Source organism: Neolamprologus multifasciatus, chromosome 19, assembly GCF_963576455.1.
Source record: "Neolamprologus multifasciatus chromosome 19, fNeoMul1.2, whole genome shotgun sequence".
Classification (NCBI taxonomy): Eukaryota; Metazoa; Chordata; class Actinopteri; order Cichliformes; family Cichlidae; genus Neolamprologus; species Neolamprologus multifasciatus.
Window position 1 is genome coordinate 28,619,510 of NC_140457.1, and position 259,664 is coordinate 28,879,173.

The 259,664-nt window shown below is 42.0% G+C and overlaps 2 protein-coding genes, 1 long non-coding RNA gene and 1 pseudogene across 9 annotated transcripts; 1 reads left to right on the top strand and 3 right to left on the bottom strand.

Moving 5' to 3' along the window:
- The first annotated feature begins 19,396 nt into the window (after positions 1-19,396).
- Positions 19,397-27,553, top strand: dio2 (iodothyronine deiodinase 2). Its single transcript, XM_085144007.1, has 2 exons — positions 19,397-19,918; positions 25,076-27,553. Exons 1-2 carry the CDS (start codon positions 19,697-19,699, stop codon positions 25,634-25,636), a joined length of 783 nt encoding a protein of 260 aa, XP_085000133.1. The 5' UTR covers positions 19,397-19,696; the 3' UTR covers positions 25,637-27,553.
- Positions 27,554-29,919: 2,366 nt separating this feature from the next.
- On the bottom strand, positions 29,920-220,778 carry nrxn3a (neurexin 3a). 7 transcript variants are annotated; one of them, XR_014871261.1, is made up of 25 exons: positions 220,507-220,777; positions 208,699-209,795; positions 188,714-188,737; positions 187,613-187,639; positions 185,775-185,786; positions 137,749-138,050; positions 134,798-134,959; positions 112,827-113,120; positions 106,086-106,233; positions 105,470-105,853; positions 92,405-92,608; positions 90,701-90,727; positions 87,114-87,233; positions 86,712-86,832; positions 86,366-86,626; positions 85,934-86,124; positions 83,494-83,667; positions 77,583-77,702; positions 58,519-58,700; positions 57,874-58,045; positions 51,776-51,865; positions 50,718-51,025; positions 47,416-47,503; positions 39,386-39,904; positions 34,824-34,947 (listed from the first exon to the last, which is right to left on the bottom strand). XR_014871261.1 is itself a non-coding variant. In XM_085144003.1 (24 exons), the coding sequence occupies exons 2-24, from the start codon at positions 209,381-209,383 to the stop codon at positions 34,021-34,023; spliced, it is 4,392 nt and encodes a 1,463-aa protein (XP_085000129.1). In that variant the 5' UTR covers positions 209,384-209,795; positions 220,507-220,778; the 3' UTR covers positions 29,920-34,020. The 7 variants fall into 7 exon arrangements, 4 of the variants coding, with proteins under 4 accessions (XP_085000129.1, XP_085000128.1, XP_085000130.1 ...); XR_014871262.1 differs by having other exon boundaries at positions 47,425-47,503; positions 220,507-220,776; XM_085144003.1 differs by lacking the exons at positions 34,824-34,947; positions 39,386-39,904 and adding an exon at positions 29,920-34,325 and having other exon boundaries at positions 47,425-47,503; positions 220,507-220,778.
- LOC146496777 (uncharacterized) lies at positions 150,665-166,289 on the bottom strand. The gene is made up of 2 exons (XR_014871264.1): positions 157,672-166,289; positions 150,665-157,433 (listed from the first exon to the last, which is right to left on the bottom strand). It is a non-coding gene; the product is annotated as an uncharacterized LOC146496777 (long non-coding RNA).
- Positions 220,779-237,441: 16,663 nt separating the features above from the next.
- On the bottom strand, positions 237,442-242,901 carry LOC146496778 (uncharacterized; annotated as a pseudogene).
- Between the last annotated feature and the right edge of the window lie 16,763 nt (positions 242,902-259,664).

Below are 259,664 nucleotides of genomic sequence, written 5' to 3' on the forward strand. Positions count from 1 at the left end.
GTTTCTAATGTTTTGTGTTTCCTGTTGTTTTTTATCCTTGCATCCTTGGACTGGCGCTCCTGTTTTCAAAAGGCTTTCCTGCGAATTTCAGGAGGTGATAAAGGGTGAATTAATGATGGTGAAGGCAACATATGAGTGTTTTGATGATTGTGTATGCTCCGAATACACAAGCTTGAAGATGTGTTAAGCAAGTGCAACCCAGAAGTGTTTCTTTTTTTGACTAGAGATTTTAGCTGTACAGAAAATAATGAGTTAGACAGGAATCATTTAGAACATCATGTGTCCTCACAAACAGAAACACAGTCTTTAGCTGATGTATTGAAGGAAAAAGCACAATCACGAAGGACAATATAAATGGGCCAGGAGCAGAGATAATGTTTTGTCTGCAGCTAGATTACACAGAATATATTGTTTCAGACATAATTTTGGAATTTTTAAAGAGTGTAACATACATCCTCTTTTCCCCCCGATCGTGCTCTTGCTTCTTGTAATGCTGTTACTGCCAATCTTAAACACAAGTCTACTTACTGGCATTTTAACACTGCTTTGTTATTATATACACACTTTAAGACAGATTTCGGTTTGTCTGGAGCGTGTATAAATCTAGGAAAGATGATTTCATGTCTTTAAGGTGGGATTGTGGCAAAAGTAAAATCAAAGAATTTTGTCAGCAATTCAATTCAATTTTATTTATATAGCGCCAAATTAAAACAAAAGTCGCCTCAAGGCGCTTCATAGATACAGAGAAAAACCCAACAATCATATGACCCCCTATGAGCAGCACTTTGGTGACAGTGGGAAGGAAAAACTCCCTTTTAACAGGAAGAAACCTCCAACAGAACCAGGCTCAGGGAGGGGCGGGGCCGTCTGCTGTGATTGGTTGGGGTGAGAGAAGGAAGACAGGATAAAGACATGCTGTGGAAGAGAGACAGAGGTTAATAACAGATATGATTCAATGCAGAGAGGTCTGTTAATACATAGTGAGTGAGAAAGGTGACTGGAAAGGAAAAACTCAATGCATCATGGGAATCCCCCGGCAGCCTACGTCTATTGCAGCATAACTAAGGGAGGATTCAGGGTCACCTGGTCCAGCCCTAACTATATGCTTTAGCAAAAAGGAAAGTTTGAAGCCTAATCTTAAAAGTAGAGATAGTGTCTGTCTCCTGAATCCAAACTGGAAGCTGGTTCCACAGAAGAGGGGCCTGAAAACTGAAGGCTCTGCCTCCCATTCTACTTTTAAATACTCTAGGAACAACAAGTAGGCCTGCAGAGCGAGAGCGAAGTGCTCTAATAGGGTGATATGGTACTACAAGGTCATTAAGATAAGATGGGGCCTGATTATTTAAGACCTTGTATGTGAGGAGCAGGATTTTGAATTCTGGATTTAACAGGAAGCCAAAACAGGAGAAATCTGCTCTCTCTTTCTAGTCCCTGTCAGGACTCTTGCTGCAGCATTTTGGATTAACTGAAGGCTTTTCAGTGAGTTTTTAGGACTTCCTGATAATAATGAATTACAGTCGTCCAGCCTGGAAGTAATAAATGCATGAACTAGTTTTTCAGCGTCACTCTGAGACAGGATATTTCTAACTTTAGAGATGTTGCACAAATGGAAGAACGCAGTCTTACATATTTGTTTAATATGTGCGTTGAAGGACATGTCCTGGTCAAAATTGACTCCAAGGTTCCTCACAGTGTTACTGGAGGCCAAGGTAATGCCATCCAGCAGTACACTGTCTTTGTCTCATTGGTCTTAGCCAAATTTATGAGAGATCTGGAGAAAGAAATAGGCTCCCTACTGGCTAACGCTGCCCTGCTGGCCCACCCATCCCTGTCACCACAGATCGCGTTGACCACTGATGCCTTGGTGGGCGCCATGCTGGGACATGGGGACATGCTCTGGTGTCTGCCAACCGCTGGCCTTTTTCAGCCATACATTGCGGGACAACAAGCATAAATACAGTGTTTTTGACAGGGAGTTACTGGCTCTCCACCAGGCAACACGGCATTTTCATTTCTTTCTTGAAGGTCAGCAATTTACTACATATGTTGACCACAAACCTTTGACGTTTGCCCTGTCCAAAGTTTCTGACCCTTGGAGAGCACGCCAGCTGCGCCATTTGGCAGCTATTTCTGACTTCCAATCCAATCCAATTTTATTTATAAAGCACTTTAAAATACCCAGCACAGGAACAAAGTGCTGTACAGAAAACAAGTTAAAACAATAGAATAACAGAAAACAGCAAAATAAATAAATAAAACACATAAAACATAAAATTAAAACAGCCCTATATTAAAACAAAAACAAGATAAAACAGCATCGAATCACCTAAAAACAACTAAAATAAAAAAATAAAAAACCAACATCTCACGTGGTGTCAAAGGCCAGGGTTTTCAAGAGTGACTTAAAAACAGATAAAGAACTGGCCTGTCTAATCTCTAAAGGAAGCTCGTTCCACAGTTTTGGAGCTGCTACAGCAAAAGCACGATCTCCTCTAAGTTTACGCCCAGCCCAGACTTCACGGCGGACATCCAACCATGGCTGACTATTTGTCCCACGCACTGGTTTCACCTGTTTACATCAGCACAGACCATTCTGCTATGGCTGCTGACCAGCGTGGTGAATCGGACATCCTTCACTTAAGTCTGCACTGATGGGCCTCATGCCATAGGATGGCGGTCCTCCCCTGGTCTATGACGTTTCCACTGACCGCCCACCCCCGTGGTTCCTGTTTCATGGCATTGTTGCGTTTTTGACTCTGTGCACACATGATCACATCCAAGGGTCTGGGCCTCTGTTAAACTGCTCAACTCCAAATTTGTTTGGCCGGGCCTTTGCAAATCTGTTAGAAAATGGGCGGTGGCACGTGTTCCGTGACACCATGCAAAGGTCCATGAGCACACTAAGGCACCTCTTCAGCCATTTCTCATCAATGGCAAACGTTGATCTGGTTGGCCCCCTACCACAGTCACAAGGTTTCACACACCTTTTGACTGTGGTTGATCGCACCACCCAGTGGCCAGAGGTGGTCCCCCTGGCATCCACGACCGCGGTGGTGGTGACCAAGGCATTTTTGTCCACTAGGTTTCACATTTTGGTCCCCCTGCTGACATTATGTCCGACTGGGGCCCCAGTTTGTTTCGGAGCCTTGGTCTGCCATGACTGAGAGCCTGGGGGTCAAGATCCACTGCACCACTGCATACTGCAGACTAACGGGATGTGCAAGAGTTTCACAGGTCGCTTAAGGCTGCGCTCTTCACTTCTTTAACTGATGACGGCTGGGTTGACTGCCTCCTGGGTTTTGCTGGGGCTAAGGGGGAACTTGGTGCCTCTCCAGTCGAAGTGGTCCTCGGTCAGCCTTTCCGTGTCTCTGTGGAATTCTTGCCCAAGAGCCCCTCACCATGCTCCCATTCACTGGTGTTGTCTCCTCACCCTCAAGTGGACTCATTTTGTGTTCTGGGTCCGGTGCACCTGCCTGACACCTTTGTCCTGAAGACTTTAGAGACTTTTAAGGTTGTTTTTGTCCGGCACGATGCACATAGGACACCACTGCGTCCACTGTGCGACGGCCTATTTCAGGTCCTTGGATCGGGCCAGAAACACTTTGTTTTGGACTTCAGCGGGTGTAGGGAGACTGCATGTGGACAGACTTAAACCGGCCCATGTTCTTGTGGACAATCAAGTAGCACCGGCTCAGGTCCCCCGCCGCGGCCGGCCTCCTTCCACAGGATTAAGTTTTCCCTCTAGCAGCACCTCTCAACTGCCGGAGCTCGGGTTTTCTTTAGTCTTTCCTGGCTGCCCACGGCGGTCTCATCCTCAGGCTAGGACTCCCTCTACCAGTTCTTTGCCTTCCAGGTTCACCCCTTCTGGCTGTTTGCTTAAGCCCACGCCAAAACAACAGGGAAACACTCTCTCTAGAATCAAAACAAACCCCCACTCTCTCTATTCCCCAACTCTTTTCCCAGACACACCAACAACACTCTCTGTAACTCCCACCCCCCCAAAACTTTTTTCTTTTCACTAGAAAAAAAGAAAGGACAGACCGAGTTACTAGGGCTGGGAAATATGAGGAACATCTAATATCACTATATTTTTTGGCTATATCACGATACAATATATATATTGCGATATGTCTTTGCCACAGGTACCAGGGGGCAGAACTGCAGTTTAGGCCTCAGTGAAGTCAAGTGTTTTATGTAAAAATGTGTGTGGTATCCACAGAAACCTCAGGATCTCAGCCAAAGCTCATATAAGTAATTTCTTCAGCCACCAAAGACGCAAAAACAACAAGCAACTAAGTGTCAAATGAGTATATTCAATATATCCAAAGATACTGAATCCCAAGTTGCCTTCCAGGGTTTTCATTGGTGAATGAATGCATGTGATGTTAGACAAAAAGGACTTAGGTGAGAAAACGAGCTTGCATTATTTGTCACAGTCCTCATTGACCCAGCATTTAGTGTTCTCTGTGCCTCCCTTATGTTTGGTCTCTGTGTTTCTTAGTTGCTCGGTCTCCCCTGTCAGCTGTATCCTCTAGTCAAGTTCGCGTCTCAGTGTTACATTTCCTGTTTTACTTTGAAGGTCTGTGTCCTAGGTGAATATATTGAGTTTTGCTTCCCTTTGGTCTCGTCCTGTCTGATTTCTCCCAGCTGTGCTTTTCTTCTGTGTCTCATTCCCCTCAGTATTCCCCAGTGTACAGGGTGGGCCATTTATATGGATACACCGTAATAACATGGGAATGGTTGGTGATATTAAAGTCCTGTTTGTGGCACATTAGTATATGTGAGGGGGCAAACTCCTCAAGATGGGTGGTGACCATGGTGACCATTTAGAAGTCGGCCATCTTGGATACAACTTTTGTTTTTTCAATAGGAAGAGGGCCATGTGACACATCAGACTTATTGGTAATGTCACAAGAAAAACAATGGTGTGCTTGGTTTCTACGTAACTTTATTCTTTCATGAGTTATTTACAAGTTTCTCTTTGTTCACAGCCATTGACATGTTGAAGAGGTTAATACGTGAGGAGCGGATCGAAATTGTGTTGATATCTTGTGAACGCAGTAACCGGGTCATTGCAGCAGATTTCAATGCAAGACGCCCTACGAGACCACCCATCTCCCATGCTACAGTCAGCAAACTGCTTGCCAAGTTTTGTGAAACTGGTTCAGTGTTGGATTTGCCAAAATGTGGACGCAAGAAAACTGTCACTAATGAAGAAACATCAGTGGCTGTCCTAGCTTCATTCAGCAAGAGCCCACAGCGTAGCACTCGCCGCATGTCCCTGGAGAGTGGCATTAGTCGAACATCCCTTCGGCGGATATTAGCTACTCACAAATGGCGCCCTTACAAACTCCAGCTACTGCAGCATCTCAACGAGGATGACCCAGATCAGCACAGAATTTGCAGAATGGGCAAAACAAAACTTGGAACAGGACCCTCAGTTCACACAGAAGATTTTGTTCAGTGATGAGGCAAACTTTTATGTGAATGGTGAAGCTAACAAACAAAACCACCGCTATTGGTCTGACACTAACCCACATTGGATGGATCCCTCCAAGACTGTTGGACCAACAAAAGTGATGGTTTGGTATATGGGGCACAACGATAGTGGGTCCATTCTTCATCAATGGATATTTAAATTGCTACATGATGATGTGTTTCCCTCTTTATGCACTGAAGCTGGCACGTTCCCTGAGTTTCTCTAGCAAGATGGTGCACCACCACATTATGGGTGCCAGGTCCGAGCATTCCTAGATGAACAGTTTCCTGGAAAGTGGATTGGTCGTCGTGGGCCATTTGAATGGCCCCCAAGGTCTCCCGATCTGACCCCCTTAGACTTTTATCTTTGGGGTCATCTGAAGGCAATTGTCTATGGTGTGAAGATACGAGATGTGCAGCACCTGAAACTACGGATACTGGATGCCTGTGCTGGCATTTCTGCTGCGGTGTTGCTATCAGTGTGTGAAGAGTGGGAGAAGAGGGTTGCATTGACAATCCAACACAATGGGCAGCACATTGAACACATTTTATAAGTGGTCAGAAACTTGTAAATAACTCATGAAAGAAGCACACCATTGTTTTTCTTGTGATATTACCAATAAGTTTGATGTGTCACATGGCCCTCTTCCTATTGACAAAACAAAAGTTGTATCCAAGATGGCCGACTTCTAAATGGCCACCATGGTCACCACCCATCTTGAGGAGTTTGCCCCCTGACATATACTAATGTGCCACAAACAGGACTTTAATATCACCAACCATTCCCATGTTGTTACGCTGTATCCATATAAATGGCCCACCCTGTATTTAAGCCCTGTGTTTCTCTGTGTCAGTGTCGCATCATCCCTCATGCTATGTATTTCCTTGTGTGCCTCTTAGTGAAGTTTAGTTTATATTTTTCAGTTTAGTTTAGTTTAGTCCTGTATCATTTCTGTGTGTCAGCAATAAAGCTGCATTTTGGGTCCTCTTCCTGCCTGCACACAGCCGAATCATGACATTGTTTGGTGTGAACTGGTGAATAAGGCATTTTGTATAAAGCAGTTTTTGCTCTAATAAAGTAGAAAAGCACTTTAATAAGAACCAGTCCATTTACCATTAAGAACGGGAAACTGGGGAATTTCATTTTTTATTTTCATTATTGTTTCTTATTTTTAACGTCCTTTTCCAGCTCTGGGGAGAACACACTGTATAACCTGTGCAATGACAAATAAGGCATTCTAATCTATTCCAACTCTCAGCATTTATAACATGTTCACCATTGTCTGACAGAAACCAGCAGGCTGAATCGTAAGTGTGGCGGAGGTGTGGTCCCGGGCGCGGCTGCAGGGGAGGAGTGGTGCAGTGAGCTCAACGGGGCGGTGCTGGAGACGCAGGTGAGAACAGCTGATGGCGTTTGGACTGATGATGGTTTCCTTCCCTTTTATAGTGAGACGGGAGAGGAGCGGAGGGGAGGCTGGAAATCAGCTGAGACTGGAGCCGTCAGGCTGTGGTCGGTCATAACATATGTAAACTATAAATAAACGTGGCATCTGGCGACAAAGAACTGTGCGTGTGTGTACGTGTGTGAAGTGCATTTCACAGTAAGCAAATACCATTTCAAAAACATTTGAAAGGTTTCTTTTTGCTTGGTTGAAGCAGGTGTTGAAGCAGATTTTCAATGCCCCTCTTCTCTATTTTTCTTTCTCTCTCCATCTGTTCACTCTCTTTCCAACAATCCGTCCTGATTGTTATAACTTAAAAATTGTAAAAATTAAATAAAAATCGAATAAACTATGACAATCAAGTGGACAAACGCTGTAATGATCCACTTGGAAAAATAAACCTGTTGATCATTTTTCTTGGCCTTCAGATGATAGTTGTGATTGCTGCAGAGCCAGGCAGGACAACCAAAACAAAAAAAGAAAAGAAAGATTTGAAAGGTAACTCATAGTTTTTAAAATGAAGCCTATTTAGCATGTGGCTAAAAGACAACAAAACCCTCACCCTACCTCTAAGTGTTTCACCAGTGAGTGGATGCAAAGGGGTTAAATGACATTGATAAGAATGATCGACAATTTCACAAAATAGCCAAACAACCAAACATGTGAATGAACTCCAACTCAGTCTTTCGTAACATTATATAAGATTACGCCACTTGCCCAGACTTACACATTGTTACATATTTGCCCAGTTGAGGCTTGAAATGCTGTTTCTGGTGATAGAGTTCAGCACACTGTGCCACATCTCCTCCACGCACATTCTCTTATGTGACACTTCATCGTTTCCATCTGGGCAGTGGAAAAAAGAGAAACACACTGATTCATTATGAAATAAAGTGACCTGACCAATTTTTCTTTTTTAAATATACACTGTTAGTATACGCTGTTTGTAATTAACCTTTGTAATTAGCCTTATTCCACATGAGATTAAACATAAAACGGTTGAACTGGTTGAACCTTAATTTTAGTGGAGCCCACCAGTAAAGCCTGTAAATATACCATTGTGTTCACATAACACATGTTGCTCTTTATTCAACATTGCATAACCACACTGTCTAAACAAACCCTGCATATTTCTCCTCCCAATAGCAAAGACCAGTCAGTTGTCTGACTCGGGAATGTGACGCTGAATAGCAATGACCTTCTTGGGAAGTTTTACTTTGAAGTTTAACTTTGGTCTTCATGTGAAGACTTCATGGTCCTCATTTAATAATTAATACTACCTTTAAACAATTAGGACATTTTTGTGGGAGACATTGTTTGCCATGACTCACACACATTCAGTGAAGCGAATCGTACACATGATGTTGGGGGGTTAAACAAACGGAGTGAGACGTTGTGGTTGGTTGCTCTTGTCTGGCTTTAAATATATTTTTGGAAGACAGTCAAACATTAACTAATAAAAGCTGAGTAAACTTTGTTTTTTTTATTCTACTCATGCAGCGTTGCCTTTATGTTTCTCAGTGTTATGACTAACACTAAGGCCCAGTGCTTAATATGGTGATGAGTGTATTTTTCACATTATTATCGTACCTGGTGGTGTATTCTGAAAAAACAACATTGTTGCATGCAACGGTAGACATTTTGGTGAGTACTTGATACCAGCACAGTCAGTCAATGTCTGTTTTTACCCTAATAGTGACCTATGACCTGTTTACTGAGTAAACATCTGGCTTTGATATGGAGGTTTGTGCTCTAGGACATTCTAGTTAATGCATTCACAGAATACTGGGAACTCGAGCCATACAAGGAATGGGAAGTTGACACAACAATAATTTTCATCTTGATGGTCAAAAGGGATGTAATGATTGGAATCTGTGCCTTTCAAATCTGGTGGTTGAAAAACATGCTTATACCAAGCACTCATCCAATATCAGTATGAAATTAACCAGCTGTGCTCCTCACTGGAAGTAAAAGACTGAATTTGTTTTAGGCACCAGGTTCAAATTAAAAATGAAGTTTTGAGCACATCTGGATTTCTAATATGCAAGAACTGCTCTATTCACTATTTAAAAAATAAAAACCATACACAAAATTAAACATTAAAGAGGCCAATAAGTATTACACCAAAGATAACTCGAGTGAGTGTACAGGAGCAAGAGGCAGAGGAGCATCTGAGCCTTGCTAAGTGGATTTGAAGTGTGTGTACTAATGTGCTTATAGAAGAAATGTTAACCACACGGCTGCTCAGCTGAGCTACACATTACAGACTACAAATTTAAGCTGACATTTACCACAGTCAGCTGACGCCAGAACTCGTGTGAGTCTGAATCCAGCAGTGGGTGATATCATTCGTCCAACAAGTTAGTGTCGATAGTAGAACAGTGTGTAACGCAAAGTTATTTAAGGGCTAGTTTTATTGCAATGGGCAAGTTTACTGACTGACGCGCAGAAGAAATAGTTCTTTATGGAGCCTAGATGGTGTGAATGACGAGACCAAAGACTGCAAAATCTTGTACCAAAAATATATTGAATAAATGGGGGAATGGGACAAAATAATTAATACAACACACAACATAAATAAATGCCCACAATTAATTAAAAAATTAATTGCTGTGATTTGCTGTGCAAGAGTCCTTTTTGGTCCTTTTTTTTTTAAAGTTCACTTTTAAGGTATTCCTCCTTAGGGTGCAGCTCCATACAATGGGGAAATATGTCCGTAATCCAAAGACGGCAAAGTGGGGGAAAAAAAACAAAGAACGGTCCTACCGGCTCGCCACTTCAATATGAAGAAGATCAATTCAAAGGGGGGAAAAAAAAGCCTGACCTGTAGGTCAGAAAAATGTCCATTAGCACATCAAGTTCAATTCAATTTACCGGTAATCAAATACATGTTTCTGCAGTTCTATGCAACAGTGCAAATCATGAATCATCATCATCAGGCACAAATGTTCAACAGCTAAATTATTAATCATCTGGGCTATGTAGCTTAATCCACACATTCCAGTAGCGTTCACTACAAACAAATACAAAAACAACAGTAAAGAAAAACAACTGTCTAACAGACAGCATAGCCGAATTCAAGGCAACACATAACGATCATCATTCAATTGCACTTTGTTTCAAAGTAAGCCCACTTAAGTGCTTAAGGAAATAAAAGTGTTCAAAAATAGAAGCTTTCGACTCGGAGCTCTTCCCACGGTGGGAACGCCGCTGAACAAAGTCGTTTTTTAACCGCAAAAACGATCGACTGGTTACTGACAACTAAAAAGGTTTTTATTGGTAGATGTTAAGGACACTTACCGCTGAGGTGATACAATTTTATAGACGGATTTAGGAGAGAAAACGCTTTGTTTTGATTTGTTTTTGTTTTCCAACGCCGTTCTTAACGCCAGAGGCTTACAGCCACAGCAGGAGTCGAACCCGCAAGTATCCCTCCACAGCCGGTTTTCATACTTGCCGCGACGTGGAAGGAGCAAATCAGGAGAAGGGGATCAAATCAGCTGACGTGGGTCTTGTAGTTGATATGGGTTACAAGTGCATTGACTAGTAAGGTTAATTTGTTCCTGAGAGATACAACAATGTATCTTGGAGGTCCATGTTCTTGTTCTTTTTCACAAAAACACTCATACAGTTGTGAGCTCCTGCTCAAAATCAACAAAAGCAAATCCACCAACTTTTCATACGTGGACGAGCTACAAATTACACTAAGGAACTGCGAACTGCTTCAGAGACATTTACCACAGTGGAAATGTCTCAGGCGGTGCAAGAGGAAACAGAAGAGGGGTAAATGTGGAGGCATCCGGAGTAGGCTAACGGCTAATCCACACAAACCTGTTATTCCCACCATCCTACTGTCCAACATGCGCTCCCTGGACAACAATCTGGATCATGTATAGTTACTTTGGTCCACTTTGAAGTCAGCGAGGGAGTGTTGTGTCTTCGTGTTTGTAGAAACATGGCTTAATAATAACATTCCTGACAGCGCCATTCGAGCAGACAGAGCTCTCACTGAAGAGGGTAGGACTTGGTGTCATGATGCTGTTCTGGCTTGCAAACACTGTTCACCTCTGCTGGAGCTTATGATCATCGAGTGCAGACCGTTCTACCTACTGAGGGAATTTTCAGCTTTACTGCTCCAATAACAACAATGGGAGTGAGGCACTGAATGAACTATATCAGCATGTCAGTGAGCAGCAGACGGCCCACCCACATGCTTTTCTCATCCTAGCGGGTGATTTCAATCATGCAGACCCAATGACTGTTCTTCCCAAACTGCACGAACACATTATGAGGTGAGCCTAAGAACATCATGGGCAAAGCTGTCACGTGGCATCAGAGAGGCAAAAAGGCAATACAAGCTTTAGCGACAGCAGAGATACTCGGAGGGTGTGGTAAGGAATACGAACCATCACAGACTACAAGCCCACACTGCAGACCACCATCAGTCCCATCTCTCTAAGATGAGCTAAACAAATTCTTAGCTACCTTTTAGGCACAGAACTACACCCCCACACAGAAGACTCCACCTTCATCTCTTCCCTCCAACCTGGATCCATGTCAGTTTGCATACTGGTCCAACTGCTTAACCAGTGATGCAATTTCAACTGCCCTTCACTCAGCCCTCACACATCTGGACACTACAGACTCATACATCACCATTCCCCAGCAACTCTGGATCAAACTGGATCTGCTGGGAATCAGCACCTGCTGGATTTCCTGTCAGGAAGACAGCAGACAGTACGGGTCGGCAGCAACACCATCATCACTAGACAACTGAATACGGGGGCTCCCCAAGGATGTGTGTTGAGGCCCCTTCTTTTCACTCTGCTGACCCACGACTGCACACCATCACACAGCTCCAACCTTTTCATCACGTTTGCAGATGACACAACTGTGGTTGGTCACATCAGCAACAATAATGAGACCTGCTACAGTGAAGTTAACCATCTGGCCGAGCAACAACAACCTTTCCCTGAATATGGAGAAGACTAAGGAGATCATCATAGACATCATAGAACTCGCACCCTGCACACTGTGGAGAGGGTAAGCAGCACCACGTTCCTGGGTGTGCACATCTCAGAAGATCTCTCCTGGTCAAAGAACACAGCTTCACTGGTCAGGAAATTTCAACAGCGACTCTACTTTCTCAGTAAACTGAGCCTCAACCCCCATTATGAGCACCTTCTACAGAGGCACTGTTGAGAGGATCCTTACCAGCTGTGGTGAGTCATACCACACAGGACTCTGCACTGGGTCCTGCCAGAAAAAGCTACGAGTAGTGAGAGCAGCGGAGAGGATCGTGGGTGTTTCTTTTCCCTTACTCCAGGACGTCTACTGCACCTGCCTCACCCAAATAGTTCTCTGCATTACAGGTGACTCCACTCAGCTGCCATCGGGAAGGAGACTGAAGAGCCTCCAGGCTAGAACCAGCAGACTGAGAGACAGCTTCATCCACCAGGCTGCCAGGATGCTGAATTCTCATCCTGCTCTGTCCCGCTCGACTCTCACACACACAAACTCAACCAGGGTTGTACTAACGAACAAACTCAACGATCCAGTGTCGACTGAAGCTTAGCCGCACAGTTAAGTAGGGAGGCTTTTGGCGATGACAATCAGCTTACAAAAGCAAAACAAAACTGAACATGCTGGGACATGGGACCATGACAGACATCTCGCCCAAGTATACTTTAACATGCAGAACGGAGTAGCCAGGAAGCAAACCACTGACCTTCCAATTGGTATATGATTCACTCTAGCAAGTGAGACTCTTATGACACATGTTATGCCTGCAGATGAGAGAATATATTCTCTTTCAAAATTTCTTAAATGCCTTATTGCCAACCCACCCAACCAGGAAACACCAGGTGTCAACCTTGACATAGAGTAGCTTGTATAAAAGGTTCATGCTAAGGATGGTATAAAGTTCTGAAAAAGAGGAAAATTCAAGGGCCAGTTGAAAGATATAATCCCTCCAGCGTGTACTGGGTCTGCCCCGGGGCCTCCTCCTGGTGGGACATGCCGGGAACACCTTGCCTAGGAGGTGCCCAGGAGGCATCCTTATCAGATGCCCGAACCACCTAAACTGGCTTCTTTCAATGTAGAGGAGCAGCGGCTCTACTCTGAGCCCCTCAGAGTACCTGAACTTCTCACCCTATCTCTAAGGGAGAGGCCGGCCACCCTTCGGAGAAAGCTCATTTCTGCCACTTATCTCGTTCTTTTAGTCACTACCCACAGCTCGTGACCATAGTTGAGGGTAAGGACATAGATCGCTCTGTAAATTGAGAGCTTCGCCTTTACACTTAGCTCTCGCTTCACCACGATGGACCGGTACAGCATCCACATCACTGCAGCCACAGCACCAATCCGTCTGTCGATCCCTTCTCACTTGAACAAGACCCAGAGGTACTTAAACACCTCCACTTGGGCCAGGAACTCCACCCTTTTTCAGCTGAGAACCATGGCCTCAGATTTGGAGGTGCTGATTTTCATTCCCACTGTTTCACACTCAACTGCAAGCCATTCCAGTGAGGCTGGAGGCCATTGCCTGATGAAGCCAACACAACCACATCATCTGTGAAAAGCATAGATAAGATTCTGAGACTACCCAAGTGGAAGCCTTCCACCGCTTGGCCACGCCTAGAACGAAACCAGGAAACTGCATTGTTCCTCCTGTATCCAAAGTTCAACTATCGGACGAACTCTCCTTTCCAGCACCCTGGCATAGACTTTCCCAGGGAGGCTGAGGAGTGTGATTCCCCTGTAGTTGGATACAGATAGGAACTACTACCCCGGTCTGCCAATCCAGAGGTATCGCCCCTGATCTCCATGCAACACTGTAGTGGCGTGTCAACCAAGACAGCCTTATAACACAGAGAGCCTTCAGAAACTCAGGGCGAACTTCATCCACCTTAGGGCCTTAGGCCCCTGCCACCAAGGAGTTGTTGAACTGCCTCAGTGGCCTCACCCCTGGAGATAGATGAGTTCTCCCCCCCATCCCCTGACGCTGCTTGCTCCATGGAGGACATACCAGTGCAATTAAGGTCTTTAAACTATTCCTTTCACAGCCAACAATGTCGGGTGTATCTCTTTGAGGCAGTCCGAAAGTCTTTTTCCATGGCCTCTCTGAACTCCTGCCACATCTGAGTTTTTGATTCAACCCCGGCTTTGCTCCGCTTGGCCGGTTGGTACCTATTGGCTGCCTCCAAAGTCCCATAGGCTAACCAAGCTCAATAGGATTCCTTCACCTCTGGTGTCCACCATTTGGTTCAGGGGTGACCACCACCTCAGGCACCAACCACCTCTGGTGTCCACCATATGGTTCAAGGTTTACCACCACCTCAGGCACCAACCACCTTGTGCTACGTCTGTCCAGCATCCTCCCCCACCACCACGTCAGGTGGCAGGGGAGGATGGTGATGGACTGTGCTGTCAACTGAGGTGGTAATCAGTTGACAGCTCAGCCCCCCTCTTCACCCGAGTGTTCAGAACATATGGCTGCAGATGTGATGATACGATTACACAAACTGGTGCCACCCGAACTTATGGATACCCTTATGTTCGAACATGGTGTTTGTTATGGAAAAACTGTGGTTTGCATAGAAGTCCAGTAAGAGAAGAGGTTTAGATCTGCCAGGCCATTCCTCCCAGTCACGCCCCTGCAAGTCTCACTGTCATTACCCACATGACCATTGAAATCTCCCAGTAGGACAACAGAGTCCCCAGGTTGAGCAACCTCAAGCACCCCACACAGGGACTCCAAGTAGGCTGGGTACTGTGAACTGTCATTCGGCGCATAAGCGCAGATGACAGTCAGAGCCCATTCCACGACCCGAGCAGGGAAAAGACCCTCTCGCCTACCGGGTGAAACCCCAACGTACAGACAGCAAGCTGAGGAGATACTAAGATACCCACCCCGGTCCGCTGCCTCTCACCAAGGGCAACTCTCCAGGAGACTGGTTCCAGTGTCCAACCTATGCGTTGAGGTGAGACTATACTTAGCCAGTATCTCTCAACCTCAGACAGGGTGAACTATTCCCTCGATCTTCTGCTCATAGGGGGTTTTTGAATCGCTTTTTGTCTGGTCTCTCACCCATGACCAAAAGACCCCGGACACACAAACCCCTCCACCACGTTAAGGTAGCAATTCAAATTTGTTTTTACATTCCAGAAAAAAACTAATTTCTAATTTGATTCTGTCTTGCCACTTCCTGTCATGGCAACCCTGTTCTCCACCACCTAAGAATGTCTGTCTTACTACCACCACGTGAGAAGCTTCCATGTTAAATATAGTGGTGTGAAAAAGTGTTTGCCCCCTTTTTGATTTCCCCCTCTTTTGTATGTTTATCGCACTAAATGTTTTGGATAAAACCAATTTAAATATTAGACAAAGATAACACGAGTAAACACAAAATGCAGTTTCTAAATGAAGGTATTTATTATCAAGGGGGGGGAAAAAATCCAAACCTGCATGTGAATTAGTGACATGCTGGCTCCTTTTGCTGTGCTTCTGGTCTCCCTTGATACTCACCTTGTGTTTCTTCTTGCATTCTTGTATTGCTCTTGCAGTTTTTCACTTGAAAACCTCACTAAGAACTTGTCTGTTTGGAACGTCACTTACATGTAGCCTTTGGATGCCTCCTTTAACTCAGCTACCTGCTGCAGCAAGAACATTCACTTGCCTGTTCATAACCTGCCTACCCACTCTCCACTTGTCAGCTGTCTGGTACTTTCACCATACTCAGCTGACCTCTCATTAAGTAAGACAAAATCAGGTTAATCTACAACTAAACACTACAATACCTACCTGTTGGATGTTTGCTAAATTAAACTCTCTTCTCAGGCAGAGCTGTTGTGATTCCCTCTGAGCTGAGGTCAATTGTAGCTCCCAGTTACCTGTTTGCTGAGAATTCTTAATTTTTCAGTAGAACTTTGCTCCAAATCTATTCTTTGGGTCCTGCCAGAACCAAACCATAACAATATTTAATTAGCAGGGAAATTCTCAAGTGTGCAGGGCTATACTCCTTGCTTGGATCTATCTACTTAGGCTTTTTCCTTATTTTTGCTATGTTTTTGCACATTTGCTATACTTTTAACACACTTACTTCAGATTATCAAATAATTTTTAATATTAGACAAGAAATAAATAAACTAGCTGTTTTTGAGCATGATTGCATTATTAAGGGAAATAGCTATCCAAACCTACCTGGCCCAATGTTTGAAAGTAATTGCCCCCTAAAAATAGTAATTTGTTGCGCACCCTTTGGTAACGAATGGCGAGAATGCCAATGAAGCATTGGTAATAACTGGCAATGATTTTTGTTTTTTTACATGGCCGTGGAGAAAATTTGACCCACTCTTACTGTTTTGTCTTTTTGGTTAATTTGACCACATTCAAGGATTTTTGATGGCGATCGTGGCTCAAGAGTTGGGAGTTTGCCTTGTAATCGGAAGGTTGCCAGTTCAAGCCCCGGCTCGGACAGTCTAGGTTGTTGTGTCCTTGGGCAAGACACTTCACCTACCGCCTACTGGTGTTGGCCAGAAGGGCCGATGGCGCGATATGGCAGCCTCGCTTCTGTCAGTCTGCCCCAGGGCAGCTGTGGCTACAACTGTAGCTTGCCTCCACCAGTGTGTGAGTGTGTGTGTGAATGGGTGGATGACTGGGTGTGTAAAGCGCTTTGGGGTCCCTAGGGGGGACTAGTAAAAGCACTATACAAATACAGGCCATTTACCATTTACCAGTTTGACTGTTAACTGTCATGACACCAACTGGCAGGACGCAGACCAATCAGAGTTTACAGAGTTTATTAAACAAGTTTGGAATCAAGGTAGAAAACAAATGAGTAGATTGAATGGAGGCTAGCGAGCAGGGCTGAGGCAGGCTGGATCACAGGGACTCACTACACACAGTAGCTTGGAAGGCCTCCTTTACGCTAAGCAGCCTGCACAGAAGCACAAAGAAATAATCCAGGAAAGACCAAACATGAGATTGACAGCAAAGCTACTGAACCTGAGATGTTTCCACAGGTGAAGCAATGACCTGGTGGCAACTGAGGAAAACCTTCAGCCTCAAGCAGACTAAATAATTCATAGATTACACATGAGCAAGGTGAGTAAATCGGCCTAATCAGTAAATCAATCCTGCCTCATCAGGAGAGTGGAGGACCACAATGAAGGAGCCGCCTTCTGAAAACGAGCCATTAAGAAACCAAAACACACGCCAAGCCAGCACGGGAGGACTAGAGGACCGTGACATGAACAGTATGTTTAAGGTCCTCCCAACTAGACGGCTCCATAACCTTAACCTTAATCAGACTTGCTGATGTATTTTGGATCATTATCCGTGTGTTCAGGGCCTGAACTGATGACCAGACATCCAAGACGCCCAAGTCCTGAAGCAGAAAGTTAGCCCAAGGCCGTCACCCCAGCACTACCATGGCTAATTGTATGATGTTCTTATGAAATGTGTTAGTTTTATGCCAAATGTAAGTTCAACTTTTTCTCATCAGTAGTTTTGTTAGGCCGGCCACTCCTGGGAAATTACTGTTCCAAGTTTTCTCTTTTTGCACTTTTCATGCAAATAAAGCAAACTGGTAGCGCTAAGGGAGAACACAGCCACCCTACAGAGGAAGCTCAAATGCGCTGTTTGTATCTGCGATCTCCTTCTTTCCATCACCAACCAAAGCTCGTGACAATAGGTGCATCTGAAACGTTATCGTTGTTTAAAAATACTTGTGTTATCACTCACAGTGTAACGTCTTGGCACTCTGTGGATGCTGGAGAGTCTGGATGTTTTTTGTAGTGAGTTTCTCATCCAGGGTTGACGGATCACATGTGTCCTCCACCTGTATTCTTCTTTTTCTTGTAGTCTGTTAGTATTTTTCAGTTGATCAACTTTGATTCCAAACTGACTGTTGAAATGATATTCACGTCCACATCTCTTTTTATTTATTTATTTAGACTGTCATTTTTGGAAAGCTGTGCCTCTTCTGGCTTCCTCCTCAGTCAGACTTTAACATTGTTTTTTGCTGTCGAGGTGCAGGCTTCTGTCTTTTTCTGTCTCCACCGGGAGGTAAATATATCTCCTTATACAGAGAAATTGGGGTCGGGCAGTATGCACATAATATGGAAACTGTTTGCACAAGACTGTTGCCTCAGAATAACTCCGATTTACTAACATTACTACTAACTTGCATGTGGTGGTGAACAAGATAGGCCGTACACACGTTTCATAAACCTGACTGTGATTTTGCAAACTAATTTCTTCACAGGGGAAGTTTAATAAAACTTGGTTGAAACTGGATCAAACAGTAGGATTGAAAGCAGACATGCGAGTTATTCAAAAGCATTAAGGTGTTGCAATGCCCCGTCAAAGGCAATGACTCAGCCTGACTGAAATGCTCACAAACCATAATAAACTGAAACAATGTCTCAAACAAGAGGGAGGATGTTTTTTCCATAAGAGCTCAGGATTGTGGAGTCACAGTTGCAATACCAGCCCACATTTATAAAGAAACAGACACAGAGGTTACTTTGCGGTTTGAAATGAACAATGGTGAGTTGCTCATGAAACAGTCATGCATAAAACTGGAGAAAAGCCCCTTTGGGAATGTGGTGAGCTTGGAAGCAGCAACAAGGAGATGAGATTGTGCAGCCAACAATGCATGTCTTGGATAAAAGTTAGAGGAAGAAGCAAAAACACACTTTTAATCATATTTTGAAAAATCTGTTGTGTGACTGCAGCGGTTTTACTGGTATGGCACCATTACAGCAGATTTAACCGTTATATGGCTGTTGCTATGTTACAGAGCTTAGATGTGGGAGTCATCTTGACTGTAGCTATGTGGAGCATAGACAGAACAAAAGAAAATATTTAGATGCGTTTCTTTCTTTCTTTTTTAAACAGTTTATGAACAATGACAGTGTGATCCTGACCGTTGCACTTCTGGCACACATCAAACTTTTGCATGGTTAGAGGCTGCCGCAACATCGCTAATGCAAAAATGTCTTTAAGTTTTCAGAAACCAGCTTATGAAATGCAACAGTGTGATTGTGAGTGGGTACACGGACATTAGAACAGTATTTAAATTGTATTTATATAGCACCAAATCATATCAACAGGGCACTTTCTACTGTAAGGTAAAGACCCCACAATAATACAGACAGTCAGCAAGCGCTTGGCAACAGTGGGAAGGAAAACTCCCTTTGGACAGGAAGAAATCTCTGGCAGAACCAGACCAGACAAAAAGAGAGCAGCAGATTAAGAAGAGAGATTAATAATGAGTAATGAGTGAATGCAGAGAACCCACATATTGAGTAAAAAAAGTTCCCACTTTTTTAAAGTATAGTCACAACCGGATCACTGGAATACTCTGGAAGAGTGTGGGAAGTATAACATTTTATATTGAGTCAGTTTAACATGGTAAAAACAGTGAAAGCGTCGATCTGGAGCTTAGTGCAGCCGCTACGCACGGAGCTGCGGGGGAGAGGAAGGAGAAGGAGGAGACAGCGATTGCACTATTTCTGACGTCAGAATCTTGCCGCAGAGATAAGCCGCGAGGCTTAATATTAACTACAATGTTCCTTCTTTCAAAAAGAGCGACAGCGCGCCAAGGGATCGTCGAGCTGATGAACAGAGACGCTTTGCGAGACGCATTCCAAACACTTTTCTCGTTCTGCGCACCGACTCTGGCGCAGTGCACGAAACAGAGCCCAAACTATGAGCTGAGCAGATAAGAGCTGCGGTGGAGGAACTGGTCGTGTAAACGCACAAACAGAAGATGGGAACGGCGGGCGAGGATCTGCTCGTGACACTCCAGATACTACCCGGTTTCTTTTCCAACTGCCTCTTCCTTGCCCTGTACGACTCGGTGGTTCTGCTGAAGCGCGTCGTTTCGCTGCTCAGCTCTCGGTCCGCCGGCTGCGGAGAGTGGCGCCGCATGCTGACCTCGGCGGGGCTGCGCTCCATCTGGAACAGCTTCCTCCTGGACGCCTACAAGCAGGTAAACTTTTTATTTGGGTAGGGTGTAAGTGCTTCGAGTGCCTCGATGCAGTGACGTCATTCAAGCGAACTCCAAAGTGGTGTAAAAGACATGACGTGTTTCTTAGCGGCTCGCTCACCTGCCTACACGGCCGTGTGCACGAACGTTCGCGGCACGCCCTCGGAAAACTTGGTCGAGCTTTTTCATTGTCTTCGCGCAGATTGAGCTGAACTTGTTTTTCGCGTTTGGAGCTGTGCGTGTGCGTGCGCGCGCGCGGAACAATACAGTTTACACAAAGGGCCAAGATGAGAAGCGTTACAGAATCGCGTGACCAAATAGTTAATGTTGTATCACTATAACACTGTAATACGAGTATTATCAGAGCAAATACCGGTTATCACGTTATGACAGTGGATAGAAGCTGGTTGCAGTTCATGTGGAGCTGCAGCAGATGGCCCCCGTCCTCACAGCTGTGCAACTTTCTGCTATCAGGAGGCTGCTGCTACAAATTCGCTGCTAATGTTTCAAAAAGCTAATTTTGTTACGTCCTGGTGACACTGTGGCCTTTATAATACGAACACAGAGACATGTGGATACATCACAACCTGTAAAATGAAACAACATCTGTTGTTCAGCTGCTCTGATCAGACAAAATTACCAGAAGACAAATATTTTACCCACAAATTGTGTTTTTGTTTTTTTTGGGTTTTTTTTGTTGTTGTTTTGTTGTTGTTTTGGTGTGTGTGTGTGTGGGGGGGGGCTCCATAGTGCCCAGTGTCTCACCAGTGCCTCCTGTGGAACGAGAAACCGCAGAGTGGGAGTCTTTGATTATATAAGAAGTTCTCTGCAACCATGGAATTAAACCCTAATGTAACCTTTTGTTTTTTCTAATTGTCAATAGAGGTAATATATTAATTTATATCACAGTTATTAATAAGCTCACACTATAACAACAGCAAAAAAGTTCTGCTGGAAAATCATTAGTTACTCTATTAACTCTTCGTATATGTCTATACACAAGTGTGTGTGTGTGATAGCCAGACTATAGTGTGTGTCCCTTGGCTCTTTTAGCACAGCAGCCTGGGCCTGTGGGCATGTAGGGCCCTTCTCATGTTAGCACACATCACAAAAACGTTGTATCTGAAATTAACTGTACACTTCTCAAAGTGTACAACTTGTTGTGCTCCTGTAATGTAAAGTCTGACAGAGGCTCAGCGAGGACCCAGGTTCCTCTCTGCGTCCACTGTGCTGTTAGTTAAAAAAGAACCCACTGACAAATCTCTGGGGATTAACATGTTCTGTTAAGCCTCCGCACAGCCGTGGCGCATCCAGGTACCACGGCTGTGAGGAGTTTTATTTTTCCTTTCAGGCCTTTGTTTACGATTCTGCAGTCTACGCCTGACTGGCATCTGTCAGCGTTTCTGTGAACTGTAAAATGTTCAGGAATCTCCTTTAAATCTCAAGAATAAGGAATTAATAAAACGTACGTGTGAATGCTGCACAGACGACAGCTCCAGCCTGAACGTCATGATTGAGGAGTTCCTATTGGCAGGATTCATTCTGGGAAATATGTCACAAGAGATTAACTTTGGGTCTCCGTACCCACATTTTCCATCTTGTAACTGCCAAAGGCCTAGAAGACCTCAAAGCCTGTTTGACCTCCAAGCAGTTCTTGGCAGATATGGTTCGTTCCTGCAGTAAAGACAAAAAAGTATTTTTCCTGTGCCAAGGCAAGAACCCAGTATGTAAACATCACAGTTTATCTGTCTGCCTACATGTTTCTTTCAATATTATTACGTAAAAACTAACAGGCCAAACTTGGAGAGAATGTGGTGAGCAGCACGCCGTGATCGGGGTCGGCATGCACGTGGTCTAAGGAGCTCTTCAGAGAAGCTTCTTCAGAACGAAGAAGGTGAAACGTCTTCAAGCAACCTAAAGAAGTCCACATGTGTATTTTAGCTTGATGACAGTATAACAAACTGCTTAGTAGGGCTGCACGCGTATATAAATAAATATTACACGTAAATATTGAGGTGAAAAGGAACAGTTTGTCCCGGACTTCAGCTACAATGAAAAAGACACAAAGCTGGATTTATTCTGTCATGACGCTGCAGCTGCCTCTTCTTCTCTCTCCTGTTTCTACTTCAATCATGAAACTGATCAATGATCAGCTGATCGGTGTTTCTGCCGCAAGTCCCATCTCTTTTGCTTGTTTATCTCCCGCTTTGCACCAGAAAGAAGAAACCAGCCAATGTCGCGTTAAACAACAGCAGCACGTTTAAGTTTGATCAGCTGTTGTTAGAATTGATTTAATATTAATTTCTAGTATCAGCTGATGTTTGCTGGAGCCACAGCTGTGAAGCTGCTGGTCATGATGGTTTGGATATGTGGTGAGAGGGAAACATGAAACCAGGAGATGTCCTTACTGAATCATCAGAGCTGAACAGGTGATGCAGAAACAGGTTTACCTTTTAGGTGACATGAATGAGTTGAAGTGATGAACTGTTTCTGAGAGACAAATAACACCAGGATCCTTTTCTAAGCAGCTGACAGCTGGTAACTGTGCAGGGGCGGGTCTAGCAAAGCGTTGCCAGGGGGCAGGTAGGGCATTAACAGGGAGAGGGGGGCACAAAGAAATACTTTTCTTTCTTATTCTCATTTAAAATGTCTCGCTGTTACTAAATAATTATCTGAGTCTTACAACAAGCGATTGATAGATTGATACATATATACCATCAAAACAGTGAACATCACTGTCACAACAGCGTTTGTTTTCATTCAAAGGCTTTATGATTTTTCCTATAATGGTGGGCCAGTCTCTAGTCAAAATGCCCGGGACAATTTTTTGTCCCAGTCCAGCTCTGTATGCAGCTCATCTGCAGTCTGGTGTTACCTACATCTTCCTATTCAGAAGGCAGAATTTCAGAGTTCTGAGTACAATCAAAGCACCACGACTGCAGTTTTTGTGTTGGATGTAAAAAGCGCACATGACGCTGTGACGTAGGCTAGAATCATGGCGGCAGTCGACGACGGTCCAGGCGTGGGATTTCTCTCGTGGAAATATGCACATTATCTTTTCCTTTCTATTGGTAGGTGGCACAGAGCACTTGTGGCAAGTAAGCAAGCTAGAAGACTGGCAAAGTTATGGAAGCAACACATTAACAAGAGAATTCAGAGTAAAACCAAAGTTACTTTTCCTAGTAACTAGTTACTTTGAAGGTAACGAGTAACTTGAAGTAATTGAGTTACTTTTGATAGTAATGTAACTAAGTTACTAATTTAAAGTAACTTACTCAACACTGGACATACTGGATTCATTTTGAGAAAAGTGTTCTGTGTAATAGATTACTTTTTTTGAGTTACGACCCAACACTGGTCACAACAAAGTGGGGAAATGAGCTCACAGCAGGCGATTAATCTGCACAAATGTTGATATGCTGCTCAAAGCCAATGAGAATCAATAAGCAATATCAATAATGGAATTGGAATCACCAAATTCCTATTTTAATTTTCTTTGTTCACTTACTCAGCAGTTTTAAAGTGTTTATTTATTCCTTTTTCTTTATCCATCCATCTTCTTCTGCTTATCCGAGGCCGGGTCGCGGGGGCAGCAGCCCAATCAGAGAAGCCCAGACCTCCCTCTCCCCAGCCACCTCCTCCAGCTTATCCGGGGGAACACCAAGGCGTTCCCAGGCCAGCCGAGAGATATAATCTCTCCAGCGTGTCCTGGGTCTGCCCCGGGGCCTCCTCCTGGTGGGACATGCCTGGAACACCTCACCCAGGAGGCGCCCAGGGGGCATCCTTGTCAGATGCCCGAACCACCTCAGCTGGCTCCTTTCGATGTGGAGCAGCAGCGGCTCTACTCTGAGCCCCTCCCGCATGGCCGAACTTCTCACCCTATCTCTAAGGGAGAGGCCAGCCACCCTTCAGAGGAAGCTCATTTCCGCCGCTTGTATCCGCGATCTCGTCCTTTCGGTCACTACCCACAGCTCGTGGCCATAGGTGAGGGTAGGGACGTAGATCGACCGGTAAATTGAGAGCTTCGCTTTTACACTCAGCTCCCTCTTCACCACAGCAGAGGTGCAGCATCCACATCACTGCAGCCGCAGCACCAATCCGTCTGTCGATCTCCGGCTCCCTTCTCCCATCACTCGCGAACAAGACCCCGAGATACTTAAACTCCTCCACTTGGGCGAGGAACTCATCCCCGACCCGGAGTGGGCACTCCACATTTTTCTTTATTTTTCTATATTAGCTTATTTAGTTGTATTTACTCAAAATTACTTCTGTAATCTTCTTTCTTTACAGGCCAGTGGGTGCAAAGTTGACTCTTTGACTTGTTTTACATCACAGCCTCCTATTTTCAATACCAATGCAGAAACGCCTAATCGTTTTCTTTTATCTTGAGAAATGATAATTGTGTGTTATTCCTCTCACCAAAATCTCTTCCTTAGTAATGCCGTTCAGCGTTTGATGCTCAGATGTGTGCACGTTTTGGCCCATATTGCTTTTATCCTGAATGAGCCATGATTCATGATTCAGCTCAACCTGCGGGACAGACACTCAGTTCAATTCAACTTTGCTTATACAGCACCACATCACAACAATAGAGCCTCGAGGCGCTTTATATTGTAAGGTAAAGAACCAACAATAACACAGAGAAAACGGCAACAATAAGGCGACTGCCTATGATCAAGCACTGGGCGACAATGGGAAGGAAAAACTCCCTTTTAACAGGAAGAGACCAGCAGAACCAGGCTCAGGAAGCCATCTGTCCTCCATCACCGGTCAGGTGAGGAGGACAGGACAAAGACACGCTAATGATTAAATACAGAGTAGTGTATTAAGACATAGTGAGTGACATCCTGTCCACTTTTAAGATTAGGCTTAAAAGCTTAAAGCTTATAGATAGTGGATCACCCTGAACCCTCACTGCTGTAGACCTGTGCTCTCCTCTATGAAGCACGTTCAGGTGATTGTTGTTGGCGCTGTGTGTGTGTTGTAGACATAATTATAACCCCATACTGAAAGCACAATGCCAGATGCTTTGCAATAGCAACAGTTGAACTATACCAGGCCCAATATGCTGAAAAAAGCACAAATGCAAATCCCAGTTCTTCTTCTTCTTCATGTGCACACCGTCTACATCAAGTGTTCATCTCTATTTTACCTCTTTAGGTGAAACTTGGCTGTGAGGCACCCAATTCCAAAGTGGTGAAGGTGCCTGATGGCCCTCGGTGGAGCAGCACCATCAGAATCCAAAATGGGGGTGAGTGCAGACTTCTGGATTTTGAGTCATCAGATCGCCCCCTGGTGGTCAACTTTGGCTCAGCCACCTGACCCCCCTTCATCAGCCACCTGCCGGCTTTCCGGCAGTTAGTGGAAGACTTCAGCGACGTGGCTGATTTCCTGTTAGTGTACATTGATGAGGCTCATCCGTCCGATGGCTGGGTGGCCCCTCCCATGGGTCCGTGCTCCTTCAGTTTCCGGAAACACCAGAACCTGGAGGAAAGGATGGGAGCGGCACGTCAACTCACTGAGCACTTTTCTTTGCCGCCGCAGTGTCAACTGGTTGCTGACTGCATGGACAACAATGCGAATGTGGCTTACGGTGTGTCCAACGAACGGGTGTGTATAGTGCAACAAAAAAAGATTGCCTACCTGGGGGGCAAAGGGCCATTTTTTTACAATTTGAAGGATGTGCGGCAGTGGCTGGAACAGAGTTATGGTAGACGGTAGGAGGATTAAAAGTGCCTTTTTAAAATGTTGAAAACAGATTATTTGGTTTTGTAAGAATGTGTTGTGATGGTATTCTTTACCAAAAGCTGTAGCGAAGGGTCCCTTTTACCAAAAAAGGGGGAAAAAGGGCAACAGACAACTCAACCAGCATCTTAATCAAGTCAACCTCACCCTCCTCACCTCACGCCTTACCTCCTGAACTAAAGTCAAGTCTTTTCCATACAAATATTGTGCATAAACGTGCGTATTTATTTCAGAGTTTGTCCGAATTACTCGCTGTCAGCAGATCAGACATGCGACCCGTCTCCAGACAGCTGACAGAGCAGTGAAACAACAGCAGCAGTAGCTGGGAGGATGTTAGTCCAGCTGCACACACAGAGGAAAGATGCTGAGTTCTAGTATTTCTTAGTTTGGTAAAAATGTTTTTACATCTCACCTGATGAATGTGTTATTGAGACTGAATCTCTAGAAGACTGCGAGTCAACTGCTTTCAAAACCTTGAGCTAACAGCCACATTAAATCTAGTAATTTGATAATGAGCACTGAACACAATCCAAAATATGACGTGTAGGCACAGTGAAGAAGTACATACACAGATTATTGTTGAAAGCATCTGATCACTGCACATGTACTTTGCATGTAGACACAGACTGAAGTGAGCCTTTATAGATGATTTGCATGGTTTGCAAAGGAAGAAGCACTTTTGTTGACTTTATGACCAGATCTTTTTCCAGGAAGTTCCAGGAAGGGCTGCATGGAAAATTCTAGGCAGACGCTCAGGGGGATGATGGGTATTACCAAGTGCAAAATTTATTGTCAGTAAGTGAAGCGTGTATCTTTCCGAATGTTTGATGGTTCGTCTTGTAAAGTGATAGTTTGGTTAAACTCTTATGCCACGAGTAAACTGCTTTGGGTTAAGGTTAGGTTGCATCTGAACATTCACAATTTCACATTTAACTGGAAGTCCTTACCTTTCAAACCAAGTCTTTGCTTTTGGCTCTTTGTTATAAGATATCCGTTTAGATATGCAATAACGATGAACCTAACCCTAGCCCATACTTGTCATTGGTGACTCTGTGCATGTTAATAGACCTGCTGTTTCATCGATGTCACCTTCTTTGCACACTCTGAGAAAAGGCTTAAAAGGGTCAACTTTTGGTTGAGCATTTCATTTGAAGTTAAAATAAATAACTGGCAGTATTAATGGAAATGCACCAGCACATTACAAATGTGGATAAAACGACTGTTATCTAGCTGTTACTCTGACAACAGGCTGTGTGTGCCTATAAACAAATCAGTCAACTAAGCTTTGTTCATGAACTATCAAGTGATCTGCACCTTCGGTCGAAAGTACGCCCCCTAACTAACAGAAGAGCTCTGTTTTGTTTTTGTTTTTTAATTAATATCTTTTCAAATATTCATTGATAAACATGTTTTGAGTCAGATCTCAGCCTCCTGCATACAGCTCTCTCTCTCATGTCTTGTGAAGAATTCATTTCATGAAGATTTCATTTTTAAATGCATATTTAACAGCTAAATGTAGATTAATTTCAGATTTAAATCAAAATATGAACAGTGGAAGTTCAGTAACTGTTCGGGTGATTCTTTTCAAATGAAAGCTCCTTCGAACAGATGCTTCGTCCTGGTCACAGTGACAAAGGTGTGCAAATGAAAACCTTTGACGAAAGAGTCCACAGCTCAGTCTCTGGTTGGATGGAGAACAGCGCCTGGTCAACGTGACGCAGATCCAAAGCATCTGATTTCATTGTCACTCTGCTAACGTCTCAATGACTGATATCAATAGCTCTATTGTCCATTCTCTTCACTGTACTTTGCCATTATTTGAAGCGTAATGTATATTTTTATATGTCGAAGGAAAAATAAGTGGAAAATAAACATGAATGTGTTTGTGTGGAATTCTTTTATATGTTGTCTCTGCACCCCGTGCACAAAAGAGTCCTTTGCTTCAGCATTTCAAATAAACAGTATAATGTGTTTACTGCAAAACTTCAAAAAATAGAGTAGTTTACATCCAGGGATCGAAGATGCATCCATCACGTTCCTCTTATCCTTGTTGGGGTCGGGGGTGGGGAGCATGTCCCCTGGCAGGGTACACCCTGGACGGGTCGCCAGTCTGTCGCAGGGATGGATCGAAATTCTCCTTTTCCAGAAATCCAGAAAGGATTTTATTTACTTTCAGTGGGACTTTTTTTTACTCTCCAAAAATAAATATGAATGATGAACTCGTACTGTGAAACTGGCCATGCAGATAAATAACTGCAGGAGCCGTTTAAAAAGTCCAAACACCAAGAACGTTGTTAGACAGAGGGGATTTCTATTTCCTAATTTATTGATGAATCTTAGCAAACTTATTAACTAAAACTAAAAAGTAGATGTGTGATATGTTGGTAACATGCAGAAGGTTTGCAAAATGAGGTGAAATCTTGCGGACACTCACCTGATCTACTAAAGCACAATCTTGAGAAGTCATTGATCCACGTTCTTCAAAACACTGTGTGCAAATCAACCTCTAATATTCTCTCCTGATGATAATGAGTCCGTCTCAACATCAAAAGTACGTCTTCATTTGCTGTCGTCAACAGCCTAAAGTAATAATTATAAGAAATGCTTTCATATAAAGCTGTTAACAGCTGCTCCACCACATACTGCAGTTCTGCTGTTGGAGGTCAGGTACAACACTGACACCATGAGGTCGAGGGGGGTCATGTACAGAACTGGTTGTTTTATTTTTGTTTGATAAGAACATTTTCTTAATCTTTGTCGTTTCACCATCCAGCCACCATTTGACAGAAGTTCTTATAAAGGATGTTTTACACCTATAGATGAGCACAACCAGCTGTCAAGAATTAGGAGTTTGGTTGTTTCTGCTCTTGATTCACTTAAAGCTTGTGTGGTGAACATACAAACGTGACAAGCACACATTGTTTGGGCCTTTTAAGGATGTTGTTAGCATGTTTAGATAAATGTCAAAGACGTCACACACCAGGCTCTAAGCGTGTGACAAACGCTGCAGTCAAGACTAACTGCTTACAACGAGCTCCTGTGTGTACACTCACATCTACTAAAGCACATCCTGGTTGAATCAAATATTAACGATCCTGTTTGTTCAGCTTCACTTATTCAGTATTATTAAATAGCATCGAGCTCCTTATTTTCTTTTCTCATTTCATTGTATCCATAGTGACCCAAATATTCTGACGACGCCTACATATAATGTCATGAATGTATACTGATTATATACAGGACATATTGTGTTTATATATTGGACACATTTATGGGCACACTGCTAAAAGAATGTGGTTGTATACAACTCAAAAAGATTCAGGCTTTCATGGTCGCTGGTCTTCTCTTGTTGGCTTTTTCTCCCTCATGTCTGTGTTGTTACAAACGTTCCCACATCCTTATTAGTTACCCACCCGTCAAACTTAACTCACCTGCTCCTCATTGGGTCGTTGTGCCAGCTATTTCTATTGGTATTCTATTGAACACAACACAAAGCCATCTTTGACACGCTAGAAGCATCTCGACCTACAATCCATCAAATCCACCAAGTTTTTATCAGAAGCGATTTTTGGTTGAAAAATGATGTCCTAGTTCAGCCAAAGAGGAAAGATAACTTTTGTTGTACCAACTTCTCCGTAGATTGTTTCCTCCAGCATGGTGGTAAGTTGGCTCCTCTTGTTTGATGTTCACCTTCATATGTTCTGCTTGCTTTTCATCTGGTCTCTGGTTGACTATGAAACTTACCTGCCTTGTCCCATGGCAGTTCTGTTCACTGCTAGACCCAGTCCTTGTTGTTCTTGCAGCTATCCACCTCACTCCAGTAAATACTACGCTTTGGATAAGCAGTAGAGAGTGAGCACCTCTCCCTCTCAAGTTCCCTCCCTGGACCTCAACCTCAGACTCTTCATTTATAGTAACGGAAGCTGATGAAGGCCTCAAGTATAGCAATGATTTAGAAACACCTTGGCTTTCTCTTATAATGAAGAATGCATTTCTTAAAAATATGACTGTTAGCATGTTGTATTTCCATAAAAGCAGAGGTTAAAGTGGACGGGCACAATCTGGAACAGCCTTCCAACACATTCAGGTAATGAGCAGTTAAATCTGATAGGCAGGTGAATGCATACTGCTATTGAATTAATTTTTCATGTGCTGCAGCTTAGCAGTCCTCCCAGTGATAGCACTGAGATACATCCTCTGTAAATAAGAAAGTAATGACATTCCACAGCTAGCTTACACTTCCAATACACCCTTTGTTCTTCCCCCTCAGGTGCAGATATAAATAAATTTGAAGTCGGAGTATTTCAGCATTTAGCTAGTACTACAAAATAAGAGCAAACATAAGCAGAGTAACATTTTTTAGAGCGTCAGGTAATTTCACATGTAACTTTTCAAACATCTCAACAAATGCAGCCAGTTTGGCACAAAAAGTATCTGTTAGCCAAAGTTTAATGCTGCTCGAAAAAAAAGTGCAACAGTGAGAGATGAAGAAAGACGGGACAGGACATTTACTGCAAGCTAAAGTGGTTAGTTTGCATTACTGTGGTGAAATGCACAGCGATGTACTGTGATGGGACTGGTGCAGGAGCAGGCTGTGGCGTTCATGGTCAACATTAAGTTACATCAAAGATAACAGAAATCAATTTATACTTAAGGTAAAGACCAAGATGATCCAAATGTTACCTCCGGTAGTACCTTTATGCTCTCGGAAATCAGTCATACAACTCATGTAACATGAGGTTACATCTTGTTGAATTCCCTTGCTTGAATCCACAAAGAGCAGTGAGACGCGAGTAACAGCAAACTGATCACAGCGTGAACACAAAACTCTGCTTAATCTCACAAAGAAGTTGTTGACTTAATAAATGTGACGGGTTTTGCCCCCATGCTGCACCGCATACCCAATGTTATTCTCCAACGATATCTCCAAGAAGTTTCACCCTCAACATAGTGATTAACCTGCAACACTGAAGACACCATGAAATAATACATATGGAGTTTTCTGTGAGCTGAATATAATTCGACCTAAAGCCACAGTTGAGTATCTGTTGGCAGCACATCGAGGGCTGATCACCGTTAGCGGGCCCGCCTCGAGACTTACTGGGTTGTAATTTTCCAAAGGCTCATATGTCTACAACATGTGGATATTCTACTGTGTACCTGTCTCACGGTCTCCTGGGGCCTGTACTGATAATTATAATTTTTTCAGAGGAGAACTGCAAAAATGATTTGGTAAGCATACAGTTAAAGGTTTAGTGTCATCACTAAACTGTTAAACTGTTAAACTGTTAAACTGTTAAACTGTGGGGTTTTTAGAGGTAACCAGAAGGTGTTAATTTTAGCTAATAGAAAAATTAAAGATAGATTTCTTGTCAAAAAAAGAAAATTACAGACAAAAATGACATGAATAAAAAAGTTTTTCAATGCCAGTAACTTCTTTCAGCATTGTTGTCATGACAGTTTCAGTGTCAAAGAAATGAAACAAAACAAAAAACCAAAACAAATTTACAACATAGATGATGATTCACACAGAATGCTCAAAAGGCGTTGTCTCCTTATTTTGCACTTTCACAACCTCAGTCTCAGTTCTAATTTCCTATTCGTCAGAAGAATGTTAAATGCTTATTGACGGTGGACTCATCTCTGTGCTTGTCCTGCTAGACCTCAGTGCAGCGTTCGATACTGTTGACCATAATATCCTATTAGAGTGATTAGAACATGCTGTAGGTATTACAGGTACTGCGCTGCAGTGGTTTGTATCATATCTATCTAATAGACTCCAATTTGTGCATGTAAATGGAGAGTCCTCTTCACACACTGAGGTTAATTATGGAGTTCCACAGGGTTCAGTGCTAGGACCAATTCTGTTTACATTATACATGCTTCCCCTAGGCAGCATCATTAGAAGACATAGCATACATTTTCACTGCTATGCAGATGACACCCAGCTCTATCTGTCCATGAAGCCAGATAACACACACCAATGAGTTAAACTGCAGGAATGTCTTAAAGACATAAAGACTTGGATGGCCGCTAACTTTCTGCTTCTTAATTCAGATCAAACTGAGGTCATTGTACTCGGCGCTGAAAAGCTTAGAAATATGGTATCTAACCAGATTCTTACTCTGGATGGCATTACCTTGGCCTCCAGTAACACTGTGAGGAACCTTGGAGTCATTTTTGACCAGGACATGTCCTTCAACGCACATATTAAACAAATATGTAAGACTGCGTTCTTCCATTTGTGCAACATCTCTAAAATTAGAAATATCCTGTCTCAGAGTGACGCTGAAAAACTAGTTCATGCATTTATTACTTCCAGGCTGGACGACTGTAATTCATTATTATCAGGAAGTCCTAAAAACTCCCTGAAAAGCCTTCAGCTAATCCAAAATGCTGCAGCAAGAGTCCTGACAGGGACTAGAAAGAGAGAGTGTACATCATCCATACAAGGTCTTGTCTAAGAGGAATAACACTGTATTAGCCCCACAGAACAGTTTACTTGTGGTTCGTAAGACATTTAAAAGTAGAGGCAGAGCCTTCAGCTTTCATTTGAGGAGAAAAGCTAAAAGTTTTTATAGTTTTTAAACTGTTTTCCTCTGAGAAATAGTATGCCTGATTCTGTGATGAGATTTGTGGTAAATGTCACAACGGTTTAGTATTTTAGTGAAGACTAAGCATATTTACCCAACGAGTACAGTATAACGTCTGAAGAAAAAAAGTTTTATTTGTTATCAAACTGATGGAAAAAGGTTATGAAAAGTAACAATTGTGACAAAAATGTGATTTCTAAGAAAAAGACTGCACCTGGTGACTTAATGACAATGACAGGTAATGGAAACATAAAAGGACAATTAAGCAATGATTTATGGTCCCACAGAACTTTGAACGCCCGTTCTTTTGTTGTCTCTTTGTCATAAATCTGATGTTGTTCTTTCCAAAAAACTTAAAATGAAACTAAACAAATCAGTGCTGTCACCCAGAACAAGAAAGTCATGGTACAGAAGAAAGGGCACGTTGTATTTGTCGGACAGTAATTAAATATTCATGCAACTTTAGAAACATCTCTTTTTAGATTTCTAGGCTAACAATACATTTTATTCTTTATGAATAGCAATATGATTCTTCACATTCTCGTTAGAGTCTTTCTCCATGTAAATTAATAACAGTTAATAAATTTCTCATGAAATCTGTTGATAAACCATGTGTTTAGTCTGTACAATAGTGGTACTAAAAATTACAACTGTCATGGTATATGTACAATTTACTACCTACAAAGTACAACAGATAGCATGTAATAAAATATGTAAACAAATTTCTTCTTTTTTGACACAGTTGACTGCGATAGCAGATAGAATTCACACTTTCAACATTAGATTTATTTCTGTATACACATTTGTTAACAGTGTTGTAGTACTGCATTTGTCTTCTTCCTGACACCTCCATAAAAAAGAGAATGATACGCAATGAACCAACACACAATTTTGCAAAGAGAGAAGACCACCACTAGCTATGCGTCGATATTAGACCTTTTTCTTTTGCAGGTTTTTCAGCAGTTTTCAGGGGCTCAGGGCAAGTCCCAATCTAATGATGACGTTTTGGCTTGTGCATTAAAGAGAACGTGGTCCAAGTCGAACACTGCATACTGGACTTGTGCTATACCATATGAATCGGGATGGCATGCATTTTACAATCACGTGTTTCTTACCGAGAGCGAGCTCTCTCCACAAAGCTTCACTGTGTCAGCCAGACAATGAGAATAATTGTGTCATGAGGTATGCCCTCTCCATTAGTTTATACACAGAAATCATTTTCTTTTCTTGCTGTTCTTTTGTTGGTTTCTCATTAGCCTGGAGCAAAAATAGTTAAGACACAGCACTTATTTATAAACCATAAAAATTGGTAATATTTTGATACAAGAGTCCTTTATTTTTACAACCATTGTGTGCCTGACCCCCTCTTGTTAAGCACTATGTTGTTTACATGCTGAAAAGGTGTAATTTTATGAGCCTTTTGTAATTAACAATTTCACAAAAAATTGTTTAATGCCAAGGATCACGTAGCTCTAAAAGTCACTTAGGAGAATGATGCTGTGAAGTATTTCTCTACCGATAATGTCTCTGACCAGATAGAAGAGGAAGGTCTCTAAAGTTGCTATTTAACCTTGTCATTAAGCTTTTGCTTAATAGTAAGTGTGCTTTATGTTACAGTACATATCATCAGTTCAACTACTCAGCACAGTATAAGAATTTTCAAGTTCCATATTATACCATCATTTGTCATAGCTCCTCACGAGGAAACTGATAAGTTCTCTTAGTGCTCTCTTTCTTCGCTCTCTCGTGTACACGAAAGTCTCACAGTCACACATAATACTCCTTATCCTTGTTTTTCTGTCTCTTGTTGCTGCCTTTCAAGCTCTGCTGTTTGTCCTTCATGACAGCGCCATTGCTCTGCACAGCCGAGTTGGTTATGTAGTTCCTGCTCTCGTCCACCTGGTAGGAGCCTTCATCCCTGTTCCTGTACTTATACATGGCATATAGAAGGATGAGGATGCACAGGGCAGCGGCCGCCACTATTCCGATGACCATCCCGGTGGTGCTGCTAGATTCGCGGACCACTTCCGAGGGCCCTGGAACTCGCCTGACGCCTGGCTCTGTGGGAAGTGCTGTGGGTATATTACGGAACATTGGGGAGGTTATTAATGGGCCCCTCAGCTTGGTGCTGTCTACCTCAAAGGATGTGGGCAATGGAAGCAACGCTAGGTCGGGCCGGGGTTTTAGCTCGCGGTTATTCGTTTTGCCAGCTGGCTGTTTGGAGGGTTGCGGTGGAGGCAGAGGTGGTGGTGGTGCGGCTCTGGTCGGCGGTTCGTGCTATGGCGATAGTGGTAGTCCTACTGCGTCTGGAGATGGAAGGTTTGTTACGTATAAAAGTCTTGGTTGCATTTGCTTTGGAGTCACCTTGAAAGCCTGACGTGGACAAGGTCTTATCTGTTACCAAGAAGAAGGTTGAGTAAAAATCTTCATCATCAGTAGGGTGGCAGCTTAGACTTGAACGCTTTCCCAGAGCCATACCCCGATATCACCAAGCCATCATCATCACAATCATCGCTGCCTCGGTCCGACAAGCAAGGTAGCCCCGCCTCAGTGGCCTTGGACAGGGACTCTTTGGTGGTCTCAAAATGGTGAGGAGTGGGTGGTGGGTTGAGGGAGTGGGAATGAAGGGTGTACAAGGAGCTACAGAGGGGTGCACTAATGGATCCTCAAGTATTTTGACGACTAACTCATCTCCTGGGGTTAGAGACACACATGTAGACACGTTAGAGGGCAACGTTTTATTAAGACAGTGCAATGCATTTGACACACCTGGACTCACAACACCTCATCTCAAATCAATGATCGTGACTTGGCATATCGGTTTCTAATAAATCAGTCAAAAGTGATGCACATTTATCTTTGAATCCTGCTCTGAATTCCAAAGGAAGTAAAAATGCATGACTTATCTCTCATTCTCTTTGTTTAACAAACTGAAGAACAAGTTATGTCTGCAACAAGAGCAGGTAGGTGCTGTTTGACGTATATACATAGAAGATACCGTTAATAATGTGTCCTCAAAGGTGATTAATGTCAATGGAGAGAAATGATCCACTTACTAATAGGGATGGGTACCGGTATCCGGTGACATGATGGCATGCTTTATTTCGGTGCTTTTTTTCCCTGAGCTGTGATACACTTTAGATTCTAGCCAATCATTTTACGTTTCCGGGGATAGTAGGCGGGTCCAGGTACGTACGATCTTTTAGAGCAGAGCTACAGATTAAAAATGCTCAAGGTGAAGCGGTCAAAGTCTGGCTGTACTTCACAGCAAAAGATACAAACTCAGCAGCTGCAACAAGTGCTTTAAGCTGATACTATGATGCTGTCAAAGGAGGTAACACCTCAAATCTGATGAAACACCTGGCGACGCATAGCATTTTTTTAAAAGCCGAGAAATGCGCCGTATTTGATAGCTTGAGTGCGGTTGTGGTGCCTGTTATCGACCCTGAGTTAGCAACATCCCCCAAAACCCCGAAGAGGAGAGTCCTGGCCCCTAGCCCTGCCAGGGATGACGGGTGATGATGGCAGGGATGCTACTTCTCTGCGTGAGTAGCTTAATGTTGTTCGTGTGTAATTTACGTTGAGTAGGCTAACCACGTTATTACATTAATGCATGTAAGGTGAACTAGCAAACATCATCATAGCTACATGCAGCTGTCTTCTTGTTTGATGGCAGATACTCCCTTCACCCTGGACAAAAAGGCTAAAATGACCAAAGAAAAAGTGGAAAACAGTTAAACATGAGAGGTTTTTGGACAAAGTTTGTGTTTTTTCCATTGTTTAAGCTGCTTCCAGCCAAGAGTGATACCATATATGCCCCATAGCTGCAGAAAAGGCTAACATTGTTATCTTTTTACAAAAAAACAGCTGAACATGAGAGGTTTTTGGACCAATTTTGTGTTCTCCATTCTTTAAGCACCGGTTCGAGCACCGGCACCGTTTCAAAAGTACCAGTTTGGCACCGGTATCAGATAAAACCTAAACGATACCCATCCCTACTTACTAACCACATTTAACAAACTCCCCGGTCCTCAGATGTAATCCATTACATTTTGTCATGCTAAATTGTGCTAAATGCAAATTACTTAAATCATATTTAGTTGAGTCGTTTTATAAGATACAGTTTTTCTTTAAGAAAGTAAGGTGAACTGATATATCAAGCCAAAATCATTTTATCGCACATGCAGTAAAAATAATTTTGATAAAACAGATGATGCCACTATATTTCCTCCTGAAAACATTGGGAAAGGCTGAAAAATCTAAATAAAAACACAGTACAATGATTTGCAAATTATTTATCGTATATTAAAATATCCACTTTGAATTTCATGCACTTCAAGATTGGAAAAGTTGTTGAAAAACAACGAAATAAAAACACCTCATCAGGTTATCAAGTAACATATGACTGTATGTAAATGACTGTCTTGGGGCCACACTCATTTGAAATAAATGCAGAGTAGAAAACTGCTCTGGCCTGAGTCCTTAACGGTTCTTTTTGGGGAGAGAGGCCATCTAGCTTGTTATCAAGCACAGCTAAAAGCCAGCATTTGTGAATGTGCAGGGGGGCATGAGTGTTGGTCACTCGCACTGTAAACATGTTTACAAGGTTCGGCATCAACCAGGCTTGTTTATTATTTATTACAGGAAGTCTTGTTTTGTAGTTTGCTCGGCTACAAAGTAGGGCGAGGATCAGTGAGCAGACCTGAGGTATTTAAACTAACCTGAGGTGTTAGTATTAGAAACAGAGCAGCTGAACGAAGGAAAATGCCCGTTTAAACTGTTTGTTTGTTTGTTTTTCATTGTTGTTGTTGCAAATCATTGCATCCTGTTTGTAGTTACATTTTTACAGCATCCCAACATTTGCAGAATTGAATTTGTACAAAAATAGGACTGATAATATTTTACACTTTGTATAAAAGAGTTTGATGTACTTATCATAGTCTGTAATCTCAAGCTGGCAACAGTCGCAGTAAACATCGAAAACGCGACTGTTACACTGACATAAAAAGTCTCCATGCAGTAGAGCACCTGTATACAGTTGTTGATGCACGTACCAAACTCACAAATAATCACAAACACAACATCCACGAGCACAAAATTTAAGATGATCATTTCTATAAAACATATCCAGGGTTAAGAGATGCAGTTTGCAAGATTTTAAAACCAAAACCTGTCCTTAAGATCATTAGCTTCTAAAAAGTGTTACTACTGTATATATATTACACACATATTCACCACTAATCAGTTTGGATGAGTAGTAGTACAATAGCTGCATTTTAAAAAGTCATTTTAAATTTATTAACGCTTATTCTGCATGAAAGTATTCCACAACCGCGAGGATCTTAACACAAAAGGGAAATTTACACTAATGTGAATCTAATGCTTTGACTTTATCCAGACGTGAGAAGTAATAAAGTATACCATTTTGTTACTGTACTTGAGTATTTATTCCTCTTTTACTTCTGAACACTTTCCACATTTTCCAAACAGGCTTGTTACTTTTTGTTTAAGATATCTGAAAGGTTTTACTTCGTGAAACATCAAACTGGTGTGAGCCTAAACCGTTAATGAAAGGCATTCATTAGGGATGCACCGATACCGATACTGGTATCGGGTATCGGGACTGATACTGTAAAATGTGGTATCGGTTAACTCGTAAAAGTTAACCGATACCATGAACCGATACCAACTTATTTCATTAATCAGAGGGTGGCTTGTCATTTTTGTTGTAGTTTTTTAGATTGGCCACTAGGGGGACATCCCGCGCTAAACAGGCACAGGGTTAGACGAGTGAGACTGGCAGCTCCAGATAAAAAGAGAAACTGGAGGCTGCTGTAGCTAGGCTAAACATGTCAGCAGTGTGGAACAGCCAACTTTAACTCAGGTTTTGGAAAAGCGAAGAAAAATGTCAAGAGAAAATCCACGGGCAGTTTAAATAACAGAGGCTCTGACTCATTTTATCGCTCTGGATGACCAGCCAATGCCGGTCGTGGAAAACATAGGATTCTTCTCAGCATACTCGAGCTGCGATATGAAATTCCCAGCCGCCCACACATCAGGGAGATAATGGTGCCAAAACTTTCTGAAGAGGTAAAGACAAGCAGTGTGTGCGCGATGTCAGTCCTCGGTTTAACGGCACAGTGGACTGATGATCCACGAGCAGATGAGGAGTTCGTCAATGCCAAATACTTTGGTTATTTTGTTTGTTTGTTTACAATATGGACACTCTGCAACAATTTAAAAGTTTATTTTATTCTCAAACCTAATTTGTATTTATTTTATTCCAAACAGAAGTGTTTATTTATTATTCTGAAAGCTCGAGACAGTGCCAATAGTTCAGTGATATTTTGTTAAATTACAATGTGGAGACTCTGCAATAATTTAACAGAAGTGCTTATTTTTCACTTGAAATTTTTTTGTGGTCATTTTTATTAAGATTTTATTTTTTATCGGCAGAGAATAAAATAAAACCTGTCTTCCAATTCATTGCATTTGTGTGTGTGTGTGTGTGTGTGTGTGGTAGAAGTATCGGTTTTTGTACTCTGTATCAGCAAGTACTCAGATCCAAGTATCGGTATCGTATCGGTTTGAAAAAATTGGTATCGTTGCATCCCTAGCATTCATGTCACGTCATGTTATGTCAGTTAGACTAAGTGTGTGTGTGTGTGTGTTGCATGTTAAAGAGTATAAGTAGCTTTTACGGGGCATCAAAATAATCCAATATGGCTTTCTGAAACAGACACTATTCCTGTATGATACATATAAAAGGCTATTGTCATAGTTTAATTTACTTATATCCCTAAAGGATATATATCGAAAGGTTTCTGAGAGCCAGCATAACAGCTGATCGATACTGTAATGCAGAATAAGAAACGAATAAACTCTTTAAAATGACTGAGAAAGACAGGATAAGCTTTATCAATGCCACACGTGGGGAATTTGAAAGAGCCAGGAAGCTACTCATACGGATGAAGAAAGCAGCTAATTCCGAGTATATTAATGTAAAATGTCACCTTGCCAGTAGTCTGACACACCTAAAATGAAACATCGGGAAAAGCCTCACATTTTACAAACTGCATCTTTGAAAATCAGTGCAAGGAGAAAACGTACAGACTGCATATCGTCAACTTACATCAACAAATTGCCCACGTGAGTTAGGCATGAGGAAAAGAATTTACAAAGGAAAAGTTGGGTAAGACTGTTGGATAGCCACTGTTAAAGGTCATTTTTATCCATTGTAGATTGTGTTCTATCTTAAAACGTGACGGTACAGGGAGGCAACAACACATACAACCACACCACATAACAAAAAATAAACACCATAATACTGTTTTTTATCTTTTGTTTTTTCCTGGTAAATAAGTTGTTTTGTACAAAAAAATCTGTGTATCTTTTTTTCATTGCAAGAGACTTCAGTGACACCTAAAATCTATTCATGTTATAGTTTTTGCTTAATTTGACATATGTTCTTTAGAATGGATGGATGACTTTATATTGTAAAATCTCTAAAGACAAGGGGAAGGGTGAAGAGGGATTGGGACCTACGAACATATTACATAGGAAATGAGGATGATGAGGGTGACAGTGTAAGTCAGTTGCCATGTCCATGTAAAGGCAGTACGAAGCGGTCGGGCGGCATTAGAGCTTTGGGCTGTAAGGAAGGGATGGGGATATACAAACAATGAGCAATATACATGCCCATCTACAGAAAAGAACAGAAAAACTCTAACACTGACATGTCTCACAAACCCTAAACTGCAACTTCTTAGCCATGCAATTCATTCGTTTGTTTGTTTGTTTGTTTCATTACAGTCAAAATATTCTTTCTTTCTTTTTTTTCCTCTTTTTTGTGAAAAAAGATTGTAAAAAATCTGAAAAATGGAAGAAATGTGACAAGTGGATGTGGAACTGCTTCACCTACTAATTTGTGAGTTTCTGAATAGGTTCAAATAAGTCGGACTTTTTTGCATCTTTTGCACGTTGCTTTCGTTGTGACTTAGGAGAGCTTAAAGTAAAACACACAAGCTAGTCGCGGTGAAGGAGTTCCAAAGCCCAAAAAGTTAAATTATATGGAAATTGTTCACAAAATAGTAATTTATGTATTATCTGATTTCAAAAAGAAAAACCATAAACGAATAGAAACAGACTTGTAAAGCCAAAAACATATTCAAAACCAATTGGATAAACTACCAAAAATATGACCAGTTAAAAACTATCAAATGAAAAATGTTAAGATGGAAGAACGAAGCCATTTAAAATTTTGCACACACTACAACCAGATGCACACAATAGAAAACAGACACTGCTGAGAAAGGTGCTCGACTGGACGACGGGCTCCTCTCTCGTGTGTTTCTTGATGACAAATCTATTCGTAATGTTAGTTTTTAAACATGAACCGGCCGTGCAGTCTGGGTGTACATCGGAGAGAGATGGTACTGGCTGAAAATGGGTTGTTATTAGAACTCTCCTTTGGTTTCGTTTTAGTTGTACTGCAGGATGTTGATGCATGCTTAAAGTAAGTTGCATTTAGGGAAAGTAGAAAAGAAACGACACAGCAAACTGGGCGCAGGTAGGACTGACCGATGTTAGAAGAACAGGAGACAGACGCTGTGTCCCAATCTCATAACCAGTGAAGTTTAAACACTGAAAACAAACGTGTGCTGCAAGGTTGCACACAGCCAAGCTGCAACTTTGGAAAGTTCCCCGATGTCTGTTCATTCAACATCCAATGTATCCAGGACGCACATGACGAGTTTGTCCCTTTAAACAATCCCAATAGCCCCGCCCCTCCAATCAGCAAAGAAAATAGTTATATATAGTATGCAATTGGGACACAGCTCACGTTGAACTAACAGCAGTGTGTGAGAAACAGAAACAAGTAACATAAAACATACATTAATAATGTTTTATTAAATGTGGAATGCATTTCATTAGAATTTAAAGGACAAGTATAAAGCTGATATCCATTAGACTGTGCATGCTGCAAACGTGTTCTCCAGAGTTTGGGATGAATTGCTGCCAAGCCAAAACTATATTTATTAGATCAAACAAGGATCTTAAAGTAGCAATCTGGACAACTGTGGTCCATGCTGCACTCCAAACGTTCTCGTGAGAAAACAGGTGAATTCCTCAGTCTAGTTTAGGAATTCTGCCTCGAGTGGAGGACTTCAATATGTCTTGGTTAGCTTCATGAGGGCCAAGCTTTTGCACGGTTTTTGATTTAGAACAGATTCATGTTACACTCGCACCTATGTCCACCAGCTGTGACTGAAAGCATGTAACTGTGGGCACATGTGGCAGAAAAGGATTTCTGGCCTTTTATAGAGGCGCGAGAAGCATGTTGAAAGGTGTGGTCATTCAAGCAAACACAGCTCCTTTTCATTAAAGCAAGTGCCAGTTGACATGGTCCAGGCATCTGACTAGCATGCTTCCTGCTCCTTGTTGAGCTGTTTCATTCATTTCCTATTGAGACGATATGGTGGTGAGATTATGTCTGACAGCTGGCTTGGGCCAAGAATGTAAGGTCTGGGAATCTCTGATTAGACGGGTGCCTCTGTGACCCAGACCTGAGGAGGATGGTAAATCAATATATGAACAAAACACTATGCATAACTTTGCTGCACTCACTGTGAGTTTAAACTGCACAATGAAAGTTGACTTGTTGTTCCAGAGTATTTAAAAGTAGAATGGGAGGCAGAGGCTTCAGTTTTCAGGCCCCAGCTTCCAGTTTGGATTCAGGAGACACTTTACTGTTAGGGTTAGTCGTTCTTTCTTATTCACTGTGGGTTTATACAAGACTTTATTCATTTGTTATTAATCTCTGGCTCTCTTCCACAGGATGTGTTTTTTCCCTCCCCTCACCCAGTTGGGGCAGATGGCCCCGCCCCTCCCTGAGCCTGGTTCTGCCGGAGGTTTCTTCCTGTTAAAAGGGAGATTCTCCTTCCCACTGTGGCCAAGACCTCGTTCTTAGGGGAGGTCAACTGTGTTCTCTTTTCTATGAAAAGTCAGCTCATGTTTCCCTGCTTTAATGTTTTCAAGATGAAGACGCAGCAGTAGGAACTCTTTGGCTTCCATTAGCGTCAGCAGTAACTTATTTGCTTGTTTCTAGTTGTGTTGCTGTTGACAGACAGATTGTACTGCCGCAAATATAAAACGCAATCGTTTCATCAGTGAGCTTAAGGTTTAGTTACAGTTGTGTTACTTCTAGAGACTTGAAACAAAAATCCTAGAAACTGTTACTTTAAACCTTAATAAAGCATAAAACTGTAAATGTTACTACTGAGAATAGTAACATTTCAATGACTGCAATCTCTGTTTAAATCTTTATTTATTTAATGAATGTAAAAACCACTTGTTTTAATTGGGATATAGTTTTTGTAGTGTCAGAATGTTTGTTGTCCTGTATCAATATAATTACAGTGAAACAAAGTACAATATGTTTCAGTTTTAAGGTTTGATGTATCAAGACATTAATATCGTAGGTCTGTTCTGAATGATCCCCACATATCATCATACGGTCCTCAGTAGATTCTAAAGTTATTTAAAGTCAGATGAACAACAAAACGTGACATATTACACTGTGCTATTATTTATCAAAAACCAAGCAAAGTGCAGAAGCAGTGTGTGAAACAAAGTACACCTTCAGTAACAACTTCCTGTGCAGCTTTATCAGTCTCTCATATTGTGATGGAGGAATTTTTGAACATTAGTTTATACATAAATAGTGTGTGAATGTGAGAGTGAATGAAGAGTGGAATTGTAAAGCGCTTTGAGGGCCCCGAAAAGCGCTTTATAAATGCAATCCATTATTATTGTTATTGTTATAAATCTCTTAAGATCTTGGCCTTTCAGTGAGGAGTTGTGGAGTCACGCTGGGCCGATTCGAGACCTTTGTTCCCATCTTCTGTTGAAGGACTACTTCAGTTTCACACGCTGCTTCTGCATTTTAGCTCAATTTGCACAAAATAAACAATGATATAGTGTAATATGTCATCTGATGACATTTATGTCTTTCACTTCTTCTACATATCGTTTTACGTTCAGAAACATCCTGTTGTCATTGAATAATTGCAGCATTTAAACATATCTAATTGTAAGTTATACTACAATTCTCAAATATAAATGATTATCATTTGATGATACAAAAATAAGGATATCAGCTTTAAACCTGCAGTGTCATCTGATATATGAGTCATATTATAACTACATGTTTTTCCATGTAGGTCAAAATTGAATTCGACATGAATTCCATAAGATGGCAAATCTCTGATTAGCCTGAACTAAATAAACAATGTCAGAGGTAGGAAGTCAAAAATAATAATAAAAAAATATTATCATGAGTCACGCTTCAGAAAATGGTCAACACCTTTCTGTGTGTGATTTGTATTTGAGTGCACATCCAGCATATAGTCTCTAAACCCCTTCCTTATATAATAATTTACTTTAAAATGAACCCTTTAAAAAAGGAAATTATCATTATTATTATTAAATTTATGGCTTAGCTTTTATCTGTTACTTTCATTGTTATCACACTGGTTCACTTGCTAAAACATTTATATAGTAATAACATATTATTAGTTAAACTGAATAAAATGAAGTGAAATTCTATTTGTTCTCAAACCTTTGACCATGTTTGAGTTTTTCTAATCAAATCACTAAATAGTCAAATGTAAATAATATATAACTGTTTATAAATGTCAATCATAACAAAACAGTTTGCATGAAACTGCCTGTCTGCCATCAAAAATAACTTTCTTGCTTGACTTCTGAATGTTGAGGGGCAAAAACTGAACCTGTGGCTCCGCAATTAGTGGACAATATCTCTGCAAGGTCAACGTCATCACTCGGGCTACCCCAAACCCTTAATCACACCTTAACCCACAATCACAGTCTACCTGGTCAGATCTTTTCAGTTGGGTCAAACTGGACACAACCTCTCAGCATCTAAGGAACATTCTGGGATTATGGGGGAAATCCATTGCATAGGTTGCTAAAACCTATGTGGAGCCACAGGATAAGAAAGTAAAGTCACTAGAATAGCAGTTATCTGAAGACCGTGAGAATTTCCCGAAGATCCTACATTATACTGCAACAACTACCCTAAGGAAAGATATTTGTCTGTTCATGGGCCAAAGACGACTTCATCCTGGTAATAACTGACAAACCTTTGTGATAATCAAATAAAAGAGAAGAAGGAGCCTAAATATCCAAAAGCAAGTTTGATGCAGCCAAGATCCCCCAGATAATCAAAACATTAGAAGCAAATGCTTATATTGATAAATACTGTCTCCAAAGGTAAAACCTGAGACTTGCTGGGATGTACGGTATTAAAGTTCAACCTATTTTTGAGCCAAACTTTCCTAAATGTGTTGTATGTACAAAAACACTATTTAACATTTTATTTAATATTATTAAATAATACTTAAGAGTCTAAGAGATTTTATTCTGAATAGTTCAGTAAAAACTAGAGAAGAAAACGGAACCCTCTGACAGAAGAGCCTAACCCTGCAATCACAAACTCATATCATATGATCCAAGTTATTTTTTCTCTACCCTGTTTGATAAAACAATTACTGTTGCAACATTTTTGGCATTTTTCATAAGAACAACAATTAACTGTGAAAATGCTTCTCAGATTTGATCTACTTAGACATGTTGAGTCTGAAGTTTATGTTTGTCTCTAACGCAGTCTCCTCAGTGAGCGATGCTAGCATCTTACAGAATTTAAATGAAGAATTAGCAGAATATTTGTTACTGGTTGTCGGCCTTTTTCATGGAAAACCTGCTTATTTGCACACTGAAGGTTTTTAATAGTTTGCAGTGAAACCATTTAAGAAGCCCTTTTAGTTGCCATCTTATGAAATTAACTGAAAGAAAAAAAGGAAAACGGAAAATTTACAACAGAGAACAGAATCACTTGATAAATTCTCTAAACAAACCAGACAGACAACAGCCACACGGAGAAAAGAAAAGGAAAAGAAGAAACCGCGTTGAGTGAGAAAGATGACCATTGATGATGATGCAACCACAAAAAATGGCTTCCAACGTAAACAGAAATGCAAACAAAACAACCAAGTTTGTGTAATTGCAGGCGCATGGTATCAGTCAAAACACATGCAAGCAACGATCTTCCTGAAGTCAATGATTTTTAGAGTTTATCATACCATGATAACAATGATCGCTTAAGAAAAGAAAATGAAGAAAGCAGAATTTGTGGCAAAAAGTCCTTTTTTGCCATCAGCACCAAAACATGTTCAAATGTAAAGCAGCTTTAGAAAGGAAGTTAAAGCAGGACAGTAGACTGGTGCTGCCGTCAGTCTCATGTGGGACTCGGTATGTTCAGGGTTACAACGTTGATGGCAAGAAAAGTTTCTTTTTTCTGCCTTTGTAGCTGCTTTGAAATAATAAGGTGATGTGTGTGTGTTTTCTTTTTTTTTAACAGCTGGAAACAGTTGTCACCCACCAAAACGTCATGCCACACATGATGAGGCCAAAATACAAAAATGCATTTTTAGACAACTGGCGAAAAGGCGGGAATGAAGTCTTGGCAACAAAACTTTAAAAAATGCAAAACAACCAGAAAAAAGCATCGACTCAGAAAAAGGAGCAAAAGAAAAGTAAAATCAAAGCGTGCAGCTGTCAACGTCAACGTGATGTCCGGGTTAGAATGATGTGAATTTCTGTGTAAACATATGATTGGATGACTGGGGCCCTGTCTTTGTCTTTCTTCACAAATCCCCATGGATCTCACCCTGGACCTGACCGCTTTAAACCCAGTTAACAACAATATTTCACATACTCTGAAAAAATTTGGGAATGACCTTCAGTAAGGGCATATGTTGTGATGAACATTATCTTTCCGGATTAGGAATCACACTATATCCATTTCCCTTAAGGGAACTTAAGAAATGGCGTAAATGTTTCTTTATCACCTCCAACATTTGTGATTTGATATCTCGACTGTTTTGGAATTTGAATATTTTAACGTGCAGTTCACACCCATAGCTCCACTTTGGTGGCATTACGTTTACTCTTTGGGTGAAAATCAACCTTCGCATCAACGATTGTGCTGTAAAGATACAGAACCTCCACCTATTTACATCCACCAGATGACCTGTTTGGGTGTTAAAGGTAGAGTCAGGTTTAGTGTTACGATTAATCTTATCACAGAAACACTTTACTTGAAAAGCAACGTCTTTTCCATTTCTGAAAATACTTTTTGGTGTGTGGCTAAGATGTAGCTTACCCAACTCCTGAGTGACCTGGTGGATGTTCCTGTGATCATATTAAAACTAACAACTTTCAACTTTTTATCTACCTAAGAAATACGTGTCTATGCTTATAGCAAAAATATATCTGTTAACTGTCCACTACAAAAACTGAAATATGGAAATTCCCAAACTCTTTCAATTTGAGTGTTAAGTTATCGCAACATTTTATGTATTTATTCATTTATTTTAAATATTTAGGTACAAAAAAGACAGAATAACAAGTACACCTAAAAGCAAAAGTGTAACCCAAAAAAAGAAAAACCTGTACACAGAAATTCAATGATATCTGTTCTCTAGCACATGTACCAATGCAAGCCTCTAAATCTGGGAAAGCACAAATAGAAACAAAAATTAAAATACATTGATGTAAACTAGACAACACTTTAGCTGAACACAAAATTTAAAACCAAAAACTGTTCAAATGTACTGTTTGAAACTTAAATCAACAGAGCAATGAATGGCAGAAGCAATGGACTCAAACATGATGTTGTAAGTTCAGCATCAGTACAGAGAACATGGTTCACCATCATACAAACTCAGCGTATTGGTGATGACATGGACTAACCCTCATTTTCCCCTTAGCAGACAACAATTGAATGTACATTGGTGACCATGTTGACTACTTTGTATAACCCCATGTGCAAGTGTAGCTCATGACCTTGATAAATTACTACTGTGCTAAATTAAGATTCTGGATGCACAAATACATTTGAATACCCAGTTTTCTTACATTAAGTGTTGCTGAGGAATTGGGCTGAGCTTACTGTTACCACCTTGGCCATTTATTAAGATACACTTTGACTGACCATGGGGGCGTGATGCTTTAAGGATACCTCGATCCTCTATTGCAGATGAGTGACAGCACATAGAAAGCAAGCAAATGCAAACTAACCTAGCCCACCTGTACGGCTAGTTTCACACTCCTCCTCATCTTCATCATCACTCGAACACTCGGCAGATGACCCAATGTCCTCTTGGTGCTTCAGGGCCAGAATGTTGGTCATCAGAGACACAATATCCATAGCAAATATACCAAAACAGCAAAGAGCCACCAGAAGACACAAAGTAGCGCATAAAGAGAGGAGAAGAATATTTAAGACAAGTTAGAAAGTGAATGCCAGTCACAACTCAGGAGCACAATAACGACCAAAAGATCTTAAGTCAAGGTTCATCGTTTTTCAGAGCTTTCAGTTTGTTATAGTTTTTTCCATGGCTCAGCTGTTATTTACTTTGTTGGTGGCGTTCTAATTAAAGATGGTCTTTGGTGTCGGACGCAAATACCCTCTTTCATACTTCTCCAAACATCTACTGTCTCCCAAATCTATTTGGACTTTTGATGACTTTTGACTGTCTATTGAATGCTTTGGGGTTAGGAGTCTACACTGGGTGCAAAGCCCTCTGCTATTAGGTCAGGCAAAGTTGCTAAATGTTATTTACTTTCCGTAGGCTCTGGGTGTTATATACCTCACATATACACAGAATGGCCTCAGCTGGTGGTTCCACACTTGAACCTTTCTTCTGTTGCCTGCTTGCCAGGTAATGTAACTTGTGTTAAGCACTGCATTGCAGCACCTGAAAGCAGCGGGTTGTTACCTCATTTCAGACAAACCCCTAAAGGATATCATGCTGAGATGTTGTAATGTACAGATGATCTGAGTTCAACTGAAAGGCTCTGCAATAAAACCTTGAGTTAAGTTTTTTTGTTTTGTTTTTTTTACTAATAAACAAAACTCAAGTCATATAAACATTTGAAAAATAGTAGTTCTACCAATATTATCTAAGGGTTCCTAACATTAAATACATTCAGATGGTTTTACATTTAATATCAAAGAGCAGCTATTCCATCTGCATCAGCTGACACAAACCCAAGCATGGCAGTAAGAGCAACAAGCAAAGAGTAGTTCGGCTGTTATCCTCGCCCCAGTTTCTTTTTAATCTTTTACACCTAAATTTGGCACAAAAGACTCTGGAATCTACCAAACCATGCCGACCTGTGAATGTCCATGTCTTTAATATTGTGTAACGGTAAACAGATACTTTTAACATAGGTTGACTGACAGATAGACTCACATACAGTACACCTATATGCTGTATGAGCTCACTGCATTAATGCAGTTTTTACTTTTATTTATATAGTGCTAAATCATCAGTGCTGAATCATATTAAATCATTAATTCTTTTTCATCAGAAGAAAAATCCTTTAAAAATATTTCATATTTTAAAATCTGTCAGGATACTCCAGTCGGTCTCTCCCTAAAACGGGAACAGCAGATACACGAGCGAGATCATCTGATACTATAACACAGCCATGAGACTTTCAGCTGCTACTACTTTGTATTAGGTTCAGATAACGTGTAAAATCTTTGAAATTGTATCCAGACTATAAACTGCACATAAAGCATGAATATAGATTTGAGTCTGTAAAGTAAAGCCAGTGGAAATGCAATAAACCTACATTCTTTTTAATGACCAGTAGGCGCTGACTCTTCTGGTTTCAAAAACATTAACAGTTGTATGTATGATATCTATGGGAGGTGGGCTTCTGACTTTTTTGCTCTGAGGCCTCAGTTAATATTTTCCTTATGCACTCCAAGTTTTCTTCTTCCAGCTGCACCTTTTAGTGGTTGCCACAGTGTGTTCACCTGCCTATTTCATAGTTATATTGAATCTACCTTTTTAAAAATTATGGTCATTATTGGAGTTAGACACGACTACACTGCTATAGTCGCTAGTCAATAAGCATTTGAGTTTTTTAATAAGCATAAATAGAAGCAGCTTGCAAAGAGTTGGCTGGCGGTAGGTGGCAGACTGCTGCCTACATCCTATTTTAACTGCTAACTTTAGCCACCATTTGCATCATTTTTGGCCTCATAGATCCATGCTTGCATAAACCAACGGATTATACCAAAACATTTGGAGTCAAACCCATATTACAGCAACTGCTGCAGGACTGCAAGGTCAGTAAAAACCTTTTTATTCCTTAAGTTATATTTAGCACTAACAGAGTAGCTAACAGCAAGCTAGTAGCTAATGTTAGCTTAGCTAATGTTAGCTTAGCTAATGTTAGCTTAGCTAATAATACTTAGAGTAGTTCTAAAAACTAAGGTTGCATAAAAGTGATGCTGTCATGAAATAAGCTGATCATTAATATTGTAAATATGGACAGACAACTACCACCCCCAGCTAGATCTATGGAGGGCAGTGCAGGACGGTGGTGGTGTGCCCCCCCCTCCCCTGAATTGTACAAGCAGGGGAAGATGGATGGCATCTTATTTTTGTATACTGGACATTTTAAAAATGTGCTCCACTTTCTTTCCTTCTTTCCTGAAATAGATTTACCGTATTATGTGTTGTCATCCATGTGAAAGAGCGTTATCTAAACTCCAATATGAGTCTAATGTATTCATATGTGTTATTCTTTTAAACTGAATTATTTGCATTTTGCACAAGTGTTTCCAGTTCATTACATATTTCCTGATGCTTGTTTCAATTTACGATCATGGTATTAAATTCCTGCTTGTTACACAAAAGCTTCCACAGGTGTTTCCTGGTAGTTATTACTATTCTTTAAGTTTGCTTTAAAAGGTTATTACATGGTTATTAATATATTATTAAATGGAAACAGGCAGTTATGCATTTTGCAGCGCTGTTTCCTGCTTATTACACAGAAACTAATAGCAATGTTTTCAGGTAATAATCACACTTCTTTAAGTTACCCTTAATGGGTTATTCATATGTAATTAATTGGAAACAGGTAATTTGCACTTTGCAGCTGTTTCGTGCATATTACACAGAAACGACCGTGGGTATTTGAGTGTTAATAACCACATAATTGCATTCTTGTTTCTTCCCTGATACCTTACTATTACCACTTTATTACCGAGCTGTATTTCCACATTATTACCTTCAGTTTTTGGGCTCTTATCATCCAATTACATAAATTTGCATGTGATATTACTCAGTGTGAACACTGTTGCTACCAGACTAATATTACTTGGATACTGAGTGGTTATTACTTTGGCAATTGCATGGTACAAACTTAGAAATTACCACATTATTACGTTCTTGTTTCCGCTTTGTTACCGAGCCGTAATAGAAAGTGCAACCAAATGTTAATGCATCAAATCATGAAGGTTGAAGAACAACAAATATGACTCTTGCTTCCTGTATGTATAGTCATAAGAACACACATACCTGTACAGTTGAGGAAGATCTGTGTTTCCGTGTGGTTGTAGTGGACATCATGGTAGTAGTCTCAATGAAGGACGTTGTCATCTCTGGAGACATGGCTGTGCTCCTGGCTGAACCTGCCACACTAGGTACATCGCCTACCAACCTTACACTGCCATTGATCTTGATGTTTGGGTTGCCTTCAGCTGCCATGTTCAACACCTTTAGGCCGTTGTAATAAAGGCCCGAGAGCTGACCTTGAAAGGGCCGGCCACGATCACTACCACCAATTGCCACTGTTGCTTGTGTGTTGAAAATTGTTAACTGCCGCCCTAGAGAAGACATCCAGAGTAAGATGTTGTCAACAAAGAAAGGACCTTTGAATAAAACAAAAATGCAAACACCCAGGTGCAGTGCCACTAAAATGTTACATGCAAGTTAGATTGAAAAAACAAACACTATAGAATCCAATGTAGAACCTCAATACAAACAAAACCTGTGAAAACTGAAAGAAAAGTATTTACATAATTAAAATTAACTGCATGAACAACAGTCTGTGAGTCTGTGAACGGCATAGTTGTGCCAGTTTTGGTCCGTTTTAAGTCTAATGCAACAAGCAACCCAATACTAAGCAAACTGCAACAGTGCGCACAGTAGCCAACCTCAGAAATGACACTACACATATTTAGCTGTTGATTCCACCTTACAATGACAAAAATAATTCATTTATCTTGACAGTGTGAAGGACAATACATAACGTATTCCTCTATTAAAACTGAATGATACTAAACTGAAACACAGATTTCTCACACAGTAGGGAGATGACATCTCCTCTGTGGATGAAGTTTGTTACACACTCGCTAAATTAAAAACACAAACTTCACAGTTATTGCTGCTCTGTTTCTCTAACTTTGCTTGCTTTTGCTTTTGTACAAATTTATTCACTTATCTGGTTCTTTGGTGAGTTCTCATTTCTAAGCCGTGTGTAGGTTCACATTCATGTTCAGAGATTTTCATGTTATTCTAGAGGTTACAGTTAACTTTAGCACAATCAGATACACATCAGGTTGATTTGAAATTACCTTTCTCTTGTAGCCATTCTTCTACTGGTCTGGCAAATTTAAAAGGAATTTTCTTATTGGCCATCTGATAGCGTTCGATGTCGCTGTTCCCTTTAAAGTTTAAAAACATGTATTAAACACAGATCGATGACCGGAGTCACATCATGAAGGGAAAATCAATTTCTAGCTTACAAACGATAAATCTGAATTTAGCAGAAACATTCATTTTGGTTGTTGGTTAGATCAGCGGTCCCCAACCCCCGGGCCTCGGACCGGTACGGTCCGTGAGTCGTTTGGTACCGGGCCGCGAGAGTTGAGGCTCAGATGTGAAATGTATAGTTTTCAGGGTTTTTATCGGTTTTCAGCGTTATTTTGTTATCGTTTTTATCGTTTACTCGGTTTTCCTGGGTCTTTTCACGTGTGTCATGAATAAATCTTCTTTTTTTCGGTACCAGTACTAGTTTTAGTTTGTTGTATTTATCCGCGACACCTTAAAGGCCGTGAAAATATTGTCGGGCATAAACCGGTCCGTGGCGCAAAAAAGGTTGGAGACCGCTGGGTTAGAGGAGTCATAGGGCTCATCATCTTTGGCTCTTTGGCTGTTACCAAACATTTTGTATAGTGTCCTGACTTTTTTCTTCTTCACATTGTGTAGAGCTGTGTCTCCAACTCCAGTCCTTGAGAACTGCTGTCCTGCAGCTTTTTGATGCATCCTTGTTCCAACACACCTGAATCAAATGATTGGCTTGTTATCAGGCCTTTGCCAAGCTTGATGGGATGCTAAAGAGGTCATCTAACCATTTGATCCAGTTGCGTTGGAGTAGGGATGCATCTAAAAGCTGCAGGACAGTAGCTCTTGGGGACTGGAGTTGGAGACACAGCTCTACACAATGTGAAGAAGAAAAAAGTCAGGATACTATACAAAATGTTTGGTAACAGCCAAAGAGCCAAAGATGATGAGCCCTATGACTCCTCTAACCCAGCGGTCTCCAACCTTTTTTGCGCCACGGACCGGTTTATGCCCGACAATAGCTCTTGAGGACTGGAGTTGTGACATATGCACTGATGTCACATTTAATGCAAGATTAGTTTTCTTACTATGGAAATCATCACAAACACTTTAAAAACTTACCTAATCCTGTGTTCCGAATACCAAATTATATTCTAATGAAACTGAACAATCCCTCCTACCAGTCAGGTTTGCCTACCTGGTAGGTAATTTCTTAGGGGTAACTTTTTCATGCAATGAAATTCATCCATTACCACTTTTTGTTACTGGATGTATCTTCACATACGTTAAAAAATAAGATCTTTCAAGACTCGCTAGATTTCTTTTAACAGCCTGTGACGTGAAGAACTCAGGTAAAATTTCCTACAAAGGATGTAATAGTCAGGCAGCAACTTGCCTTACTCCTTTTCTTTCACTTACAACATCAACAGTAAGTAACACGACCAAACATTACATTAGAAATTGATAATAATCAACCAATCACTAAAATTCAACAAATGGTCATCTGTAGATTAAAAGACTAAATGGGGAACAACTGGTTACTTTGCAAGTCAAAATGTTGTTAAGCAAGCAAGTTGAGATGAACCTGATAGCTGTTATGGAATAGTTACACAGCATGTACAGTATCTGTTTGCTCTGTCACGACTGATACTCAGACATACAGTACTCTGGTTTGCCATTGCAACGTAAAAGTGGGATTTTATCTCAACACTATTTAGATCCATGCAAATTCAGGCACATTTAAGATTACAACAAGCTGTGTGGAAATGTGAACAAGACTTAGTGCTGCTGCCCTTTCTCTCCCACTGCTTCTTGCAGGTGACAGCAAGCAGTGTCTCATGGCTGTAGCTCAGGTGGCAGAGCAGGTCAGCCGCTAATCAGAAGGTCGGTGGTTCAATCCCAGGCTGCCTCCTGGCTGCATGCCAAATATACTTGGGCAAGATACTAACCCCATGCCTACTGGTGGTGGTCAGAGGGCCCGGTGGCGCCAGTGTCCGGCAGCCTCGCGGCAGCCTCGCCTCTGTCAGTGCGCCCCAGGGTAGCTGTGGCTACAATGTAGCTGCCATCACCAGTGTGTGAATGTGTGCGTGTAGGATGACTGGATGTGTAAAGCGCTTTGGGGTCCTTAGTGACTGAGTAAAGCACTATACAAATACAGGCCATTTACTATTTAAACAATCAAGAGGCTGTCAGTGTTCAGATGGCATACCTGGCAGATTGCTAACAGATTATGTTTATCTTGACTGACATTTTCAGGCTTTGACTCAGTCAAGTGTTCGATCTAAGGTTAAAAAGGCTACATTTATTGAAGGACCATAGACTAGTTGGACTGATTTCTACGTCACTCAACAGCCGTGTGTCATCATTGAAAACGAGTTCCCTTAGGTTATGCAGAGCTCATTCAAAGCTCTTAAAATGATCACGCTCTCCTCTGACAATATTAGCTTGCCCCAAATCTTCATTAAATATACAGCACATATGATGTTTACACAGAGAAATCCTCAAACTGCCTTCCCACTTCAGTAGCTGATGTGCATGTTTGTGTTTATTCCAACTTTCTCCACATGTATTTGTTGCTGTGATACCAGAAGACTTTTTAAAATAAAACATTTCGATCTTTTCATCACTTTCTGTACATTTTCACTAGGATTTGTAAACGTTTTCCTCTTGTACAGGTATGAATAGTCCTGTTATCTAAAAGTAACCCAGCACCCAAAGCACAAAAGGGTGCCATGTTACAACTGTGAAGTTGGATCTTTCTGAAAAAAATAAACTTATCTTTAATAATATTGTTTCTATTTTTTCACCTTCACCCATCTGTTACAAATGTTCAACATCTCAGGTCGACTTGACTCAATTTTAACCCCTAAATTGTATGAAACATCAAACGCACTCTCTGTGGCTAGACCAAGCTTATTTAACTGATATCAACAGTGCTTTCATTCAATCATGCTAAAATTAAATTTTAGTGACAATCAAAATGATTAGATATATCTTCACCGTATAAGGTAACATCAATGCAGCCAATACCAAAGAGGATGAGCCCGAGTAAAATTCAAATTTTTTAAAACACTTCTGGGCATCATTAATGTAAAACAACAAAGTAAAACAGCATAAACCACAAAAACGGGCCGATCCAAACATAATGTGTAGTTCATCATCATCAACCCAACAGAACACCTTTGTGATAAGAGCATCATCACAAACAGCAGAGACTGCAAAGCAGGCCTTCTCCTCCAACATCAGTATCTGATCCCACAAATGTGTTTCTAGACGAAGGGTGAAGAATTCCCATTGACACACTTCTAAATTTTGCGAAGAGCCTTTCCAGAAGAGATGAAACTGTTATAGCTTCAAATAGTGGGCCCTATGGATCAAACATGAAATGTTCCTCAAGTTCACATGTGTGTGAGGACAAATGACCGGATAGGTCTCCTGATAAGCTCAGAGAGACACTGGTTACACATAGATTACCCTCCAGCAGAGTTTTATAGATTAGAAGATGTTACCCTTCATATAAACTGTCTTACATAAATCGTATTCTTATATCTAACAGAAGAATAAAAAATCAAAAACTGATTTTCAAAGTTTAACAGTTGAAAATATTACAGTTTGAAGAGATGAGTTTATAGGAACAGGCACAGGTTCACAGGACAAACTGAAGGCCCATCCCTCAGCTCTGCACCATTCTTTGAACACCTCACTGCTCCACTACTGCAGCCTTGTGAAAGGACTGTGGAAGGCTTGTGTACATCATGTATCCATCCAGGTCAAGTGCCAAGAAGCGCTGCCAAATAGTTCAGTACTTGAAAGCTTTCTAACAAAGAGTGCCACACTGAATCACAAAACATTATACTCAAAGACCCTTCCTGGAGGCAGAAATGTTGTTGGCCAGTACAGCAGAACAATTTGTCCGTTACACTTGCCTCAAACACACTGTTACCAAGACTCCAGGGTGCTGGTTACCCATGGGAAACTGAATCAATGATCGAGAGCACTGAAGCAAATGATGGCGCAGGCTAGTAGAGGAGGGTGCCAGAGTGGATTCTATTTGACTTAAGGGATTTTGTCTTGGACATGAACGTGATGGAAATGGTTCTGCAGTCTGAACAAGCCCTGCAGCCAGACGCTCTCTAGAGTCTGGATTTAATTTGTCTGTAGTTTCTGGGGTAAAGCCTCTAGTGACAATTTTGTATTTTAATATAATGTCACACAAAAACAGTCATCATCCAGTGACAACCCCAGCTGACAAACCTGTGTGACTTAGACCTCACAGAGTTAAACGAGGTCCAAACACAATTAATGGGCATTTCTGTAACACGTTTTAAATCTGATGTTCAAAGCTCTACAGGAAAGATCTGCATTATGTCTATATCTGTTTCCACCTTACCACCACTTATCACCAGTTAACCCTGTGAAATCAAAGTCATCATCAATGATGACCCTAAACATAACTGTATGCTTTTACATGTGTTCATTTAGTGAAACTGTGCTCCAGGGTTCACCTAACCTTCTGACTATGGGAAGAAACCATAGCCAGGCACCACTAAGATTCAAACCCAGAACCTTCTAGCTTTTCTAGCTGTGTGTTTTCATTTCATTTAGGTTAACCCTGTGATGTTCTCATCACTGATAGCCCTAATCATGTGTGTCAGAAAGGCAGATATACCGGACATATCTCCAGAAGGTAGGCCAGGTACTGAGACTCCAGCTGAAGTCTGCCACAGTTGACAGGAAGTTACAGACTGACCTCAACTACAGAAGGTATACCACAGCTGTGATGTGGAAATCCCAGTGGATAGTAACTTCAGGAAGAAGGAGTACAAAAATACATAAGTACCAGGGCCTGAATAACTGGAGCAAATTTGGAAGGTAAAGTCTAAAATGGCCAAGTGGTAATGGGACCAGTAGGAGTTGTGACCGCGTAACTGGAAGAGTGGCTCCAGCAGATTGCAGGCACATCAGAGGAACAGCTAAGATGCAGCAGAACCCTCAAACTCTCAGAGGACCAAGCGAGAGGAACAAATACCAACACCCAGGGGATGAGGGCAATTTTTTGTGATTATGTCATTATTTAAATTTCAGTCTTTTCAGCTGTGAGATTCTGTATGGACATAGATGGAATTTACCTCATATCTCTGGCATATGAGGTGTGGATGTGGTTCATGCAAAGACTATTTATTGATTCAATAAGTATCAGAGTTTCAAAACACAACTGATAATATACCTTCCTTACTGTTCAAACTACTTTGACTACAGGATAGAAGAGACACTGAAAATACTTCAGCTGACCAGGTCACTTCCACTTCCACCAGGTCACTAGTGAGCCACATAGGTGTACAATTAATGTTGGGTTGTGTTTCTGCCACATGCTAAACAAGCACAGTTTCAGAAACTAGAACATCCTCAATCTATCCATAACAGGTCACTGGTAAACCTGTAGATGCCAAAGTCAGAAGACTTTATGTTGACTCTTACAGCTTTCTCCCTCCTCTCAGTATTTCCACAAACACTTGATCCTCATTGTGTCAGTATGATAAAGTCACCATAGTTCCATTATACCACCCCATGGTATGTGGGTGTGTGCTGGGTTTCGACAGGCTGCACGAATCACAACAATCATCGTTTGCCAATCTGTGCTTTTTCAAGCAACTTCTGTTAAGGATGTGACTGGGATATCAAGTTATCTCAGACAGTTGGAGCAAACACAGGAATAAAAACACTACTGCCAACAGAGTTCTGCTCTTCATCCATATAAAAGGGTTACAAATGAAAGGAGAACTCGAGGTTCTTTGTAAACCATCACAGCAGCAGGGCCCTGAACTTTAGCACTAACACAGCAATCGTCAGAAATCCTGATGGAGGCTTGGAACATCTTTCTTTTTGTCTTTACTTTTAGGATAACACGTCTAACATGTCCATCCAAAGTCTACAGCGTTACATAGTAATCCCTAATCCATAAAACACCTGTTTTATGCTGGAAATTAAAATGTTACTGAAGCACATGCTGCCCAGTGATCTCGTATCATAATGACACAACCCCACTGCATCATTATTACCAGTGAATACCAGTTGTTTTACTTTAACAGCTGACTGATTAATACTGTACCTGGTGGGAAATGTTCATTGATCGACCAGTTATCCACCTGCAGTGTAGCATTGCCACCATTTCTGGTGAAACGGACAACGTGATACTTCCCATCATTCACTGGGGTGCTGCTTTCCTGCACACTGATATCCACTGTGCCGATGTTGAAGGTCACTCCAATTTTGCCTTGTTGCTGAAATGAGAGTAAAGAGTTATTGAACAGGATGTGAAACACTCCACATATAAATTTACATCACGGAGCCCTGCTCTCAAAAGCTGACTGTTTGGCTAGCTGCACTCCAACGGTAACATCCGCCTGTTAGCCGTAACATTTGGGTTTGTAAAGCACTTTATGGATGAGGACTGTGTGGAGGAGAGCCTGTTTGAGACAAACAGTACCAACAGGTTACTACATGCATATCACACCAAAACTGCGTCTTACCAAAGACGACTGGAAATCCTAACATCCATCAACATGTCTGCAGGGGAAAGTCTAAAAAGTCTTTGTGCAGGGGAAAGTCTCTCTCTAAAATCCACATATTGTGACAGCTGAAGCCTGTGGAACATACTGGGGATAAAACTGAATCTACTGTAAAAAAGAAACCAAAAACTCAATAAAAGGACAAAAAAATCACAAATTATTCAAGGACAATGAGTTGAACTTACTATATGCAGCATGAGATAGTCCCCTAGACCAGGAGCACTGTCAATTCTGACTAAGATGCCATCTTTCAGGGAGGTGCTGAAGCCGACAGTCAGCCTGTCCGTCCTGGTGCTTGGTCTCTCATTGGCTGGCCAATTGAATGTAATGAGGCCCCCGCCTTTGCCAAAGATGTATGTTGTCCCCGCTAAGCAAAACAAGGAGAAACATGAATTAGAAAATAAAGACCTGCTAACTGTAGATATTTTCACTAAGTGTTGTAAATTGTGTCGTGGTAGCTTTGAACAAGAAGTTGAGGTAACTTAATGTAGGACATGTTTACACTACATAGAAGCTCAGCTTCAACAAAGAGTGCCCACATCTTCTGTGCTCGGGCTGCTTTCACTACCAGTTTCTTTAAAGGATCGTAGGTTATGCTAATTCCATTGGGGTCAGGAAGACTCAAGCAGACAGAGGACTATCAAAATAAAAGAGGAAGTTGTACACATGAGACCAGAGATACGTGAACTTGACACACATACTTAGAACTAGGGATGGGTATCGTTTAGGTTTTATCCGATACCGGTGCCAAACCGGTACTTTTGAAACGGTGCCGGTGCTTAAACGGTGCTCAAACCGGTGCTTAAAGAATGGAGAACACAAAAGTGGTCCAAAAACCTCTCATATTCAGCTGTTTTTTTGTAAAAAGATAACAATGTTAGCCTTTTCTGCAGCTATGGGGCATATATGGTATCATTCTTGGCTGGAAGCAGTGCTTAAACAATGGAAAAAAACACAAACTTTGTCCAAAAACCTCTCATGTTTAACTGTTTTCCACTTTTTCTTTGGTCATTTTAGCCTTTTTGGCCAGGGTGAAGGGAGTATCTGCCATCAAACAAGAAGACAGCTGCATGTAGCTATGATGGTGTTTGCTGTTCACCTTACATGCATTAATGTAATAACGTGGTTAGCCTACTCAACGTAAATTACACACGAACAACATTAAGCTACTCACGCAGAGAAGAACGGCTGCTGCTGCATCATCATCCGTCATCATTTCTGCTACACTGGCAGGGCTAGGGGCCAGGACTCTCCTCTTCGGGTTTTTGGGGGATGTTGCTAATTCCGGGTCTGATAACAGGCAACCCACAAGCAGTAGATGTGCTCGGTGTGAGGTCTCGCAGCAAGCTATCAAATACGGCGCATTTCTCGGCTTTAAAAAAAAAACACTATGCGTCGCCAGGTGTTTCATCAGATTTGAGGTGTTACCTCCTTTGACAGTATCACAGTATCAGCTTAAAGCACTTGTTGCAGCTGCTGAGTTTGCATCTTTTGCTGTGAAGTACAGCCAGACTTTTGACCGCTTCGCCTTGGACATTTTTAATCTGTAGCTCTGCTCTAAAAGAACGTACGTACCTGGACCCGCCTACTATTCTCGGAAACTTAAAATGATTGGCTAGAATCTAAAGTGTATAATTCCATACCAGTTGGTGGCGGTAATGCACCTTTCAGTTGTTTGCCAACCGCCAATACAAATGTAAGGAAGAAGAAAGTGTATCACAGCTCAGGAAAAAAAGCACCGAAATAAAGCACCGAAATGTGCGCTGCTTTTCGGTCTGGTTACTACCGTTTATGTCAGAACCGGTGCCATCATGGCACCGGATACCGGTACCCATCCCTACTTAGAACCTGAGCGCAGTTTTGCATGTAGTTTTTTGCTTTGTACCTGTAAGCAGACCTTAACAAAAAAATTTGTAACTCATGTAAATATTTTTTACAAACACAAATATTCATCTGTAAATGCACAAACATAAATTTTCATATATTTTGGTTCACAAGGTTACAAAACTCAGTACACAAATACGCATTTGATTTACAAGTACAAAATATTTATGACCACAATTTGAGCCCATAGACCTTTAGCTGCAACAAACTCAGTTTGTGTGTTTGCTGATGTTTGTTAAGCTGATAGAAATGCTGCATTTAAAATGACCCAACACTTAAAAATCGTTACTCACTTTATGCTTGCTCCTCTTTTGTGGGGCTAGCTAGATGCTGAAAATCCTCAACTACAATGTTGTGACAAAAAAAACACCCCAAAAAGCCCAAATCCCAGACCGTGGCACATGGTTTGCCTCTATTCACGTGACATCCCTGGTGACTGAATAACCAATGGGACTGTCTCTCATGTGTTACTGTTTAGGCTGTTTGATGTTTGAACACAGTGACATTAAATAATAACTCCCCTCAAACGTGTCAAACCAAAAGTAACAAGCCTATTTTGAAAATGTAAGGAGTAGAAAATACAGATATTTATTATTTATTGTTTAAAAGTTTTGAGAGTAAAAGTGTAAAGTCAGAAAAATAACTACTCAAGTAAAGTACAGATACCTGAAAATTCTACTTAAGTACAGCAACTAAGTATTTGCTTTGTTACTTTTGAAAAAACAGACATGAAAACATGACTGATAAAGGGATGAAACAGAGAAATGATCACAGGAACAGAAAGGATTAAACACAGGGACCAGACGGGAATGGAGACATGACCAGGGAGAAGAAAAGGAAGCAAACACAGAGACAAGACACACAGATGAGACTGTGACAGGGTGGACAAGAAAGGAAACTAACATAATAAAACAACAACTAAGAACTAGACATAACAGAAGCAGTAGAGACGGGGTGTCAAAGTCCAGTCCTCGAGTGTCCTGAAACCTTTAAACGTGTCCCTGCTGCAACACACCTTAAGAAAATTAGCAGGTCATCAGCAAGACTCTGTGGTTGACTGAATGCTGAGGTGGCAACCCCTAATCCTTCACGTAAATGTAAACAGATGTAACTAAATGTAAGTGTTTGTACTTCTAAAAGTACTTTTATCGCACCGTGATCATTCACTCATGAGCTGCTGTAACATGAATCAAACGGCTGAACTGCAACATGTTCAAGTTCTGTGTTGACTTTTCTTGTTCTGGTATGAAGTATATGTGAACCTTTGTACATATTAAAATGCTAATGCTATGTAAACATGGGAAATGTTATAGATCTCTATGTGGCTGGTTTGAAAGAGGAGTGAAAGAAGCATCTATGTCCACTGTGAGCGACCATCTTTGAACAGAGGCGGTGGTTTACGACACCAACTCTCTGCCATCTATAATCCAGTTTTCAGATCCTTCCCAGACGCCTTAACGCCCACTCACATCCTGGGCCATCTGACCTCAGGAAATCACATGATGGGGTGGGGCCAGGTTTCACAATGAGCTCACCCGAAACCCTGGCTGATTGGGACCCACACCCAGTTTCACACCTTGGCTCGTGTGATTAGGTGGAGGATCATTATGGGGTCCATTGACCCTCTTGGAGGGAAACTCTCACAAGGCTTAAATCTGGGACTCTCCACATAGAACTGAAGAAGCTTCTCAGATGAGAAACGTCTTCAAGCAACTTAAAGAAGTCCAGACGCTTTTCTTTCAAACTCCTTAGACTACGATGACCTGGATGACTGAGAACCTTCACAGACATCTCCACGTGTCTACAGATATCCTAAATACACAATCTGGGATGGTGTCAGAAACTGCATCTTTCCCTGGTTTAACTGGACACAGATCCAGTTAATCCCAGAAGAGAGTGGCTTTACTGACATGATATTTTGGGGTTCAAACAGACTGAAGAAAACATTTAGAGCATTGATTTAGTTAAAGAAGGTGGTGGAGATGAGCTGCATTGCTATGTGCTTGCTTTATGTGCATTTGTAAATAAAAACACTGTCATGTCAGACTGGTAGTTTAATTGTGTAGCGTGTACTGAACTTGCGCTTTGGCTTAGTGAACCACAATTTCATCATCTCGGCTTGAATTTTATAGTCTATTTGAAAGTACAGTATTTGCTTGTCCATCTGTTGTGCTTTAGTCATACCAGATTAAATCTAAGACAGTGTGGTCTGATTCAGACTTGCTGTGATCATTAAACAGACTAGCGAAGGCAATGCTCAGTGGCAGACATCCAATTGTCCAAGAATTGGACAGCACCAGGCCCTGACATGGTTCACGTCTACTGGCTGAAGAAGGTGAGTGCACTCCATGACTGTCTGGCAGTACACATGAACCAGCTGCTAGTCAATGAGAGACACCCAGAATGGCTAACTGAAGGCTGGATAATTCTGATTCCCAAGACCCCCAGAAGGGACCAGTCCCATCCAACTACCAGTCAGTAACCTGCTTCAGTACCACATGGAAGCTCCTGTCAGGCTGCATGTGCGCCAAAAACAACAGGGAGACACAAGAACTCTTTTCGACTCCTGACTGGGAGACCAGTTTGATGACAGTAAAGAAAAATGCCTCTGCTCATGCTGATGTTAATTACACAATGTGATTTGACCATGGTATTCTACAGGAAGAAAACAAGTACTTTTACTTATTGAAGACAAATTCCTAAATCACATATTGCTCAGAAAAATAGCGATGATGATAAAGTGGAAACACCTTTGTCTATCTCTTTCTTTGTTTTGCATTTGGCAGTGTTTTCTGTGATGTCTGACTTCTGTGACAGGGGATCCTGAAGTCTTAACAGTATATTCTGTATGATGTACATCAGCGGTCCCCAACCCCCGGGCCTCGGACCGGTACCGGTCCGTGAGTCGTTTGGTACCGGGCCACGAGAGTTGAGGCTCAGGTGTGAAATGTATAGTTTTCAGGGTTTTTATCGGTTTTCAGCGTTATTTTGTTATCGTTTTTATCGTTTACTCGGTTTTCCTGGGTCTTTTCACCTGTGTTATGCATAAATATTCTTTTTTTGGTACCGGTACTAGTTTTATTTTGTTGTATTTATCCACGACACCTTAAAGGCCGGTCCATGAAAATATTGTCGGGCATAAACCGGTCCGTGGCGCAAAAAAGGTTGGAGACCGCTGATGTACATGACCTTTGTATGTATTTGTGGATAGAGATTTATTTATAACATTTGTGCAAAACTAAACTAAGTAACTAAGCAACAACCTAATGTGCAGCTTGTTATAGATGTTTGAATTGTGTTCACACATTTTTAATTGTGAGGCTTGAGGAAACCTGAATGTCCATGATAACATGAAGGAGAACACGAACTATTCACTACACTGCTAGTTGATGGCAGCCATTCATACTAGAGTTTTACATTTTTACTAAAACATTTGAAATTGTCATCTTTGGATGTTATTGTTGTGCTGTTTTTTGATACTCACTGTGACCGCCCTTTAGCAATAGTGGAGATCTATATATGGAGACGGGTGAAGGGGAGTGGTGCCTTGCCACCTCTAAGTGTAGCTCCTCGGGGTAAGCAATCAAGTCTTTTTCCACCCTGGTGGCGCTCCTGGAGTTCTCTAACCTCCCTGATGGGGATGAACTGTGCTTGGAAGGTCCAGCAATACATCCCAGAATGAGCCACCCTATCCAGGCACTCTTATAGAGAGCAATTAATCCAGAGGCTTGGGATGAAAACCTTTTGATGGGACCCCGCGAGGGTAACAGGTCAGTGGGGCACATGATCCCGAACAGTTTACGTAGACATAAACTGAAACACGGCTTTAGACAGCAAAACTGTCATGACTGAGAAAATCTTAAAAAATAAAAGACGATACCTCACTCGCAGATATTTCAAAACACATCTGAGAGATGCAATTGGTTGACCTTAGAAAAACAGTCACAGAGAAACAGTTTTAATCCTCAAATGCAGCAAATAAGGACTCAAACGAATGCAGATAAATCTTCAAAAGTTGATTCTGTTGATCTGGACGTAGCGTTTTCAGCGGGAGAAACGTTTCGTTACTCATCCAAGTGACGAAATGCAGATGAATATCTTTTGCAGCCTCTTCTGAACGCAACTTGCAGATTAGCTTGTGCAGCCCTTTTCCAACTCAGCACCTGCTCCTCATGTGCTACACTTTAGTCACTGCCCATCTCTCTGACTATCCCTTCATCTCTGCTTTTTCTCTTGGAAAGGAAATTCAAAGTCACAGAGAGAAAGAGAACTGTTCCCTGCCTCTTGATCCTGTCCAGTTGAGATTTGGTCATGTGTTGTCCTCTTGATTTTGTTTCAGTTTCCTTTCCTCAAAGATTTTGTGTCCAATAAATTACAATTTAAAGAAGAAAATCCTCTCTGCTGTTTACCATTGTCCATCTTAGTGTGGACCCTTCATTGATATTTGCCTTTCAGTGAAAGCGGCAGCAATGATCTGTAATCTAGGTGCCAGAGCATCCCAGAGTGAGAGAGCGAGAGAGTGAGTGAAAGAGATAAAGAAGAAATGGGGTGGAGGTGTTGGAGGGGTGGGTGTTTTAGAGGTGCTGAGAGAGATAGCAAAATTAAAAGAGAGGTAAAAGAGTGATGTCAGCATGAGAATGTGGAAGCAAATGTAAATATAGAAGTGAACAGCCTGTTGTAAATATTGACAAAGGCCGTAAAAAGAGATAGAGGGTTGAGTTGGAATGGTAAAAACACAACAGCAAAAGGCAGGGAGTGTTTATAGTGAGGCAGAATGTAAATAAAAAAACGGCAGGAAGGCAAGAGAGACAGACGTGACAGAAGAAACAGAGACAGGATAAAATAAGAGAGACTGATTGTCGAGATTCTAAGAAACCCATTCACCTTTAAATTTATGAGTCACTTTTACCACCATTAGCAAGTACTCATATATATATATATATATATATATATATATATATATATATTCCATCTCCTGGGAAGGATTCCAACCTTACACCTGCCTGCCCTCTTGCCACCACTGCACACAGTGGTGCCACCCTGCCTTGGAACTCAGGTCATATCTCTACTCATCTCACTCAGACCTTCACCTTCTCCTCTCAATGCACCTCTGACTCCACCTGCAACATAAGCCATAACCCTCTGTTAAATCCATGTACACCTGGAGGAGTTCTGGAATACGCTAACCCCTTGTTTGTCCTCTCTCCTCAGTGCAACCACTCTTGTATCCAGCCATGCTTTGTGCTTGCCCTTAGACCTCCATGCTAGAGTCCCGAGGCATGAATCTCACGCTGAGCAAAATTGTATTTTGTGTCATCCTAAACATTGTGTCACATTCCCGTGCCAAGTTGATACTTTGTGCTTTGGCACAAAGATTGCGTAAAGTTAACTGTCTCCGCACCTAGTCCAGCACTTGAGCCAGGGGTGAATGGAAAACAGATCTGCTCCGGGTTCCTCGTTTCCCCGTGTGTGGTGTTGTGTCAGTTTTGCTGCCCCACCAGGCCTGGAGAGTCCCTGCCTTTGAGCCAGCCACACCTGTGATAATCACTCACCTGTTTCCGATCTGCCTAATCAAGGAGCTCTACTTAAGAGAGCAGTGGAGCAGCAGTTGGTGCGGGGTTGTTAAACTAGAAATAGAGTTAGTGCTCAGCTCGTATGGTCGTGTTTTCAATTACTCTCTTGTTGGAATGGTTAATGTGTTTTGTCGGCCGGTGGATGGGACGGTACGCATTGAGGCATCCCTTGTTTCCATGGTGATTACGGAAACATGTGGAGGGAGCAATACACTGTTGAACACAGGTGCCGAGGACGACGAAACACTAGCACGCATTATGGAAAGGAATCACGGCACGGGGAGTTGGGAAAGCACACACTGTGGACTGTTGGCACTGTTTTCTCTGTAAATAAACACACTTTCTCCATTCTAAAAGTCCAGCATTTGGGTTCTCCTTCAGCCAACCTTGACATATCCAAGTAGTCCTGAAGTGTCTCATGGAATACCGGCTTTATGTATAGGCTGAAAAATGTGAGTTCCACTCTGCTTCTGTAACTTTAGGTGGGCAGGTGAAGACCTACCCAGGTAAGGTTCTAGCTGTCAAGGAATGGCCAATCCCCTCATCCTGCAAACAGCTCCAACGCTTCCTTGGCTTCACCAATTTTAATCACCATTTCATACGAAACTACAGCCAGGTAGCTGTTCCACTCACCACACTCACCTCCACCAAGAGACACTCTCACTGGACACCTGAACCTGAGTCAGCTTTCAATATGTTCACCTCACCTCCTGTTTTGGTTTATCCTGATACCACTAAACCGTTTGTTGTTGAGGCTAATGTGCCTGATGTTGGGGTTGGAGCGGTGCTTTCACAATACTCTGGACCCCGTGCTGAGCTACAACCCTGTGCACTCTTTTCACGCCGTCTGTCTGCTGCGGAAAATAATTATGATGTAGGAGACAGAGGACTGATAGCTATAAAACTAGCCTTAGAGGAGAGGTGTCATCTCGAAGACGGGGCTGAACATCCATTCACCATAGTCACCGATCATAAGAACCTCACTTACCTTAAGCCAGCTAAGCACCTGACCACCACCAGGCGTGTCTCTGCCCTTGGTGTACCAAGGTACCCCAGGTACCAAGTACCCCTGACTGTATCAGTGGCATTTTTGCCCAGCATTCAATGTGCCCACATAGCAAAATTGGTATGGCTGGCCCACACAATGTGCTTACATATGGCCCACATACCGCAAATAATGACGGCCCTTTGCTGGCCTAGATCTGGTTTTCCAGAGGTGGATCACACATGGGCCAGCATAGGACCACCAGTGTGTCTGCAACTGGCCATGTGCTGGCCCATGTGTGGGCCACCTCTGGCATGTGTGTACAGAGTGTACAGTAGGGGACTCACTACACAGCCTCTGTACACGGTCTGACAGGAAGTCTCTGATCCAGCTGCAGGTGGTAGAAGGAAGTCCGATATCCAGCAGTTTTACTATTAGTCTGTCCAGGAGCATCGTATTGAAGGCAGTCAACAAAGTCAGCAAAGAGCAGCTTAGCGTAACGCCCTGTCGTTCCAGGTGAGAGATGGTGGTGTGGAGCGTTGTAACAATGGCGTCGTCAGCTGATCTGTTAGCTCTGTATGCGAGCTGGAGCGGGTCGAGTGTTGGTGGCAGGCAGGACATGATGTGACGTCGGACCAGTTTCTCTAAACGCTTCATTATAACAGAGCAGCTGGTTGGTAGTTGTAGAGGCTGCTAATGTTTGTCCGCTTAGGCAGTGGGACGATTGTGGCTGGCTTTAGGCACGGCGGGATGCAGGACTGGGACAGTGAAGCATGAAGATCTTAGTGAAGACCCCAGCCAGCTGGTCTGCATATTTTTAGGACCCTTCCCGTCACCCCATCTGGACTGGCAGCCTTCCTGGGTTCCATCCCCTCAGTGTGCACCTCGCCTCATATTCCTGCACCATGAAGCTTAGGCTGCTGCTGCCGTCCGATGTTTTGGCCACGGCTGCCTCTGGCCCCTTCACCTAAAAGCATGCAAAGAAGTGGTTGTATTTTGCTCCTCTGGTGTTCCTGCCGATTCCTTTATGTCCCCCACTCATGTGCTGAGCCATTTTTCTGTTCATCTTAGCCACTATGATTCCTGAAAGCAGCTTCCATGTTGTGGTATGAGGCAGGTTGCTGGCCAGTAGTTGGTTGGGACAGGCCCCCCCTCTGGATCCTTCCATAATCCATTCTGGGTGTGTCTCATCCATTAGCAGCTGGTTCATTTGAGCTGCTCAATAAAGTTGGTCTGCTCTTAGATCCACTAGCCACTGAGCATCGCTGTTAGGGGTTGCATCCTTCTTCCATATGCTCTTCCAGTATTGCACCGTCTCCTGCCTTGGTGATGCTGTTCTCATATTGTTCCCCTGCCACTAAGAGTACACCTTGGACGGTTCAGTGGAGAACAGCTGGTTAATTCTCCTGACCTCTCCTCTCTTAGAGATAACGATAAGACGAGGTTCCTCTGGAGGCTGGAGGTGGTGGAGATGACAGGACACCTCAGATTTCTTGGCTGAGGGCCGATGACAGTGACTAGGATCCTCCAGTGACGTAGCTCGGGGCTGGTTAGAGCAAAAGATGTGGATACCCTCACGCTCAGACAGCACGGTACCCTCACGCTCAAGAAACAACAGGCACACTGACTTGGTCCACCAGGCTCATGCTTGGGCTCAAGTGACACAGGATACACAGCTAACTCCAGGAGGCTGTGGTGGCTCAGCAAGGCACTCAGCAAACAGAAAGATAGCAACTCGACAAGTCCTTTAATTTTTTATATTATTCTTCGTGTGGCAATAATGAACCTAAAAAAGTAGACAGTGGCCCTGCTAACGAGATATTTATTGGTATAGTTAGTTGGTATGTTGGTAGAATTATCCTGTCTTCATCCCCTAACCCAGGGGTGGGCAATCTCAGTCCACGAGGGCCGGTGTCCCTGCAGGTTTTAGATCTCACCTTGGGTCAACACACCTGAATCACATGATTAGTTCGTTACCAGGCCTCTGGAGAACTTCAAGACATGTTGAGGAGCTAATTTAGCCATTTAACCCTTTAAGACCTACCATAGAACCAAGTCCGCCAGAGCTTATATTATATGTTTACATGCTGTGGAGCCATTTTTGGAAGCATTTCAAGTTGCTATACATCAATACAACCATTATAGCCCAGATTTTAATAATATGTCTGCATTAAGTGCATAGTAATTACATACATTGCAAAAAAGTGCAATAAACTACAAAATTGTTTTTGTTTTTTTAACATATATTTCTAGTTAGAGAAATTTAAGAGGCTTATCCCTCAAAACTGTAAATACAAAAAAGTTGCACAAAATAGTTTCCCACCACAGGAAATTTATTTTGAGTGTCTTCATAGTTTTATTTTTGAAATACACCAATTTTTATATACTGCAGGAAAAACGAAAATAAATATTATAATGCAAATTTGCAAAAAAGCAGCATATGCATCAAAATAAACTATTTCCAGCAGTGCAATATGAGTCCTAAGCATCCCAGAAACAACACAGAAAGTCATAAAGTCAAACATAACTTTTAAAAACACCAGTATAGGCTCATGAGGCCCTGATGGTAAAAAAGTACATTTCCGCAAAATGACATCACTTCCGGTTTCGGGCAGGTCATGGCGGACATGCGATAGTTCGCGCTGATGGACGTAGGAAGTATTACGAACAGCTGATCGGATCGGCAAAGCGTGTTTCTGGAATATTATGTTTTTGTTGCTGCAAGTGCTTTTTATGCAGTTTTTGCAAAGTTATATGTGGAAGGAAACTGTGACCGAGGACAAGCTGATGGCATAAGATGTACGTACAACTCCTCCGGTTTCATATGCAAAAAAAAAATTATTCTGCTAGCTTACGTGGTTGCAGAGCTACCGGGATTTAAAAATAGCTACGCAAAACAGAGCGTGCTGCTCTGCGGTTTTAAAGGGTTAAATCAGCTGTGTTGGTTCGAGGACACATCTAAAACCTGCAGGGACACCAGCCCTCGTGGACTGAGATTGCCCACCCCTGCCCTAACCTCAACCGGTCATAGTGGCTCAGTGACGCTGATGAATTCGTATTTAAAGATGACATGTAATCATTTTTAATCATGGAGCTCACATTAGAAATTAAAGTTACCTACTATGATGTAAGACACAGAATTTTTTTTTCTTTCTCTGTCCTACATAACAGGTTCAAGCTGAGTACATTCACTGGAATTAGAATTTAGATTTGATAACATTTGTATTATCATGTAATAATATTATTCTATTCACATTTTAGGGGCAGGTATAGCTCAGTAGGTGGCATGGTCGCCCATGATCGGAAGGTCGGGGGTTCGAATCCCCTGAACAGCTACCCTGAGGTACCCCTTGGACAGTACCGTCCCTACACACTGCTCCCAGGCGCCTGATTAGTGGCTGCCCACTGCTTCACTGAGTGGGTTAAATGCAGAGAGAGTAATTTCCCCACGGGGATCCATAAAGTATACGAATTATTATTATTTTTACATTATTTAAAAGCTGATGAAACTGTACATTATTAACCCCCCTCTAAGAACAATTATGTGTGTACAAAATTATTTATTTTTACAATAATCACATATTGGTTTTAGCAGAAGTGAGTCTCGTTGTGAGAAGCTTGTTCACCAGGTTATTTGGAACGAGGTTGAATGCTGAGCTGTAGTCCACAAAGAAGATCTTGATGTGCGTGTTTGCGTAGGTAAGTAAGGGCTTTGTTGAGAGCAACATAAATGGTATCTTCAGCTGATCTGTCAGCTCTGTAGGCAGCTGGTGTTGATCCAGATCAGCTGGGAAAGTCGTTCAAAGCATTTTTAAACAACTGGGATAAATGCAAGAGTCTAGTGTGGACTCAGCTGCTTATGATGATGATATGATGATGCTACAGAGAGACTATGCAGCTACAGAGAGTACCTGATGGGTGAGTAGAGGGTCTCTGGGTCGTTAACCCTGACCCTAAGCCTCGGATAAGCTGGAGGAGATAGCAGGAGAGGTCTGGGATTCTATGCTTAAATGGTCTGGTTCAAATAGAGCTTGAGGGTCCTGCACAGTATCTTAGCTCTTCCTAGGTCTGCGCTGTTCTGGACAGAGATCTCTGATGTTGTTCCTGGGATCTGCTGGAGCCACTCGCCTAGCTTGGGAGTCTCTGCACGTAGTGCTCCGATTACCACTGGGACCACTGTTACCTTCCCCACTGAGAATTGCTGTTATGGATTGTGTACTTCTCCCATATGCTCTTCCAGTATTGCACCATCTCCAGCCTTGGCGGTGCCGTTCTCACATTGTTCCCCTGCCACTGAGAGTACATTTTGGCCGGTTCTGTGGAGAACAGCTAGTTTATTCTCCTGCCTTTTATTGCTCTGGTGTACCTCTTCAAGCAGCTGGCCAAGGCTGTGAGTCTTTGCTTGGCAGTTCTCAAGGCCTCTTGGACAGTTTGCTGTAGTTCTTAGGCACCTCCTTTGTTGCACCTTTCGGCAGCTCTGATCCCTGACCTTGATCTGATCACTGCTGCCGTGGTGTAGATCAGCTTGTTAATCTCAGTAATGGTGGCGGCGTCCGTAGTGCTGCATTCACATCATCTAGTATTTCTTCTGAGGGTACTTCACGTAGTCATGGTAACTGGAGGATAAGGAGGCTGCGGAGGATCCAGGTTTCAAGCTTTGCCATGATTCTGTCTTTCAGGTCAGTTCCTCCCGCATTCAATGATCCGTCTTCTATTGCACTTGGGGTTTGGTCCCCAATCTCGGGTGGGGGTGAATAGACAACACTAGAGGCCAACTTCAAGCCAATAGCACAAGTGACCATCAAGTGCGGGATCTACCAAAGAGATGCTCTGTCCCCACCAATGTTCCGTCTAAGCTGCGCACGTGCGCAATTGCGCCCTGATGGCACGCTCTCTGCGCAGAGAAAACCTGCGCTGCGCATACATATGTGTAAGTAAATATGTGCCAACACTGGTGCTGATGTGGAGTGAAGCCACGTTAATGACAATGTGTACAACCATTGGAGATGTGAGCAGGACAGACGGAACAACTGAAAAGTGTGGACTTTATACCAGTTTTTAAATTGTGTTGATCGGCCACGTAAAACCAGAGTTATGATAAAATATCTGCAATGTTTGGTTTTCTTCCTGAATACTGTCGTTGTTTATATTTACTGCAGGAAGAAACGGTGAAAACTGTGTTTTATAAGGAAAACACTCGAAAGCCTGTGAGCAAAAACAAAACCAGAAAACCCCCAGCCTTTCCTATTGGTGGAAAAATGTATCATGTCGACCAATCAAAACATGATATGGCAACATGGCCTTTAGTTGTTTAGGAAAGGGGGAGTTTTAGGAGTGATGGCGTGTTTGAGATGTGAGAGATTTGAGACGTTTAGCACAAATCTTGTGCAGTTAGTGTGTAGTTAGTGTGTAGTGTAGTCAATAGTGTTGTTGTGTGTGTCAGAACAATGAGGCGACTGCTGAGTGTTACAGGTGTTACAGCAGTGACACATCTGCTGCTGTCAGGCCTGCAGGTATCAGGCTGTTGTTCTCCTTCATCTCATAGTGACAGAAATTATTTTTTGGAGTGGCACAAATAATTTGTGTGGCAACAGATTTGATGCAGAACAGCTGATTGTTCTGTAAATAGTTTGAAATGTTTGTTTAAAAAACGTCTTGGCTGCATTTTTAGGTAAACAGCTGCAAAAAACTTTGTTTGCAAAACTCAGTTACTTTTTTGAAGAAGTAACTATATAATTAATTTCCCAACATTGGTCATTATTTACTGTATTTTGCAGACAGAGTTACAGACTCTCTCCCAGACCACAGACTCATCATACAAGTCGGAGCTTTAGCTGTGTTTTCAAAATTGGAGTTCACGTTATTTTTCCTTCCAATAGTGTTAACATGCTACACAGGTCATGAACAAGATTTTTTTAAATTTTCATTGTAAGTGGGCTAAAGCAGTTAATTAAAAGTAGTCTAACATAAATGTAACTGCTGTAATTTGATTACTTTAATAAACATGTAACTTGGATGATTCGATGCTGGCGTGACCACAGTGCACACGTCTGCTGTTGCTCACAGTGGTCCAAGGGACGCTCAGAGAGTTTGTGTGTTCACTCAGACACATGAAAAAAAAGAGGGAACACTGGTCCCCACTGTTGTTCTGCATAGGCCTGCACTGGCCTGAATCCTCTCAGTGAGATCATTGACAAGACTGGCTACGGAAACCGACTGAGGAATGAAGTTGTTGTCAGCCACCTCAAGCTATATGCCAAGAGTGAACGAGACATCGATTCACTGATCCACACCATCAGGATATACAGCAATGACATCAAAATGTTGTTCGGACTGGAGAAGTGTAGTCAGATGGTAACAAAGAGAGGGAAGGTAGTCAGAACTGATGGGATCAAAACTTTTGACAGCTACAAGTACCTGGGGATCCCGCAGGCGAATGGGAACCATGAAGAGGCCGCTAGGAAAGCTGCAACCACCAAGTACCTGCAGAGGGTCAGGCAAGTCCTGAGGAGTCAGCTGAACGGTAAGAACAAGATCCGGGCCATCAACACCTACGCCCTGCCCGTGATCAGGTACCCTGCTGGGGTAATAGGCTGGCCAAAGGAGGAGATAGAAGCCACTGACATCAAGACAAAAAAGCTCCTGACCATGCATGGAGGGTTTCACCCCAAGTCCAGCACCCTGAGGCTCTACGCTAAGCGGAAGGAAGGGGGCCGGGGACTGGTGAGTGTCAGCACCACAGTCCAGGATGAGACAACGAACATCCAAGAATACATCACGAAGATGGCCCCAACTGACAGCGTGCTCAGTGAATACCTCAGGCAGCAGAAACCCAAGAAAGACGAGGAACCATCATGGAAGGACAGGCCCCTGCACGGTATGTACCACCGGCAGATAGAGGAGGTGGATGATATCCAGAAATCCTACCAGTGGCTGGACAAAGCTGGATTGAAAGACAGCACAGAGGCGCTAATCATGGCAGCACAGGAACAAGCTCTGAATACAAGATCCATAGAGGCTGGGGTCTATCACACCAGGCAAGACCCCAGGTGCAGGCTGTGTAAAGATGCCCCAGAGACAATCCAGCACATAACAGCAGGGTGCAAGATGCTAGCAGGCAAGGCATACATGGAACGCCATAACCAAGTGGCCGGCATAGTGTACAGGAACATCTGTGCCGAGTATAACCTGGAAGTCCTGAGGTCAAAATGGGAGACGCCCCCAAGGGTGGTGGAGAATGACCAAGTTAAGATCCTGTGGGACTTCCAGATACAGACGGACAAAATGGTGGTGGACAAGCAGAAGAAGACGGCCGTAGTGATCGATGTAGTGATACTGAATGACAACAACATCAGGAAGAAGCAACACGAGAAGCTGGAGAAGTACCAAGGGCTCAGAGAAGAGCATACATGATCTTTAAAAACTGATTATGAGAACATATTGTAATAAAAGCAAAAGCTGACATCAGAATGTTGTAGTAAAAAAAATATGAAACAAAGTTATTGTATACCCATTGCCCTCCCTTAACCAGTACATTTTTGAATAGTTTAACGAGCCCTGTTTCAGATGAAATGATAAAATTGTGGGATTTTATACAATGTTACCACCTTGAAAAGGCATAGAATAGTAGGAATGACTCAGCACTACTTCAACTTACGCAAACCTATAAAAAAACTATGCAATACTTTTCCTGACAAGCAAGCATCCAAGATGTCTGAATGAAAAGAAACCTACGGGGAAGTTCTTACACCTTAGGAAGAGGAATTTAAAACCAGGTTAAGGAGAATATATTCAAGATTTAAAACTCTTACACAACTGACAAAACTTACAACTACACTTTAATATAGTCAAAGGAGCTTGCAAAGAAAGCGTCTGGACTTCTTTAAGTTACTTGAAGACGTTTCACCTCTCATCCGAGAGGCTTCTTCAGTTCTGAACTGAAGAAGCTTCCCGGATGAGAGGTGAAACGTCTTCAAGTAACTTAAAGGCTTCTTCAGTTCAGAACTGAAGAAGCTTCTCGGATGAGAGGTGAAACGTCTTCAAGCAACTTAAAGAAGTCCAGACGCTTTCTTTGCAAGCTCCTTTGACTACAATGACCTGGATGACTGAGAACCTTCACAGACACACTTTAATATAATCAAGATCTGAAGTACTGAAAACTGAAAACAAAAAGAATAACCTTCATCACTGAATTTAACCATAATGATCAGCAACGTAAGGATGTAGTTAAAAGACAGATTCTAATGGCTGAATCATCTGAAGGAAAACTACAGATGTGACAAATGCATGCACATAACAAAATTATATATTTACTACTTTTCCACACAGTGGTAAGACGTTTCCTGTTAAACAGTTCATAAACTGCAGCACAACATCACAGTCTACAAGCTCAAATGCCCCTGTGCTCAAGGTTATATCGGACAAATAAAGAGAGCACCTAAACAACCTCTTTGAGAAGACAAAACAGCCACTCATACTGGAACATGGTGACAGCCAAACACCATCATGAAGCTAAATATGGTTCTTTTGCCACTCTGAATTTTATCGTTTTTTAACTCAATGCAACTCAGTTCATGTAAATTGATTTCTCATAGAGATGCTTTGGATTCAGTGCTCAGTACAGACTCCTGCTGGTCTGAGTGATGCTTTTCTTGTAAAATGCATTTTTGTGAAGCTTATATGAGACATACAAAAATACAAAATGTTTATGATAAAACGTGAGAGAACACTTCTATTGTAAACACACTAATCTGTTTTAATATATTGTTATGAGGAAGAGATGAGAATTACCAGCAGACTGTTTGGTTTCATACTGATATGTTAGCTTGTTTGCTGGCACGGTCAGATACACCAGTGTGTTTGACAGGTTTGTTCTGTACCCTAGCAGCACTGCAGTCACATTATTTTGGTTTAGCACCACGATGGATGTATTGGGGAAGAACATCCTCTTCAGAGACTGAATGAGTTTTACAACGACTCTTTCATCTGTTCACCACTGGTGAACACAACTACAAGACCAGGAGTTTGCTCTACTCAGCTTTTCTCAGCAGCTTGGAAATTGTTCTTTGTGTCTCACATCCACACAGATACTGTTCAGCAAGTTCACAGAGCTCGTTGTGGAAATGTCTTCCCAAATAATTTTGCTTAATATCTTGCTGCACATCAAGCACACACGCAAGCCGGTAAACAAAGAAATATGTCCACACAATGTTAAATCCTTCATTTTTGTCCATGATTTTTCTTTGTAATTGGAATCCACAGCTAGGAAGACTTAATACTAACACACATCAGTGCCACTCACCACCACTAAGGTTCAGCTAAATTAATATTTAGTGTATAGGCTACATATTTCTAAGAAGATAAAGCTGACTTGCAACATGTGTATTACAGTTTTTTCTGAATGCTTAAACCCTAACTGTGATTCTTACAGCACAATTTCTAAAACTATTAACACTTATAGCAAAACCACTCACTGAGTTTGCAAAACTAAAAGCACAAACACTGCTTTGCACTCAGTTTGCAATTTTGTAACACACACTTTGAAAACCTGTAGCTACGATCCACTGCACAGCACAACTGTAAACACAACTCACTGCTTTACACTCAATTCCCAAATGATCAACACACTCCCAGCAAAACTATACACGTTTAAGGCCATTATTTACACTATTTTGCCAACTGTCTGGCGCACTGTCACATGTGAAAACTGTTTTAGATAATTAGTTCACTTTGCAATCAGCCCAAGCACTATAATACAGGTCAGCTGTGTGTGGAGTACAATGGAGGGAGCAGGAAGAGTGAGAAGTAGAGGAGGCCGAGGAAGAGGACGTGGAGGTGAAGAAGTAGGATGAAGAGGACGACAAGGACAAGGAGGAGCAAGAGGAGGATGAGGAGGGGGGAGAGGAGGGGGTAGAGGAAGAGGAGGGGGGAGAGGACGGGTAAGAAGAGTAAGACACAGAATTGCTGATGACATCAGAGCTACAATAGTGGACCATGTAATCAACCGTGGAATGACCCTGAGGGAAGCTGGCCAACGGTTCAGCCTAACTCGAGCCGCTACACTGTGGCAAGCATCATAAGGACGTTTTGAAATGAGAATCGTTAGTACAGTTAGTACAGTTAGTACAGTTAGTACAGTTAGTACAGTCACTTTGCACTAAGATTTGTAGCACTGCCGTATGCTGATGAGAAACACAACAATACCAAATTGTCACTTTACAGAATTGCTAGACGAGCAGATGCTGGGACAGAGGAAGCCTGTTCACTGCAGACCAAGAAACCCATATAGTCAATATGGTGATTGCAAATAATCCTATACTTGGAAATAAACACTTGTGTTTGTTTTGATGTGTGTGAATAAACACCAGTACTTGAAGTTTGGATCCCTGTATGCTTACAGACCTATGACAAAAGCATGAGCTCACACTGACAGAGCCTACCTTGTGCACAGAGAAAGCAAAAGCCAGATGTTTTTTATTCATACCATCAGTGTGTAGTTGGTGCATTGTGCGCTTATTAATGTGATGCTTGTGTTAACTGTTGGATACAAAAATACCATTTTTACAAAGGTGTGGAGAGTTAAGCAGGGTTATTCGCTTTTACAAGAAAACGACAATGTTTTGCTGATTGGGTGAAGAGTTTTCTTATTTGTGTGTAGAGTTTTGCAAAAATAGCCAATAGTTACAAAAAATGTGCTCAAGCCATCAGAAAAAACTGTAATATGCTTTTTTTTCTTGAATCTCACATTTGTCACTCTCTGGTCACAAAAAGGTGATATTGCATGAATGTGACATTAGATATTACTCACGGTCGTTGCATTGTGTGCCGGTGTATGAAGTCATGGAGCAGTCGCAGGTGTAGTTCTCCCATTGTTGAATGCAGATGCCCATGTTGGCACAGGAATCCTCTTGGCAGGTAGTGCTGGGTCCTGGGGATCGAGACAAAAGAAGCAAACACAAAACGGGCAAAGCTGGCTTCAGTTCAGTGTTGCAGCTCAAAACATGTATATGAGTCTACTGAAGAATGATGGTGTGGTTTATGATCAGGGTGCAGAAACAGTGGTACTGAAGAGGACTCGTCTTCTTACGGCCGCTGACAGTGGACTCACCTCTGTGCTTGTGCTGCCTCAATGCACCGTTCATCACCACTGACCACCATATTTTAGTACAGAGATTATAACATGCTGTGGTTTGAAGCAAATCTATTGAATAGTTTACATTTTGTACATGTAAATGGGATGTCTTCACACACTCAGGTTAATTATGGAGCTACTCGGTGTTTTGGTCCTGGGTAATTTAAGAAATACTTACATTAAAGCTATGTATCAGTTAGTTTTGAGTTTAGCAGACCGTAGTTTTTTCATTTATATTTTAAGTTCTTGATTCTCTTTCGTGCCCAGTCTGTCCCGTTCTTGTCTTTGTCTCATCACCGGTGTCTCCTGTGGAAGTGATTTGTGTCCCCATGTCTCTCTGGTCTCTCCCTGTTCTGTCTCCATACTTATCTAGTTCATAAGCCTTCCTAAAAATCCCTACAAGTCTTAGAAATGTGGTTTTTAAACAGATACATACATAGGTTTCACTCTATTACTGCTGGGTCTTTATCTTAAAATATACAGTGATCAGGCATACCATTATGATCACCTGCCTATTATTTTCTAGGTCCCAGTCCAATGAAAAGGTGTGCATGGTCTGCAACAATGCTTAGCAGGACCCAAGGTCTCCCCAAACATTGCCAGAGTATCACACTGCCACTGCTGGCTTGTCTTCTTCTGCTGTCAGGTGTTCCCCAGGTAAGCAACACACGCACCATCCATCCATGCAATGCAAAAGGAAACATGATTAATCACACCAGGCTACCTTCTTCCATTAGTTAGGGGTACAGTTCTGATGCTCATGTGAACATTGTTAGTGCCCTCGGTGGACAGGGGTCAGCATGGGTCTGCAACTATGCAGCCCCAAACACAGCAAACTGCAATGGACTGTGTATTCTGACACCTTTCTATAATAATCAGTGTTATTTTTCAGCAATTTGAGCTACAGAAGTTGATCACTTGGACTGGAAAACATAGGCCACCCTTCATTTTTCATGCGCATTAGAAATATCCTGTCTCAGAGTGACGCTGAAAAACTAGTTCATGCATTTATTCCTTCTTGGCTGGACGACTGTAATTTATCCTATATTGGCTTCCATTCATTGGCCCCAGATCCAAATCCTGCTCCTCACATACAAGGTCTTAAATAATCAGGCCCCATCTTATCTTAATGACCTTGTAGTACCATATCACCCTATTAGAGCACTTCGCTCTCGCTCTGCAGGCCTACTTGTTGTTCCTAGAGTATTTAAAAGTAGAATGGGAGGGAGAGCCTTCAGTTTTCAGGCCCCTCTTCTGTGGAACCAGCTTCCAGTTTGGATTCAGGAGACAGACACTATCTCTACTTTTAAGATTAGGCTTCAAACTTTCCTTTTTGCTAAAGCATATAGTTAGGGCTGGACCAGGTGACCCTGAATCCTCCCTTAGTTATGCTGCAATAGACGTAGGCTGCCGGGGGATTCCCATGATGCATTGAGTTTTTCCTTTCCAGTCACCTTTCTCACTCACTATGTATTAACAGACCTCTCTGTATTGAATCATATCTGTTATTAACCTCTGTCTCTCTTCCACAGCATGTCTTTATCCTGTCTTCCTTCTCTCACCCCAACCAATCACAGCAGATGGCCCCGCCCCTCCCTGAGCCTGGTTCTGCTGGAGGTTTCTTCCTGTTAAAAGGGAGTTTTTCCTTCCCACTGTCGCCAAAGTGCTGCTCACAGGGGTCATATGATTGTTGGGTTTTCTCTGTATGCATTATTGAACGGTCTACCTTACAATGTAAAGCACCTTGAGGCGACTGTTGTTGTGATTTGGCGCTGTGTAAATAAAATTGAATGTGCATCACTGAAGTCTTGGCTGCCCATGAACAACCTGTCTGTCACTGCTGTTCCTTCCTTGGAAAAACTTTTGATAGATACCACTGCAGAGTGAGAACAACCTACAAGAGCTGCAGTTTAGGCGATGCTCTGACCATATCATCTAACCTTCACAATCTGGTCCTTGCACTTGCTCCTTAATATATCTAATATATTATCTCTATATCTCTCACTCAATAATAGGTGCCAGAATAACGTGATCATCAGTGCTATTCAAGGTTATCTGTCAGTCATCATAATGTAATGTCTTATGGCTGTTAAAGTCCATGTGGTGACTGTTATTGTATTTGGCATTATATTATATATTATAATATTAATAATATTATTATATTATTATAAAATTGAATAAAACTCAATACTGAATTTTGATTGGACTGAATTGGTAAAAGATCATTCAACTTTTTCTCATTGGAATGTGGCAAAATGTAGTTATTCTTTAAATAAACGATACTATTTTATATTTGAAATGAAGCATAGTACATTTCAGTGTTATTTCTGTTCAGACTTTCTGTTTCTTTATGCATCAGTTTTAACTGCTGAGCTAGTTCATGTTTACAGGAGAGCTGAAGCCCATTCCAGCTGTCATGGTAGAAGTGTGTGGACAGGCTGTCTACTGGACTAATGTGGAGAGACAAACAATCATTCATGCTCACATTCACACTGACAGCCCATTTAGAATCATTAATTAAACAGGCATGCATGTCTTTGGACTGAGAGGAAGGTGGAGCACACAGAGCAGGAGGAGAGGCCCAGCCAGACCTCTGTGCTGTCAACACGCTAACGCTACTGCGCCACGATAACAATGTGTCATCGATAACTTTGTGAATGTTAGGATGATAATGACAAATAAAGAGCAACAAGACGTTTTGTTAAACTGCTTTGTGTGTTGTTGTTTGTATACTTTGGTTACTCACACACATTCATTTATTTTTTTATAACTTGAATGGTTGGTTTGCAATGACACTGAACAAAAACTTACTGTTATTCGACCTCAAATCACGTGATGGTCCGGAGACTTACCTCGTTAAAGATGCGGGCGGCTCAGTTAAAGGAGGTATTCGGGACAAAGTCATGTTAACCGTTGAGCTTAAAAGAAAATGCTAAAGCTCAGTTTTGATGCTTCTTTGCTGTTTGTTAGCAGTGCAGCATCGCCATCTAGTGACGGCAGAATGTATCGCTGCAATCTGAACTCCCTAATTATAGATGGGCTTCGATAGAGGCAACAAACTTACAAACAAACAAACAAGAAAAACTTTTAATGTGATGAAAGCTTGTAATGAAATTACAAACAGTTTAAAAGACTGTTGAGCTGATTGTGGTGTGTTGCAAAAGAAAAAGAAAACCATACAAAAATCATACAAACACACAAAAATGCCATGGACAAGACCAACAAACTGCGATTGATGAAATTTTATTTGGAAAAATAAATTAATCAACCGATACTTTCTTGTGCTGCATACAGTACAATGAAATAACATTGTTTTCATTCTGATTCAGGTTGTTATACCAAGGACATATACCGTTTATTTCTACTAAAATGAAATGTCAGCTAGCACATTTATTGGTTTAACATGGGGCTCTTTAAATAAATGTTCCATGAAAAACAAAAAGTACAATACATACATTTCCAACTCAATGATATGGCAGGCATAAGAAAAACTGCTGTATAGAAAATGATGTCCATGCAAACAGATTGTGGAAGATGGCCCATAAAACAGCAACAAATAAATAAGTGAATAATAAAAATGCACAACTTTTACAGGAAGATGGAAACATTTTGTCCACAATGACATTTGTTTTCTTGTGCAAAATGTTTCAACGGCCCATTTTGGTGTCGCTACACAGAACATGTTAAAACCTTTGGCAAGTTTTTCTTTGTGAACAAAGGTCTGTGTGAACTGAATACCAAATATATGATGCAGAAATAATGGCAAGATGTAAAACTGCACATCCTATAAATAAAGATATAAACTGTTTTTTGAAGTAGTTTCATTGTTATTTGCTTTGTACTTGTGCAGCTGACCATTTGTAAACCCCGGCTACCTCAAACAGCAGTAGTCTAACAAAAAAAATGTAATAAAAACAGTGATTCCCATCGAAAGTGCCAAATGTTATTCAAAAGAGTCACATAAATTTTGAGCTTTGATTTTTTATAATAGATATATAATAGCTTGATCTCTTGGTAAAGTGTGAGAGTCATGAAAAAACAACTTAATGTTTTAACCAAAATCAGGACATTGTTACTACGTAACCACAGCCAAGATATTTTCAGTCCAGTTGCCACAGGTGTATCTAATCAATCACCAGCCATCAGATCTGTATTTACAAACGGCCGTGAAAGATTCTGAGAGCTCACCGAGTTCAAGCATGGAAATGTAATCGGATACGAGCATTTGAAGTCAGTTTGTGAAATTTCTTCCCTCCTGGATATTCCATAATGAACTGTGGTGTTGTGATTATTCCAAAGTGGAATCATGTAGGAATCCTAACAACTCACAGAGTGGCAGATCATGTAAAGGTGCCATGCATTGCTGTGACGTAAGAGTCTCTGCTGACTGACTAACAGTTTCAGCCTTGCCCATCAACATCGGCACAAAAACAAAGGCGCTTCATGGCATCGGTTTCCATGACCGAGTATCTCCTGTACCTGTAATGTGTGGTCGCCCCTGTACTTTTCTTCATATGGTCTATTTACATGTTCATGGCAGAACATACACAGTGCAGACATAAAATATGTTTTCTTCTTGCTTAAGTTTCAAAGGCATGTCGACTGTTATATAAAAAATCGACTTGGGTCCATGTCCAGTGTTTCTAATGCTATTCCAAATATAACATTTCCTTGTAACATAGTCGTTTCAGTGCAGTAATGGGATACATTACTGCAGCTTCCTGTTGTGCTATCTTGTTTGGTGGCCTCAGTGAGGATAAAGATTTTTCTGAAAAATGATAACTGATGTAACAATAACCAGTGCAAACACAAAAGTAATGATAGTTATGTTTACTGTAATGGATTATCTGTAGAGAGCACAAAAAATGAAATGCATTACTTTAAAAAAGTAATAGAAACGATGATACTTAAGAAACAGTTGTCATTTTGTCACATTTATGAAAGTGCTCTGAGATTTACTGTGTAGCATTGTATCATCTGAATACATGACTCTGTGGGCTTTAAAGGTTGAAATGGATGTAAACAATGATCCACTCAGGACTGACATATCATTGGCATCGTGACACAGGACAGTGTTAACATGACGGTGTTCAGTATATGTAGTCAGAAGCATTTTAGCTAACTTTAGAATAATGTGAGTATGTTCAAGAAACCATTTGCTCTGAATGTAAATGTGGTGACTCTCTCTGTCTGACTGATATACCTGAGCCAGCACCCATTAGAATCTGTGTTTTTGTTTTGAATCATTCATATCATCAGAAAAAAACTTTACAAAAGCATCATAGATAAAAAAAATAAGAGAGGTAATCTTTTGTTGCTGCATTAGCAAAGGCTGCGTAAATAGTGATGATGAAGGCTCTGTGAGGAGGCAACCGATGTGGCCGATAACTTTTGTAAGAGGTTTGATTTGATCAGAATTCTAACAGTGAGGCAACAAATACAGTTAATAAGATGAAGCGCCTTCCATATGGTCTCATGGATGAAGAGCTACTGTTTGCATTGAGCAGGAAGAAAGGGCTGCTGGAGTTGGAGTTGAAGTTTGTGTTGTAGTAGTCTAAATCAGGCTGAGATTTGAGGGACGGTGTACCTTCACATCCACGTTCAATCTGCCCGCTGCGAAACAATGCATCGTTCAGGAGATCCGGTAGACGACCGTTGAGGTCCACTGACGCCAAACAGCCCTGGAAGCCTTCTCTGGAAGCCACCAGTTTAGGCAGGTTGCCATACATGCCTGGACCCAGTCCAGCAATGAACAGATCACCTGGGGCACAGAAACAATGTAAAAGTGCAGGAGAATATTATCTTTAAAAGATGTACACAGAAAAAGCTGAAAGTTCTAGGTGGATATTTATAGAACCATTTGTGTTGAAATCTTTTCAGATCTAAACGACATCAGGACAAACAAAACTGAACTAAAGACACATATCACACAGGCTTTTCCTCCTCACAGCTGTGCACGTGCGTGGATTGTTGTTGTTGTCTGAATACAACGCTGGCTGATTTGCAAATGTATGCTAATTATTCACCTTCTTATTGCTTGAGCCCACAAACTATTTTACTGTTGCATTACTGGGAACACCAGAAAAATCCGTCTGTACTGTCTTGTTAAGTCTGATGTAGTTATTGGGGGTGGTTTTGAAAAATAAATTTCCTCTATCCAAATCGATTTTAGTTTAAATAAAGTGACATCGATTCACTAAATCCTGAATCGATGTTTCAATATAAAAGTATTTTGTCAGAAACGCCAGAATCTCAGGTTAAAGCTCACAAAACTATTTCAACAACCACCAAACAGCTAAACCAGTAAATGAGAAGCAGGTAAACGGATTCCACACAAAGATGTAAAACACAAAGCGTGGATCGTTCACCCGACGCCACGTACGCCGACATCTCACAGATTCTGAAGCTGCAGGTTTCGTCACTCTCGTTGAACCGTCAGCAAAACAAAATGATCAAAATTACGCTTCATGGATTTCCTTTTGCTGTTGTGCTTCCACCACGATGAAATTGCACTTCAGCTTTCTTTCAGTGTACTCAGAGACCAGTTTACCATCAAACATCTCTGTTGTCTCCATCATTCGCTTGCTTGTTACGCACCAGTCTGCTAGTGTGTACAGAGCTGCTGGCCGCTGGTTTTTTTCCTCAAAAATAGCCGAAGAAATGTAAACTTTTACAAATGATGCCAAATTACACTGAGCTGTGTCTCTAATCAAACTTCGCTCTGCTTCACTTCAGCAGCATCAGGTATGGTTGTATCACAGTTTTCTTTAGTTTTTATTCTACTGCAGAATATTTTTAAGGTTATAGGCCAGAAAAATCTGCTTGTTTTTCTGTTTGATCCTCAGTTACTTTGACACAAAGGCCTCTGCTGTGATGCTCACACCTCTGATGAAGTCTCAGCTTTGTTTTTATACATAGATATAAAAATATGGATATGTACTGATAAATGATCAGAATATTTCTGACTGTCTGAGTCAAAATCGAATCGAATCGGGACCGTCGAGTCAGTTATAGAAATCAAAATCGATACCAGCTGTAGTAGTTGTTCTCTTCAAAAACCAACGCCTTCATTTCATAATGATAATAATAATGGATTGGATTTATAAAGTGCTTTTCGGGACCCCTCAAAGCGCTTTACAATACCACTATTCATTCACACACTGGTGGAGGCAGCTACAGTTGTAGCCACAGCTGCCCTGGGACAGACTGACAGAGGCGAAGCTGCCTTATCGCGCCATCGGCCCTTCTGTCCAACACCAGTAGGCGGTAGGTGAAGTGTCTTGCCCAAGGACACAACGACCGAGAGTGTCCGAGCCGGGGCTCGAACCGGCGACCTTCCGATTACAAGACAAACACCCAAATCTTGAGTCACGTTCACAAATGCAAACAGGCATCAAGGCACGACTGAGTGTCAGTATATTGACCCACACTTCCTGCTGACAAAGTCAAGCTTAGCATCCATGAAAAGATTTAAAGTTGAGTTAGAAGTAAGTAGTGAGCTGCTGACCAGTTAGCATCAAAGCCACGAGCCCATCCTCAACACAATTAGTCATTTATATTTGGCAGTCCTAAACTTCAACTTCCACTTTAACTAAGTCAACAGAGATCATCGTCATCGTTCTGAATTGTGAAATTATTTGATTTATATCCCCACGGTTACAGCACGGTTACAGCACGGTTACAGCATGCTTGAAGGCGCGCTACACACACAGCTAAGAGGATTGTGCATCTATAGTCCTGAAACTGAAACAGCTGAAAAGCATTAAGAAAAAAAAGGTTTTTAAAGTTTATTCATAATAACGATAATAATAATACATTTATTTATAGGCATCTTTTAAAACCCTCAAAGGGCTTGAGGTGTGGTTTGTGTGTCTCCTGCCAAAATGAAACCAGGAAGCTTGTCAGGTAAAATGTCTTAACCACTATACCACAGAGCGTAACTTAAACACTCGTTTCTTATCAGTGCAGCAAACAACCATCTAAATGAAAAACTGAGACATGTCACAGGAGTCATATCTTGAGTGTACCTTTAAGGTCCAGATTCTTGGCACCATTGATACTCTGACTAGTGGCTGTAGCATCTACTTTCAGCGTGTGGGTGTTGCTGTTGTCTCGGGTAATTGCCACATTGTGCCACTGATTGTCATTTAGTGCCCTTTCACTTTTTCCCTTGATGAGGTTGGGCCCATTTCCAAGGTCAAAAACATAGTGTATGTACCTACAAGAGAAAAACCACCAGTTATATGGGATTAACAACTGTGAAAACAATGAAATAGCAATACAAACATCTGCTATTTGCAAATTAGTAACAATATAACAGAAAGATTAATTTTATCCTATTATGAAGGTTCGGCCATGATCAGGATATCAGACCTTTGTTCATTATTCTTATTGGAACAGAATAAAATCAACCAGCCATTAAGAAAAGTTTAACAGGTATCCTCTAAAGGAAAGTTTACCCTTTAACTAGTTCCACAGCAATGAAATCATTGCCGTCTCCAGAGTTGAAGAGTATGAAGCCATCTGGTGAAGTGGTCTTGAACTGAAAGAAGAGGTGCATGGACGTGTAGGCCTGTAAAGTGGCCAGGCTGAGATAGCTGCTCTTGGATTTGAAGGTGACAGGGTCAGCGATAATGGAGCGAATCCCAAAGCGGGCATTGAGCTCACAGTAATCAATGTCACCGTTCTTGCATAAGTCAATGTACAGCATGCCGTTAAATCTGAGAAAAAGAAAAGAACATGTGGGCAAAAATAAGGCAACGTTTTTAAAAATCTACAGAATATTCGTCTTAGAAGTGTAAATACCTCAGGCTCTGGAGGTGACCAATAAAGCTGGATGGGATGCTAGAAACAAATCGGCGCTCTGTCATTATGCCTGTTTCGATGTTGTGGAACTCCAGACGAGTGTGGTCACCCACCATTTGGCCTGGAGACGGGGAGGGTGGAGGGGAAGGGTTGAAAGAAAGACAAAAACGAAAAGAAAAGAGAACACTGTCTGACACTAACACAAAAGGGCTGATTTAAGGAGAAAATTACATCACACAGTATTAGATGAATGCAAACTGACACTAATGGGTACATGTGTACTTGCTTTTTTGGAGCAGAATTACACACTGATTTTAGTGTTTATGGCGAGATGCTGTAGCATGGTGGAATAACACTGACAAAGACATACTAAGAATATTTCCAGTTGATGGAGGCAAGTACCTTCTGCTACATCATCGTCAACCGTTAGCTTGTAGGTTTTGCCACGACGCACCACACGCACTGTATGCCATTCATTATCATTGAGCTTTTGCCCAGCATACAGGGTCTCCGGTCCCTTGCCTGAGAACAATGGTCAGTCACAAAGTTAAGGACATCCTGAGAGCCTAAAACCAAACCTTTGCTTCCCACAGTGACAATAGGAACATTTACAGGTCTTCCACAACCTGGTTAGTAGTTTAAAAATGAGGGAAAATTGGATCGAAATTAGATCTGATGGGAAACAAAGGTTTGATATAGTCATTCATTTATTTACACAGGGTAAATGATATGAGCACAGATGTTTGACATCTGTGCTCATATCATTTACCTGACTGCTGAGCAGTAGAAATAATTGCTTTTACTCATCATAGAGTTAAAGAAATCTTCCTGTCATTCCTTCCATGTTCTGCTCTCCTTTTTATCTTCATTTCTTAATCTCCTGCTCCAATAAAAACATGACCAGTGTTATTTGTTTGTGTTTAGCAAACATTAGGGCTTTATATCAGTGGTTCCCAACCCCCGGGCCACGGAGTCGTTTGGTACCGGGCTGCCAGAGTCGAGGCTCAGGTGTGAAATTCATGGTTAACTTGGTTTTTATTGTTTTTTATCGTTTTCAGTGTTAACTTGGTTTCCATGGGTCTTCTCCCGTGTGAATAAATTTTCTTTTTTTTTCTGGGACCAGTAGTGGTTTTATTTTGTTGTATTTATTTATTTATTTATTTATTTATTTATTTATTTATTTATTTATTTTGTGTCCCGTTTGGATCTTTAGCCATCAGAATTGTTGTCTTAAGGCCAAGAAAGATGCCAAGGGGATTTATTTTATCTTTGCCATATTGGTCCATTTGATTGACCTTTATTATAATTATGAATTTATTTTATTTTCGGTTGCTACAAACGGGACAGACATGACTGGGGGATAGGACAGGGGTTTTTGTTGTATTTATACGCAAAGCCTTAAAGGCCGGTCCGTGAAAATATTGTCGGGCATAAACCGGTCCCTGACACAAAACAGGATGGGGACCGCTGCGTTATATTATTGGAAACCATTTTTTCAGCTACACCTGATCTCAGGGCAGGAGGAGAACTATTCTTTCCTTTTAGAAAAGTATGAAACTACTTCAGGTTAGAAAACAGTCATGAGATTTAAAAGAAATTAGCACTGATGTGGAAAACAGGTTGGTCATACAGTTTTATTCATTTATCTTTAAATTAATTTAAGCATTTTCTTCTTTACATCTACATTATTTACATTAGCGATGCCACACATGGACATGCAGAGGAAAGTGGGGTAAATTGATGCACCGCCTGTATTTTAGCAATCACAGACAGATTTTATAAAAAGATGTGTTGCATCATAACAATCCAAAACTAAAATGAATATTTTGTATGCATGTGAGACATGGTGGCATTTATGTCAAAGTCTGTAATTATAGAACTATTTGCAGTATTTTGTGGCAGTCAAGGCGGCGCACTGAAATGTAAAAAAGGAAATTAAAGAAAAGTTTCAGTTTGAGTCTTCAGTCTTAATCTTTCACAACCGTAGACGAGAAACGTAATTATATTTTTCCGTGGTTGCTGGACCAACCTATCCTTTGCTCAAGCAGCTCCAAGAATTTGGTGGACCTCATATATTTAATTGTTTATTTGAGTGACTGGAAGTGGATAGCTAACATCCCATCAATGTGTTTAATGCATGGTGCACCAACTGTTGGTATCGATCCAATACCAAGTAAATACATAAGTAACACAGATCCCAACACTGTGAACCTATAAAGACAGATTATGTCGGCAAGTTGGCGAGAAGTTGATGAGATTGATCATCATCAATTTTGAAGAAGCTGTCTGAAACGTGGGAAACAAGTTTTTTTTATTTATAATTATTCATATCAAAAAGCTCAAAGGATATTCTCAATAATGTGTAATATTCTCAATATTAATATTAGTTTGTAATATGTACATTCTTTGAGTATTTAAATTAAAATCTAAATTGGGTTAAATCATTTTGATTACAACTTGAAGCTGATCGAATCTCCATCACCCCATTATGAGTAAAAGCAATCGTAGTGATTTTGGAAATCACTGTAAAACAGCAACAGACACACTATAAGCTTAATGATTCATCACAGCTAGCCTGAAAAATGCTTAGAAAGTTCCCTAACATGACAAACTCTCCTGTGAACTAGTTTCCTCTGAAAACACGCTTTCTTCAATAAATAGTCAAATATTACATTTAATTAAAAGACTGTTTGATTTTTCAGTCTTTTGAATCTGGGTTTATGTTAAGAGTGTAAAGTACAATCAGTACTCAGCTAGTTGTCATTAGCATGCATATTACTTATGGAAACACAAACTGTCTCATTGTACAGAAAAAGTAATGGACTGAAAATGTCCACCTGATGAAACAACATGTGAATTTTTCCTTGGATTTATATTTCTCTATTAGTGTGCTTTTGAAAAATAAGGAATGATAGCTCCTAGTTCTACATGGTTTTATTATAGCATTATTATGGATATTATCAATGTTTTAACAAACACTCAAATTCAAAATGATTCAAAAATTAAATTTTTATGGTTACATCGTTTAGCAAGTTTTAATATTTGGTGTTTATAAATTCCTCACATAAAATCAAAGGTAGGACATGAGCACTCATGTGCTGGGCATGAACGCTTACACAGCTAATTACTTTAGCCTTTAGGCCATGTTTAAATCTGAGTCCTTTCAGTCGTGCTCCACTGCAGACAGAGGCTTGTATGATTTAGTCAAGTTCATCATTTTGGTGCTAACCAATAATGACAGATTAATAATAATCGTTTAATAATAACTTACCTTGTTCAGTGTCATTTACCTACATCAGTGTTAACTTCAGGCTAATACTCTTTAGAGAACAATATGTGCTAACTTATAGCTAAAGCACAAGCTCTACACCACCAATTTCTATTGGTTTGCTACCACAGAACATAACAGCTACTCATCCTTTTCATACATTCTTACCAAATTTCATATTTATCTTCATCTAATTTTAATTTCCATCTTGTGAGGTAACACCAAAAGGTTGTTCATCTACCGTACCAGTGTCTCCATTACTGAGGCAATATGGTGCCATAGCGCCAAACTGGACGACAAATGTCAGTACTCTGCTAGTATTGGCTCTCAATTATTATTTCCCACTCTGTACCAAAGAATGTGGCAAATATAGTGAAATATACTGTATTTACTGTATATTCATGTCTTTTTCTCCTAAGGAAGGTAAGAGTAATTTAATCTCATAAAACCTTCTTTAAATATTGGCTATGTAGAGTGTAGAGGAAACAGGGTAGAAGACTGATTTCATATATAAAATGAGCCAACACGCCCAAAATGAGGAATTCTGTCATCACCATTTAATTTCTCTGAGTCTGTTTCTAATGCTTTATGTTGCTCAAACTCACCCTTCAAATAAGAAGATGGTGGATTTTGAAAAATTACATTTCTTTCTTCTTTAAAAAATAAAAAACATCGATATCATTAACAAACAAAACAAAATGAAACTTGAGTGTTAACTTACTGGAGTTACAGTTTATCCTGATACAGTCTAGATGGGGAAGAATAAATGACAGATGAAATTGCATCCTTCAAGGTTACTGCTGCAGACATCCAAAAACAAAAAATCCACCCTTCCGGGGACGTACACATGCAGTAAGGCAGCCATTTCATTCCATTGGTCTATCTTTAGACTGATCTCTAAGTCAAACAATCATGTAATAAATATAACATGTCATTACTCTTTGTTAATCAACAGTGCTGTAATTAATAATTGTTTAAGCGCTATATTTACATAAAAATGGCCACTTGTAATACCAGCTACATGGGTTTTCCCACCCAACACTATTTGACTTTGCATTTAAATCAAAGCCTCCGCACCAGTAAAATTGCCTCAGTTACTTAATAAAAACAAACAATAATTATAAATGGATCTGATATTCAAACAGATTTTTTTTAAATAAAGTTTGTAACTGAGAAAAAGTTCATTATCTGAACTAAGGCCAGAATAACTGCCGCACACTGCGACAGCGAGGGTTGGTCACCATGTGGCTGGTGGTTTCATGTGTCGTCAACCGCAACAGAAAAGTGGGAGCAAACAGCCGCGATCCAGTCAGCACCAGCACCGTGCAGAAGCACAGGAACCCCAATCATCAAAACTCCTGCTATACTGTTCCTGCATGTCGCTAAGCTCCATCAGAGGGTCAGGCTGCTAACATTAACACTTAGTACAAAACTACATGGATTAATATGGGATATCATATAAAGTACTGACCAATTGGCGCTTCATTTTTGAAATTAAAAAACAAGAGTATGCCTCATAAAAGTCATCTAAATGGTATACAACTTACACCGTTAATCAAACAAGACCAACTGTATGTACGATATAGACAAAATGCAGTTTGTAACTCGTGTTTCTTCTTCTTTGTTTTTTGCTTTTTAACATTGGGGTTGCAGCTAGCTGTAGGTTTTGCTGGGCTCTGTTCTCGGGCTGTTCGCCTGACGGGCCGCAGGCTTAAGGCCTTTGAAGGTGTGAATACCATCTTTTGACAAAGCATGATGGGAAATGGAGTTGATGGGAAAACAAGCAAAAGGAAGACGCTGAAAAACCACATAATTTAATAACAAAAAGAAACGATCATGAGCAACAAAAAAGAAAAAGACACCCAGAACAACAGCAGGGTGACGCAGAAATTACCTGATGTCAGACACAAAAATGAAGGTAGTAGAAAGAAAACTTGTTCCTTTTATATCCTGCTGAGTGATGGATCAGTGGTTATTCTTACTACGAATTACATCTGAGAAAATCTCAGCACAGTCTGTTCTTTAAAAAATAGATAAAATAAAAACAACAAAATGAAACCAGATATAGAACCTGTTATGATGTGTATTCTACTTATGTTGCTTTTACTGTCTCAAAGGTTCTATAAACAAAAGTGACGTTTCTGGTTCAAAGGTTTCCAAACATATTTAATAGTGAAATCAAATGTATGTATTTTTAAATGTTTCCAGTAATTGCTGTCTGGTGATTTATGCACACATTAACATGCAAAAGAGAACTGACTGCTGTTCTAAAGATGGTTGAAATCTTTGAGGGATCACTGTGATGAGTAACCAATGAAAAGACGAAAACAAAGAATAGAAAAGGAGACGTTACCGCTCGACGGTAAACCATCTCACAGTGAAGGTGGAGGTGTAGTGGCAGATGGCTGGGTGGGGCATACGATACCTAGATTGACCGTGAGTTTGACGCGACTCCCGTCCAACTCCAGCCGTAGCGTGTCGGCTGAGTCTCGGGAGGTAGTGGCCATGAGGAGACCGTAAGCCCGCTGGGAGCGAAACCGCAAAGACACATCCTCAGCTTCAGTATGCATGATGGTCGGCATCACAACCTTCATGTACATGCTGCCATCATAGGAGAGGATTGAAGCCTCTGAAAGAGAAAGTCAGGAACAAAAGTAAAATACATGATTGTGTTTTTTTTCTCCTACTGTTGTTCTCCCACAGAAAGGAATTATGATGCAGGGACTGCAAAGTCCTCGCCATCAAACTGGTCCTACAAGAAAAAGGCACTGGCTGGAAGGAGCATGCCTTTGTAGTACAGACAGATCACAAAACCTTACATATCCCCGGACTGCAAAGTATTACAATGCTCATCAGGCCAGGTGGATATTATCCACCTTCTACCAGCTTTAACCTCAACATTAGCTATCGACCAAGGTCCGTGATGTGCTATCCCAGAAACTCTCCACCTCCTAGTCCTCCACAGAATAAGAAACCACCCTTTCACTGGACTGCATCATTGGTGCCCTGAGTTGGGAGATTGAGTCCCTGGTCTGGGATGCTCAGCTGGATAAGCCTGACACCAGAAACGGGCCACCCAGCTGTCTCCACATCCCTTTAAGGTTTATCCCCAGCTAACACACTGGGCCCATCTGGTAACACTGTCACTTTAACCATCATCGATTGCTTCTCCAAAGCTGTCCATTTTGTCGCTCTCCCCAAGCTTCCTTTAGCTCTAGAAATTGCCTCGCTGCTTACTGACCACATCCTCTGGCTTCATGGAATCCCCTTCGACATTGTTTTGGATTGTGCGCCTCAATTCACCACTCGTGTTTGGAGTGAGTGGTGCACAACTTTGGGAGCACAGGTTAGTCCCTCTCCTGGCTTTAACAGGAATTTGAGCTGCAGAGGGGAACCAGACAGGCATGTCACCTGACTCCTATGCTTTTCACTCTCTATATTGAACCACTGACCCAAATGATCAGGCAAAGTGACTTGATTACAGGAAAAAGAAATGAACAATCAGATAAATACCATAAGCCTATTTTCAGATGATGTTATGATTTATCTGTCAAACCCAACAAACTCCTTTACTCGGTTGGTCCAAGTATTAGATATATTTAGCGAGTACTCTGGCTGTAAGATAAATATTCAGAAAACCCACATTTTCATGTTCAACCACTTACCAGATCAGGAACTTTAATATAAAGTAAATTGAGCTAAATAACTTAAATATTTGGGTGTAGCTATAAACAAAAACCAGACAAAACTATATCACACCAACTATGACTATAATGATGGTAACTTTGACATTGACAGATGGTTTTCCTACCAATTCAGATTAAATGATAGAATAAGGGTGATAAAGATGAATATACTGCCACAATTACTAAACCTATTTTCATCAGTGCAAAAATGAAATTACAAAAATGGGATGAACTCATCTCCAAATTGGTATTCATTCATCTCTTGTTAACATATTTGAATATACAATTTCCACGATCATTTCAGATCCTCTACTTGGGTCATGTCAAAGGAAATGTGCATCCAAAGGACGAATACCTGTTTAAGATTCTTCTGGTAGCGGCAAAGAAAACTAAGTAAAAACTAGCTAAGTATGAAACACAGAGCTATAGAGAATAGGTAACTGGTTGAGGAGATCCTGGTTATTGACAAATTCACATACAGACTGGAAATAAAATAAAAATACTTTCTAAAGGACTGGATCAAATGGTTGGCATGCAAAGTGAAGAAAGGCCATAAGTAATTAAAATTATATATACATTACTGATTAGCGAGAGAGAGTTGCCTAATGTAGTGAGGGGGGGGGGGGGGGGGGGGGGGATTCAGTGTTGACCAGCCGCTTGAAGATTTATACCAGACAGATAGAGACCACCAGTATACACCAGCTGTACTCCACCGAATCGTCCAAGGTGTATTCTCAGTGGCAGGGGACCAATATGAGAACAATCCCACCAAGGCTGGAGACGGACCAATACTGGAAGACCATATGGGACGAATGCAACCCATGACAACCATGCTTGTGGAGCTAAGAGCACACCATAACAACCTCCCTAAACAAGGTCCAGCAACTATCACATTGGTACACATGTCCAGAGCTGGACTGCACCAGGCCCTGACATGATTCACACCTACTGGCTAAAGAAGCTAATTCCACTCCATGAGCATCTAGCAGCACAAATGATAATAATAATAATAATGGATTGGATTCATATAGTGCTTTTCAAGGCACTCAAAGCGCTTTACAATGCCACTATTCATTCACTCTCGCATTCACACTGGTGGAGGCAGCTACGGTGGGGCAGACTGACAGAAGCGAGGCTGCCATATCGCACCATCGGCCCCTCTGGCCAACACCGTAGGCGGTAGGGTAAGGTGTCTTGCCCAAGGACACAACGCCCAGGACAGAGAGCCCGGGGATCGAACCGGCGACCTTCCGGTTACAGATACGCTTCCCAACCCCCTGAGCCACGGTCGCCCCAATAATAAATAAACCAGTTCCTAATGGACGAGACACACCTGAAATGGCTAACCAAAGGCTAACTGAAGGCTAACTGAAGGCTAACCGATGCATCCCCAGAAGGGAACAGTCCCATTGACCTATCCACCAGTAACCTGCCTCAGTACTATGGAAGCTCCTGTCAGGCATCATAGAGGCTAAGACGAACAGGCACATGGTTCAATTCATTCATTCATTCAATACACTCGAGGGGCAAAACACAGCTACTGGCAGATATACTGGTCACTCAAAACTGTGAGACCAGACTGACCAACCTGTGCACCACCTGGATTGACTACTAAAAAGTTCTACGGATACCAGTAACTTTACAAGAAATGAGGAATTTGATGGGATGTGTTGACAAGCCAGCTCCAAACCAATAACACAAGTCACCATCAACTGCAGAACGCAAAAGGAGACACTCTGTCCCCACTGCTGTCTTGCACAGATCTTTAACAAGACTGGATATGGATACCAATTATGGAATGGAGCAATAGTTGGCCACCTCCTCTTCATGGATGATATCAAGCTGTAGGCCTCAGTTGTTTATCAAAGTCCAGTGTTGTACTTTATGGTTTTCCTCTACTTATAGATAACAGATATATCCTTTTTACAAAAATCAACTGAAATATCTAACATTTTGTGTACATGCATTTTATTAGTAATATTACTGAATATTTTTAGTAATTTGTCACTGCACAGTCAGATTACATTTAACTTCAGAGTCAAAGTGTTTGAAACAACCAAATAGAAAAACTGTAAAGCTAAAAAAAAAGAATTTAAATTGCCTAATTTAAACTCTAAACCTAATCTAAATGGGCCACCAGTGATATTATTCTTTATTTCTCTACCTAAAGAAAAATCCATTTCATTGAGCTCACTTTACACTCTTGCTTTTTGTAGTCAAACCTCTCTTTCCTAAACCCTCTAGGGCTGATTGCCATTTTCTTGCATTCTCATTGCATCAATCAGATTATGGTGATTATTTGTCCTGTCACAGCAGCTTAATTTGATAAATGATCTGATAATATGCTGAAGCATTTTATGTCCTCTAAATGCCCTTTGTTCAGTTTATCTGCGTGACTGGGAAGCTGTAGTTCTATCACAAGGCCACAAGGTGGAGACACAGTCCATTTATCTGTTGGAAAGTCCTGTAGGTAAATTAGGGTGGGTGTGGCTCACTGAGACACAAATGTGTAAATTAAAATATGGATAATGATTGGATAAAGCTAAGCTGAGGAAAAGTAAAGCTTGAGTAGGTAAAAGGCATGTGCGTCCACACTGATGGAATAAATCTGATCATTACTAAGATCTGATGAAATCACTTTCTTTCTCCTCTCCAATAGTCTCATGCACCACCTTACTTTTTGCAGATAGGTCAGGGTAACCAAGTGAAATAACAGCTACATTTCCCCCATATGCTTATTTTATTGACATTTTTATGTTTATGTTAGAATGTTGAGTCTCTAAAGCCTAAAACATTTCCTGTGTTGTTCCACATAAAGTTCAAGTTTATTTCTATGGCACCAAATCAGAACAAAAGTTGCCTCAAGGCGCTTTAAAGTGTACAGTAAAGGCCCCACAATAATACAAAGAAAACAGAGAAAATCCCAACAATCACATGACCCCTATGAGCAAGCACAGTGGCGAGAGTGGGAAGAAAAAATATGCATAATAAAGGAGTGATAGACATACTAGTGCAGACCCAGAAGAAGAACTGAAATGGGCTTATCATCCTCTTCTCCTTTTTCTTTTTGACACTGGACTCTAGATGAGTTGCTTTACATTATTCACAGTTTTAAAAATGTCTTGCCGAGCACACCCACAAGTTCATCAATTATGTGAAATGAGTTGTTTTAACTCGTGCCTTCTCTGAAGCCAGTTTTCTTCTGATATGCTAGCCCACATTTATACATTTTATTGCCGGAAGTATTTGCTCGTCAACCTTCGCGTGAACTTGAGTGACATCCAATTCTTAATTCATAGGGTTACATATGAGGTCAACCAATCGTTTGCAGATATAACAGCTTGAACTCTTCTGGGAAGTCTTTCCACGAGGTTTAGGAGTGTGTTCATAGGTTCTTCTTTCAGAAGCACATTTGTAAGGTCAGACAATGATGTTGGATTAATTCCAGCATCATATTTTTTGTTCCTAAGTTTTGTCCTATATTCTGAGTTTCTGTGTTCTTTATCCAGTTCTTATTATCTGAGTTCTTATTATGATTTCTTTCTTGGTCCTTGTGTAGTTTCCAGTATTTCCTAGTTTAGTACTTCATGTTTCTAGTTCTTAGACTCTTTTCTTAGGTGGGTCCCTCTTTGGCCTTGTTCTTGTTCTTAGCACTGTTTATATAGTGTCCTTTCAAGCTCCCCTGTATATGGTTCTTTATTTCTCCATGTTTGTGTGTTTTATGAGTTATGTTCAGTTTTGCATCCTTTCCCTTTTCACGTAATGAAACAGTGTCCACTGGCCTACAAGTAGCTCTTCTGTGTTGTGTTTCCTGTTTCATGGCAATCCTCCTGGCACTAAACAGCGTACACTACAATACTCTGTTTGTGTCGGGGGAACCAATTTTTGGCGCAGTGTGTTTTGGGGTTTAAAAGCCAAAGAGATGCAGTGTTTATAGAAAATGCGTCTCAACTGTTCCTCCTGACACGTACGGGATCACTACAGGTTTTCTCTTGGGCAGCGGTTGTTCTTCTCTCCTGGATCAGCTGGAGCTTTCTTTAGGAGCCTTCCCAGCTTTGACAAAAGTCCAGCTGGGATAACCACATTTACTCAGGACCTTCTTGATGTTCTTCTGCCTCCCTGCTGTGTCAGTGGGGATGGTGTTCGCTCTGTGTTGTAGCGTCCTGATAACACCCAGTTTGTGCTCCAGTGGATGATGAGAGTCAAACCTTAGATACTGATCCGTATGTGTAGGTTTACTGTACACATCAGTTTTAGATGTCCCCCATTACTGATGGAGATCTCACAGTCTAAGAAGGCTAAGCTGCCACTGTTCATATCCTCCCTGGTGAATTTGATGTGTCGGTCCACCAAGTTAATGTGATCCGTGAAATTTGGTACCTCCTGAGATTTGATTTTCACCCAGGTGTCATCCTGATACCTGGATAGGGTAGCAAAGCTCTCTTTTCCACTTCTTCCATGTACAAATTGGCCACGATGGATGAAACTGGGGAGCCCATGGCACACCCATGTTTCTGCCTGTAGTACTAACCCTTATATGTGAAATAGGTGGAAGGTTTTTGGGATGTTCCTTTCGAAAGGAGCCAGTTGAGGTGGTTCGGGCATCTGACAAGGATGCCCGCTGGGCGCCTCCTGGGTGAGGTGTCCCACCAGGAGGAGGCCCTGGGGCAGACCCAGGACACGCTGGAGAGATTATATCTCTCGCTGGCCTGGGAACACCTTGGTATTCACCTGGATAAGCTGGAGGAGGTGGCTGGGGAGAGGGAGGTCTGGGCCTCTTTGCTTGGGCTGCTGCCCCCGCGACCCGGCCCCGGATAAAGCGGAAAAAAATGAATGGATGTTCGGGATGTGGTGTTCAGAGTAACCTACCTACTGGCTGATGATTGAAGCCAGACACTTTGAGATGTTATAGGTGACCGAGTTGATCATTCAGACTTATGATCATTTGAATGGTACTCATGACCAGTCATCAATGGTTTCAAGGATCAAAGATCTGACCTCACAGCCACAGTTCATTCAGTGGGCTGGTTTCAGTGCAAAGGTGTGTTTATCAGGTTGGGGAAACCTGCAGTCAGCTGAGACTGAAGAAGTCACTTGGATGAGTAACGAAACGTTTCTCCCACTGAAAACGTCCAGACGAACAGACTTTTTGGGATGTTCCTGTATACTTTGCCTGCTGCTTGTTGATGGCCTTCCGTGTATGCCCTGCTTGCTAGGATCTTGCACCCTACTGTTATATGCTGGACTGTCTCACACGCATTTTTGTACAGCCTGGGTCTTGGATGGTGTGGTAGACCTTAGCCTTTGTGGCTCTTGTGCTTAGAGCTTGTTCCGGTGCTGCCATGATAAGTGGCTCTGTGCTATCTTTTAGTCCAGCATTGTACAGCAACTGGTAGGATTTCTCTATATCAGCCGCTTCTTTCTGCCGTTGGTTCATCCTCTGCAGGGACCCGTCTTATAATGGTTCCTCTTCTTTCTCAGGCTTTTGCTGCCTGAGATTTTCACTAAGCGCACTATCAGTTGCTGCCAGCTTGATGATTTATTCGTGGATCTTTGCTGTTTCATCTTGGATAGTGGTTCTGACACTCACTCGTCCTCTGCCTCCTTCCCTACATTTGACGTACAGTTTCAGGATTTGGGGTGAATCCCTCTATACAGGGTAAGGCACTTTCTTGTCTTTATGTCAGTGGCTTCTCTCTCCTCCTTTGGCTAGCTTATTACCCCACCAGGGTAACTGACGACAGACAGGGCGTAGGTGTTGATTGCCTGGATGTTGTTCTTCCAATTCAGCTGACTCCTAAGAACCTGCCTTATTCTCTGCTAGTATTTGGTGGTTGCAACTTTCTAGTGGCCTCATGACTTCCATTTGCCTGTGGGATTCCTAGGCAATTGTAGCTGTCCTCAGTGTCTGCAATATTGGCTCCATGTGCCACAGTGGCCTCAGTTCTGATTACCTTCTCTTTGTTAACATCAGAGTACACTTCTCTAGTCAGAATGACATTTTGATGTAATTGTAATCGTATCATTACATACAGCAGTGGGGTGAGAAGGCACCCCTGAGGGATGCCAGTGCTGATTGTCCGTGTGTGGGATGTGATGCTCCTCAGCCTTGCCTGCTGCTTCCTGTCCATCAGGAACCTGGTGATCCACTGATAGGTGGAGCTGGGCACAGTACGTTGTGTGAGCTTCTGGTGGAGGATGTCTGGGATTATGGTGTTGAAGGCCAAGCTGAAGTCCACGAGTATCCTTGTGTATGTCCCAGATTGATAAATTGATGCTGGAGGTAGTGCAATTCGATATTGGCTGCATCCAGGGGGTTCTGTGGGGGTCTGCGATGTTCTACAAGTAGTTAGTCTACAAGTTAACACCAGTCTTTCACTTTATGACCACAGACGTCAGGGTGACAGGTCTGTAGTCATTTAATCCTGTGATGGTGGACTTTTTTGGGAGCAGGATGATGGTGCATTTGAAGCAGGAGGGCACTTGAAACAGCTCCAGCCTTTCAGACAGGAAGGGGACATACTGTCAGAGTCCCAGGGGACATAAGACCAGAGCTTTCCTGGTCTTCTGTCTTTGGAAGAGCTTGTACACATCTTCCTCACAAATCTTTAGTGTAGGCAGGGGGTCAGAGGAGAAGGAGTTGAAGGCTGCAGGTATTTTTGCCTAAGAGTGAGGTGCAGTGGCGTGTCCAGCGGGGGTGGCCTGGACCAGACTGGCCACCCCAGGTGCCACCCCGAAGCTAAAACAATAAAATTCAATCAAATATCAAATGTACGATTTTGTTTTCACAGTGAGTGTAAGTGAATGCAGCATCGGCTTCTGCACTATGAGCATGATGTTAGCAAAGGTAGGAGAGCCAAGCACGAAAGGGGCACCGCAGAAAACAATTTGTCAGCGAAAGAAAATGAGGAGAGAATAAATGTCCCGGTAAGTAATATTAAGTTTGTTGAGTTTAGTAAACTTCTGTGAGATTAGAATACCAAGGAAAAAATAACACAGAATTATTGCAACTGTCGAATATTTCAGACAGTAGGCTGCTGGGGGGAGCTAGCATAAGAGTTATGAGTTATAAGATATAATCCAAGTCGTAATATTGCTGTATGGAGCTGCAGATTGGGTTGCAGCTTAACATAGCTGCTGGTCATGATGATGGTTTGGACATGTGGTGAGAGGGAAACATGAAGATGAAACCAGGAGATGTCCTTACTGAATCATCAGAGCTGTGATGGAGAAACAGGTTTACCTTTTAGGTGACATGAATGAGTTGAAGTTATGAACTGTTTCTGAGAGACAAATAACACCAGGATCCTTTTCTAAGCAGCTGACAGCTGGTAACTGTGCAGGGGCGGGTCTAGCAAAGTGTTGCCAGGGGGGCAGGTAGGGCATTAACAGGGAGAGGGGGGCACAAAGAAATACTTTCTTATTCTCATTTAAAATGTCTCGCTGTTATTAAATAATTATCTGAAGCTTACAACCAAAGTTTTTATCTGATGTCAAATGTATAGAAATCATACATATACCAAAAAGACTGTACATCACTGTCACCACAGCGTTTGTTTCCATTCAAAGGCTTTATGGCTTTAATACCTGATGGGCCCGTCTTTAGTCAAAATGCCCGATTTTTTATCCCAGTCCAGCCCTGCAGGTTAATACTGGCAGTGTCACCATGCCAGCTGACTGCATTTCATCATCAGCCAGTGTTGTTCTTTATCAATATTACCAAAGTTTACCATAAGGCAGCATAGAAAGTATTTACTTGCTTTCAGGTTTCATTCAAATGTTAGTCTTTTCATTTGTTTCCCCACTTTGTTCCTGTTTCAAAATCAAACACCAGTTTGTGAGAAGATTATCTTCTTTTTTTAATAGGCAGATAACGTTTTGCATTGGCATTGGCTAAAAATGTTCGTATTTTAATATTCAAAAATGTTTTTGGCCAAAACATATGTGCACTATATGTCAGTAAAATTACTATGAAAATATTGCTGTCCTTGAATGCTGAATAAACACTGACAGAGCACTGATTGTATCGCTTGTACTTTATCAACACAGTATCTATATATAAATCTCATTATGGTTAATGGTTGGTAGATTTTTTTTAACATTATCTGCCAATTACATCTGCCCCCCTTCTCCAAATCTGTGCCCCTACCTGGCCCCCCCAACAAAAATTTTCAAGACATGCCACTGGTGAAGGCAAGCAGATGGGAGGTGTGAATGGTTGTCTTCAAATCTGCAGTAAAACGTGCTTAGGTCATCACTCAGGGTCATTTGTTGAAGAGCAGTTTTTTAGCTCTTCGCTGTAGCTCCTTCTTCCTACCCTGATCTTCTTGCTCTGTTTGTTTCCGGCCTGCCTGTACAGGGCCCAGTCCTCGCTGCTCGCTGCTGTCGGCCTTCTCCTTAGTTTCATTTTACTTTCTAGTTCTTAGGTTCTTGTTCGTTTTGGTTTGTTTCCTTTTGTGGGTCCCTGTTAGTCTGACATATCTATCATGTATGTTAAGTTCTGTCTCCCAGTCGTGTCTTAGTGTGTGTCTCATGTTTCCTGTTTAAGTTTGTTAGGCTTTTGTTTCCGTTGTATGTTTCACAGCAATAAAGCTGCCTCTTTGAGTTTATCCTGTTGTGTTTGGACTCCTGTGTTTGTTTGTCTGCCACACAGCACCCCGATGACACTAGGAATACCACTAATGGTTTTAAATGTCTTTTATGTACAGATGATGGGGACTCACTGAGACTTCAATGCTGCAGAAATGTTTCTGTACACTTTCCAAGATCTCTTCCCTTCTCAGATGTTTACACACAATTCCTTGGGCTTCATGGCTTGGTTTGTTGCAACTATGCAGCTATGGGACCTTATAGACAGGGGTGAAATTTTCATAATCCAATCGATGGACTCCAATCGAGTTTTAAAAACATGTGACAGATGATCAGTGATCAGGATGAACCTGAGTTCAACTATGAGTTTTGTGGCAAAGGTGGCAAGCTTCACAGTACCATATCACCCCAATAGAGTAGGTTGCTCTCAGACTTCTGGCTAACTGGTGGTTCCTGTGATATTTCAAAGTAAAATGGGATGCAGAGCTTTAAGCTTTGAGGCCCCTCTTCTATAGAACAGCTTCTAGTTTGTATTTGTGAGACAGACACCCTCTTTACTTTCAACATTAGGCTTAACCCTCTGGGCTCTATCCTTCACTTTTCTTTTTTCAGCCATTTTCATTCTGTTAATGCCTTTTGAAATGAAACTTCCTAAAGGTCTATATATTTCAGATTTTTTAATTTTCAACATCAGCTCCTTAATAATATCAATGATATACACTATACACCAAATTGTTCCTCTCGCCTTCACCAGAACTAGCACAGCGATATCCCACATGCCAAAGCAACAGAGGAATGTGCTTCTTTTGACAGCAACACACAAGGAACCAGCAGTCAGTGATGGGGAATAGAGGACGCCTGGGAACAAGAAGCAATCCTGGACTACAGTAGGCACAAATACAGCTTGGATAACTTAGAGAGGATGTTGGCATCTCGAGTCATAGCAGGGTGTTTCATAATGTTGTAAGTGGCTGAGTTTATGCTGAAAACAATGGGTCTGAGTGGGACCTCCTCTTTGTTGATTTTAGGAAGTCTGTAAATACAGGGTATAGCACCCCAAGGGTATAGACGATGATGTGTGGGGCGGTCAATGATTTCGTCCTTTTCAAGGTCTTGAAGGCAAATGATAACTTTCTTTTTGTAGCTGCTTCTGACCAGCCTCCAGCGTGCTTCGCGTAACACGCTGGAGGCCGGTGAAAAGGCGCACCTCCAGGATTGGACCAGCAGTCCCTTGCACCAAGTGTAGAAAGTGTGCCTACAAAAACCACTCTACTGTGGTTAGCACATCTTGCTGCAAATGAGGATGCACACAGAAGCACACACTGGAATATACATTTTGATCATTTCAGTGGTTATTTGGTCATTAAATTGCCTTTCTGGCCACTAACACACCATATGTGATTTTCTTTTTGGCCAGTCATCAAAAAATAAAATAAAATAAAGTAAAAATAAATCAAATGTGAACTTTGTTACTATTTTCCCCCAAAAGCGTAGCAATAATACGTAATCTGACTGGTATTCAAAGGGTATAACTTCTGAATTTGAATTATATTTTGGTTTTCATGACTAGGACCTGTGCTAATTTAAAAAATCAGTCAATGAAAGTATAAAATGTTTTAATATATTTGAATTTTATAGCATTTTGTAAACGTAAACAAGGGGTGGCCATTTTTGGCCACGAACAAGCTGAGAGGGAGTTTTTATGTTTTTGCTTTCCCTGCACAAAAATAACAATGCATTATAATCAATGTTGATGTGAATCAATTACATGCTCCAGACCAGTAGCAATGCAATTATATAAAATTGCGAGATTTGAGGTTGTCTTCCAGCTAGTGCAGTGGACAAACAAACTGGTGTTTAAAGGGTTAAAAATGTAAAAAGTCATAACTATTTTATATTTAACTGAAGTTAGTTAAAAGCTTTATGCAGAAAAAATGGCAAAAAAAAATAAAAATTATAAAAATTACAGACCTAACCTGTTGGTGGCCACTTTTGGCCACGAACAAACTGAAAGGGTCGTGATTTTGAACAAACCAGGAGGGTTAATACTTCCGTTTTTGATGAAGCATATAAAATGATCTTTTGATTTGGTGTTATATAAATAAAACGAGCTGAAGAGCTGAAAAACTTTGTGTTATATTTGAGTGGCCCTTGAAAATATCTAGAAAAGTATTTAATATATGAAGCTAAACTTTCACAGCAATCATCATTTGAATCATAACTCGGTGCATATACACTCCACACTGATGTCCTGCAAGCACTTCTGTAACTAAAGATATAATCAGAACACTGTTCATTGATATGCTAAAAATCAGTTCAAGCTAGCAGTTTGGCTAGGGATGTGGAAATTAGTTTTCATCTCCAATTAGTCTTTATTAAACTGTCTGAACACCATGATGGAAACTGGTCAGAAGGGCAATAGTTTTAATATTGTCTGAATAAAAGTTGAATATTGTTAATTGCTTTTTCTGTCACAAGAATTTTGACAGCCTGTCACACACAAAAAGAAGCAAGACAGGAGATAAGGAGAAGGGGAAAGCCCCAAGTTAGTTGAACACCCTGCATCAAATGGTAACTAATTCGGTTTAAATAATTAAACATACAGTAATTATGGATATTAAAGGTTCCTCTTGGAATTCAGTGAGCATGTTGTTCTTTTATGCTAGGCTCAAAGCTACTAATGCAGGATTCCTGCTAATGCTGCAAATATCTTTGGGCTATATAAAGTTCATCTGACTGTTGTCCTCTTTACTGGTAAAATCAACAACATTTTTGTTGATGGTATATCAATAAGGCTAATTCTGCTGGAAATATTCAAATAAATCTCTCTTGTTCGCTCTTTCTGGTTTTATGTGATCTACTCTACATTGAATGTCAGTTTATTTTCTCATCTATTTAATATAAGATACTAAAAAATGTGTCATACAGTACAGATGAGACAAAAGATGGAAATACTCAAGTCAAACTCAGCTGGACTCAGTCCTGCTTATGTTGTTGAAAGTGAAGCTATGCCTTGGTTCAGGTCCAGCCTATGGCATGGTGTGAATCTACCAATCTACCAGCTTGCAAATCTTGCAATCAGAACTTCCTTTATAGCTGTCACAACGATTGTCCTGCTCCAGCTAGCTCCATCTGTTCAGATCGCAGTATTGCAGATAGTATGAGTATGTAAGGTTTTTGGAAGAACGTGTGCACATCTAAACATCCACACTTACCTCTCTCACAGGTGCGTGACCAGTAGCCAGTACCAGTGCAGTCACAGATGAATCGATTCCAGCCTTCTTTGCAGACTCCTCGGTTCTTGCATGGGTAGCTCTCACACTGCTTGCCAGGTTGTTTATTGCATGATGGTTTAATGCCAGCCCCATTTTGCGCCTCAGCAATCTGACGGATGTCCTTGCTTCGACCATCAATGAAAAGGTCACGAATGCAGCCCACATAGCCATAGTTAAGCATTGCTGTCCAGAGCTCCGTGGGCAGGATGAGGTTGGTGCGGTCAGTTGGAAGCCCCCCCAAATACATGTCACCCTCCAGGTCCAGAATCTCACTCTCACCACTGGCTGTGAACGGAGTCCTTCTGCTGTTTACGGAGATGGTGCCTGAAGAGAAATTTGCAAATTTCATCATAGTGCTCCTACTCTTTGATCTTATGAGATGTGCCACCAATGTTTATTGATTTTGCCTTTCATTATAAAGGTTCCCTCACTGACACACTACTGGAGTAACAAATTCTTTCTGATTCTGATATTTGAATTTTACATTACTTCAAAAAATATTTTTTGTATTTGTAGTCCAGTAGACTGTATAGCCCATACATCTAGCCTCACTGACCTGAGCGTCCATCCCTCTGGATGTCGACATGATACCAGACCCCATCATTCACCTTTGTCTGGGTGGCCTTAACCTTGATAGTCCCAGAGCCCATATCCAGCAGCAGGTACAGGCTGCCATCCAACAGCTCCACAGCAAAGAAATCCACCTGAGCAAGAGAAAAAGAAGCTCCTTATCTGAACAAATTAAGACAGTTACTTTTTTCTATGGGTGCTTCTTTTTCATTTTCCTAAAATCTAAAATCTGTGCGTCAAATAATCTGACAAATACACAAAACACTCAGGTAAGCACAGATAAAACATGAAGCAACTTCCCAAGTTTGACCTATAATTAAACCATAATTCAGTTTGTGATACCAAGAAGCAACGTTACGTAAATCAGATTTCCTACAGTAGTTTTTCTTTCTTACCCTGTTGCAGTCAGTACATTTTAAACCACACTCTACCACACCCAGGTTATGTTTAGTGACAGGTGAAATTAACTTAAAACTTCCAAGCAGAAAATTGAAGCTAAGGTTAATCATGGAGTTACCCAATGTTCCATGCTAAGGCATCCTGTCTCAGAGTGAAGCTGGAAAACTAGTTCATGCATTTATTACTTCTAGGCTGATCTACTGTAATTCTTTTTTATTGACCTGCCTTAAAAATGCCTTGAAAGGCCTTCAGTTGATCCAAAATGATGCAGCAAGAGTTCTGATATATTGACATCTTCCTTTGGAAACAAAGCATCCCTCTTGACTTGTCTAAAGTATCCTGAAAATTCCGTTGGGTATTTGGTGTACCTAGTGCAAATGTTTGAACCCAACTTATCTAAACCACTTGGAGCATCTATCAGCACACACATTGTAGTCCCAAAGTTGGTTATACTGGAGCATGAGATATATATGCCTCTAAGTATGAGTATATTCTGAGTTTATGTCAAAAATGTGATACCAAACGCTTCTGTAGACGCTCATATTTGAAACTAGCATGTAGTTGCTCTGTCAATGCTAATTATGTTAGCAGGTCAAAGGGAAATTCCATTATATGTTAGCATTATGCTAGCAGGATGAATGCTAAATATTTTTTCACTTATTTCTCTTGGTTGTACCAGCTGTAATTTCAGTTACTAGCATCAGTCTATACTGTGTAAGATGAGAAATATATTATGTTCCAAATATATGTTGTAATATACTTTTTTGTTATGTTTGTAGTCTTACAGCGCCTTCATTAGGGAGACAAATAAACCCTCCAGTGACAACTGGAAACTTTTGCCTCTCCTTTTGAAGAACTCTTTATCTATCTGTCAAACTGGGCATCGACGTACAGGAAGGGCAGAATAGTAAAACGCTTCATTCTCATGAATCGTAGTGAGTTCTGTAAAAGAAAAGAAACACCGGAAATGTCCGGTTCTTTATGCTCCAGCCAGCTTACATCATCATCTACTGCTGTCGACAGAGCATGAGCAAACGCATAAAGCAGCTGCAGCAGCATTAGGTGAGGCTCAAGCTTGGGAAGCGTCTGCGCTGAGCATCCAACAGCCCTGCCACACCTTTGCCAGTCTTCTGTGCTTTGAGCCCAAAGAAAGAGTCTTGCAACTGGAGTTACGGAGGACAGCCAGCAAATAATGATCAGTTTCACCATTCTCAGTCCAAGGTATGGACACCCACGGGGGCGACCATGGCTCAGGGGGTTGGGAAGCGTATCTGTAACCGGAAGGTCGCCGGCTCTCTGTCCTGATCGTTGTGTCCTTGGGCAAGACACTTCACCTACCGCCTACTGGTGTTGGCCAGATGGTGCGATATGGCAGCCTCGCTTCTGTCAGTCTGCCTCAGGGCAGCTGTGGCTACAACTGTAGCTGCCTCCACCAGTGTGTGAATGTGAGAGTGAATGAATAGTGGAATTGTAAAGCGCTTTGGGTGCCTTGAAAAGCGCTGTATAAATCCAATCCATTACCTGTAAGTGGTAGTCATTCAATTCAATTCAAAATGTATTTGTTTAGCACATTTAAAAACAGCAGAGTTAACCAAAGTGCTTCACAATCATTTAAGAACAAGAGACTGGATGTAACGTCACAAGAAGAGCTAGATCTGCTTTCCAGAGTGTGGTAGTGAAAGACATCACAGCACTAAACCCCAATCCTCATCCTCAAAAGCAGAGAGCCATGAGCTAGTGAAGGGCATGTCGGGGAGGAAAGAGAGTCAAGTGCGGCTGATGTATCACCAAAATGCACAGAAATATGAGGAGACTCGATCAGTTCAGGTTCATGGTCCTTAACCCGATTGCTGTATCCTGCTGTTCAACCAGAGAAAGGAGTCGAGATGTCTGCTGTTCTAGAAGAGCAAAGCAACCGCTCCTTGGCAAAAACATACTTTTTTGACATTTCCAACATTGAAGGACAGCTTGAACCGTGTTCACTGAAAACATGCTCAGGTGCTGTGGAGATAGCAGGGAGACGAGCCCATCTATTTCATTTTAGAGTCCTTTGATGGTACCACTCAGCTTCCCCTGCCTACTCTTACTGAGTGTGACATGATACCTGACACAAGGTAAAATCCCAGAAATTGATCCAGAGGCCAATTTCCTCCTTCTCATTGGCAGAGACATTCTGCATGTGCACAAAGTCAGAGAACAGCATAATGGTGTCCATAATGAGCCACATCATCAGCAACTCAACCTTGGTTGGGTGATCGTGGGACAAGTGTGTCTGGGAGAGGTGCACAAGGCGGCCAACACTAGTGTATGCAAAACCATCATTCTACCAAACGGATGAGCTTCACTCTTGAGTGCACGTCCAAACAATATGCAAGTCAAAGGTTTTCACACCTCAAACCTAAGTCTTCAAAGCTCTGCACAACACCTGGAAAGTAAGAGAAGCGATCTTGGCAGTCAGGTCTCCAAAAGTTGATTCTGTTCATCTGGACGTTTTCAGTGGGAGAAACGTTTCGCCATCATCCAGGTGACGTCTTCAGTCTCAGCTGACTGCAGGTTTCAATCTTATAAACTGGACATTTGCATAATGACTGAAACCAGCCCACTGAAGGAACAATGGGCTGGGAGGTCAGTTCATCATCATGATTATACAAATTCTCATGACCATTGATCAATAACCACTGATCAAAGATGAATGACCATGAGTACCATTCACAGAGAGTTGGGGAATGGCTGCAATCACAGCATTGTAAGATGGTGACAGATGTACCGTCTCGATTCAGAGATGGTCTTTCCCTTTTCACGTAAATGGCCTCCTTGACTCCGCCCTCAAACCAGCGTTCCTCCCTGTCCAGGATGTTACATCCTCATCATTGAAAGAGTGTCCACTGGCCTGTAGGTGTAAAGACTGCAGAGTCCTGGCCTGACGAGGTGGCTCTTCTGTGTTGTGCCATCGGCTTTGCCAGAGGTTGTTTGGTTTCCCCGACGTATAAATCCTGCCAATCCTCCTGCACTTAACAGCTACACTATGTTACTCTGTTTGTGTCGGGGACCCGATCCTTGGGGTGGACCAGTTTTTGGCGCAGCGTGTTTTGGAGTGTAAAAGCCACAGAGACCCGGTGTTTAGAGAAAATGTGTCTCAGCTGCTCCGATACTCCTGACACGTACGGGATCACTACAGGTTTTCTCTTGGGCAGCGGTTGTTCTTCTCTCCTGGATCATCTGCAGCTTTCTTTAGGAGCCTTCCCAGCTTTGACAAAAGTCCAGCTGGGATAACCACATTTACTCAGGGCCTTCTTGATGTTCTTCTGCCTCCCTGGCTGCTGTGTCAGTGGGGATGGTGTTCGCTCTGTGTTGTAGCGTCCTGATGACGCCCAGTTTGTGCTCCAGTGGATGATGAGAGTCAAACCTTAAATACTGATCCGTATCCGTAGGTTTACTGTACACGTCAGCTTTTAGATGTCCCCCATTACTGATGGAGATCTCACAGTCTAAGAAGGCTAACCTGCCACTTTTCATATCCTCCCTGGTGAATTTGATGTGTCGGTCCACTGAGTTAATGTGATCCATGAAATGTGGAACGTCCTGAGATTTGATTTTCACCCAGGTGTCATCCACATACCTGAACCAATGGCTTGTTATTCCAGGGTAGGATAGCAAAGCCCTCTTTTCCACTTCTTCCAAGTACAAATTGGCCACGATGGGTGAAACTGGGAGCCCATGGCACACCCATGTTTCTGCCTGTAGAACTCACCCTTGTATGTGAAGGAGGTGGAATGAAGACACAGTTCAAACACACTTGGTCGATGCTGAGAGTGGTCCTGTTGCTGAGGTTGGGGTTATCCTGTAATCTCTTACGGACTACCTCCAACGCTTCCATTACTGGGATGCAAGTGAAGAGAGATGTAACGTCGTACGAGACCATGGTTTCATCTGCCTCCATCATGACATCTCTCACCTTCTCAACACAATCGTGTTCTGGATGTGGTGTTCAGAGCTGCCCACCAGCCGGTTGAGGATCGGAGCCAAAAACTTGGAGATGTTATAGGTAACGGAGTTGATCATGCAGACAATCGGTCTTAAAGGTGCACCTGATTATGTATCTTTGGTGAACCATACAGACTTGGTGTAGACTCCCCTGGGTACAGCCTGTGGTATGAGGTCCGGTCAATAGCTTTGTCTTGTTCTAACCGCTTCAGACAGTCTGTCACCCTCTTCCTGTAGCCACTTCCTGGGTCTCGTTTCAGGGGCTCATAAGTATTTTCATCACTGAGCAGTGACAAAATTTTCTCATGATAGTCTTTCTGGTTTAGCAGTACTGTGCACCTACCCTTGTCTGCTGGAAGGATGATAATGTTGTTGTCATTACTAAGTGATGTGAGTGCCTTCCTCTCCTCCATGCTGATGTTGGAGGCTGGGGGCTTTGCATTGCTGAGACAGGCTGAAACTTTCATCCGTAGTTGCTCTGCTTCCACTTCTGCAATATTGTTGTTTCAAATTGCTGTTTCTGTGGCTGTGATCAGCTCCACTAGCGGGATTTGTCTCGGCGTGACAGCAAAATTCAACCCTTTAGCAAGGATGTTTTTCTCTGTTTGGGTGAGCTGTCTGTCAGACAAATTCTTCCCCCACTTGTCCACATCCTCGGTGTCACATCCTTCTCTTTTCTGGCCACTGAGGACACTCTCCGTATTTTGCTGTGGTTTCCGACATACAACAAGTAGGTCAAACTTCCTTTGTTGCCTGTTCTTAGACTTTTTGTGCTAGATGAGCCTTCTTAGTGATGTCAAACACCTTTTTGAGAGTACTCTCATCTAATCGTAAGTCTCTGTCGGATCAGCTCCTCTTGAGATTTTAGCACGTTGATGGTAAAATTTGTTTGCGTCACCCATTCATTAAGCCGCTGGTGCTGTGACCTTTGGTGGATTTTTGTTGCCTGGAAGCCTTTAACTGAAGAGCTCATTTGCAGACTAAAAGAAGGTGAGGAAAGGAAATATTTGTGTTCAATTCAAGTCCCAAACATGAAGGATTTTCTCTAGATGATATACTCCTGAGTGGACCTGACTTGAACAACACTCTCACTGGAGTTCTGATCTGCTTCTGTGGGGAACCAATAGCAGTTACAGCAGATAAGCAGCATCTACTGCCTCAAAGTGTGCAACAAGCATCGAAACTTTCTGAGGTTCTTATGGTATGAAAACAATGATCTGCAAAAACAGTGAAAGAGTTCCAAATGACAGTACATGCATTTGGCAACAGTCCTTGAGGCGACTTTTGTTGTGATTTGGCGCTATATAAATAAAATTGAATTGAATTGAATTGAAATCCTTTACCAGCAGTTGCTGCCTCAGACCAGCTGCTCAGGAAGCAGATGACTCCACTACCAGTGCAAGGAAGTTCATCACATGCAATTTTTATGTGGATGATGGACTTGCATCTTTTCCTAATGGAGCGAAGGCCATTGGTGTCCTGCGCACTTCCCAAGCAATGCTAGCTAAATCAAACATTAAGCTACATGAGATTGCACTGAACAGCAACAGTGTTATGCAAGCATTCCCACCCAAAGACTTGTAGGACTGAAAGGATTTGAAAGATCTAGATTTAGGAATGGAATCACTACTTCTTCAGAGGAATCTAGGTCTAATTTGGAATTTGGAGACAGACAACTTCAACTTCTATGTTTCAAAGGAGGAGAAGCCTTTGACAAAAGAGGCATTTTGTCTCCAATTCAATTCAATTCAATTCAATTTTATTTATATAGCGCCAAATCACAACAAAAGTCGCCTCAAGGCGCTTCATAGATACAGAGAAAAGCCCAACAATCATATGACCCCCTATGAGCAGCACTTTGGCGACAGAGGGAAGGAAAAACTCCCTTTTAACAGGAAGAAACCTCCAGCAGAACCAGGCTCAGGGAGGGGCGGGGCCATCTGCTGTGATTGGTTGGGGTGAGAGAAGGAAGACAGGATAACCCTTCTATGGTTAAAGTGATCTGTGATCATCTAATATGCAATGTGTTATTAAGATAAACAGCAAATCTAATTTTAAATGAACTCCTCTTAAACCAATGGTCACAAAGCTAGAAAATGTTATTGTCTACAACAGTGGTTCCCAAAGTGGGGATTTTTCTTGTAAAACTAAGAGGGCCCTAGCAAACACACTTTGGGAACCACTTGTCTACAACAGCCTTGCAAACACAGGTGAATTTGTTGGTTTGCCGTTCTCACCAGGTGGTGACCTTGATGTCAAGACACATCAGTCCTTTCAAACTGTTTTCAGTCAAGCATTTTTTAAAACAGAAATTATCAAGTGACTGAGGAGATTATGAACTGACCTTGGTGTTCTTTTGGCTCCGTGCAGCATCTTTGCGCTCTTGGGGTTTGCCATGGGTAAAGAGGATGAGTCCATTGGGCTCAGTCGTACGGAAATCGAAAGAGATGGATCCCATCCGCTTGGTGTTCCACTTAGGGAGACTGATATAGGCCTCAGGGGTTTCGAAAGAAATTGGGTCAAGGGTAGCCACATTTTCACACTTGTAGGATACCTCACCCTGGATTTTCATCTTGGGGTCCACAATTCGAGCCAGACGGGACAACTCAAGACGGATGTCATTGTTCTTATACACTACCTGCAATAAGGCAAGAGCAGGATTAATGACTCTTATTTAGGATAACACCAGATACACATTTAATAACTTCCAACAATTACTAAACTAATCAAATTAATTCAGTAAAATAAAGACTGTAAAATAAGAAAATCATCAAGGACATTATTGGCTTTACATATCTCAGTAAAGCTTAGTGTGATAAATCAGAGAATACAGAGTTACTATATACCATACACATATTCCTATTTGACATGTTGTTATTTAAAAACAAAGTATAAAGGAAAATGTTATTGAGTTCACATAAAATGCAGGAACCAAAAATACTGATCATTCAGTTTGTCAGATATTTCATTTCACAGACTGAGATCATCTCCATGTTCCCAGTGCGTTTCATACTTTACACTCTCAAGTCTCACAGACAAGGTCAACTGTTCCATTTAACGGATTTCCTTAACTACTTTTATCCACTCATAGATTGCTGGCAATTCTTTATTAGTAAGTAAGTAAGTAAAATTTATTTATATAGCACATTTCACAGATAAAAATCACAAAGTGCTTCACAATAAGATCAGACATACAAGTTAAAATTAATTAAAAGCCCGTTTGTATAAAAATGTCTTCAGCTGATTTTTAGAGAGTCAGTGGAGTCTAGACAGCGTAAAGACAACGGCAGAGAGTCCCACAGCCTCGGTGCCTGAAAAGCCCGATCCCCACGTGTTTTAAACCCAGTACGTGGGACCACCAGTGACCTCTGACCTGAAGACCTAAGTGCTTGGGATGAAGCATGAGGTTTCAACAGGTCAGAGATATACTGGGGAGCTTCACCGTGCAGAGCTCTAAAAGTTACAACTAAAATTTTAAAATGAACCCTAAAATTTACAAGCAACCAATGAAGAGAAGCCAAAACTGGAGTAATGTGTGACCTCTTGTTTGTACCAGTTAAAAGTCTCGCCGCTGCATTCTGTACAGACTGAAGGCGATCCAGAGCTGGTTTGTTGAGACAAGTAAGAAGACCGTTACAATAATCCAAACGAGAAGAGAGAAAAGCATGAATCATCTCAAGTTCTGCCTTTGACACCAGTCTGAGTTTAAAAATGTTTCTTAGATGATAAAAACAGTTATTTAACAAGTTGTATTTTTCTTTTAATTTCAGTTAGCTAATTCTCAAAATAAACAACACTAAAATCTAATCTGTGGAACGATTATTTAAGTTATCTCTGTTACCACATCCAACCAGTTTCAGGTATTTTACACTAGAACTGCAAAGTCATTAAAAAAATCTGAAAGTGTTTTTCCAGGAGAATTCTCTCAAAAACAGAGCTATGGTGATGAACTGTGTTTTGCACATATTTAACCTTCTTTTTCCCACCTTCATTTAACATACATTTTGGAGAGACCTCTGTTTGATTGGCAGGAGAGAAATCCTAGATGGATAGATAAATACTTGGATTAGAGGAAATCTAATACAAGTCATAAGAAATGTTGTTTCTCTAAAGGGTACGTTTCTATGAGTTGTTGAAAAATTAAAATAATCAGCTGTTTCTATTACACAGTAGAGATGACGCCCTTAGTTGAGTATTTGAATTTTCCATCCAGTTGAGCTGTCATGACGTCTGTGTTGAATGCCCCCCACTTTGTACCACATTCTTTCTTTCTTGTTGAATGCATAATCGTCCTGGGACCATTCCAGCTTGGAGATATTTTGTACACCACCTCAGTGCGTTGCCCATGTATAGAGACTGGCTGACGGGATGGCCTAGATCTTCTGAAATCCCCTTTATTTTAGCAGTGTTGAGGTGGAGAACTATATTTGCATGTACAGGATTTTGAGCTGCACACTGCACAAGGACGTTGCCTTATCATAGATTCAAGCCGAAGACCCATTGAATGGTTTCAGCTATGGGCTGCACAGGCCTTCAGGAGTCTTGTCACTCACCATCTGGGCCTGCTCCTTTCCCTGGACGCAGGCTCTGAGCTGTGCCCTTGCTTTGTTAGCTGAGAACGATGGGGGCAGATGGTCAGATGTAGTGGGTGTCGGGGTTGTTGTGTGCAGGAGACAGAAGATAGTGGTGCTGGAGCAGCCTCTCAAGAGGTGGAGGCATAGAGGTGTCATTGAAACAGGAGCATCAGTTGAAGTAGTCCGAGGGAGGACAGATATTAAAGCACAGCAGGCATTCCTGCTTGGCATCCCATCAAACCAGCTATAAAACAGGGTGAATTGACTGGATTCATTGATGGCTGCTCTTCTTTGAGTGACCTCTGATGCTCCCGATTTACTCTCTACTTCTCTTTTATACTCCACCTTTGGCTGCATCTATCGCCCTTTCAGTTGGTGTTGAAAATACCTTCTTTATCCCTGACTTGAATGTCTGCGTCTCTGGTGAAGGACTTCTTTAATGTCCAGGGCTTATTCTTGGGCAAACAGCAAACAGTCCTTCCTAGAACCACAGTGTCCCTACAGAAGCTGATGTAGGTTGTGAAGGTGTCACAACCAGCACAGTCCAGTCTGTGCACTCAAAACAAGCCCTGAAAGACTTGTTGGCTTCTGGTGATGATGTGTGAAAATTCCCTTGGTACATAGTGCAGTCTAAGAACAACAGCAGCTCAATATCCTGACTGCAGATCACATCGTTCACTGTAACATGTCTGACGTGACACAATCGATCCTTTACAAGCACAAATCCAACCTTTGCTTTTGCTACTCATCTTCCAATCTCTGTTTGCATAACAGTGCAAATAGAGCAAAAAATCAACAAAAAGGTAAAAACACACATGCTAATAGAGATTTTAACCTTTGAAATGCATCAGAAAATAGAGAGTTTGCTGCACTTCATTGAAAATGTCCTGAAATAGAAAAATGCACAAAATCATCACATTTTAAACGATGGAACTCATGAATGTTTGATATGTGTGATGGAAGGATATATATGATTTTCCTCTGCTGATAGACTCAATCAGCGAATAACGTTTGTATTAACAAGTTTAACAGCAGTTTGTTGTCAAATTACTGAAATTCTGTTGTTTAAACATGTAATGCTACTATTTCTCAATGCATTTTGTTTAAAAAACAAAAAAGAAGTGATGTGTTGGACCCACACCATTTAATGATGTATGGTCCACAGCTGCAGTTCACTTTATCAGTCCCACAGACAAAAAATAAAACAACCCACCAGATATACAGTGTCCATCTTTCTCCATAAGGCGTGTGTGCGACATACACTTCCATGGACCAGTCTAAATGCTGTCAATAACAATGGGAGGACGGCGTCACGGAGGGGTGTGTGTGCGTAAATTGAAATCTGCTCAAGTGGAAAATTGAAGGCCTTTTTTCTCCTTCTAATTCTCTGGGCAGAAAAAAACACCCTCTGTCTGTCTATATTTTGGCCACATACGTACACTAAACAAACACACCCTCTCCTCCATTTCCTTCTCCTATATTGATGCTTCTGCTCTTGCTGGTTGTTCGGCTTCTGTTGGATTGTAGAGATGGAGTTGGAGTGGGTGGATTGGGGGGACTGGCTGAGATTATCATTAATCCATAAACAGACATTAGAGTATATCAAGTTGTCCCTTAAGGTGCAGAGGGACGAGATAGAAAACAGTCTCTCTTTTCATTTGTCGCCTTTCCTCCTCTTTTTGTTATATCTATCCTCCCCTTACTCACCCGAGCTTCCTCATCCCCCATCTCTCAGCAAGAAGCAGCCATTTCTTCTCCCACTCAGACTGAGCATAAATACCCAGAGCCGCTGAACAGCTCGATCATTCACTCCAAAAGCTTCAATAAAAATAGTCCCTTCAAGCTCACTGACAACATGAAAGAAAAGGCCAAGTGAAAATGTCCCCTGTGACTAAGAAAACTTGCAGCATTTTCACTTAAATACGAACAAAACCTGCATTGCTGCGTCAGTGCCTTACTGTTGTGATGGTGTTTCATTTTTACTCTTTTTATTATTACGAAAAAAGCTTTGAAGCACTTTATTATCGTGGCCCACTAACAGAAAAGAGTTTGTTTTAAATCAATACAACGCATTTAAATTATGTTACATTGTTTATGAAACCTGAAAATGTATCAAAACTGTGCATCATTCTCTAATGAAAAGAAAGACAGCAAAGTTACTGTTATTTATAGAACGGTTTTTCCATCCACCAGATTACTTGTCTAAGATTAAAAACATAGTTAGGCCTTCTTCCCTTGACATTAAATTTTCATTCATCTTGAATCTAAATAGACACCTTTAAACAAAGTAAATACAAGGCCAAAGGAGCACTTCTTTTGTTAGTAAAACGTTGCTTGTTTAGCATGTGGTTAAAATTAAAATCTAACTATAAGCATGCTGTTAAAATGCTCCTTAATTCTTAATTGTTTGCTGGTAACCTTCATTTATGGTTTTAACAGAATCATCTTACAAATATTTTGCAGCCCATCCAGGACATTTATGCTCCAGTTTTGGTGAGTGAAACTGATTACTTAGCTCGAGTTAGCAGGAATAATATGGTCGCAGCAGATGGCTCCTCCCCTCCCTCAGCCTGGTTCTGCTGGAGGTTTCTTCCTGTTAAAAGGGAGTTTTTCCTTCCCACTGTCGCCAAAGTGCTTGATTGGTCATATGATTGTTGGGTTTTTCTCTTTATCTATTATTGTAGGATCTACTGTACAATATAAATGTAGATCCTATTACAATATAAAGCGCCTTAAGGCGACTGTTGTTGTGATTTGGTGCTGTATAAATAAAACTGAATTAATATATACGTCTGTATTCATGATCACTGAGTTTAAAGATGAAAAAACCTTTAAAAAAGTGTTTGTTCAGTATTGGTAAAAAAACCAGTATATGCCACATGTTTTGAGCACATATTGGAGTTTTTTTAGCATCATTTCCCGGAGGCTCACGGAGTTTCTCCACAAGAGCAATTACATCGATCCCTCAGTGCAGACAAGTGACATTCCTGGAGTACCTGGCTGCTTAGAGCACACAGCTCATTAGAGAACAGGGATGACTGTGGCTGGATTTGGCCAACGCATATGGATCAATTCCACACAGCTTGGTTGATCTTGCACTACATCGCCACCATGTCCCCAGTAAAATCAAGACCTCGTCCTGGATTATTGTGACAATTTCAGACTGAGGGTCACTTCTGGGGAAGTAACATCCAACTGCCATCGGCTGGAAAAAGGAGAATAACTGGTTGCACCTCACAGTCATGTCTTCCATCAGCGACCAACCAGTGAAGAGTTTGGGGAAGCTTTTCGACACATCTCTGAACGACTCCACCGCCATCCAGAAGTCCACCAAAGAACTGGATAGCTGGCTCACTAAGGTTGACAAGTCAGGCCTGCCAGTAGATTCAAGGCCTGGCTTTACCAGCACTCTATCCTACCGCATGTCCTGTGGCCTCTGCTTGTTTACTCAGTTCCAGTGTCAACTGTGGAGTCCCTCGGGAGGAGAATTAACAGCTTTCTGCACAAATGGTTGGGCTTCCCCCACTGCCTCGGCAGTGCAGCGCTTTATGGAACCAGTAACACCTTGCAGCTCCCATTTAGTAGTCTCACAGAAGAATTTAAGGTGGCATGCACTAGAGAAGTCCTTCAGTGTTGGGACTCCAGGGACCAGAAAGTGTCAGCAGCGGGTATTGAGGTGAGAACAGAGAGGAAGTGGAGAGGAGAGAGAGAAGTGGAGGTGGCAGAGTCATACCTCAGGCAGAAGGAGCTTGTGGGGACGCTGGCCACCGGGACAGCTGGGTCTTTTCCCAAAGACCCAAATGGGGAAGGCCCGAGAGAAGGAGAGACACCAGCTAATTCAGGAAGAGGTCCGATTAAGTAAGACAGCGGGGCTGAGGCAAAGTGGGAGAACATCTTACAGCAAAAGGTAACCTGGACAAACATCACTGAGGAAGACCTCCGTCCGTTTCCTTGTTCAGGCTGCATATGATGCCTTACTAATCCCAGTCAACCTCCATGTGTGTGTCAATAGTGAAACAGCAGCATGTCAGCCATGCTCTGGAAGGGGATCCTTGCAACACGAGTACCTGAAAGTACAAAGTCCCTGCAGAAAGTCGCTGCCGCTGGCACCATGACCAGGTGCTGAAGGCGGTTTCAGAAAGCACAAGCAACACCATCACTGCTGGCAAACACCATCTTGGCCAAAAGACAAGAATTGCCTTTGTTAAAGCTGGAGAGGAGACCTGTCAGCAGCAAAGAACACGGTCAGGTCTGCTCGATACAGCCTCAGACTGCCAGCTGCAAGCTGACCTAAGGAAGCAGTTGAAGTTCCGTCAGCACATCACTGAAACATCACTTTGCCCAGACATAATTATTGTCTCAGAGGCAACAAAACAGTTTATTGTCCTCAAACTCACCATGTCCCGGGAGGAGCATATGGAAGAGTCAAATGAAAGGAAATGCGCCAAGTACCAGGAGCTGGTAGAGAAGTGCTGGGAAGGGGCTGGAAGGCGTACTATGAGCCAATACAGGTGGGCTGCAGAGCCTTTGCATGATGCTCACTTTGCAAAGTCCTAAACCAACTGGACCTAACAGGAGTGGCTAGGAAGAGGGCCGTCTGGTCTGCATGTGAAGACACAGAGAAAGCCACAAGGTGATTGTGGATAAAGAGGGCTGGTCCATGGGTGGCTGCTGCTGGGACGCAGGCTGGGGCCTGATCAACCTTAGCTGGGTTGTCTGGGCGAGAGTGTCTTATGTTGAAAGACCCGACACACACCATCGAGCCCAGGTTACATCACTGATGATGCCTCTCAGCGCATCCAAAAAGGTATCTTGCACACACATATATGTGAACAAGTTCTTAATGTGGTTAATGTTTCCTCTCCTGTTGCAGCCTTGCTGGTGAAAAATGTGATCATGTAGGTTTAGAGGTAGAGGAGAAGGGGGTGTAACGGGGAGAAGGGGATAAGGATGGAAGGCTGAGGATTTGACAAATTACTTTCAGGTCCTGCCACCTCTGAACAATAATACCAAAAAGGCATTTGAAAATATAAAGGGAGCTTTATCAACACACTGCAGATGCAGGCTGCAGGTTAACGCGAGAATGAAGCATAAGCAGACACTGATAGCAGACCGAGGAATACCTAATCATATCAGACATGTGATAAATACATAATATACACACAAGCATATATACAAATGTTTGAGTATGTTTTAGTTTGACAGAGAGAAAATAATGAAAAATGTTAGACAATGGTTAGATGAAAGGAAACCATCAGTGCATTATCCACCAGACTCCCACCATGCACATCATTACACATGTATGCACACACACACTTATCAAACAACATAACACAATATTTAATTTACCTTTTAGATTGCCCGCTAATATAGCTACCACAAAACACAAAGAAATACCACAAGACAGGAAGTAACACAGTTTTCTCCAAGAAAAAAGAAAACAATTCACAGTAAAACATTATGTATGCTTTCAGAAGCTTACAATAAAGCAGCAATGATGCAAAGGTGTACTGGAAAGGTTGGAAAGGCCCAGCTGCTTAAATCTTTTTGCTAGGAGCATATTGGAGCACAAGCTCTGTGCTAACCCTGGGAAGTGACCGCTGCAATAATCACTGTAAATAAAACCCTGTAATGTTATTTACACTATTTTATAAATACATGAAACTCCTGTCAAATAGACTGTAAGGGCACCTTCAAACAAACTGTGAATCATCTAAACTATTTTTAGGTTTACATCCAATAAATACACAATTGTGTGTGCCATGACATCTTAATTTGTACGTGATATAATCTGGTGAGGGTAACTGCCTCAAACAAACTACACCCTTTTTGGCTCCTACCTCAAAGCACACTGTGCGCTGTCGATCTTACGTGCTGCACAATAATGTTTAATATTTAGTATTTACTGTTATATTCACATAGATCGTTGTGATGTTGTTTATTATATTGCTCTGTCTTTTTTTGCTTGTTCTCTCTTTTTTCTTTCTCAACAGGTGATCCAGGTGATTGATATTTGTATTTTTTGTCTGCTTATTTTGTTTGTTTTTTGTTTTTTGCCCTTTATCATCGTCCCTCTTCCCTGCTGTTTTTCTTTCTCCCTTTTCTTTTCCCCAGTCAAGTCTGTCCCGTGTGTAGCAAGTGAAAATAAAATAAACAATAAAAGGTGAGTCAAATAGACCATTACGGCAAGGCTGGGATGGTCCATTTGGTAAAGAAAATCCGTTGGGCATCTTTCTTCACCTTTAGACAATAATTCTGATGCAAAAGAGCCAAACGGGACAGCAAAAAAAAAAGGGGAAAAAAAGGAAAAAACAAAAAAACTAAAATAAATAAATAATAAATAATAAAACTAACATTACACCAGTCAAAACTCTAAGGAGCCCTAGATGCACCAAATCTCCACCACTACTACTTAGTCAACCAACTACAACACCTCATCAAATGGATGCATTCAACCCATCACCTTCATCCATGGCTGGACATCAAACAATCTGATTGTAAAGACATATTAATCCAAAATCTACCATTCATCAACAATACAATCAGACATCACAACTGCTTTAAAAACCAATAGCAACAACTCTGACAGCCTAGTGGAAGACGGCAAAGTCAAAAAGAACTCAAACACCCATATGGAACAACCCATTCAGTGCAAATAAATGACCCCTGGCAGGCATTAAATGGAAAGAAAAAGGCATCACACACCTCTGCCACATTTTTGATTAGAATAATTTCTTAACACTTCAACAGCTCATTGACAGGAAACAGTTTCTTCAGTATAACCTACTAAAACACTCCATCAAAGCAAAAATGAGTATCAATGACACTCAGCTACCACTACTGGACAGCATCAACAAAACAGCGCAGACACAAACACACTCTCAAAGCTAAATAAACTAATATCCTCTAATGATAATGCACCTCACACTCCAATCAACAAATGGGAAAAAGACCTGATATACCCCTCTGTCTGTTTACCTCGCAATCTGGAAGAACTAAACATAATGCAGATCAAAACAGCCCTGCTCATGTCCCTGACTATCACCAAGAACAATACTGCCCAACTGGAAAAACAGGACAAAGATCAGCACATCACAATGGTTAGACCTCCTCACACAACAATCATCAATACATAAGAAAACTATTTGAACATTTCATTCAAATATATTCCACAACTCTACAGGTGAGCTGATGCCACAGCATTAGGGAAACGGGGGGGGGGGGGGGGGGGGGGGGGGGGGGGGGGGGGGAGGTACCACAAAAACAATAAGAATACAAACACTCTCTGAAGTTTTTCTTATTTCCTATTTTTTATTTATATACTTAGTTTTCTATTCTTATTCTGTCTTACTCCACTTCTACATAAAATATCTATGTATGACTCCAGATTAACTAAAACAAGGAATATTGGGACCCCCCACCCCGGCCTAAAAAATCCCCCAAACAAACAAACAAACAAACAAACAAACAAACAAACAAACAAACAAACAAACAAACAAACCAACCAGGAAATAACTGCCAAGAGTGGAAAACAATGTAACCTAACATGTAAGCCACATATGTAACCCATATGTTTTTTGCTTTTGCTGGTTATTTAGTAAATCAGCAGCTCTGTCTGTCTGTACTGCTTTTGTTTTGTTTTGTTTTGTTTTGTTTTGTTTTGTTTTGTTCAGCTGGAATAATTTTTACTGCAGTCACAGAAATCATAAACGGGAGGGAGAGAAGGAGTCCCACTGGATCACAGCACGTAAATATAAGAAAGGACGATGGATTTACTGTAAGTGAACGTGTTCTTGGTAACTAACTAACCTTGGTTCCAAACCAAGAACATCCTCCCATAGCATTCCCTAAGAACTACAAAGGCCAGAGGAGCTGAGAAAAAATCACAAATAGTACAAATTACCCAGGACTCAATTTAATAGAGCATCAGTGGGGTACACTGGAACAATATCAGTGTATGGAGGCCTCGCTCTGCAACCCACATGACCCAAGATCCACTGCCAACAGATGGCACACACCACAGGACATCCCTCATGGTATTCCTGCTGCTAAAAAAGTGCTAGATAGGCGATTGGGCTGCTTTTTGGGTATTGTCTCCAAAAGATTAGACTTTTTTTCTGTAAGAATTCAGGGAGAAGTGAATTTAAACTTCCCTTGAAACTCAAAACCCCTGATGTTCTAACATTTGTGAGGGGCAGCAAATCAAAGTGGCATCTTCCAGGCAGAGGATGAACTGAAGGGCTGAACCAAGAAGGTAAATAAGGGTGATTTGGATCCGTGAATCATGCACATCACCAACTGTAGTACATCCTGAAAAGTTTGTAATAACTTCCCTTTTATAAATTCTACCACTGCAGTTCATATGATTAAGATATCCTTTCCCTTTGTTACTGCACACGCACCAACCAGCATGCTGCCTGCTGTAACCCACAATTTCCTTCAGGATTAATAAAGTATTTTTGATTCTGATATCCAACATTTCCTCCTGAAATAATCTGCAATGAATTCGACCAAAGACGACCCACGAATTGTTCAAAAAGTTGCAACCAGTGTTATCCATCTCTGGTTCGCGTCCGGCACATTGGTTAGCTTTGGAGCACACACCTGTCATGGTCTGACCGGCCCTGCCGGGCGACCTGTTCGCTTGTGTCTGTTTTTATTTTGATGGAGCCGCACTTCCCCAGAAGCGGGAGCGCCGACCCGGAAGTAGTTCTGTTCTGAGTTTCTCCACACCGACGATTAATCAGCGCTCACCAGCTGCCGTGAATTATCCGCCGTTTGACACCTATGTATTTAACGCTGTGACCAGGCTTCAGTCAGCGCTGGATCATTAGACTAAGCTCGTTAGTACAGGTAAGAAGATCGTGTGCTCTTTCAGATACCTTCTCTCTCCTTTGTTGTCTTTTGCACCTGGAGGTGGAGAGGAGAACACAGGAGCTGAACCACTAGCGGGGAATGCACAAGTGCAGAGTGTCGCCTTTTTTCACATCGCCATACAGCACTATCGGGAGCCGGGAGAAATGACCACGGGGAGCCACGACCTAAGGCATTCACATTGAACTGTCATTATTTTTGCACTGTAAATAAATTTACTGTCTCATTGCAAAGGAGATCTGCGTTCAAGTCCGCTCCATCCACACTCGATGACAACACCAGATTAATTTACTGCATTATCTGGCTTGCTCTCACTCACAGTAGAGACACAGCAGTCTACAATTATTAAATTATTAAAAATTATTATTTTAAACTACATAAAATTGGGGAAAAAACTTAAGTTCAGAAAGAATATAATAGCAATGTGTAATATATCTGTTATAACATGATTAATTAGAGTAACAAAGACATATTTCCACTGGAAAATACTGTCATTGCTGATCCCATTCAGTGCTCAGTCTGTGAGCTCATCCTTTGTGTTTCTTTCTTGGCTACAGTACACGGGAAAGCCAGAAGCCTCCGTGTGAGTGGTTGAGGAGGTGTAATGACAACGACAATTATAGCAATTATGTGTTATTGTAGGCCATTATGTATTTTGTAGGTTTTGAGATGTAGGCTTTCTTTGTAATTGCTGGCTTATAAAAGGCATAAAAATAATAGTCCCGACCAGTTGCGGGAGCTACCACAGGCAACCAGTACCTGGTGCCATGGTAACAAAGCATTTATCCATAATGCTGCTCAGTGGATGGCGAGGACAAGAGCATCGGGAACAGGCAAATTAGCATTAATGGCAAGGAGTGGAGGACAAGAAGGTGCTGGACAGCAGACAGAGGGAGAGCTGGTGGGTACTACAGATATGTGGGTGGGTCTGTGATTAAGAGGTGGGCAGAATACAGAATGCATGTGACTTTATGTCTTTCCTGTAGTTCAATTCAATTCAGTTTTATTTATATAGCGCCAAATCACAACAAAAGTCGCCTCAAGGTGCTTAATAGACACAGAGAAAAACCCAACAATCATATGACCCCCTATGAGCAAGCACTTTGGCGACAGTGGGAAGGAAAAACTCCCTTTTAACAGGAAGAAACCTCCAGCAGAACCAGGCTCAGGGAGGGGCGGGGCCATCTGCTGTGATTGGTTGGGGTGAGAGAAGGAAGACAGGATAAAGACATGCTGTGGACAGAGAGACAGAGATTAATAACAGATATGATTCAATGAGAGTTCTGTTAACACATAGTGAGTGAAGAAGAAACACCCAGTGCATCATGGGAATCCCCGGCAGCCTACGTCTATTGCAACATAACTAAGGGAGGATTCAGGGTCACCTGGTCCAGCCCTAACTACAGGGTGGGCCATTTATATGGATACACCGTAATAAAATGGGAATGGTTGGTGATATTAAAGTCCTGTTTGTGGCACATTAGTATATGTGAGGGGGCAAACTCCTCAAGATGGGTGGTGACCACGGTGGCCATTTAGAAGTCGGCCATCTTGGATACAACTTTTGTTTTTTCAATAGGAAGAGGGCCATGTGACACATCAAACTTATTGGTAATGTCACAAGAAAAACAATGGTGTGCTTGGTTTCTACGTAACTTTATTCACCAATCATTCCCATGTTATTACGGTGTATCCATATAAATGGCCCACCCTGTATATGCTTTAGCAAAAAGGAAAGTTTTAAGCCTAATCTTAAAAGTAGAGATAGTGTCTGTCTCCTGAATCCAAACTGGAAGCTGGTTCCACAGAAGAGGGGCCTGAAAACTGAAGGCTCTCCCTCCCATTCTACTTTTAAATACTCAAGGAACAACAAGTAGGCCTGCAGTGTGAGAATGAAGTGCTCTAATAGGGTGATATGGTACTACAAGGTCATTAAGATAAGATGGGGCCTGATTATTTAAGACCTTGTATGTGAGGAGCAGGATTTTGAATTCTGGATTTAACAGGAAGCCAATGAAGGGAAGCCAAAACAGGAGAAATATGCTCTCTCTTTCTAGTCCCTGTCAGTACTCTTGCTGCAGCATTTTGGATTAGCTGAAGGCTTTTCAGTGAGTTTTTTGGACATCCTGATAATAATGAATTACAGTCGTCCAGCCTGGAAGTAATAAATGCATGAACTAGTTTTTCAGCGTCACTCTGAGACAGGATATTTCTAACTTTAGAGATGTTGTGCAAATGGAAGAAAGCAGTCTTACATATTTGTTTAATATGTGCGTTGAAGGACATATCCTGGTCAAAAATGACTCCAAGGTTCCTCACAGTGTTACTGGAGGCCAAGGTAATGCCATCCAGAGTAAGAATGGTTAGATATCATATTTCTAAGCTTTTCAGCGCCGAGTACAATAACCTCAGTTTTATCTGAATTAAGAAGCAGAAAGTTAGCGGCCATCCAGGTCTTTATGTCTTTAAGACATTCCTGCAGTTTAACTAATTGGTGTGTGTTATCTGGCTTCATGGACAGATAGAGCTGGGTGTCATCTGCATAGCAGTGTAAATGTATGCTATGTCTTCTAATGATGCTGCCTAAGGGAAGCATGTATAATGTAAGCAGAATTGGTCCTAGCACTGAACCCTGTGGAACTCCATAATTAACCTCAGTGTGTGAAGAGGACTCTCCATTTACATGCACAAATTGGAGTCTATTAGATAGATATGATACAAACCACTGCAGTGCAATACCTGTAATACCTACAGCATGTTCTAATCGCTCTAATAGGATATTATGGTCAACAGTATCGAACGCTGCACTGAGGTCTAGCAGGACAAGCACAGAGATGAGTCCACTGTCAGAGGCCATAAGAAGATCATTTGTAACCTTCACTAAAGCTGTTTCTGTGCTGTGATGAGCTCTGAAACCTGACTGAAACTCTTCAAATAAACCATTCCTCTGCAGATGATCTGTTAGCTGTTTGACAACTACTCTTTCAAGGATTTTTGATATGAAAGGAAGGTTGGAGATTGGCCTATAATTAGCTATGATGGGTCTAGAGATGGCTTTTTGAGTAAAGGTTTAACTACAGCCAGCTTGAAGGCCTGTGGTACATAGCTGATTATTAGAGGTTTGATCATATTTAAGATCGAAGCATTAATTAATGGCAGGACTTCTTTGAGCAGTTTTGTAGGAATGGGGTCTAAAAGACACGTTGATGGTTTGGAGGAAGTAATTATTGAAGTTAACTCAGAAAGATCAATTGGAGAAAAAGAGTCTAACTTAACATCAATGGAACTAAGAGTAGCTGTAGATAATATTACATCTGTGGGATGATTATTGGTAATTTTTTCTCTAATGATAAAAATTTTATTTGTGAAGAAGTTCATGAAGTCATCACTAGTTAACGTTAAAGGGATGGTTGGCTCAAAAGAGCTCTGACTTTTTGTCAGCCTGGCTACAGTGCTGAAGAGAAACCTGGGGTTGTTCTTATTTTCTTCAATCAGTGATGAGTAGTAAGCTGTTCTGGCTTTGCGGAGGGCTTTCTTATAAAGCAACAAACTATTTCTCCAGGCTAAATGATGATCCTCTAAATTTGTGACACGCCATTTCCTCTCCAGATTACGAGTCATCTGCTTTAGGCTACGTGTTTGAGAATTATACCACGGAGTCAGGTACTTCTGATTAGAGACCTTAGTTTTCACAGGAGCTACAGTATTCAGAGTCGTACGTAGTGAGGAGGTGAAATTATTAACAAGATAATCGACCTCTGTTGGGGTAGCGTTCAGATAGCTGCTCTGCTCTGTGTTGGTACAGGGCATTGACGATGATAACAGTGGGTGGATTATATTCTTAAACTTAGTTACAGCGCTTTCAGAAAGACATCTACTTTGATAAAGTCCACTCTCCACTGCTGCGTAATCAATTATTGTAAATGTAAATGTTATCAAGAAATGATCAGACAGGAGGGGATTTTCAGGAAACACTGTTAAATGTTCAGTTTCTATGCCATATGTTAAAACAAGATCTAGAGTGTGATTAAAGTGGTGGGTGGGTTCTTTTACATTTTGAGAGAAACTAATTGAGTCTAACAACAGATTAAATGCCATGTTGAGGCTGTCATTTTAAGCATCTACATGGATGTTAAAATCACCCACAATAATTATTTTATCTGAGCTCAGAACTAAATTAGATATAAAGTCTGAGAAATCAGACAGAAACTCTGTGTAAGGCCCAGGTGGACGATAGATGATAACTAGGGGTGGGTTTTTATAATCGATTTATCGATTAAAATCGATTCTGGCTTGGATAACGTAAAATCGATTCGTTAAAATCCTGAATCGATTTTTTTATATAAATTTATTTTGCCCAAAATGCCAGAATCTCTGGTGAAATCTCACAAAATTTCAACAACCACCAAACAGCTAAGACAGTAAATGAGAGCAGGAACACGGATTCTGCACAAAGATGTAAACACACAGCGCGGACCCGCGGATCAGAATCAGTGAGATGTCGCCTTTCTCAGCTGACGGTCGGGGCTGAAAGCCGACAGCTCGCTGATTCTGATCCGCGGGTCCGCGCTGTGTGTTTACGCCCTTTTTGCGCTGATCATAAAGCTGTTAGTTTTATCTCTCTCAATACTGGCTGAACCAGCAGCAAAAGAAGATCCAAACTACGCTTCACATAAACATCGTCATGAATTCCCTCTTACTTTTGCTGTTTTGCTTCCACCACACAATAAAATCACACTTCATGCACAGCTCTCTCTCTCCCTCTCTCTCCCTGTCTGTCTGTTTTCTGCATTATTCGCTTGCTTGTTACGCACAAGTCTACCGTTGTTTACAGGCTGTCGGCCGACATTTTTTTTTTCGTTTTACATACTTCCGAAAAGAAAACCTAATTTCTGCCGTTCAATATTGAACAAATTTCAACTTTTTAAAATTATGCAAAATGCAAAACACTGTGTCTCTAATAAAACCGCTGTAACTTCAGAGGTAACGTTCATGTGTTGATTAATGGTTTTCTTTCGTTTTTGATGTACTGCAGAATATTTTTATTAAATCCCAGGCCAGGAAAATTGCCTTCATGTTTTTCTGTGTTTTATCTTCAGCTACTTTGACACAAAGGCATCTGCTGTGATGCTCACACCTTTGATAAAGGTGTCAGCTTCCTTTTCATTGATACAAAAATATGTAAATGTACTGATCTGAATTATAATATTTCTGACTGTCAAAATTTCCCAGATTCAAATCGAATTGAATCGAATCGAATCGTGGATCGAATCGATTCGGGACCTTGTGAATCGGAATTGAATCGATTCTAGAAATCAGTGACGATACCCAGCCCTAATGATAACAAGTAAGACTGGTTTCTGAGTTTCACAGCTGGGGTGGACAATGTTAAGCATCAGGCTTTCAAATGAATTAAAAGTCTGTCTGGGTCTTTGGTTGATTAATAAGCTGGTGTAAAATTGCTGCCACACCTCCCCCTCGGCCTGTGCTTCGAGATTTCTGGTAGTTAGAATGACTCGGGGGTGTTGATTCATTTAAACTAACATAATCATCCTGCTGCAACCAGGTTTCTGTAAGGCAGAGTAAATCAATTTGTTGATCAATTATTAAGTCATGTACTAACAGAGACTTGGAGGAGAGAGACCTAATATTTAATAATCCACATTTCACTGTTTTACTCTTTGGTTCAGATGTGGATACTGTATTGTTCTTTCTTTGTAAATGTTTAAGTTGTTTGTTGCTGGTTTTTAGTTTGTTTTTTGACTTTTTGGAAGCTGACACAGTCTCTATGGAGATGGGTTTTTGGGGGGGGTAGCAGGAGGAGAGAAGCTGCAGAGAGGCGTGTAAGACTGCAACTCTGCTTCCTGGTCCCAACTCTGGATAGTCATATTTTCAGGGGTTTAATAAATTTGTCCATATTTCTAGAAATGAGAGCTGCTCCATCCAAAGTGGGATGGATGCCGTCGCTCCTAACAAGACCAGGTTTCCTCCAGAAGGTTTGCCAATTATCTATGAAGCCCACATCGTTTCTGGTACACCACTCAGACAGCCAGCAATTTAAGGAGAACATGCGGCTAAACATGTCACTCCTGGTCTGATTGGGGAGGGGACCAGAGAAAACTACAGAGTCCGACATTGTTTTGGCAAAGTTGCACAGCGATTCAATATTGATTTTAGTGACCTCCGATTGGCGTAACCGGGTGTCATTACTGCCGACGTGAATTATGATTTTACTGAATTTACGTTTACCCTTAGCCAGCAGTTTTAAATTTCCCTCAGTGTTGCCTGCTCTGGCCCCTGGAAGACAATTGACTATGGTTGCCGGTGTCTCTAGCTTCACATGTCTGGACCCCCTTCAGTTCGCTTATTAAACTGCCCCACAAGGCCAGTAACATTGTGGGGATGGAGCTGGGCTCTCTAAAGGTGGTGTTGCAGATTCAGATATTGACAATGCTGGATAATACCTCCCACCCACTCTGTGACGTGTCAGTCACAGGAGCACATTCATTGAGGAATGTACCACTGAACGACACAGGAAATGATTCCTGCCTGTGACCTTCTCTCTGTACAATTCATCCAGTTAAAGTACAAGTACACGCTGCAATAGTTACACTGTTAATATCTTCACATCATCTACAGAGAAAATTACAGTTAATATGATAAAAAGGACACGTCATTGTCAATCTTATCTATTTAATTTTGTGTAATATACTGGGATATTTGTAATTAGAGCCATTTGGATTTATTAGAGCTATTTTGTCATCATTTGTAACATTTTTATATATTGTAATATTCAATTTAGTTTAGGGTCTGTTGTTGCTGTCTGGGAGCAACTGTGACCACATCATTTCTTCTGGGATTAACTAAGCATTCTGATTCTGATAAACTGTAGTCAACAGGGTGTATGAAATGATTATATATATAAAATAAAGAAATGACCTGTTTTGAAAGTGTTTTTGTTGTTTTACCTACATTACACTCAATCCAGTTCTTTTTAGCTACCTGAAGTATTTTTATAGAAATGTAATGCATTGTTTGATGTAATTTCTGCTGCCCTCTTGGCCAGATCTCTCTTGGAAAAGACATTTTTAATTACACTTTGTTACCCATATAAATAAAAGCTATATAAAAGTCTCTTCGCCAACAAAGTGTTTACAGCTTCTGCATTATAGCAGGAATGATGTTTCTGGCTTAAAATAACTTAAAATGCTACAGAGGCTTTCACAAAAGATATGTTTGACAAGTGTTTCACAGGTTATAGGACAACAAGTCATTTAAATAAAATATAGTGATGGGATTTCTAGCTCATTTTAGAGAACCGGCTCTTTCAGCTCCCAACGGGCTCTTCAGGTTGTTTTGTTGCTTTAATTAATTTATTATTAACAACAATGTAAAATTATGCACGAAAGGAATTACTAATGTAAAAAAATGTGGTTTTATTTATATATGTTTATATATAAATATATACGCTGGCCCCCAGAGACAAAACACGTACAAACTCCAAAACACTTTTCTAGCGTTAACTGAACTTCAAAACAGAGCTACCTAGATCACTTAAATGACACAATTGAAAGCATATGTGTATTGTTTTTGTATTTATACACAAGCACTCATATATATTCAAATAATTAAAAACAAATGTTCATTTACCTGTTATTACCACACACCATTACCACACGTCCTGTGGATGTACAGAAAAGGGAAATAGTAGCAAACCTCAGGCAGAGATGCTCAAAGATAAATTAACCACACAGTGATAACTGCTTTTGGTTAAACTGCCGATCTGCCTGTTTCATAAAATTCTTCAAATCATGTTAAAAACAGCTTCAGCTTTGTGTTCAGAGTATTGTGTGCTTAGTATCATGAGCACTTTATGACTTAAGACCATATATCCTAATAAAGAGGTTGCCTTAGTTTACACTGAAGACATAACTGATGCTTATCCACTCCACTCTTATACTGATGTCTGTACACTGTGGTCGGCGTATGGTTACACTGAAAAGCCATATTATTGTCTAAGGTATGTAATGTTATTTTTCTTTCTGACTAACCTTATAAAACACACACAAAATGCACTGTGGCTGCAACATGTATACCTTATATCGTGTGTGCATCCAATTTCTGTTAACTTGCAGTTAAGTGAGTTAACAGAAATTGCCTACATCCCTAATACAGAAATGTACAGTAGTTAAAACTATTTGCTCCTCGTATATGCATCCCACATCGTTTACATGTAAAACTTGATTTATAAAGCTATATGCAGCCACACTGAGTTAACAATTCAAGATGGCAACAGTGAACATAAACAGTGGTTAAATGTTTAAGCTCTCCTGCCACTCAATAAAAAAGCCGTCCATAGAGCACTGACACATCTGTGTACATGTCTCAGCACTGATCTATATTGCTAGTACAGACTTGTAGCTAGAAAGACCACTGATCAGTGGCCATGAGAAGCATTCACAGAGAGTTGGGGAAGGGCTGCAATCACAATCACAGCAGACAACATAAGGCTTCAGAATTATTTAAAAGAACTAGTATGCAAACTATAAGTAGACATAACAGCAGAAATTTAGTGTAGTATTCATAATTAATGTCATAATTATTAATTAATCATTCATAATTATATTTCCATTACTGTATAATCAGTTGGTATCACACCAACAGTCAGTACACACAGACTACTCAAGCAGGTAGAGCTGAATTATGACTTTCCAAGGTATTTATTATTATTATTATTATTATTATTAGTGTAAATGAGGCTTCATATCTACATATCGAGTGAGCCAAACCATTACAGTGATGGCCACTGAAGCATCATCTTTGTGTCTATGACTCGATGTCTGAGGCAGTTTGATGTGACCTGAGGACGTCCTTTGCACTGTAATACTACAGGTTGTTCTGCTGTTGTTACCTGATGCCTTGATCCTGTTTTCTGATGGAGAAATAAAGATTTTGATGATTTGGTTTATTTGTGAATGTGTGTGTCTGTCTGTCCCTGTGTGTACTTGTCAAGAGTGGTTAGTACAGGGAATTGCAAACATGACCAGCGTGACACAGAGCAGGAAGTAGGCCAGAAGGGGATTAAATAACTACTGTGCCCCCCCATCCCCCCACCCCCTTCTCCTTGCAGCCATATGTGTATTCTGTGTGTGTGTGTGCGTGTGTGTGTGTGTGTGTGTGTGTGTGTAGTTGGTGAACACTGACAGAGAAAGCCAAGCCCCCACTGTCATATTACTCCTCCTCCAGTTAGTGCTGTGGTATGACGTCACCTTAAGCAAACAATATTTGCAAGTGTGTGTGTGCGTGTGTGTGTGTGCGTGTGTGTGTGTGTGTGTGTCTGTGTGTGTGTAGCACATGTCCACTGCATTTTTTTCTGTATTGATTAAATCAATGAATCAGCATTTACATCCTTAAAATTCGTTTAAAATCACTGAAACTGGTTCATCCATTCAAAGCTCTTGTGTCAGTTTTTCCGTCTATTCTGCAAAATGTACCAGTAATCTACAATTTAATCAGTTTTATATAGTACCAAATCACAACAACGTTTCCCTCAAGAAACCTTGTTGTAAGGTGAAGACCCCACAGTAACACAGAGAACACGCCAACAATCAGACAACTGCCTTTGTGCAAGAATTTGGCAACAGTGAGAAGGAAAAACTCCTTTTTACCACCACAGTCGGACTCAGGCAGGGGCTGCAATTTGCTGCAACCAGTTAGGGGTGAGGGGGTGAGGGGAGGGAGACAGTACAGAAGACATGCTGCGGAAGTGAGAGGATGTGAACTGAGATGACTGAAGAAAAAAAACACACTCATCACGGGAACTCCAGGCAGCCTAGGCCTACCTGATCCAGCCCTAACTCGGCTTTAGCAAAAAGGAAAGCTTCAAATTTAATCTTAAAAGTAGAGATAGAAGAAGGACCTGAGAGCTGAAGGCTCTGCCTCCCATTCTGCTTTTAAACTGTTAAACTAAAAAGGGGTTTGGGGGGAGTTTTTAGTTAAGCTGATAATAATGAATGACGATACTCCAGCCAAGGAGTAATACTTGCATAAAGTAGTTTTTCAGCATCACTCTAAGGCAGGATATTTCTAATTTAGAGATGCTGTGCAAATGCAAGAAAACACCTTCTAAAAGTAGCGGTGATGCTCTCTCTGTCTTGAACTTTATATTTGAAATAAAAGCAGTTATCCTGTTTATAAACAAGATTTGTTGCTTACACAGAGAGAAACAGGAGTAGATGTAGATGTTAGTCCCCCTGGTGACATGAAAGCAAACTGGAAGCAAGATTTTGATTTATTACAACCTTTAAAAACACTCTTAATGCAAAAATTCCTAAATGTAAAAATGAAAAAGAAACATGTGTTAAAGTGCATTTTGTACACACTGGTCCTGCAAACACATTTAAGAAGACTGGACTTATTTAAAGCAGGAAATGATGTCATCAGAATTATGGCTAATATAGCAGTCAATTAAGTGTGCTCCTTAAAAGTGCTACTGCTATTTCATTTAGTGCTCTGCTCTCTGTAGGTCAAATATATCCAATCTGTAACTAACTGACTTTAACTAAATGTTAACATGAAAGTAAAGCTTCAAAACAACGTTTGCAGATTTAAGAATGCACTACGACTACATGTTGTTGGTCTCTGTTGTCATGAAACTCAATGATCCCTGAAATCTAATCTTTAGTCTAAAAAACAAAATAGAAATTAATTATTATGTGAACATGGAATCCAATAAACAGTCCAAAAAGCCAAACCTGAGGTTTAAGGTCTTTAAAAAATGACCTTAAACCTCAGGTTTCTTCTGATGTCCAGCTTTAAATAATGCATTTGCATAGTGATCAAACTGAACGGTAAGCGAGGTATTTACCTCCTTGAGACAGCCCATGAAGTTGTTGCTAACTGGAGAACCAGGCAGGTCGGCTGTGCTGGGGCTCCCACCCACATAGAAGAAGTCATCAGAGCCCAGCATGGTGTAATCCTCCTGGGTGTAGCCTGTAGTCGTCAGAATCCCATCCACTGATATCGTCACCTGGCAAAAAGGAGTAAAAGCGTGGTGAGGCAGAATATTTTTGTTTTGAGTTTAAGATAGAGCGGTCGCTGCTATTTGAGAGCAGACTCACACCTGGTTTATCTGTGTTACTGATGACATGAGACAGATGATGAGAAAGTTATGCCAGACCATTTGATTTCTCTCTTTTTTCAGTTAGTAAATTTCTGTTTGATTGAATATTTCTTTGTTGAAACGATGTTTCTTATATCGCTAGAAGGCCTGTTTGTTGTGCCACGTTTATAAGAAAAATGAATTTGTGGATTGAGCATCAGAGTTGAGAATGTGGATTAGCACAAGGCCAAACAGCTTATTCTGTGACGGACTCTTGTGCTGAGCTGCTGTTACCCCAGGTGCAGTGCTGACAATCCAATGCCTGATGGGCACTTGATTAGGAGCACCTATGAGCATGGACCTAGTGATCAGCTGATATCTGCTCACATCTGACTGAGGGCCAGTGCCACAGGGCATCATCAAGCTAGTGTATTGAAAGCCAAGATTCATTTAGCAGAGGACGTCAGAGGTGTGCCAAAATGAAAACACAGGAAGAAAGTGGTTTGAGCCGAGGTTTGCAGGATGATATGGCTGGTGGCTCTCTACCCATGAACATTTGTGAGAGACTGAACAGTCAATCTCCAGACTCCTAGAGCAGCCATGACTGCCCTTTACTGTGTACTATGTACATATGGATGAACCTGCACATGTGGAGGAACATTATGCTCAGCAATGAGTCCAGATTCTGTCTACAGCAGTTGGATCATATGGTGATTGTTGCACTGATAATAGATAACTGTGATGGTGTCGGACGTCATCTCCCTCACTGGTAAAAAAGGCTTGTCATCATTGGAGGGGAGGCAACTTCAATGCAGGGAGATAGTGAGATACAATCTGTAACCAGTGGCTATGTATGGTTCTTCCACATGATACTGAGGCCCTGTTTGTCAAATGGATCAACTGTTAAATTCCCAACATGTCTTGTTTCTTCAGACTTCAATCATCCAATGACACCAACCAAGAGTCAATAGCACAAAGCTGCTTGGCATTGGCAGCTCAGATACTCAACTCTGCTGCTCAACCCACAAATCAAACTTCCCTACAAATGTGGCACCATTTAAACAGGCTTATCAACAGTTTAAGGTTTGCCAAGAAGCACTGTTAAAACAAAGAAATAATCGATCAATCACTTTGTGCTAAGTTTGCTGTCTGTGTAAAATAGTAAAACAATATGTTAACTGAATGGATTTAGCTTCAAGCAACAAAAACATGCATTAATGTTCATATGTAACTAGTAATCAAGCAAGCAGATGATTTGATTTTCTGTTGCGTGTAAATATATATAATAAATATAGAAAAGAAAATAATGAGGATGAAACCAACCAACCAAGAGGAAAGAAATGCTGAGCGCGCAGAATAAAAGAGTGCAGGTCACATAGCAGGATATGGGGAAATGTAGCAATATTGTAATAATAAGGTATAAAGTGATATTTCTGTGAGGACCTCTGGTTCTACTGGTAAGATTTATGGTTTAAAAAGATGTTACCAGAGAACTCTGGACTTAAATCTTCCAGCTGCATGTCTTGCATGCCAATAACTCAACTGCCAAAGCAGTAATATATGACAGGAAAACCAATGACCCAAAATATCATCATCATCATCATCTGTGATCCTATTTGCATGAGCTTATTTCATAATTAGCAGAAGAATTCTTGTTTTCAAAGGTCACGTTGACCTTCGACCATCAAAGGAGAACATTTGTGCCGAAGTTGAAGAAAATAGTATTAGATTAGGCAAGCTGCTTCTTTAGCATGCTAAAGCTCACTAACAGCTCAGGTAGTGTTGTTTCCAGAGAGATACATTTTCTTTGAAGACTTCTTTTCTCGTATTTACAAGTCTGTTCAATCAGTGTGTAATTACCTCAAAGCCAGTACTGTTACTGCAGCAGGTACTTATCTATTATGCTCCAGCATCCTGCTCTATTTCATATTTTCCATATAATTTTACGGGATATAAACAGTATACAGTAAACTATTATCTGAGTTGTAATGTGGATTAGTCTCTGTTTCATGAAGCTTATATCTTTCCTTACAGTTTTTCTGTTACAAGATTTGCCATTTGGTTATTATACCAATAGGTGAACATTCAACATAAACAGGTTGATGTCAGCCTAATCTTAATCAGGTTGATGTTAAGAAGTTAACAAGAAATTCCAAAATGAAAAACATGAAGTTAATTTAAAACAAAAGGAAGAAGAGACTAAAAGGAAAATGAAGAAGTGAGCAAAGGAGCCAAAGAAAGCCTAGATCAGAAGAGCAAAGTGAACCTGCTCCCTTGTTTTTAGAGGAGTGCTATCTAAGGGCACAAAAGACATAAAAGAGGAAAGATCGAAGTACACAGCAAACCAAAACGACGATATAAGAATGATATCTACCATACAATGGAGTTTGTTTATCACACCATATCCAATGCCTGTTTGCTTTGCAGAAAGATGGGGTGGGTAAGACAAGTTTATATGACTGAGCAGCGGCTTTGTTCATACAAAGTATGTCAGTTGATACAAAGTGGCAAAGGACAGACTCATGAGTGTAAAAACGACCCACAGATGCATTCATGACTTAAACTTATAGCTTTGTTGCTAGTGGCAGTCAGCAGGACTACCAGCCTGTTTGTAGCTGTCAGTGTGCTGTCGTCCTTGTGTTCTACAGGGTATATTCAGCTGCTGTTGACCAAAACACTGACCTGTTCATATCTTAAAGTACACCTGTGTGCCTTACCTGCCGGAGGTTGCGGGTCACTTTGACATCGTGCCATGAGTTGTCATTAAACTTCCCATTGACCGGCTCCACAATGGCTTCAAAGGCTCCAGAGCCCAAGTTGATAACGAGGGAGACAGCTCCGTCCTTTAGCGCCAGATTGACGTAGTCAGCTGACTTGCCGGTGTGAAGAATAAGGCCGTTCCGCTGCCACGTCTTAAAGGAGAGTGTGATTTCATCGCTACTGCTCTGGATTGGGTTCTGGGAGAGATCGTAGCAGAAGTACTCTGAGCCGCGGAAAGTCGCCACATTCTCTTCTCTTGCTATAGTAAGAAAAAAAGATTGTAGTGAAGAATATGTTTCAATAAAGGTTAACATTTTAATCTTTTTTACATTATATAACATAATAATGAATATATGTATTATATAATAAAGATATAATATAATAATATCTTTATCATATTTGTATTTACAGGATTTTTTTCTTTCTTTTTTGCTTACTAAGCAATCGGGTGAATATAAAAGAAAAGAAAGAAAAAAACAGGTTGAATAAATTAGGATAGGTCAGTTAAACCATAAAGATATTCTTAGGTGAATAAAAGGAATATCAATGTGATAACTGTATAAATATGACCCTTCAAAAATATCGGACATGACAGAGCAAAAAGCAAAACCTGCAAAACCAGGTGCTGAGAGGAACAGAAAGGTGTTATTCTCAATTAACTTTCTGTCTCTAAAGCAACAATGCTGGACACTTTGATCAAACAATGTTACCAGAGGACTCCAATACAAGGAGCTGCATGAGTACAGGTTTCATCTATTTCATTGGGGGTGTTGTTTAGAAACAATATGCACACTGACTTCATCATCATCATCAAAATAACAACAACAACAACAACAACAATAATAGGTTAGACAGTGAAACATGCAAACATGACAAAGGAAGTATGAGCCTGCTGAACACCTGAAATCTGTTAATAAGGAATTTTTTTTTAGATAGATTTACTAATGTGTTGTGACACCACAAAATTGGTTTGGTGTAAATAAAAAAAATACTGGTGATACAGTCCCGATCAAAAGTTTAAGAACACTTGAAAAAATGGCAAAAACTCATATTTTGCATCGTTGGACCTTAATGTTCCAAGTTGAACTTCAACATGCAACAAGAAGAAATGGGAGTGAGACAAAGCATTTTTCTAAGCATGCAGTTTATTGAAAACAATGCTTGAATACAGAGGAGAGGAGAACGTGCACAGTGCTGAACGGCTTCAGTGCTGATGCACTCGATGTCCAGGATGTGCTCGCATTTGTCTCTGGAAGCAGGCTTGACTGTTTAACTAAGGCTACGTCCACACGTACACGGGTATTTTTGAAAACGGAGATTTTCCGTTTTCGTTTTAAAAAATAATCCCGTCCACACGTAAATGCAGAAATGAAGGAAAACGCTGCTAGGAACATGTCAAAGCAGCAGGTGGCGCTATATTCCTAACCGTGCAGAAATGTTGGCCAATCAGAAGTCTAGAAGCCTCGGTGGGAAAAAGTAAACAAAGCTGGGGCATAGAAGCAGAACCGAGTCGTATGTGTGGAGGGACAGTAACTGTGTGTGTATATGTAAGCATTTAAACACTGCAGAGACAATTAACAGTAACAGTATTGTAGAAATTCATTTAACCGAAACAATAACGTGGCGCACAGTGTGACGTCAAAAAAGGCGCACACCTTTGACGCTGCGTTTTCTCCGTTTTTCTCGTCCACACGTAAATGCAAAAACGGAGTTTTCAAAAATATCCACCCTGGCCGGAGTTTTTAAAAATCTCTGTTTTCAGTGACCGAAAACGCCGTTTACGTGAGGACGAAAGGTGCAAACGCATAAAAAAATCTGCGTTTTCAAAAATACCCGGGTACGTGTGGACATAGCCTAAGAGTAATATGAATCTTAAGTCAGTTTCATGAGCGTGTCCATGAACCATTAACAAACTTTGGAGCGGAGGAGAGCAGCTTTCTCAGAATGAGGACAGTCTTCTAGTTTTCAATGGGAGACTGACAGCAGATCGGCGTGCTAGAAGCATTGCCAATAGCTCTGCTTTCACTGCTTTGATATCACTTACATTTATTGTAAACATGCAGTACACAGTACAAGCAATTTACTCTGTGATTTATCGTCTTAACCGATATGTTTTTTAAAAGTTTTTTCTTTTAATAACTCATTTAGCACAAGGAAAGTATTGATGATGCTGTCGTGGTACTGAGTCTATGACCCAGTGTTTCTGCTTCTTGTGCTCTCATGTGGCATTTAGCTTGAGTTTAGTTTCTTAGGTTATTGTTCATTTTAGTCATTTGTGCCTCCCTGTGTAGTTAGCATGTATGCTAGGTTCTGTCTCCATGTTTACTCATCTGTTTCCCACGTGTATCTCTCCTTCTGTCTGCTCCCTGCATTCATTCAGTCCATGTCTTAGTGTGTGTCTGTTTGTTTCCTGTTTTATTTTGATAGTCTCCTATCCTGTGTGCATTATGTTCAGTTATTTTCCTGTCCCGTTAGTCTGATTAGTTCCAGCTGTGTTTCCTCCGTTTCCCATTCTCTGGTTATCCTCTGTGTATTCAGTCCTGTGTCTTCCTCTGCTTGTTGTCACGTCGTCCCTCGTTGCAATGAGGTTTCACTGTGCTCCTCAGTTTCCTCATTACTCCCAGCTTCTAGCTTGGAGTTCCTAGTTTCCCATTTTAGGTTGTGGTTTTTTGTATCTAGTACTTGAGTTTTGAACTGCCAATAAAGCTGCCTCTTTCAGTTTACTCCCCTTGTGTGTGAGTCCTCCATTTGAGTCCAACTCCTGCCTCTGCCTGTCACACAGCGATCTGTGACAGTATCTCTAGTTTCATACAGAGGTATAAGCTCAACCAGCATGTTCAGATTAACATCAACAGAACCAAAGAAACAGTCCAAACAGAACAGAAAACCAGTCCAGAGGGTTGGCCTGGCCAAGGGGCAAAATCGAGGCCACGTAGCGATTAAGGGGACTGACGGGGAAGAACAGTTCTTGGGGTCAACCATGGAGCCACCAGTGGCTTGGCAGGAGGCTGTCAGTGGATGTGGAGATGATTCACTCAAGGCAAATGTTGACAGAGACAATGGTGCAACTCAGGTGGCAACTGCGAGGGTCAACGTTAATAGAGAGGAAGACACCTTTGACAGGAGGTCAAAGATGGCAGTGAAGACTCTCAGGTGGCATGGCTGGAGGCGGAGCGGCAGAGGAAGGTACCCGTTAGGTGGTGAGGGCGAGGGCAACGAGACACTCCTGATGACCACCCCTGATGACCACCTCCAATGAGCCCTTCAACTCTTACAAGACTTTTAGTAGATCCCCCTATGGTATCAATTTCAAAATCCTACATTGCCTCATTCTCAAGTTACCACATTGATGAGCTTGGGTGTAAATGCTGCCCACCTGCCACTAGTGTGGATGCTGTGATGTCAGCGCTGAATGGGTAGGTTTTATTTTAAGTTAGTGTGTCGTGTTGATACCTCGTTTACAGTGTTGGGAAGGTTACTTTTAAAATGTATTCCATTACAGATTACAGATTACATGCCCCAAAATGTATTCTGTAACGTATTCCGTTACGTTACTCAATGAGAGTAACGTATTCTGAATACTTTGGATTACTTAATATATTATCATGCTGTTTACAACTACATGAATGTACTATTGCTGTGATTTATTACTGTTACTGAAGGTCCGCGGCTCCGAACCGTAGTAAAGGGACCTCTGGCTAATACGGTGGGTTCTGTGTCGGCTCGTAGCTGAAAACTAGCTTTACTTTGTTGTCTGGGTCAACTTTGCTAGCAGAGACAGAGAGAGGCGTTGAAAGGCTGCTCCAACAGAACTTATTGTTTCAGAGGAAAACACGAACACGGTGTACAGTCGAGTCTTAATAGCTTACTTACAGCTGGGCTCGTCAGGCTCTCTTCTTGGCTGCAGTGGTTATTATTATATTTACATGCTTCCAGCTCCCGTTTCTGCTCGATGACAGCTCGTACTTTTCCTTTTTCTCCCTCCCTCGCTCACAGACACATAACGTGTATGGCAGTCCATTCTCCCTGCAGCACGGACTACACTGCCCATGATGCTACATTCTTTAGAGCTATACCTGTAGCATTCTGCCTGTTAGCTTAGCACAACAACAACAAAAAGGCCTCTCTCACCCAGGAAACACACAGAGAGAGAGCGTCACCCTGTAACCATGGTAACTGTAACACTGCTGCCTGGAACAACAGAACGTAGCTGTCAAACAAAACCCAAACAGTCCTGACCCGCCACAATATGAAACAGGGAAGTACCGCCGTGTAATCCATTTATTTCAACAAAGTAACTGTATTCTAAATACCACCTTTTTAAACGGTAACTGTAACGGAATACAGTTACTCATATTTTGTATTTTAAATACGTAACGGCGGTACATGTACTCCGTTACTCCCCAACACTGGTTGTTTATGTCAATGTTTGTACAGTAATGTTTATGTTAGCTTACCTGTCGGAAACCTCTCATGGATGATGCTTGCTAAGCTAACACTTTCATCTTTGTTAGCTAATGAGTGAAACACAATAGTAAACCAGTAAAGGAGGGGCTACCCTGTCTCCTAGTTTTGTTTCTCACATTAATATTACTGTTTATTCTGAATAGTAAACCTCTCACTCCGGAGCATGTCCACTGCAATCATAAATTCATGAACTAAATCATCTGTAAACTGACTGGAAATATAAACCCTTTTATTTTAGTTTCAAGCTTTGTTTAAACTTCTGGACAGAAGCATGTTTAGTTTAGGTAGTTTTTTTGTTTAAATACTATTAGAACGTAGAGCCAGTTGGGTACTGGACCCTAGAACAGCGGGTTTTCACACAGATCGTGGAGATAAGAGTTATTAAAATAACTGTTGACTAATCGACTAATTAAACACAAAAAGATTATTCTACTACCAAAATAATCTTTAGTTGCAGCTGAACATTCAGACCCAGTGTCCCCAGTCTTCCTCTGAATGCTGTTGAAGCTCTGTCAGAGGCGCGAGATGAAGATCTCATAGTGGTGACTTTCACTAACATTTACATTTAGAAGAACTCATCAGTAAGATTTTTTTGCTGCCAAACTGGCTACCAGCTTAGCCTGCAAACTGCCTCACATGGTGAGCCAAAGGCACAATCTCACAACGATAACTAAAAAGGCATTCAGACTGTTCATGGACTCTCCCTTCAAACACTGAGCACATACATGACAATCAAGTTCTCCATTAAGATCAGTTAAAGAAGTCAGTTCCCACAAAGCTGTAAATCAGGGGTCTCCAACTCCAGGCCTCGAGGGCCGGTGTCCTGCAGGTTTTAGATCTCACCCTGGGTCTACACACCTGAATCAAATGATTAGTTCATTCCCAGGCCTCTGGAGAACCATAAAACATGTTGTTAGGTAATTTAGCCATTTGAATCAGCTGTGTTGGATCAAGGACACATCTAAAAACTGCAGGACACCGGCCCTCGAGGCCAGAAGTTGGAGACCCCTGCTGCAAATTAACAGGAAAGGAAAAGGCTGAGAAAACTGCCTGTGTTTGATTGTGAAGGCACAAACTGACACAGACTGAAGGAGTAAATGATACAAACAAAACCACAGCCAAAGGCAGGGCTGATGGTACTCTGGGAACACAAGAATTCAAGTCTAAAATGTATAGGTCAGTATGAACCAGTACGAAAAAATATTTTCATATGAGAGGCAATAGGAAGTCGACCCTGCTAGAGGCTGGCCACCCTGGTACAAGTCAAGAACAGGGTCCCAGGGGCCCAAGAACCACCCGGCACACGAATGGCCTTACACAATATAACATGTAAGACCGGGAGGTACAGGTCTACTCCCGGAAGGAGCGAGCAAGCAAACAACTGGCTCAGTAGGCACCCCCATTCCCTACACCAGGCCACAGGATGGGAAGAAGTCTAGGGCCTACAATGGCAATGCCCTGGAACGCCACCAAGTCTGCAGCAGCACCGACCACCCCCACCACATAGAGGATACTGGAGTGTGCAAATGACTCCAAGGACTCATCTGCAATTCAATTCAATTCAATTCAATTCAATTTAGGTAGACCCTACAATAAAACCCAACAATCATATGACCCCCTATGAGCAGCACTTTGGCAACAGTGGGAAGGAAAAACTCCCTTTTAACAGGAAGAAACCTCCGGCAGAACCAGGCTCAGGGAGGGGCGGGGCCATCTGCTGCGATTGGTTGGGGTGAGAGAAGGAAGACAGGATAAAGACATGCTGTGGACAACACCACTCAGCTATAACAGACACATACAGTAAAGGGATCATATAAACTGTTTTGGGTGTCAGACAAGCTGCACCAAAACATGGTTGCTCTCTCACCTGAATGCCCCACCCCACCCAATTGCTCTAAGGGCACCAACAAGCCCTGGAGGCACAGACATCCTAACATGGGTCGACCCACCCGACATGCCAAGGTGGTCAGGGGGGTCCAGACCACCCTTGCACAAGGAGGGACTCAGTCAGAGACCAGGCCCACACCTGCCTCCACCAGGATGAGGCCACCCGCCACCACAAAAAACCCAGACCCCACATCCTCCACGGTGACCAACCAAGGCAGACACACAGACACTCCAAAACAGCAACCACAGCTCTCCAGCCCCCAGGGAGCCGCCATATACCAGTAGTCCCAGAGACCATCCCCATCCACCTGTAAGGCAAATAGGGAAACAAGACTACAGCTGACTCCTCTCACTAAGTAATGGAATTGATCAATGGGGACCAGAGAGAGACGAATTCATCCAGTTGGTTTTTAAAGAGGCAGACATTCTCTCCAGACTAATGTGATCAAAACTAGCAGCATGGCCTCTTCACCTGCCCATCCTGCATTTTCCTGCTCTTTGTGTCAGGTGTTTAGTTATTCCTCTGCCTCCTTTAGCAGTAATGATACTTGACGGTGAGGCGTAAGCGTAGGCCTAAAAAGATGCCTCCAGTTCACCACCAACCCATTCAAGTGCCTAACACACCACTCGGTGACACACCCACTGTGGATCAAACTCTGGTAACTGGCAATTCTGTTCTGAGACATGTGAAGCTAGAGACACCAGCAACCATAGTCAATTGTCTTCTAACGGCAAGAGCAGGAAACACTGAGGCAAATTTAAAACTGCTGGCTAAGGATAAATATCTGCAGAGGCTTATTTGAAGAGTTTCAGTCAGGTTTCAGAGCTCATCACAGCACAGAAACAGCTTTAGTGAAGGTTACCAATGATCTTCTTATGGCCTCTGACAGTGGACTCATCTCTGTGCTTGTCCTGCTAGACCTCAGTTTTTGAACGCGTTTGTTTTTGAATAACTATTGTGATTTGGTTCATAGTGATCTTGGTTCTCCCTCCCTCAGTGTTTATCTTCTATATTTAGTCAGTCTTTCTCTCCTTGTTTGCTTTAGTTTTGCTCCCTGACTCATTGTGTCTGATTAGTCCCAGCTGTGTTTCCCTCTGTCTGTTGTTGTGTTGTCCCATTTGCTGTTTGATTTTTCACTGTACCTCGTGTCCATCACAACTCCTAGCTTCTAGTTTTCTATTAGTTCATAGTTTCTTGGTTTCTAGTTTTTAGGTGTTGTGTTCTTATATCCTGTATTTAAGTTTGGCTCTGGCACATTAAGCCTGCTTCCTTTTATTACTCTGTTGTTTATGAGTCCTGCATTTGGGTCCTCGTCCTGCCTGCCACACAGCACCATACATGACAGTTTAGAGACTTGCCAATCATTGCATTCTGTTTTTATTTAGTTTTTACCCAGTGTTGCAGCTTTTCTTGCAATTGGACATGTGTTTAAAGCAGAGTTTTAAAAAAGTGTTTGTATTGTATGGATAGTATCGCATTTCATAACAAATGTATCTCCATTTCCTACTAATTGGAAAAGTCAGCACTGTGATCTCTGACTTGTGGTGACCCAGATGTTGATGTTTGCAGTCTAACATGGAGTCCAAAGCCAGTAGGTGGCTAAATCCTCTCTGTTTGTTTTATGTTGTGTGTATCTGTGCTGTCAACCTTCACACAAAGAAAATTTCACATATTTGGTACACCCAAGTGGCATGGCAGGATAACAGTGAGGCCAAAGAGCATAGAAGACACTCGTTAGACAGAAAGGAAAGTGTTATAAGTCTAAGTTTAGATTTTTAGTTGTTTGTGCATTTTCTTTGACAAACAAGCAAAAGACACACCAGATAGGCATTAATTATATCACAACATATTACACAAAAACTGCTATATGACTTTTACTGCTGACTTCTTCACTAACTGGAGCAGGATCACCAACAGTGGATGTGAATGACAGATTAATAGCAATAGGGGTGGGAATAAATAAATAAAAAAATAGGCGAGAAAATCCTCATCCCTCTGAGCTGAGAAAGCTTATCTGAGGGGAGGCTGATTGGTGCAGGATGGCTGAAGGAGGCAAAACAGAATAGGCTGAAGGGGAGTTTGTGACGATGAAGGGGGAAGGGTTTGGAGATAACCATCAGTAATTTCAGCATGCTGGTGGGTTTCCATTTGTTTGTTAGCTTGACCAGTGGTGCGTTGGGATGTCTGAACCAAACAGCATTGTGGGACTGAAACACAGAAGCGACAGGAAGGGGGGATGGAGCCTGTCAGGCATTAGCTCAACAACAAAAAGAAGTCAGTACTGCCATCTTGGTGGTGTCCAGAGAGTGGAGGCTGAGCTGCTCAGACAATAGGGTCTCCAATATTTACACACACAGAAAACACATGTGGCTAAAGATTAAACATCACTTTGTAACTGATGTTCACTTAAAAAAGCGAGAACATTAGAGCGACTGTATGGCAAAAATCAAAGAGATTAATATTATAATAAGAAGCTGAATGGCAAATATATGGCATGCATTATGCGACAACAGGAAATGGTGATAATATTCTATAAAATAATATGCAGAATGACCCGGAAGGGCAAGCAGCTTACTGGAAATAGACCACTGATTGTGGAGCATATTTCTCACTCATAATAACAACCATATTGTAGTACATCAAAGCTCCTGGCACTGCACTGGGACTCCACCATAAACGCAGAGGGGTGGCGCTGGCTCAGATGGGCTGAAGGGAATCGGAAGTTTCCTGGTTCCCTGGCTCCTCCAGCCTGCATGCCTAATATTTTTAGGCAAGATACAAACTCCAAGTTATGTGTGAATGTTAGGTAGAAAACAAAAGTGTGAATGGGTGTGAATATGTCAATGACATATATTGTATAAAGCACTTTGAATGCTCTATATAAGAATCAGTTCATTTACTATCCGGTCTTTAAGTGATGATGTGATGAAACCTGCCCAAAGTAGTCTGCATTTAATAAGCCTGGTGTGTTTTTAACATGTTTTAATGCTTCGTATCTTGTTCTATGTAATCTCAACAAGCCCCTAAAAACAGGCAGTGATCACTGTCTGCTTCTCTCGGTCAGACTTAAAGACCGGATACGTGCCCTTGTTACAAAATTGCCATCAAACCCAGAAGCAGGGTCAAGGTTTGTCTTCTTCTCTTCTCAGCAGTTCCCCTCTTCAGCCCTCTGATTGTTCCTCCTGGGTCAGTCTGCTCCTTTAAGTTTTGGACTTTTTTCTTGTTTTTTAGTCCCAAGGACCAATTCACCTTTGGGTCCTTTCACATATAAATCAGCCAAGTCTCAGAAATCACCTTTCTCCAAAAGCTGTTTTAAAATAAAAATAATAATAATAAAAAAAAAACGAAACAAGTTTTTTGCTTTTTAATATCCTCAATTGTATTTGCTTTCTTATATCCAAAATTACTATGGCATACTTATTCTAAGAAGTCCACAGTACAAACCCCAACCTTTACAGGGATGCTTTTTGGGGACGGACAGATATGTAATGGGAAAAAGGAGCTTCCACCAGACTCAAAGCTTTGTTAATTTGGTTTGTCTATCTAGAAGGAAATGTGATGATAAAAATGAACAAACCTTAATGACAAATATTATAACAGTTATAACAATCTATTTGGGGGAAAGAAAACTAAATTCAAACCAAACCAAATGAGTCCCTACGAGCAAACACTTGGTAGGAAAGTGGGAAACACAGTGGGAAAGAAAATTCATTTTTAAAAGGAAGAAACCTCCAGCAGAACCAGGCTTAGGGGGGGGGGGGGGGGGGGGGGGGGGGGGCATCTGCTGTGACTGGTTGGAGGCTGATGGAAGGAACACAGGATAAAAGGGATTGATAATAACTGGTTATATATAAACACCATATAGTGAAGAAGAAATACTCAGAAGCCCGTAGCAGACTATTGCAGCATAACTAAGGGAGAATTCAGGGTCACTATAACTATATGCTTTAGCAAAAAGGAAAGTTTGAAGCCTAATCTTAAAAGTAGAGATAGTGTCTGTCTCCTGAATCCAAACTGGAAGCTGGTTCCACAGAAGAGGGGCCTGAAAACTGAAGGCTCTACTTTTAAATACTCTAGGAACCATGTCAGGTGACCATGTCATGAACACACTGAGAGGAGGCCAAGGGTTTGCAGCAGTGTCAACAAAGCAAGGAGGGAATCTAAAATATAAAACGTATTTAGAGTTATTTATCTTTTTTTCTTTGCTACATAAAACACACAAAACCATTAAATGAGAAGCTGTGTCCAAACCTTTGACAGGTAGTGCATGTATCCTAAATCACTTATCTGCTGACCTGGTGCTCCCTGTACCCACACTCCTGACACTGAACCAGCACCACTGATGATCTTTTATGTCGAAAAAATGTGCAAGAGGCTCCCTGGGAAATGTATTTGTTTTTCTACACACTATTTATTTTGTAATAATAATACACGCTCAGTATAACCCACATAAACAGAAACATGTTCCTCTGCATGCATTTTGCACAGTCCCTATGACTGTCGCAGGTGCTGACAGCTTTCAGTCGGCTACACTTTGTTTGAATAATTACTAAGTCTAAGTTATATTTGCCAACACTGCCAATAATTAATATTAAAAATAAAAATGTTTAAGCAGTAAAAAAAAATGCAAGTTTAAATTTATTTCTAAAAGTTAACATTTGTTTTGTTTGTATTTAGTTTCAGGTTAATGTAAAGGGAACAAACGTCATAACATTATTATTAAAAATATTAAAATGTGGAAAATGATTGCACAGAGCTCATCAATCTTGCACAAAATTTAAAAAAAAAGCCTATTTATCTAAGCAGAACACTGAGTCATACAGTGTGACTCACTGTATGACGTACAGCCTTTTTTTATAAAGCAAACTCTTTTTCCTAAATAAATTAGTGAGATGCAATTTTGTTTCAAGCCTACAGATTATCTGCTTTAACATGAGCGTTTAAAAGTTATAGCAAGGATTCAAGTACTTCAGTTTTGAGGCTTTCTTCGGGGGAGGAGCCACAGTATCCAAGATTGTTTCAGTGAGGATGTAACACGATTACTGAGATGATCGACTCACAAGAGCTTAGGTAGCTGCTCTGCACTGTGTTGGTACGCGGTAATGAAGAGAGCAACAGTGGAGGAATTATGTCCTTAAATGTAGTTACAGCACATAACAAAAGACATCTAATGTAATGAAATGTACTTCTCACTGCTGTGTGATTCATCCCTGCAGATTTCAATGTTATTATAAAGTGATCAGAAAAAGAAGGAATGCTAACGACTGTTTGGTTTCCATGATATATGTCAAGATCTAAAGAGTGATTATAATGGGCTCTTTAACATTTTAAGAGAATTCAACTGAGTAAAATAAAATAAAATAAAATAAAATAAAATAAAATAAAATAAAATAAAATAAAATAAAATAAAATAAAATAAAATGTGCATGCATGATGGTTGAAGGTTCCCAGGGCAGGCGCTGGTGCCTTAGTTTAAAAAAGTGAACCAGTGTAAGATCACAGACCTCCAGAGATGCACGATCAGCAGAAACAACACAGGTTAGTCCAGCTAGAAGTATAAAGTCTGCATTCGACTTTATTCACCATCTACTTTCTGTGGGCTAAAATATTAATATGTGGGATTAAATATTATTAATGAAGACTTTATTATTGTTTAAAGTAACTATTTATTAAAGTGCAGCGATCTATTAATTCCACAGTAAATTTATAATAACATTGCTATACTGTTAGTTATAACTAAAACAACACTAAAACAGAAATTCATATTTTAAACTTTAAACATTTTGATTTTGCTCCTTTTGTATTTATTTTGCCAAATTTGAACCTTTCTTTGTGTATTTTTAATACATTATTGTACTTGTATAGTACCTGGTGACGTTAACGACTGCTGACAGCGAGGTTGAGCATGTGTGACAAACAAAGCTTTGACTTGTGACTCGTCTTCATGGGCCTTTGTCTGTGTGAGTCCTTCCTCACAGTCGGTGTGTAGATGAGGCGTACATGTGTGTAAAACTGCATGTGCATATCTTCCCACATAAGTGAAGATGACTCCAGCCACGCTTACAAACACACACATGCACACACACACAATTTACTGAAGCATGACAACAAGGTTGACTTCGTCCCTGCAGGCTTTTCATTTACTGCCCAGCATAATGCCGCATCCCTACCCACCCCCACCCCCGCCCAAACACACAATCACGCACAGCTTCTTATTGGCTATTATCTGGGCTGTCGGAGCCTGTGTTGATACCTAATGAAGGGCCACGGTTGCCATTTTTCAGCTGATGGTCACCAAGGTAACAGGAGTGTTGGGGGGAAAGGGGGCACTGGTGAGGGTGGTTTTGTTGGGGGATTATTACAGGGAGTAAGGAATAAAGGAGCCAGTTCAGTGCAGAATCAGATTTGATTTAGTTGTTTTCAGTCATTGTTCAGGAACACAAACAAACCATTTTCCAGTTCCACACCAGAAAGAACAAAAGTCATTGTTGAACATATTTACTGAAAAGGCCTTTCTATTCTGACCCCAGTGCAGTTAGTGGTGATTCGAGATGACCCAGAGGTGTGAATGTCACCTGTGTCAGCCCGCCGATCTGTCCGGTGCTTAAAAAAGCATTGAGCACCAGCTTTTATTTCCAATTGTGTCAGATTTCAAATTGACAAATGATCAGAGGTAGAAGGAAGGCAGAAGTTTTATATTATAAAAACACACATGTTCTGGAATTCTCTCGATGCTGGGTGATAAGAACATTACAGTAGCAACACTCGTTTAGATTTGAAAACCCTGAAACTGTTTATTCGGCCTCCTCGTTTTCTGTTTTGGGTTACTTCTTCTTTAGTCTTGTTTCTGAATTCCTTTCTGTCTCCTAAATACAACAAATGTTTATTCCCAATGCACTCGCTCCTCTTCCACTGCCACTCATCATTTTTCTCATATTTGTTATCATGCTCGGCTGATGGACAGTTTGTCCTTTAACTAAGAGACATAATTGCATTTTGAGAGGGACGGATGACACGAGGGCCAGATTAATCAAAAACCTAAACTCATTCCTGAAGGACACTTGTAAGGTGGCAATTCCACACACTGTCTCCAGGCAATCTGCAACAATGAGATGTGGCAGGTCTAATACTCCATGCTCACTCTGACCTAATGAAAAGACAGTCCAGTCAGGATTATGAGATGCCTGCGAGCTCCAGCTGAGGACTGCAGCCTCTGTGAGCAGCAACAGCCTGTCTGGGTCGTGATGGATGAATCAGACTTTTAAATAAAGTAATTTGGAAACTAATGTCAAGATTATTCTGAATTAAAAGAATAAATAATTAGAAATATTGAATCATCTCACTACAGCAATATTTACAGCAATTTTTAACTGAATGTTTTAGATTGTGTGACAAATTTATTGATTTATAATAAATAAACACTGGTTCACCTTTTAGTGATATAAGTTCATATATATGTGCTCTGATACAGCACTACAGACACTCTGTGAATGTCTGCATGTGAAGTGTTCATCGCCGTGACGTCTGTGATGGTCCGCAGCGATGTTGCCTGCTCGATTCCTGAATCATGGGCAAGTGGGCACCAATGTTTTTTATTCTGTAGCGCTCGCTGTCCTCTCGAGTCTCTTCTTCTTTGGTGGTTCACACCATGCAGAGTTGGATGAGCAGACTGGACTGCGGTGTTGAATTCAATAAAAAGCTCCTCAGGCTTGTGGAACTTCTGGGAATTATCGAGTTTCAGTAACAGATTTAATAGATATGCTACACTATCTGTATCTATGAACCCAAACCCGAGTTGTCTAAAGGCTCATGTCTCATCTCTTCCACACACGACAACACCCAGAACAAAAAGACCACACTGAGAAAAACACATTTTGATAACTTTAAATGTACAAAACAAAAAGCTGTTTCTATATTATATAGTGCACCTCACTGTCGACTTAGGCCCTCTCATCATTAGATGTGATTAAATAATAATAATAATAATAATAATAATAATAATAATAATAATAATAATAAGAAGAAGAAGAAGAAGAAGAAGAAGAAGAAGAAGAAGAAGAAGAAGAAGAAGAAGAAGAAGAAGAAGAAGAAGAAGAAGAAGAAGAAGAATGATAATAATAATAATAAGAAGAAGAATGATATAGATAATGAGATATTGCGCTGCACTGAGGTCTAGCAGGACAAGCACAGAGATGAGTCCACTGTCAGAGGCCATAAGAAGATCATTTGTAACCTTCACTAAAGCTGTTTCTGTGCTGTGATGAACTCTGAAACCTGACTGAAACTCTTCAAATAAACCATTCCTCTGCAGATGATCTGTTAGCTGTTTGACAACTACTCTTTCAAGGATTATGCGATAAACACAAACCTTCTCTATTTAAAACACACATGCAAGCCTTTGTGTGTGTGTGTGTGTGTGTGTGTGTGTGTGTGTGTGTGTGTGTGTGTGTGTGTGTGTGTGTGTGTGTGTGTGTGTGTGTGTGTGTGTGTGTGTGTGTGTGTGTGTGTGTGTGTGTGTGCGACTTGACAAAAACAGTAAGTGATTTTGGCTCGCCACAGAGAAGCATATCACATTATCACTCTCAGAGCCACACACACACACATGTGCACTCACTCACACACACACACACACACACACACACACACACACACACACACACACACAATGGGCCTCTGCAAGCCTTCCTGAGGCTAAGTGGCATTAACCTCCTTCTCTCATGGGGCCCAGACAAAAGCCCCCAAGGAGGGCTAATAATCACATCGCTATCTGCCCCTCCTCCTCCCCCTACAACACAGCAGCTCGCCTCATGTCAGAACTTCACACCACCGAAAAGCAAATTTCAACACAAAACTGAAACGCAGAACAAAACCAAACAGTTTTGTTAAATACTGGTTTGAAAAACATGTCAGTGTGTTGCTATCGTACATTTATAATTAAATGATAACTCATTCAATCTGATTTATATAGGGTCAAATCACAGTTTCCTCGAGGTGCTTTATATTGTACGGTAAAGAGCCGACAACAATACAGAGAACACAGAGAAAACTCAGATACTGCAGGAACAATGTGACTCTGCAGAACACCAAACCAGCCTTTTATCCTCACCAGGATATGTGAGGGTGCAGAGGAGGTAGCCCAACCAGTGTACGTGTATTTTGTGGACTTGAAAAAGGCCTTCAACCCTCAGGGTACCCTGTGGAAGGTTGACCGATGTTATGGGTCATTTGGCCCCTGGGTAGAAGTTAGGCTATGTTAGCTAAGTTAGACTTGTTTCTGGTGGGTGCTGGACTCTGCCAGGAGTGCCCTTTGTCACCAACTCTATGAACAGAACTTGTAGGCATAGCCAGGTGGTCATCTTTTTGTAGATAATTTGGTTCTGTTGGCTTCACCACGTGGTCACCTTCAGCTTGGTCTGGCCCAGATCACACCCACGTGTGAAGCAGTATGAGTCTGAGACAATGATGAAGTGCTCACTCCAAGTCTTGGAGTAGTTATTGCCCCAAGTGGAGGAGTTTAACTATCTCGGTGTCCCGTACAGAAGTGAGGGGAGATTCATGAGACTGAGAGATGGACTGGGGCAGCATCCACAGTGATGCGCATTTCTGCCTTAAGCCTACATTCTTTTTAACCCTTTAAAGCCGGTCAGAGCAGCACGCTCTGTTTTGCGTAGCTATTTTTAAATCCCGGTAGCTCTGCAACCACGTGAGCTAGCGCAATAATTTTTTTTTGCATATGAAACCGGAGGAGTTGTACTTACATCTTATGCCATCAGCTTGTCCTCGGTCACAGTTTCCTTCCACATATAGCTTTGCAAAAACTGCATAAAAAGCACTTGCAGCAACAAAAACATAATATTCCAGAAACACGCTTTGCTGATCCGATCAGCTGTTTGTAACACTTCCCATGTCCGCCATGACCTGCCCAAAACCGGAAGTGACGTAATTTTGCAGAAATGTAGTTTTTTACCATCAGGGCCTCATGAGCCTATACTGGTGTTTTTAAAAGTTCTGTTTGACTTTATGACTTTCTGTGTGGTTTCTGGGATGCTTAGGACTCATATTGCACTGCTGGAAATAGTTTATTTTGATGCATATGCTGCTTTTTTGCAAATTTGCATTATAATATTTATTTTTGTTTTTCCTGCAGTGTATAAAAATTGGTGTATTTCAAAAATAAAACTATGAAGACACTCAAAATAAATTTCCTGTGGTGGGAAACTATTTTGTGCAACTTTTTTGTATTTACAGTTTTGAGGGATAAGCCTCTTAAATTTCTCTAACTAGAAATATATGTTAAAAAAAACAAAAACGATTTTAATTTTTTTGTAGTTTATTGCACTTTTTTGCAATTTATGTAATTACTATGCACTTAATGCAGACATATTATTAAAATTTGGGCTATAATGGTTGTATTGATGTATAGCAACTTGAAATGCTCCCAAAAACGGCTCCACAGCAGGTAAAATATAATATAATATAATATAATATAATATAATATAATATAAGCTCTGGCGGACTTGGTTCTATGGTAGGTCTTGAAGGGTTAATAGCCAGCAGGAGGTAAACAGCTGAGTTTTTGTAAGTGCATTTCACTTTGTGTCCAAAAGGACATTATTGCAGGGTATGCCAACACCTGCTCTTACTGCAAAGGGAAGTGATTATGGGATTCATTGGCCAAAGAACCATAAAAAAGAAAGCACACATAAGTAGCTTGGAAGCAATTTTCAGCTTGTGGGTAATGAGCACAGAAACACAGGATCTTTAAAAATGCAAGAAAATAAAGCCTGAAAGGCCACACCCAACCAGTTGGTTCAAACCCATAACTTGCTTGCTGTGAGGCAGCAGTGCTAACCACCATAGCACTGTGCAGTATGTTCTCCCTGTGCCTGCATGGGTTTACTCCAGATATTCTCTCTTACTACCATAGTCCGTGCAATACAGGTTAATGGGTGATTCTAAATTGGCCAAATGTGTGAATGTAAGTGTGAACTGTTGTCTGCTCCTATGTGTCCCTGTGATAGACGGGAACCTGAGTGCGCCCTCTGTCTCACCCTGTGACAGCTGGAAAAGTCTCAGATCACAACCTTGAACTGGATAAACAAAGAAAATGGATGAACATCATCAAGATATCCAAGAAAACATCATGTCCAAATCCTCAGAGGAGAATAAGCAGGCCAGTGAACACACACATGATCACATGATCTATTTTTAACTGTTTGTTTGTGCTGTATGTATGTGATTATACAATATCTATTTTGTAAAATAATTTTCTATTTTATGTTCATCACAAGGACAAATAAAAAAGAAGACATGACATATCTGTTGTTTTGCTAAGACCAGGTAAACTCCCAGCCTGCTGGCCTTGGAACAGGCCTCCTCCTCCTCCTCAGTGGTCCTACTGTCTGATCCTGTCTGTCAGTCACTTAATGTCACCTGATCCAAACCCAACACGTTCTCACTCCCAAAGCGTCACATTTTACGCTCGGTGACAAATCGTTAACATATTACGTTTTCGGCTACCCACCACATTCCTAAATGACGACCTCGGAAAAATGAGGAAATATGAGAACCGTATGGACTCAATCTACACATGTTCGCTCTTTTTCTTCAAATCACTTAGAAACACGCTATTTAACATCATTAAAGTCTTGGTTAAGATCAGGAAAAAGGTTATGGTTAGGGCTAGGGATAAGGTTAGGTTTAGGGCTGGAATACAGGGCTGGAACGTCTATTACCGCGGGAGCGTCATTGCACTGGATTTCAGCCATAACCCGCCACGTACCATAAGAACGCCGAAGGTCTCCTTTTGCGTTCATCAGGAACGCCGCGGGACGTGACAAAACGTCGGCATGTTACGCCTCGGGAGTGAGAACGGGCTCTCCAAACCACAAATCTTTCCAGAAGACAGGCTCCCCAAAAGAAAACTCGGCTTTTCTCTTATCATCCTGTCTGTGTTGGTGCGTAACTTTGGTCAGTATGATATTTGCTCTGTGAGCCAATCAGTCAGAATTAAACATACTTAAATTAAATTAAATAATTAAGCATACTCTCTCTCAGTGTGTTCACTGAGTCTCGTTTAACAGCATGTTGTATATTCTAATAGAAAGAAAGAAGAAACTCTCTCTTTGACCTTCCTCTTTGGTCAGCATGTGCTGCATTTGGACCATTAAGCATTTTTTAAATATGAACCAAGTTGTTTGCGCACCGTTTTCCACCTCGCCAACCTGTTCTTCTGCTTCCTCAGTTCTTTGACTGCTGAGCTTAACGTCATTCATCTGACAGTTTCATTACCTGTGCTCCATGTGGTCCTTTCCCATCATTGTTTGATCATTTTTGGACTTTGTTTTACTCTCGTTTCCATCATTGTCCTTCTATCTGCAAGCTTACAATTCAGAGTGGGGTTAGTTTAGCTTTAATAGGATACAATAGATAATATTTCAAAGAAAGAAATCTAGTATTAGTTTTGCCATTTTTAAAACTTGCTGGACTAACGGTTACCTTTATTATAAATACGTTACACTTGTCTCAGTGGCCTTTTTAAAAATTATTTACGATTAAATAAAAGGAGCAGTTTTAACAGGCAAAGGGTTTCAAGCCTAAAGATGAATAGGAAAGCAATCATGCATTAACGAGGGTGGGGGGTGGGGGCAGAAAGGAATAAATGTGAAGGGGCACCAGGAGTGGAGGAAGCGGGGTGGGGGAGGTGAGAGTGTAGGATCTGGACAGACAGAGATAACAGCGCTCTCTCTCTTTGAATTGTCATGTGAATAGTGTGTCACAGCGAGCATCTGGTTGATGAAGATAGCAGGGTCCGCTGCAGTAATCTACTCTGCACACATCGCACGCGGATCCATGAAAACACACTTTATCATGATTGAATGTTGTCCGGTAAAGTGTTCATCAAAACCTGTACACTCAGTAAACGTACACCATTACCACAACAAATCACCATCAATGATTCTTTCCAACGGTATTTGTTTGTTTTGTTGTTGTCACTTCTTCACATAATGAGATGCCTGCAGGAAAGACCAACAACCAAAATAAACCTTTGGGTAATATGACGGAAAAACCAATGAGACATCATTTTCTACAGAATGAGTTGGAACCAGGAAGTGTGAGGCAATAGAGTTGGCTTGGTTCTTCTGTACTTAATTTATTATATATTCAACTATACCTGAGCATACAAGCACTGCTTTTTCTATTAACTGTATTTACTTATTTGTAAAATGCTCTCAAAATATTTCTATTCAGTCACGTTTCTTGTAACCCTGCAAAATGAATTCCTTGCTATTATTAATCATTTATCTGTCTTCCTTCTCTCACCCCAACCAATCACAGCAGATGGCCCCGCCCCTCCCTGAGCCTGGTTCTGCTGGAGGTTTCTTCCTGTTAAAAGGGAGTTTTTCCTTCCCACTGTCGCCAAAGTGCTGCTCATAGGGGGTCATATGATTGTTGGGTTTTTCTCTGTATCTATGAAGCACCTTGAGGCGACTTTTGTTGTGATTTGGCGCTATATAAATAAAACTGAATTGAATTGAATTATACCATTGGTTATATTAATTTACTACGTGATTATTACCTATTTATATTATTATTGTTGTTATTATCATTTATAGGTGCTTTATATTGTAAGGTAGATCCTACAATAATACATACAGAGAAACCCAACAATCATATGACCCCCTATGAGCAGCACTTTGGCGACAGTGGGAAGGAAAAACTCCCTTTTAACAGGAAGAAACCTCCAGCAGAACCAGGCTCAGGGAGGGGCGGGGCCATCTGCTGTGATTGGTTGGTGTGAGAGAAGGAAGACAGGATAAAGACATGCTGTGGAAGAGAGACAGAGGTTAATAACAGATATGATTCAGTGGGGTGATATGGTACTATAAGGTCATTAAGATAAGATGGGGCCTGATTATTCAAGACCTTGTATGCATCAAATTATTACTATTAAAAATAGAATAAGGATTTTAATAGGTTTCAGGAATCAATAGTAGTTCAGTGTATAGAGTCATAGCTGTAAATGATCTCAATCACTGTTGTGCTACTGAAGTGGAAATAACAGGCAGCAGTATTGACAGCAGAGAAGCGGAACAGCTGTTGTTTTGTGGTTAACTACAGTGAGACACAACAGTAATGAACTCAGACTAGAATCAATGGACTTTTTTTAAACATGACACTAACACTGCTGTACACGTGGGAATAGCTCAACACGTACAAACTTAGTCAAAGCTTGCTCCAATCAGTTAACACTGTGTTTCATAATATTTTTGTGTATGTACACACTTGGAACAACAAACCACTGACACTTTGGCCACACGCAAACACACAAGTGTCAAGTTATGCCTGCAAGCATCGTGACATGAGGATAATATCTATAGAACACTGGATCCTGCCACTGCTCCCTCACTGCAGCCTTTAACACAAGATGAAGCCACTGATAGAGTCCACAGAGGCTCACTGAGGACTGAATAATGACAGGACAATAAAGTGGGGTTGTGTGGTCGTGACAATGGCTGACACTGTCATGCACAGTGGGACGATGGTAATGAGGAGACGAGTTTCTTTGCATCTTGGTAAGTTGTGTAGAGTCTACAATAAATATGAAGTTGAACAAAATATACTAATTGGACTTTAATGGGACACATGGAAACATTAGAAAGCATTAGAGAAAGAAACAGTGTGTGAAAGAAACACACAGACAGTGTTTTCTTATCTTTCTACACAACCTAAAACTGGTTCTCAGATGTACAAGACTTGTTTTAACATCATAATTTGGACATCTGTGAGACCATATAGTCATTTCACAGAGCAGAATGGCCACATTCAGGTTTGTAATATTGTTGCTTGGCTTTTTGGCCAAATTGATACATTTTTACTTTATTGTATCTTCAGGGATACACCAGCATATCATTAACCTTTTACAGAAAGTTGCCAAATTTGGTCTCCAGTTTCCCCAGCATCCTCCTCTATCACAAGGCTGACTATTAGTTAAAGTAGGAATTGACGGGTGGGGGAACCCTCTCTCTTTTATCATCTACACTGTTATCTATTACCTAAACTAAGAAAAAACACTAAATACTACAGCCTAATAGGACTTCTGCAATACACTGTATGTTTTGGACCATAAGGTCTGTTTTCATTAGTGCTGTCAAAATTAACACGTTAACGCAAATGAATCCGCCATCACGGTCACGTGATTAAAATCTTTAACGCAATTAACGCATCTGGAGTGCAGAATGATTCAAAATCCCTGAAATGTTTCTGTCAACACATTTCGGGCAGTTTGTCCAAGTCGAGTTACCTTCGCACATGCTAATGGCTGAATCAATCAACTCAATATGGAAAATGATAAACGCACTTTGGCTCTCTCGATGGGAAATTTGAGTATTAAAAAATAACAAATAAACAAACAAATAAAAGTATTATGCACATTGTGCAAAAAGGAATTTTCTTTTCACTGAAGCACAACCAGCTTAAAATATCACATTGACGCGAAGCATACGTTAGTCGGGGATGCTGCTAGCACTTTGGCTAACGTCTCACACAGCTTGGACAAACTGCTCACAGAGCATCGGGGACGCAGTAAGTCCACCTCGCACATATTCACTGACACAGTTGCCAAAGCGATTGCAACAAACTGCAGACCTGTTAATATTGTTGAAAACATGCACTTTACACAGCTTTGGTTCCTCGTTTCAAGGACTTGAAGCGCCTCCCCAAGAGTGACAGACAGAGTGGATAAATGTTTATTTTTGTTAACATGAATGTGCAAGATGTTCAATACACATATTTTAACTGTTTTCTCAGGTCTGTTTACTCATGCAACATAATGCGATTGATATAGAATAAAAATGAATATCTAATCGTGATTAATCAAAATTAATCTACAGTAACCCTGTGATGACTCTGATTAAACATTTGAATTGTTTGACAACACTAATAAATATTATATATTAGTGTATACTTATTAGTACAGGGCTCTAGAGTGAGACCAATCTGGTCTCAAATTTCTCTGTCTCTGCTTTCTCAACCGACAGCCCGTACACGGACACGCCGTTGGGGCTGAAAGCCGACAGCTCACTGATTCTAATGCGTCGGCGGCGCTTTGCGTTTGTGTCTTCTTTATGATTCTGAGCTGCAGGTTTTATCTCTTTCCAACCAAGATTCCCTGAACCAGGGAAAAGAAGATCCAAACTATGATTCACATTTGTTAAATGTCGTCATTAATTCACTCTTTTGCTGTTTTGCTTCCACCACAATAAAATCACACTTCATGCACAGCTCTCTCTCAGCTTCCCATCTCAAATCTCTGTTTTCTACATTATTCATTTGCTTATTACCCATCAGTTTACCGTTGTTTACAGCGCTGTCGACCGCTGTCTTTTTTTTTTACTTTACTTAAATGACCTCAGACAAGAAAGACTAATTTCTGTTGTTCAATACTGAAGAAATTTAAACTTTTTAAAATTATGCAAAGTTGCAGAATATTTTTAAGTTTTTCTGCTATAAAAATCCAGACCAGGAAAATCTCCTTCATGTTTTTCTGTTTTATCCTCAGTTACTTTCACACAAAGGCCTCTGCTGTGATGTTCACACCTCTGATAAAGTCTCACATGTATCAGTACTGATAAATGAGCAGAATTATAATATTTCTGACTGTTTCAGTCAAAACTGAATCGAATCAGGACCTTGTGAATTGAATGGATTATAGAAATCAGTGATAAAACCCAGCCCTCATGAGCAGCCTAGGCCTGACAGAAGTGGATGTAGCTGTGGGTAATAAGAAAAGATGAAAAGAACTATTGATACATTTTTTGTTAAGTTAAGGCCTGATCTGTCTGAAATTCATAGCCAGCTGTGACACGGAGCCATCAACCTCTGAATGCTGAAAAAGCAGCAGTGTATCCAGGAAACACATTATAGTGTCTCCTCTAACACTGCCTTTCAGCGGAAGGCAGCAGCAAGCAGGTCGTCAGAGGAGCTGATGAGATGATTAAGTTTAACATTGTCTACAATATTGCCAAAAAGTGCCAACGCACATTAACCCTTTAAGACCTACCGTAGAACCAGGTCCGCCAGAGCTTATATTATATGTTTACATGCTGTGGAGCCATTTTTGGGAGCATTTCAAGTTACTATACATCAATACAACCATTATAGCCCAAATTTTAATAATATGTCTGCATTAAGTGCATAGTAATTACATAAATTGCAAAAAAGTGCAATAAACTACAAAAAATTTAAAATCGTTTTTGTTTTTTTAACATATATTTCTAGTTAGAGAAATTTAAGAGGCTTATCCCTCAAAACTGTAAATACAAAAAAGTTGCACAAAATAATTTCCCACCACAGGAAATTTATTTTGAGTGTCTTCATAGTTTTATTTTTGAAATACACCAATTTTTATATACTGCAGGAAAAACAAAAATAAATATTATAATGCAAATTTGCCAAAAAAACAGCATATGCATCAAAATAAACTATTTCCAGCAGTGCAATATGAGTCCTAAGCATCCCAGAAACGACACAGAAAGTCATAAAGTCAAACATAACATTTAAAAACACCAGTATAGGCTCATGAGGCCCTGATGGTAAAAAAAAACTACATTTCCGCAAAATGACGTCACTTCCGGTTTCAGGCAGGTCATGGCGGACATGCGATAGTTCGTGCTGATGGAGTAGGAAGTGTTATGAACAGCTGATCAGATCAGCAAAGCGTGTTTCTGGAATATTATGTTTTTGTTGCTGCAAGCGCTTTTTATGCAGTTTTTGCAAAGCTATATGTGGAAGGAAACTGTGACCGAGGACAAGCTGATGGCATAAGATGTAAGTACAACTCCTCCGGTTTCATATGCAAAAAATTTATTGTGCTAGCTCACGTGGTTGCAGTGCTACCGGGATTTAAAAATAGCTAAGCAAAACAGAGCGTGCTGCTCAGACCGGCTTTAAAGGGTTAGCACAAGCACTTTTTCAGTAACTTATCTTTCCTTAGAAATGTGCTCTAAATAAAGAACTTTGTGTTGACAAGATTGTTAGTTAATCATTTACAAATCAATATTGTCTGTATGGACAGCAATTTTTCCCCACAAAAAAGTGCATACCTAAAACTGCGGTTTTAGGTATGCACTTAAAACCTAAAACAATACCTAATACCTAAAATACCTAAAATTGTACAAGCAATGCGGTTGAAAAATTTGGGTGCGCCTAACTTTTGTGCTGTTAGTCGCGCCAGTACAACCGTGGCAAAACGTTGGTCTAGAGCGCTGTAGTATATAGGGTTTTTTTAAAGTTTTTTTTTTTTTTTTTACAGGAGAGAACCTGTGCTAAACGATTGAAGAAAACTATTCAAATTCTCTTTGAATTTAAGCACACATTCTTTGTGTTTATTCTGCATTTACTTCATTATTTTTGCATAAATGTCAGTTACGTGCTTAAATATACAGGTGAAAAAAATTTAATTGCAACCAGGCTATTGATCAAGTAATTGCGAATGATCGCGATTAATTACAGGAAATTGTGAGATTAATTAGTTAACTTTTCAAATCTATTGACAGCACTAGTTTTCATACAACAGCGCACCGGATTATAGGGCACATTAAGCGAAACAAAGCAGTCAGATGAGTCAAACTATGACTGGGCGATATATCGAGTTTTTAAATATATCGATATATTTTTATACGAGATATGAGATGTGACAATATCGTTTATATCGATATAGTCTATGTTACATTATAAATATACTTGTGGAACTGCAAGTTTGCCTCTCTTTTGTCCACTTTTGTCTCTACGCTGCGTTACTCTGCCTCGCCTCTCCTTCACTGAACACAACTCCCCCTCCCCCATCGCTTCACCTGCAGGCAACGACAGGGCGGATACGGCAACTATCAAAGAGGAGCTGGTTGGTAAAAAGAAAACATTTGGAGATTACCATTTCAGTGCTGCAGCGTTACTCTCGTTAAAATGACGTTAACGGCATAACTGTATAAACGTGGCAAATCTCCGTTAACGAGTTACTGCGGCGTCAATGCGTTAGCGTTGCGGTTAGTGTTAGCGGTTACGTGCAGCTAGCATTACTAGTATTTTCACCATTTACAACAGCGCCATAAAGTGCAAAATGAAGAGTGTGTGAAACTGCGTGCTGTATCCCAGACCACGAAGTCTCCAGCCCCCTGCCCCAAAACAAACTACCCTACAAACTCGTATACCGTATTTTTCGGACTATAACCTTACACTAAATTTATTTATTTATGGAGAATTAGTATTTAATAAATGCTGATAATTTATTTCTGAGTAATTTCCATGTACATCTGCGCTGTATGTTAATAAAAGTGCCTATGTGAGATCTGGGACACAGTTTTGACTAAGAACTCTCTTTTTGTTCTTACTTTATGGTTTTAAAAAATATCAAGATATATATCGTATATCGCCATCCAGCTAAAGAATATTGAGATATGAATTTTAGGCCATATCGCCCAGTCCTAAGTCAAATTTTATTCAACTCATTCTTCTTGCTTCCTCCACTTCTGTACCATTGATTCATTAATGTTGAATTCTCTTCAGCTGCTCTTTTTCCATGTTGTTGCAGTATATGAATGACTAACCTCGTATTGTGGATGGATTATCTCAGTTGTTCTCCTGACTGAAGTTTGGTCCGTTTACAGCATCCTGCCATGCGATTGCATTTGTCTCTAACCATCAGGAACCCTCACGTTAACTTTTATCGAGTGGAAAAAAGTTAGCGTTCATCCTCCAGCTTCACTGTTTATGTTACGCTAACATAGCTGTGTAGCTAGCCACCACATAGCACATCATTATATACCAGCTAGCCCAACTTCAGTAACCCTACAAATGTCACTGCTGTTTAGTTTTCTGTCTTCATTTAAGTTGGAAGTGATAGCAGAGCTGTACGTTTGAATTTTATCAGAAATCTCTCAGTCAGAACATGCTATATCATGTTTAGGTGGAAACTAGCGAGCTAACTTCCTGCTAACTTCTAACTCTGTTAAATGTAATAAATCCTGTTTTCATGGATGCCTGGATGTTAAACTTAATTGTTACACCTGGTAAAGCAGCAACGCTGATCATTTTATTAAAGATGAACGAATTTAGACAGTTTTTAACTCTCTGCGATGCCGCAGAGTTTGTTTGACTTTGGGACCTGAAGAGGATGGAGTTTTGGACCCAGATTACTCCGTGAGGCTCCTGACTACGGTAGCCATAATGCTCCAACAATCCATCAAGCAGTGCAGCTTCATAGCTTACCAAAGTCGTACTACAACATTTTTGACAGATTTCTGAGCGCCGTGTAGCACATAAAATCGGTTCCAGGTCAGTAAGCACAACCAGAATTCATACATAAGGCGCACTGTCGATTTTTGAGAAAACTTCAGAATTTTAAGTGCGCCTTATAGTGTGGAATATACGGTAGTTTATCACTGTTAAATGAATCATTGTAAGCTACCCAGTTTACTCCCGTTTAAACCCACTTCCAGTCCAGTATAAATTTATGACATTATTATTATGGGATTATTATGAATTATCACATCAAATCCAACATCATATAAAAAATATAAAATGAGTAAGTATTTACACGTAAGCGTTAAATTTCTAGATTACGTAATGCCACTCTGAGTAGTCTTTACTTTAGAAAAGAAGCTCTCATCTTCCTCTTTTGTCCTCTCTTTCTTACACCTTTTATCTCCAGAGTAAAATTGTTACACACTTTTTACTTCCCTGTAAATGACTGTCACTGGACCTGTAGCAGAAAGACTGACTGCCAAACTTTACAGAAAGTGTTTGCGTGTTGAAAAGTTGTATTTAAACTAACAGCCACTTCAGAAGATTAAACCTCGTTTTATGTTTAATATTTCTTCCTCCTCTGTAGCACAAAGACAGCTTCACATCTGAACCTTGAATGCATGATGGGGCAATGATGAAAAAACGAATATTCAGTGTAGGGATGCACCGATACCGATACCGGTACCAATACCGGTATCGGGTATCGGCCTCGATACCACATTTTCTAAAGTACTCGTACTCGTTAAAAGTCCCCCGATACCGAGGACCGATACCACAGTCTGAGACCTGTCTATGTTTGAGCGGCATGTAAGAGGTTAATCACAGGCCCCGAGTGCCCGCCCCCAGGCCCCGGCTGCAGCTCAGAACGGGGAGAAGGCGAGGCGAGACATATCAGCTGTGTGGAACTATTTCAAAGTGAACAAGACGTGAAAACAAAGGCGGACTGCAAATTGTGCTCAGCGAAATTGTCCAGAGGAGGCTCAAAAGGTAGCGCATTTAACACAAGCAATTTAATCAAGCACCTAAAATCCCAACACGACAACGAGTACAAAGAGTTTACCCACGCTTATTTACCCATGCTTATTAGCACAGAGGAGCATAGCTGATGCTATAGCAGTGGGACGGAAAATAGTTGGGCATTTTAAACATTCCGCCTTAGCCTACTCCCGCCTCGAGGACATTCAGGGACAGCTCAACCAGCCAATAAAGAGACTGCAGCAGGACGTACAGACGTGCTGGAACAGCACGTATTACATGCTCCAGTCCCTCATTGAGCAAAAGCGAGTGCTGGGCGTGTATGTGTCCGAACTCCCTGACTATCTCACCGCTCACCAATGGGTTCTTGTGGAGACGACTGTTGCCATCCTCGCCCCCTTTGAGGAACTAACTAAAGAAGTAAGCAGCTACGACGCACTAGCCTCTGATGTCATCCCAGCTGTGACTGTGCTAGTGAGACTTCTAAACAGAGAAACAGACAAACAAATTTAAAATTAAATTTTGAGGCAGTTAAACAACTCCTTGGTGGCAGAGCCCCTGGTGTTGATGAGGTCCGCCCCGAGTTCCTGAAGGCTCTGGACGTTGTAGGGCTGTCCTGGTTGACACGCCTCTGCAATGTTGCGTGGAGATCAGGGGCAGTACCCGTGGACTGGCAGACCGGGGTGGTGGTCCCCATCTTCAAGAAGGGGGACCGGAGGGTGTGTTCCAACTACAGGGGGATCACACTCCTCAGCCTCCCTGGGAAAGGCTATGCCAGGGTGCTGGAAAGGAGAGTTCGTCCGCTAGTCCAGTGGTTCCCAAACCTTTTTTGCTGGGCCCCCCTTGTTTTACAAGAAAAATGTTCGCGCCCCCCCCCCCCCCTTCGCACGCGCGCGCGCACGCACGAACACATATTTTGCTCCATTGTGGTTGATTTCACACCTCAAACATTTAGTAAACAATTAAGCAAATACAAGTAATCTGCAATAAATTACAGGTAGTAAAAAAATAAACTACTAAGTCTTTTACGCTACGTCCACACCTACACGGGTATTTTTGAAAACGCAGCTGTTTCATCCACACGTAAACGGCGTTTCGAATCCCTCTGCAAAATGGGTTCAAAAACATAAATAACTGTAGGATGCTGTTTGTCCGTGATTTGAACCGGGGGAACAAATCGTGGCAGGATCAGCCTGATGTTATTTGTATCCCGCTGTAACTTTACTGTATAAAGAGCTAACATCTCCAAAATGTCAGGAGTAGTTAGTCATTACAACAAGTGTTGGTGAACTACAAATCAAGAATGTGGGATACTGTTTGTCCGTGATTTAAACAGCCCAGCGCTGCTCCCAACAAAGGGAAAACCAATCCTGCAGGGAGACCTACCTTGGCACTTGTGCAGGTGAAACCAAAGGGAAGATTTGCTTCACCATATTTTCTAGTCTTTGGCTTAGAATGAAGTTGGTTTGGAAACATATTCAGCTATGCTTCATCTCCTGCTTTGCGTTTGTGTGGGCGCCCGTGCTAGCAGTGTCCAAGTGGTTTTTTTAGCGTTTTGGTTTGTTTTTTTTCCCTTTTCATGCCGCGCCCCCCCTGCAATGGCTCTGCGCCCCCCCTAGGGGGCGGGCCCCACACTTTGGGAACGTCTGCGCTAGTCGAACCTCGGATACAGGAGGAACAATGCGGTTTTCGTCCTGGTCGCAGAACACTGGACCAGCTCTTTATCCTCTCGAGGATACTTGAGGGTGCATGGGAGTTTGCCCAACCAGTCTACATGTGTTTTGTGGACTTGGAGAAGGCATTCGACCGTGTCCCTAGGGGTGTCCTGTGGGAGGTGTTGCGGGAGTATGGGGTGTCTGGCCCATTGCTACGGGCCATTCGATCCCTATACAACCGTTGCAAGAGCTTGGTTCGCATTGCCGGCAATAAGTCGGACTCGTTCCCGGTGGGTGATGGGTTCCGCCAGGGCTGCCCTTTGTCACCGTTTCTGTCCATAATTTTTATGGACAGGATTTCTAGGTGCAGCCAAGTGGCGGAGGGCTTTCGCTTTGGTGGCCTCAGAATCTCACCTCTGATTTTTGCGGATGATGTGGTTCTGTTGGCTTCATCGGGTGAGGGCCTCCAGCTCGCACTGGAACGGTTTGCAGCCGAGTGTGAAGCAGTGGGAATGAGGATCAGCACCTCCAAATCTGAGGCCATGGTTCTCAGCCGGAAAAGGGTGGAGTGCCCACTCCGGGTCGGGGATGAGTTCCTGCCCCAAGTGGAGGAGTTCAAGTATCTCGGGGTCTTGTTCGCGAGTGATGGGAGAAGGGAGCCAGAGATCGACAGACGGAATGGGGCTGCAGCTGCAGTAATGTGGACGCTCCACCGGTCCGTCGTGGTGAAGAGGGAGCTGAGTGTAAAAGCGAAGCTCTCAATTTACCGGTCGATCTACGTCCCTACCCTCACCTATGGCCACGAGCTGTGGGTAGTGACCGAAAGAACGAGATTGCGGATACAAGCAGCAGAAATGAGCTTCCTCCGAAGGGTGGCTGGCCTCTCCCTTAGAGATAGGGTGAGAAGTTCGGCCATCCGGGAGGGGCTCAGAGTAGAGAAGCTGCTGCTTCACATCGAAAGGAGCCAGCTGAGGTGGTTCGGGCATCTGACAAGGATGCCCCCTGGGCGCCTCCTGGGTGGGGTGTTCCAGGCATGTCCCCCCGGGAGGAGGCCCCAGGGCAGACCCAGGACATGCTGGAGAGATTATATCTCTCGGCTGGCCTGGGAACGCCTTGGTGTTCCTTCGGATAAGCTGGAGGAGGTAGCTAGGGAGAGGGAGGTCTGGGCCTCTTTGCTTAGGCTGCTGCCCCTGCGACCCGGCCTCGGATAAAGCAGATGAAGATGGATGGATGGATGGATGGACATTGCACTGAATGACTCAACAACTTTAAAGTTAACAACAATATTTTCATTCTGAATTGGTTAAACAAAAATGGATGGCAAATCTATGTGTAAACAAACAATACCACCAAATTTAAAGTCTTTTTAATGCGGTCCTGACAAAAATATGCTCAACTTTTGTCTCTGAGATCCATGACCTATGATGGTTAAACCAAAGTCCAAATCTCCCAACGGTTAACATTTCTGTAGAACACACAATAAATACACTTAAAGAAATAAACATTCAGTTTAAACAATTACATTTAAGGTAAATAAATAATAATGTCCACATTCAGAAACTACTGGATGTTTATTTCTTGGTAAACTTTACTATCAGACCAAAAATTTTTGACTGGAATCAAAGAATCAGGTTGGACAGCTACATGCAGCCTGAGGGCATACCGTCAGCATACATAATATGACGTGTGTCAAAGCAAACACACACAAACACACACTTCAAGTGTAGTACACTCAATAAAACAGTCAAAGGAGCTTGCAAAGAAAAGCGTCTGGACTTCTTTAAGTTGCTTGAAGACGTTTCACCTCTCATCCGAGAAGCTTCTTCAGTTCTAAGGTCAAATGGGGGAGAGTCCCAGATTTAAACCTAGTGGGAGTATCCCCCCACAGAGGGACAAAAGGACCCCCTGATGATCCTCTAATCGCCTGAGCCAAGGTGTGAAACTGGGTGTGGGTCCCAATCAGCCAGAGTTTCGGGTGAGCTCATTGTGAAACCTGGCCCCACCTTATCATGTGATTTCCTGAGGTCAGATGGCCCAGGATGTGAGTGGGCGTTAAGGCGTCTGGGGAGGGAACTCAAAACTGGATTATAGATGGTAGACAGTTGGTGTCGTAAACCACCGCCTTTGTTCAAAGATGGTCGCTCACAGTGGACATAGATGCTTCTTTCACTCCTCTTTCAAACCATCTGTCCTCTCTGTCCAAAATATGAACATTGCCATTCTCGAAAGAGTGACCTTTGTCCTTTAGATGCAGAGGAACTGCTGAATCTTGTCCTATGGAGGTGGCTCTTCTATGTTGTGCCATGCGCTTGTGAAGTGGCTGTTTGGTCTCTCCAATGTAGAGGTCTGGGCATTCCTCGCTGCACTGTACAGCAGTGAGGAATTCTTTTTTCCTTCAGGCTTAGAGGGAACATGTTCTGCCCGGTGGTGTAGGGTCCTAATTACTCCAAGTTTGTGTTCCAGAAGGTGATGGGAGTCAAAGAGGAGGTACTGGTCCGTGTGTGTGGGCTTCCGGTAAACTTCGATGTTGAGGTTGCCATTCTCTTCAATGTGCACAGCACAGTCCAGGAAAGGCAAACAATCGTCCTTTGTGTCTTCCCTGGTGAACTTGATGTTTTTATCCACAGCGTTGATGTGCGCAGTGAAGGATTCCACTTCTTGTGTCTTGATTTTGACCCAGGTGTCGTCTACATATCTGTACCAGTGGCTGGGTACTCTTCCTTTGAAAGAGCCAAGAGCCTTCCTTTCCACTTCCTCCATGTAAAGGTTGGCTACAATAGGTGACACGGGGGAGCCCAAGGCACAGCCATGTTTTTGTCTGTAGAAGCCTTCGTTGTATTTGAAATATGTAGTGGTGAGGCAGAGGTCTAACAGTGTGCAAATCTGATCGGGTGTGAAGTTGGTCCTGTCCTCCAAGGAGTTGTCTTCTTGTAGTCGTTTTCTGACAGTCTCCACTGCCTCCGTGGTGGGTATGCACGTGAAGAGAGAGACTACATCAAAGGACACCATGGTTTCATCTGGATCCAGGGTAAGTTTCTGGACCTTGTTGGTGAAGTCGGTGGAGTTCTTGATGTGGTGTCGGGTGTTCCCCACGAGAGGAGCAAGGATGGTAGCAAGGTGTTTTGCAATGTTATAAGTGGCTGAGTTTATGCTACTGACTATGGGTCTGAGTGGGACAGCTTCCTTGTGGATTTTAGGAAGTCCGTAAATGCAGGCAATGGCATCCCCTGGTTAAAGCCGGTGATATGTAAGGCGGTCAATGATTTTGTCCTTTTCAAGGTCTTGAATGCAAGCTATAACTTTCTTTTTGTAGCTGCTTGTGGGGTCTCGCTTTAAGGCTTCGTAGGTATTGTTGTCACTGAGGAGAGTAGTGATCTTTGTGTGGTAATCTGTAGTGTTTAGGACCACGGTGCATCTTCCCTTATCAGCTGGTAAAACAGTGATGTTGTGGTCTTTGCTCAGGGAAGCAACGGCCTTCTTTTCTTGTATTGTGAGATTAGACGGAGGGACTTTGGCACTGGAGAGGGTGGCTGAGACTTTCATCCTGATTTGCTCTGCTTCTGTCTGTGATAATTTATTCATCCGTATGGCGGATTCTGTGGCTGTGATATGTGTATTAGAAGCTCTATATAAATACAACAACAGTTAACATATTATGAACATCATCTCATATAATTCGCTTATTCTAATCTGATGCCCAAACCACCTCAAAGTAAGGTCAAACTTTACTTAAAAGAGTAAAGTTTGACTTATCTGACTGCGTTGTCTGGGTGGGTACTGACACAGTCATGTCTGTACACAGTGTACAGTAGGGGACTTAGTAGAGTTGGATGTCTCGAGACCACTTTTACGTGGTCTTGGTCTCGGATCCCTCGGTCTCGTCTTGGTCCCGCTGTCTCGGTCTTGCTTTCTCAGATAGACATAGTGTTTGGGAGATTTGGAGTCAACCATCGGCGGAGCGGGGGGGGGGGGGGGTGGCTTACTGGCCTTAAGCCATTTTGTCAGAAGCCCGGGGTCTTTTGGAGTGTAATTTGTTTCATAGTTAGATGCCTGACTGACAACTGTATAAAACAAAAACTACACGCAATATTCGAAGCACATAGCGCACAGTCGTAAATCCCCCCTAATTTTGGTATGATCCGAGCTCAGGCAGTCGGAGACTGAGCTCAGCATGTGAGCGAGGGGGGAGGAGCTGCTGCCTGCGAGTTTGCTGTAGGAGAAGCGCAGACAGGCAGACAGAGGAGAGCTTAAGTTTGAGCAGGTACCAAAGCAAATCATTCGTACTGTACAAATAATGTAAATATGACGGTGAATCACAAAAGATTGATATCAAACTGATCACTTGACCCATATTACGTTACTTGCTCTTCGAGTGAATCAACAAATGGTGAAATGAGAGTCTTAGCTTACATGTGCGTTTATTTCATATTTTCAGTTGTTACCCTTCACGGCTAAACAAAGCACGGTTTCAGTTATGTACTGATGAACACAACAATGGACATAAGGAGCTTCTTTCAAAGAAAAAACTCAAAGTGGCCACTTTCATGAGTAAATCATATACGTTTTTACTATTTCTTTTCCATATGGGCAGGTACAGGTGTGGGACAGTAGGCTGGATCACTCATCTCGTCCTCTCAAATAAACTCAGCATCAAAGTCACTAGCCCACTAGGGCCTTTTAGGGTTGGCGTGCACTGAGTGGCTATCTCTTATTGAGTTTGTGGGCAAAACTGCATAAATTGATCTAAATAACAGCAATGAAATCATGAATTATAATATAATAATCTCTAAAGGTTTAATTGTTAAACAGTGTATGTAAACAATGCAGATCTAGCCAATATTGACCTGCTGTCGATTCTACAAGTTATAATCCAGCAAACATTGCTGAAACCTGAATTCATCACCAACTTATTGAGAAGGAGGGATTTGTGTCTCCTCAGAGAGGTGCATGAATGCATAGTGAGTGAGAAAGGTAATTGAAGAAGAAAAACTCAATGCATCATGGGAATCCCCCGGCAGCCTATGTCTATTGCAGCATAACTAAGGGAGGATTCAAGATCACCTGGTCCAGCCCTAACTATATGCTTTAGCAAAAAGGAAAGTTTGAAGCCTAATCTTGAAAGTAGAGATAGTGTCTGTCTCCTGAATCCAAACTGGAAGCTGGTTCCACAGAAGAGGGGCCTGAAAACTGAAGGCTCTCCCTCCCATTCTACTTTTAAATACTCTAGGAACAACAAGTAGGCCTGCAGAGCGAGAGCGAAGTGCTCTAATAGGGTGATATGGTACTACAAGGTCATTAAGATAAGATGGGGCCTGATTATTTAAGACCTTGTATGTGAGGAGCAGGATTTTGAATTCTGGATTTAACAGGAAGCCAATGAAGGGAAGCCAATACAGGAGAAATCTGCTCTCTCTTTCTAGTCCCTGTCAGGACTCTTGCTGCAGCATTTTGGATTAGCTGAAGGCTTTTCAGGGAGGTTTTTGGACATCCTGATAATAATGAATTACAGTCGTCCAGCCTGGAAGTAATAAATACATGAACTAGTTTTTCAGCGTCACTCTGAGACAGGATATTTCTAACTCTAGAGATGTTGCACAAATGGAAGAAAGCAGTCTTACATATTTGTTTAATATGTGCGTTGAAGGACATGTCCTGGTCAAAAATGACTCCAGGGTTCCTCCCAGTGTACACTGGAACTGGTAAGGTCGAGTTAGTGCCATCCAGAGTAAGCATCTTGTTAGATGTCAAATTCCAAGACTTTTAGAACCGAGTACAATAATCTCAGTTTTATTGTACTTTAGCTCAGCGGTCCCCAACCCCTGGGCCTCGGACCAGTACCGGTCCGTGAGTCGTTTGGTACCGGGCCGCGAGAGTTGAGGCTCAGGTGTGAAATGTATCGTTTTCAGGGTTTTTATCGGTTTTCAGTGTTATTTTGTTATCGTTTTTAACGTTAACTCGGTTTTCCTGGGTCTTTTCACGTGTGTTATGAATAAATCTTCTTTTTTTTCAGTACCGGTAGTTTTATTTTGTTGTATTTATCCGCGACACCTTAAAGGCCGGTCCATGACGCAAAAAAGGTTGGAGACCGCTGCTTTAGCTCATTGGTGTGTGTTATCTGGCTTCATGGACAGATAGAGTTGGGTGTCATCTGCATAGCAGTGTAAATGTATGCTATGCCTTTTAATGATACCGCTTAAGGGAAGCATGTATAATGTAAACAGAATTGGTCCTAGCACTGAACCCTGCGGAACTCCATAATTAACCTCAGTGTGTGAAGAGGACTCTCAGAGACCATAAGACGATCATTTGCAACCTTCACTAAAGGTTTTTGTGTACTGAGTGCTGAAGCCCTCTATGGGTATGTGGGATGGCTTTGGGTTATGTGATGTCTAGCCATTTGGTCCCTCTACAGCTGCAGCGTGAGCTTGCTCTGTATTGGTGGGAGTAAGTCACACTTGTTTCCAGTGGTTCTGCCAGGGCTGATCTTTTACATCAGTTCTGTTTATAGTTTGCATGGGCAAAATATCTAGCCAGGCCATCTAGCCATCTCTATTTTGGAGCCATTGGGATTTCATTGCTTCTTTTTGCAGATGATGTGGTTTTGATGGCTTCATCAGGTAGTGGCCACTGGAGTGGTTGACAGCAGAGTATGGAGTAATAAGAATTGGTACCTCCAAGTCTGATACCATCATTCTCAGATGAAAAACAGTGAAATGCCCACTCACAGTCCAGAATAAGTTGGTGCCACTAGTGGAGAAGTTTAGGAGATAGGATGAGGAGCTTGGTCAGTGAAAAGGGACTTGAAGTAGACCCACTGGTGCTCCACACTGAAAGGAGCCATTTGAGGTGGTTTGGGCATCAGATTAGAATGTGTCCTGGAGAATTTCAGGCATGACCCCCTGAGCCATTATGGGGCGACCGTGGCTCAGGGGGTTGGGAAGCGTATCTGTAACCGGAAGGTCGCCGGTTCGATCCCCGGGCTCTCTGTCGTGGTCATTGTGTCCTTGGGCAAGACACTTTACCCTACCCGATGGCGCGATATGGCAGCCTCGCTTCTGTCAGTCTGCCCCAGGGCAGCTGTGGCTACAACTGTAGCTGCCTCCACCAGTGTGAATGCGAGAGTGAATGAATAGTGGCATTGTAAAGCACTTTGGGTGCCTTGAAAAGCGCTATATAAATCCAATCCATAATCCATCATGTCCTACCAGGGCAGAGGTAAGGGCAGACCAAAGATTTACTGGAGAAATTACAGTTGGGTTGGGAACTGTAATTGTTCTGCAACCTCTAGTGAAGGTTGCAAATGATCTTCTTATGGTCTCTGAGAACAATTGGGAACAATTTGGCGTTCCCCCAGAGGGAAGGGGTCACATGAAGGAAGTCTGGGCTTCTCTGCTTGGACTTCTGAAACCCATGACCCAACCAGTTGAAAATGGATGGATTGCAGGCTCCATGCAGCGTTACATGGAGATCTAGGGAAGTGCCTCTGAATTGGCAGAATGAGGTGGTGGTTCCCATTATTGAGATACGGGACAGGTGGGTGTGTTCCACTTAGAAGCGGGATCGCACTACTCAGCTTCACTGGAGCAGTCTATATCAGGGTACTGGAGAGCAGAGTCTGTCTTTTAGTCAAACCTGGGATTCAGGAGCAACAATTTTTTTGTCCTGGCCATGGAACATTGGACCTGATCTTTATCCTGAACCTGATATTCAAGAGTGGATGGGAATTTGTCCAGCCATTGGGAATTTAATACTTCTAGGCTGGACTACTGTTATCTATCATTCTCATAATGTCCTAAAAACTCCTAGACAAATCTTCAGTTGATCTAAAATGCAGCAAGAGACTAAAAGGACCGAGTATATTTCTCCTATTTTGGCTTCCCTTCATTGGGTCCCTGTTAAATCCAGAATCAAATTCAAATTCCTAGCCATTATTGTCAGTTGGAAAAGAGTGGAATACCCACTCCAGGTCAGGGACAAGTTGCTGCCCCAAGTAGAGGAGTTTAAATATCTTGAGGTTTTGTAAACGAGTGAGGGGAGAGTGGAGTGGGAGACATCTACAGTGATTTAGAAGCCATAACATTCCACTCAGAGAGCTGAGCATGTGAGCAAAATTGACATTGTACTAGTTCTACCCTCTTTTCAATGAGGGCGGAGGGTTCGGCAAGACAATCGTCCTAAACACACGGCCAAGGAAACAAGAAAATAAACTCCTAGAATGGCCCAACCAATCACCTGACCTGAATCCAGCTAAAACTGTTTCTGTGGAGGAGGCGTCATAATCATCAAAGGCGTTTGTATGAAGCATTAAATAAATTTCAGTAAGTGTGTTCAATAAGTTTTCCCTGTAATTTATTACTACATTATTATTACACTAAACTTAGTTTATTAACATCTAGGGTTTAATTTCTGCACATGTGTGGATTGAATGGGTTTTTACCAACAGCTGGCTAGAACTTCATGTTAATAGCACCTAGTAAATTCGAGTGTTATTTCCCCCCCTATATATTAAAATAAGAGGCATAAACCATAATTGTCAGGTTATGAAAGCAAAAAGAGAGTGCAGTAAATGTATTTTTTTAAAACAGATGAAAAAAAAAAGACAAAGGAAGGTGGACTGTAGGGTGAGAAAGATGATTGATGCCATCTAAATGAAATGCTATTCCCAGTAATGGGAAAAAGGCGATGCCAGAAAGCAGGTCACTTAAACTGCAAAAGAAGTACTTAAGCAGTGCTGCCTGGGGCACAGTGAGCTTGACAAATATGTTAACATTAACCTTCCAAAATCAAAAATGGAGGGATGACACAGGAAGGAAAGGGAAGCCGGGAAGAATATATCAGCTTTTATCTGCAACCTGCGGCCTGACTCCTGAAACTGGGATGGTATCTCTACTGGCAAACACACCACTGCGGTGGGTGCGCACACACAATAAAAAGCATCCATGCAAACAGATATCTTTCCAAGTGTGCACTACTCTATCTTTCCATGCATATCACATGTTTTTTTGTTCTATCAAACTCTGTACCTAAAGTATAAGCCAAATTGAGTCTGACATCTGCACATTGTTTCTTAGAGCTTAGCTTGGTTGCACTTTTTAATTAATGTCTCACTAGTTTGTTGAGTGCAATAGTCTCATCAGCCATGAGCAAAAAGGGAAAAAAAGGAAAATGCTTCTGAACCAGCATTACAGAGCAGACTTTCCCTTTGAAATACACACAAAGCCCCTGGCAGAAATCAATAGGAGGAGCATAAAATCCACTTGCATTTAATTAAGATAACTAGTACATTCTCGTTCATAATCTCTCTCTTTCCTCCTCCATCGTTCTCTCACTCAATTTCTCTTCCTGTGCTGCTGCTCGCGTCAGTCCCCTCTGGGGGGTGAGAAATGTTGTTGGTAGGAATCTGGATTTAATCGTTTCCCAGATCGACACTATGTTTTTCATCCCCTGAAGCATGTTTCATTCACCCACCCCCATAACCTCCTCTTTGAAATGTTGTCTAGGTTATGTTCTGCAGCAGAAAAATGTTTGCTTTACGGCAAATGGACTACTGGGACTGAAATCTTAACGGGTTGCAATCCACTGTGTGGTCTGTGGGACGGTGTCAGTGCTCTGCTTCACTGTTTGCAGATGCATTCTGCAGCTAAATAAAAAACTGCAAATAAAAGATTTTCATACTCTACTCTTAATAGTGTCATCAGTACAATAGCAAGCTGTAAGTTATAGACTGCTTTAGAATTCTTATGGCAGTGTCTTGTCTCAAATACACTGAAACAATTAGGTTGAAATATTCAATAAAAAAAACATCTGCATTTGTTTGCATTATTTCAAATTCATCATATACAAAAACAAAAGAGACCTTAATGTTGTATGGTTGACACCAGCTTCAAGTGTTTGCAGTTTGCAGCCTTGAAGAGCTTTCAGAGAACACCTTCATCAACTGAAAGTGATTTTGATTTGAAAAATAATCTTACCTTTTCTTCACCAATGAAAAAAAAACTTTATCTGTATAGTGCCCATTCACAACAGTCATTACAAGTTGCTTTATTAAAGGCTAAAGACCCTTTGTATTTTTATATTCTTACATTTATATGTTTTTTAGTTGGATAAAGTAAGAGAGAACGAGTATTAGTTACTATATAAGCACACAGGGATTACAAGGCCGTGTCCCAGCAGGGCACAAAGTTATGAGACAGATTTCAGCACTTTAATGGTGTTTAGGTAAAAGCTGTTCTAGGTGCTTATTGCTCAGTAGCACCTTTCAGAGGGCAGCAGGTACAAAACCATGAAGGGTAATATGTTTAATGAAGCCTTTGTGAACCAGTGTTTCAAATATCTCACACACACACACACACACACACACACACACACACACACACACACACACACATTTTATAATAATTAAAGACACGGTAAAAATAAAGTCCACAGTCTTTAAATTCTAAGGTTTTAGTCAGCCTTGACATGTTGCACGTGTCATTGTTTATTTAGCCGAAATAAGCCAAAATGCACCTGATTAACTGATGATCAGCTAATCAGTGCCAAGAAAGAATGACATCAGCAATGATTTGAAAGAGCAACTCCTGCTGCCCTTCAGTCTGTGAATGTTTACGAGGTCATTTGTAAACAGTGAGAATAATTATTCAAAGTGGAAAACATTTAAGACAATTACCATTATTCCCAGGAACGCATGTCCCATCACATTCACCAAAAGATCAGGCCGTTAGGGTCTCAATAAATATCTTAATACACAGCCCAACACTTACCACATCTTAACACAAAGTTATGCTCAAAGAAGTTCATCGCATCTGAAATGACTTAACAAACAAAGTGGAGATGTTTGGCTGCACAGCGCCACACAACGACAGCATGTCAGCATAAATACCTCATACCGACTGTCAGTGGTGGAAGGATCATGTTTGGCTTTGTTTTGCAGCCACAGGCCCAGGCATGCTGCAGTCATTGAATCCATGATCTCTTCTGCATGCCAAAGTGTTTTAGATTAACGTGTAAGGCTATCTGGCTAAACGCTAAAGTGTGCTCCAAACAGGGAAATGCAACAGGACAATAATCCCAAGAACATCAGCAAATTTACAACAAAACAAGAACAACAAGTGTTGCAATTTCACAGTGATAAAAGTGAAGATATCAGCTGTTCTGACAGGAAATGAAAGAACTGCTCATAAACAAATGTCCACAAACACTGAAGCAACACTGTAACGATTATATGACCAAACTGCACAACAAGAGAGCACCAAAGTTAAACTGTTGAATGATGGGGTGTACTTTCATATGCTGCTTCTGCATTTTGCCTTAGCTTTGCAGGTAAATTGTGTGGGCTGGTACCAGAGAACCCAAGAGAATTAAGAGTGTAGTTTGTCAGTGTCTCTCTCTCTCTCTCTCTCTCTCTCAGTGTGTGCTTTGCTTCTATTTTTGTTGCCACTGCTGTTTGTTGACACGTGACCCGTGCCAGTAAGGTACATGGCACAGTATGGCCCTGCATGAACAGCTTGGCTGTGAGTAGCTCGCCAGTATGAATCACACGGTAAGTCGTGTAGTTCCTAGAAAACGTATTATTCATTGTATGGTGCGTGTGACTTTTCAAAATGTGGTAACATATAAGATCATAGGGTAATAAGATGAGATGCGCTTTTTCATCTCAGATTTGGGAAATTATTTGTTACATCGTTTAAAAAATTACATTAAAAACAACAAACATATAACAAATAGCAAATAAGTAGAATGGTACATAAGATCTCTGGGTCCTAGAGCCTGTCATATTTGCTGCCAGTCTGTCACACAGATAACAGTCAAACATTCACATATTTTGGTAATTTTAAACCTTTCGGAATAACCTGGAAAGAACCCACGAAGGCAAGGGGAGAACATGGAACATGTAAACATCGTTCTCCACCTTCCTCCAAAGACTTTCTGTATGAAGTTTGAATGTTCTGCCTGTATCTGCATCAACCCAGGTACAAACGAAACACCAAAGTAAGAGTGGAGAAAAATAAAATAAATTGTAACATGTACATGTGTATTCACAGCTTTTGCTCAATACTTTGTTGAAGCCCCTTTGGCAGCAGTTACAGCGACACGTCTTTTTGAGTATGACACTAGACAAAGTTTCTTCTTTGCAGAACTTCAGAAGCTCCATCAGGTTGGATGGAAAATGTCAGTGCACAGCCATTTTCAGATCTCTTCAGAGGACTTCCATTGGGTTCAGGTCTGGGCTCTGACCACTCAAGGATGTTCACACGATCCTGAAGTTAATCGTTTGTTATCTTCACCGTGTGCGTCAGGTCATTGTCCTCTTTGAAGACAAACCTGTCGAAGGTCCAGAGCGCTCTGAAGCAGGTTTAGATCAAAGATGTCTCTGTACATCGCTGCAGTGATTAGTCTCCCAAAATGCTTTTGTGTATTCTTTTCAAATTCATTTAAAAACAAACAACGACGCTTTTTCTTAAATTCACAGAGATGAGGGTTATTGTGTTATCTGCAGTAATAAATCGATAATTAAAATATGCGAGGGATCTTTTTTTTGGTTTCAGCAGATGATTCTGCGAGTTGTTAAAAGCAGGTCTGCAGTGCTACAGTGTTACAGAAAATCAGTACAACAACACATCTCACAGTGCTGAATTTGGAAATGAATACTGACATGGATAAAATAAATAAAACTGGGACTAACACTGATCCAATACCAAGAAACTGATATAAATGTTTTAGAAGTGCGAGCTGTAATATTGCTGCTTTGTTGTTACGACTTTAACTAAGCCAATAAGATAACTGCTTTCCAGAGTGAACTAACAGCACATTTCACCCTGATTCCTGGATACACTCATAGGCCTACTCATCATCTACCTGCTGTCATTGATGCATTGATATTATTGGCTAGCCTCAGAGTCTGGCACACTTACCAGAACTCAGTCAAGCACAGAAAACCCAAATGTCCAAGCATCCCCCACTCCCACATCACTGTGTCCATGACCTGATCTAACAGCTTCACGGGATTTTCAGATTTATTTTAGAGGCCAATTTTACTCAGTACTGGATCAATGTGTGTACTATCTGTACTGATGGGCTTTCTTCAAGATGGCAGCCATGTTTGGTTGCCGCTGCTGGTGTCGTTTTTTATTGCCGGCCATCGCCATTTGCAGCGTTCTGTTTTTCTTTTGTATGCTGTTTGAATTCATGATCGACGTACATTACGGGTTCATTGGACAGCTAATGTGACAGCTGCAACAACTACAGCAAAGCCTTTCCTCCTTTCTGTGTTCCTCAGTGGAGCGTTTGATACTGTACACAGCACAGAGTTATTATCGAGGTGGAACAGGCAGCGTTGGAGGCTCGCTTCTTGGCTGTGGGGAGACTCCCAGCGCCTGTGGCCAGTTCCTCTCCTGTCACTTGGCAGGCACACTGCCCTGCTGTCTGTGGCTCACGGCTCGATGGCAGAACGGTCATCTGGGTCTGTTTTACTGGTGGCAGCGATGTCCTCTCATCAGTGATCGTTTTATCTGTTGTAGGAGTCAATGCAGGTTCACAGATGTGTACAGGTGTTGAATTCCAGTGAGCTGCTGAATGTCCCAATCAATGGTCACCAATCCAGTTTCCCTGCTTAATGTTTTCTAACTTACATTATTTATTCTAAATAATCTCTTTATTAAGGACTCTCTAGAGTTGCTGACTCAGACGTGGCAGCGACATTATATTCACTTCTCTGGCAGAGGACTCGCTGCCTGATGAACTCAAACCGGTTTCCTTCATTTGAGTTACAGATGATTAAGGTCGGTTCTCCGAAAACCTTTTATTTTAATCTATTACCTGCTGGACTCTTTTTTAACTGAATTTAATGACCTTTGTCACTTATCATTAGAAGGATGTAACACTGGGAGATTTTAACCTTCATATTGACGAACTCTTGATTGATGGACTCTTGTAGGACAGCAGCTGATCTCATCATTACAGAGTATTTTAACTTCCAGCAACATGTTTCTGGCCCTGCACATATGATAATCCCCACATTTCATGACACTTTTCTTTCATCCTTTCTTTCATATTCAGGTACAGGAGCAACTCTGAAACAAAATATTGTCCAATGGTAACATGTTTGTCCTTGGATAAATATTCAACACGTTCTCACTCCCAAAGCGTAACATTTTACGCTAGGTGACAAATCGTCAACATATTACGTTTTCGGCTACCCACCACGTTCCTAAATGACGACCTCGGAAAAATGAGGAAATATGAGAACCGTATGGACTCTATCTACACATGTTCGCTCTTTTTCTTCAAATCACTTAGAAACACGCTATTTAACATCATTAAAGTCCTGGTTAAGATCAGGAAAAAGGTTATGGTTAGGGCTAGGGATAAGGTTAGGTTTAGGGCTGGAATACAGGGCTGGAACGTCTATTACCGCGGGAGCGTCATTGCACTGGATTTCAGCCATAACCCGCCGCGTACCATAAGAACGCCGAAGGCCTCCTTTCGCGTTCCTCAGGAACGCCGCGGGACGTGACAAAACGTCGGCATGTTACGCCTCGGGAGTGAGAACAGGCTCAAATATTTGTCATTTTATGAGATATTGTCACAACAAGAACGTTTATGGGTGGCCTCCACACCTGATGCAACAATATTGTCTCTTCCAATATTCCACATGCACCAGGTCTGAGTACAATTTGTAAATTAGGTCACTGACATTAGTATTTCTCCATCATTGTCTCAATATAATGTCCCCCAAATTCAAGCCCCCTCGATGTCCTTCCTACTTTGTTTTTAATTAGTGTGTTTGACTGTGTTTGACTGTATCATGGAAATGATTATTGCTCAGTTTCCAGCTCAAACAAGCTGCTGTTGGGCCAAAGAAGCCACAGTAGACGCACCTCTGTCAAATAGTTACAGACCAGTCTAGAATTTTGTGTCACAGGTTTTGGAAAAAGAGTAACAGCAGAGCAGCTTAACTACTTATTAGAGAAAGACAATGTTATGGATGTGTCTCAGTATTGTTTTCACAAACTGCACTCTATCAAAACTGCTTTAACATTTTGGTTTAATTGTATATTAGGTTGATACTTTATAGCAGTATCTTTACAAACACGCTATAGGCTCATGTACTATCTATCAGAGAGATTTTTTACTGTTTGTATGAATCAAGTGATGTCTGAAGCAACAGCAAGATAACATGCACGGTAGTGATATTGTTCACTCCTCGTCATAAACACCAGTGAAAACATAAAAGTGCAACAAAACTGAACAAAGTTTTATCTCAGGAAAGACTTTACGACTCAAAATACTGTTCACATTACAAACTAGTTTCAGCTACGATTGCGACAGCTGTATTGCCAGTGTGCATTTTTGCACACACTCTCTTAATTGGCTCTACTGCTTCATCAAAACGCATAGGCTCATGTAAACGAGCAGAAGGTATACAAAAATACAATAAAAGAAAAAATACAAACAGAGAACGAAGCTGACAAAAACTGATGAGCCAAAGAAAGAGGGGCAGGCAGTGAAGAGAGGAGGAAAAAGATGCAGAGTAAGAAAGCAAAGACAGATAAGTAGAGCAGAGGGTGACTGACCATGAAAATAATAAAAAGACAAAAAGAGTCTGACCAGATATCTGAACAAGATGAGGACAGAATCGCTTTATGTCAGCCCAACACATCAAGAAACGTGACTCCACAGCTGCAGACGCACCACATTTTATTATTCCTTTCTTGCTCTGCTGTTCTGCCACCAGTGAGCTGCCATGCAAATGGAGCCAGAACGGAGCCTCTTGTCTGCCTAACACGAGACAACAGGGAGCCTGTGTATGTGTGTGATACCTAATAATGTCTACATCTTGCTCAAGGATTAGACACAGTAACGAGAAAACAGCACAGGTGGTGAGGGAAGAGGAATCTCCAGGAGCTTAGACAGGCTTTTTCTGTGAATGGGGGAAGCCATCACAGGTGTACACAGCGAGATCCAGCCAATCACAGCTTCTCAGGACAAACACCCGACAACCTTTTTGCACTGAAGACTTTGTACCAACACCTTCTGCAGTTCTTAAATTTCCAAATGAATTGGCATGCTGAAGTATTATGTGATCATCAAACATAGAGTGGCACCAACTGTACATGAAGTGTTTGGAAGTTCAATTAATACTTTATAACATTATAACTGATGGGAGGTTTAATCCAAAGGTAGGCTTTCTGCTTTATAAATCCAGTACACTCTATACTGTCTAGAATTTCAGTAGCACATTTACAATCACACATATTAAAGATGTGATGAAGCAGAAAATGTATTTTAACAGTCCAATGTTAAAAGAAAAAACTGCTAGCCCTTATGGTAAATGGCCTGTATTTGTATATCGCTTTACTAGTCCCCAAGGACCCCAAAGCGCTTTACACATCCAGTCATTCACCCATTCACACACTGGTGATGGCAGCTACATTGTAGCCACAGCCACCCTGGGGCGCACTGACAGAGGCGAGGCTGCCGGACACTGGTGCCACCGGGCCCTCTGACCACCACCAGTAGGCAACGGGTGAAGTGTCTTGCCCAAGGACACAACGACCGAGACTGTCCAAGCCGGGGATCGAACCGGCAACCTTCTGATTACAAGGCGAACTCCCAACTCTTGAGCCACGATCGCCCTGGGAAGTATTTCTTTCCAAAGACTCAACAGGTTTTATTGGGACAGCAAAGACCAGCAGTGATTGCTGGACTCTGGACAGGATGGGATGCTGGTGGATCCAAGTTTTAAATCTACCAGACAGGCCAGATTTGTTGACCTTGGTAAGCCACTTTCCAAGTTCTTGATTTAGCTTCTGGATAGCGGCAGAGTCTTTCAGGCTTACCCAAACTCTTGACTGGTTGCTCAGTGATGGATGAGATGACCGTCCCTAAAATCAGCCAATTCAACTTCCCTTCCTTCAGCACCATGAGCCATTACTTGGAGGGCTTGAAAATGATCCTAGCTCATGTGATGAGCTTAGAAGGATGCTTCCATTCTGAGTAGACCAATTGGCAGGTTTTCAGAGAGGCAGCGATTCATGATGGTGGGGTGGACTTTAAAGGCTTTTGCTTGCTCAGTTTGTGGATACATCAGCAAGTGCAATGTGTAACACAAAGGTTATAATCGTCTCTCCTAATCAGAAACCCTGGCTAAATGTGGAGGTGAGATCTCTGAAGGATACAGGGCTCAGCGTTTGCTTCTGAAGATCCAGTGGCACTGAGAAGAGCAGGGAGGGAATTGGATGCAGATATTAAACTGGGAAAGGCAACCTATGGCCAAAATATACATGATCACTTTGTCACCAGTGGCCCTTGAAGCATGTGGAAGGGTATAAAGAGCATCACTGGGTTTAAGACAGTGTGCTCAGGAACTCACCATGGTGTTGACATTTTTAACATCTCTCTCTCTCTGGCTTTGGTCCATTGTTTTCCCAGTGCCCAAAGACCCAGCTGAGAAAGCCATGAGTAACTATTGCCTGGTGGCTTTCACCCCACTTATCATGAAGTGGCTGGAACGGCTGCTTTTGGCCACATTCATGAGTCAGTTGACATCAGTGTGGGTCCACAGCAGCATGCATACAGGAAGAACCACTCTGCTGTCATGCATGTGTCAGCCTGCTCTTTCTGAACTCTGACTGTATTTAATACCATCATTCCACAGACACTAACCAATAAGCTGTTACTGTGTGTAACTGTGTGACTGTGTAATCCAGCTCTCCACAAGGGTGTGTATGGTGGCCTCTACTGTGTACACTTCTCACGTCAGCAAAGTATCCAGGCAATCATATTCTGCAGTTTGTAGATGGCTGTTGTTGGTCTGATCTCTGATCTCTACATACAGGAAAGAGGTGGAAGAGCAACCTCACATGGGCCACGAATTCAGCCAGTATTATGAAGGAAGCAGATCAATGACTGTTTTTCATGAGGAGGCTGAAGCAGCTGATCTTGGTGTCCCGTGTTCTGACTTCTTCTATAATTGTCTGTTATGGCAACTGCTCTGAGGCTGACAAGACGGCGCTGCAAAAAGGGTGAAATCTGCCCAAAAGATCACCAACAGCAGTTTCCCTTCTCCGGAGCACGTTTATATTAAGAGATGCAGAATCGGGTATTGAACATCAACAGCATCCATGTAAAAACTAAATTACTGGGAAGCTTAAATGATCTGCTGTTCTGTATCACTGGTCTGTTTGCATGATTTTGCTTGATAAGATGAATTATCAGTAACATAAATAAACTAAATGCACCTACATTGTTCTCAGACCACCACACACTGGTTACATTTTGAGCATTGTTTAAGGACAACCTGCTCTCTCACTGGCTCCATCAGCCAGGAGAAGATCCTTTATTTTCTCCTGGTTGTTCTGTAAACTGCCCCACAGTGACGGTTGTTTTAACATCATGCAGCTTTCGCACAGGTCTACTGTATACAACTCAGATCAAATTACAAAACACACGCACACTTTTATAAACAAGCAGAAAGCAACACAGTGTGTTTTTTCCTTCTTCAATTAAAGTTGCCTTAATTACTTGCTTACTCCAAGCACTCTCTGTGAAAAGCCATTACACAAGAGAAGTGAATACAGACAAATACACACCTTAAAAACATCAAACACATAACACTGCACTGCTCTTAAACACTCACAGAGCAACCGGCGCTTTTCATAGAGGTGGAAAAGGAAAGATTTTGAAAAAGCTGTACCTTTGCTTTTAGCTAGAAGAGCAGGGGGAGAGTCCACAGCCAAGAGTGCCCAGAGAGGGGGGAAGAAGAAGAGGGAAATTTAGTCCAAATTATAGCAGACACGTCATAGAATTCAATAATGCACAGCACCATCTTTGATGTAACTGTACATCTCAAACACATGAAAGCCACGAGCTGTAACTACTCAAATAGAGGACTTCTGGGAAAAGGGGCGGAGAGAACACTCATCGGGAAAATGAGGAAATTTATATAACATCTAAAAGTAGAGATGCATGCATGAAAATAAACTTACAATATATATTACATGACCATGCAGAGCTGTTTCACTAATTTACCCTTTCATTCATACTCATGCATTTTGTCCCGTTTCTACTGACATTCATTCCTCTTCTATCCACTGCATACTTTCACCTCTCAGCTCTTTCTCCGCCTGCTTCCTACTCTCACCAGACATATCAGTGTCTGCAAACATAGTTCCTCTCTTGACATCATGACACGTTTTCTCTAGATAGAAATAGTGCAGCCCTTCTGACCTTCTCTATACCTCTCCATCAACATTCTCAAAGCAAGCATCACATTTCAATTCAATTCAATTCAGTTTTATTTATATAGCGCCAAATCACAACAAAAGTCTCCTCAAGGCGCTTCATAGATACAGAGAAAAACCCAACAATCATATGACTCCCTATGAGCAGCACTTTGGCGACAGTGGGAAGGAAAAACTCCCTTTTAACAGGAAGAAACCTCCAGCAGAACCAGGCTCAGGGAGGGGCGGGGCCATCTGCTGTGATTGGTTGGGGTGAGAGAATTTGTAATTCTCTTTCTGCTGCTCACTGATCATCGGGTCACTTTAAAAACTCTTTCTCATAGCTTCATGGTTCCACTCCCTCTGTGGTCACGGTAGCCATCAGCTTCTCTCTCCTAGACATCCACACACCTGCACCAGTGTGTGATGTGGACCAAGTGCCTTTCACTCTCAATCCCTTTTTAAAGCTGCTCACTTCCTCCTTATTAATTCTCTGCACTTTCTGAATCACTAACTTTCCTCCATCCATCCTAATCTCTCTCTCATCGTTCTTCATTTATCTGCTTCTCAGAGTACTCCTCCCATCTTCGTACCACACCTGTAACTTGTTACTACATTTCCATCTCTATTCCTTTTCCTTTTTTTCCTGTCCCATTTGGTTCTTTAGCCGTCAGAATTGTTGTCTGGAGACCAACAAGGAGACCCAATGGATTTACTTTGCCAAATGGATCATCACGGCCTTGCCATATTGGTCCATTTGATGTGCACAGTGAACACCCGTGTACATCTCTATTCCTAATCACCCTGACCTGTTTCACATCTTTCTCCTTAGTGTCACGTTTTACATACAAACCAATAAAAGCCTTTTTCTTCGCCTTTCCCACTCCTTCCTTTGTGAAATGCCTTTTCTGTCCTGTGCATCCTCATTCCACCAAAAGACAATTGTCCTTGTCTCCTTTCCTCTGTCCACAGTATAACTCATACACCTCCTTGGCTGTTTCTGTCTCACTTCATCTCTGAACTTCCTCCTTTAACTTCCACCTTGTAATGCTTGGCTCTGCCCGATTTCCAGAAACACTCTACAGACTACGTCTGATGCTGCCCACTGTAGCTACAGTCTCTCCAGGACGACACTTTTCAGAATAAAACAGGCTTTGTTTGTTACAGTTTTCTTAGGGCAGTAAGAAGAAGGAGAGAGGGGTAATAAAATAACATTGTATATTGAAGAACACCATCAAAAACAACCACAGCACAGCACAACAGAGTCACAACCAAAGATAGACTTGTAGCAAAGACATAAAGAGAGGCATACCTTGCTCTGCCATCATATGTGCAAGGCCTTAAGGAAACAGGAAAGGAATAAAAGAGAGGGGAGGAAAAGAGTGAAAGAGAATATTTCAGCACAGAGAACACTTAGTTTCAATACGCTCTGGTATTGTGATGATTCATGCTTTCACCCATAGTGAAAGCATAACATCAGATCACACAGGTGCCACGAAGCTTCCTGCGCCTCAGCAGGAGGCTTCCTCATCACGAGTGTAACACATAAAAAGCTTGTGTGCTTTTTAAGTTTGTGTAGCAGAACTCAACTGACCTGCTGCATAGACATAACAATGCAATATCTGCTCTTTGCTGTTTGGCTGTTTGAGGCAGCAAACACAAATTATAAACACATTATTGAAATGTCTTCAGTTTATCAGTTTATGTCCCTGTCCTGCTAACACACAGCTGCTTGTTTAAACATCCAGTTAATGGGAGTGACATGTCTGTTTTTCTCTTTCTGGTTATTGTCCATTTTTTGGTTTAGTCTTTTTTTAGTATTATAGCTGCTTTAAAATGAATTGTTTAAACGTGACAGAATATATGATATTTTAAATATGATTTCCTGAAGGCCGGCTTTGACACACCATGAATGTCCTGTGAAGTTTTAGTCCACATGAACTGAATTTCATTACTTTTGTGCAAAGACGGTGTAAAATAATGAGAATTACTGCAATGCTCTAGTTTAATAAACTCTTTGTTTTCAATCAGATACTTAAATATCTCTATAGAACCTGTTAGAGGGAAGTAATCTGTAACTACTGGTATGATGAAACAACCCAAGAGGCAGGATCATAAAATCTGTGTTGAATATCAGATTTCTGAAGGAATAAACAGAAATATTATGGACATTAGTAACTGAAAGATAAACCTAATATCTACACATGGTTGAATAATTAACATATAGTGTCATAGTAATAGTCTTAGTCATTTGTCCCTCCTTTGTAAAAGAAATATCCCATTTCAGGGAATGCAATGTGAATTATGTTAAAGCAGGAACATTTCAGTAAATCGTGGAGCTGGAACAGTAGCTTCTGTTTGCACTTGTCTGAATATCTGCTTCCATCTGACATTATTCACTAGAAAAACTCACCTGGCATGTTGTTGCTGCTGATCTCTAGAGCAAAAAAAGGAGACAAAGAAAACAAGCAAAGGTAGTATTAGAAACACACTTGTTTCTTGCATGCTGACTATCATGCAAATAATTACACACATAGTTCATACAGAGGGCTGGCAGTACACACAGCCTTTTGCATGTTCTTTACGATGCAGAATGTTTCAGCAAGTAGCACTTAAAGCAGCAGCACTTTGATCCACAATCACGACAGGAAATACAAAGAGAAATGTTCAGCACAAAAAGGCATTTGTTCTCACGCATGTGTGCATTTTCCCTTATCCTGCATTGAAGTCACATTACCTCATTTATTCTGTAATAGTATACTGTTACTACAGCACGAAGACATGCAAAGAAAAAGTAAAAATGTCAAATGTTAAAGCCAGAAAGGCCCTAATGTCAAAGATCTACAGCTGTGGTCTGAGGCTCATTATGGGTGGAGTAACTGTACAGAACAGATCTTTATTGAAGTATTAGGTGCAATCCCCAACCTCAGTATGAATACAGGATCTACATATCTACATTAATCCCCATGAATATTTGGTGAAATGTCCCTTAGCAAGTTGAACCTTAACAGGATACGTTTGTATCAACAAGCTTGTGACAAAACTCTGATAACTGACCACAGTTCTCCTTCTTAGCTCTTGAATCTTCAGGCCAATCAGAAGAGTGCTGCCAAACCAATAATGCTGACAGGAAGGAGTCAATCATGATCACTAACAAAACGTTTAACAGGCTTTGTCATGTTATAAAACAGTAGCAATAATAATGCAGAGTTCAGCTGACTGCAGTGAGATTTTACACACTTTATTTATCTGAGCCTGTATATGCACCTTTGACCCTGCGTGGGTTCGATGATGATGATTGGATGTGAACTTGTGATCACAACTGCATGTTTGCATATCCACAGATACAAATGTGGAAATATGGAGCTCTTTGAGCTTTTGTCACAGATGCAAGAAAACTGACATTTTAGCTTCTATAAGAGTTTCAATCTACAAATTTACTTACATTAGCAAAATAATCCACTAAGACAATGATGGCAACAACAAAATAGATCTCTGTATAAAATCACAGTAACTTAGTTTGCTACACAGAACTCATACTGTATGCTGTTAAAAGCAGCACAAATTATCATTGCAACTAATATTTATTTACCTTGAACACAGGCTTGGAGAGAAACCCAACAAAATCAGTGATTTAAAGCCACTTGATCTACTGCACAATATTTTTGGGTCATCTGCTATAAAATCCCAGATCAGGAAAATCTCCTTCATGTTTTTCTGTTTTATCCTCAGTTACTTTGACACAGAGGCCTCTGCTGTGATGCTCACACCTCTGATAAAGTCTCACAAGTGTCAGCTTTCTTATTATAGATATAAAAATATAGATATGTACTGATAAGTGATCAGAATTATAATATTTCTGACTGCCTGAGGCAAAGTTTCCCTGATTCGAATCGAATCGAATCGAATCGAATCATGGATCAAATCGATTTGGGACCTTGTGAATCGGAATCACATCGATTCTAGAAATCAGTGATGATAACCAGCCGTAATCCCAAACACACCAATGCAATAAAAGTATACCTCGATAAAAAAACGCATTAGAACCTTGTCAGTGATGGAGGCTCAGCTTCCCATCTTAGCACAAAGATCAGCTTTGGAGTGCTCTTCAAGAAAACTGCAGCACTATTCATGGTAACGACAGAAAGAGAACTTGACTAACAGAGTTCAGTGTTGAAAAATAAAAGTAAGTGGTTGAAAATGCTGGTCTTCACCATGGTTATACCCTCATTGTATAAAATCTTTACACACTGTTTTTGCCTCATATACTGTATTTCCATTTATTGTTGCACATTTTTAATAAATCACCTCTACCAGAGGCCTGGGAGCTTGAGGGTCCTGCTCAGTATCTTAGCTGTTCCCAGGACTGCACTCTTCTGGACAGAGATCTCCGATGTTATTCCCGGGATCTGCTGGAGCCACTCGCCTAGTTTGGGGTCACTGCACCGAGTGCTCTGATTACCACGGGGACCACTGTTACCTTCACCCTATATCCTTGGGAAACATACTAACCCCAAGTGGCTCTCAGGTGCATCCATCGGAGTATGAATGAGTGTCAATGTTAGAGTGAAAGCTATTAGAAGACAGTGGTGTGGCATGTTGTACAGAGTGCTCTGGGAGATTAGAAAAGCCCATTTACCATGGAAGTCCCATTGTGACCTCGGGACTTCCAGGTTATACTCAGCACAGATGTTCCTGTACACTATGCCGGCCACTTGGTTATGGCGTTCCATGTATGCCCTGCCTGCTAGCATCTTGCACCCTGCTGTTATGTGCTGGATTGTCTCTGGGGCATCTTTACACAGCCTGGGGTCTTGCCTGGTGTGATAGACCCCAGCCTCTATGGATCTTGTACTCAAGAGCTTGTTCTTGTGCTGCCATGATTAGCGCCTCTGTGCTGTCTTTCAGTCCAGCTTTGTCCAGCTACTGGTAGGATTTCTGGATGTCAGCACCTCCTTTATCTGCCAGTGGTTTATACCATGCCTGTCCTTCCATGATAGTTCCTCCTTTTGCTACTCCTTCTTGGGTTTCTGCTGCCTGAGGTATTCACTGAGCACGTGGCTGTTTGCGGCCATCTTCCTGATGTAGTCATGGATGTTTGTTGTCTCATCCTGGACTGTGGTACTGACACTCATTAGTCCCCGGCCTCCTTCCTTCTGCTTAGCGGACAGTCTCAGGGTACTAGATGAAACCCTCCATGCATGGTCTGGAGTAGGGATGGGTACCGGTGTCCGGTGCCATGATGGCACCGGTTCTGACATAAACGGTAGTAACCAGACCGAAAAGCAGCGCACATTTCGGTGCTTTATTTCGGTGCTTTTTTTTCCTGAGCTGTGATACACTTTAGATTCTAGCCAATCATTTTACGTTTCCGAGGATAGTAGGCGGGTCCAGGTACGTAAGTTCTTTTAGAGCAGAGCTACAGATTAAAAATGCCCAAGGCGAAGCAGTCAAAAGTCTGGCTGTACTTCACAGCAAAATATGCAAACTCAGCAGCCTGCAACAAGTGCTTTAAGCTGATACTGTGATACTGTCAAAGGTAACACCTCGAATCCGATGAAACACCTGGCGACGCATAGCGCTTTTTTTTTAAAGCCGAGAAATGCGCCGTATTTGATAGCTTGCTGCGAGACCTCACACCGAGCACATCTACTGCGGGTGTGGTGCCTGTTATCGGACCCGGAGCCCTGCTAGTGTAGCAGAAATGATGATGGCAGCAGCAGCCGTTCTTCTCTGCGTGAGTAGCTTCATGTTGTTCATGTGTAATTTACGTTGAGTAGGCTAACCACGTTATTACATTAATGCATGTAAGGTGAACTAGCAAACACCATCATAGCTACATGCAGCTGTCTTCTTGTTTGATGGCAGATACTCCCTTCACCCTGGCCAAAAAGGTTAAAATGACCAAAGAAAAAGTGGAAAACAGTTAAACATGAGAGCTTTTTGGACAAAGTTTATGTTTTTTCCATTGTTTAAGCTGCTTCCAGCCAAGAGTGATACCATATATGCCCCATAGCTGCAGAAAAGGCTAACATTGTTATCTTTTTACAAAAAAAACAGCTGAACATGAGAGGTTTTTGGACCAATTTTGTGTTCTCCATTCTTTAAGCACCGGTTTGAGCACCGTTTAAGCACCAGCACCGTTTCAAAAGTACCGGTTTGGCACCGGTATCGGATAAAACCTAAACGATACCCATCCCTAGTCTGGAGTTTCCTTTTCAGTGGCTATCAGTGGCTTCCATCCCCTCCTTTGACCAGTTTGTTATCCCAGCAGGGTGCCTGATCATAGGCAGGGCATAGGTGTTAATAGCCTGGATCTTGTTCTTCCAATTCAGCCGACTTCTCAAGACTTGCTTTAATCTCTGTAGGTACTTGGTGGTTGCAGCTTTTTCTGGTTCCCATTTGCCTGAGGGATCCCCAGGTACTTGTAGCTGCCCTCAGTGTCTACAATGTCGCCTTCTGGCATTCCAATGTCATTGCTGTATATCCTGGTAGTGTGGATCAGTGAATCGATGTCTCGTCCACTCTTGGCATACAGCTTGATGTCATCCATGTACAGGAGGTGGCTGACAACTGCTCCGTTCTGTAGTCGGTATCCGTAGCCAGTTTTGTTAATGATCTCACTGAGGGGGTTCAGGCCTATGCAGAACAGCAGTGGGGACAGAGCATCTCCTTGGTAGATCCCTCACTTGATGGTGACTTGTGCTATGGGCTTGAAGTTGGCCTCTAGTGTTGTACGCCACATCCCCATTGAGTTCCTGATGAAGTCCCGTTGGTGTTGTATAGGTCTAGGCCTTCCAAGATCCAGGTGTGGGGCATTGAGTCATAGGCCTTCTTTTAGTCAATCCAGGCGGTGCACAGGTTGGTCAGCCTGGTCTTGCAGTCTTGGGTGACTGCTTGGTCTGCCAGTAGCTGGTGTTTTCTGCCTCTGGTATTCTTGCAAATTCCTTTCTCATCTATTGAGTCATGTTCATCTTAGCCGCCATGATGCCTGACAGGAGCTTCCATGTGGTACTGAGGCGGGTTATTGGTCGGTAGTTGGAGGGGACCAGTACCTTCTGGGGGTCCTTGGGTGTCAGGACTGCCCAGCCTTCGGTTAGCCATTCTGGGTATCTCTCATTGACTAGCTGGTTATTAGCTGGTTCATTTGTACGATGGAGTGCAGTCAGCTTCTTCAGCCAGTAGGCGTGAATCATGTCAGGGCTTGGTGGTGTCCAACTCCTCATACTGGAAAGCTAGTCTTGGATGTCTGCCTGTTCAGAGAGGTTGCTGTGGTCTGATATTAGGTCCACCAGCTACTTGGCATTGGTGTAGTGTAAGTAACAGAACCCCATATCTAAGAAGATTCCTCATTTACATTAACAACAAATGGAACTCTGTCAGATAGAGTCGGGTCACACCATTACAGCACAATTCCTTTAATACCAATTGTGTGCTCTAATCTATATAATAAAATATTATTGTCAAGAATATCAAATGATGCACTGAGGTGTAGCACGATAAGTTGCCTCAAGGCACTAAATAAAATAACACTGAATTGAATTGAACTGAATCGAATAAGTCCACTTTCTGAGGCAGTGTAAAGATAATTGGTAACATTCACTCGAGCTGTTTCTGCACTATAATGTAGTCTGAATCCTGACTGAAACTCCTCAAATAAACAATTTCTTTGCATACACTTGTTCAGCTATTTTTGAACTATTCTTGTTAATAAAATGAAGCATAGAAATTGGTCTATACAATAATTTGCTATGACAGTAAAAGCTTTTTTAAGTAAATAATTAATTGCCGCAATCGTAAAACTGTTTTAATAAAGATAAACTGATCATATTTAAAACTGAAACATTAATTAATTGTAGGAATTAGACTTATTGATGATTTAAAGGAGAAAATGAATGAAAATAAGTAAATAAGGATAGGAGGGAAACAGTACTAGCAAACATCAGCGACCATTACAGGCACGTCTGTGGGAAGGCGACTTTTAAAGAAATGAGTGAAGTCATCACTCGTCAAAGCTAAAGCAATAGCTCAACAGAGCTGAAACTCTCCGTCAGCCTGGGTACAAGGCTGACAACCTGGCAGGTTCCCATTTTCCTCTTTCTTACATATGGTAAGATGTCCTAGCTTTACAAAGACCCTTTTTTTCTTATAGAGCAATTATTTATCCAGGCCAAAGGAAGATCTAAATTAGCAAGATGTCATTTCCTCTCCAACTTATGAGTTCTTTACTTGAAGGCTCATATTTGTGGGTTGTACCAGGGACTCAAATGTCTCTGACTGGTTTTCTTTTTCAGAAGAGCCACAGTATCCAGATTTGTATGCAGTCATGAATTAATACTGCTGAAAGATAACGGACTTCTGTACATAAAGTACAATTTAGGTAGCTGTTGCTCTTTGTTAGTATTGCAAGTCATTCCATTTTGTCTCTACTGCAGCTATGTTTGGTCTCTTCCTGTTAAACTGAAATTCTTCTATTAACTTATCAATTCTCCCAAGTGCTTGCTCATAAGAGATCATCTGATCATTGGGCTTTTCTAATATAGGAAGGCTTGATTTGAGACAGCTGTTGTTGTAAACTGCCATTATAAGACTGAACAGAACAGCTATCTAACTTTTGTTGACCCCACTGATTTACAGGTAACTAGGGAAATATTGAAGTGTGATCTGCCACAGCATTGTCTTGAGAAATATGGTAGTCTCAAAAGCAAAATGAGATGATATTTGAATTAGTGTTAATTCACTTTAAGTTTTTTAATCAGGTTTCCTAACAGGCTTAATTTAATCAAAAACATTTTCTGAACCAATCACAGATATATAAACTAGTTTGATTGAAAAGTAAAAGACTATAGACAATAAAGCAGTGTTGTTATGTTAACCTAATTAAATACACTCAATTAGGTTACATTTAATTAAATATTTGACCCAAACTTTAGCTCTTATCCATTATTACTGACAGATGAGTCAATTCTTATTTATCAAATACAATATATAAAATATATTAAAAAGGTAAAATGGTAAAAGCAAAAAAAGAGAAAGAAAAAAGTCATGCAAGTGAGTTATGACAAATTCTAGCTGTCACGAATGCAAAGATATTTTGCAAAAACAGACTAGTGAGTTTATCCTGGAGCAGCTCACAGGTTTAGTAAAAGATACAATGTTCTTGGTTAAAAACCAATTCTGCTCTTAGATTAGTGAAGAATATCTTCCTGTATTCGTTTTGGCCACTCACAGAAATGAAGCAATGGTGTGACTGACTTGCGATCCATTAAATCCTCTTAGCGTGGACAAATTGGGCATGTTAGGGAGTTAACACCAACGCAGGCAGATGGAAGTTAATCTGATATACATTAAATATTCATTCAGTTTAAAGTGAAGACTGTCAACTGTGCTCAAATGTCGAACAAGCTGATCCAGGGGGAGGATGTGTGTGTGTGTGTGTGTGTGTGTGTGTGTACACAACAAGCTGTAATAACATATTTCAATGAAAGTCTCAGCAGTATTGAATATGATGGCACACCAGTGATTACCAACATTTGACTGGTTAGTTTCCATTTCCAACGTTCTGGAGGCGATAGATAAAAAAACGATCCAGTTTTGATGCATGTCTGTCACTACTTGAAATTCTCCACAAAGAGTTTCAAGCTTTCTGTAATTCAGTGGAGCAGAGCACAGCCTTCGGAGAACTGGCAGAATCATTCACAGAGGGAATGACGTGACTCAGAAGAAGACAAAGAAAGTCAGAGGAACCACTGGTAGGTTTAAACCCCTTTATGAAGTGCTCCAGCTAACAGTGGCAATAGCAATGAATTTCAGTATTATTTTCTGACATTGTTTTCTAATGTTATATTTTGACAGCTTGTCTACTGAAGACAGTAAAGGTTAGAATAAAACAAAGTTATAAAGTGCCTTGAGGTGACTGTTGTTGTGATTTGGCACTATATAAATAAAATCACTCACTAAGAGGCATTGTGTGCAGGCTTATCATTAGTAAATAAGATGTGTTGGTGCAGTAGAAAGAAAGTCAAAGGTTAATTTCATGACACAGATCAGTGATGCAGATTGAAAACAAACATTACCTGAAACACTAGCAAGCAAAAGTGCAAATCTTCTGATAACGCAGGGTCATTAATATGACTTAGAAGTGTCTGTTTATGTCATGGTCCTGGGTCGGTGACCCAGCGCTTTGTTTGTTATTAGTGTTTTCTAGTTTATTTCTGATCTTGTATTGGTTGTTGGTGTTTGGTTGTGTTTATCTTCCCTACCTGCGTCTCCCTCGGTGCTCTGTTCATGTCCTCGTGTTATGTAAAACAGTCTGTGTGTTTCCTGTTTTACTTTGTAGGGTTGTGTCTCGTTATGTCCATTAGTTCCAGCTGTGTCCCCTCCTGTGTGCCATTTCCTGATTACCTGGTGTGTGTATTTATAGTGGGTGTCGGTCTGTGTTCGTTGTCGGCTCGTCTGTGTTTCATGGTGTCTGTTCCTCGTCTGTGTCTCTCTGCCTCCCACCCCATTCGTATGATCTCAGGTTTGTTATTTAGCTCACCCAGTTTAGGTTATGTTCTGTCCTGCTTTCAGTTCTGTTATTTGTATACTGTAAATAAACCCTCACTCATCTCATCATATCGGCTGTCTGCATTTTGGGTCCTCCTTTTCCTCCACACCACACGGCTCACCCCGCCAGCCGTGACAGTACGAGCCGACCAAACATGGACCCAGCAGCATCCGCACCCTCCCAGGAGTTTCGGGAGGAATTGGTTGACTCTGTTTCAAGGTTAGTTAACCTGTGGCTTGAGCATGAGGGGGAGGCATTTCACCGCGCTGTAGAAGCCAGGCTACAGCAGCTAATCCTTGCTCACTCCTGGCTACTGGACTCACTTCACCCGCTCGCACAGAACTTCATTCTGAACGAGCTCCGTCTTCACCCCCCGGCTGCTACCACCCACCCTGCAACTCATGCTTCACTTCCGACAGAGGATGTTCTGCCCGGCCCGTCAACCCAGCCTTCAAGGGGGAAAAGGCGCTCACGCTGCCGACGCTCCTCGCCACAGTCGGACCTGGGGATTTCTGAGCGGCCGGCTGTGGTGAGTGGACAAGACACTCTTTTGGTTTCACCAGAACTTGTGACGGTTTATACCGGGGCTGTGTTTTTTGAGCCTGCTGCACAGCCGCAAGCTCGTTTAGCTGCGCAGCCGCAAGCTCGTTTAGCTGCACAGCAGCATTCAGCTCGGCCCCCGATATCCCCACTAGCCCAGTCATCTATGCCATCTTCACCGACTCCCTCTGTACAGCAGGCTGCGTCTCTGCCTCCCGTTTTGGACTCTTTTTCTAAGTGTTTTTTGCAGAGAGACAAACCACACAATCCTGCACACTTTCCTCAAGAGCTGGCCAGTTGTGAGACTGAGATGCACTCCAGGGCCTCCCCAGAGGCTGGGTTTCAGCTCCAGCCTCAAGACTCGTCCGCTGGAGGGCCCGAGGAGCCCGTCCAGCCCCAAGACTCGTCAGCTGGAGGGCCCGAGGAGCCCGTCCAGCCCCAAGACTCGTCAGCTGGAGGGCCCGAGGAGCCCGTCCAGTCTTCTGCCTCGTCAGCTGGAGGGCCCAAGGAGCCCGTCCAGCCGCCAGCTGCAGCCTCATCATCATCCTCGCCGGCTGCCGCTCCATCCACGCCGCCGGCAGCAACAGCGGCTTCATCTACACCGCCGGCAGCAGCAGCGGCTTCATCCTCGCCGGCAGCAGCAGCGGCTTCATCCTCGCCAGCTGCAGCCTCCGTGTCTTCACCCACGCCGTCGCCTGGTCCAGCTCCGGCTTCACCCACGCCGTCGCCTGGTCCAGCTCCGGCTTCATCGTCGCCTGGTCCAGCTCCGGCTTCATCGTCGCCTGGTCCAGCTCCGGCTTCATCGTCGCCTGGTCCAGCTCCGGCTTCATCCGCCTCGCCTGGTCCAGCTCCGGCTTCATCCGCCTCGCCTGGTCCAGCTCCGGCTTCATCCACCTCGCCTGGTCCGGCCTCTGCATCCGCCTCGCCTGGTCCGGCCTCTGCATCCGCCTCGCCTGGTCCAGCCTCAGCTTCCGCCTCGCCTGGTGCTGCAGGGGCCACGCCACCTTCAGGTCCCAAACTGCCGCCTCGACACCGTCGGTCATCTGCCAGGCCGCATGATCGGCATCTTTGTCACCGTGGCCGGCCCCCGGACTTGCAGTCCCGCTGTCGCCGTCCGCACGGTCGGCCCCCTGAACTGTTTCCACGTCACCGCCGCTGCCGCGTGCACGGTCGGCCTCCTGAACTGTTTCCGCTTCGCCGCCGCTGCCGCGTGCACGGTCGGCCTCCTGAACTGTTTCCGCTTCGCCGCCGCTGCCGCGTGCACGGTCGGCCGCCTGAACTGTTTCCCCGTCGTTGCCGCCTTCCGCACGGTCGGCCCCCGGAACTGCACTGTTTTGGCCTCCGGCGCTGTCGGCCTCCGGGTCGGCCCCCTGAACTTGTCCGTCTGGGCCTTTTTGGACTCTGTCCCTCCGTCCTGGACCCCCGCCTCCCGCCCTGGTCGGGTCGTTTTTGGGTTTTGGGGGGGGGTTTTGTGTTTCTGTTGGGCTGTCTGGAGCCAGCCCTTGAGGGGGGGGTACTGTCATGGTCCTGGGTCGGTGACCCAGCGCTTTGTTTGTTATTAGTGTTTTCTAGTTTATTTCTGATCTTGTATTGGTTGTTGGTGTTTGGTTGTGTTTATCTTCCCTACCTGTGTCTGTCCTCGGTGCTCTGTTCATGTCCCCGTGTTGTTATGTAAAACAGTCTGTGTGTTTCCTGTTTTACTTTGTAGGGTTGTGTCTCGTTATGTCCATTAGTTCCAGCTGTGTCCCCTCCTGTGTGCCATTTCCTGATTACCTGATGTGTGTATTTATAGTGGGTGTCGGTCTGTGTTCGTGGTCGGCTCGTCTGTGTTTCATGGTGTCTGTTCCTCGTCTGTGTCTCTCTGCCTCCCACCCCATTCGTATGATCTCAGGTTTGTTATTTAGCTCACCCAGTTTAGGTTATGTTCTGTCCTGCTTTCAGTTCTGTTATTTGTGCACTGTAAATAAACCCTCACTCATATCACCATATCGGCGGGGGCTCGAACCGGCAACCTTCCAATTACAAGGCGATTACAAGGCGAACTCCCACTTCTAAACTCAAGTGCAAACTAACTACATTCACACTCCGATGAACGCATCGGAGGGCAACTCGGGGTTAGTATCTTGCCCAAGGATATTCGGCATGCAGACTGGGGAGGCCAAGGATCGAACCACCAACCTTCCGATCAGTAACTGATCTGCTCGACCACCTGAGCCACAGCCACCCCAAAATCCATTTTGGAATAAAGTTGTAACACGACAAAATGTGGAGCAAGTGAAGTGCTGTGGATATTTTCCAGATGCACCGTAGTCTTGGAACTGATGACCTGTTGAACCTGCACAATAAAGAGAGGGTTTGCACAAATTTGAAAACCAGCTCTCTTAACAGTTTGCTTCTTGTCCAGGTGTGTGGAGTAGCACTGAATAACTGCTTTAGTTGCTTGATGATTTGGTGGACTGTCTCCATGTGGTTAGGAGACCAAAATAACCTCGTGTGTATTTATCCTCTTGTCTACGATATTACATTAGTAGTATTAATAGTTCTTTAACTTACTTTTGAAAGTTCTGATCGTCACATTTGATCCTTTGCCTCACGTTTAATGACTAAAGATCAACTGTAATATATTGAAATCCAAATAACGTTCTTTTGAAAGTAGCATTGTAATGTGTACACAGCTAAACTAAGATGAAGAGACATGACCAGAAACTGACAGGACAGACTTCAGTTTCAATGACCAGCTTCCTCAGAAACCTGCAGAAACACATGGTCCTGTTCCCAATTCAAACACAGACACACCCACAGCACACATCCACTCAGACATGGAGGGTACCCACAGAAGAACATACAGCCACACACTCCCATTACAGCATCTTCAATAGATGGTCACATTATCGCTACAGTAACCACCAGACTCCTCCGTGTTATTTCCAGCAATCACCATGAGCATGCAATCTTTTGGAGCCTGTTTTGTTCATCACATTGTCTCCAGTCTGCTGTTCCACCTGCTAGTCAGAATCCAGAGCAGCCCACCTATCCTTGGTATCACAAGCATATCATGTTCTCCAACAGTCTTCAGTAAAGATGAAACACTCTCACACACCACCTAGGATTTTTCCATAGATCTGCTTCTTGTACTCTGTTGCCTACAGCAGATTATGTAACTTCTATCACCTTGAGTACATACCATCGTCTTCTCCTGTGGTTGCAGGATTCTTCTTTGTCGCTTAGAAAGACAACAGTCTCAGGCCATGCATCAATTACCACATTTCAGACCAAATTACAATAAAAAAAATATATCAACTCCCTCTGAAAGTTCAGCTTTCTAATTCCTTCAAAGGGCCACTGTTTTCACAAACCTTCACAAAGTATTTTAAGTTTCTATGCCCTTTGGACTCACAAGCACCCTGCAGTGTTTTAGCCACTAATGCTGTGATTTCCCTTATCTCTTAATGCTCGTGTATCTCTACAATATCCTAATCTTTTCCAGAAGTCTGAAGAAACACCATGTCCATGTGTGGCAGGTGCTACAGAGTCTGCTGGAGAACTCATTATATGTTAAAGCAGAGAAATGTGAGTCCCATGGGTAAGTCAAAGCAGTCGTGAACTGGCGCACCCTCACGACTCAGAAGCAGTTTCAGCGCTTTCTAGGATTTGCAAATTTTATTGTTGAAGTTGACGCCTCTACCAACGGTCCACTCTAGAAAGTCAACTATAGCCTTGCTCTTTTTTTTCCTTTCATCTAACTGTTGATTGCAATGTCAGAAAATGGGAGCTGCAAGCTGTAAAGTTAGCATTAGAGGAGCAGCAACATTGGTTGTGGCAACACCCAAACACCCATTTGTTGTTTAGTCTGTTCAGAAATATCTAGTTTATCTGCTAAATGATTGAATTCTCATCAGGCTCCTCTGCTTTTTGGATATTTAGACTTTTCCATTTCCTACAACCCTGAGTCTAGGAATATAAAACCTGACGCCCTGTCTCATCAGTTCGCCTCAGAGGATGAAACAGCCGAACTAGAAAACATCCTGCCATCCACATGCTTCATTGGCTCCCTCACCTGGGAGAAGGATCACCAGGTATCACCAACTTTCAAGCCTTGAAAGCTGGTGATACTAATTACTACAGGTGTTCCAACTTTTCTGGATTACTTACAGCCCCCTCTGTCTGCATAAAGCAGTGTTGGACACACTGTGGTACCCTCATCAGCATCAGCTGAACAGTATTACTGCAGAAAGTAGTGTGTTGGTACAAAGATGGTGAGAAAAAGGCAATTAACAATGGAAGAGAGACGGACCATCATAACTCTTATAAATGTAGGTCTGTCCTACAGAGAGACTGCAAAGAAAGTCAAGGTGTCAGTGAGTCCAGTTTCCTTCTACACTATGAAACAAACAGGAAGAGGTCTGACAGACCCAGAGACACGACTGAATCAGGTCATGTGATGGCGGCTCACAGGACAACAGCTTCAAGCAGCTTAACAGTGGTCGTAGTAAGAAAGTCTCACTTTCAGCTGTGAAGAGAAGACTTCAAGCTGCAGGTTTGACAGGATGAGTTGCAGCGAGAAAGCCAGATGTCAGAATAAGACAAAGAGGCTTGTCTGGGCCATGAAACACCAACACTGGACTGCTGAAGACTGGAAGAAGGTTTTATGGACTGATGGATCAAATGTGAAATCTTCAGTTCATCACACAGGATCTTTGTCGTCGAGTAGGTGAAAGGATGGATCCACAGTGTGTGTCATCAACTGTCAAACATGGAGGAGGAAGTGTGATGGTCTGGGGCTGTTTGCTGGATCCAGGGTCGGTGACTTGTAGAGTGGGAGGCACCATGAACCAAAACAGCTGCCACAATATTCATGCAGCACCCTCTGGTATGGTACCAACTAGGTCGGGGTTGCTTCATGATGAAGCTTCATGATGAAGCTCATTAATCAGCGTGTGATTAATGAGGCATTCAAAACCTACTTTCTATCATCATTGTTGGCTAACTGATTTTTTTCTGCAAATTAGAAACACAAAAGGTAAACCAACACACTGACCACTTATCTACACACACATTCACCATTCAGGGACCTAAAGTTTCCTCCAGCTGCCATGGTTCATGTTCATATGAACACACAGCTGAGACGTGCAGCAGAAGCTACCTGCTTATGTCCAGGCTCAGTACAGCTGGTAGCTCAGTATAATGAAATCACTGTCACCTGCTTCTTTTAGTTTCTCAAACAATGCTTGTTTGGTATGTGGCTAAAATGTGGCACGACCTCTGAGTTACTGGTTTCTCAGTAACCTGGTTGACTTAAAGTGGTTAAACAATTAGCGCTGTTTTACTGCATCGCACATTCCTCAGATACTTTTAACACACAAAGGTGCATCTTTGTTTTAATGAGTTTAAAACTCTGACATGCTTCTAAATAAAGTACCATCGATCAGATGTAGGTTTTTTGTCACAGCAAAGAATCAGCTTATCTTCTAAACCTAAACAGACATGCCGAGAAACTAATATTGAATTTTAAGAATTTTTATTGAAGACTTAAACAACGACCATGTATCCTATTAGCTTACTGTTCCCAATATGCTGGAAAAAGTGGAAAGAGCTAGTAAAGTTGATAAGCAGGCATATCCAGCTGTTAAAACTCACTGGCAGAAGTGGAGACAGCAGATCACCTGCTCTGTCTGCTGCTAAAACGAGCAAATGTGACCACAGACATGTTTGTCACAATTATATTACCTTCCGAAGTGCAAAGTGGTATTCCTTGCATACCTGATGGCTTGTATGTTTTGCACATGGCACTTGTTCATAAATATTCACTTTATTGTTTGTGAGTAAACTGGTTGCTAACTACTACAGTACATCTCTGCTGCTTTGAGTCTCCTTCTGCTTGGGATGATTCATAATTCACAGAGTAGAATGAGAATGAAAGGCACAAATGAAAGTGAAGAGGAACGGGGGGAGCGGGTTAGCTCAGTGCACTGAGCCGGCGCCTACATGCCATATGGCTGAAAGCGGCCAGCCTGAGTTCAAGTCTGACCTGTGACCCTTTGCCACATATCTGTCCCGCTTTCCTGTTGTTGCTTCACTGATCTGTCTGATAAAAGCTGAAAAAGGCCAAAAAAACAAGAAACTTGACAAAGATTGGTTTCTGATATTTATATTGAAACATGTAAGATTCTTTTTAGTTGCATTTTTTAATCACATTGGTCATTATCTCTAAATAATTTACACGTGTTTTAGAAGAATAAATTTAGAATAGATGCTAAAAGCTGTATTTGTTTACTTTCAGTAAGATATCAGTTTCTCTCCATAATGTATTCAGAAAGCAGCCAATCGACCAATCCATACCAGCCAGCCTCATTAAGCATGTCATTTATGCCTTAACAAAAATTAATCTAAATTCTCTCTGGTTTGGAAGAGGCCCCTGCATCCCTCACCTATCACTGCTCTGCAGAAGGCAGCCAGGCGGATCGGCAAAGGAGGGAGAGCCAGACATAAATCAACAATGGGAATGGTCCCAGCATGGAGGCTCCAAATCAAGGTCGGGAGAAAGCAGCCTATCAAACTACAGGGGTCAATAGATAAAAGGTTGTTAGGTGTGTGTGTGTGTGTGTGTGTGTGTGTGTGTGTGTGTGTGTGGTTTATCTTTAAATTAATGATAATCTTTTAACTCATTTCTTAATTATTATTATTTCTGTTTGCTTTAGCTGTTAGCTGTTCAGACATCGGTGTCGTTATTTTGGAAACACTGCATCAGGATATATTACATAAGGCTGAGGTAAACAGTAAATGGACCTGTATTTATAAAGTGCTTTTCTACTCTGAGCACTCAAAGATATACATAAACAGTCCTCTTTAACCAGTACACACACCACATGACTGATAATGGGTGACTACTAGTCCCAAGGATTTATTCTATAGTCCATTCATCATACTTCTGAGAATACAAATCCATAAAAGTGCTGAGCATGTTAATATTACAATACATACAGTGAATATGTGGAGGAGTAGCAGCTCTACTCTCCCAAATAGCAAAGTCCTCAGTTTATTTTTAAAGGAGATGCGAGCCACCGATGTGAGTGAGTGTAGAGGACAGCTTTGAGTGCTCAGAGCAGGAAAGCACAATATAAGAACCAGTTCATGTACATAAGTATGGTCTGCGTATAATATACAACAATAACAGGCTTAACAAAGAGTAACAGTTATGTTGGGCCCATCTAGAAGTAAACCCACCTGCCTGCCCACTATTACACCACCTATTACACCACCTATTACACCACATATTACACCACCTACTACTTCACCTATTACACCACCTATAACACCACATATTACACCACATATTACACCACCTATAACACCACATATTACACCACATATTACTTCACCTATTACACCACCTATTACACCACCTATTACTTCACCTATTACACCAGATATTACACCACATATTACACCACCTATTACACCACCTATTACACCACATATTACACCACCTACTACTTCACCTATTACACCACCTATAACACCACATATTACACCACCTATTACACCACCTACTACTTCACCTATTACACCACCTATAACACCACATATTACACCACCTATTACTTCACCTATTACACCACCTATAACACCACCTATTACACCACATATTACTTCACCTATTACACCACCTATTACACCACCTACTACTTCACCTATTACACCACCTATTACACCACATATTACTTCACCTATTACACCACCTATTACACCACCTACTACTTCACCTATTACACCACCTATTACACCACCTATTACACCACCTATAACACCACATATTACACCACATATTACTTCACCTATTACACCACCTATTACACCACCTATAACACCACATATTACACCACCTATTACACCACATATTACTTCACCTATTACACCACCTATAACACCACCTATTACACCACCTATAACACCACCTACTACTTCACCTATTACACCACCTACTACTTCACCTATTACACCACCTATTACACCACCTATTACTTCACCTATTACACCACCTATTACACCACCTACTACTTCACCTATTACACCACCTATTACACCACATATTACACCATCTATTACACCACCCACTACTTCACCTATTACACCACCTATTACACCACATATTACACCACCTATTACACCACCTATTACACCACATATTACACCACCTATTACACCACCTTCATGTGTTTTAAAAACTAGAGAAACGTTTTGTTAATTTTATTTTTTTATGTTCCAACGTGAGAAGTTCTGTTTTGTATTCAGTGTGGCCTGTTTTCATGTTTCCCTTCATCTTCTTTCTCTCTTGTTTTGTTAACTGTATCCACGATTGTTCAATAAAAATATTCTGAGTAAAATAAAAACTAGAGAAACTTGTATCGGTGTTGATCTGCTTCTGTCTCCTAAAACTGTGCCAGTTTTGACAGATGGTTAGATGGTAACAGATTCAAAAGTGGGCTCTCTCTCTTACAGCAATAAAATCTTCTGACGTCACCTTTATCATATTCATCATCTTAATTTATCATCATTTTTTAATCCATCAGTCTAAAGACAGAACAAACTTGGACAAATGCTTCCCTGAGCTGAGACTACAGACATGTAAAAATCATATTGTAGGAAACGTCAGCAAACGCATCCCAAAGAATCAGGCTTTAAGACAAAAAACAAGAAACTAAATGGAAACGAAACTAAATTCTGAAAGATCCCTGCCCAAATGTCCCATTTAGAAATGTTCTAAATCTTCTAAATAGTAAAGGATGAAGGCAAATAAGAGGTCTGATAGCAGGATAACAAAATGTTCTTATATATTGGAGCGGCTCTGGGAGCAGACAGGTCAGCATACAGAAAGTGTGGCTTCCCCTCTCAGGCAGACAGTCCTCCACTCTGCACATGATATTAAACGTTAGGCAGTCTTCTCCAGTTCTCAAAAGCAACCAAAAGACACAAATCAATGCACAAACACTTCTTCCCTCCATGTGAGTTAAATGCCTTCCTTCAATCAGCTGTACAAAGGCAAAGCAGCTGAGCTAGCACCAAGACAGAGAGAAAAGGGAAAGCCCTCATACCTCCTCCTACCTCGAAGAGAGATTAAAAGAGTCTAATCTTTCAACTCCAGATTCCCTGGCCTTTGTCTGTGTGCTGGGAATGTGGCATCAGCCCAAATGGGATGGAAATTCTATATTTGTGAAAGGTTAAGAGAAGCAAAGTCTACGAAAAACGGAGGAAAAGAGAAGAATAAATGTATTTAAATGACATCTGATCTAAATTAATTAAACAAAAAAAGAGTCCGGGGACTTTTTCATCTAAGTGGTATTGATTATCTTATAAGGAGTCAGATTATTGTGTCTACTTAGCAGCTGAAGGATGGTGGTTTGGACAAATGTGTATTGATTGTGAATAATTAAATTCATGGGAAGAGTTTTCAGCGCACATAAAAGAAGGAGAGGTGCTGGGATCTATTTCATGTACCAGTGGTACTGTTCACACAGAAAGAAGCGAATGTTCGGAGCTCAGGATTTATCAAATGACAAGAAGTTTCTATGTAAAGTCAATCAGCGCGCCTTTTCTTTGGCCTGTAGGGAGGAAATAAGTAAAGGAGGTTTCTTTAAATAGAAATCAATTTCACCCTGGCTACACACATCTGTAAAGCAACTGAAACACAGCTCTAGCAAAATTGTCAGCACAAAAGGATGTGATATAAAGCACCTGCCATCGTGTGATTGGGTAAAGAAAAGGGACTCGGGGGGGCCGTTCTGTGGAAAGGCATCCTTATCACTGCCTGCAGGGCCGATGTCATTAACCTGGACTTCACTAACTGTGGCTGGATGAGATTCTGATTTTATGGTGTAATCATACAAAAACACATCCACACGCTCGCCAGATTCCTGCTGTGACAGCGGAGGGAAAAAAGCCAAGTCATGTGCAAAAGGACAACGTTTTAACATTCTTATTATAAAGTTATTTACACTAAAGTCGGATACATACTGTCCCAGCTAAAGCCCACTCTTAGGCTACGTTCACTCTGCAGGTCTTGATGCTCAATTCCGATTTTTTGATCAAATCCGATTTTTTTTGTCTGCTCGTTCACACTACAAATAAAACGCGACAGCAAACACGCTCCAGTGTGAACGCTCAAAGCGGCCGCATGCACAAAAGAAGACGTCACACACAACGCGCTCTGTTCAGACCCAGAGCAACAGTATTGTTTGACTGATGGCCCTTAATATTAAATCCTTCTCTCACCCCAACCAATCACAGCAGATGGCCCCGCCCCTCCCTGAGCCTGGTTCTGCTGGAGGTTTCTTCCTGTTAAAAGGGAGTTTTTCCTTCCCACTGTCGCCAAAGTGCTGCTCATAGGGGGTCATATGATTGTTGGGTTTTTCTCTGTATCTATGAAGCGCCTTGAGGCGACTTTTGTTGTGATTTGGCGCTATATAAATAAAATTGAATTGAATTGAATTAATATAAAGACTTCGGACTTCACGTTTCCCAATTTTGCTTTAAGTTATTTTGTTATTTACATAATAATGTAAATAACCTAATAATGATCCTTATTGCTGTTTTAGAGGAGCGCTGCTTCAAAGGATAGTTACAGATTTCTGTCAGAATCTGCAGATTATACAGAACAAATAAAATGTTCACGTTTCTCCAACGTTGTCTTCCCAACAGGTTCACTGACATCTACACCGGATGGACAGGAAGCGTTCGCAATGTCTTCTCGGGCGCTGATAATTGGCGTCTGTCTTGTGTCGGTGACGTAAAATTTAATGCGACATGACCGTTCACACAGCAGTCGCTTTCTAAAACATCAGATATGTATCGATTCAGTACCACATACGAAAGTGACCAAGGTCGGATTTGAAAATATCGGATTTGTGCCGTTCACACTGTCACACCATGATCGGATATGGGTCGCACAGGGTCAAAAAAATCGGATTTGATGCGCTTTCGCCTGCAGTGTGAACGTAGCCTTATTTGAGCTGGTTCAGCTTTGCCTCTTAGAGCGAAACCACGTAGGAGTAAGAATATAGGCGGGGTTATACTGCGTATTAGCCACATGCTAACACAAACGCTGTTCCAGAAACAGAAGATGTCAGAAGATCTTTCAAATAAAGTCTCATTACAGTAGAAAAGGGGAACATAACTATGACCTGGAAGACGTCGCTACCAACCGCCAGCATACTGAGAGGCAAACACGCCAAGTTTAAACTTGAGGTTTTAGCAGTTTGAGTCGTGTCTAAATCTTTCAGCATCAACAGCAGCAGGGTTTCTAGGTGTTTTACCTTCGCTGCAGAAGCGGCCCTTGTATTCTGTTTTGGAGCAGTCACAAACCGGTTCTCCGTCCACCACTGTGCACATCCCACCGTTCTCACACGGGTTCACGGTGCACCATCCCTCCGACTCCAGCGGCACGTTAAGGCTTCCTAGGAACAGGGGCTGTGAGATGCCATATTTGAGGTCTGCGATTGTGCCACTGAAGGGCTGCATGTTTCGCACTGTAGGCAGTGTAAGTGCACCGCTGCGGATATCCTGAGGCACTCCACCTAGGAACAGGTCGCTGACTATTTTCATGAACTGACGCTGAGGCTTTACCTCGCCTGCTTTGGCTTGGCCGTCCAGCACCAGCACTGTGCGCAGGTTGTACCTGCTCAGGGTGGCAAAGTGCCAGCTGCTGTCATCTACCCGTCTGTCTGACACAACAGTGGTCTCAGCACAGTCGATGCTGAAGCGCAGCTGCAGTAGTCCCTCTGCCACTGAGAGCTGTAGAAAGTCACAGTAACCTCCATCGTCAAAGTACAGCAACAGTGCGTCTGAGGCCTCTGTCTTAAACTGGAAGCTGAGGTCACCGCGGGTGCTGGCGTCCCAGCGGAGGTAGCGTGCCCACTGACCTGGTGTACCTAAAAATTCCAGTCCCAGGCATGTGCTGAGGAACACATGCAGCCTGATAGAAAAACCTACAAGATCCATAGCTGTAAATAATTTCTTAATCCAAAAAAATGTCTGACGAGAATTCGGTTCGATTCAAATCTCAGGGACTGGACTCAGTTTCAGGGTTGCACAGTTCAATCTTCAATATAGATATATTTGGATAAACATTTATTATAAAAAAATATGTCTTTAAAAGAGGGAAAGGGCAATAGCAGGAGAACAGTCGTTGTAGTTAACAGTCGTAAGGTAAATCGCAATAAATTGTCCAGGTGTTGCAGGGCAGTGATTGTTGTTGCAGAGCAAGCTGACAGAAGGAGGAGACGTCGCCCTGCTCTTCAGACCAAGATGGAGACTTGTGGTGCGAGGTCATGTGAGTGGAATTTCCTCCTTCATTTTGTCTGCTGGGATGTGGAGCTGGCAGAGGAGCCGCTGGCCTTTTGCAGTTACATCCCTGTCACAAAACAGAAGGCACATGGTTACAGTGAGTCTGCAGCAGCACACATCCTGACCACTGCAGCTCTGTGCTCCACACTGCTCACATGGATGCAGGAGACTCTCACACCAACTGTACTCACACAAAGTGGAGCACTACAATGCATCTGTGCACGTAGCAGGAAAACACTTGTTGTAAAAATGCAGTTTTGTTTATTAGAATTTCATCATCTTTATTTCATATTCAGAGACGTGCAGAGATAATCAGAGGAAAACCAGGTTACACACTCAGCTGTGAATGGTCCACTAAAATACATCCAACCTTTTCTCTGCACGCTGCAGAAAACCATCCTGAATAACAGTGCCTGTGAAATCACTGCATTTTCCCTCCTCCACAAAGGTTGTTGGGAGTTATCGGTCATCTGCTAGGGAAATTAGTCTCATTATTCTCATGGCAGTGCATGACTATCAGTCAGCCAGGCGCACTGCCTTTATCTGATGACCAGCCTGGAGAGACAGCGTTCAGCTTCAGCGTTCAGCGTTCAGCTTCAGCTGAATAAAAAGAAGCACAGAAAACACAAGCAGGCACTGATCCACTGGCTAAATAGTATTTTATTTAATAAAATCTCAGTTTATATATTTTTTAATACAGACAAATTGTACACTCGGTCTTTTATATTCCTAAAAATTATATTTATGCTTTCTGTATGAACTGTCAAGTCCTTCCACAGTACTATCCAAAAATCTTGAGACACCTCTCGTTGCTTTACTTATTTCTTGATTTATTCACGTCCAAGGACAAAGAACAACGAGCTTACAGCGAGCCTAAGGTTCAATAGTTTGTCATCATAGCTGCTTTTCACTCATTTTCAATCCGGTCCTTGTCGCTGACATTTTCAGAGACACAACACAAAGATAAGCATCGAATGGTCTTTTTGCACCAATAACTTGACATATCTCAGAACACATCTGACCTTTAAGAATTGAAGGAAACTGGACACCTGGAGGACGAAAGAGGAAGTGTCAGGCCTAAAAAACGACACAAAGCAGATAATATCTGAAAACCATGTCTTTAAGAAACAGCGAAACATTTAAAGACACAGAGGCTAAGACTTGCTCCTGGACCCTCAGTTCATAAGCCGTTAGAAAGGTCTCACAGTAGCTGTCATGGAGCCGATCTTAAGGAAGAAAAAAAGTGATCTATGCCAAATTACACAAGCGCTCGTCTACAAACATCTGTGGCAACTGGACTCACAGTATGATGAACACAAGTATTGAAATTTGCAGGTGAAACTGTCAGAAAAGCAGCACAAAAGTGAGCGTGTACAGCAATGTGTGAGCCCTGGTGGAGGCTCTGCTATGGTTCATTTCAGCCAGTGCTGCAGAGGAAGAGTTCAAAATTGGTGGAATTATATTTTCTATACCACACTGCTGAAAATAAAAATAATACAGGAACACTTGGGGGAACTGGCTATCTGTGCTGATGGACTGGGTAGGAACTAAAAGATGCCACATCAGGGCAGGGATGGAAATGAACAGTGGAAAAGAAATACAGTAGGCTAGTCTGAAACTTCATTGCAGCAACTCAAAATAGTTCCCAGTCATTTGTATGGTCCTCATGTGCTTTATGCCTGACAACATGAGCAGGATGGTGTCCTGGGGAACTCCTCCCAGATCTGGACCAGGGCTTTACTGAGCTCCTGGACAGTCTGAGATGCAACCTGGCAGGGCCAGATGGACCCAAACAGAACCAGAGATGTTCTTTTGGATTTAGGTCAGGCGTGGGTCGGGTTCAGGCAATCGTTTCGAGTCCTTGATCCTGTAGGAAGTCCACATGAGACCAGCCACTGCATAAAGAAGAACCCCGACTTGTGTCAGGTCTGACGATCTGTCTATCATCACGATACCTATCAGGAGCCTCTGCATAACCTGAAGGGGTCTGAGCGTCCCTCTATGGTTATATCGCTGTGATCACGAGCCCCTCTAGAGGACGGTGGGTCAACCTCATGAAGTCTGTTTCTGATTGTTTGGTCCGAGACCGTCACACCTGTGGCCTGAGGTCATTTTGTAGGGCTGTGCCGATCTTAATCCTGTTGTAAGAGGCTGTAAAACCATTCTTGTTTTGTGGCTGTCTCTTTGTTGCTCATCTGTTGTGTCATTAACACCAAGGCACCTCAAACTGATTAGCAACACCTGTTACCTGCAGTGCATCTGGAAAGTATTCACATTTAGTCCTGTCACAGCCTTATTCCAACGTGCATTCAATTTGTTTTCACCTCATAATTCTTTGCATTATAGCCCTTAATGAGAAGATGAAAAAGCAGCTTCAATTCCTGCAAATGTATTAAAAATAAAGAACAAAAATGGTAAATGGACTGGTTCTTATATAGCGCTTTTCTACTCTTCTGAGCACTCAAAGCGCTTTACACAACTTGTGCATTCACCCATTCGCACAAGCACATTTCTCTAGGTGCTTTCTAGATAACATTCACACACATTCATACTCTGATGGATGCATCGGAGAGCAATTTGGGGTTAGTATCTTGCCCAAGGATATTTGGCATGCACACTAGGGGAAGCCAGGAATTGAACCACCAGCCTTCCGATCAGTAGATGACCTGCTCTACCACCTGAGCTACAGCCACCCTTTGTAAATGGGTGTAACACATACATAAGTATTCACAGCTTTTGCTAAATATTATGTTGAACCACCTCTGACAGAAATTCCAGCCGTCATGAGTGTGATGCTAGAAGTCTTTGGGAAGTTTCTCCCACTCATCTTTGCAGAAGCTCGATTGCTCCACCAGGTTGCATGGGGAGCATCGGTGCACAGCCATTTTCAATCAGGTTCAAGTCTGGGCTCTGGTCTTGCATCTTAAGGACATTAACAGAGTGGTTAACATTAAGGATGTCTCTGTAAATTCCTGCATTCATCTTTCTCTTGACCCTGACTAGTCTCACAGTTCCTGCTGGGCCTAAAACTACTGACCTGGGGTTTTTGAGGAGGTTTCACCCTAGTAAACCTAGGGTTTACTAGGGTGAAACCTAGCTAAAGCATATAGTTAGGGCTGGACCAGGTGACCCTGAATCCTCCCTTAGTTATGCTGCAATAGATGTAGGCTGCCGGGGGATTCCCATGATGCATTGAGTTTTTCCTTTCCAGTCACCTTTCTCACTCACTATGTATTAACAGACCTCTCTGTATTGAATCGTATCTGTTATTAATCTCTGTCTCTCTTCCACAGCATGTCTTTATCCTGTCTTCCTTCTCTCACCCCAACCAATCACAGCAGATGGCCCCGCCCCTCCCTGAGCCTGGTTCTGCTGGAGGTTTCTTCCTGTTAAAAGGGAGTTTTTCCTTCCCACTGTCGCCAAAGTGCTGCTCATAGGGGGTCATATGATTGTTGGGTTTTTCTCTGTATCTATGAAGCGCCTTGAGGCAACTTTTGTTGTGATTTGGCGCTATATAAATAAAATTGAATTGAATTGAATTGAATTGAATTGAATTGAATTGAATTGAATTGAATTGAATTGAATTGAATTGAATAGTAGGGAAATAGCAATAGTAGGATAGAGAATTTTGTTTCTCGTGGTCTGGGAGTCAATTTCAAGACCCTGCTTCTTACTTTCATCCTCCACTTCCAGTTCTGAGTGTGAGGACAGAGACTGAATATTTATGTACATGCATTTTTATTCCTTTTAATTTTTAATACATTTGCAAGAATTTCATTCAAACATTTTTCACTTTGTCATTATAGGTCATTGTGTGTAGAATTTAAAAATGAATTGAATCCATTTGGGAACTTTCTGTAACTGATCGGATCAAGATCACAGAGGTTTAGTTGACTTGCTGCTACACTCTGAATAAACAGTCCTTTAACTTTTTGGATCAGTGAAATTTCCCTAAAATTTACTAAATACTAAAATGTGTAAAAAATAAAAATTGGTGCCTTGCTAAAGTAATCTGAGTAGTTTTTGTGCACATAATGAATCAGACGAGGAAATGCATACAGCTGTACATTTAATTCACCAGCAGTTCATGTCCCACTGAGATCTGCAGCCTCCAGTTTTTCTCACCATCACAGGAGAATGAATCTTTCTGGAATTCAAAGTTTCCCGACATATTCCGACATGGAGCCATGAAGTTGTGAACACGGGTAAGGGCGGATAAATTACAGCGAATAAAATCAAAGAACGCAGGCCAACCTGAGCTGGAGGAGGCATGTAAACATAATAATAATCCATATCTCCACGGCAACAAGTGCGTCCTCCACTCCTGAGTGATAACTGAAAACATGAAGTTCTACTGTTTCTGTTCTGTTCATGCACACTGCTCCCTGTTATAGAATAATCAGAGTAATATTTAGCAGGCCTGCACCGAAAAGTCATTAATATTAGTGTTGGAACTGGCAATGTGTGTGTGTGTGTGTGTGTGTGTGTGTGTGTGTATTTTTTTTTCATGCACAGCATTAGGATCAGTTAAACTTCATAGTTGATCATGATGAAGGAATTTGATACATTTTCATGACAACTTTACGTTCAAAGACTTTTAATTTGGTGTCACAAAAATGTTACCTTCATGACTTTGATCTAAAACGGTCTTCTAACATAAATGTAACAGTGACACTCACAGCAATGCTGTTTGTACACACAGTACTGATGTGTTTTGTTGTTGTATGTGATAGTTATTATTAATTATTATTATTAAATGTATGAAGATCGGCTGACCAGAGTATTTCACAAAGCTTCTTCTGTACACGGTCTACAATAATAATAAATCATCTTTTTAAAAATGAAACTGTCGATCAGCCCTTTGAATATTTACACTCTCAGTGAGTTTATTGAAACACCGCCCGAATCCTTCGCTGTGTCTCGGGGTGGGAGCTCTGGCGAGATGTCATGTGACAACTGTTTGGGTGAAAAATCTTCACCACTCATTTTTCAGCTCTTTTGAAATGTTAAACTGTGGATCATAATTAATTATGAAGTCTTAACCAGATGTTACTGCAAATTGTTTTCTGGGCTAAACTGTGTCAACTACTCATACAGCCTTAGTATGTGGCCAGTGGTACAAGTTATGTAAATCAGCGGTCCCCAACCCCCGGGCCTCGGACCGGTACTGGTCCGTGAGTCGTTTGGTACCGGGCCGCGAGAGTTGAGGCTCAGGTGTGAAATGTAGTTTTCAGGGTTTTTATCAGTTTTCAGAGTTATTTTGTTATCGTTTTTATCGTTTACTCGGTTTTCCTGGGTCTTTTCACGTGTGTTATGAATAAATCTTCTTTTTTTCAGTACCAGTACTAGTTTTATTTTGTTGTATTTATCCGCGACACCTTAAAGGCCGGTCCATGGAAATATTGTCGGGCATAAACCGGTCTGTGGGGCAAAAAAGGTTGGAGACCGCTGATGTAAACCATTTGCACAGGAAGGTTCACCTCTGTGAACACACCAGTATAAACATGCAGTGCAGTCGTGACACTTTTCAAGTATAAACTGAGAAATGAAATCAAGAAATATTTTAATATATTGTTTTACATGGACACACATAACATTTTGTTTTATGTTTTTGATCATTACTTGGTTGTTTGCTTGGGTTACCATGGTAATACAACTTGATGTAACCCAGTAAAGTAAAGCAGCCAAAAAAGGCCAAATTGACATTACTGACATGAATTAAGCCATTTTTGTCGGAGAGTCTCTGCAGTGTCTGTTTAGCAAAAATAACAGAATTCAAAATGAAACCGATGGCAGAGACAGCTGGATGTCAGGTTTGCATCATCACTGACCCCTGAACCTCCAAAACGATCCTCGTAAGACTTTTACGTGTTGTGTGATGATTGTGTCATACACACAATGCCACAGTGGGCTGGTTCTGTTAGAGCACCTTTCACTCAGACCACTTTACAGAACATGTTTCATTCAAAAGCACGTTCCACATCTAAGTGAAAGCACACGGCGTGCATTCATACTCCAACGAACCCGTCGGGATCAGTTCAGGGTTCAGTAAATTGCCCAAGGGTACTTGAGCATGCTGGCTAGAGCAGCCAGGATTTAAAACACCAACCTTTCAATTAGTACACCTGCACTATCTCACTGTGCTGAAGCCCTCAGTGATCAGCTGCTGCACTCTTGGAAACACTTCTCTTCTTCATTAATGCCAAAGATGATTATTAAATGTTGCATTTAGAAGCAAACTTTATCGTTTCATTTACTCGGATATTAAGAATGTGCATTTTATATTACTCGAGTATCTACAAAACATTATGCATCACTTTAATACACATCCCAAAAAATTAATTACATTTTTTAAAAGACCTGCAGGATGGTGAGAACATGTTTAGCTGGTTTACTGAAAACAGGAACTTCCAGCGGGCAGCTCAGGCTGCAGGTGTAGCTCAAATCCTTTGAAATCTTCTATGAATGTTGAATCAAGTAAAATCTTGATTTTTAAATGTTCTGTGGTTGTAGTGGTAATTTGCATTATCAGCCCCACGTGGGCGTCGCAGTGTTAGGCTGTAAGAAATTGAGGGTGCAGGTCTGCAGTTTTGGTTTCAGGATGTGTACACGCTGCACGACGCGTGTGCACACGTGTGTGTCTTTTGTTGCTGTGTGAGAAGTGTTGGGGGTTAAAAGGCTAAACGGCGTGGATCATTGTTCTCGGTAAAAGGCTCCTTTGACGAACCCCACAGGGACGAGTCCACATACACTCACTGACAAAAGGCAGCAGCACACTGAATCCTATTAAGAGCCACACGGACTGGAGTGAAGCGTGTGTGTGTGTGTGTGTGTGTGTGTGTGTGTGTGTGTGTGTGTGTGTGTGTGTGTGTGCAAATGCAGATGAAAGCGACCAATCGGCTGGCCTCTTGTGTCTAAATTGATGCTACTTGCCAGTAATTTTACAGCAGGTGTCCTGATCACAAGCGTAACCCGTTGCACACAAACACACACGCATGCGGTAACGCCGTCCAGATGCAGACACAAAATGTCGTCCATAGCTTAACGATAATATCTCAGGCTACAGATTTTTGGGACGAGCTTATCTCACTGAGAGTAAAGCCTCCAGATACGTACGGAGACATTGGCCATTTTGCATCTCACAGCGGATTCAGAGAAGTGCCATTTTCTTTGCCTGGCTTTATGGCTGCAGTGGTACAAAATCACTTGAGCAGCACATGCATGCTGACAGTGGAGAGGAGGAGGAGGAGAGACAGCAGAAGGAACGATGAGTGGAAACAGAGATGGAGGAGGGAGGGATGTTCCACCTCATCCATTCCCACTCATGCATTTCACAAAACACCCTAACACTATTCTTCATCGCACTGCAAACACACACTTCCAGTCTGTAACAGACCTTTCCTGGTGCACAGAGCAGCACTGATCCACCATTTTAGGCAGATGCGTTTGGGCTCAGTTCTTCTACAGACTGGATGTGACGATGTGCTGTGATGTTCTGAAACCTCTGGACCAGCTGCTGAGACAGCGAGTATTTGTTCCTCGACAGAACGTCTCTTTGCTTCTCTGTACTCATGTGTTTATTCCTCTGGCATGAAATGAAACATGAAATTACAGATTAAGAGATGGAAAAATGATCATTGTTCAGTTTTTTAGACAGTAATAATGTTTTTGATAATTCTAACAGACATGATAATCATGCCAGGAAAATCTCACCATCATATGGACCAAGGTGCTGACAAAATGTGCAGAATCTCTATTAGAAGTCGACTAAAACAAGTCTGTCATTTCATCTTTTTAAGGTGGAAATTGTAATTAGTTTGACTGAAAACATTGTTGGGTTTTTTTGTTTGTTTGTTTATTTGTTTTTTGTTTTATATTTTTATTCATACAATTATCTACAATTCAATGTATCAACAGAGGAAACCAAATATATTCATTATTAAATTCTAAGCCTGAAACCTTCAGCATGAAACATTTAGTCTCATTTTCTTTGCTGAGCTGTTAAAAGCTTCCAGTTTTATTCCTGCAGATTTTTCGTTTTTACTAAAATAAACTACAAGTTCGTTAAATTAAATAACAGCGACAGAAAAAGAAAGCTAAGCTGAGGGACGGTGTGTGTGTGTTTGTGGAGCAAAGGAAGGGAGCGAGCGGGAGGGGGGTGTATTTGGCAGCGGTTGCGCGTGGGCACCGTGTTGTTATCCAGCTTCTCAGCAGGCAGGACACGCCTTCCCTGGGCTCCGTGATTTCTGCTGCAGCACCCTTCACGGCATTACATCACCCAGTCAGAGAGCACCCAGCACCCCACAAACTCCCACAGCCTCGTGCACGTGTGCTCAACGACACCACAGACGCCAATACTTTACCAGTACACGCAACACGCGAGCGCACGCACACAGCATCCACTCCATAAGTCTAATCACGAGTGTGCAGAATAAAAAGAATAAGACTGCACGTGTACGCTACAGCCAAAGCACGGATATACACCTCTCAGCCACACACACACACACACACCGCCGCCACCCGTTTACGTAACACCAGACAGCCTAATAGCTGAGGACTTTTTTCATTTGATTGAAGGTATTTTAATCACCTTATATTTCCCACCTTATCCAAAAACTCGCTTATTGAATTGCCCATCGTTAAGCCTAAAACCTTCATTAGAAATAACTTGTATTTTCAGGCTGACACAATTTTAAATGATCAGTTGTTCACAAAATGTAGATTTTTTATGGCCCAACTATGAAACACTCTCAACGAAAAAATGCAGAAAACGAGCAAACGAAAGAAAAGAGCATCCTCCAGAATGCTGCGTATTATTTGACTCCCCGCCCAGTGGGATTAGTGGTACCTTGAGAGCCCTTGGCTTTTTACACTTGATTTGTCAGCGTAGTTAATCGGCTGCCAACCACGGGGGAAAAGGACAGCCAAATTACCCGAATCACCCCCACCCTCCACACTACCACCTCCACCCTAACCTTAAATTAGGATGAAGGGAAATTAAAGGGGTGTTTTATATTTCTGCATCAAACACGCGTCGTATTCTGAGGCGTTTTTCAGTATATATCAACCCAACATGTTAATAATGAACACACGTTTAGATTTAACACAACCTGCCGAGAAATATTTAAAAATAATCAAACGAAAGATTTTTTTCTTTCTGGAACTGTCAGCCTCGGAGGATATTAGTGTAGGTGATGAGACATCATTGGGCCCTTTGCAGGGGAAACAGACGCATTCTCCAGGTTTGGGTTACGCCCATCCACAGAAGCGTTAAAAATCCAGATTAGGAATTCCCCGTGCATAAAAGCACAAAAAATAATCTAATCCTATTAACTCTGCAAATCCGACACATCGAAATATGCGCTGCAGCGGCGAAGAAAAATGTCTAATTGCCATCCGCCTGAACTCATTTTCACTCTTGTTCACGGGTTCGAAGTAGAGCTGATGTTAGACGTCAGATCGAGGCCTTGATTGTTATTTTGCGGCAGACGGTGGATTTTTATACGAGCACGGGGCCTTTTGTTTTTCTCCGGTGGAAAACAGTCAGATTGGATGTAAATGAGACATCCTGCATTTGCCGCAGTGTAAAAAAAATGGTGTAAAAGGGGAAAAAAGACTGTCCAATTAAAATGACATTTTATTTATTTATTTTGTTGTTGTTGTTAAATGAATTCGAGCTGATCTTATAATCGGGCCCAGTTAAAACAGGCCGCTTCAGCAAATGTGGATGCAGAGGAAAAAAAGTTGTAAGCTTATTGTGCGCCATGAACGGTTTACTGCGAGGAGCAGAGCAGTCAGCAAACCTCCCTGCTGTTACTGCGGACGCCATTTGATCCACGGGGGAAAATCCAAAACCCAAAAACTCCTTTTACGGAAATGAAATTTTCCTCACATATAATCGCTGTGCTCCGTTTCAGCGGAGCTCGTTCGTTTTCCAAGCAAATCCTAAAACTGAAGCGGCTATAATTGATCTTGATAGAGTAATGTGAAGGCTTTTAAAGAATTCCGTTGAGTTGCGCTCAGCTTTAAAAAAAATCAGAAAAATGGGGGATGATTGAGGAATGTGATGGTTATTTCACGGCGAGGACGCGTGCAGCCTGCCTCCGCGCGCTGTCCACCTCCGGAAGGTCATGAATCAAACTGCTCAAATGACACGAAATGACATGAAGCTAAATGTAAAGATTGTAGGCTGGGTTTGTCGGGCCTAAAGGGCGTCGCAGTGTGTTTGACATTCCAGCATAAAAGCTGCAGACAAGAACAATGCGCGGACACTGGACACCTGGCGTTCACCTCATCTATTATTCATCATTTTAAAAACGAGTTCTGCAGGTTTCCCTCAAAGCCCCGTTTTTCATATTCAACTCGAGCATGTTTATTGTGTATGTGTGAAATATAATGAAACGAAAATTGAGCATTTCTGTTGTAAACACCGAGAGAGCGGGGGGGGGGGGGGTGTAATTCTACACCCGCCTGTCACTGCGCGTCTGTTCCATCAGACCAATTTAGAAGACAACATGGCAGAAATTCTCATTTTCAGCCCCTCAAACGCGACTTTTCCTTCAAGGAGACGCGGCACATTCGCCGTTTCGGTGCGTAAAAATTGTGAGTGAAGGGGAAACTCCCGTAAAAGTGGCTAGTCCCGTGGTACCTGTCCGTCAGGAGTGGAAACTCGATCCGCCTCTGCCCCATATTTTCCCTGGAACATGCTCCTGTCTCAGTTCAAGTCATTGTGGATAAATGATATGGACAGACTAGACTACACAGACGACGTTACTGACCTTAGTTAAACAGACGCCAAGAGTATCCAACTGCTAAAATCCAACTCCACAGAGATCTTTTTTCCTTTTCTAGTCCAGACTTGTGTTGTTTTTAAGCAGCAGTGTTTCCGGCGCCGGTGGTGCTGATGTAGAGACGGTACAGTGACAGCTTTATCCTTCCTTACAGGTGCGACGACCACGGTGCATCATGGGCACAAAAGCCGCTGTTAGCTCAGTGCCACTTGCAGCGGCTGCAGGCGAAAGGCGCACACGCGCGCGCCACCCAGGTCCGCCCTCTCCTCAGCACCAGTACACGCCATTTAAAGGCATACTGGTTAATAACGGCCCGCTCTTTCGCACTCACACACCTCTAAATATGGTCTTTTGCGCTTTAGGCTGGTAATAGGCTTTGTCAGGAGGTGTGGTGCTTCACTTTATCACCGTGGGTCAGCAGCATACCCGATCTTTCGGGCTTCACATGTGGAGAAGAGCATGATGTAAGGTGTAGCTGCACTCAGCCATTGATTTGTGCTGTGTTTACAGTGTAATCGATATCACTGATAACCTGACTGATTATGCATTACATTGTTTTTGTTTTAACCATAATTGAAGAATATGTGACAAAAAATAAAATGTGTTCAGTTATATTTAAATTACCTTTTTATTTTAATAACTCTCTTTATCGTGGCCTTTCTCTGAAATAAGAAGCTCCTCACTAAAGAGAAGCTTTCTGAGAGGAGGAGCCTGTCAGCAGCAGGCTAACAGCGCTGCTATCCAAGGTGCTGAAATGCCTGCAGACACCTCATGAAATGTTTCACCTTTATTATCTTTTGCAGTGCTCACTGAGGGAAATTAATTCATCACCTATATAATAACATGCTTCAGATCATTGGGTAGTACATATATGTGGTGAGAGAAAACACACGTTTAACAAAATTTGTGTTAAACTCATGAAGGACATCCAACACTGTCAGTGCAGCAAACAGACCCACTGTTTATCATTTACTTTCTTCATCTTACTACAAGGATAAAATGACTTTGACATTTATGTAAAATACTAAAATGTTATTAGAAATAAAAAGCAAACCATCCAAAAAAGACCTGCCCGCACAAGCTTTATTGTTAGATGAAAAGATTTGAATAAACAGAGGTAGGCATGACATGGACATTTGTTTAATCTCCCTGTGTAACCACACACACACACACACACACACACACACACACACACACACACACACACACAGCACCTGCTTCCCACCTGGATAAAGTTACTCAGGGAAACATATGCTGCTTACCTTATTGTTTTTCATTCACACTAAATTACATCAAAGTATTAGATGTTCCACATATCAGTTCATCTCACTGTTCCCGGGTTCCCAGATGTTCTTTTTAACTCTTCCCTTTTCTTTCTGTAACACAGTGAGGTGGAGCTGAATGGGCCGTCCACAGCTTTCCTGAAAGCAGTTTTTTCAAGCTCTGAAAACAGCAGGACTACAGTTTTTTGGCAAGTGACCTCTTGTGGTTGCAAAGAAGAAGTAGAATGATGTCACTATCTGATTACAACCTCGATGAAGACGTCAACAAAACAAGTGATTTTCTCTCCACTATTTTCTTTCCTTACATTAAACATGTTTTCTTCCTGAAGCAAGTTTTACATTTGCAAACTATCTGTAAACACCTTTAAACCTAAATCTGCTCAAACACATTTAAGTATTGAAATTTATTGTCATTTGTCACAATCTTGTTTCTTTTATTTTTCAACACAAAAACAAACAAGGCTAATTCTATGAAAACTGAGGAATAAAAAACATGCATCAAACTTCTCAAAATCATATTAAATCATTTGTTTGGCTCTGCACTTTCAAAATTAATCAAATATAATTTCATAATATTTCACAATATATTTTGAAACATTAACTAAATTAACCTAAATGAATTTAATGTCACTGGTTGTAAACTGTGACAGACTGGAGAAATCTTCTGGGTATACCCGACCTGCCCTTTGTAAGCTGGGATAGTGTTTCACTGTGTGACAGGCTTTTGTTCTATTGTCTGTCACGATGAACCCACAGAGCTTCAGTTGTGTTGAGGCTCTGGACAGGCCAATCCATGACCAATAGTTTTAACACATTGGCAGTTTCTTTGGGATTCTTGTCATAGTGAAAAGTCGGTGTCATGTGGAAAGATGTTTTCAGATGGTTTTATATGGTTGATCAAAATCTGACAGTATTTTTTTGCTTTCAAAATTCCATCAATTTTAATAAGATCGTGAGCTCCACTTCAGCCGGTTTCCTTTCCTTGAGAATGTAAGCCACCTTTCTATTGAGGCCGTTTCTCAGTGAGTCTGTCACCTTCGTGCCAAACTTTATTGCTTCATTAGGAAATATAGTCGGGTCGCCTTGCACCTAATAATTCTTACTTGTACTTCAAAGGATGTTTTTATGCTCACGCTAAAAATGATGTTGCATGTGCTGCACACACCCATTTTGGTATCACTTCAGCTGGTGGTGTACTTTACAATTTTTGGATTGTGGCACGTTGCAGCTGGGTTGAAGACACGAGTTTTTGCCACCATTTTAATGACATTCCAGTACAGAAGCTTCAATTTCTCTATAATTTACCTTTCAGGGTCACAAAATATCAAACTCTCTCTCTTGCCAGTTCTCCATACTCGGGCACAGTGAAGGACATTCTGCCGTCCTGTTTGTCCTGTCCTGAAGGACATGCATCAAGAGAGACGAGTCATACATTTTGAAAATGTACATACATATATATATCCCAAAAGGCTCATACAAGCTAGGTCCCATACCTTTTGGTAGTTGTTGAAAGGATAAAGTTGTGGTATACCAGTGGTCAGAACTACCATTATTACTTTAGTATTACAGGGCTGAACCAGGACCAGTGCTGTGAGCTCGCTCCTCCATCTCCAAAACCTTCCAGGACCTGATGCTCAGCAAAGTGTCCTCCGGCAGCCAAACCCATCTGTTCTCTGATTGGATTGTTAAATTTGCGACTGACATGACATTAACCAATCAGCTGAAAGGAAGAAAATCCTGCAGTCTGAAGTACAAAATATTTACGACCACAATGTGATTCCATAGTGTTATTACTGTTCATAAAAACAGCTGAATGTCATACAAATTCTTTCCTAGCTGTCAAGTGATTAAACAAAAGGTTTATTTGAGTTCATTCCACATAAAAACAAGAGTAAAGAATGTAACACAATTTCAGTTTAGTGACCTGTAACAGGGGCATCAATGAATGCTACAGTTACATGTTTGTATGGAATGATTTACTCTTTACATTATGGAATCAAGAACGCGTTGTAACTGATTAACTCCACATCTACAAATAATCTATAGCAGGTCAGGAACAAGCACCTTTTCCCTGCTGCACTTGTTCGTCCAGACAAGTAAGTAACAGCTACAAACTTCAGGGACACACATGAAGTTTTTAGCTGCCATTTATTTGCATTTCAGGGGCTTTCCTGGAAGGCCTCACAGACTTGACACAAAACCGAAGTGGCTGATGAGCACAGTTTAAAAATGTTCTTTGACTTTAGATCAATTAAACATGTAATATAATTTGCTCAAAAATGTAAAATGATCTTGATCATTTTGTACTCTTAATTGGTAAATATATCGACAAAAAGTCAGATTTGTCTGTGAAGGTTCTCAGTCATCCAGGTCATCGTAGTCAAAGGAGCTTGCAACGAAAAGCGTCTGGACTTCTTTAAGTTACTTGAAGACGTTTCACCTTCATCCGAGAAGCTTCAGTTCTAAGGTCAAATGGTGGGGAGTCCCAGATTTAAACCTAGTGGGAGTTTCCCCCCACAGAGGGACAAAAGGACCCCCTGATGATCCTCTAATCGCCTGAATCAAGGAAATTAGCGGATTATAGGAACCATCTCCGTTTCAATCTAAGATGTAGACAAAGCAGAGTTGTTCCTAAGAGCCTGCGCCTTGGATCCACTGTCAGGGGATACAGAGCAGACTTGATTCTACAGAGAGCACAAAATCACCTTTTAAGTGAAAGGACAAGACAGGTCCATTTCACTATAGATGCCCTCCAGATCAAGATCAGCCAGACTCTGCAGGAACTGGAAACCCTTCTACCCTCTCCAATCTTAGAAGAGGTTCACAAGTTTGTGGACAAGGCTCAGCGGGCCCAACACTCTGAAGGAAAAGAAAGACAACGCAGGAAATTTCACACCTTGCTTTCAAAAACACACACTCCTCATTCTGAACCTACACAACTCAGAGAAGAAAACACACCTGAAGACAGTCAGGAGAAATGGGTTAAGAACTTTTCAGACAGGAATCTCACTGAACCTGAAAAGAGAGTATTAGCCAAAGGTCTCAATTTTGCCATTTCTCCACAACAGTTGCCCATAGTGGACCTCATCACAGCCACAGAATCTGCCATACGGATTAATAAATTATCACAGACAGAAGCAGAGCAAATCAGGATGAAAGTCTCAGCCACCCTCTCCAGTGCCAAAGTCCCTCCGTCCAACCTCACAATACAGGAAAAGAAGGCCGTCGCTTCCCTGAGCAAAGACCACAACATCACTGTTTTACCAGCTGATAAGGGAAGATGCACCGTGGTCCTAAACACTACAGATTACCATACAAAGATCACTACTCTCCTCAGTGACAACAATACCTACGAAGCCTTAAAGCGAGACCCCACAAGCAGCTACAAAAAGAAAGTTATAGCTTGCCTTCAAGACTTGGAAAAGGACAAAATCATTGACCGCCTTACATATCACCGCCTTTACCCAGGGGATGCCATACCCTGCATTTACGGACTTCCTAAAATCCACAAGGAAGCTGTCCCACTCAGACCCATAGTCAGTAGCATAAACTCAGCCACTTATAACATTGCAAAACACCTTGCTACCGCTCTCCAGCACCCTGGTGCCAGTGGACACATGCCGACAATTTTCTCAATTGAAGTCAGCAGCGCTCCGCCAGCACTATACACAGTGCAGGTGGAGCACCGCTTTCCCCTCCTGAGACGCCTGACGGTTTGCCAGAATCTCTTCGAGACAGTCCGAAAGTCTTTTTCGATGGCCTCTCCGAACTCCTCCCACACCCGAGTTTTTGCTTTAGCCACTGCCCGAGCCGCATTCCGCTTGGCCTGTCGGTACCTATCAGATGCCCCCGGAGTCCCACAGGCTAACCAAGGCCGATAGGACTCCTTCTTCAGCTTGGTGGCTCCCTTCACCAGAACATATGGCCAAAGGTCTGGTGATACGATTACAAAATCATCAACCTGTGGCCTAGAGCGTCCTGGTGCCCCGTGGACTTGTGGACACTCTCATGTTTGAACATGGTGTTCGTTATGGACAAACTGTGGTTTGCACAGAAGTCCAATAACGAAACACCGCAGGGGTTCAGATCCGGGAGGCCGTTCCTCCCAATCACGCCCCTCCAGGTCTCGCTGTCGTTACCCACGTGAGCATTGAAGTCTCCCAGTAGGACGACAGGGTCCCCAGGCGGAGCACCCTCCAGTACCCCACCTAGGGACTCCAAGAAGGCTGGGTACTCTGAACCACCACTCAGTGCATACGCACAAATGACAGTCAGGACCCGTTCCCCGAGCCAGAGGCGAAGGGAACAAGCCCTCTCATCCACTGGGAGAAACCCCAACATACAGGCAGAAAGCCGAGGGGATACCAGGATACCCACCCCAGCCCGCCACCTCTCACCAGGAGCAACTCCAGACTGAGACAGATTCCAGTCCCTCTCCAGGAGACTGGTTCCAGAGCCCAAGTCGTGCGTCAAGATGAGCCCCACTATATCTAGCCGGTAGCTCTCAACCTCACGCACTAACTCAGGCTCCTTCCCCACCAGAGAGGTGACATTTCATGTCCCATTTGCCAGTCTTGGTAGCCGGGGATCAGTCCACCAGGACCTCCTGGCCGCCAGCCGGCACACAATGCACCCGACCCCTACGGTGCCTCCTGCGGTTGGTGGACCTGCAGGAAGATGTCCCTTTTTCGGGTTGTGCCCACCAGACACTCACTCTCAGGGCAGGCCCCGGTAACCCTATCCCGGGAAGGGTGAACTGTTCCTTTGATGGTCTTCTCATAGGGGCTTTCTGAATCGCTCTTTTTCTGTTTGATTTGCTCTTTGTCTGGTCCCTCACCCAGGACCCAGGACCAATTTGCCATGGTTTGATTACAGACACAAAAAACCCTGGTGGGGTTTAAAAAACATTGTCATGAATTTATCAGTTTACCATCAAAAAAATCTGTTTATTCAGTGATTCTTGAGATAAGGGACAAAACATGTCCGGCAGATAAAACCCAATTTTGTGGTTAAAAATATGCATACAAGTGTTAACCCAACTGCCTAAAAGACAAACCAAGGCAACAAAACTATGATTTTGCATTTTTTATAAATATATATTTATTTTAAATGGTACAATACGTTACCAGTACCTTAAAAATCCATTGTCCAGAAGCAGGAGTGATAATATTAAAATACAGAAAAAAATTAAAAGTAATGTTAAATTAAACATCATGGCTCTGGTCATTAAGTATTTAAGTCAATACCTTATATAATATCAAAATATGACATTGAAAATGTATTTTTAAATGATTAAAATCGTGTCCAGAGTTTTTGTGAACACCATCAGATTTTTTTTAAAGTACAAAAAAATCAGGAATTATTGTGGGCAGCTTACACTCTGAGGACCCCTTTACCACTTCCTGTTTGATACACATGCCATGAGGTCACTGCTGTGATAATTTGTTTGTTTTTATTTCATTTATTGCACACCTTTCTGATAAACTGAGATAAACTGAGTGACACAGAGATAAACTCTCTGTGTCACAACCGTAGTGCGTCAACACCAAAGTCGATGTGATCCAAGATTTAATTTTTTTCTTGTAAAAACAGCTTCATTTAGGTAGATTGTTGAGGCCATAAGCAAATGATGAAAAACAAGATGGCTTCTGTCAGAAAAACATGTGTCATGAGAGAAAGTCGGGTATTGTGTCAACACCATCAGGATTTTTGCCTGACAGTGTTGACCCTTTTTCTAATGGTGTTGACAAATGTCACAAAAGTGTCCTATTCACCATTTATATTAAGTTAATTTTTACTAATATTTCAGTCATATTACTTCCTGTGTATTTTACTGATATTTCTGCTTCACAGACGTGTCAAATATTATCAAATTTGTCTTGTCTTGAATCTCATTGTTTATGTTTACATTATTAATCCTGTAGGAACATGCTCAGTCCTCAGCATTTAACCCATTCACTCAGTGATGCAATGGGCAGCTACCAATCCAGGATAGCCGCTGTTCGTTGGATTTGAACAACCAGCCTTTCGATCATGTGGCATCTACTGAGCCAGCTGTTCTTTAAGTGATGATGTGTGAATCCTGCTTCTCTGTGTTTATTAAGCCTGTTGTGCTGTTAAAATGTTTTAATGCTTTTTATCTTGTTCTATTACATCTGAACAAGCCCCTAAAAACAGTCAGTGATCACTGTCAGCCTAACCAACGGGAACCCTCACGCTAACTTTTATCAAGTGGAAAAAAGTTGGCGTTCATCCTCCAGCTTCACTGTGTTTATGTTATGCTAACATAGCTGTGTCGCTAGCTATCATGTAGCACATCACTATATAGCAGCTAGCCCAACTTCAGTAACCCTACAAACGTCACTGCTGTTTAGTTTTCTGTCTTCATTTATGTTGGAAGTGACAGCAGAGTTGGTGAATCATGTTCAGGTGGAAACCAGCGAGCTAATTTCTAACTCTGTTGAATTTTATATATTCTGTTTTCATGGATGCCTGGATGTTACCCCTGGTAGAGCCACACTGATCATTTTATTAAAGATGAAAGAATTTAGACAGTTTGTAACTCTCAGTGATGCCACAGAGTTCCTTTGACTTTGGGACCTGAAGCAGAGTTTGGGCCTGGAAATGGCTAATGACATCAGACTTAAAGACCGGATAGCATTTCTATTGCTTAATGCATAATTGTGTTGTGAATATCCATCCTTAATCTGTGAAAAAGCATAAGGTTCAGAAAAATTATAGTAATTACAAAATGGTACATTGCAGGCTAGAATAGCAAAGGGGAAGCTGTCAGTAGAGGAATGAAAGAGAAGGAACAGGGAGGATCAAAAATGAAGGAGAGAAAAAATTAACAGCCAGCCTGAGTTGAAGAAAGAGTTTTTCATAAAGGGAAAGATGGAGAAATAGAGTGAAAGAGGGAAAAATAAAGAACACCAGTGATCTGAAAGGTTTTGGAAACAAGCACAGAGACAAAAGGAGAGAAAGTCCAGCAGCGTCTAAACACACAACCAGAGAACTTTAGGAATCGAGGAGCAGGCAGCTACTTGCTGGTGAACTATTAAGATGTAGAACTTGACGTGTGCAAAAACAGAACTGTTACGATGTGTCCTGTGATATTACAAAGGTTGTTAAGGTTTAATGGTCATTTTGAAAGAAATAATATCTTGTTTTCTACTCGTGTGTCACCACCGTCAGCACCTTGTCAACTCCATAATATGGAGTTTTGGTTTATTTTTCTCTTTTGGAGAACCATATAGTTTCCTCCCTCATGATCTTCCAATAAAAATACGAAATTTTCTCAATAAATGCTGCTTAATATGACTGTTTCTTATAGAGATTAAATACAAGCTTCTAAAAATATGTATGACTGTAACTCTAATAATAAAAAGCCAAAACAATCTTACTTTTAAATGTGGTATAATTACTTTGAAAACATATGTGCATAAACAGTAGAACAGAGAAGCTGCTAATAGTCAAAATAGCTGAAACAACTTCATTTAAAATATATATTTTTGCATTTCTTTGTGTCTGATGGTGTAGACAAAAACCTTGCACTTCTCCAGCAAAAACATAAATTATTAAAAAATGTTACACCTGGGAGACCAAAACATGGTGAGACAGCCACAACTGTGTGTAACAATTATATATAAATATGTTTTTGAAAAATCAAAAAATATATTTTAGAAAATTAAAACCTGTTTTGTCCCTAATCTCAGGAATCACTGTATTGCATTATTATTAGCGTCAGTCTATCATTGTGTTCAGTGCTCTTGGTCAATGTTGTTTGTTGTTTTTTTTTAATGACCTCTAATGTCTGCTGTTCAATACCGAAGAAATGTAAACTTTTTAAATTCTGCCAAATTACAAAACTCTTAGTTGTGTCTGTAATCAAACCTCTGTAACTTTGTTCTGCTTCACTTCAACATGGTTTTCTTCAGTTTTTGATCTACGGCAGAATATTTTTAAGGTTATCTGCTATAAAAAGCCAGGCCAGGACCTAACCAGCCCCATGACTGATTTTACCTGAAAGGGTTCCCCCAGATCTAGTCCAGTGGGCCGAACACTGCCAGGTGGTATTCGTGAGCTCATTTCCCTTCAGAATTACCTCCTCGAACACTCATCACCCTCTGCTCAGACCACGCCCCACTGCAGTGACTCCACCACATGAAGGATGCCAATGCCTGATCACCAGGTTGTATTTGACTTTACAGCCCTTTAAATTCAAGGCAGTCAATATGCCTCACGCTCAGGGAGGGGTGGTGCGCCAGGCTCGAGGGGCAGTGCTAGGGAGGCTGGTGGGCTGCTGCACCTCGTTGAGTAATCACATCTCCCCCCTTTTTCAGTGACTGTGTGATGTCGGCTGGGAAGCTGTCTAGTCGGAGATGCTACAACCGTGCAAGACAAATATGCTCTTTTAAAAAAAAAAAAAAAACTCACCAAGCTGTCAAGAGTCATGACTAGGGTTACATATATGTTATGCCTTCTAATAATATGGCTTAAGGGAAGCAGGTATAATGTAAATAAGCACATAAGGAAAGCGATTAATAGATCACTAGATGTTATCATATTACATGACAGTTACATACATACTGTAGCTGTCTGTGTGTGAATGTGAGAGTGAATGAATAGTGGAATTGTAAAGCGCTTTGGGTGCCTTGAAAAGCTCTATATAAATGCAATCCATTATTATTATTATTATTATTATTATTATTATTATTATTATTATTGTTGTTGTTGTTGTTATTATTATTATTATTACTATTTTTATTATTATTATTATTATTATTATTATTATTATTGTTATTATTATTATTATTATTATTATTGTTGTTGTTGTTGTTGTTGTTATTATTATTATTACTATTTTTATTATTATTATTGTTGTTATTATTATTATTATTATTATTATTATTATTGTTGTTGTTGTTGTTGTTGTTATTATTATTATTACTATTTTATTATTATTATTATTATTGTTATTATTATTATTATTATTGTTGTTGTTGTTGTTGTTGTTGTTGTTATTATTATTATTATTACTATTTTTATTATTATTATTATTATTATTGTTATTATTATTATTGTTACTATTTATTATTATTATTATTATTATTATTACTATTTTTATTATTATTATTATTATTGTTGTTGTTGTTGTTGTTGTTATTGTTATTATTATTATTATTGTTATTATTATTATTAATCATTCAGTTTATGACTGACTTTCAAGTTATTTGTTAACCATTTACTAACAGAGTTTTATGGCTAACTTCAAGGTTTACTAAAGGTTTATGAACAAGTTAGAACATATTAATTTTTCTAAAATAGCAGCTACCAATCATCTACAAATGTCTATTCATATTTTAATAGACATATTTTAAAGAAAAGTAATGTTGCACTGGAGCCTTACAGTGATTAGTTTCTCCTGTTATCTTGCCAGCTGACACGCCTGCTAATAAGATTGTTGTGGCACTCGATGGCCTTTATCTCACCTTAAACACTTCCAGATGCCTCACTGTTAATTGCTCTCATGCTTTTAAAACACAGCATGATGATGGGTATAAGCAGTGTAAACATCGGGCACCTGGATGTCCCACAGCTTTGGACTGAGTGTGCTAGGAGTCATCTCAAACCTCACATTAGTGATGAGGATAGTATTGATCACATGGTTTCTTAACATTTCAGCAAAGCATTCTTTTCTCCTCACTGAAGAATGTTGCTGAAACTAAATGCCTGTGTAACGCCTACACACACACACACACACACACACACACACACACTATTTCTCCATCTTACATGGTGTACATAGCTGTACTTTTTGGGGCGCAGGAGGGGACCGTATTGCAGGGTGACTTAATCTTTCATAAATCAAGGTGATTTTAAATATGATGTTAGTAACTTTAAGTGTAGTGTAAGTAATTTTAAGGAAAAACCAACAATTATTTTAGAGTGACCCAGTTGTTTCCAGGTAATTTACAGGGAAGGAGACACAAATTGTACTGCAAGTAAGTACTGTTTAAGTAATTTTGTGCATCATGGATGTTTCACTGTTCAACAGCCTTTTTATTTAAAATGTAAAAATGATACAGTGACAAGAACTTTTCTCCTATTCTTGTTGAAATTACACATACAATCAGCTTTGCAGGGCCGGGCTGATGTGAGCCTATAATAATGGAGACAAGGTGAGTTGTTTTTATGTATAAAGGCAAATTTACACCATTGGGCCCAGCTCTCAAAACCTGACATGTAACACTGTCTGCGTAGCTGGATTTAAGACATTAGTGTCATGGTCCTGAGTCTGTGGACTCAGTGGGTTTGTTTTGATTATTCTTGTTGTCTTTTGAGTTCAAGTTTATTCTGGTTAAGACTTTCGAGTTCTTCCTTGGTTTAGTGTCTAGTTACCCTGCCCATGAGTTCCCTCTGTTCTCTGTCAGTTTTACTTTGTAGGTCCGTGTCTGATGTCAGTGTATTCAGATTGCGTCCTCCCTCCTGTGTGTATTGATAGTGTGTATTCTCTTGTGCTCATCACTGGTGCTTCTGTATTTCCGCGTAGCTTCCTGTGCTCCTCTGTGAGTCATCCAGTCTTTCTCACTGCATGTCATCCTGTGAGTTTAGGTTTCAGATTCATTTGTTCGATTTTCCCAGTTTAGGTTATTTCTTAGTTCCTGTCCTCACCACCTCTGCTTCTGTCTGTATTTTCACTAATTAAAGCTCACTCATCGCATCAAAGCCAGTACCTGCATCTCATAACTCCACACCCCTGCTGCTATGACAATTAGTGCTTAAAGTTAAAGTTTTTATAGCATGTTTATTGACATTGTGCCAGTACAGGACATGACCTCAGTAGTTAATGTTAGCTGACTAGTGTCTGTGAAGGTTCTCAGTCATCCAGGTCATCGTAGTCAAAGGAGCTTGCAAAGAAAAGCGTCTGGACTTCTTTAAGTTACTTGAAGACGTTTCACCTTCATCCGAGAAGCTTCTTCAGTTCTAAGGTCAAATGGTGGAGAGTCCCAGATATAAACCTAGTGGGAGTTTCCCCCCACAGAGGGACAAAAGGACCCCCTGATGATCCTCTAATCGCCTGAGCCAAGGTGTGAAACTGGGTGTGGGTCCCAATCAGCCAGAGTTTCGGGTGAGCTCATTGTGAAACCTGGCCCCACCTTATCATGCGAATTCCTGAGGTCAGATGGCCCAGGATGTGAGTGGGCGTTAAGGCGTCTGGGGAGGGAACTCAAAACTGGATTATAGATGGCAGAGAGTTGGTGTCGTAAACCACCGCCTCTGTTCAAAGATGATCGCTCACAGTGGACATAGATGCTTCTTTCACTCCTCTTTCAAACCATCTGTCCTCTCTGTCCAAAATGTGAACATTGGCATCCTCTAAAGAGTGTCCTTTGACCTTTAGATGCAGATGGACAGCTGAATCTTGTCCAGTGGAGGTGGCTCTTCTGTGTTGTGCCATGCGCTTGTGAAGTGGCTGTTTGGTCTCTCCAATGTAGAGGTCTGGGCATTCCTCGCTGCACTGTACGGCATACACCACATTGTTAAGTCTGTGTTTTGGCGTTTTGTCTTTCACCCGAAAGACAAAACGCCAAAACAAAACCGTGATTTTTTTGCGAGAATGTCTCATGACAGTGACGTAAGCGAGTGCGACGTTCGTGACAACAGCTGTGTGCAGATCAACAATGGATCATATATCGAGTGCAGAGAGAGTATGAGCGTGCAGCGTTTAAAGCGTGGAAGTACTGACCTTACTTTGAGTTTGATTCCATAAAAAGTGACAAAAACATTAGTGTCCGTTGTGCGTGGGAAGAAAACTTCTTTTTACAGCGAAAAAACCCCTAAACTTCCAAACAAGCACCGAGTAGCTACGACGTAATGGGAAACTCACAGAGAAACTTGTGGATTCTTCCACTGACCGCTGCACACCTGCACCAGGGTAAACCTCCGCCTACCCCACTCCTGCTTTACAGGTGAAAATAGAGCAACAGGACCGCTAGTCTTTGACTTTATTTATTTTCTGCTGTGTTTTACTTGCATCTATTTGAAAGACTGAGTGTAAACACAAACAAATATTTTATTTTATGTGCTGGAATGTGCAGAAAATAGGTTTAAATGTTAAACTAATTTCTTCCAGTCAGAGAATGTTGCAGATAATTAAATTTTTGCTTGATGCATAAAGTTAAAAGATTAAAACTAATAAAACAAGTTTTAAAAAGAGACTTTTCCATTTGATTACATTTTGTATGATGATTATGTAGAAAAAGTAGAATTGGGCTGAAAGATCACTTTATCACCTATTCAGGTTGTAAATCCTGTTTTTAAAAAGTAACTAAGTAACTAAGTAATGAGGACGGAATTACTTTTTTTGGGAAGTAATCAGTAATTAGTTACTGATGACTTTTTTCAAGTAACTTGAGCAACACTGGTCCTCAGTTTCTTGCCGTTCTGAGTAGAGAAATGATGTTTTCTAAAAGCTGTCTCAGAGGAGCTGTCCCAGGGGTTCCAAATGTAAGTTATTTTAGTGATATGATTCAGGATGTATGTAACTGTCATGTATTTCTTATGGGCTCATGCTGTTCAGTATAAGAAGGCAACATCTCAAACCAAATCATTTTCAAGCTGGGAAAAACAAAACAAGGAAATGACTGCAATGAGATATATGTTTTTAAAAGGAGGGTCACAACAAATGTATGACTAAAAAGGTCACAAATAAACTGTAAAAAATAAACAGACAACTTAAAATAAATATACTCAGTGGAACATTTGTTTTTATAATTTATCGACATGTTTACAATACATTTTACAGTTTAGCTCTTATGTTCAATAATAAATGTTTCTATTTCTGCTTTATGATGTATTACTTAAAGTAAATGCTGAGCAATGACTGTAATAATATAACAATTATTACATTGCTTTACAGTTTAATGTGTGTTAGTTTCATAGTGTTTTATAATATATTTACATTAAATACAGAAATAACCATGAATAAGCAGATGTACCCAAACTTGACCTGTATTTTAAAGTAACAGGATTTAATTCCACTTAATCTGTCCGTTTGATTTCGTGATTGCTTTACACGATTCTTCTGACACTGCACAGTAAAGAGAATCCGATGATCCTCTTAGTACTCAAACTGCTTGCATCTGAGGAGTCCCTTGCATTTATTGGCTGTACCACATTACAGCTTTTCTAACACCTGTAGAGAGCATTCGTATTGAAGTGAAGCAGCTATTAGCACCTTTTCACCACCCACGTTACAAAGAAAGGTCCTTCGATCTTTAATCACAAACAATGAAGCAATAAATTCTGAATTAAGTGTACAAAAAGTTTAATAAATGATGCAATTTTTATTAAAATATAATTACTATTTCAATAATGTGTTACAAACCGTACAATATCTCCAAATGTCATTTGATTCATTGTTAATTCTTTCCTGTGAGGGTGTATCATTGTATCATTGTACAGAATGTATGTATCATTCTGTAGATCACATTCTGTTGACTTAAAATTTGTGATTTAGAATTCAAAAACCTTCTTAGTTCAAGCTTTGTATGTAGCAGGAAGATCTTTTCTGACTATACAGAATACATTTTTGGGCATGTAATCTGTATTCTGTAATGGAATACATTTTAAAAGTAACCTTCCCAACACTGTTTTACATAAATACTGAATAGAAAAATCCCTGCAGTGAAGTCAAATGAGTGATATATCGGGGTTCTGTTGAGTTTTAAGGTGATCCCTCTGGGGGACTTATTCATCTTCTCTGCAAAAAAATAATTATAGTGGAAGAAAAGCAGACAGACAGAAAGAAAGACATTTAACTGCAGAGGGTCTAGTACTGAGGGATAGCGATGGTGATAAAGATAACGTGAAATAAAGAGAAAGAGAACGGAGCGTTTTACTGCCCTCTAACAGTATATATACTAAGGATGGGGAACAGGCAGTGGTTGTGAACAGAGCTCTATTCTTCACACTACTTTGTTATCTCCTTCACCTCAGAGTATATAAATCATGTCTGCCCACAAGGAGCAAGGAGGGGTGTGTATGTGTGTGTGTAGGTATGTGGTTTTCTGCTGCACACGTCTGTCAGGGGGTGGCGCACATACTGACAAAAGAAAGTTGACATGCCAATGACCAGCAATGTCAAGTGACTGAACTGGTCCATAATACAGAGTTAAACAGCAATATTCATTCACTCTGGTAAGCCCCATACTCGCCCTTGATATGCTCACACTGTCTCAGAATGAGCAGATGCATCCTTACAAAGGCTGTTTCCCAGTAGCTTAAATAAGTAGTAGATAAACTTTTGTTGTTGCACCACAAATATTTGACCAGTGGCACTCTATAACAGCGGTCCCCAACCTTTTTTGCGTCACGGACCGGTTTATTCCCGACAATATTTTCATGGACCGGCCTTTAAGGTGTCGCTGATAAATACAACAAAATAAAACTAGTACTGGTACCGAAAAAAAGAAGATTTATTCATAACACACGTGAAAAGACCCAGGAAAACCGAGTTAATGATAAAAACGATAACAAAATAACACTGAAAACCGATAAAAACCCTGAAAACTATACATTTCACACCTGAGCCTCAACTCTCGCGGCCCGGTACCAAACGACTCACGGACCGGTACCAGTCCGAGGCCCGGGGGTTGGGGACCGCTGATCTAATACACTGATCTATTGGTAATCTGTAAATTATTACCAATAATCAGTGTCTCAGTGAAGAGGTCTACACCCTGATTAAAACAGTACATTAGCAGTAACCAGTTCATTGTAATGCAACGTTGTCGCAAAGACCTATAGTCACAAGCTTTACAACAGCGACATAAAAATAGGCTGTATTTATCCTGCACAGTATTTTTGGTGTTCCTAGGACTGCGCTCTTCTGGACAAAGATCTCAGATGTCATCCCTGGGATCTGCTGGAGCCATTCACCCAGTTTGGGAATCCTTGCACTGAGTGCACCAAGTACCACAGGGGCCACTGTTGCTTTCATACTCTGTATCTTCTCTAGTTCCTTTATCAAACCTTGGAATTTCTCAAGCTTCTAATGTTCCTTCTTCCTGATGTTCCTGTCAGTTGATATAGATACATATATGACTAAGTCTTCTTCCTCTGCTTGCAATGTCTGGTTGGTTAGTCATCAGAAGTTTGTCAATGCTTATCTGGAAGTTCCACAGGATCTTAGTGAATCCCATTTTGACCGTGGGACTTCAAGGCCATACTTGGCACATATGTTGTTGTATACTATGCCAGCATAGTATACAGTATAGCATTCCTGTTAGCATCTTGAAGCGTGCTGTTATGTGCTGGAATATCTCAGGGGCATCTTTACACAGTCTGCACCTGGGGTCTTGCCTGTGGTAGACCCCAAGTCCCAAGGTCAAAAGTAGTTGAGAATGACCTGAGAGAATGAGCAATCAATTCAGTTCAGTTCAATTTTATTTATATGGCACCAAATCACAACAAATCGCAACAATCACATCAACAGTTGCCTTGATATAAGGTAGGGTCTGCGTTATATTGTAAGGTCGACCCTACAATAATAGATACAGAGAAAACCCAGCAATCATATGACCCCTTATGAGCAGCACTTTGGCGACAGTGGGGAACAGGAAGAAACCTCCGGCAGAACCAGGCTCAGGGAGGGGCGGGGCCATCTGCTGTGATTGGTTGGGGTGAGAGAAGGAAGACAGGATAAAGACATGCTGTGGAAGAGAGACAGAGATTAATAACAGATATGATTCAATGCAGAGAGGTCTGTTAATACATAGTGAGTGAAGAAGAAACACCGTCGGCCTGCGCATCAAGGATTCTGATAGTTTATTGTCTGTTTGGGAGCTGACACAGTCTCTATGGAGATGGGTTTTTGGGGGGGTAGCAGGAGGAGAGAAGCTGCAGAGAGGCGTGTAAGACTGCAACTCTGCTTCCTCGTCCCAACTCTAGATAGTCATATTTGGGGGGTTTAATAAATTTGTCCATATTTCTAGAAATGAGAGCTGCTCCATCCAAAGTAGGATGGATGCCGTCTCTCCTAACAAGACCAGGTTTCCTCCAGAAGGTTCCCAATTATCTATAAAGCCCACATTGTTTTTTGGAGACCACTCAGACAGACAGCAATTTAAGGAGAACATGCGGCTAAACATGTCACTCCTTCAATATTGATTATGGTGACCTCCGACTGGCCTAACAGGGTGTCCTTACTGCCGACGTGAATTATGATTTTACTGAATTTACGTTTACCCTTAGCCAGCAGTTTTAAATTTCCTTCAATGTCGCCTGCTCTGGCCCCTGGAAGACAATTGACTATGGTTGCTGGTGTCTCTAGCTTCACATGTCTGAGAACAGAATCACCAAGAGTTTGACCCCCAGCGGGTGTGTCGCCGAGTGGGGAAAAATGGTATATAAATGGTAATGATATATGAACAGGTTGGTGGTGTACCTGGGACTTCTGTTTAAGACTTCCTCCTCGCCGTCACCCAGCCATCCTGTTTCCCCAGCTGCTCGGGACAGTCTGCTGGGGACAGCTAGAGAGTGTCCCCTCCAAGAGTATCCAAGAGAGTGCTTGGATGAAGCACATGAAGATTACACTATGAAATAAGAAGTTATATCTATAAGGTTTTAGTTAAAGTTTTAATTAAATTAAATTGCTACGCAGATAAGCTACACAAAAACACCACTGTGTGTTCGAACAGGAACAGGAAGTGATACACCAAGTCACTGCTTGAGTATACGTCCAAATACAGATCGACAAACTGGCAAAACTACCAAATGCAAAACTTTGAGTTACATGTAAAATCTGTAACCTGGCTGGGATATGTGTTTGAGAGTCGGCAGGTGAAGACTGATATGTAAAAGGTAAAAGCTGCAGCTGACTAACCCCTACAACCCTGAAGTTGCTCCAGCGCTTGGCTTTACCAGTTTCTACTGAAGGTTTATGATTTATGTCAGCACCTTTCTTGACACAACCAGCCCTGCATTAACAGTTCATTGTTGAGTTTGATGCCTCTGAGAAATGTGTGCTTGCTATTGCTAGCTATAAAGCTAGCTTTTGAGAAATAGAGACATTGGTAGGAGGTGCCGAAGATCCATTTACTGTGTGGATAGACCACAACAATTTAGCCTACCTGCGAGCTAGGTACTAGTTATCTTTCGGTAGATACAGCTTCACAATTTCCCTCGCCAGTTCTCCTTCACCTGGTTCAAATTATAAATGGCCTGTTTTTCTCCCCCAGATTTTCTCATTTTTGCTAGCATTTGATAAAAGTGAAAAATTCATTGTTGTCCCTTTTTAAATGTCCTATAATCCCAAATTCAAAATTCAAATTCAAATTTTATTTGTCACATACATACATACATATATATATATATACATACACAGTCATACACAGTACGATATGCAGTGAAATGCTTAGACAACTGCTCGTGACCTAAAGAAAAAAAGAAAAGGCTATGAATAAGATAGGAAATAAATATGAAAATTAAAAAGGGTAAATTTAACTAGGAAGGAATAAAAATAAAATATAAAAATTAAGTTAAAAATGAGATAACTGTACAACACAAATTAGAATGAAGGGTAAATTTAACTGGGAAAGAATAAGATAAAATATATAAATTAAAGTTGAAAATAAACTAACTGTACAACAAAATACACAATACACAGTATAGAAATATATAAGAAAGAAAATATAAATATATATATACACAATAACAGCAGCTGTACAAGTATTAACTGGAAATGAGGAATATAATGTCCAGTGTTGTGCAATCCACATTATTTAGTGTCTTAGTGTCTAATCCCCAAAGGCCTCTCCTTGTAGGACCTTTTCTAGTTTCTGCTTCTTTATAAATTTGGAAGTTTATTTACATATTTTAATTAATTCACTATCTTCATTTGGCAAAATATCTTATTAGTGGTAAGTTTTTTCTCACCTTTCAGGCGTTTCCTTTTTTTAATTACTAAAATCTACACTCCCTTTAAAAACGATAAATTTCTTCTCAGTATTTCTCCCTTTCATCCCCTAAATAGTTAACGTGCTGAATCAGACAAACTCTAATACTCAGCCAGTTGACTGAAATGCTCTGCAGATGCTAGAGGAAGGACAGATCACATGGCTCTTTACATCATATACTCATTGCTTTTTCAAACGCTCAAGCACACACAGTATGAATGACTTTGGGCACAGCTGCAGGTGCTTTGCCAGGCAGTGTTGGGTGAAACTGTTATTGCTGGGTCTTTAGATGTGTATCATTTAGTCACCTTAAGGTAGCATGTAAGTGGCTGCAAGAAAATGGAAAAAACACTGCAAAATATAGTCAAACCTACTTCAGAATAGAGTGACAGTGCATTATGTTATGTTATGAGTAATTTATGATTTATAGGCTAAAATCACAAATTGGCAGCAGAATTTAGTGCAGAAAATGAGGCACAGTCGAAGCTTTGAGCTTTTGAGAATTCATTAATAGTTATAGCTAGGGATGAGAATTGATAAGAATTTAGTTATATTGATTCCATTATCAGTATCACTTATCGATTCTCACTGTGTTCTCGTTGGCTCTGCTTTGAGAGTCACCACCACTGCTAAGACATTACATTTGTTCAAACTAATTGCATGCCGTGTGATCAAAGGTTGGGGGTGTTTCCCCTCTTTGTTGTGATCAGTGCTGGCTTCATTTCTCCAAAAAAGTAATTATTACTCATATTACAGAGAATACTGTAGTTACTTAATTACCTCTGTAAAATGAACCGCATTGTCTCATTCGACGTAATAAACCTATAGGCTACAATCCCACACACCAATATATATGAATTTATATGATTAACATTTGACTCTAACCTGTCAACTTTGTGATTTGCTTTTTTACTGTAGAGTACGGAGCCCCGCAGGGGACATGGAAGAAAAAAAAATTAAGACGGACTTTTGCGAGATCTCACAAAAGTTTTGCGAGATCTCGCAAAACTAACTCGGGATCTGGCAAAAGTTTTGCGAGATCTTGCAAAACAAACTCGGGATCTCGCAAAAGTTTTGCGAGATCTCACAAACGTTTTAGCCGCATTCTTCGGATGCTGGCTCAAAGCCGACCGGGAGGTCGAGGCACGATGTGCCGGGAAAGTGGTGTTCCTCCCGGCTGTAGTAGGTCTCGACCTCCCGTTAGCTTCGAGCTAATGGGAAGAATGCGGCTAAAACTTTTGCGAGATCTCGCAAAAGTTTTGCGAGATCCCGAGTTTGTTTTGCGAGATCTCGCAAAAGTTTTGCGAGATCCCGAGTTAGTTTTGCGAGATCTCGCAAAAGTTTTGCGAGATCCCGAGTTTGTTTTGCGAGATCTCGCAAAAGTTTTGCGAGATCCCGAGTTAGTTTTGCGAGATCTCGCAAAACTTTTGCGAGATCCCGAGTTAGTTTTGCGAGATCTCGCAAAAGTCCGTCTTAATTTTTTTTTTCTCCCATGTCCCCTGCGGGGCTCCGTAGTAGAGCGTGTGCAAATGGGTGTAACTATTACAGTGTTTACAGTGTGTTAGATGGAGGAGTTGTACAGGGGGATGGTCACGGGCAGGAATTACTTCCTCTGTGGTGCTTTTGGGTAATCTCAGTCACTCACTGAGCGTGCTCCTGTGACTGGCCAGCATGTCATCGAGTGGGTGGGAAGTATTATCCAGGATTGTCCTTATCTTGGACAACATCGGCTCTCAGACACCACCTTAAGGAGTCCAGCTCCATCCCCACAACATTACTGGCCTTACGGATCAGTTTATTGAGTCTGTTGGCATCTGCAACCTTAACCTTCTGTCCCAGTATGCAACAGCATAGAGGATAGCACTGACCACAACAGAGTCATAGAAAATCCTGAGCATTGTCCGACAGATGTTGAAGGACCTCAGGCGCCTCAGAAAATAGAGACGACTCTGGCCCTTCCCGTAGAGTGTAGTGGTGTTTTTATCCCAGTCCAGTTTATTGTCTATGTGTACTCCAAGGTATTTATAGTCCTCCACAATGTCCACGTTGACCCCCTGGATTGAAACAGGGGTCTTCGTTCCACTCCACACCTCTCTCATGCTGATCTCCTGTAGTTTCCACTCCAGATTCCTCCTGTAATTGTCCTTAGCCTCTCTGATCTTGTCGTTTAGTAACACCTGTACCGTTCTCACCTCCTCTTTATTGCCCCCTCTGAAGGCCCTCTTCTTGTCATTGAGGAGAGCTTTGATGTCCTTAGTCACCCACGGCTTGTTATTTGGGTAACAATGAACAGTCTGAGCTGAAACAATGGAATCAGTGCATTTATGTAGTCAGTAATTGACTCAGTAAGCCCGTTGATGTCCTCAGTGTGAGGCTCACATAGGGTCTCCCAGTCAGTCAACTCAAACCAGCCCTGTAGTTCTGCTAAGGCCTCCTCTGACCACCTCCTAATGCTTGTCGTCATCACAGGTTCCCTCCTCACAATCGGCACATAGCGCGTGACATTAGCATACAGTAGGTCTAGGATTCTCTCCCCCTGATGGGACAGACCACATACTGTGTGAATGTTGGTAGTGTATTGTCCAAGGTGACATGGTTAAAGTCACCCAAGATCACAGTGAAGGCACTCGGGTGCTGATAGTGTCACATGCAGCAGTGGGGTTAGCAGAGGGAGGAACATAAACAGCCACCAGGATCACATGGGTAAACTCCCTGGGTAAATGATACAGCCTGAGTCCAACAGCATACAGTTCAATGTCCGGGCAGCAAATCCTTTCTTTGATTGTTATATAGGCAGGGTTACACCACCGGTTGTTAACAAGAACAACAAGCCCCCCTCCTTTCTGCTTACTGCTAGCCACGCTGTCCCTATCAGCCCGAATAGTGCAGAAGCCTTCCACGGATGCGTTGTCTTCCGGAATATCCTGGTGCATGCGTAATTTGGTGAAACAATCAAGCTACACTCCCGGTATTCCCTCTGACTCCATGCTAGTGTTGTTAGTTCATCCATCTTGTTTGCTAGCAACCGAACGTTCCCCGTTATAATAGGCAGCAGACACGGTTTGTACCTCCTTCTCTCTTTGAGGCTCTGCTGTCTCACCGTCTCCTTCCTTTTCCTCTTCTGTTCTCCACCTCTGCATCCTGCGTGTTTTCCTCCAGATTTCAGCTGGTACTTCCAAGGGTCTGACCAATAAGCTAGCCGGCATCAGGGCAATCAGCTGATCTCTGAAGTAAACAACCCGTGTGTAGGGGCTGCACCACAGTCCCATTTACACAATTAAAGTAACAGTTCCGCGGCCACAAGCAGAACAAAACTCTCTCAATCCACATGAATGAAAGGTAAGCTATTAAAACAGACGGGCACTCTAATTACAAAGTACAGGACAAAGAAATAAGTAAGAAAACAGTTAAACTAAAGCGAAAAAGCAGGAGCAGCTGTAACAGGCTGCATGCTGGCTGATCGATGCGCACTGAGGGCACATATATGATCTTCCTCACAAATAAAATAAAATAAAATAAAATAAAATAAAATAAAATAAAATAAAATAAAATAAAAACAAAGGTTGATCAAATGGACAGATATGGCACAGCCGTGATGATCCACTTGGTAAAATAAATCCGTTGGGCATCTTTGTTGGCCTTCAGACAACAATTTTGATGGATAAAGAACCAAACGGGACAGACAAAAGAAGAAAAAAAATGTATGAACACAAAGGCGACAGCACAAAGCAAAGATAAACATCAGCCACTATTTTCCTGAAACAGCTGACTGTAGCACAAGTACAAGTAACTTTGAAAAGCAAACTAACAATTCCAAGGGATTGACCTACTGGAAACTCAATTCCAATCCCTGTTTTTAGCCAGAGCTAGACTGTTAATGTTAATATCATTAACATCATTAATGATTAAATTCCTGATATCATTATCATTAATATCAGGAATGTGACTGGGGGGCTGACAGACTTTTGGGTTGATGGGTCAATGGAAGTACTGGCCGTGCACCAGCCCTATAATCTCTGAAAGCAGTCCATTCAGTTACTTTCATTACTGACACTGTATTGCCTCAAATCTCTTAACATAGCTGTTCCCTCCCCTACCTTTGCTCTGCACTCACGCAGCTTGTAGAGCAGAATGTAGTGTGGAAGAAATGGCAAAAATTGTGCAACTGAAAAGCTAAGAGACATGTTATACATGCTAGATGTCAGGGCTGCTGTGTAGAAATGCCTAGAACTGTATAAGATTAACGGGACCCCAAGACCCTTAATCAGGAATTCAATGGACATGACACAAACAACACTAAAGGCCAACTTCAAGCCAATTGCAGAAGTCACCATCAAGTGCAGCATCTACCAAGGAGATGCTCTGTCCCCACTGCTGTCCTGCATGGGCCTGAACTCCCTCAGTGAGATCATTGGCAAGACTGGCTACAGATACCAACGACAGAATGGAGCAATCGTCAGCAACCTCCTCCACATGGATGACATCAACCTGTATGCCAAGAGTGAATCATCGATTAACCCAGTGGTTCCCAAACTTTTTTTGCTGGGCCCCCCTTGTTTTACAAGAAAAATGTTCGCGCCCCCCCCCCCCCCTCGCGCGCGCGCACGCACGCAAGAACACGTCCTCCAAAGGCAGAGGCGTCACGGTGTAATTATTTTACATGTAGTTGTTGTTTTTTTTTCCTGTGTAATAATATTTAACATTGCTATCAATACATTTTTCAAAAAATCCCTCTGCAAAATGGGTTCAAAAACATAAACAACTGTTGGATGCTGTTTGTCCGTGATTTGAACCGGGGGAACAAATTGTGGCAGGATCAGCCTGATATTATTTGTATCCCACTGTAACTTTACTGTATAAAGAGCTAGCATCTCCAAAATGTCAGGAGTAGTTAGTCATTACAACAAGTGTTTGTGAACTACAAATCAAGAATGTGGGATACTGTTTGTCCGTGATTTAAACAGCCCAGCGCTGCTCCCGACGAAGGGAAAACCAATCCTGCAGGGAGACCTACCTCGGCACTTGTGCAGGTAAAACCAAAGGGAAGATGTGCTTCACCATATTTTCTAGTCTTTGGCTTAGAATGAAGTTGGTTTGGAAACATATTCAGCGATGCTTCATCTCCTGCTTCGCGTTTGTGTGGGCGCCCCGTGCTAGCAGTGTCCAAGCGTTGTTTTTTTTTTTTGGTTTTTTTCCCTTTTCATGCCGCGCCCCCCCTGCAATGGCTCTGCGCCCCCCCTAGGGGGCGGGCCCCACACTTTGGGAACGTCTGGATTAACCGATCCACACCACTAGGATCTACAGCAACATTGGAACGTCATTCGGACTGGAGAAGTGTTGTTGGATGGTAACAAAGAGAGGGAAAGTAGTCAGAACTAAGGGGAATGTACTACCAGAAGGCAATATTGCAGACATCAAGCACAGCTACAAGTACCTTGTGAGCCCACAGGCAAATGGGAATAATGAAGAGGCCGCTAGAAAAACTGCAACCACCAAATACCTGGATAGAGTCAGGCAAGTCCTGCGGAGGATACAAGATTTGGAAGAACAAGATTTGGGGCAATCAATACCTATGCCCTGCCAATAATCAGATACCCTGCTGGGATTATAGATTAGCCAAATGAGGAGATAGAAGCCCTCTCCGTGAATCGCCACCAAAGACAAAGACCAGACAAAGAGCGATTCAGAAGACCCTTATGAAGAGAACATCAAGGGAACAGTTTACCCTGACCGGGATAGGGTTACCGGGGCTGCGCCATGGAGCCAGGCCCGGGGAGGGTGCCCGAGAGCGAGCATCTGGTGGTCGGGACATAGGCCCATCCTCCCGCAGGCCCACCACCCGCAGGAGGCGCCATAGGGGTCGGGTGCATTGTGTGCCGGGTGGTGGCCAGGAGCGGAGGCCCTGGCGGACTGATCCCCAGCTGCTAAGACTGGCAATAGGGACATGGAATGTCACCTCTCTGGTGGGGAAGGAGCCTGAGTTAGTGCGTGAGGTTGAGAGGTACCGGCTAGATATAGTCGGGCTCACCTCTATGCATGGCTTGGGCTCTGGAACCAGTCTCCTGGAGAGGGGCTGGACTCTGTCTCAGTCTGGAGTTGCCCCTGGTGAGAGGCAGCGGGCTGGGGTGGGTATTCTAATATCCCCTTGGCTTGCTGCTGGTACGTTGGGGTTTTTCCCGGTGGATGAGAGGGTTTGTTCCCTGCGCCTTAGGGTCGGGGAACGGGTCCTGACCGTCATCTGTGCTTATGCGCCGAGTCGCAGTTCAGAGTACCCAGCCCTCTTAGAGTCCCTGGGGGGGGGGGGGGGGGTGCTGGAAGGTGGGTAACAACAGCGAGACCTGGAGGGGCGTGATTGGGAGGAACGGCCTCCCTGATCTGAACCCGAGCGGTGTTTTGTCACTGGACTTCTGTGCAAATCACAGTTTCGCTATAACGAACACCTTGTTCAAACATAAGAGTGTCCATAAGTGCACGTGGCACCAGGACGCTCTAGGCCAGGGGTGTCAAACTCAAATACACAATGGGCCAAAATTCAAAACTGGAACAAAGTTGCGGGCTAACATTAATATTTATTGAAAAAAAAATCTTCCTCTAGATATAAGAATGAATCTTTTCTTATGGACTCAAACAAGTTTTGCTGAAAAACTGAATATGGAACAAGCAAAGCTTAATACTAAACAATATATATATTAGCTGTATAATACCAGTAGGCCAGCTCTAATAGTAATTTGGTATGGCTTCGCGGGCCAAATGTAATTAGGCTGCGGGCCAAATTTGGCCCGCGGGCCAGAGTTTGACACCTATGCTCTAGGCCGTAGGTCGATGATCGATTTTGGAATCGTATCACCAGACCTGCGACCATATGTTCTGGACACTTGGGTAAAGAGAGGGGCTGAGCTGTCAACTGATCACCACCTGGTGATCCCAGTCACCAGGTGGTGAGATCTTCAAAACACACCTCCGGCAGAGCTTCAACAGCATTCCGAGGGAGACTGGGGACATTGAGTCCGAATGGACAATGTTCAGCGTCTCCATTGCCGAAGCTGCTGCATTGAGCTGCGGCCGCAAGGTGGTTGGTACCTGCCGTGGTGGTAATCCTCGAACCAAATGGTGGACACCAGAGGTGAAGGGAGCCACCAGGCTGAAGAAGGAGTCCTATCGGGCTTGGTTAGCCTGTGGGACTGCCTCGAAGAGATTCTGGCAAACGTCAAGCGTCTCAGGAGGGGAAAGCGGTGTTCTACCTGCACTGTGTATAGTGCTGGTGGAGTGCTGCTGACGTCAACTGAGAAAATTGTCAGGTGGTGGAAGGAATACTTCGAGGACCTCCTTAATCCCACGGACACGTCTTCCGAGGAGGAACCAGAGTCTGGGGATGAGGGGGATGACCGCCAATTTCCGGGGACGAGGTCACTGAGGCAGTTAAACAACTCCTTGGTGGCAGAGCCCCTGGTGTTGATGAGGTCTGCCCCAATTTCCTGAGGGCTCTGGATGTTGTCCAGTCTGGCTGACACGTCTCTACAATGTTGCGTGGAGATCAGGGGCAGTACCCGTGGATTGGCAGACCGGGGTGGTGGTCCCCATCTTTAAGAAGAGAGACCGGAGGGTGTGTTCCAACTACAGGGGGATCACACTCCTCAGCCTCCCTGGGAAAGTCTATGCCAGGGTGCTGGAAAGGAGAGTTCGTCCGCTAGTCGAACCTCTGATACAGGAGGAACAATGCGGTTTTCGTCCTGGTCGCGGAACACTGGACCAGCTCTTTATCCTCTCGAGGATACTTGAGGGTGCATGGGAGTTTGCCCAACCAGTCTACATGTGTTTTGTGGACTTGGAGAAGGCATTCGACCGTGTCCCTAGGGGTGTCCTGTAGGAGGTGTTGCGGGAGTATGGGGTGTCTGGCCCATTGCTACGGGCCATTCGATCCCTATACAACCGTTGCAAGAGCTTGGTTTGCATTGCCGGCAATAAGTCGGACTCGTTCCCGGTGGGTGATGGGCTCCGCCAGGGCTGCCCTTTGTCACCGGTCCTGTTCATAATTTTTATGGACAGGATTTCTAGGCGCAGCCAAGTGGCGGAGGGCTTTCGCTTTGGTGGCCTCAGAATCTCATCTCTGCTTTTGGCGGATGATGTCGTTCAGTTGGCTTCATCGGGTGATGGCCTCCAGCTCGCACTGGAATGGTTCGCAGCCGAGTGTGAAGCAGCGGGAATGAGGATCAGCACCTCCAAAACTGAGGCCATGGTTCTCAGCCGGAAAAGAGTGGAGTGCCCACTCCGGGTCGGGGATGAGTTCCTGCCCCAAGTGGAGGAGTTCAAGTATCTTGGGGTCTTGTTCGCGAGTGATGGGAGGAGGGAGCTGGAGATCGACAGACGGATTGGTGCTGCGGCTGCAGTGATGCGGACACTGCACCGGTCCGTCGTGGTGAAGAGGGAGCTGAGTGTAAAAGCGAAGGCCTCCATTTACCGGTTGATCTACGTCCCTACCCTCACCTATGGCCACGAGCTGTGGGTAGTGACCGAAAGAACGAGATCGCGGATACAAGTGGCGGAAATGAGCTTCCTCCGATGGGTGGCTGGCCTCTCCCTTAGAGATAGGGTGAGAAGTTTGGCCATCCGGGAGGGGCTCAGAGTAGAGCCGCTGCTGCTCCACATCAAAAGGAGCCAGCTGAGGTGGTTCGGGCATCTGACAAGGATGTCCCCTGGGCGCCTCCTGGGTGAGGTTTTCCAGGCATGTCCCACCGGGAGGAGGCCCCGGGGCAGACCCAGGACATGCTGGAGAGATTATATCGCTCGGCTGGCCTGGGAACGCTTTGGTGTTCCCCCGGATAAGCTGAAGGAGGTGGCTGGGGAAAGGGAGGTCTGGGCCTAGGCTGCTGCCCCTGCGACCTGGCCTCGGATGAAGTGGATGAAGATGGATAGGAGATAGAAGCCACTGACATCAAGACAAGGAAGCTCCTTACCATGCATGGTAAATCCAGCACTCTGAGGTTGTATGCTAAGCAAAAAGAAGGAGGCCGGGGACTAGTGAGTGCCATAACCCCCATCCAGCATGAGACAATGACCATCCCCATGAGTACATTAACAAGATGGCCACAATAGACCATGTGCATAGTGAATTGTTGGGTAGCAGAAACCCAAGAAAAAAGAGGAGCAAGGAGAAGAACCAGTGGCTGACATCCAGTAATCCTACCAATGGCTTAAAAAAGCTGGACTGAAAGACAGCACAGAGGCACTAATCATGGCAGCACAGGAACAAGTTTGAAACACAAGATCCATACAGGCTGGGGTCTATCCCACCAGGCAAGACCCCAGGTGCAGGCTGTGTAAAGATGCCCCTGAGACAATCCAGCACATAACAGCAGAGTGCAAGATTCTAACAGGCAGGGCATACATGGAGCACCATAACCAAGTGGCCGGCATAGTGTACAGGAACATCTGTGCGGAGTATAACCTGGAAGTCCCGGGGTCAAAATGGGAGACGCCCCCCAGGGGTGTTCGAGAATGACAGAGCTAAGATCCTGTGGGACCTCCAGATACAGACGGACAAAATTGTGTTGGACAAGCAGGAGACAGCCATAGTCATATGTGTAGCTTAACTGAGTGACAGCAACATCAGGAAAAAGGAACATAAGAAGCTGGAGAAATACCGAGGGCTCAGAGAAGAGCTCCTCTGTGGGGAACACTGGGAGTGATCCCCAAACTGGGCAAGTAGCTCCAGCAGGCCCTGGCAAAATATCAGAAATCTCTGTCCAGAAGAGTGCAGTCCTAGGAACAGGAAAGATACTGCACAGGATCCTGAAGCTCCCAGAACTCTGAAAGAGAGCCCAAACTTGAAGCATAAATACCACCCTCAGGGCAAGTGGGGAATTTTATATGTATTAAAAAATCCCCTCTCACCCCAGCTGCAGTGCTGCATAGGATGCACCCTTGCAACAATTCAGTTTGAGAAATGTTCTGCTTTCCTGATATTGATCAACTGGTCTTGTTGCAAAGTGGAAGTGTTTAGGAATCACAGCAACTCAGCCACAAAGTGGCAGCCGATGTAAAGTTACAGAGCAGGGCTTCTGAGTGGGCCGGGCATTGTGTGTAAGACTCCAACGCTGACTCAATAACTGCAGAGCTCCAAACCTCCTCTAGCATCGACATAATTATAGAAACTGTGTACCAACAGCTCAATGGCACTGGTCTCCAGTGGAGAGTAGTTCTTACAGGTAAATGTCTAGGTGGACCACTACTTTTGTCGAGTGCACACTGATGAAAGCTTTTCTAAATGGATGAGTGAAAGTGAGGTAAAGTACAGCGCTAGAATCAATTCAGCCAGGTTCCTCCAATAGACAGGACATTGATTAATTCTACCATAAATTTCAAATCAAACAAACTCCATCGCATATGTCATGCTGAGGGAGGACCACAGAGAAAGGCATATTGGATTTTTAATAAGAAGAAAATATCAGCCTCGATGTAACTAAGAAGACATTAGCAAGAGGCTTCAGTGAGTGAACTTTCTGTCAGGTGACTCAACAGAAGAAAGCCAGAAGGAGACAGATGGGAGGGAAGAAAAAAACACTTACCCTGTAACCCTGTTTTACATCAGCGGCTATTGAGACAGAGTGTGGTCTGTGCTGCTGTGCTGTGAACAGTGTGGGCCAATGGATAGTGACACCTTATTTATTATCCTCAAGAGGAATAATGATATTGCTTTGGCCTATGATGCAGAGCAGGCCAGAGCCACAAAGTTGGGGTTGGGTTTACAGTGGCCTTGAGAGCCTAACAGAGTCTGACTTAAAGAAGCCAGAAAACGTCTCTACCAGACACGTGATCGTGATCTGTCAAGATATAAGAAGTTTTATTCTTTTTTCTTTCATACTTAATGTGATTTGTTGAAACCAAATTCATTATCAGTGCATTGGGTCATTGTTTGTTGATGAAGATGATGATCTCACTTATGCACAACATCACTCACAGTATAATGACCCACTGATTCATTTAGCTGTAGCTCAGTTGAACGTGAGCTTACTTTGACCACAGACTGTATAGAAAGGATTGAAATGGCCACCACATAATCCACTGGTTAGTGAAGGTTTATTGTAGAGTCTGTTTGAAACCAGAGTGTGAGCCACTGAAATCTGAAACCTATACTGGGCATTGTGGAGTCTTTACCACTCTATCTGATGAGGTCCAACTAACTGAAGAGGTCTGAACAAAGGTTTGGTTCAATTCAGTTCAGTTCCATTCATAAAGGAAAATAAACAGTAGCTCAGTTTAGTGTTGGCTTCTGATCTCAGACCTGCTTCTATAACTGAATGTCGTCCGCTGCATGAAGAAAACATGACATTTCTCTGACAGCAGTAAATAAAACTTGATAAAGGTCAAACGTTTTTTCTTGCATGTTGAACTAAAAACTCATCTAGAATTGTGTCAGTGTTTTTCTAATAGTGTGTGCTGTTTGAGTTTATTTAGAGTCATTCCTACATATTTATGCAAAATGTGTATAATTTTCTGCAGGACTGAATAGAGCATCATTATGTTTAACACAGTGCATATGCTAGAGGCTAATGTATGGCGTTATTTTTGTGCCACTATTCTGAGCGCACGTAAAAAAAAAATTGAGCGCACGTAAAAAAAAGTTTGCAGGTGCAAGTGTTGTATTTTGAGGAGAAATTTATTTTGAGCGAAGAAAAGCTGAATTTGAGTGAACAAAATTCATTCCTGCATGCAAAAAATGTATTTCAGTGTTTCCTATTATCCACACACACACACACACACCAGCAGCCCCTCTCACTCAGTTTTTGCATTTGCGCTCGCTCGCAAAGTGTTGCTCGTGCTCTCAACATTTCTGCCCGTCCGCGCTCAACTCTTTCTCTACACCGTTATATTTGTGCCACAAAACCAGCCAATCACAGACTTGGATGCAAAAAAATCTGATTGGCTGTTTTGGTCTCCAATCAGCTCGAAATGAAGAAATGCAATATCCCAGAATGCATTTTGTCCAAAACTCAAACGAGGCAGTGGCGGAGGAACACAGAGTGGCAGAGTTTGAAATATTACTCTTTCTGGGTCACAAAATAAACTTTTAAGATATTTTCATGCGAGAATGTTTCTGTGTAAACTTCAAATACCTGCTCGATTTATCAGGACATCACATATTTGCATAAGTGCGCTAACGTTTTCGGAGATGCCTGCTGTTGTGTGTGTGTGTGTGGATAACAGCAAACACTGAAATACAGTTTCTGCACGCAGGAATGAATTTTGTTCACTCAAATTCAGCTTTTCTTCGCTCAAAATAAATTTCTCCTCAAAACTCAACACTTGCACCTGCAAACTTTTTTTACGTGCACTCAGAATAGTGGCACAAAAATAACGCCATACTAATGTAGCTAATAATTTAACAAAGGGGAAATTTTGGCTCTAAGTTTGTACAATGGGAGGAAGGGTAGCCTCATCATTTATATAGTCATTGTGTAGCTCTCTCTGTGTCTGAGGGCGGGTCTGTCTCCTGTTAACAATGACTGCAGCTGGGAAAGCTGAGAGGCTGGTGGTTTGTGCACGGGCATTGTGGGTAAACCACTATTCTGACCACAATCTGATGGGCGAGCAACATAGGAGGCAAGCTGCGCTGCTTTCACTGCCCTGAGATCAGTTACAACCTTCACCTTGTATGGAAACAGAGCTAGCAATAGCAAGTAACTGACCTTACGTGATTCAGAACAGTAACGGGTAAGTTTCATCTTGGCCAACATGTGTCATGTAGAGAAGATGGAGTGTAAAAAAGTTGTTAATAAGTCCTTTAGTACATTAGTAAGGAAATCCATGACAGTGATGGAGGGGACTACAGCTCAGACTGTGTCTGTTGTAATAAAACAGGCGGGTTGACTAGATGCAGGCTCAGCAGCACTTTCAGATTAGCATCTATGAGAATGAGCGAATCTAATATGTTTAAGCTATTTTGCCAACACTTCATCTTCATTTTTCATTAATATTTTTAATCTCCTATGTAGATATTAGCAGTTAACCATGTCACACACTGCTCAAGCTTTTAATTGAGATGATTTTTTTTCTATTACTATTTTAACATACTAGACCTTTCAGTGATTCTCCCAGGACAGCCACTACAGCATGATTACAGAATCTGATGCTGGACATTAAACACAATATTAAGTATTTAAAATGAGCTCAGTCTTATACATATTATATATAATATATTATTACATATTATATTATATATATTATAATGTTATAGTAATGTTTAAGACTGAAACCATTGTTCCTTTAGTGGTGCTAGTGTCGGTCATTGTGCAAATGTGCTGTTTATAAGGTTGTAAACCTGCAGTCAGGTGAGACTGAAGAAGTCACCTGGATGAGTGATGAAACATTACTTGCACTGAAAACGTCCAGATTAACAGAATCCAGCTTTTGGGATATACCTGTTGATTCACACATTGGCTTCCCCACTCGACCAGGAGATCTGACACATGAAGCTTCCACTGCACCACCAAGCCAGACATCAAACATCACAGCCCTCCCAGAATCTGATAAGGAACCCCAGGGACCAGCAAATGCAGCACATCACACCAGTTTGTTTTATTCTTTAAAGACTCCAAACAAAGACAAGATGGAACAACTGGCTTTTAACTTATATATATAAATTCTTTTCCTCTGAAATTCAGGCCACGCTCTGAACATCAGCCTGTCATTTCCCAGGGTATAATCCCTGCACCAGCCAGTCTCAGAGACACACTCACTACTCAGTCTGCTGATAATTTGTCTGTCTGGGCAGTTCACCCAGCCAAACTGCATAATTGTAAAAGTGTCAAAAGGGAAACTGTTTCTGGACAAGACACTGAACATCCAGTGGCTGTGCTCATTTGCAGTGCCCTGTGAGGTTAATTCAAATGTGTGTTGATTTTTTGGCATTTCCTCTACATGTCAGGGGACAAATTTTCTCCAAATGTGTCAATCTAGATTCACCCAAAATCACACAAAAGATGCAGAGGTGCTCATCTCCCAACGGTTTAGCATTATAGTGTTTTCTCAGACCAGTGTGTTTGTGTGTTTGTCTGTAAGAGATAAAGACCAGCATGACTGCACTAGATATATTGTATAGTGTGTGTGTGTGTGTGTGTGTGTGTGTGTGTGTGTGTGTGTGTGTGTGTGTGTGCGCGTGCGCGTGCGCGTGCGTATACTTGCCACAGGAGGACCATCCATCTCTATCACACAGAGCCACCCAGGGATGCCAATGCTAATAAGAGCAGCTCTCTCTTTCTTTCATGGAGAGAGAGAGCAGAGACGAGCCCTCCCGTGGTGGAAGAGCTCTGAAGGAGTATGAGAGGTCATCCATTTACAGCACATGTTAATTCAAAGTTTGAGGAAATTGTGTGGATATACCTTAGTGGTGTTCTGCAGGTATCACAAACACCATGAATATTAGGGTTAAGGGTTAAATATAGTACATATAATATAGCACCATTATGCCAACTGGATTTTTTTGGAAAACTGTGTATCAAGTATCTGACTTTTTATTTTCAACATGTTCAAGCATCTTAGGTTGTTTTGGGCTCTTCACATTTTCTCCCATCTCTCTGAGAGATACAATTTGTAGCTTAAAGCTTGTAACTTGTAACAATATAACATTAGTTCAGTCATGCAGTCTTGGGAGATCAGCTGAATGCAAGGACACGTCAGCCTATACAATTATATCCAGTTATCTGTTGTATATAAATGAGACCAGGACATGTTTGCAGTGGAGGGATCAAAAACAGTAAAGGTGGTCAAAACAGTAAAAACAAATGTTGTCAAATAACTAATCATTCCACCTTTAGTTATGTGTATGATCTAAGGTGACAACAGATATGACATTTGATTAAGTCAGAGATAATATGAAAGGAAGAGCTGGAGGTGGCTGGCAACGCCACAGCAACTGAACGCAGGTAAAAGCAGCCCAAGTAGTGTGACATAAACTCTGTGTCACAGTGTGTGGGCTGTGTCAGGGTGATTTATGGCAGGATAGCAACAAGAGTGAAAGGGAAGGTTTACAAGGTTGTTGGCTCTCGACCAGGCACTTCCAATTCAAGAAGGTGTGAACTGGCTTTTTGTGAACTGGCTATTACGCAGCGTCTACGCAAATTGCTACCTTATCATGGTGGAGGGGTTTGTGTGTCCCAGGGACCCCAGGGGCTATGTTCTCCAGGGGCTTCTGCCCCTTGGTAGGGTCTCCCATGGCAAATTGGTCCTGGGTGAGGGACCAGACAAAGAGCGATTCAGAAAGCCCCTATGAGAAGACCATCAAAGGAACAGTTCACCCTGCCCAGGATGGGGTTACCGGGGCCTGCCCTGAAGCCAGGCGCGGGGAGGGTGCCTGAGAGTGAGTGTCTGGCGGGCACAACCCGAAAAGGGGACATGGGCCCATCCTCCTGCAGGTCCACCACCCGCAGGAGGCACCATAGGGGTCGGGTGCATTGTGTGCCGGGTGGCGGCCAGGAGCGGAGGCCCTGGCGGACTGATCCCCGGCTACCAACACTGGCAATTGGGACATGGAATGTCACCTGTGGTGGGGAAGGAGACTCTGTCTCAGTCTGGAGTTGCCCCTGGTGAGAGGTGGCGGGCTGGGGTGGGTATTCTAATATCCCCTCGGCTTGCTGCCTGTACGTTGGGGTTCTTCCCAGTGGACGAGAGGGTTTGTTCCCTGCGCCTTCGGGTCGGGGAACGGGTCCTGACTGTCATCTGTGCTTATGCACCAAGTGGCAGTTCAGAGTACCCTGCCTTCTTAGAGTCGCTGGGTGGGGTGCTGGAAGGTGCTCCGCCTGGAGATTCTGTTGTCCTACTGGGAGACTTCAATGCTCACGTGGGTAACGACAGCGAGACCTGGAGAGGCATGATTGGGAGGAGCAGCCTCTCTGATCACCAGACCTGCGACCATATGTTCTGGACACTCAGGTAAAGAGAGGGGCTGAGCTGTCAACTGATCACCACCTGGTGGTGAGTTGGATCAGGTGGTGGGGGAGGACGCTGGACAGACCTATTGCACCAAAATGCGTAGTGAGGGTGTGGTGGGAACGCCTAGCAGAGGACCCAGTCCATGAGATCTTCAACGCACACCTCCGGCAGAGCTTCAACAGCATTCTGAGGGAGACTGGGGACATTGAGTCCGAATGGACCATGTTCAGCACTTCCATTGCCGAAGCTGCTGCATTGAGTTGTGGTCGCAAGGTGGGTGGTGCCTGTCGTGGTCGTAACCCCCGAACCAAATGGTGGACACCAGAGGTGAAGGGAGCCACCAGGCTGAAGAAGGAGTCCTATCGGGCTTGGTTAGCCTGTGGGACTCCGGAGGCAGCCGACAGGTATCGACAGGCCAAGCAGAATGTGGCCCGGGCAGTGGCTGAAGCAAAAACTCGGGTGTGGGAGGAGTTCGGAGAGGCCATGGAAAAAGACTTTCGGGCTGTCTCGAAGAGATTCTGGCAAACCGTGAGGCGTCTCAGGAGGGGAAAGCAGTGCTCTACCTGCACTGTGTATAGCGCTGGTGAGCGCTCCTGGCTATCAACATGGCTCTATACTTCATCCTGCAGCATCTGGACTCCGACGCCAGGAACCTGTTTGTGGACTTCAGCTCTGCCTTCAACACCATCCTTCCAGACCATCTCCAAGGCAAGCTTTCCCAGATGAATGTGCCTGATCCCATCTGCCGGTGGATCACTGACTTCCTGACGGACAGGAAGCAGCATGTGAGGCTGGGAAAGAACGTCTCGGACTCCCGGGCCATCAGCACCGGCTCCCCTCAGGGCTGTGTTCCTTCTCCTCTACTCTTCTCCCTGTACACTAACTGCTGCACCTCCACCCATCAGTCTGTCAAGCTAATCAAGTTTGCAGATGACACCACCGTTATTGGACTCATCTCGGACGGGGATGAGTCTGCCCACAGGAGGGAGGTTGAACGTCTGGTGTCCTGGTGCAGCCACAACAACCTGGTGCTGAATGCCCAGAAGACAGTGGAGATTATTGTGGACTTCAGGAAGCACACAGCCCCACTCCCCCGCATCATCCTGACTGACACCCTCATCACCTCTGTGGACTCATTCCACTTCCTGGGTACCACCATCACCCAGGACCTGAAGTGGGAGCCCACCATCACCTCCGTCATTAAGAAGGCCCAGCAGAGGATGTACTTCCTGAGGCAGCTGAAGAAATTCAACCTGCCAACATGGACGATGATGCAATTCTACACTGCAATTATCGAGTCCATCCTCACCTCCTCCATCACCGTGTGGTACGCTGGAGCCACTATCAGGGACAAACAGAGACTGCAGCGTGTTGTGCGCTCTGCTGAGAAGGTGATTGGCTGCAGACTCCCATCTCTGCAGGACCTGTACACCTCCAGGACACTGGGGCGTGCAGCTCAGTCACAGCTGACCCTTCTCACCCTGGACACAGTCTTTTTGACCTGCTCCCCTCAGGCAGGAGGCTCCGGTCCACTCGCACCAGAACCTCTGTTCAGTTTCTTCCCCTCTGCTGTTGGACTCATGAACAATAACCATATGACTGTTCCCACCACTAACACATGACCCTACGCTGTGTTCATTGCATCATTCCATGTTTGGCACTGATCACCACCTGCACTCATGTATATATCTATCTACTTAGCACTTTTAATTCTTATTTTTATGTCTATTTAAGCGTTATATGACAGTATATTTGCACTAAGTACCGCAGCAATTTCCTAATGTTGTAAACCGGCTCAACATTTGCCAATAAAACCCTGATTTTGATTCTGACTTCAACTGAGAAAATTGTCGGGTGGTGGAAGGAATACTTCGAGGACCTCCTTAATCCCACTGACACGTCTTCCGAGGAGGAAGCAGAGTCTGGGGATGAGGGGGATGACCGCCAATTTCCGGGGGCGAGGTCACTGAGGCAGTTAAACAACTCCTTGGTGGCAGAGCCCCTGGTGTTGATGAGGTCCGCCCGAGTTCCTGAAGGCTCTGGACGTTGTAGGGCTGTCCTGGTTGACACGTCTCTACAATGTTGCGTGGAGATCAGGGGCAGTACCCGTGGACTGGCAGACCGGGGTGGTGGTCCCCATCTTTAAGAAGAGAGACCAGAGGGTGTGTTCCAACTACAGGGGGATCACACTCCTCAGCCTCCCTGGGAAAGTCTATGCCAGGGTGCTGGAAAGGAGAGTTCGTCCACTAGTCGAACCTCTGATACAGGAGGAACAATGCGGTTTTCGTCCTGGTCGCGGAACTCTGGACCAGCTCTTCATCCTCTCGAGGATACTTGAGGGTGCATGGGAGTTTGCCCAACAGTCTACATGTGTTTTGTGGACTTGGAGAAGGCATTCGACCGTGTCCCTAGGGGTGTCCTGTGGGAGGTGTTGCGGGAGTATGGGGTGTCTGGCCCATTGCTACGGGCCATTCGATCCCTATACAACCGTTGCAAGAGCTTGGTTTGCATTGCCGGCAATAAGTCGGACTTGTTCCCGGTGGGTGATGGGCAGGTCAGATACAGAATCAATATGCACAATCACCAGATAAACAAAAATAAAGTCCAGGTTGCACAAAAACAAAATATCTCTCTAATTTCTAAATTAGAGAAATACTCAAAGTGTTTTTGTTTCATTTATTTTGTGAAGACATGCCAGCAGTGATATGATCAAACCTATTGGTTTTATTTTAGTTGGTTTTAATACTCTGCTAGGAGCCACATGTCCTTTGTCATGTATAGTGATGTGATATGATAACTGTATACAGTTTATATAATGACACTGATTACAGCTTAATGTTGTAGGACACTCAGAACTTGGTGGAGCTTGAAAGGCTGACACTGTGAAAGTCATGAGTGGGCTTACTGCAGTGGGCTGGCCCTGTCGTCCTGGTTCGACCTGTTCCTTTGCCTATGACCTTACAATATATATATTTTACACACAACTAAACTTTGCTTTGGTTAAATGTTCACTTTTGTTTTCCCAGATAGCTCAACCTGAAACACTGAAGTTTGAGGACCAGTTCCTAAATACCAAATTGCCTGATTGACATAAGGACAACGAATTATAATTCTTCTCACTGGAATATTGATTACATGCACATACAGTGGGGCAAAAAAGTATTTAGTCAGCCACCGATTGTGCAAGTTCCCCCACTTAAAATGATGACAGAGGTCAGTAATTTGCACCAGAGGTACACTTCAACTGTGAGAGACAGAATGTGAAAAAAAAATCCATGAATTCACATGGTAGGATTTGTAAAGAATTTATTCGTAAATCAGGGTGGAAAATAAGTATTTGGTCACCTCAAACAAGGAAAATCCCTGGCTCTCACAGACCTGTAACGTCTTCTGTAAGAAGCTTTTCTGTCCCCCACTCGTTACCTGTATGAATGGCACCTGTTTGACCTCATCATCTGTATAAAAGACACCTGTCCACAGCCTCAACCAGTCAGACTCCAAACTCCGCCATGGCCAAAACCAAAGAGCTTTCGAAGGACACCAGGAAAAGAATTGTAGACCTGCACCAGACTGGGAAGAGTGAATCTACAATAGGCAAGCAGCTTGGTGTGAAAAAATCAACTGTGGGAGCAATCATCAGAAAATGGAAGACATACAAGACCACTGATAATCTCCCTCGATCTGGGGCTCCACGCAAGATCTCATCCCGTGGGGTCAAAATGATCATGAGAACGGTGAGCAAAGATCCCAGAACCACACGGGGGGACCTGGTGAATGACCTGCAGAGAGCTGGGACCAAAGTAACAAAGGTCACCATCAGTAACACACTACAACGGCAGGGAATCAAATCCCGCAGTGCCAGACGTGTTCCGCTGCTGAAGCCAGTGCATGTCCAGGCCCGTCTGAAGTTTGCCAGAGAGCACATGGATGATACAGCAGAGGATTGGGAGAATGTCATGTGGTCAGATGAAACCAA

Excerpts from the sequence above, each read along its gene's own strand:
- nrxn3a (XM_085144002.1), bottom strand. The coding sequence starts at position 209,383 with ATGGATCTTGTAGGTTTTTCTATCAGGCTGCATGTGTTCCTCAGCACA. Across the intron at positions 86,627-86,711 it reads GGTCACCTCCAGAGCCTGAG|ATTTAACGGCATGCTGTACA; the intron begins GTATTTACACTT and ends TCTTTTTCTCAG. Across the intron at positions 51,026-51,775 it reads AGAATGGCTACAAGAGAAAG|GGCGGCAGTTAACAATTTTC; the intron begins GTAATTTCAAAT and ends TGTCTTCTCTAG.